General features: G+C 35.1%; 1 protein-coding gene and 2 pseudogenes across 2 annotated transcripts; all 3 read right to left on the reverse strand.

Annotated features, from left to right (window-relative positions):
• Positions 1–3338: 3338 nt before the first annotated feature.
• LOC150105984 (soma ferritin pseudogene) lies at positions 3339–30168 on the reverse strand (annotated as a pseudogene). Its single transcript, XR_016548415.1, has 2 exons — positions 30088–30168; positions 3339–4106 (listed from the first exon to the last, which is right to left on the reverse strand). The product of XR_016548415.1 is annotated as a soma ferritin pseudogene (transcript).
• LOC150105985 (soma ferritin pseudogene) lies at positions 19473–19998 on the reverse strand (annotated as a pseudogene).
• Positions 30169–66054: 35886 nt separating the features above from the next.
• On the reverse strand, positions 66055–180253 carry dbe (KRR1 small subunit processome component homolog dbe). The gene is made up of 11 exons (XM_090394606.1): positions 180229–180253; positions 177983–178152; positions 168284–168418; positions 160476–160601; positions 142283–142366; positions 131826–131882; positions 109270–109440; positions 96600–96677; positions 77808–77913; positions 71199–71248; positions 66055–66152 (listed from the first exon to the last, which is right to left on the reverse strand). The coding sequence occupies exons 1-11, from the start codon at positions 180251–180253 to the stop codon at positions 66075–66077; spliced, it is 1080 nt and encodes a 359-aa protein (XP_090250732.1). The 3' UTR covers positions 66055–66074.
• Between the last annotated feature and the right edge of the window lie 108105 nt (positions 180254–288358).

The following is a 288358-nucleotide window of genomic DNA, read 5'->3' on the forward strand; positions in this document are numbered from 1 at the left end:
GAAATCTTCCAGGAGTGTTGCTGTTCCTTTATTCTTTTGAAATCTATTGTGTTTTGGGTATGATTTGAAATTTTTCAATGTATGCTGAGAGTTTGCAATGCACGATGCGCTCCATGATTTGGTTAATTACAGACAACGTGGCGATGGGCCTGTAATTACCATATTTTTTGGACGATAAGACGCACCCCAAATTTATGAGAAGATTTTTAGAAAAAAATATTTTACTATATAAAGATATTTGCAAATTCTTGCTTAATTTTTATTTATTGTTACAATCATTTGTATTAGCAATATTCAGTTCATCTTCACTCTCGGTACTATCACTGGTCTCGTTAATGTCACCGTTCGTATTACTTTCGTCTGAACTGTTGTTGTCACTCCCTTCAAAAACTGCGTCATCTTCGGTACCATACATCGTATTACTTATCCCGCATTTCTTAAATGACTTTATAATCGTCTCTTCTTTCACAGTTTGCCATGAATTTTTCACCTAGGTACATACTTCTGAAATTGTTGGCCGTTTCATACGTCATGTTGCTGTAACATCATGATTTGGCTTTGCCATCCATTTGTTCCACTCTTCCTGCATAAAATGTTTGAATGGTTTATTAATAGGTCCAACCAACGGTTGTAATTGACTCGTAAGGCTTCCAGGAATGACAGCTAATTCTGTATTCATTTCTTTTAGAAGCTTCTTTGTTGATTCTGTTTTATGCGCTCTGAATTGATCCCACACTAACACCGAAGGCTTTTTAAACAACGCACCTGGTCGTTTTGCCCATATCTTTTCTATCCGTAATTTCATTCCTGTTTCGTCCATCCAACCTTTATCTTGAACGTGGATAATAATGCCACGAGGAATTTTATCTCTCGGTAACGTTTTTCTCTTGAAGATTAACATGGGGGATAGTTTTTTCCCGTCCGCGCAGCAAGCTAACACTACAGTGTAGTGAGTTTTTTTCGTGACCTGTTGTTTTGATCACTATTGATTCGTTGCCTTTTGAATCTACTGTCCGATTTGAAGGAACATCAAAAGTTAGAGGCACTTCATCCATGTTCGCAATTTGATTAAGCTCAAAGTTAAATTTCCTTCTCCCTGATATGACAAATCTATGGAATTCTATAATTTTAGCTTCAAGTCAGCCGGCATTTTTTGGGCTAGAGTGGTTTTTGTACGCATGCATAACTCGTGTCTTTCAAAAGCATCAAGACGGTGATCCGGTAAAATCTAAAATTCCATTAGCAGTTGCCCATCGTTTCGCTTCAAAAATTTCCATGTTTCGATGATTTGTTACCCAATTTTTCATTTGTACTTCTAATTCTCGCCATTTGTCTAGGTGCGAAGGAATGTTTTCTTGTGTTTACATAGCAGTTTTAACTGTTCCTCTTGTTTTCTCCACTCACGAACCATTTTTTCTGTTGGTGGTGGACCAAAATGTCATTCTGCTGCTCTGTTTCCATATTGTTTTGCATAATTTCTCACATTTAATTTATAACTCACGTTATATGAAAGTCTTTTTTGTTTTACACTCATTTTTTCTAATTTTAAGATAAAAATTTAAACGACATAAAAAATAATTCAAATGAACCGTACAAAAGCGCATATGTTTACTCACGAGTGACTATTGACGCTCTAAATCGGTGATTCACCCACATGCAGCGTACCTACCTTCAGTGGCGTACTTACTAATTTTATTAACATATTGCGCCAGTAATTGAATTCACTAACAGCTTCGGTACAGTGTAAAGATTCGTATTTTAATGTTACCTTCGGACCATAAGACACACCCCAATTTTCAGTCGATTTTTCTATGTAAAAAGGTGCGTTTTATGGCCCGACAAATACGGTACTTATAATGTTTCTTTTTCTATGTTTGTGTATGGGTGTGATTAATGCAGTCTTTAGTGTGTCAGGTATGTGTCCCGTTACGAAGATTTTATTTAACAGATTTTCTATAACTGGACGCAGGTTGGTTGAGTGTTTCTTGATGTCTTTTGGTCTGATTCCGTCTAACCTCGGTCCTTTTTTAGGATTAATTTGTTGAATTGCAAGTGATAGTTCTTCGTTTGTTACTGTGGGGAACCACATCGACTGGGTTGCTCGTTGACCTAGTGGAGAATGTTCGTTTGTGTGAGGAAAGGTTCTTTCTTGTGGTTTTGGATAGAGATCACGAAGTGCTGATTAAAGTTGTTTGCCAACTGTTTGAGGGATTTGGGGTCTCAAGCAAAGCAGTGTTTTATTGTTTCCGAGGAGGTGGTTCTGTGTATATTGTCCAGCATTTCATTAATCAGGTGCCAGGTTTCCTTTATGTCGTTCTGAGCTTTTGTTAATTTGTTGCTGTAATAGTTTCTTTTTGCCGTTCTAATCTGTGTTGTTAGGAGATTCCGTTTTCTTTTGTATTTAGCTTTTAAAGCGATATTGTTTGGCGACTTCTTAAGTTCTTTCCATAGGGCATCTTTTCTTTGTATGTCTGTTATCCATGGATTCTGTATCGTTTGGGAGCTTATTTTTATTTTTGTTAATGCTTTGTTATATATTTTATTAAACGCAAGTTTAAGGTTATTATATGCAGCTTCAGCAGAGTCTAAAGATGCTATCTGCATCCAGTCTGTTTTTATGATTTCATCGTTTACTATTGTTTCGTTTAGAATGCTATAATACTGTTTTGTAGTCTCAGTGAGTTTTATGGGTTCTGGTTCAGTACGTAACTAATGCTGTGAAATACTGGTCTGCCAGTTTGCATGTTATCAGGGCTGCTGTGTGGCTGTTTGGAGGGGCCCATATATTTATATATGGTCAATGTAGGATGAGGTTGTTGTATTTCCGACTATCTCTTCTCGTGTATACGACTGTATGGATGGGGTTATGTTATATGCTGATAAGGGGTCTAGGTGTTGTTCTGTGTTGTTATTTATGTTCCTAATGTTTATATTCATGTCTCCTATTATTATCAAGTATTCTGAGGAGCCTACTTCCGTAGCTGAAAGCCATCTGTTTATTTCATCTAGAAAATTTGTGGCGCTTAAGTTGGGTGGTCTGTAAATTGCGTTTATTATCAAGGAGTTTTCTTGTTTGATGTTTTTAATTTCGATGCGTATGTTTTCTGCGTATTCTAATTTATAATTTATCTCTGTTACTTCTAGTTTATGTTTGGTAAATATTATTATACCACCGCCTCGTTCTGTACGTCTGCAGTGTTTGTGTTGTTGGAAGTGTGGCATTTGGTATACGGTTGCCTCTTCGTTTGTCGTAGATACTTAGGTCAATATTAAAATGTCTATGTTGTCTATATCTTCCTTCTTAATAATAATAATAATAATATATTTTTAATTTGAGAAACATTTATTTCAAAACATCTCACAGCTGAAACTAAGTCGGCTTAATCATGGAAAATTAACAACAAAATAGTATTAAATTTGATAAAAGAAAAATTACTGCATTAGTAACGAAACATGGAGTTGTTGAAATATCTAGCTGAGGTCTCTGTCAAAAAGAAACTCGCCTAAGCCTTGTCCACAACGTTCGATGTTGGTTATGTAGTCGGCAATCTTCTTAATAGACTCAACCTGTTCTTTCAAGAACTGAGTTTCCAGGAAGTCGCACATCTGTGGGTCTTCATGTGTGGAAGCTAGTTTATGTAGCTGAAGTAGGGACGCATTTAGTTGTTTCTCCAGTTCTAATGTTGCAGTCATAGCATTTAAAGCAGTTCCCCAATCATCCACTTTAGTGTGCCTTATGTCTTGGAGAACTACTCGACCACCTCTCATGTTTTGGAATGCCATCAGTTTCTGGGCATGTTTATTTTCATCCTCGCTCATTTCCTTGAAGAACTTGTGAAATCCTTTTAGAGCGATATCATCACGCTCAAAATAGTAAGCCATTGAGAGGTAGAAGTAAGAAGCGTATAGCTCCATATTTATTTGTTTGTTGACTCCCTCCTCGCATTCTTCGTTATAATTATAACGGACCTGGGTTCCTTCTCCTTGAGACATCTCGGATTCGTACGTGCAGGCATGAAAACACCAAGGAAGCGAACAAGATAACCGCGTGTTCGATCAGACACTGTTGACGCGTACCAAGCCTTTAACAGTCAATATATAACAATCTATAATAAAAATAAAAATAATAATAATAATAACAATATATTTTATAAATAATTATATATTTAATATTTAAAGTTATATAATATTATTATTTAATGTTAATATTATTATCCGTTTTTATCTATTATTATCCATTATATAACATAAATAAAACTTTCAAAAGCAAAACGAAGTTACAAGGAAGAATGATCAAACAGACAATTCGTTTGATTTCTTTATCTATTATTTATTTATTACAATTCTTTATTTTTTTTAAAAAAATGGAGCTGCTCAAGCTACTTTTCAAAATCACTAACAATTAGCGTTCTGTAACGTTTTACAGTTCTGCCATCTAGCAACGAAAAAACGAAACATACTGAGTTCCTATAAAACAACTATTTTTCGAAAAGCCTTTGTAGTATCAGTATTATTATGTGAAATAAATCAAACCATTGATTTATTAAACAAAAAATGAATAAAATATGCGATCTATTAATATGCAAAAAAGAAATAAGAATCTTTCTATTAACTTTCATTAAAATAAATTATGTAAAATCTAATGTAAATATGTAAAACAAAATGATTTCAAAGTGCATACGTATGAAATTGTATGCCTTCCCTGTTAACGCTCACTTTCAGTAGCATTTCATATTAAACCAATGATATGATAATAATCCTGCAACATTAAATAAGAATTTATGGATCATCACAGAGACCACGCGTCTATGTGAAAGTCAGGGGTGCGAGTAGTGAGAGATGGGTCATTTATCAGTCTAATTGCTCTTTTCTGCATTGAGTCAAGCATTTTGAGGGAGCTTTTTGGAGCCCCACTCCACATGTGAGAGCAGTATTCGAGAGCTGGGCGGATTTGTGACTTGTATAGTGTTAACAGCTGTTTAGAGATGAAGTAGCGTCTTGAGCGAAAGAAAAAACCTAGTTTTTTAGAAGCTGAGGATGCAATGGTTGTGATGTGTTTATTCCAGGAGAGGCTTCATGTCAAGGTAATTCCGAGAAGAGAAATTTCGTCTTGTCTGTGAATTTGAATGTTATCGAAAACAATGCTGGGGGAAATGGTTCGTTTTTGTGAGAAATAAGACAGAACTGGATTTTATTAGCGTTGAAGTTGATAAGGTTGTCTGAGCCCCATCGGAGGATGGCTTGGAGGTCGGAAATAAGGGCAGTGGTGGTTGATGTTCTGTGGGTTGAAGTAAGTTGTGTAGGGTAGGGTTTGTCATATGAAAGTGGGGGAATGTAGTGTGCTGTCATCTGCAAAACTGTGTATTGGGTTAGAGGTTAACTGAAGTAGGTCATTGATATATAGAAGGAAGAGGGTCGGTGAGAGAACTGAGCTTTGAGGGACCCGGTATTAGTTGGATGGTGAGAGGATAGGGAGCCGTCTACCATCACACATAGTGTGCGTCCTGAGGCAGTCCAAATGGTGGGAGTTTGCTTAGTAAGCCTTTATGCCAGTCTCTGTCGAAAGCTTTGAAGATATCAAGTGCAACTACTTGTGATTCGCCAAATTTTTCCATAGCGCTTGTTCAGTGATGGGTGATGTATGAGAGTAGATCTCCTGTTGAATGGCTTTAGCGAAATCCGTAGGTGGTCGCTTAATAGCCGGATACCTTCAAGATAGATTAGGATTTGATATTTGGTGATTTTCTCCATTACTTTAGATAGGACTGAAGTAAGCGAGATAGAGAGTTAGTTAGAAGGCAGTGATTTTTCACCCTTTTTAGGAAAGGGTTGTTTCCAGGTTTTGGAATAGGCGAAAATAATAGGCCACTTTCCAGGTTTTGGGATATATACCAGTGGAGTAAGAGACTATGTACAGGTGATATAGGAGAGGAGTTAGTTCAGATGCACAGACCTTCAGAATAATTGGAGGAATTCCGTCTGGGCCAGGAGATTTTTTTGTGTCTAATTTAGACAGCAGGTTTGTGATGTCTTTTTGTCAAAAGGATATAGGGGGCATTGTATGTTGGGCAGTTGGAATGACTGGAGTGCATTTGCCATTGTCAGTTATGTGTGCATTGGGGGCAAAGTGTGATGCCAGGAGGTTAGCTTTTTCTATAATTGGCTTAAAGTCAATGGTCTTCAAGATGTCATTTTCCAAGAGATCAAAGAGATCTCTCATGAACAATATGACAGCATGTGGAGCCTGGGCAACTGCCCAGTGTGCTCATGTCTTAAGATGGCCCTTGTCTCACACTAGAAGAAGACGTTCAATGCCCAGATACAAACAATCAAAAACATGCATGTTCACAGAGGGATTCGAACCCGCGGATACGATAATTACTAGGCCAGTCAGACCGAACTTGTTTATTATTCCCTCCTACTTCCGCCATTATTATTATCTCAGCAGATAGAATATTCTGGTTTTAAAATCTAAGTTGACAAAGTTAAATCTCTAGGTAATCATCCTAAATGATAGTGCATGCAGTCATTTAAACTATTCTTTTCTCTTCACAACTCCAGGTTTACTGTAGCATTTAACATAATCCTTCACATGTGTTAGCTAATATTCTATCGCACAAAATTTCCTATTTCAAACAAGTTCGGTATCGTCAACAGAGACAGAGAAGAGCTTATGTAATATTAAATAACGTACCTGACAGATGAGGGTGAAACATTTTATAATGTTTCACCCTCATAATTATATAATAACTGTGAACACTTCCATTTCTTATGCCTTACTTCACAAGGTTTCAGTCGAAGTTCTGTAAATACTAGCAATGAAACAATGAAATATTGCGCTGTGATATTGTTCAACCATCAACAGTAATCCCAAAGGTGAAGTTCAATTCTGTCTGTTGATTGTTAAACTGTGTTTTTGAATCTCTTTTTGAATACTGTTGAAAAACAATGATGTTTAGGAGCAGATGCGATTGTTATTGTTATTCAACTGGCAGTTGATTTTGACAATAATATGAGGAATGTTAAAATGTTATTAGGTTTAAGAAAGTGCGTTTTTACGGTGTTCTATGATATGCGAAAAAAACATCTTCGCTGGAGTTTTGCTTCCGTTTGTCTCCCTTGTAAAAACAAGTGTAAAAATTTGTTTTTGAGTTCAATTTCCTATTCTGAAGGTGACTGTGTGTGTGTGAGATGACGCATAGTTTTTCGAAAGGAAAAAATCTCTTCCACCTCCTCTTGAGACCGAATAACTGACTTTTGGTCTTATTCTGGGTGAAATTCCATCCCGAGCGTCTCACTGATGGAACTAACCGATCTCATGTTGAGAAAAGTTTCCTCCCGCAAAAGAAGTCAACCTGCCAAGCGAACACACGGAGTTAACAGACATAATACAGTGTTATCGTAACCTTAGTTGCTCCTGATCTACTCCAAACTACCCAACCAAAATCTAAGCATTTGCAACGAAATGGCTTCGTCACTACACCAGCTTTTTGAAGGTCTTCCTTCTTATTGACAAACCTTTTGACTAATTTTCCATTTGAACTACAGCGGCCAAGTGTTGAGTTTCAAGATTGATGGGTTTTGCAACTATTTTCCACTATTTATATCAGAACGTTTTTTCAATTCAAACCTGACAGTTTTCTTTTCGTCATTCTTGTCTTCAGTTGCTGTTGCCATTCCGTTAAGATCAGAACAGACCCCCTTACTTGTGTGCATTATCCTCTAATAAATATAAGCACATAATTTAAACAATAAAAAAACAATAAAAATACTGAATTCTCTCACCATGCTAATGTGCAACAGGATTGCAACTTTTCACGAAAAGTCACGTGTAAATACTCCAAAAATTCAATGTACTTTGGCAAGAATAGAATTATATCTAGAAAGTGTATTCTAGTCATTTTACTCACATTTAACTCAAATTGTACGAAATCCGTACAAATGCTTGGACCTCATACCGATTTTTCTTCATTTGTAGTAAATCCCACTGACTAACGGAATTGTCGATGTGTCGTATGTTGTAGTGTTCCGTCTAAAATCATACTACTAGCCATTTCACAAAAGTGGGAAAAAAATTTGTCTCTCTTTATGTCTCTAAATGTGAATTAAATTACTCAAACACAGAAAACTTCATTCTGCGAATCGAACGCAGAAAGCAGAACGTTACTGGTTTGATGGGTGAAGCATATATGCTTTTCATATTCCCCTTTGTCTCAGAGGGAAGTTCTTTGTGTGGAGAGTTATTGAGCTTTAAGCTCGCCCTGGGAGGGCAGTGAGATTAGCTGTGTTCAGCTGAGCATAGAATTGACGTGGGCCTTTTGTATTTGCAGAATTCTGCTTCATTGTAATCTGAAGTTTGTCTGATCGGGGGGGGGGGGATGATTGCTTGTCTTGGCGAAGAACTTTTCTGCTAGGAAGGATGTGATGCAGGGAATGTTGACTTCTCTGTGAATCTGAGAGTTTCTCATATTCACAGAGAAGTGAATCTGAGAAGTGATCCTGAACGCCCCATGGCGTTCAGGATCATTCTAGGGCGCTGTGTATCCTCTAGAGTTTTTGAATATTTGTATGCGAGGTATTCAGTCATCACTTATGCCCAGTCATACGGTAATACGCCCAGTCATCACTTACGCATCTCCATGCAGGAGATGCGTAAGTGATGACTGGGCGTATTGCCATCTTGTATATGAGTAGTTTAGAGGATACACAGCGCCCATCATCAACATGCTGATGATGCTGCTTTATTAGCAAGATCACGCAGGCCGAAACTAGCTATCAGTAGACTTCAAAACAATATCCATATATTGGAGAAATGGCTGATGGACTGGGATCCAAGATCCAAGCTGAGATCCAAGCAAACCCACTGAAGAGTTCAGCCATACTGTTCTCTAGGAAGAATTTTCATACAAATGAAGACATACACCTGCTAGATTCCATGAGCAGATTCCATGGCAGAGCGAAGTAAAATATCTCGCTGTGATGCTTGCTTCTTCTGTTGATCATGGGGTAGAGTTGTGCGATTACTTTCGATGTCTTGGAACTCGTGTGTTTTATGTGATTGGTGAACTGAAGTTTTTTGTCAAGCATCACAGCGAGATATTTTACTTCGCTCTGCCATGGAATCTGCTCATGGAATCTAGCAGGTGTATGTCTTCATTTGTCTGAAAATTCTTCCTAGAGAACAGTATGGCTGAACTCTTCAGTGGGTTTGCTTGGATCTCAGCTTGGATCTTGGATCCCAGTCCATCAGCCATTTCTCCAATATATGGATATTGTTTTGAAGTCTACTGATAGCTAGTTTCAGCCTGCGAGATCTTGCTAATAAAGCAGCATCATCAGCATGTTGATGATGCATGCAGTGATTGTTGAATTAGGGTTTTTATGGATATCAAGCTATGTAGATAGAATATAGCAGGGGAGCCAGAAGTGGCTCCCCTGCTCCTCTTGCGTCTGTTTGAAAGAGCTTAATTTATTTAGACTTGTATGAATCTGTCTTTCAGATAAGAGTTAATTATTTTTACAAGGTTAATTGGCACATTGAATTTGATGAGTTTGTAGAGAAGACCCTAATGCCACACTTTGTCGAAAGCCTTTGCAGCATCTATAAAGACTGCAGCTGTATGGAGGTTCCAGCTGAAACCTTTTTAATGTGTTCCACCAGTCGGTGTATTTGTTGAGTAGTACTGTGATTTTTTCTGAAACCGAACTGCTCATCTGGAATAATTCTTAGCTTATCAGTTGCTGTCTGAAGTCTTGTAAGGATGAATTTTTCCGCCACCTTTCCAAGGCTGGGTAGAAGACTGATAGGTCTGTAGCTTTCGGGGAGTTGAGAGTTCTTTCCAATCTTTTTGATTTGCATGATGTCTGCCGTTTTCCAACTTATAGGAAAATGCTTGAGTCTGAGGGTGGCATTGATTATGTTGACTAGTCGGACAATGGCTCTTCTGGGGAGTAATTTGATTATTCTGTTCGAGATGCTATCTAGGTCTGGGTTCTTGTTGTTGTTCAGATGGGTTATGATGTTTATAACTTCTGCTGGAGAGGTGGGTCTGATGAGTTCTGAGTTATTCTTCTGTTGTTGTAATACCTCCTTGACTCGGCGGTGAATCTTGCAGATAAGTTGATATTCAGGTTTTTGTAAGAGGGATTACATTGAATTTCCAGGTTGTCAGCTAGAGCTTCTGCTTTTTCACTATCAGTGTGGACTACTCCCTTATTAGTCTGAATTGGAGGTATAATTTGCCTTTTGGTGCGGAGGGCTCTCAAGAATTTCCAGATGGATCTGTCCTCTCGGTTTAAGTTTGACAGCTTAGTTTCCCAATTATGGTTTCGATGTTTTGCAGAGCTTCACGAACTTGTTTGTTTAAATTATTCAGAGTTGTTTTGTCTTGAGAAGCTCTTGTATTATGGTACCTCTTTCTGGCTTTGTTTTGTAACCTGATTAAGTCCATGATTTCTTCAGGGATCTGACCGCTAGGGTGAAAGACTGGTTTTCATGACCGATGTTGTTTCTTTTTTGATTTGACTGGTTAGGTTGTTTACAGCAAGGTCTATCTCCTCTTTATTGGGAATAATAGGGATTGGGCCAATGTGCTCTGGGGGAATTCTGGAAAGCTTGTCCCAAGATATGAAAGAGTGCGGAGGAGAGAATTACTCTTGTGTACTGAGTTTAAGCAGAATTGGTTTGTGGTCGAAAGAGAGTTCGTTTAATGTTTCCAATTGATATTGGTATGGGGATGACAATGTCAAGTTCGTCTGAGCTTCCAGTCGGGCTGTGATGGGAGGGGTCTGTAGATCCTGCTATGACAATAGAATTTTGCGTTGAGTAATGGTTAAGGGTACGACCTTTGTCGTTGATTGTGGAGCTATACCAAGCTGTATGCTTGGCATTAAAGTCACCAGCCATGATGATGGAGTCTGTGGAGCCAAGAATGGGGTCCAAGTCAGCTACCAGTAATGGGATGCTGGGTGGATTGTATACAGCATAGATTTTGATACTGCCAGCATTTTTAGTATGAACTTCAACATCTGTTCTCTCTATATTCTTGGTTTGTGAATTGGTCAAGACGTTGTGGCTTAGGCAGTTTTTAATGTAAACGGCTGTCCCTCCTCGACTGCTGGTGAGTCTATCTGTCTTGTACAAAATGTAGTTCCATAATTTAGGGTTATTAGCTGGCGTGAAATGTGTTTCATTAACTAATACTATGTCAGGATTGTGTCTCTGAGTGAACTCTTGCAATTCCAGAAGTTTGTTGCTCAGTCCGTTTGCATTCCATACAGTAATCATGAGCGAGTTAGGCTGACGCTTTCTTTTATTCATTGTTGAGGGCTGTCAAAATTGAGTGGGTACCTTGTAGGAATCTTTTTGTGGAGGATGGTGAAGGATTTGTCATGCTGAATTCTTGTAGCATGGTAGCTAGTGAGGCAGTTAACACAAAAGTTAGATTAGAGCTTGTTTGTTCGTGGGACAGCCTTTGTTCGTGCTGCCCTGGCATAAGTTTTGGTCATTGCTACAGCTTGATTTCTTTCCTGAGTTATCGGACTGGAGAGTGTTTGGACCAGTGGATGACCTGCGTGGCTGCTTTGAGCATCTGGATAGGGTGTGGTAGGGACAGCTTTTGCTGACCCGCGGTTATTTGGGTGTGCAGTGCACCCCTTATGGTTGGCAGGGTGAGGTTCTCCATAGTTGGCGAATTTAGCTGGCGTGGATCTTGGCATGGTGCAAATGATAGTCTGGCTGCCCTCGCCGCCTTTAAAACACCTGAAATTGGCGTTGAAATGTTTTTGGGCATGGCCAAACCTTTGGCATGTATGGCACTGCCCAGTTGACAACTTTTTCCTTAGCGGTTCAGTGGAGATTCTGAGGCCACAGATGGTGGTCAGTTGTTATATGTTTTTCTGCATCTTGTCAATCTCTATCAGCACTAGTGGCATTTGACCGTTTATCTGACTTGAGCATCCTAGTAACGTTGACTGGGGTCAGGCCCCAACTCATAAGGTCAGCAGTGATTTCTTCAGAGGTGACACCTTCGGTTACCCTTCACAGGGTAACCGAAGGTGTCACCTCTGAAGAAAAGTGTGATAAGAAAGATTTTTGTTATCCATTAGTTTTGTCATTTGTCTGTAGTCAGTGACTGTGGCTGGTTGGATTTTTGACTCCTTCATCTTGATTTTTAGCCCAGGAATATGAGATTTGATGTTCCCTAAGGGCTAATGTAACAGTGGTCTATTTGTCCTTGTCCCTTAATATAACAGATGGAACCTTTTCGGTGTTCCTCGGGACATCTGGTGTATGTGAGTATTCATCCATTCGGTCCTTTGTAGTTCCTCGTCTTTTGTTAGAATGCTCCCCCTGTGAGTTGTTTTGGCAGGGGGATTTTGGTGACAGAGCAGTAGTGAGTTCTTCTTGTGATATCCGTCCTCCTCCTCCTCTCCATTCTGATCGTTAGTTTGAATGTACTGCTTTATAAAACCCGTCCAGTCAGATTCAACCTTGCCTATTATAAGTTTCAGTACCTCTAGAGACTTTTCCTTATTAAGTATCTCGATCTGCTCCTTGATATTTTCCATATCCGAGCAGCGATCTCCTGCGGGAGAAATTGTTTGACAGCAGTATATGTAATCCCGCAGGGCTATGGGCCTGCCAGCAAATAATCCTTTAGACCAAGGTGGTCTACTAGCAATATAAAATCCCGCAGGGCTAGGGGCCTGCCAGCAGAGAGTCATGTAGACTGAGTTGGACTACTAGCAATATTTATTCTTGCAGCGTTTACTAAATGGGGAAAGGAGTATCTCACTTGGCCACAGATTGGAAACCTACCTCCCTAAAAAACCTTAAATCCACCACTGGTCCTCATTACTGGCGGGGCCTGCCGGCAATTTGACCTCTTGCATGTTTCATGCAGAGGGGAAGACAGTAGGAATCAATCTGTGTCAGCGCAAGTGCAATGTGAGATTTCTGAGAAACCTTGTATGCAATCTAATCAGGCTCAGTCTAAAATAATGCGTCCGTTCACATCAAAAGCTACGGTCCGCCTGCGAATCGAACAACATTAACATTAACATTTCTGGCTAGATGGGTGAAGCAAATTTGCTTTTCATATTCCCCTTTGTCTTGTAATGAAAGAACTTTGAATGGAGTGTTTGTGAGCTATATGCTCACCCACTGAGAGCAGTGAAGTTAGCTGTGTTCAGCTGAACTTAAGATAGGCTTTGGTCTTTTATATTTGTAACTTTCTGCTTCATTATATTCCGAGGCTTCCTTGATTAACGGGTTAGGATGAATGCTTTTCTTGGTAAAGAACTTCTCAGCTAGATTTAGGAGAAGGGAAGAGATGTAAGGGACATTAACTTCTCTATGGATCTGGGTGTTTCTTATAAACCTAGGGGCATCCAGAATCATCCTCAGGCACTTATTCTGTAATCTGGGAAGTTTTAGAATGTTTTAATTCGCGGTGTGGTTTCACACTGGGGATGCGTAAGTAATGACGGGTCGAATTACCATCTTGTAAATTGTTCATTTTGTTTGCGTGTCCAGTTTACTTTGTCTGTTGATCATAGGGTAGAGCTGTGTTAAGACTTTGAATGTCTTTGAGGTAATGTAACTTATATGTTTGCTGAATAGGAGTTTACTATCAAGATTCACTCCAATTTAATTTCAGTCTGCTATGGAATCTTTACTCCCAATAAATAAATGTCCTCCATGGTATGGATTTTCTTTCTAGTAAACAAAATAGCAGAGCTTTTCTAAAATGTGTATGCTGGTTTGGAGTCTTTTAGTTGTACGTTTTGGGCTCAGTGATCTTTCCATCAGCGCAGTATCATCAGCATATAATGCAGTGAATGTTGTTCTTGGGTTCAGAGGGATGTCCGCTACATAGATTGAGAACAGGAGAGGTGCCAGAAGAGATCCTGGAGGTACGCCTGCCGAGATCCTGCTTCTGGTCGAAACCATTTCGCCAACCCTGACCTGCATATATCTGTCTTTGAGATAAGAATGTATTATTTTTATTAACTTGATTGGCAAGTTAAATTTTATCAGTTTGTAGAGAAGGCCTTGATGCCATACATTGTAAAATGCCTTCTCTGCATCAACGAAGATGGCAGCTGTATTGAGTTTCCAGTTATAACCTTTAGTAATGATTTATACCAGCCGTTGCAGTTGTTGAGCTGTACTATGGGCCTTACGGAAGCCGAACTCTTCATTAGGCAAAATTCTTAACTTATCTGTTTCTGCTCGGAATCTTCAGAGGATCACTTTCTCTGTCACCTTTCAGAGGCTGGACAATAGGCTTATGGGTCTGTAGCTTTCGGAAAGGTGAGGAGTTTTTCCTGGCTTCTTCAATGGCATGATGGTGGCTGTTTTCCATGTAGTAGGGAAATGCTGGAATCTAAAGATGGCATTTGTAATGTTGACGAGATGGAGGATGGCCTTTCTTGGAAGGGTTTTACTATTCTGTTAGTTATGCCATCCGATCCTGGAGCTTTTTTACTGTTTAGATGGGAGATGATATTTATCATTTCTGCTGGATTTATAGGAGTGATATATTCTGAGCTGACAATGTTCTGTCTTAAGGTTGACCTAACATGACGATGAATCTTGTCCATAAGGTTGATATTTAAATTAGTATACGATGGGTTGCACTGAGATTCTAGGTTATCTACTAGTGCTTCGGCTTTCTCTTCATCTTTGTGAACTGTCCCTTTCTTGGTTTGTGTAGAGAGGTATGAGTTGCTTTTTGGTGCGGACTGCTCTTAAGAATTTCCATACAGAATGATCTTCAGTATTGATGTTAGCCAATTTGGTTTCCCATTGATGGTTTCTGTGTTTTTGAAGAGCTTCTCGGACCTGCCTGTTTAGATTGTTCAATAATGTTTTGCCTTGTGGGGCTCTGGTATTGTGGTATCTCTTTCTGGCTCTATTTTTTTGGTCTGATTAGCTTCATGATTTCTTCAGGGATATGGTTGGTTGGGTGGAAGAGGAAGACAGTGGATTGTCTGACTGATTCTATTGCTTTCTGAATTTGTATGGTTAAGTTATTTACTGCTGTGTCATTCTCTTCCTTTTTACTGATATTGGGCACCGGACCAATAAGGTCGGGAAGAACCTTGGCTAACTTGTCCCATGGTATGAATGTGTGCAGAGGAGAAAATTGATCTGATGAACCTAGATTAAGCACTATGGGACTGTGGTCAGAAGATAATTCGTTACTGATTCCAATTTGAATTGTATCTTATCTTTTTAAAGATGACAATGTCTAGTACATCCGAGCTACCTGAAGGGCTGGGCTTGGAAGGGCCGGCCACAACAACAGAGTTGAGCATTGCACAGTTGAAACATGTGTGGCTTTTGATGTTAGTTGATGAGCTGTACCAAGATGTGTGTTTTGAGTTGAGACCTCCTGCTATTATTATGGAGTCATTTGGACCAAGTATGGAGTCCAGATCTGTTGTCAGCAAAGGAATCCTCGGAGGATTATAAGCAGCATAGATGAGATTGAGACTCCCAGCATTGCAGGTATGTACCTACACACCGATCACCTCCAAGTTTACTGTTTGGGGCTTGTCCATTGTATTATGATTCAAATAACTCTTAATATATATGGCTGTGCCTCCACCTTTTGTGCCAATTCTGTCATTTCTGTACAGAGTGTATCCACGAATTTTGGGGTTATTAGCTGGTCTTAGGTGTGTTTCACCAATCAATATGATATCAACACTAAGACGAGTTGCAAATTATTGAAGTTTCAAAACCTTGGTCATCAGTCCATTTGTATTCCATGCCATTATCTTAAGAGCTTTTGGTTTGAATTTATTACTCATGACAGGTAGCTGTTATAATGTTTTGAGTGCCTTGCAGGAATCTCTTTCTGGAAGATGGTGAGGGGCATGTCTTGCTGAAATCCTGCAGCATGGTGGCAAGTTAGGCTGTTTAAGCTGATATTATGTTGGAGCTTTCTAGCTCGAGAGATGTAGGAGACTTAGTTCTTGCAGCCTCAGCATATGCTTTGGTCAAGGTTGTTCCTTCCAGTGAGGTTGAAGACGAGGTGCTTCGGACTGGGGGACGATCTGTTTGGTTGCTTAAAACGTTGTTATGTGGAGGAGCAAGATTGACTTTTGTTGATCCTTGATTTTTTGGATTGGAAAGGCATCCCTTGTAGTTGGTGGGGTGAAGTCCTCTGCAGTTTGCACAGCAGGCTGGAGTTGTGCGTGGTTTGGTGCATGTGATGGTCTGGTGTCCCTCGCCGCAGTTCAAGCACCTGAAGGCTGCCTTACATACTTTTTGGGCATGTACAAACCGTTGGCATCTATGACACTGACCTGCAGATGCTCTTTTCCTAAGAGGCTCAGTTGAAATCTTGAGTCTGCATACTACTGTTGGTTCATAGATCTGCTTTTGTGTGTTGCTTATTTCAACCAGACCAATGGCATTGGTCTTTTATCAGATCTGAGCATCCTGCTCACTTTTACTGGGGACAGGCCCTGTCTGGAGAGATCAGTGCTCACATCTTCAGGAGTGATATCTTCGGCAATCCCACGTAGAACTACCTTCAGGTTCTTTTCGCTGGGTAAAGTGAAGGTGTGATATGGGACATTAACATTTTCCATAAATCTGGTCATCTGTCTGTAATCCATGAGAGTAGTGGGTTGTATTTTAACTCCCTCATCTGAGTTTTTGGCCCATGAGAATTAGACGTTTTGTTCTCTGAGGGCAGACGAGACAGGGATTCCATTTTTCCTTATCCCGTAATATGACTGGTGGTATCTTTTCTTTAGGACCATTGAGTATTTATATTCCTGTTGTTTTGGGTTCTTCCACATTGGTGTAGATTTTCTTCTTCTTTTTGACCATTTGGAATTCTGTATCTGTTTCCAAGGTCTGATAACTGCTGTCTTGGGATGTAGCATCTTCCATACTTGTGGAGTGTGCAAAATCTGATTGCGTCAGAGTTATGGGCTCTTCACTTATGTCATCCATAGTGTCCTCTGTGGGGGGGAATGTGTCAAAGAGTTTGACTTTTCCTGGCCAATTATCACTCAGCAGCTTTCCTAGTCTGTGGAATTCCTTGTATACTTCATCGAATTTGGCCTCATTCAAAAGTTTTGCCATGACAATAATTTAGAAATGTTAAGACACAGATGGAGAAAGGGTAGAGATTGCTCAGGAGTCCTGAGCAGGTTACAGATAATCCTGTGGACTTTTGAGGATCACTAACAAATCCCGTAGCCACTCTTAGGTGTCTACCAGCAATAAAATACAACTAGCTGTCCTATGATAGGGAAAAGGAGTGTCACGAAATCACTTGACCACAGATTGAAATCCTACCTCCCTAAAGAAAACCATAAATGCACCACTGGTCCTCATTGCGAGTGGGGCCTGCTGGCCATTAGACCACTTGCATGTTTCATGCTATAAACATTATAAACATACTATTTTATAAAGAATAACTAATTAGAAAATAATTAGGTGTTTAAAGAAATATTTCAATTATATCATGTTTGGATTTTATTTTCTTCTAATAGCAATGAAACAGTATTTCTATTAATATAAGCAGAAATTTTTAATAAGGATTTCAATTTATACTCTTGACTTAACCATGCTTTGTTTAAGTCAAGAATCAAGCAGTATAAGGACGGCGTACTTGTTTTTGTTGAGAGCTTTGTTTATTGTGTCGGCGATGTCTTCTAATAAAGTAATGGTGCTTTTTGTTTTCTGAAAGCCGTATTGGTTTTGTGAGATGATGTTGTACTTCTGTAAATAGTTCTGTAGTCTGGTGTCCGTTATTTTTTCTAGAATTTTTGAGATGACTGGTAGGATAGCTATTGGTCTGTAGTTCTGAATATCGTTTCTTTTGCCTTGTTTGTATATTGGCGTAATTACTGCAGTTTTTAGTTTTTGTGGAATAATGCCTGTGTCGAATATTATGTTCACGAGTTTCAAAAGTATTGGATTTATTTGTTCAAAGTGTGTTATAAGGTCTGTGAGTCTTATTTTGTCTATTCCTGAAGTGGTCTTTGGTTTTAGTTTTAGGAGTGCTTCTTTCAGTTCCTGTTTTGTTATGGGTGGAAAATACATCGTTTGTTGCTGACTTTGTGTTGGTAGTTTTTTGTTGATCGTTGGTAGGTTGTCTTTTTTGAGTTGTGTGATGTTGTTTGTGAAAGCATGGTTGAATGAGTCTGCTAGTTCCTCTTAGTTTGTGTCCTGATCGGAACTCTTTGCAATAAAATCTTGTGCTGATGTTTTCTTTTTTGAGTTACTAATTCGTTGAGTGTAGCCCATGTTTGCTTAATGTTGTCGTTATATTCCATGAATTTTTGGAAGTAGTAACGTCATTTTCCCTACGAATTTTTGTTGTTAGTTTATTTCTTGTGTTTTTGTATAAGGTTTGTAAATGTGTGCTACTGGGTGACTTTTTAAGTTTTTTCCATAGATTTTCTTTTACAGTAATAATATTTAGTATGTCGTCATTTATCCATGGATTGTTGTCTTTTTGTCGCCTCGTTTGTGTAGGTTTTGTTGCTTTTTTTTTATATTTCTGTGAAGTTTAGTTGAAAATTCTCGTATAATGTTATAGGATCGTTTATTTTAAGTAGGCAATTCCAGTCTGTATTTTTTACTTGGTTATCGACAATGCTCTTTAGTATGATCGAGTTTTGTCGACTTTTGTGGTGGTGGGAGGGGGGGGGGGATTGTTAACATAATAAAACGAAGTTGAGACAAAGTAGTGATCGGCAATTTTTACGTTAATTACTGATGATATGTATGCATGGATGGGTATGTATGTATGGATGGATGGGAGCCCGTATGTTGATATGATCAATGCATGATTGTGTTAGTGAGTTAATGAGTATTTCTTCTCTTGTTGGAGAGTTAATGGTAGGGTTTATGTTGTACTGACTTAGTATATCAAGATATGTGTTAGTGGTTGAAGAAGCGTGGTCAAGAGTATTTATGTTAATGTCTCCTATTAGGAGGAGCCTGTGTGTTGTGTGCGATTCGATGCCGCTTAGCCATGTTTCTAACTCGTGAAGAAAACTGAGTGGATTATTATCTGGGGGTCTGTATATCGTGTTTATTGTGTATCTGATACTATTGTGGCTATTTGTGAGTTCTAAAATTAGTGTTTCCGCATGTTCGAAGTGAGTTTGTTTTTCTGTCACATTGCATTTTTCTTTGATAGATGCCACAGTGCCACCTCCTCTTTTGTTTGGTCTACATAAGTTGTAGGTTTGATAATTATTTAAGTTATATGCATAAATTTGTGTGTCTTTTATTGCAACTTTTATTGCAATAATAATAATAATAATACTAATAGTAATAAATTTTTAATTTGGGAAACATTTATTTCAACATATATTACACAGCTGAAACTAAATAGGCTCAATCATGGAAAATTAACTATAAAATATTATTAAATTCGATAAAAGGAAAATTTCTGCATTAGTAACGAAACATGGAGTTGTTGAAATATCTAGCTGAGTTCTCTGTCAAAAAGAAACTCGCCTACCTATGCCTTGTCCACAACGTTTGATGTTGGTTATGTAGTCGGCAATATTCTTAATGGACTCAACCTGTTTTTTCAAGTAGTGAACTTCCAGGAAATCGCACATTTGTGCGTCTTCATGTTTGGAAGCTAGCTTATGTAGTTGACGCAGGGACTTATTTACTTGCGTCTCCATTTCTAATGTTGCACTCATAGCATCTAAAGCAGTATTCCAATCACTCACTTGAGGGCGCTTTATGTCTTGGAGAACTACTCGACCACCTCTCATGTTTTGGAATATCATCAGTTTCTGGGCATGTTTATTTTCAACCTCGCTCATTTCCTTGAAGAACTTGTGAAATCCTTTTAGAGCGATATCATCACGCTCAAAATGGTAAGCCATTGAGAGGTAGACGTAAGAAGCGTATAGCTCCATATTTATTTGTTTGTTGACTGCCGCCTGACATTGTTCGTTATAATTATAACGGAATAGGATTCTTATTACTTGACCCATCTCGGATTCGTAAGTGCTGATATAAAAATACTAAGAAAGCGAACAATTTGATGGATGCTCGATCAACTTGACTGTTCACGCGTAGCAATCCTTTAACAGTCTATATAATAATAATAATAATGATAATAATAAATAATAATAATAATATATTTTATATATAATTATTTAATTATTGTTTAATGTTGATATTATTACCATCCATTTTTTTATCTATTATTCATAAATTATTATTCATTTTATAACATAAATAAAATGTTCAAAATCAAAAGGAAGTTACAAGGAAGAATGGTCAAACAGACAAGGAGTTTGATTAATGATATTATAATAATATTGCATCTCTTATTTATTTAATACAATTTATAATTTTTAATTCTTTATTTTGTTTAAAAAAAGGGAGTCAAGTAACTTTTGAGAATCACTGAGAACTAACGTTCTGTAACGTTTTACAGTTTCTCCATCTACCGACGAGAAAACGAAATAAACCAAGTTCCTGTAAAACTACTATTTTTCGAAAATCTTTGTTGTATCAGTAGACCTGTATTATTATGTGAATTAATCAATCTACTGACTTATGAAATAAAAAATAAATAAAATATGGCGATCAATTAATATATAAAAAGAGATAAGAATCTTTATATTAACTTTCACTGAAGTATAATGTGTAAAATCTATTATTTTTATTATTTAAAAATAAAATAACATTCCTTTCTATGTGCGTTTTATAATTGTTCGTATGCAACTTCATTCATGTACACGCAAATAAAAGGGGGCTAATTTGGCGATATTTTTGGATTATCGATTAGTTTATAAGTCGTTAGACAAAATTGATTTCAAAGTGTATACGTATGAAAGTGTATGCCTTCCCTGTTAACGCTCATTTTCAGTAGCAATTCATATTAAGCCAACGTTATAATAATCCTGCAACATTAAATCAGAATTTATGAACCATTGAACGTGGTCTCACACAGTACCGTCTTAAGAGTATTGTAAGCTCCTGAGCAAAGCAATGCATTGGGGCCCCAACCCACCCACGTACGGGAATAAAAATGGGTCCATAAAATTAAGCCTATAGATTTATTGGTACTTTTAACAAAATTAATGTTTAAACATTAAAAAAAAAGATAAAAACAATCACAAATATGCATATCCATAGAGGGATTTGAACCCGCGCCATGATAATTACTAGGCCAGTCAGGTTGAACTTAGTTCTTTATTCCTTCTATTTCCATCATTATTATGTCTTAGCAGATAGAATATTCTGTTTGTAAAATCTAAATCAACAAATTTCTATCTGTAGGTAATCATCCTAAATGATACTGCATGCAATCATTTAAATTTTTCTTTTCTCTTCACAACTCCAGGTTTACTGTAACATTTAACATAATCCTTCACATGTGCTAGCTAATATTCTATCGCACAAAATTTCCTATTTCAAACAAGTTCGGCATCGTCAACAGAGACAAAGAAGAGCTTATGTAATATTAAATAACGTACCTGACAGATGAGGGTGAAACATTTTATACTGTGAACACTTCCATTTCTTATGCCTTACTTCACAAGGTTTCAGTCGAAGTTCTGTAAATACTAGCAATGAAACAATGAAATATCGAGCGGTGATATTGTTCAACCATCAACAATAATCCCAAAGGTGAAGTTCACTTCTGTCCGTTGATTGTTAAACTGTGTTTCTGAATCTGTTTGGAATACTGTTGAAAAACAATGATATTTAGGAGCAGATGCGATTGTTATTCAACTGTAGTTGATTTTAACAATAATTTGAAGAATGTTAAAATGTTATTAAAAAAAAAAAAAAAAATCTTCGCTGGAGTTTTGCTTCCGTTTGTCTTAATTGGAAAAATAAGTGTAAAAACTTGTGTTTTTGTGTTAAATTTCCTATTTCAAGGTATGTGTGGGGGGAGGGGGGTGCAGCGTAGTTTTTCTAAAGGAAAACAATCTCTTTCACCTCCTCTTGAGACCGAATAACTGACTTTTGGTCTTATTCTGGGTGAAATTCCATCCCGAGTGTCTCACTGATGGAATTAACCCATCTCATGTTGAAAAAAGTTTCCTCCCGTAAAAGAAGTAAACCGGCCAGCGAACACACGGAGTTAACAGACATAATACAGTGTTATTGTAACCTTAGTTGCTCCTGACCTACTCCAAACTACCCAACCAAAATCTAAACATTTTCAACGAAATGGCTTCGTCACTACACCAGCTTTTTGCAGGTCTTCCTTCTTACTAACAAACCTTTTGACTAATTTTCCACCTGAACTACAGCGGCCAAGTGCTGAGTTTCAAGATTGATGGGTTTTGCAACTATTTTCCACTATTTATAATTTATATCAGAACGTTTTTTCAATTCACACTGAACAGTTTTCTTTTCGTCATTCTTCAGTTGCTGTTGCCATTCCGTTAAGATCAGACCAGACCTCCTTACTTGTATGCATTATCCTCTAATAAATATAAACACATAATTTAAACAATAAAAAACAATAAAAATACTGAATTCACTCACCATGCTAATGTGCAACAGGATTGCAACTTTTCACGAGTGCAAGTCACGTGTAAATACTCCAAAAATTCAATGTACTTTGGCAAAAATGGAAGTATACCTCGAAAATGTATTCTAATAATTTTACTCACGTTTAACGTTTAAGAAATCCGTCCAAATGCTTGGAGCGCATGCTAATTTTTCTTCATTTGTAGCAAATCCCACTCAGTAACGGAAGTGTCGATGTGTCGTATGTTGTAGTGTTCCGTCAAAAATCATACTATTGGCCATTTCACAAAAGTGGAGAAACAATACGTCTCTCTTTATGACTCTAAATGTAAATGAAATTATTCAGACAAAGAAAACTTCATTCTGCGAGTCGAAGTCCTTATCTTTATAAGGACTGGCTTAAAAGGGCGAAGCCAGAATGCTTTTCATCTTCCCCGTTATCTGTAGAGGACTGTGTAAGGATAAGGTGTTATTCAGCTATGTAAATAATAAATAAAGCTCTGATCGTGGCAGGAGGGTAACACCAACAGCCGAGCCTCAGTTAGAACTTCATTGGCTACAGCACTGCTATCCATTACCCTCCCAGGATACCTTTTTTTAGTCGCCTCGTACGGCACGCATGAGCTACATTGGGGATATTCTTATCCAGGCTACCACACGGGAGTGCGAATCGAAGATAAACATAAAAAATAAAATAAATCAGCTAACGCCTTTTTGTTCGCGTATAGAGAGTAGGCGAGGCCTTTTTTTTTTTTTTAACCTTATCTAACTTTTGGAGACTGGGCAGTTCAATCTCCACTGGTAGCCAATTAGAGATAGATGGCCCAAAGCTATCACTAATTAATCGGCACACAGCGAAGAAGGCAGCTAGTAAGTGCCGCCATCTGGTGGTCCCTAACTCTAACACAATATTTTAATCTCTGAAAATGAAAATAGTGTGTGTTCGACGGCCAATTTCCTTTAGTTTACGGGACGAAAAACCCGAGTTTCCGGGAGGAATAACCCTCTAGCTCGTGCGAGAGATCGACTAACTCTGGAACGGGTCGAGAAAAGGCTTAGAAAAAGTTCCTCTAGTCGGCGACTAGATTCGAACTCCTTTCGTCGTGCGGTCAAGTGCTGTAGAGTGCAAACGTCACTTCTACTAAGCTACACAGGCTCTCGAAGATAAACATACTTCTTTATAAAAAATAGCTAATTAGAAAATAATTAGGTGTTTAAAGAAATATTTCAATTATGTCATGTTTGGATTTTATTTTCTCCTAATAGCAAGGAAAAGGTATGCTTATTAACATATGCAGAAATTTTTAATAAAGATTTCAATTTATAGAATTATAAAGATTAACCTTAATAATTAATATAAATATTTTATATGTGGGTGCAGAGAGCATTATTATTATTATTATTATTATTATTATTATTATTATTATTATTATTATTATTCGTGACACCTCCAAGGAGTTCGAAGACCCATCGCTGGAGGACATCTACTATACAACTGTCTCCATCACTACACCGAACCTCTACTACCAATTATCTCCATCAACGCCATCTACCCATCACCACCACCACCACCACAACTAGTATTTTTTGTCTGTATGCGTGATGAAACACCCTAGTTTCTGGAAGAAAAAACCCTGCTACCTCCGTATGAGATCGGCTAACTCACCATCGATTGAAAAAGTGCATATAAAATAAAGATTCCTCCCGTCACGATGAGAACCAAACTTAGGCCTATTTTCTTTAATCGCTGAGGACAAGAACAATATTCTACAGTTGGCAGGATTTATGATTTATGTAATGAGCAGGAGAGAAGCAGTGTTTTGAATGAAACCAAAAACATGCATAGTTCAGGAAGAAAAGCGGGGTTAAGAGATTAGAGCCCTACAATACCCCATCATTGATAAGCAACGAGTCAACCATGATACTAAATGAATAACCCAAAAGAAAACCAGCAATCCCGTTGTAGGATATTATTATTATTATTATTACTAATTATATGAAGAGCAAAAGGCTTCAATTCGGCGACATGAACTTATTTAAGTTAAGGGATATTACATCCCATATTGTTTCTTAGCCGAATAAGAAACTCAAAGAGTTTCATGCTGAATATAGAAACTATATAAAGTTCGGCGATTCCAACTACTCACGGCAATTCCAATTACCAACCTACTCACTGATGAGACCTCAGTAAAGGTTGAAACCGGTCTGGGTAGTGACCTTCTCTCATAATGTAGAACAGTATTACAGCTCCTAGGAGCTAAGTTCACATTATGGGTAAATACCAAGAATGGTGATCGGAGCTTGCTCCACCCTTACTATGAGTTGCCTCAGTTTGCACTACCAAATGGGTCAGGGGTTGCATTATCCAGGTATTTGCTTACGCTTGGAATCGCCGAACTTTATATAATTTCTATATTTGTCATGAAACTCTTAGTTTCTTATTTGGCTAAGAAACAATAGGAGATGTAATGTCCCTTAACCTAAATAAGTTCATGTCGCCGAATTGAAGCCTTTGGCTCTTCATATAATTCGTTATTTATTACTACACCTTCTTGGCAATTCTGATAGAAGGGGTGTAAGTTCTGTTCGCTACAAACTTAGTATTAACTAGGTCTACCTACTCACTGATGAGACCCCAATGAGGGTGGAAACTGGTGCGGGGTGGATCTGGCTTTGAGAGGCTCCGCTTAGAGGTAGGTTTTTGCCTGTCTCTGAGTGGGACCACCGCTGAGATTTGTGCTCTGCTTGGAGGGTGGGGTGAGCCTGCCACTGGGTAGAGCCAATGCTGAGAAGTTCTTCTCGGTGACGGGGTAAGCCTGTCATTGAGTGGAACAACGCTGAGTTGGGCGATCTTTCGGGATCGTCTTATTTTTAGAGCCCGCTTCACCTATACATAAGGTTGAAACCGGTCTGGGTAGCGACCTTCTCTCATAATGTAGAACAGTATTACATGTATTACATGTAATACTTACCTACATTATGAGAGAAGGTCGTATTACATGTGAACTTACCTAGGAGGTAAGTTCACATTATGGGTAAACACCAAGAATAGTGATCGGAGCTTGCTCCACCCTTACTATGAGTTGCCTCAGTTTGCACTACCAAATGGGTCAGGTGTTGGACTATGCAGGTATTTGCTTAAGCTTGGAATCGCCGAACTTTATATAGTTTCTATATTCGGCATGAAACTCTTTGAGTTTCTTATTCGGCAAAGAAACAATATGGGATGTAATATCCCTTAACTTAAATTATTATTATTATTATTATTATTATTATTATTATTATTATTATTATTATTATTATTATTATTATTATTACTGGGACATACAAGGAATCAAGGATTCGTCGAGAGTGGCTATGAATCATCTAAACCAGCTCTCATACCCCCCTTAAATTTACTGCTCTCTGGGAGAAAAACCTTTATCCCTTTCTTGACTGTGAACAAACTTGACTTCCATGGATGTCCCCGTGTTCTCTTCCCACCTTCCATATAACGAAAAATTTCATCAGACGATAACCTATAACACCCATTCAGAATTTTCTAGACCTCTATCATATCACCCCTCTTTCTTATGTTACTCAGAATCTGTATTACACCTGCTCGCAATCTCTTCTCATAATCTGAATTCTATAATCCCGATATAATATTTGTAACATGTTTTTGTATCTTATTTACAACTCCTTTATCTCATTGAAACAAAGAAGACAAAATCTGTGCGCATGTGCAGTCTATCAAGGCCACGCGAAGAGGCAAAATGACTCCCTTATCCTCAGATATCAAAGTTCCTTCAACATGGCTATTTATCCTCTGATCTGCATTTGCAACTTTTGCTATGTGACTTTTGAACTTCCAATTTCTATCCACCAGTACGCCAAGATCCCTTGCCTCTTCAGTTTCTTGTATCATAACCCCTCTGATATAATATGGAAATCTAATCACACCAAAGTGCGCAACTTTACACTTAATAATATTAAGCTGAAAGCCATTTTCATTCAATCAAATTTCCAGCCTATTAAAATCATTTTTTAAGTGCCGGATATCTGTAGCATCCCTGATTGCCCTGCCTATCTTCGCGTCATCGGAAAACAGTTGCACATCCGATGTTAGACCCTGCCTGATGTCATCAATGCATAGATTGATTAATAATGGCCCAAGAACTGATTCCTGCGGTACACCACTGATCATCTTAAATTCCGCAGATTCGCACCCACTGTAACCAGTTTTTGATATCTGCCTTCAACGATCCTCTGATCCAAGTCAAGAGATTATATTCCAATCCCATATTCTTCAGTTTATGCAACAGCTTTTCGTGTGGTATTTTATTAAATGACTGAGAAAAATCCAACATTATCATAGGGTATCCTTTCCTTTTATCCAACTCGACCGTAACATTGTTATAAAATATGAGCAAATTGCTAAAACATAACCTTCCTTTAGTAAACCCATGCTGTTCCTTGCAGAGTATAGAATGCTTGTCTACCTTCTGTATGCGAGCTCTTACCAATTTCTCTAAAATCTTCACTACCACAACAGAGTTACTGATAGGTCGGTAGTTAGAGGCATAACATTTTGCACCACTCTCGTACAAAGAAACTATATTACATTCCTTCCGTTCCTGTGGTATCCTTCCTGAGCTGATATATCGTAGCAGCTCGTTGACATATCTTAGCAAAGTGAGCACTCATTCATTGAACAATCTCATTAGCTAACGACACTCGAGTAACATCTGCATTCAATAAAGTTATTCTTTCGCATTAATGTTTTCTTTTGCTTGCGGCATAACGATAAAATTCTTTTAGATTGCCTCGCCATCCGATTTAGCTTTCCTCCCAATACTCGTTACTTTTCGGGCTTGAGCTTTATATATTCATAATTCCTCTCACTCTTATTCTCACGATATTCTTTCCACATCACCTTCTTCTCGTTGATCAACTGCTTAATATGACTGCACATCCATTTCACTCACAATCTATTTATTCTTCGAACACTACTGATACATTGAGATACCGCCTCATTTAAGCACTTTTTCAAAGATTATCCAATTACAAAGGGTAAAGGGAGAGCATAGGATATCGTGGTAGATTAGTAATAAGATCTCAATGCTCATATGATCGAATATTTTGGAAATAATAAACAGCAACTAGAGGACTTTCTCCAGATTCTTTGATGTCCTACGTGCAGATATATGTAAGCTTCTAAATGTGGTTAAGTACTAAAATACAACAATCCCTGAAATAATGCACCCCCGATTAGGGCGTCATTTGTTTTCTATACCCAAATTCGATTAGTGCGCCTATATACACTTAAAAATAAATGTTACAGGTTTAAAAAAATTTTCTCTCTGTACATTTTTATGCTAACTATTTTAAAAACCACTCACCTGGATGAAATAATTTAGTTACCAATTTAAAACATTTTACAAAGTTATTTTTAATGGCATACAATACTGCCTATTTCCATGTACACTGTGTTCCAAATTTACTGCCAAAATGTACTTCATCTAGTAATTACAGAGCCTTTTGATGATCATATCTCGTCCCTCCTTTGCAACTGTTTTTCTTACTTTTTTAATTTAAAGTATTTTCCCAGCCTTTCATCATCAATAAAAGAATTAGTGAGCAAAAAAGTGGAACTTGGAATAATAAAGAAAAATGAACAAGGTGAGTCCAGAGCAAAGATAGGAAAAGAACACAAAAATGGGTGAATCAACTATAAGAGCCATTTTATTCAAAGTTGCTGAATACAAAGAGAAAGGTAAGACTGCTTCAAGTTGCATGCAGACCACTCGAAATCAATGTATTATAATGATTGAATTAGAGAAACTTCTTTCTAGGAGGATCTAAGATTGTAACCAAAAACGGATCCCGCTAAACACTGACTTTACAAAATCAAAAGCATTAAGTCTTTTTGCAACCTTGAAAGAAAGAGCTATCAATAATGGAAAAGAAGTAGAAGAATTCCATACTACTGCTAGGTGGTTTGAGAGTTTCAAAAAGAGAAATAGCCTACATAATGTTTGAATTACAGGCAAAGCTTCAAGCGCAGATAAGGAGGTGGCCACAAATTATCCAGAGATTTGGAAGAAAATTGTGGCAGAAGGGGGGGGGGAACTATTGTGACTAACAAACATTTAATGTCAATGAAACCAGCCTTTTTTGGAAGCGAATGCCTTCCAAGATTTTTCTGGTCAAATCAGAGAAATCTCAGCCTGGTTATAAGGTCTCAAAGTCGAATGACATTTCTGCTGGCAATATACGAGCCGTTTGGAATCACATTCTTCCACATTTTTCAAAATGATTTTAGAGGCTTTTCAAATGAATGTAAGTTAATTAAATCTCATTCTGAGAAATTAGGTGATTCCGCTCTGTAAAATTTAGATGCACAGTGGGAAGATCCTGAAGAATGTGAAGAAAATTTAATCGCTGACAAGCTCAAAGAGATTTCAAGGAAACAATTTGAAAATGTTCGTACAATCGAAGTTTTTAAGCAACAATGCTTAGAAGCTGGCCCTGATGAAGAGAGAAGCAGTAAAATTTGCAGAAGAGTAGAAGACCCAATAGGGCCATATGGTCAGTTGTATGCAAAAAACAGAATGCCCGACAAACTACGTTAGTTCAATTCTTTGTTAAGAAGTAGAATAATAAATTGTTATTCTGAACATGTTTTATTGTCTATCAGCCTCATTCCTTTAATTTAGTCCTGATTTTGTTATTAAAAAAGTAAGGTTTAAAAAATAAATTTGAAGAACGAATTATACTTTTTCCCATAGGTTATTATATTAGATTAATGCGCCTGTTTAACAGAACGCATTAGCCACATTAATCGAGGGATTAATGTACTACTACTGAAGTTTGTGTAGAACAGTAATCAATAATGGTAAAATCCACTAGGATATTAGTAAATTATTTCTCAATCTGTACCTTCAGGCACCGATGGATCTGGTTATTGATAATGTCTCCATCACTTCTGAGAGGATTGAAATGAAGACAAAGGAATAATAGTTTCATTGATGTATTTTAGTATCCTTTTAGAGGTATGATGGAAATTAGCTTGCTTCCATGCTGACGGGAAGAAGAATTCGGAGAATAATACAAACTCAGGGGAAAAAAATAGCTAGGTGATATATACCAAAGTTAACAAATATTGGATTGGTTAAATGGAAAAACTATATTCAAAATCTATACACAGAAACAATAAAAAGTATATAATCAAATATGCTATGTTTATTGAAGTTACTGTTTGAAATAATACAAAAAATCATAAAAACAAAAACTCTTATAGAAATAATTAGAAAATTAACTGGAGTAGAAAGATACAGAATACATATCAAATAAGGGAGGGGGGGGTCATATCATATTCCTGCAGCATTCACACAAAAGAATTAAGCGATGCTCCAAATATAGTACCTATAAAAAGATAAATACTAAATGGCTAACGAATGAGCCATTTAAACGCTATACGATGGTTGGAAACGGCTATTACAAAAATAGCCGTTTCCAACCATCTAACTAGAGTTAATCTAACTAGAGTAATTATTTGGACAATAGATATCAAGTGTTAACTAAAAAATATTTATTAAACCTACTAGTTTCACCAAACTTTAGCTGTTAGCATTTTCAGGGTACAAGCACTTAAAAAACATTACACAAATATGAATAACTGTAAAATTCTAACGATTATAGTTACAAACTAAAATAGCATTGAACGTGAGTGATACACGTATCGCGTGTACATTCCTTAGCAACAACTAGTTAATCATGTTCACGCGATACGTGTATCACTCACATTCAATGCTATTTTAGTTTGTAACCATAATCGTTAGAATTTTATAGTTATTCATATTTGTGTAATGTTTTTTAACCTACGTGCTTGTACTCTGAAGATGCCAACAGCTAAAGTTTGGTGAAACTAGTAGGTTTAATAAATATTTATTAGTTAACACTTGATCTATTGTCCAAATAATTACTCTATAAAGTTATATTGTTCTATTTGACTATTCTTAATATAACTGGTAACATTACACATCGTACACTGCATATATCTTACCAGTTGGTATGAGCTCTTTGGTACTGTTTGTTTAAAATATATCAAATGGTTCAGTTTCATTAAAATTGGTCTCGAATATTTATGAATAAATAATCTTAAATTACAGATCATCTCATTCAATGATAGGTTATTATAGTAGATTGTGATCAAGTGCTGACAAGATTGGTGAAATTTCTCTACGTTCGCTTCTTTCTTTCTTTCTTTCTTTCAGTGGTCTCATAACAAAGCTTATGAGACCGCTGTGTGGTATCCCTGAACTAACTATTCTTGTGTTCTTTGGTGAGGTTTGCCGCTTTTGTGAGTTGTTATGAGAAGAAAATAACTGCCTAGTTTTCCGACGAAAAACATTTATCCATATATGAACTCGTTGACACCAATAATAAAGTGCGTGGGACTTTCAATTCAAATTAATCTCAACATATCGGCTGTATTATTATCATTATTATTATACTATCATAGAATCATAGAGCACAATAACTGAACATATTTAAGAGGCAATATGATAAACTGTGTGCGTAACAGGGGGACCTTCTGCGATGAATCTTTGACACCATGGAGGTTGTTAATAATAATAATAATAATAATAATAATAATAATAATAATAATAATAATAATAATAATAATAAAAGTTTTAATATAGGAAGTATTTATTTCAAAATATCTTACACAGCTGAAACTAAGTCGGCTCTACCTACGATTGGGAAATGTGACCATGCAGTCTTCTTCCGGGAGGTTGGACAACATGGGGAATTCTCAGTGAAGAAAGGGTTTATGTGAAACTACAAAATTGGAGATTATGGCAAACTTATGTGGCAGCTTGGAGACTTGCCATAGCATAAGAAACTATACGGAATGAATGTCATCAGCGCATGGGAGGTAGTCCTGGATTGTTTGAGAGAGGCAGCAGACTGCATACCCATAGCCAGGAAGATAAAGCAGGTGAAGATTAAGTGGATGAGTAGCAATATAAAGCATGAGCTGTAATAAAAGAAAACATTATGGAAGGAATATAGACAAAAAGGTGATCAACATACTCATGAGCGATATAAAGCACAAGCGAGAAGGGTAACAAATATGGTAAGGAAGGCTAAATCAGATTTTGAGAGAAAATTAGCTAAGCAGGAGAAAGTAAATCTAAAATAGTTTTTTAGCTTCATAACAAGTAAGAGAAAGAATGATTATGGAAATATAACTTTACTTAGTGCTGATGAAGTTACAAAAGCAAAAGAAATAGTAAGTTACTAAGTGATCACTTTCCAAGGGTGTATCGTCCAGATGGCGATTTTATAGTTGCTAATATCACAGCGTCTAATGTGAAAATGGACGTAGATGAAATGAACTGGATGAACTGGATTTTGGCTGCAAAGTCATCCCATACCATTATCGGGGCTTGATAAGTGCTGAGTACCACCCATCTTCTGGGATCGGCCGTCTGGCTTCTGCTAACTAATGGTACAGGCTATGTCCTCCTATAAAGGTATCCTAAATAGATTTTTCTTGCTCGCAACAACGGCCATGAGCATTATAAATAAACTTTCCTCGCTAAGGATAGTACTGTAAGAAGTACGTCGTTGCGACCAAGGTGCATTTCCGTGTTCCTACTGCCCTTGTTCTTTCTCCTGTGCTCAGTCTGGGTGTTCGTTGATCATCTAAACATCCTGCCGACGCTAATGCTCTTATCTCTGTAGGATGGGCCAAGGCCAGATAGACCCCAGAAAAAAAAGATGGAATTCTTACTTCACCGGAGGTCAACTTATTAACTGCTGGCTGGTGAGGGAACCATTGATATAACTCTGTCATCTGTTCTACCTTATATATCCCTTAATGCAATTAAATCACACAATGTTAGATAAGTTTATTTATCAGTTTAGTAATGATTAGGAACTCATGACCCCTATAAATAGATATTCTTTGAATGAAACTTCTTCAGAATCTTGTTTGTTTCAATCTGTACAAGAACATCCATTGAACTCCTATTATCATCGATAATTTAAGGATATTATTTCTAAAGCTTCATTTAATTGGGATTTCGTTATTTTCCTTGTACTTTTAACAAAGTCTTTTGTTACAACAGCGTTTTTTAGAAGGTACTAGACGGTTCAATCCTATGGATATCGTAGAGGTATCCTCTCCTAAAGGAAGAAAAAAGAACATGATCGTATACAGGATATGTATTGGCGAAATAGAGGTGGATATTAATCGTTGGTTAATGTGGACAGAGAAATTCATCAACCATCTTCCAATCAGTTACAGATTTTGAAGTCAAGTATGCTCGGTTTCAGCTCCCGTATTTCAGCCTAATAGCAATAATCTTTCTCTATTGTATTCAGATTATTATATGACTGAACAATCAGAAATTAAAGCTGCCTTTCCGGAAAATTTGTCTGCTCCTGATGGTTTTACTGCAATTATGCTTGAGTATTTCTCTCAAGATACTATAGAAGATGTTATATCTGCTACTGTTTATTAATCATATTTGTCCATAGATTAAAATGTCATGGACTATTTGATCCCTAATATTTAAATACTAATCATCTCAATACAGATCTACTCTCATCCAGATAACAAGAATATCACATGGATGGCAGTATTAACGATCTGGTAAGGAAATGCCCTTCCAACCAGTCTCGTATAGCCAGAAGTAGGCATAATATAAACGTTTCGTCTTGGGCTGGATGTGGGTTCAGAGAGATGATGACACATACATGTTGTTTTAGTATCCACAACATTAGAGTTAACAGATATAATGCGATATGTACCGTCATAACTACTAGAACAGAAACGATTGTTAGTGAGAGAGGAGCCAAATATCATGACTGAGGTAGTTATAAAAACACTGATCTTTTGGCATTAAGAGATAGTAGTGTTGTCGTCCTAGATATCAAAGTTTGTGCTGACATCCATTTTCACATGCCAACAATCACAAGCAAATAGGTGTATGTCGCTTGTCGAATTCTTCCCAATATCATTAATGTATAGAATTGAATAACAGTGGACCAAGCACTAATCATTGTGGTACACCATTGGTTACCTTAAATCTTGCAGACTCGCATTCCACACATACTACTTTTGAATATCTCTCAGTCAGCCATCCTCTTATCCACGCTAACATTTTATTAATCCAAACCCATATTCTCCAATTTATTCAATAGTTTTCCATGTTGTATTCTCTCAAAAGCCTTAGTAAAATCCAAAAGTATCATGGTGGATCCATTCCCCCTTGTCTAGTTCAATGATAACATTGTTCGATCGTAACGAATAGGTAGGGCCGCATTTTCCATTAGGGGCATGAGGCGCAAAATGGGGCCTTACTCTCTAAAGGGGAGCCTCATATTAAAATCTTACTCCTCACAAAGAACAATAAAAACCAGCATAGTTATAATTCCAAAATAAAATATTTATTTTTAAATATTAAATTCATAATATAAAAACTAGAGGCTGCTGAAAAATTTGTGAGGCTTCGCGCTTCCATTTGAAATAGATTGTTCTTTCCTTAAAATATAAAACTAACAGGAACTCTGTATTCCATAAAATTTATGTATGTAAGTGTACCATTTCTTTGCTGAGCACGTCCAGCAAACCTGGATAATATTCTGTCCACCTGCTGAAAGAACATGGATAAGAAGTGTAGTTTGACCGTCATGTCCATTAGAAGGTGCGATAATCCTTCATGCTGAAATGAACACTTAACTAGATTAGCTGGCATATGTAGTCAACATTCTGTGGCCTACAGCATGGAACAAGATGAAGGAAGGACCAAAGCTGCGTGGCTCTTTGAAGAGCAAAAAAAGCAGAAAGCTCAATTTAATAAAATAAAACACGAGGGGGTAGAAATCGAGGGAGATGCAAATCTCCTTCGATTCTTCCACTCACAATACACGAATACATTCTCTGAAGAAGAAAATGACGAAACAGAAACACAAAACTTCTTGACACAACTACCAAGACTCACAGACAAGGAAGCAGAACACATAGACTCACCAATCACGCCAACAGAATGCAAGAAAATCATAAAATCCCTATCATTACACAAATCCCCAGGACCCGACGGCCTCACTGCGGAGTTTTACAAAGCGTACTACCCCATGTTTGAGACACTATTTGTGAAAATGCTATCCGAAATACACAATTCGGAGAGCATCCCAGAACAGTTCAACCTCGGCTACATAGCATTAATTCCCAAAAAGAAAGACACAGCAAACAACGAAGAGACACAATGGAGAGGAATTACACTTCTCAATACAGATCAAAAAATTTTAACTAAAATTATTTCCGAAAGAGTGCAGAGACACATAAACCAGATCATATCCAAATCCCAAACCTGCGGAATAAAAGGCCGAAAAATAGAGGACAATATCCTTCAAATTCGATGTATATACGAGCACTACCAGGCAACACAACAACCATGTCTACTGGTAGGTCTCGACATTGAAAAGGCCTTTGACTCAGTGAGTCATCATTACCTACATGAAGTCATCAAAGCTGCAGGTTTTGGGAAAATATTTCAGAATCTGATTTCAAATATTTACACCACAGCAGAGTCTCGCCTAATCATAAACAAGAAACTGTCTGCACCGGTAAAAATTAAATGCTCGGTCAGACAAGGAGACAGTCTCTCTATGATCCTCTTTGGTCTCGCCTTAGAGCCGGTGATACGAGAAATATCTAAGCATCCCGGCATAGCGGGCACTCACATAGGAGGTGAAGGAAAAACAAAAGTGCTCGCCTATGCCGTTGATGTAATACTAACCGTAACTACAGCCGAGTCCTTCACACTCGCATACAACATACTCAAAAAATTTGAAAAAGCGTCAGCACTCAAAGTAAACCTTCACAAGTGCCAAGGGATGTTCGTCGGCAGGTGGGTAAAAAAGCCTACCATGCCGAACGACATAAAAATAGACAAACACCTACCACTACTGGGGATCGTCATAGGAGAACAAATCCAACACAACACACAATGGGAGCTTGCACATACAAAAATAACCAAGAAAATTACACAGATGAGACACAGACAACTATCACTAACAAGTAAAGCTAAAATATGCAATCAATACCTACTGTCTAAGATATGGTACCTCATGAACAATACCAACTACAACGGTCAAGCAGTAGACAGAATACACAGAGAATGCGCAAAGTTCATCTGGGGTTCCAAATACGAACCCATCAGAAGATCCACAATATTCCATGACATTGAGGCGGGAGGACTCGGCTTAATAAACGTACACCTAAAAACTCTAAGTGCGAGAGCAAAAATCATAGAGAGAGCTTACACAGAGGAAAAAGCATGGAGCGCATATATAATATATTATATGCAGAAGATAATGCCCGACAAAGTAATATGTTCCCTTCCGCGCTCGAGTGGCAAAACACCCAGAATGTTTCACGAGATTGCGGAAGGTTACAATTTCATTAACAAATACATAGGAATAAACGAATTCTTGAAGATGAGACCTAAAGCAGCACATATCAAACTCACGCGCACAGTTATACCACCACCACAACACCGGGAGATTGAAAGAGGGACATTAAGACTATCAAAGGCACTTAAAAAAGCTTTCAATCTGCCCATAAACCCCAAATTAAAAACCTTCTACTACAAAGTACACCACTCTTGTTTGCCCACCAAAATGTGGTGCACAGCGAAAGGGATCCCTCTTCAAGGCCCCGCCAGATGTCATTTTTGCCCCCAACCAGAAACACTTTACCACTTAATGATGTACTGCCCTCACACCTCCCGAATATGGAACACGGTTCAAACATTCATAAAACACAAACAACCCTTTACAGAACACACATTATACTGGTTACACGAAGGGAAAATTAGCACAACTAAAGCAATCATTATTATAACAACCATGTACTCGATTTGGACATACAGATGCGACAAAATTTACGGAAGGGAAACAGGACCAGACATACTCAGGAAAATAAACAACATACTAAAAGAAACAATCACAGATACCATAAACAGAAACAAAATAACAAAACACCAATGGCGACAAATAGGTCTCATCTCAGAATTCGAAGAACAACTGCAAATCATAGAAATAAAGGACCCACCATAAATTTAAAAAAAAAAAAAAAAAAAAAAAAAAAAACATATACACGATAAAATATACATAAGCGAAAGAAAAGCATATTGTAAACTTCTTCATTAAGCTGTATAACCACTTGTACATTAATTGCTTTATGCTATAATTAGTTGTAATTCTGTGCATAATATTTGTCAATTATAGAGGTAGTAGTTTAGTTTTATGTATCAAAAATGTCAATGACAGTTTATATAGTGGAAGAACCTGATGACATTTTGCTGATCCGGTGGGTAACTCAAATATCTGCCAAAATGTAACCCTCTCCTTCTATGTTAAAACAAATACTACACATGTATATAGACATTTGCAATCTGAAAATGATAATAATGAGGAAATAAATCATGTAATGATATGCAAAAACAAGTTTTAGTAATTATATGTTAAGAATATTTATGATATGTAAAGTAACTACATGTGTATGTATAAATATGGTATATGTAAATAGCGCTTAACACTTCATGATAAGTTAATAATGTATAATCCAAACTATATCTGTATAATCCAAACTATATCTGTATAATCCAAACTGTATATGTATAATGTACAATCCAAAATGTTCATAGCCAAATATAAAAGTGTCAAGTCAAACATAACAAAGGGCTATAAAGAAGTGTCTCCGAAAGAATAATTATATGTATTATAAGTAAAATAATCATTGCACAGAAGACGTATTGTAAAATATATTATATATTATATTATAAAATATTATATATATTATATTATGTAAAATAGTAATAGGCATAAATTGTACATAATATATATTATTAAGATCAAGAAATGTAAAATAAGCATTCTATGTACAAATGTATATATATTTATTTGGATTGTACGTAGATGCTTCATGGTTAATAAAATATTTCTGTGGCCTACAGCAAGAAATGCAGTTGCTTGCCGTTTGCTTGGTAACCGGAATCTAAGTTATATATATCACACTAAATACTTATGAGTTATATTCATTTTGATGCTTGTTTATATTGTATAATTATAGTTTTTAATGCCAGCATAAAATAAGAAATCCTTTCATACTTTCTTCACTTCATATTGTATCACTTTGGAAGATCAATGTCAGTATCAATTTTTTTTTACTAATTATTTTAATCGCCAATACATTTTAAAATTCTCCAAGAACTTGATTGAAGATAATTATTTTTGTCAAATAATTATTTTATAAATTCATGAAAATCCGAATCTAAAAATGAATGCAGCCTCCATTTGTTCCAAATTAAGTTTCCTATTTTATTCATAATCTTAGTTCGAAGGTTAGTTCAAAAAAAAAAAAAAAAAATCAGCTAACACCGTTTTATTCCCGAATAGGCGAGGTTAGTTATCATACGTAAATCTTGAATCATATCATGTAATGCATAATTTTTATAACGTAATCTGTAGGTTTTTACATTTCAACTTTCTTGATTTCTCCCCTAATCACTCACTACAAATCAAAATAAACGGCAGTTATGAAGTTAACTGTTATGTACATATTTTCGGCTAATTTCGATATTATATGGATGTTTTGAAGTAGCGATATTTTCCCTACACTTTATCTTTCGAAACATGCGTAGGTGCATGGTCAAAATGAAATTTTATTTCATTTTGACCATTCTGTTATGAAAAAATTTTCATAACAGAATGAATTCGCCTTTAATGGCTAACTCCCCCGTCCCAAAATTATCACACACACACACACACACACACACACACACACACACACACACAAATACTGCTAGATAACATGTGCGCACTTTCTTTTTGTTTGAATTTGTTATTTTTCCAAAGTAATTGTACTGTTGCAGTTTTAAGCAAAAGACAAAGGCATAGAATCGCTGATAAAATACCATTGGATATAAATTAAAAAGACTCACAATCGGAAACCCTGAGTAATGCAGTTTAACATCATTTGTTGTTCCTAAAAAAAATAAAAAAAATGATTCCTAAAATTGAAATGTGCGACCCATATAATCTTATTTTGCAAGGAAAGGAAGCAAAATGTCATATTCTTTTCAGTAAATGTTATTTAAAAATATAAATATTTGACATAATATTTACAATGCAAACAACGTTTGCGCCTGAAAGTATCTTCAGGACTTGGGTAAAGTGGTACAACACCGTGCAACTCCTTGCAAAGGTGGAGCAAGCTACCAACACTCCTATCTCAGTATCTCCCATAATGCAAAACACATCTCCTTGCAGATATGTCTACTGTTATGCATTAAGGGAAGGGCCTCAACCCAGACTAGTTTCGACCTTTATTGAGGTCTCTTCAGTGGGAGCCAGGCCCAAGTGGAGATACTAGGCGAAAATAAATAATTATTTATTTTCGCACATGTGAAATTCGTTTTTATTTGGAAAGAGACACAATAAGTAAATTGTGCAGCAAAAAAGGGTCAATCCAAGAAATACAGTGCACATAACTACAATAATCGTTAATGGCGGGGGGGGGGGGGGTAATTGCATTTTAACAGATAGAATGCTGATGAAGTTTCTCCAGCATTCTGCCTTTTTATTAGGTCAAAGGGGATTTTGAATATATTTGCAAACAGATATATTCATCATAACTTAGCCAGTTTTGTTGTAAAAAGTGCCGCATTTGAAGAAATATTAGCGGCATAATAATAATAAAATAGCAAAATTCATAATGCTTCAGAATAACTTGATAATTTTGATAATACCAAAACAAGATGAGACACATCTGTAGAAATATATTATTATTATTATTATTATTATTATTATTATTATTATTATTATTATTATTATTATTATTATTATTAGAATCCTTTTAATTATGAACTCTATAAAGCTATACTTAATAAATTTGTATTTTTGTGTTCTTAAATAATTAAACTAGTTTCATTTTTTCAGAGATGGTTTTTTCTGGACTTCCTGGACTTTTAGACTATTGTTCTTATTAATATTGTAAAAACTCGATTGTAGCTTAAATATTCCAAAGCACATTAAATCGAATTTTTACTTAAGTCCTATAAGAATGTTTAAAAATAACCTTGTTTGTTCACTGTATATTTTGTATTAGATATTTTTATAAATAACCCTTTGGAAATTAATTGTATATACTTCTTTAATAAGAATATATTAGAGTGTTAAAAACAAAGGCAATGTTTTTCGCCGGAGCTGTATGTAATAGATCTACATGGTGGCATTAGAAAGTTTTTTTATTAAATTTTGTGTATTACAAGCTCTGCACATAAACACCTCCTAAATCAGTCAGAAAGGTTCAAACCACTTTCCGATGGTCGACAACTTACAATCAAAAGAAGGCACAGAAGAGAATAAAGAGCGGGCCTAACTTGAAACTTAAGATGAAAGAATCATGCACATTCTTTGGGGGTTACACTCTTCGTGCGAGGTCTCAGAGAAGGCATAATAAAAGAGGACAGAGCCAAGCACATAGGGCTTCCCGGATCCAGAAGTCGCTAGAGAGAGAGAGAGAGAGCGTCCCGTTTCCAGACATTGCCAGACAGGAGCTTCCTGTCTTACGAGAAGGCTTCGATTTGCTGAAAGAAGATGTTACAATTGCCAGAGCAAAGCTTCCAGGCCAGAGAGGAATCCTGGTTGACAGTTGGCAACAATTCGGGTGGCAGAAAAAGGAGGCAGTCGTCCAGTCATTTTTGGCGAGCCCAAACAGAGGGGGAAAGGAAAGACAAATTTCCCGAAGCACCTTCTCTCAGAAGTTTTTCTTTTCGCCGTGGGAGTACCATAGGGTGCAGTTCTCAGTCCGCTATTTTCCCAATGAGATATTTCTGAAGCCAGATTTCCTGAAGGAAGCTCAAGATCTGAGATGAGAGAATTGCCTTAGAACTTTCTGTGCAAGACCTTTGACTAAATGTGCGATACAGAGCTTTTGTAAGTTATATATCTTTGTACAATTTCTCTTATAATGTGTTTTAGTTGGACAATTAAGATTTACATTAACAGTAACAAGAAGTGTCATTAAGAGAATCTATTGGCATATTTGAAGTTTGTATACAGTTTGTAAAAGTAACTTAATAGAGAGGTTAGCTAACTTTGCAAGTATACTAGAAGTTTAATAAGTGGAAATTGTAAACAGAGTAAATACGTTTTTGAGTTAAAGAAAGTTTTTGCGATCATTTTGAAACATGTTCCAGAGACAACAGAGGTTTTTTTGTGTGCTGCCGCAATTTGTATTAATTCGTTGGGAAAGAGCAGTTTCTATATTCACATGAATAGAGCATTTGAATTTCAACTTTATTATTTATAAATTAAATTGTTTTTCAGTTCATTTTTTGTGCATCAAGATTCTAGTCATTTTAGGGTAAAATATCGAGTAAAAAAGTGGATGTTAGCGAGCATAGCAAGTTATTGTTACTATTTATTGCCTCTATGCTTTAACTAAATTGGAATTATTATGCTTATGACTGCAACTTAAAAAAATCAAAGCTGGAGTTGAATAAATCTTGTAATAAATAAATGTTGTAAATCCATAAGTATGATGATTTTTGCTATAATTTTTATTATCGTAAATTCAAAATTTTTATTTTTAGCGAGAACATCTGGACTTGACATTTCATGAAGTTCCAATTTTTACCTTGATTAGCAAGCTTAATTTGATTGCATTTAAATTCTTTAAAAAAAACTTTTATCCTTATATTAAATTATTACCATTTTAATATTTTTTCGGTATTCAGAATTTTTGTAGCAACTATGATGCCTGTCAATGAAGCTTGACAAACAAAATCAACGTTCTCAAAATCAATAATCAACACTACAACTATTTAGAAACAACTATTTAGAAAATATAAAGTATCGTAGAAGTTGAATAATTATTTATCGAGATAAGTTAGTCATTTATGTATATAAAATGACTTACAAGGTTTCTAGTATAATATTACCAAGATTTTTTTAATATTAATATTTATTGTATACATGTGAAATTCGCTTATATTTTTTGGAAAGAGACACAATAAATAAATTGTACACCAAAAAGGGTCAAATATCGTAGAACAGTAAAGGAAATTCCAAAAACTGGTAATTAAACTGATAGTTTAGTTATCGTTATATTTGGCTAGTACTTGTAAAGCAGTATGCTGTATATATACAAGTGTATATACCTAATTATATGGTTAAAGTAGTTGTTGCAGTCGGTAAGAATATATTATTCAGTTAATTATTATTCTTATTTTACTGTTACTCGTTTACTTTAATAAAACCAAGAGACGGCTATTTCTATTTTTGTCTTTTTTAAGCTTTTAACGTTATTTTATTTATTTTGGATTTAATAAATATTTATTTCACATTTGATATATTAATACACATAATGATGCCAAGAAAATTTGAATCCAGAGCTAGTCAAATTAAACGACTCAGAGAAAACGAAAACCAGCTAAATAGTCAGAAGGAGGCAATTTTGTCTTTCTTGCGTTCTGAAAATGAAGAATTTCGTAGAACTGAAGTACTTCACAGTTCTCGGAATAAAAACGAAACATGGTATCACTATCAGGAGGAGATGAAAGTGAAAATGAAGAACATCAAAATGATGTGGAACACATAAAAGGAGAGAAAGAAGTAAATGAAACAAATCAAGAGGATTCTGAAGAAAATTTTCAATCTCAGTCTGTACTAACCAGCAAGCAAGCTATCTCTTATCCTACCGATACAGCAGTGTGGCCACTTACTATTAATGAACAGTTTATCGAGCCTATTTTAATACATATGCTACAGAATGTTAGTAAAATCGAAATTTTAAAAAAATAATACACAGAACGCAATAGAATATATGTCAGAAATGTAAATATATCACATTTTTACCGTAAAAAAGGCGAATGGAACAAAGGAGAAACGAGAGTGGCTAATTTTTTCAGAAACCACCAAAGCAATTTACTGCTTTGTGTGTATGGGGAAATATAACACGAACCTCATATGATCACGAGCATTGTACTGAACATATACGAGCAATGTGCACATATCGCAAAAGAAAATCAATTTCTGTAAACAGTCGAATTAATCAAACAAATACAATCTGAATAAAATTATTGGAGAGAGGTTTTAAAAAGAATAATAGCTACCATTAAGTTACTGAGTAAACAAATGATATTTTTTTCTGATTCTTGCGGAAATTATTTATCGTGTTTATATTATTTAAGTGAATTTGATGATTTTTTAAAACATCACATGAAAATGTACGCCAACTGTAGTTCTAGCAGATCAAATTATCTTTCTTACCACACTTGTGATGAATTCATAGCGTTAATAGCTAAAAAAACAAGAGAAATATTAATATCAGAAATTAAGGAAGCTGCTTATTTTGCAATAATACTCGATTCAACGCCGGACATTGCCCATAATGATCAACTAGCTATAGTATTTAGGTATGTTGCCGCAAATTCTGACATTAGAGAAACATTTATCGGGTTCATCAGAATTACACAACATAATTCGTTATATTTAGAGGATGTAGTATTAAAAAATTGGAAGAATTATCTTTCGATATAAAAATGTGCAGAGGGCAAAGCAATGATAATGCTGCCAATATGAAAGGTATCTATACAGGTTAACAAACTAGGCTGAAAAAACGTAGTCCCTCTGCACATTATATACCGTGCTCTAGTCATTCCTTAAATTTAATTGGCAACTATGCAGCGGAACTTGTCCGGAAGCAGTGCAATAGTTTTGTTTTTTTTTCAAAATGCATATAATTACTTTTCATCTTCAACAAGAAGATGGGGTATACTCTTTAAACATTTAGAAAAAAAATCTTTAACAGTTAAAACACTAAATGAAACGAGGTGATCCGCACACGAGCTGACACTATATTGGCTTTGAAACGTGGATATAAACAAATTAAAGACGCATTACTTGAACTATCCATTTCGCTTCACGAAAAACCTATTTCTAAATTAGTGAGCTCATCATTGGCTGAACATTTTGACAAACCAGAAACAGTAATTTTAACAACTATGTGGGACAAAATTTTACAACGAATAAATGCTACTAGTAAATCTCTACAAGATCCCGATATGGATTTGTTTTTAGCGAATAATTTGTTACGCTCTTTAGTTGGTTTTATTTTAGATATAAGAAATAGTTTTGCTGCTGTAAATGAAGAAGCTAATTTATTAAGAGATGAGACAAAATTTAAAGATGAAAAGGAAAGAGTTAAAAAACGAGAAAAAATGAGTGACGAAGTTTCACAATCTAACAATGAGATTATATTACATGGGAAAATGGGAAAGAAAATTTCGCTCTGAACACTTTTAATCAAGACAAGTACAAGACTAGTATTGATAAAATTTTACAAACTTATGGGACTGATATTGATCCATAAAAATTTACTGATGAAGTTAAGCAATTTTTAATAATGATAAAGGAAGAAAAATCCTTCCATTAAAAATATGTACAAATTTATAAACGATGGGTTAAGGTCTACTTTTCCGAACGTCGAAACAAGTTTAAAAATATTTTTGACGATGCCTATTTCAAATGCAAGTGCTGAGTTGAAAAGTGCTCATTTTCAGTGTTGAAACGAATAAAAAATTATTTAAGAAGCAACCTACAACAAAATAAAACAAGTGACCTGTCTTTATTATGCACTGAATCAGATGCAATGGACTCGATCAATTATGATGACATTATAGATATATTTGCTAAAACTAAAGCCAGAAAAAAAAATTTTTAGTTATTTTTTAATTTAAATTTGAACTGATTTATTTTTATACTTTTTTTAAAATGCAAATATATGTATACCAATGTTGTATTGTGTTACTAAAATGAGTTATTATGGAAATGTTGACTTTTATTTTCAATAAACTAAAAAAATGCTTATTTTTGAGGGCCTCATAATGATGTTGCGCCTCGGGCCTCCAAAAGTATAAATGCGGCCCTGTGAATAGGCTAACGTGACTCTTCTCCAATTAATTACGAATATCCCTTCCCTTGTGTTTTTCAATGTTAGAAAAGAGTAATAGGCCTTGGAAGCATTATCTGCTTCCAATGCCTAACCTTTAAGAGCAGATCATGTTTTTTTTTTTCCTTATAAGCGAAGAGAGCCTATAAGAGCTAAGAGAGCTTATAAGTCATAAAAAACATGAAGAGATCATGTTTTTTATGATAAAAAACATAAAACTTACCTTGAAAAATCGATTAAAATAGGAATCCATTAAAAAGGCGCTCTAATCCCACTTTGTGAACAAACAACTTTGTAAATAAACGTAATCCTATTAGATAGCGTATGCTTCAAAATCTAATAAGATTACGTTTCTTTAAAATTGCCTAACAGAATTATGTATAAGAACACGTTATTAAAATACATTTACTATACAGAAAGTAGTTTAATTTGGATTTCCAAGTCACTGATAACCTGCTGCACAAATAAATTAGGAATATTTATTATTTTCTTTAAAGTCATTTCTCCTACGAAAGGTTCTTTCTGTTCTAGAGATTAATCATGGAAATCACCATAATGGTTGTGGATCATGGAAAGGTAACACCTAAATTTAAACAGTCGATTGGTAGATGATTATATTGTCATCTTAGCCTAGGTTTCGAGATAGCCAGACCTGAGGAGAATGAATGGATGACTATGATAACTCAAAATATTGCCCTTCCCAACCCACCCATGACATCACAGCGATTTCTATCTCATTCCCTTAGACAACGTATTAATAAAGTAAGCATTGCTTGCTGTATGAAAAAGTGAACACTGGAACTAAAAATTAATCCCTGACACCCAGATTTGCAAACTGCATCCCAGAAGTACATTGCAAGATTTCAATTACTATATTCATCAGAGATAGATAGGTAGATCGAGAGACTTGGTCTCTCGATCTACCTACCTATCTCTGAGGAAAGTAGAGTTGAGAAAATGTTGAGTTCCTTCAACATAATATTCACCGTCCACGAGCCTATAATACCATCATCGACATATTCTAAAGGTCAACTTTACGTATTATATTAAATTCCGGAGGACAAACACTTCATCTCTGTAACGAAAATAGACAAATTGAATTCTAGAAGATCCAGTGAATGAATTCCCTGAGTGTTTACCATTACACAAACATCACCAAGTTGAAATTCATTTCTATGTTTAAAATCCTGATTAAGCATGTTAATTATGCTACTTAAACAAGTAGCATAGTTGACAAGAAGCACAGCCACACAGTGAAAGTCATATATGTAATCAGATCCACGAGACTTAAATCTTAATTCATTTTTTGAAATTAATTATTCCAAAAGACTTTCATACCAGGGATCTATAAGAGACCTCAATCTTGGTCAACTCCTATAACACCAACCAACGTCCATAACCACGCTATAAGAGCATAACCCATCAAAGTACCTCCATTACCTCCGAACTCTACTAATGTTGAGGACCAAGACTTTACACAGTGAGCTGGTTTTAGAACCTACATCACATGTGTTGCAGTGCTGGATTTTCAATAACTGTTTATCAGTCATTGAAACCAAGTCGAAACAAAGTCTCAATAATTGAATTCAGTATTGCATGAGGGAAACCAAATTGAATATAGTTCCTCTGATTGGAACCAAGTCCAATGTGCCTTCTATCATTCACCCTAGCTCATGAGTAATGAGCCACACTGTGAAATCATCTTATACCTAGATTCATGGTACAAATTACGGTTTCCATCTATCTCAACGCGTCTATTTAAATGGTTTTCTGATTATATTTTATGAAATTCCCAGGAAAACTCCTGGCGACAATCTGTATGGTACAATGCTGTGCAGGTTATAGTTTTATTAGCTTCTCGATGCATCTAAGCAAAGTATATTTTCAACAACGAAATTCGGGTCCACTAGGTGTGTTTATATATATAATGATAGATGATATCATAATCCAGTGCTGTTCCCAAGGATGTTCTCTTAATGACAATTCTTAATGACAACAATATTAGAATTGGGAACAGGAGACGCTGACTACAGTATCTGAATAGTCAGATGTCTTTATGAACACGTCGTATTACCAGAGATTGTAATGTTTTATACTCAAGCATTCAACGCTGGAGATAATATAGAAAGCTATAGAGAATACAAGGATATCTACAGCGAGAAGACAAAATCATTACATAACACAAAACATAAATATATATCTGTACAGAAAGAATTGTGGATAGAAACAATTAAAGCTGAATCCAAATGAAGCAGCATTTGAAACTGAACACAAGAGTAGACGGAAAAGGTTGGTCGATTGGTAGAGCCTCTGCTACTAATGGCTCAGTTTAGTAAGTTTGAGTGCGGTTAGTAGTTGGAAGGGGACCAATCGTTTGATGCTGTTGGCACACTCTCCCTCGATGAGTCTTTGGACTCCCTGGAGGTGTCAAATAATAATAATAATTATAATTATAATAATCATCTTAAAATTCAGATAAAATGAGAAAAAACCTATTATAGATAAACTCTGGCCTCTGAGTAAAGCACATTAACAGACTTCATCAGGGTTTCTCAACTTCATAAAATGATATAAAAACAAACACCTGAACGATTCCGAATCTTTCTAGCAGCTAATCAGTTTAACTACTTTGTAGTTGTTAAACTCATCAAAACCACGAGAATCAGATATTCAACTAGATCCACAAGACGTAAATTTTAATTCATGGGAATTTCTTTTTGCAATTAATTATTTCAAAACAATTTCATACCAGGGATCTATAACTGACCTCAACCTTGGTCAACTCCTATAACACCAACCAACGTCCATAACCACGCTATAAGAGCATAACCCATCAAAGTACCTCCATTACCTCCGATCACTACTAATGTTGAGGACCAAGACTTTACACAGTGACCTGGTTTTAAACCTAGATCACATGTGTTGCAGTGCTGGATTTTCAATAACTGTTTACCAATCATTGAAACCAAGTCGAAACAAAGTCTCAGTAACCGAATTCAGTATTGCATGATGGAAACCAAACTGAATATGGCTCCTATGTTTGGAACCAAGTCCAATGTGCCTTCTATCATTCATCCTAGCTCATACGCCATGAGCCACACTGTGAAATCAAGCTATACTTAGATTCATGGTACAAATTACATTCCATCTCAATGCGTCTATTTAAACGGCTTTCTATTTATATTTTATAAAATTCCCAGGAATATTCCTTGCCATAATCTGTATGGCACAATGCTCTACAAATTATGGTTTTTCAGTATTAGCGTCTCAATACATCCAGGTATCTTTTTTTCGGACATGGTCCACAGAATCCAACCACGAAATTCGGGTCCACAATATATAAATGAGAGATGACTTCACAATCCAGTGCTGTTCTGGAGAATAATGACACTGTTCCAGGAATGGCCAAGAGAGAGAGACTAAATGACGTAAGTGTGTTTTTTGTGGTTTCTCATTCAGTTTACTTTAATGTCATTTCAACTAATTTTTACTTTCAACTCATGCATGTCATTTCTCTTACGAAAGGTGGCAATGCGCTGCTACCCTTTTCTGTTCTAGAGATGAATCGTAGTAATATGATGATCTTAAGAGCACTGGAAATAAAATGGAAGTCTCAAACCAGACGAAGAAAGTCGTACGTTTCGTGAAATCCATCTCTGTTGCAAATGAATGGATAGCTATGATAACTGAAAGGCCTGCCCCTTCCCTACTGACCCGTGGCCCCCGAGCAATTTCCAACTTTGTCTCTTAGACAACCTATTAATAATGTCAGCATTGTTATTTTATGAAAAAGTGAATTAGTGGAACTAATTCACTTAATCCCTGTAATTCAGTTTTACAAACCGCATCCCAGAAATTCAGTGCAAGATTTCAATTTCTACTTTCCTTAGACACAGATAGACCGATAGATCAACTCTTAAGAATCGGTACTAGAATGAAATCTTTCCCAGCGCTGTGACGTCATAGATATAACCAGATCCATGAGACTTCACAATCTGGTTTCATTATACTCGCCCAACAGCCTCCATACATAGGATAAGTGAGTTACTTCAACATAACTTTCCTCCTCTACAAGCATCTTATGATACCACCATCTTCACATTCGAAAGGTCAACTTTGTGTATTATATTAAATTGTGGAGGACTAAAACTTCATCTTTCTAACGAAAATAGACAAATTGAATTCTAGAGGTTCCATCGCAGGACTTCAATGAGTAGTTACCTTTATACCCACAACACCAAGTTGATCCCCGTTCTATGACTAAAATCCTGATTAACCATGTTAATTATGCTACTTAAAAAGTAGCATAGTTAACAAGTAGAAAAGCCACACCGCAAAAGAAAATCAGATATGCAATTAGCTCAATGAAACTTAAATCTTAATTCATTTTTTGAAATTAATTATTCCAAAAGACTTTCATACCAGGGATCTATAAGAGACTTCAATCTTGGTCAACTCCTATAACACCAACCAACGTCCATAACCACGCTATAAGAGCATAACCCATCAAAGTACCTCCATTACCTCCGAACTCTACTAATGTTGAGGACCAAGACTTTACACAGTGAGCCGGTTTTAGAACCTACATCACATGTGTTGCAGTGCTGGATTTTCAATAACTGTTTATCAGTCATTGAAACCAAGTCGAAACAAAGTCTCAGTAATTGAATTCAGTATTGCATGAGGGAAACCAAATTGAATATAGTTCCTCTGATTGGAACCAAGTCCAATGTGCCTTCTATCATTCACCCTAGCTCATGAGTAATGAGCCACACTGTGAAATCAACTTATACCTAGATGCATGGTACAAATTACGGTTCTCTCGAAGTGTATTCAAACGGTTTTCTGATTATCATATTTTCTGAAATTCCCAAGAAAATTCCTTGCTATAATCTGTATGGCACAATGCTATACAGACTATTGTTTCATTGTTAGCTTCTCAATGAATCCAGGTATCTGATTTTCTGATATGGGCCACAGAATCCAACCATGAAATTCGGGTCCACTAGGTCGTGTATATATATAATGATAGATGATATCATCATCCAATACTGTTCTCAAGAATGTTCTATTAATGACAACAATATTAGTGACGACCATATTTGAATTGGGATCGGGAGGTGATGGCCACACTATCTGAGTAATCAGATATCGTTATAAACAGGTCGTATTACCAGATTTTGTAATACTTTATACAAAAGCATTCACACTGGAGTTAATATAGAAAGATATAGAGCATACCACAATACCTACAGCGACAAGCCAAACTCATACTAATGTTTCATATTAATAATATATAATCATAATAATAATATGATTATATATTACTAGTATGATTAATGTGTTTTTAATGATGTGTTTTCTGCACATAATGTGGACAGGAACAATTAAAGCCGAACCCAAATGAGGCATCACTTAAAATGGAATACAAGAAATCATCTTAAAATTGAGATAATATAGGGAAAAAGAAACTGTTATAGATTCAAATGTGGCTTCTGCATAAAGAATATTAAAAGAAATCATCATAGTTTCTCATCTGCATAAAATGATATAAAAGTAAAAACAAACCTGAACGATTCCAAATCTTTCTAGAAGTTAGTGATGAATTTAACAATTTTGTAGTACCTCCTAACAAAAATACTTCCAATCACAAAGCGTGATTTACCATACTGGAACGACAAGTAAAGCAGACGTTGTTTCCAACATAATAGAAGTAGAACTGTCCTCTGTACTCCATCAAACTAAATCAAACAAAATAATATACATAAATAGAAAAATGCATAAACGACATACTTATTTCCAATCTATGGAACTACTTATTCAGCCTATGTAATTAATCCAAACTCATAAATCAAGAACTCCTCCACTCCACTGTGAAATCAAGACACATGGTAGAAATTACGGTTTCCCTATCTGCATTTCAATGCATCTAATTAAACCTTTTTTCTGACATGGTGATAGATTCTTAAATTCCATGGAATAGGTTACGCCATACAGATTATTGTGTCATTATTAGCTTCTCAATGTATCCAAGTGCCTTTCTTTTCCTCACAGACCAGAGAATCCAACCACGAAAATTGGGTCTACTAGGTTGTGCTATTTATATATATTGATAGATGACATCATAATCCAATGCTGTTCTCATTAATTTTATCTTCATATAAAAATGGCATTGTTTGAGGTTTTACTGTCAAACATTTATAGTATTACGTCATTCAATTCTTTGTTTTCCAAGGCAAGGAAAAACAATTGAACAACGTAATACGTTCGCTTTTATATTTCATAGATGCCAATTTAAAATTTGTATCTGTTAATTGATTCTGAGTATTTGTTTGGTTTTGTTGATCATTTCAGTCCCTATGTCAGTGTTAATATATCTAATCTTAAATGTGTTTTTTTGTGGTTTCTCATTCGGTTCTGCATATGATGTATTCTGTTTATGCTAAAATGGCCACTTTCCACTGGCATTTGTTCTTTCTTCCAATGTTTGAAATAAATTCATATGCTTGGTCTTCTGTCGTACACACGGGAGATGTTGACAGCAGTGCCTGAGTAGTCGGTTACGGTTATAAGTACGTAGTATCACCAGATTTTGTAGATCTTTTATACTCAAGCATGAAATTCACACTGGAGATAATTTAAGAAAACTACAAAGATTACGAAACTATACAGCGACAAGCCAAAATCCTTACATAGCACGAAACATAAATATACATATGCATAGAAAGAATCCTAGGTAGAAACAATTAAAGGTGTGTTCACATGACACAGCTTTAAAAACTGAATACAAAAATGGAATTAAAGGGTGTAATATACAGAGGTAGTAGGGAATTTGATCCTTAAAGTTCGGATTTTTCATCCAACAGAACAATCTAGCTACGACATACACAATTTGACAACGTTGTTTGCAGAGTGGTCAGCGGATCCACTCTCCAACCAACAGGTAATAGGCATAGATGTTTGTGATCGTCTTTAGATCGTGATGAATTTCATCGCTATGTGTGAGACCACCGACCCGCTTACTTTAGGCCAACAATGGTTTTGAAAAATGTCACTATGTCGTCAGGAGTAGTAGCAAAAATGATGCACAACAAATGACTAGAAACAATTAATTAAACATATTATATGTTATCAGAACTTCACAATTGGTACATACAAATAAATAACCAGAATAGAAACGTTAAATTCATTACTGTATGCGTATAAATTTTCAAATGATTAAATAACATGGAACACTGCTTGTTGTTGCTGTCACATTCTGTGGCATCGTGTGAGTCGCTTCCTAGGTCCATTTAATGAAAGCAGAACAAACTTAGTGTAAGATTAAGCCTTAGTTTTTGTTACATTGCGTGAGGATCCTTAGAATTGCAAGGTGTCCTCGAACTTTCTTGTAAAACAATTATGATCAATATAAAGCTTTTTTTTTTTGTTTGCATCGACTACTCAGAATCATTTCCTTTCAGCATTCGTACAAGACTGTTACAATCAAACCTCACACAAATACATAAATATATGAAGAACAATCTGTCAGCCAGTATCTGCATTCAATGAAACAGTAAATTCTAGCTTATATATTACTTTTTTAATTAGTTTATTTTATGTTATAAAAAACTTTTTAGTGTAAGTCTCATTTGATTTTCCAGCGCTACACCACTCGAAGAAATTACTAGATTTAATTCTGGTCGCCAATTACGTTTTTTTTTTTTTAAATTCATGTCATATACCTATTGCACTAAACCATAGGTTCCCAAACTTTTTCGAGCCACCGCCCACTTTGCAAGACATAAATTTTGAAACGCCCCCCCCTATACATGCTCTATTTTCTCATTGACATCTATTTCTATCTGACATAGTAAATTTTCAAATGATTAAATAATTGAAATAGAAAATTGATCGTGTAAGACGGGCATAAGATGAATTAAAATGCAATATTTAAAATTTAAATGATTTATCTAATCGCAAAATCACGAAAATAATTAATTTTTAAATATATATTATTAATTTCTTCTATAAAGAGCCACCGACCCCTAGACCGCCTGAACGCCCCCAAATGCTTCTGATCCCACTATAGCCACCCCCCCCCCCAGAAGGCTTCAGCGCCCACTGGGGGTTGGCGGTATCTCGCCCACTTTGGGAACCTATGCACTAAACATTAATAAACATTACGATGATAGAAATAACAAAAACCAGTAAGCTCGGCAATTTATATTAATTATATTTAAATTATTAATTGGTGTATTAGCTGAATTCTATATGTTAAAGAATTTTTAAAATATATTTGTCATATAAATTCTTATAATATAATATGAACAAATAAAATCAATATTGTTTTTGAACATGGTGTAAAAATAAAATAAAAAATAACCACTATTTGTTTTTGCATCAATATATGGCAATAAAATTTAGAGACAAAGTTATATTAAGTACATATGTTATAACGCACTACTTAATGATAGTGGAACTTTGTGGAAAAATGCGAGTATAGTTCCACAAATATCGTAGTCTCCAATATTGACTAAACCTTCTTGAGTAGGAATCAGATAAAAGAAATATAATAAACAATCATGATACGCTGTGTGCCCCCACCCCTTCAAACATTAGTTTCTTTGTAACCGTATTATAATTTTTTTTTTTTTAAAGAATGTTCTGCTGGCCATTCAGAATTATCTCATATCAGCATTCGTACAGGACTGCTAGGATCCAAGCCCATACAAATACATAAACACATGAAGAACAAGCTGACAGCCAGTAGATAAACTAATATATAATCTTCTTCTTCTTCTACGCGTTATTCCCGCTTCCTATGCAGGGTCCGCGTGTTACTTTAGATGCGACTTCTTGTTAGTACTACTCCCAACCGACCCGTCGCCTGGTCTGCTGGGGGGGGGGATATATTTTTGACTGTAGAGGCGTATGTTCATGGGGCCGGTTTGTGGGATGAAAAACGCCATATAAACTGGCGGAAAAAACCCTACTGACCGCGCCCAAGACCGGCTAACTTGGCTATGCCTGAGGAAGATCCTCAAATTCTTCACATCTACAACGGGAATCGAACCTGGGACACTCCTTCCCCAGGCATATGGTTGCGAAGCGCAAAGCCACTAGGCTAACCGCGCGGTATAAACTAATATATAATATAATATTAAATGTATTACACGAGCTATGTTAGATACTGCATTTCATGATTCCTTTGATAATAAATGCAGTAGATTCTATTGTAAAAAACAATCAGCTAACTCCTTTTATTCTCGTATAGGGAGTAGGCGAGGCTCTGACTTTTGGAGACTGTGAGGACAGCTCAATCTCCACTAATAGCCAATCAGATAGCTAGCCCAAGGCTATCACTAATTTAAGCGACACGCAACTAACAAGTGCCACCCTTTCGTGGTCACTAACCCTAACACAATATTTTTAAAGTCTAAAATAGCGTGAGCTCTATGGTCCATTTTCTTGAGTTTACGGGGAAGAAAACCCGCTTGCCTGTGTGAGAGATATGTATAGGCTATCAATGCCTCTATCATAGAATGGCAGGATACTTAGAATCTTCACCTTCTTGTTCTTCCGTTTTGCCTCTTGTAACAACTCCTTCACATACTCCCTCATAGAATATTTCTCGCTTCTCAAATCATTTGTATCAACCAAGACAATCATTTCCTTCAACTTACCTTTTTTGCATCTGGATGATGTGACTAACATAAATTTTTGCACCTTTCGATCATCGAGTCTTCATACATAATTTGTTACTTGTTCGTTCAGTCGGTCTGAAAAAAGAAAGCAGGATTACCTGCTTTCTTTTTTTCTGCAATTTTCAATTTCGTGCTTTGTCCTCTGAAGGACAACATTTAATAGTGCTATTTCATTAAAAAAATTTTCATTGGAGGTACTGGGTTCAAAACGTGGGACCTTTCACATGCAAAGCAAACAGCAAACACTTTACCACTTACTACACCAAGTATAAAGAGACCATTTTTAATCATGTTCCTCATCATGCACGGGAATTGAACCCAGGTCTTTGCAACCAAATGGCTTCGTCTATATCGACTGAGCTATGGAGGCTCCGAATTTTTTTGTAGTCGACCAGATTATGCCTTAACACTTGAGCAACTTATTCCACTACAGTACAAAAGCATAAATCTGCACTGGTCAGATGAGTGTTTAGCATACCCACTCTCCAACCAAGCACTGGAGGTTTGAATCTCACAATGGTCATGGATGTTTGTGATTGTCTTTAGGGTGGAAATGACTTTCCTCACTCCGTGCAAAACCAGTTCCATCAGTCTGAAGTGGCTTGACAAAATTCCATGTTTGGTCTCCAGAGTAAAATCCCTAATTGTTTTAAAAAAATAATCCTGCAACCAATATGTGCTCTTTTAGCTAACATATATGTCCAGTCAGTTACCTATGAGTGATAATATTAATCATGTTCTTTTAAGTCCAGTAGACAAAATCGAGTAGTTGTCTCTATTAAGTTAGGATATGGCTGTCCATTTTAAATAATAATTAATATAATTATTATTTGCAACTCCAGGGAGTCCAAAGACTCATCGAGGGAAAGTGTGACAACAGCATCGAACGATTGGACCCCTTCCAACTACTAACCGTGCTCAAACTTAACTGAGCAATTAGTAGCAGAGGCTCTACCAATCTACCAACCTTTGTCATATAATAATATAATTAATAATAAAATAATAAGCTGCCATATGTTCCTTTATAGTTCAGGCCTTTAAACCCTATCTTGCTTTTGGAGACTTAGTGAGCGATTCAAGCTCCGCCAGTATCCAGAGATAGCTGGCCCAAGAACATCAGTAATTACAAGCTGCAACCGATGAAGACTGGCAAGTGCTGCCATCTCTTGGTATCTAACCCTAACAGGATCTGATACTGTTTGAAATAATATGGGTTCTGCAGTCGATTTTCTTGAATACAAAAAAATTATTTGAGGCATCAGATTCTACACGAAGTGATTTCATTGGTTTACCAATATATTGGCCTTGATGTATTTACATGTCAATAACTACACAGGCATGAAGTGTTCCTTGAAATTGAAGTAAAATTTTGGGATATTTGGAATATCAGGGATACAAAGCATAAATTATTTGATATATTTCATTAATATCGCCATTTAGGTGATTAATACACGTTTCATCTTGTTGGAAGTTTTTCCACTTGGTTATACTACGAGGGTGGTCTGAAAAGTTCTCGGCATAACAATGAAAAAACGAATTTATAATTTCAAAATTATTTTTCAATGTAATCTCCCTTAAGACTAATACATTTATTCCGATGGTCCAAGGCCATTATCCAGTCCCTGTAATCGTTCTCAGTAAGAACTGCAACACCTGAAAGATTTTTTTTTTTCTAAGTTGGTACATCTGTCATAAGCATCCATGTGAAATTGAAGTCATTCTATCAAGTAGTTTGTTTTATACAACTGTCTGAAGCAAAAGTGTTGTCTATATCCCTTGAAATGGATAAAATTGATTATCTTGCAGTTATAAAATTCTTTGTAAAAGATTTAATGCCAAAAGAAATCCATTCAAATTTCATGAAAGTTTATGGGCACTCTTCATTTTCAACAATTAAGAAATGGGCTACCGAGTTTATACGTGGCCGTATCAGCCTTAAAGATGATTCGTGTAAAGGACGTCTAAAAAAAAATGTAACACCACCACCAGAAATCACTGGTCGAGTGTACGATATGTTATTGGATGACTGACGAGTAAAAGTGCGTGAAATTGCTGAGACTATAGGCATTTCAAAAGAATGTGTAGGATATATTTTGCATGTAGAATTGCATATGAAAAAGCTTTGCACGAGATGGGTGCTGCAGTTGCTCACAGCAGATCAAAAATGCACATGCATGAAAATCTCTGAACAGTGCTGGGAGTGTTTTAACAAGAATAAAACTGATTTTGTGCACGATTTATTAGTATGGATCCAGAATCCAGTGGACAGAAGCTGGTTGTTCAGTGCCTAAGACAAAGTTAGTTCCATCAGCAGGAAAGGTCGTGGCATTGGTGTTTTGGGATGCTAAAGGCATTTTGTTTATTATTAATATCTTGAAAAGGGTAAAACAATAACCAGGGAATATTATTCCAATCTTTTAACCAGACTAGACGAAAAAATTTGTGAGAAAAGACCCAGTTTGCAGAAGAAAAAAAAATCATCTTTCATCAGGACAATTCACCTGCCAACAAAAGGGTTTTGGCAATGGGAAAATTAAGGGATCTGCACCATGAATTGTTGGAACATCCATCGTATTCCCTAGATTCGGCACCCTCTGACATATCTCTTCCCAAAACTAAAACTCTTCCTCACTGTCAGGGTTTTTCTTCAAATCAAGAAGTGATTGCAGCTGTAGATGGGTATTTTGCAGATCTTACTGAGAACCACTACAGGAACGGGATAATGGCGCTGGAATAAATGTATTAATCTTAAGGGAGATTATGTTGAAAAATAAAAATAATTTTGAAATTATAAATTCGTTTTTTCATTCTTAGGCTGAGATCTTTTCAGACCACCCTCATAAACCTATAATAAAATGCATATTATCACCTGATTTTATTTATATGCTTGAAAAACTTGGTCCATATTTCAAATGTGCATATAGTAAAACAACAAATAACATGTCTGAAGATAACTGCTGGGTTACAAACCCATGAGAAAAACATCCTAGTTTGCTACACACAGAATAATTTTGGAGCTGGATGAAAAAAGGCCCAGAAAAAGAAGCAACCAGAATCAAGCTTAATAGTCTTTTATCTGGCAGTCTAGTGCTATGGAAGCAAATGCTGTTTCCACAGTGCCACAGAGATAAAAGAAGAGTAAAAATTTCAACTAATTAAAGATGTATACTTAACAATGAATATCCTCCAGATTAAACTTTAAAAATTATTAGAAACTGTCAGATTAAAAACAGTTAAGATTACTTTTTGGATGGGGGTTTGATGCAGATAAAAATTACAATTTCCCACAGCTCGAGAATAGAAAGTCTCATTACAATTGCATCAATATAATAATACTTCAGAACTTTCTTTGAATAAATGCTAATATTTGAAGCGGTCCATTCAATCTCCACTCCTCTATTGGTTAGACTGGATTTGTGTGTGTGTTTTTAAATCAAATATAATTTTGATGTTCAGATATCTGCTTCTAAATAGTCAGTTTGACTAAAGCAATACAAAGTGCACAAACATATGGCATGATAAACATTGAGTAAAGACATGGAACAAGTTTATCGTTAAAAGGACAGTAAACCATAAATTTTAATGATAGGTTGAAAACTGACAACTAGAATTTCTTAAGAATTCCAGCATGTTCAGAGGCATCTTTTCCAATAATAGGAGAGGACTATATAGTTCTCCTAGATTTGGCATGTGAGAGAGAGAGAGAGATGGTTATTTTTAAGTCACTTAAGAACATTGTTTAATAAGAGATTTCTTGTTGAAGTGCATTAGAGGAACGTGAAATCCTGTAAGAGAACATTTGTTTCTGGAACAGATGATTGATGTACATAAGGATGTGGTCTTATGATAAACAATGACTGATAGATAGATCTATTCTATATTGAATATGACAAGAAGGACAGTATTCCTTGAAGGTAAACTTAAATCTCATGATGGAAGAGGCTGAATTTGTGAAGAAACATATGCAAATATTCATCAGTGCTTCCAAATGCATAAAAATGAGGTCAAGATTGGAGACAAAGATGATTTAGGATGAATGGAATAAAATTCTTCTTCTTCTAAATCCAAATAGAAGTCAGAAAGAATAAGAGATTAGTGAACTACACATAGAAGTTCCTTCAGTCTGATTTATTCTAGACTACCAGCCAAATAGATATTCATAAAGAAGGAGATGATGCAAAAATTCACTATACCAGAAGTTTCAAGCCCCCTAAGCCTTTAATTTTTTTGACAGAAAATTTATGCTAATTTTAATACCTGAATATAGGAAAATGATGGAGAATGATGTACAGAAATCCAAGTTGAAGAGCTGCCATTGATAGCCATGTGTGGCACTTAGCTTTTACAAACTTTCATGTGAGACATCAATGTTAAAAAATATATAAATAGAGAATTGCTTGAAATCTACCCTAATATCAGTCTTCTTATGTGGGTAATTAAGAAATTAACATAAGTATCCTTTTTCTGAAAGGGATGGTAGAAACATAATTCATATAGACAAATATTAAATGTATAAAGTTAAGCCAGATAACAATAGCCTGCTAATGCTTTCTATAATGTCAAAAAAAAAAAAAAAAAATGTTTTAAAGGAATCAGCAAGACAAAATTTTAATGCTATAAGATAAATGTGAAAAGAACTGAGGGACACAAAATGGCAATGTAGCAGTCTTCAGCTCATCTGAGAAATGTGTAAGGACTAAGATATAGCCATATCAACCTTTCCTGATTTTTTTTTTTTTTTGAAAAATCAAAAGCAAAAATGTAAGATGAATTGGTATATATAGCAGATGGTTCAGGTTAGTTCTCATCTACTGAGTGTTCTTTGGATTTTTTTTCAAAAGCATCTGATGACATTTTTTATTAACATATACTGTAGAGTTCAGGAAAATCAGTCTCATCAGTCAAGTATCAAAAGTCCTCCTATACATTATTCTTGAAAGAAATAAAAGAAAAATAAACATAGAAATAAATGATACACAAAGTGGCTTCAAGGAAAATGTAGGTACAAGAGAAGATATTTTCAACGTCAGAACCATCATAGAAAGATATCTAGAAAAACAAAAAGATGTATACCTCTGCTTCATAGATTACAAAAAGGCATTCGACAATGTCCAACATGAACAATTAATTGAAATCCTTTCAAAAATAGGCATGAATGGAAAAGACATTAGGCTATTAACTAATCTTTACTGGGAACAGACTGCATCTTTGAGAATAAATAGAGACCTCAGAAGAATTCCCAGTTTTCAGAAAGGTGTGAGACAAGGCTGTGTCTTTTCTCTGATTCCCTTTAACCTGTACACAGAAGAAATATTTAATAAAATTAGTAACCTCAAAGGAATTACTGTAGGGGCAGAAATATTAATAACCTAAGATATGCAGATGACACAGTTTTTCTAGCTGAAAAATATGACCTCAAAACTCTTATAGATGAAACCCTCAAGACAGCAAACAGTATGGTCTCAGTTTCAACTTTAAATAGACAAAAATTATGATAATTTCAAGAGAAAAGGAAATACCAAAAATATGCATCAATATAAAAGGAAATAAATTAGAACAGGTGCAAACATACATATACCTCAGACGATCACATAGAATGGCAGGACAGAAGATGAAATTAGAAAAAGGACTGAAATTGCAAGGTCAACTTTCAACAGTATGAAAAATCTACTAACATCTAGAGAATTAAATCTGAAAACAAGACTAAGAATCTCCAAATGCTACATATGGTCTACATTATTATATGGAGTAGAGACATGGACACTCTCCAATCTGAGTGTGAAAAAACTGGAGGCCTTTGAAATGTGGATGCTGGGAAGAATTATGAGGATATCATGGAAAGACAAATGAAGAGGTACTAGAGATGGTAGACAGGAGCCTGATGAAAGAAATTAAAAAGAGAAAAGTCAGCTATTTTGGACATATTCTGAGACATAACTGCCTACAAAGGACACTTCTCGAAGGAACTGTTGAGGGAAAAAGAAAGAGAGGAAGACAAAGACTGGACCTATCTCTCATATAAGGAATGCAGCAGAGGTGCAGAATTGGACATGGTGGAGACACATGGTAGTCAATCTCCTGGAGGGAGAAGACACCTGACAGGACAGGACTGTAAGTTAGTTTACCATAAATTGCTTGCTTTAAAATAGAATCTTTATAACATATTATTTATAAAATGTATGGACTTTGTGTCCTCTAGCTCTGTTCACCAACCTTAACCTCCAATAAGTTGGCTGGCTGGTCATTGCATATGGGGAGCCCTAAAGTAGTCCTTGGTTAATCCTCCTAATCAATACCTGGGTATGTTCCTATCTCAAGTTTTTATTTATGGTCCCTAATTCAAGTTCCTGATTTTGATAATCATCTTGATTTTCTGGTATATATACATCAAGAAGGTGCATCAACAATGACAGTCTAAGACATTTAAACTGTCATAATTTCACAACATTCTAAGTGTGCATTTATAACTAGGTCTCAAGACCTATTATATGACAGTGCCATGTATGGGTATACTACTTCTAAATTGCTGCATTGTTGTATCATCATTCACTCATTCTTGACATTTACTTTCAAGGGGTGCAGATGTAGAGGATCCGGATAGTATCACATCAGTTTATATTAATAAGCTGCCCATTTAATAATTTCTTCCAATCTAGTCTCCAAATCAGGTTCTAACTAGGCAGTTTTCTCCACCTTGCACAAAACTTCATCAATCATGCAAACTTATAATAGATCTATTACATATCCCTCATGTTTCTGTATGACTGCAATGCATGTTCTCAGGTCAGTATGTTTCCTAGCTATTTTATAAAACTGGCTAACTTACCTTTGGCTGAAAAGCCATTTTGTAAAGAAAGGTTCCATCTGTCAGGTGATTTGATCCATTCAAATGTACTGCAGAGAGAGAGAGAGACTCATAGTCTCAAATGCTTTGTACTCCTGCTGACTTCCACTTGTTTATTTTATTTTAAATTAGGAAGATAATTAAAAATTCCTAAATATTGTAAGCAAGAGATTTCTTGTTAATTTCTTTACTTTTAACAGAAAAAAAAATCAATCAATTAAAAATCTGAATGGAATTACAGACAAAAAATGTTTACAATTACAAAGATAATAAGCCGAAAGGCTATTTTACCGGTGAATTTGTTAATTAAGAGGGAGATATTAAATCCCGTTTTATTTTATAGCCGGGTACAAAACTCGGATCGAAATCCATCGACATCCATAGCGTTTCAATGTCGAAAAAACTATCAGCGGACCAAGTGAAAATGATCACTTGGATAGTACAACACCAGGGCAACTCCATGCAAAGGTGGAGCAAGCTCCCTCACTAACTTTAATATTCTTTCATAATGTAAAACCCGGCTCCTAAGAGATGTAAATATATTGTTTTACATTATGAGAAGAGGTCACTACCCAGACCGGTTTCAACCTTTTTTTGAGGTCTCATCAGTGAGTAGGTAGACCTGGAATATCAAGGTTTTAAGTGAACAGAAAACTTACATACCTCTACTATCAAATTGCCGAAGTGGTGTACTATATATTGTTAACTACAAAGATAATAAGCGCTGAAAGGCTATTTTACCGGCGAATTTGTTAATTAAGAGGGAGATGTTAAATCCCGTTTTTATTTTATAGCCGGGTACGAAACTCGGGTCGAAATCCATCGACATCCATAGCATTTCAATGCCGAAAAAACTATCGGCAGATAGTGTCGTACCCGGCTATAAAAATAAAAATGGGATTTAACATCTCCCTCTTAATTAATGTTTACAATTATTTTATGTGAGAGACTCAGTCTCAAATGCTTTGTATTCCTGCTGACTTCCACTTACGTACAAATATTGTATATTGGTGGATACGTGCATTGAACAAAGCTAGAGCAAATTTCCAGATTTTAGAACTAACATCATTTCCTAGTATGTACCCACACAGGCTAATGATAGCCCAAAACGATTCTGTTTTCATCATTATTATTTTTCTGTTAACAATTTCCTTCCAAACTATTTTGAAATTAAGGAAAGAAAAACAGATATTCAATAAAAGAGTGATTCAGTAATTTTTTTATTTATATCAACTCCACACACGAGGTCTCAAGACCTATTACATGACTGTGCCATGTGTGGGGGGGTATACTAATCTGAAGCTGCACATATTAAGGCAACCCATGAAAAAGGTAATCCGAGTCCTGTATAATTTTTGTAATATTGACTTATCGGAACCACTGATATATAAAAAATTCTATGTTAAATAGAAGTGTTTTAAAATTTTACGTGAGAACAAATTCATAAGGAGTCTCCATAGTTCAGTTGGTTTCAATGGAAACCTTTGGTTGGAAAAGTTTATTCGAATCCAAAGAACCTTTATCAGGGTTTTTTAATCAAAAGGTGAGTTAGCTGGCAACTATGTTGTCCCATTTTAATAGCAAACACTTTAACTGGTTCTTGGGGTCCAGTTACAATATCAGTCCCAATGTTTAATTATGGCAGGTCAGAGATATAGACAGCTTAGTGTACCATGATTCATAATTGACAAATTGGAGAAGCTACTTAAGAAAAACATTAATAAACTGCATGAGAGTTATCTAAGTTAAGATTAGGTAAATCTGAATCAGATACATATGATTTATGAAAATTAAGTCCCTGAAAATGATACAGTCAAATGGCCAGGAATGATGCTGTGGGTTTAAAATAACTCTTCTTTAGTTTACTATAGTAAGCAAGTTCACTATAACAGCATTTGCTACAGTGAGAATTGACTATATAGTATAATAACTTGTTTACATTTCTTATGAATTTTAATTCCACATATAAATCAAACACTATTTTATGCTCCCCCATTTTTCTGGAATAATTTCTTAACTAATACATGAGGATATATGAAACTATCATTTGCAGACAAAAGTACTGACTTTTTACAATTATAGAGATATGATAGAGTAAAATATGCGTATCTGTGAGATGTTATGGCAAAAAAAAACAACAAAAAGTTTGGTACTATTTAAACTTTTTATTTTTTCTTCTTTTTCTTTTCTTTTCCTTCTGTATTTTTTTCTACATCTGTAAGCTTCCTTACAAATCCAAATTTCTGGAAAACAAAAATAAACAAGTACATGCAAAATGAACTATGGTATATAAACTAATATTACAAAACTAATTAATGCAAACTATAAACAAACATGGGCTTGAATTCCTGTGAGATCATTATCCTGCTTATTAGGGACCTCTAGTTAATCTCTAGAGAAGCGTTAACTATTAGCACACCAACAGTATGCTGACATGAAACCTTGCATGGGTGGAATTCACACAAAAATACTATATTAATAACAAATAACTAATAAATAATCAACATTATTTATTTACTTATATAATGTTAGATCTTTAAGTGTGTATGTATACATACAGGGATCACCATTTGTTGATCCCTGTATGTATACATACATACATACATCCCTGTATGTATGTATGTATACATACAGGGATCAACAAATGGTGCAAAAACCCTATTCGACATGAAAAAAATTTACTGATTGAGAAATTTTTTTAAAATACTGGTGATCTTACCAGTATTTTAAAAAAATTTCTCAATTTATTTTTATTTATTAAATAAAAAACGTTTCATTCTGTTCATTCTGCAACTACTCACCAGATATTAAAATCTACTCGTTAAGGGTGAGTGGGCGAGCAATATTTGTTGAGTCCTGTATAGATGCTGTATTTTGGCCACACGGAAAAATCCACTGCACTAAATATAAGAGGAGCATGTCAGCGACCTCATATATGGCAGAACTAGGGCTAACACTTCATCTAATTTCTTTCTTAATTCTGTTAACCTTGATGATGAAGACTATCACTCACACAGTGATTTAGAATAAATCGAAAAACATTTTCAGATGCTATGATGAGCTTGAAAGAACTACTGAACTGACAAAAACTGTTCTTAATCGAGTCTACCTTAATACTAAACTAAGCTATAACCTGAAGGGCTATTTTACAGGCGAATTTGTTAATTAAGAGGGAGATGTTAAATTCCGTTTTATTTTATAGCCAGGTACAAAACTCGGGTCGAAATCCATCAACATCCATAGAGTTTCAATGCCGAAAAAACTATCAGTGGAACCAAGTGTAAATGATCACTTGGATAGTACAACACCAGGGCAACTCCATGTAAAGGTGGAGCAAGCTCCCTCACTAACTTTAATATTCTTTCATAATGTAGAACCCAGCTCCTAAGAGATGTATATATATTGTTTTTCATTATGAGAAGAGGTCACTACCCAGACCGGTTTCAACCTTTTTTTGAGGTCTCATCAGTGAGTAGGTAGACCTGGAATATCAAGGTTTTAAGTGAACAGAAAACTTACATACCTCTACTATCAAATTGCCGAAGTGGTGTACTATATATTGTTAACTACAAAGATAATAAGCGCTGAAAGGCTATTTTACCGGCGAATTTGTTAATTAAGAGGGAGATGTTAAATCCCGTTTTTATTTTATAGCCGGGTACGAAACTCGGGTCGAAATCCATCGACATCCATAGCATTTCAATGCCGAAAAAACTATCGGCAGATAGTGTCGTACCCGGCTATAAAAATAAAAATGGGATTTAACATCTCCCTCTTAATTAATGTTTACAATTATTTTATGTGAGAGACTCAGTCTCAAATGCTTTGTATTCCTGCTGACTTCCACTTACGTACAAATATTGTATATTGGTGGATACGTGCATTGAACAAAGCTAGAGCAAATTTCCAGATTTTAGAACTAACATCATTTCCTAGTATGTACCCACACAGGCTAATGATAGCCCAAAACGATTCTGTTTTCATCATTATTATTTTTCTGTTAACAATTTCCTTCCAAACTATTTTGAAATTAAGGAAAGAAAAACAGATATTCAATAAAAGAGTGATTCAGTAATTTTTTTATTTATATCAACTCCACACACGAGGTCTCAAGACCTATTACATGACTGTGCCATGTGTGGGGGGGTATACTAATCTGAAGCTGCACATATTAAGGCAACCCATGAAAAAGGTAATCCGAGTCCTGTATAATTTTTGTAATATTGACTTATCGGAACCACTGATATATAAAAAATTCTATGTTAAATAGAAGTGTTTTAAAATTTTACGTGAGAACAAATTCATAAGGAGTCTCCATAGTTCAGTTGGTTTCAATGGAAACCTTTGGTTGGAAAAGTTTATTCGAATCCAAAGAACCTTTATCAGGGTTTTTTAATCAAAAGGTGAGTTAGCTGGCAACTATGTTGTCCCATTTTAATAGCAAACACTTTAACTGGTTCTTGGGGTCCAGTTACAATATCAGTCCCAATGTTTAATTATGGCAGGTCAGAGATATAGACAGCTTAGTGTACCATGATTCATAATTGACAAATTGGAGAAGCTACTTAAGAAAAACATTAATAAACTGCATGAGAGTTATCTAAGTTAAGATTAGGTAAATCTGAATCAGATACATATGATTTATGAAAATTAAGTCCCTGAAAATGATACAGTCAAATGGCCAGGAATGATGCTGTGGGTTTAAAATAACTCTTCTTTAGTTTACTATAGTAAGCAAGTTCACTATAACAGCATTTGCTACAGTGAGAATTGACTATATAGTATAATAACTTGTTTACATTTCTTATGAATTTTAATTCCACATATAAATCAAACACTATTTTATGCTCCCCCATTTTTCTGGAATAATTTCTTAACTAATACATGAGGATATATGAAACTATCATTTGCAGACAAAAGTACTGACTTTTTACAATTATAGAGATATGATAGAGTAAAATATGCGTATCTGTGAGATGTTATGGCAAAAAAAAACAACAAAAAGTTTGGTACTATTTAAACTTTTTATTTTTTCTTCTTTTTCTTTTCTTTTCCTTCTGTATTTTTTTCTACATCTGTAAGCTTCCTTACAAATCCAAATTTCTGGAAAACAAAAATAAACAAGTACATGCAAAATGAACTATGGTATATAAACTAATATTACAAAACTAATTAATGCAAACTATAAACAAACATGGGCTTGAATTCCTGTGAGATCATTATCCTGCTTATTAGGGACCTCTAGTTAATCTCTAGAGAAGCGTTAACTATTAGCACACCAACAGTATGCTGACATGAAACCTTGCATGGGTGGAATTCACACAAAAATACTATATTAATAACAAATAACTAATAAATAATCAACATTATTTATTTACTTATATAATGTTAGATCTTTAAGTGTGTATGTATACATACAGGGATCACCATTTGTTGATCCCTGTATGTATACATACATACATACATCCCTGTATGTATGTATGTATACATACAGGGATCAACAAATGGTGCAAAAACCCTATTCGACATGAAAAAAATTTACTGATTGAGAAATTTTTTTAAAATACTGGTGATCTTACCAGTATTTTAAAAAAATTTCTCAATTTATTTTTATTTATTAAATAAAAAACGTTTCATTCTGTTCATTCTGCAACTACTCACCAGATATTAAAATCTACTCGTTAAGGGTGAGTGGGCGAGCAATATTTGTTGAGTCCTGTATAGATGCTGTATTTTGGCCACACGGAAAAATCCACTGCACTAAATATAAGAGGAGCATGTCAGCGACCTCATATATGGCAGAACTAGGGCTAACACTTCATCTAATTTCTTTCTTAATTCTGTTAACCTTGATGATGAAGACTATCACTCACACAGTGATTTAGAATAAATCGAAAAACATTTTCAGATGCTATGATGAGCTTGAAAGAACTACTGAACTGACAAAAACTGTTCTTAATCGAGTCTACCTTAATACTAAACTAAGCTATAACCTGAAGGGCTATTTTACAGGCGAATTTGTTAATTAAGAGGGAGATGTTAAATTCCGTTTTATTTTATAGCCAGGTACAAAACTCGGGTCGAAATCCATCAACATCCATAGAGTTTCAATGCCGAAAAAACTATCAGTGGAACCAAGTGTAAATGATCACTTGGATAGTACAACACCAGGGCAACTCCATGTAAAGGTGGAGCAAGCTCCCTCACTAACTTTAATATTCTTTCATAATGTAGAACCCAGCTCCTAAGAGATGTATATATATTGTTTTTCATTATGAGAAGAGGTCACTACCCAGACCGGTTTCAACCTTTTTTGAGGTCTCATCAGTGAGTAGGTAGACCTGGAATATCAAAGTTTTAAGTGAACAGAAACTTTCACACCTCTACTATCGAATTGCCGAAGTGGTGTACTATATATATATAGTACTATATATAGTTATTGTTATTGCCGAAGTGGTGTACTATATATATATAGTACTATATATAGTTATAGTACTATATATATATATATATATATATATATATACACTACTATATATAGTAACACCACTTCGGCAATTCGATAGTAGAGGTACGTAAGTTTCTGTTCACTTAAAACTTTGATATCCAGGTCTACCTATTCACTGATGAGACCTCAAAAAAGGTTGAAACCGGTCTGGGTAGTGACCTCTTCTCATAATGAAAAACAATATATATACATCTCTTAGGAGCTGGGTTTTACATTATGAAAGAATAATAAAGTTAGTGAGGGAGCTTGCTCCACCTTTGCATGGAGTTGCCCTGGTGTTGTACTATCCAAGTGATCATTTACACTTGGTTCCGCTGATAGTTTTTTCAGCACTGAAACTCTATTAAGCTAAAACGGGATATCTCCCTCTTAATTAAGCTATAACCTCTTTGATTGTTACTCCTCAGCAATCAAACTTTTATCTGCACGAGACCATGCCATTTTGAACATGCTCAATGATGCTGTGGAATTCAGAACTTCTTCAAATGTCAGCAATCCATATAGCTGTTATTCGCTTTTAATGTATATTTTGTATTTTTCTCTTTTCATGTTATGCACCCAATGAATAAATCTTCTATACAAATAATAAAGTTTTTATATTATGCTCAGCTTTTAGTCATTACGCACATACACACACACTCTACCAATAATTTGAAGTTATGGATCATTTCAGGTTTGTTAATAACATAAAAAAAGTGTACAGATAGTAGGAAGCTGTATTTCATTATAGCAGTTGAATATAGATAGTATGGTAACATGACGTGAACTCAGCGACTTCGAAAGAGTTGTCATCGTGGGCTGTCATATTGGTGGAATGTCCACAACGTGCCATTGCCACTCAACTGGAGAATCCAAAATCAACGGTCGGCAATGTGATCAACAAGTAGAGACAATCTGGCATCACTAGTGCAGGAAAACACCTAAGACAGCCACTAAAAATGACTGACAGGGACAGGAAGGTGTTAAAATTGGTGGCAGGCAAAAACTGGCTACAAGCGGCACAGACCATCTGTGATGAGAACCAGAGTGCCAGTAACACCATGATGAGCACTGATACTGTATGTAAAGAACTCCATTTACTGGGTTTCCATGGAAGAGCAGCAGCATACAAGCTGAACATCACAACAACGCACAAGGCAGTTCTCCTGGCGGGGTGCAAAGAGCGTGTGAACCAGACAACTGACCAGTGGAAAACGGTATTCTGGTGCAATGAATCTAGGTTCACCTGTTTCCAGTCTGATGGCAGAGTGTGGGTGTGGAAGCAGCCTGGTGAATGCTTATCACCATAGTATGTTGTACGTAAAGTAAAGTTTGGTGGTGGAGGAGTTGGACCACTGGTCGTTGTACATGGTTCCATGAAGGTAGCTGAGTACCTTGATATTCTGGATAATCAGGTGCTGCCTACACTGTGGAGTTTTATATAACAAACCCATGTTACTATCAAGATGACAATGGCCCATGCCACAAAGTGGCAGCTGTTATGGAATGGTATGAAGAGGGTTAAAGGATTGCCTGGCCTGTGCAGAGTTATCATATAGTGATCTTTAAGGAATGTAAGGGTACTTGTTGAAATTCATGGGAATCTCTGTAGCCCAGATGCAGCAATTTTGAGTGTTTACTGTTCCACAAACATGAAAATGCACTTCATTACTTCATTCCTAGGACAATCCTTGTTCACCTCCACGTGTGAATGTAGAAATGTTTCTCAGACACTGGTATCTCCTGTTTTCAACTCTTCGCTGTGGCTGAGTTTATACAGGTAGCATTGCAATGCTTTATGCAAAGTCTCTATACCATTATGTATGGCAAATCTAATTGTCTTACAACAGCATGTGCACTGCAGCCTACAGCATTCTGACTGACTACTCAACAACATTTGCAGAATTTCAGATGTATGGTCCTGCCAGTCTCTTCTAATTTATGAACCATGCATTGCACTGCATTTGATGTCACTGGGACTTTTCAAGGTCTGTACTTACAAAATGCTGCTGCAGCATTTTTCCATTCCAAAGAAACACTTCACAAGCAAGACATGTTCAGGTAAAGTGAGACCCAATGCACAATTTGAATGACTGTAGTCATGCTACTTCATTTATACAGCATTATGGCTTATGGCATGCAAAAGTCACTATCTTTTCTCGCTCACAGAGCCATATTTTTGCAGTCATTCTTTGAACTTTTTTTTTTTATTGTCAATCTCTTCTCTCATGATTTGGTTAGTGTACCCACCAAGTTTGAAGGTATTTTGTCTACTGCTTCTCTCTCTCTACAGATTGCTCTGAATAGGAGTACGGATACTTTAATTTGAAACACCATATCTATTACACAAAAGCTCAAATCTATAACAAAACAATACTGTGGCAGGCAGTAGATTGTGTTTTTACATGATTAGAGGAAAGTGGAGGGAAGCTAGCAGCCAGTTTGGTGGTAAAACACCCATAAAATTACCAATAAAAATGCCATAATGCAGAAACAAAGTGCCTATGAGAAAATAAATGGAATGAGTTTGTGAAAGAGGGTATCACAGGTATTACCCTCTAGAACCAAAATCCTTAGAGAGGTTTCATATGCATAACGAAATGTGAGAATAATATTCTAAGGTCAGCTGCTTTGGGATTTTGAATACTGTTATCATATTTTAGGTGGCTTATCTGAAAAGAAAAGGAAAGGAAAAAAGGAACTGTAACATTTGTACAAACAGAACATGAACAGACACATAATTTCTGGGTAACTTTCTAGTTTCAAATAATGTTTGCCGAGGCATACAGTGAACTCTATAACGAACTACTGAAACCGTTGTCTTAATGAAATACATACTGTGCAAAAGGAAATTACTAAAACTATATACCATAACAAAATAATCTTCTGGTCTCTATTTTAGTTTGCTACAGTAAGCATGAACTGCATTATAAAAAACTTCAAACTTCACTGAAAATTTTAATTGTCCATATCAAGTATCATCAAATAGTATCTAAAAACAAAACTCAAACTGGAACAGGCAGAAGAATCACAGAAGTACATCAACATAATTGGTGTTACTAACATGAAGAAGACTAATATAGGTGAGATTCTGCTGAATAATAAGATGTCATATTCAGGCACTAGTGATCAGGGAAAGGAAGGAGGAGTTAATACAAACACGAAAATATCTTTTCAATGATTGTTATGGAATTCAGTCAGAGAATATGCATGCGCACACACACACACACACACACTAGATTTGTTTAGGAGTATAACATCATCTGCATAAAGCAAAGAGCTTTGATATCTACAATTTTAACATTAGGTTTAATGTTACTTTTTTTTTTTCATAATGCAATCCATACAGATGATGAATAAGAGGAGAGATAGTGTGCACCCTTATGTTACACCTGATTTTACATCAAACCATCTTCCTATATTTCCTTCAACTCTAACTGCTGACTGACAACTTAAATATAGACTATGTATTGCTCAGATTAATGTTATGTTTATCCATATAAGAATAGCATTTTTGATTTGATTTTTATTCTATTTCTTTCTTTATTCTATCAAAAGATAATCCGTTTTATCATTTCATATTGTTTTCCCCAGTATCACTATACATTTACAAGGATAGTCTTAAAATAACAAGAAGCTTATGTTGTATATGCTAAATTTACCTGAACATTCTTTACTTTCTGCTTCAGTTGTTTAATATTGACATCTGTCCCTACAGTAATAATAAATATATTAATATTGAAATATTAATAACATTAAAGTATGGTATTTTTAAAAAAATGAGAGAAAACAAATATTCCAATCATTTACTGGATTTTTTCAATACTGCAAAGGTTTCAAATATGGTAAAGTTTAAACTTACACACACATGTAAGAATTGTGTTATATGCAATGTGTTATATTATTTTTAACAAATATGCAATTTGGACTGATACAATTCACATACTCAAAATGATAAAAAGTTTTTTTCTAAAATAAAGAGCGAAAAAGCTTCAGTCCGGCGATGCAAAATTTATAAGAATCAAGTGCACATTAAATCTAGCATTACTTCAAAGCAGAATACAGAAACTATAAAAGTTTTGTATATTCTCTGGTCAAATTTCATATGAAACTTTTATAGTTTCTGTATTGAGCTTTAAAATAATGCAGGATTTAATATCCACTTGATTTTTATAATGATAAAAAGTTTTTTTTTTTTTTTTTTTTTTCACTGTTCTATTAAATCAAAAACCTCTACAGCTCAGTTGGTTTTGACAATGCCCTTTGGTTGGAAAGACCTAGGATGTGAAGAAACTTTATCACGGCTTGTCAAGTGAAGGTGAGGCAGTCGATCTCATATAAAGGTAACAGAGTTTTTACTCATAACTCTGATTTTTTGTCTTTCAACTAGGCAAACCAGCCAAGAGAATACATGCAACAGTTATACAAAATATATTTATCGGCATAGGGCAAAACACCTTATCCTGGAATCATGGTTACAAAAATCCAAGGTTTCCTTAAAGAGTTATGGGCATTTACAGGCCTATTAAGAACTGTATAAGAAGATCTTTTAAATGAACTTCTTATAAGAAGTTCTTTTAAATGAACTTCTTATAAGAAGTTCTTTTAAATAAATAATACAAAAAAACTGGCTTATTTATCTGGAACCTCTTAGATAGAAAGGAAGAAGTCTTCCTTTCTATCTAATGGATATAAGAATTCCTTCATCAAAAGAGTTTTGAGTAGATTTAATATATCTTCCTCTTCAAACACAGAAGAAATAACGTGCATTCCTATCCCTTATGTACAAGGCATTAGTGAACGTATAGCAAAAGTTTTAAAACCACAGAATATTTTTGCTGCCTTTCGACCATTCAGAAAAATCTCCACCTTTCTCACCTCTCCTAAGGACAAGCTTCCACATCTTAATTATCCAGGCGTTTACCAGATTCCTTGCTCTTGTGGATTTTCTTATTTTGGAGAAACAGGAAGATCTGCCTCTATTCGCTAGAAGAACACCAGTCATATATTCAATACTTTGAACCTGAACATTCTGGACTTGCAGAACATGTCATCATCACTAGATATAGAGTTCGTTGGGAAAAGACAATAGTCCTACAAAAAAGTCAGTTCCTCATGGAACGGCTTTATAAAGAAACATGTGAAACTTTACTTCACTCTCCTAACTTAAACAGATCTGATGGTTTACATCTATCCCCTTTATGGGAGATAGTACTTTATAAGTCAGCTAATCTTTCCTAACTTTTTATTGTATATATATATTTATTTTCATGCCGGCTGGGGCGTCGCCCGTTAAACAAGACCCCCGTTGTTTTTGCCACAGAACCAGAGCAAACAGCGAAAAGTCAGCTACTGGAACAATTCTGAAAACACCCCCAACTCGATATCACTAGAGTTAAAGATCGGTACTATCAACATAAGAAGCCTGAATGCAAAGAAATGGAGCTAGCTGAGGAATTACATAAGTACCAGATTCACATAATAGGGGTAACTGAAACAAAAAAGACAAAAACTGGTGAGATCTTTCTGAGCAATAAATACAAAATGCTATATTCAAGAAATGACAGTCGAGGAAAAGAAGGAGTAACCATAGTATTCAACACAAAATACGAGGCTAATCTTCTTGAATGGCAGTCGGTCTCAAGTAGAGTAATGTGGGCAAATATGAGAATGGGGAACTGGACAATGAGACTTATTTGTACCTATGGTCATACAGAAGGTTCTACTAAGGTAGAAGTGGAGGAATTTTTTGATGCTTTAGAGAAAGCAACTGACACAATAAAAACGGAAAAGTTAGTCCTTGTTGGAGATCTAAATAGAAGAGTAGGAAATGATTGTCAGACATACAAAAATATTTTGGGAAAATTTGGAGAAATGAGCAAAGCTAATAATAATGGCAAATACCTGTTGGTTTCCTGCTCAGGACATGGACTGATTATTACTAACACCATGTTCCAACATAAAAATGTGCACAAATTCACATGGAGATAAGAGGCAAGGAAAAAGAAAAGCCTCATTGACTATGTTATTGTTGATAGTGATGTTTTCTCCCTGGTGCAGGACACCAGAGTGTACAGAGGATTTGAAATTGAAAGTGATCACTATTTAGTCTTGAGTAGGATAAAACTGAATTTCTTGAAATGAATAACATGTCAACTTTTATTCGCTTTAAAACTTTCTGACAGCTCTCTCAGATGTGAACTGTAGACTAAAATACATAAAGATTATTAACGAAAAAATGAAAGAGTTTGAGAACAGGAATCAAACCTTGAAGAAAACCTTGATTGATTCAGCTAGAGAGGCATGTGGTGAAGTTCTCTGCAAGGATAGAAAAATCAGAACTCCATGGTGGACACGGGAAGTTAAAGAGGAAGTGAAGGAAAAGAAGAAAGCATATCAAAAGTTCCTGGCAAATAAGTCAGCTTGTGCTCTTAGAGAATACAGAGACAAATGTAAGAAAGCAAAACATTGCGTAAAACTAGCTAAACAAAAATCATGGGAGGACTTTGGGAAGAACATAGAAAATAAATATCAAGAAGGTGGCAAAATATTCTGGAGGTTGTTGAAGAAGCTCAGGAATGGAGGAAAGAGTGCTGTAAAAGGAGTAAGAGATGATAAAGGTGACAAAAATGGGAGAAAGAGATATCCTTGAAGTATGGAGTAATTACTTTGAAAAACTACTAAATGAAACAAGCAGTCATGACAGCACAGTGGTAAAAAACACTGACCAGGCATGCAGTCAGGAATACATATCCATACTTGAAGTAGAAAAAGCCATCAAAGGCTTGAAATGTGGAAAGGCAGCAGGAGTAGATGATATTCGACCAGAAATGCTGAAGTATGGTGGTATAAAAGTCTTACAGTGGCTGCACTGCATAGTTCAGAATGCCTGGACAGAGGGACGAATTGCCAATGATTGGAGTAGAGCTCTCATAGTACCCATATATAAAAAGGGAAATAAAACTGAATGTAAGAATTACAGAGGTATTTCCCTACTGAGTGTTCCTGGCAAGATCTATGCAAGTATACTTGAGAAATGGTTGAGAAGAATTGTGGAAGAAAAGCTTGGTGAAGAACAAGCTGGATTCAGGTCAAATAGACGCTGTCAGGATCAGATCTTCACTTTACGACAAATAGTGGAGAAATCATGGGAATATAACAAAGATCTGTATTTAAGTTTTGTCGATTTGGAAAAGGCATATGACAAGGTGCCAAGAGAGAAGCTATTCAATACGCTACACTTATATGGTGTCAATGGGGCATTATATCAAGCAATACTTAGTCTTTATTTGAGTTGTAAGTCAGCAGTTAGAATAGAAGGAAGTACAGAAAGATGGTTTAATGTTAAATCTGGTGTGAGACAAGGATGTACATTATCTATATGGAGCACATTATGAAAAAAAGTGGTATTAAACAAGATATCAAAATTGGAGATGTTAATGTCTGCTCGTTGCTTTATGCAGACGATGTTATACTTCTAAATAAATCCATTACAAGTCTGCAAGATTCACTGACTAAATTGAATAACTCTTGTAATAGATATCGTATGAAGGTCAGCAATAAAAAGACAAAGACAATGAAAATAAGCAGAATCATTGAAAATGTCAACTGTGTTGTGAATGGAGAACCTGTGGAACAAATAAAACATTTCAGCTACTTAGGCACGATTTTTAGTGAAGATGGTAAATTAAATATGGAAATAGACAAAAGAATCAACAAAGCTGATATTGTAGGAAGTCAACTGAATAAATTTATACGGAAAGAGAGAGAAATTAGTCAAAACACTAAATTAGCTGTATATATCCAGACAGTGTTCAAACTAATTTTAACTCAGGGATCTGAGAGCTGTGTTAGAAATAAAACACTTGACCAATTACTAGACACTGCAAATACAAGAGTCCTGAGAATGATTAGAGGCATGAACAGATGGTCAATGCCAATATCATATTAAAAATAATGATATTAGGAAATAGCTTCACATTGTTAGTATCCAAGAATGTGTTAGCAGAGCTGATCTCAGGTGTTATGGTCACTTAAACAGAATGGGCGAGGAAAGATTAACAAAACAAGCGTTCTCTGCCAGGTTGGCAGGAAAACGACCCAAAGGAAGACCAAGTTATAGGTGGATTGATATGGTAGAAAGTTCCTTAGACGATAGAAATATAAGATCTGATAACGTTGGAGTCTTGACAAGTAACAGACTGATTTGGAGGAAATTGTAGATAGGAAGTTAGTAATGATGTAAATTTTTCATGTAGTACTATCCATATCCTGTACACTCCTTGAGGGTACACAGCAGGAATTTGATGATGATGATTTTTTTATTATTTTATTTTTTTTTTAAACGAAATGTATTGACCTTTTTAGTTATCTTACACTAGCTAACTTAGGTGGTGCTTTTTGGAATTGTCAGTTATTGTTTAATTTGAGCTTAAAATGTACTGAAGATGCCTGTGATGCACATGCAAAAATTATACTATTAAATAATCTTCTTACATAAGTTTTTCCATTATTAATTTTGTATTTATACCATCCTTTAGTGAGGTAAAGATAACCTAAGTTTTAAAAGAGGTATACAGTGAGTAGACATATCGATACAAAATTAATAACGGAAAGCTCACGTACAAACATTATTTAATAGTATAATTTTCACCTGTGTGTCACGGGCATCTTCAGTACATATTAAGCTCAAATTAAACAATAACTGACAATTCCAAAAAGCGCCCCCTTAGTAGCTGGTGTAAGATAAATAAAAAGGTCAATAAATTTCCTAACAAAAAAATAAAAAATAAAAATAAATAAAAAATGATGGCATGTTCTAAAAGTCTGGACTTTCAGAACATGCCATCTTCACTAGACAGAGTTCATTGGAGAAAGACAAGAGTCCTTAACAAAAGTCGGTTCCTCGTGGAACGCCTTTATAAAGAAACGTAAAACTTTATTTCATTCTCCTAACTTAAACAGATCCGAAGGCTTACGCCTATCCCCTTTATGGGAGATAGTACTTTACAAATCAGCTAATCTTTCCTAATTTTTTATTGTACAGATTTATTTATTTATTTTTTGTTTTGTTTTGTTTAGGAAATTTATTAACCTTTTTAGTTATCTTACACCAGCTACTTAGGTGGCGCTTTTTGGAATTGTCAGTTATTGTTTAATTTGAGCTTAATATGTACTGAAGATGCCTGTGACACACAGGCAAAAATTGCACTATTAAATAATCTTTGTACGTGAGTTTTCCGTTATTAATTTTGTAAGGATAACCTAGTTCACCTTCAATGCTGCCAAAATGCAATCCTACCTTTCCTCTTGCAAAAGGGATCTATACTCACCTTCCCTCAATCCTCAGTAATACATACATCACCAAACAGGATGAACTATCTCTCTTTGGACTGATGTTTATCTCCAACCTCTCTTGGCACAAATACATCACATCAATAGCTTTGTTTATGTTTGTAAAATAAAATCAAGGGGGTTTATTCTCCTTTGATTTTATTTTATTGTTTATGAACAGTATACAATAGCTAAGCTTGCAATGTGTGAATACTTAATAGAAAAGGCTATCCAAAAAAAGGTTGGTAAAGTTCCAGGGAACTAAGCTTAGTCAGTATTTATTGGAAAGAATATTAATTATCTATAAAAGGCATTAGCAGATACTGTTCATTTATTCTTAGTTTTAGCAGTTTCCAACTGGATGTGTATACTGCTTTGGGAGTTTACACCTAAGTGTATTGGGCAGTGTAAACAATGCAATAGAAATACCACAGAAATTTCTGAATGGAAAAAATCATTTGATACAAACTATAATTAAATAACAGAGATTTGCTTAATCTTACTTAAAAAAAGTGAATCACTGAGGATTATTTAAAGCTGATTATATCCATTATAAATAAAGGATCTAATAATTATTTTTTTGTGAAAAGAGCTGCTTTGGCCGAGATACCTTTGCCACCTACTAATGCATCACTATGACACATTCTTAACTATGCACTTAACCCTCTCTCTCTCTCTCTCTCTCTCTCTACTTGCAGTGTGTCAAATTGCAAGTAGAGTGAGAGAGAGAGAGAGAGAGAGAGTTAACAACACAATTTGCAAAGCAGGTTCAAGAATTTCAGTATAATGAATGAAAAGGTATATCACAAAGAAATGGTTTAGAATACTGTACATGAAATGTCTGGAAAAAGTGACATGTCTGGAGAAAGTTATCATTAAGTATAAATAGCTACTCAGCTAATCACTTTATATCTGCTAAAACAGAAAACATATAATACCTTTGGTTTGTACTGGGCTTTTCTTTGTATAAGCAGGTTCTTCTGGTGGAATAAAAGCTTTATTTCTGGTCTCTTGTCGCTTGAGCTCTGCTTCCATCTTGCGTTCCTGTTACATATACAAAGACTTATATTGATAATTAAGTATCTATCCATATACTGAACAAATAATAATGATGATATGGCAATTTAGGATTTAATCAATGAAACCATATATTGGCTGGGAGGATGTTCAATTAATCATTCCTCAACAGACACACACACACATGTATACACTGTTTTTTTTAGGAGAAAATCTCAACCAAATCTAAGACTGGAACCATCAAAGACAAGCATGAATGATAAAGACTCACAACTAACAGAGGAATTAAAAAAATACTGCCATAAGTTATCATAAAAAGAGAAAAAATCACTAAAATAGGTGAGATTCTTTCAAATACTTGCTATAACATTATCTGCTTAGACCAGTGGTCGCCAAAGTGGTCGATATCGACACCCCAGGGGTCAATATAACATTGTTAGGGGTCGATAGAAAAATATAAGACATCATTGTATGGGTCATATTTAATTCATTTAACTTGGATTACCTCCATCCTAAATGACAACGCAATTAAGAGTGAATCGTGGGAATAATGACATGAATAGGACATGTAAGATGGAGCAAGGCCATGAAAATAGTTACGGAAGCCAATCAAGTAGGCCAAAATGATGTATTTACCAATAAAGGGATGTCAGTGGTTTTATATAAATATATTTTATATATTATTTATCCCTCCTATCAAATATGTAATGTTAAGAAGAATGTCAAAAACAAAAACGTATCCCTTTGACTTTAAGCCAATATAATAATATATACTATATTATGCATACAATAAACGCTAACTATGAAATAAACAATCTAAAAACTCACATAAGCGTCTTTTTTGCTTGTCCTATTATAATTACGTAATAGTAAAATAGAGGGGGGGTCGATAAAAAGTCAAGAAACTCTTGAAGGGGTCGACGGTCAAAGAAGTTTGGCGACCCCTGACTTAGACAAATAAGGAACAAGGAAAGGAGGTAAATAATAGGTATTTAATTTAGTACCAAATGCAATAAATTGTTTAGAAAGAATAAAGTTTTGGGTAAAATGATGTGGAAATCATATAATGCAACTTATTTGTAGCTATGCTCTGATGAAAGTTGCGAACACTAAAACATAAGATTCTTTAATGGTACCTGATATAAACAATAAAAAAAAACAATTCTTGTTAGAGACCTAGACAGAGTAAAAAATGAAATCCAGAATTCTAGCAATGTTTTGGAAAAATATGAACAGCAACAATAATTTAGAAATGAGACAGTCATTATCAATATAAAGTAATTTTACAGCTTACACAAGTAACAAAAATTATATAGAATTTTATATAAAAACACCAATATATTTCATCCAATGTTACAGGGACTTTGTCAGAGAGACAGACCGTCAAAAGATGAACTGCAATAACAAGTCATAATTCATGTGCATATTAGCTCATGTCTTGGTCACAGCTGAATTATTGTAATTCATCTTTTGAATGTAGTTAATATTCCATCTTCCAGACCAAGTCCACATAACATTAGATGAAATATATTGGAGTTTTTAAATAAAATTTTATATAATTTTTGCTGCATGTGTAAGCATAAAGTTACTTTATAATGTCGACTGTACATGTCCCATGTACATGTCAAATTGGTAATGACTAATTAATCATCTATTAATTAGTCATTACCAATGTAAGTCCAAAAATGTGCATAAATTTTTGTGTATTCTCTCCACATGAATTTATGCACATTTTTGGATTGAGGAAAATGAAATAGCAAGTGTTCAATATTTACTTTCTGAATGGTATAAAATAAGTATCATAAAGAAACACACTACAGCTTGCATATGTGAACTGTAAACTCAAATATTCAAATAAAATTGGCAAAAAAGCAAGTGTCTAAAAACAGCAACGACATCTTGATGAATGAACATTACATTTTTTAAAGAAAACACTGACTGACTTGGTCATAGAAGCAAGTTGTGAGAATGTCTATGAGAACAGGAAAATCAGAAAAATAAGAAATTCAAGTTGGACATAAGAAGTTAGAGAAGCAATTTACAATAATGAGAAATCATGTAAAGCTCCTGGTAAACCAGCATGCACCTTTAGAAAATATCGAGGGGGGGGGGGGGGTAGGGAAGTGCAGGAGAGCTAAGTTATGCATAATAGCAGCCAAGAAAAAAACATATAATAAATATTATAAAAAAAAAGAAAAATGTTCTGGAGGTCACTGAAAAAAAAACACATTAAAAATGAATTAAAGAAAAGCACAGAATTAAACAATTAAAGCAATCTGAAAAATTTTTCAAAGTAAATACCTATGAAAAATGATTAAATAAACAACCAGCAATAAAACAGTCATGGAAATATCCAAGAAATGTGCATTTGAGTGTATTTCAGTAGTGAAAGCAGAAAAAAAAAAGCCATTGGAAATGTGAAAAGGGAGTTGGAGTGCATGATACAAATAATGAGATTTATTGTTGTAGCACAGAAGAGAAATTAACTAAAAAAATAACCAACAGATTTCACAACATTAATATCTAGAAGCTTCTTTCAGTTACTGGCATTAACAATATAAAATGCAAAGACAGCCAGCCATATGATATGGTAAAAAACCAGTAACAATATACACTACAAAACATTCCCATATCATTTTCAAAATGTTTGATTTGCTATTGGCTGACTTGTACTACCCTAAACATGCAGGTTTGAATCTGCTAAAACATCAGCAGACACCCAATAAATTCAACTAATTCTTGTCAAAATATGACGATGTGAGTTAACACAATTAATTCACTATAGCAAACACCACTATAAGAAACTCACTCACTAAAACCACTAAAAAATCCTGATCAAAGCCCTGTAAGCACAATGCTATATTATTTATGCTAAAAGAAATTCATTATATCAACTATCCACTATAACAAACTATTTTTTTTTTAAAGCAAGTTTTTAATGGCACTTGTAACATAATAAAGTTCAAGACACATGTATTCACAAGAACAAATAATTTTTATTATTGCAAATATTTCAACCTGAAACTAACCAGTCATCATCAGAATCACAAAGTGAAGCTACAACAAAGAATGTGAATCCTATTTACAGAGCTGAGCCAAGTGCAGAATTTATTTTGTAACCACCTTGTAGGTGGTTACAAAATAACACAAAATTACAATTCAAGCTAAAATTAAAATTATTGATTGAAATAAAAATTTAATTTAGATAATGGATTAAATAACACAACATATCAGCATTAAAAAATAATAAATAAATAAAATAAATATATAAAGGGGGATGATGCACTATTGTGCAACACTGCAGGATATTGTGGTCAGTGTCTATTCCATGCTGAGTAAGGCCAGATTTTTTAGATTTATTGTTGCTGATATAAGACTGGTGTTCTTGTAGTCATTTTTTAACAGGACATCCTGTTTGTCAAGTACAAGTGGAGACGCTCATACTGGACCTAGTAAAAAAAAAAAAAAAAAAGAGGGAGGGATGGAGTGAACTGCTTATCTTTCATGGATGGTAACCAAGAGATTTTCTTCATAAGGAAAAATTTAGGATTTAAATAGTATCTTTTCAGAATCTTAGCAATTGTCTCAGAGATGTCTGTGATGTAGGCAATTTGCCATCTAGGTGCAGGGTTCCTGGGGATCGACTTGTAAGTGTCCAGGATTTATTTAAACTTCCTTGAACTGAAGCCATTTTGTAATATGATGCACTGGATGATGCTCAATTCTTGTTGGAGAGCTTGAGAATTGGAACAGATAACATGTGCTCTGTTGAGCAAAGGTTTGAAGATGCCTACTTTTTGAGATCGATGATGTGCTGAATCTTATTGTATGAAGTGGACTGCAAAGGTATCTTTACAATGAACAGATGTAAGAAGTATTCCAGAAGGGGTACAGGAAATGAGAACACCAGGAAAGCAAATTTCCTCATTTTCTTTCTCCATAGTGAAGTTGATGTGTGGGTGAAAACTGTTGATTCTGGTTAAAAAGGTAAACAATGATACTTCTGAGTCTAGTCAAATGACAAACACATCATCCACATGTCATACCCAAAAAGAAAGCTGGAGTTATAATGAAGAGAATAGGGATTCCTCAAGAATCTCTACATAGAAATTAGCCAGTACAGGTGACAAGGGTCTTCCTATAACAGTTCCTTCAATCTATCTGTTTGTAGAATTGGTTTCTGCTGATGAGATAGCCTGACCAGGTCAAAGAGTTCAACTATGTCTGGAGGAATTCCTCTGATAACAGTTGGAGATTGTCAGCCAGAGGTACACTGGTAAAAGAGGTAAAAATGTGCTGACATTCTACATCTTCTTTAAATCAGGATATACAATGAGTAGTAGATATCATTATTTCATCATCATCTTCAAATTCCTGATTTGTAACCTCAAGGGACATACTGAATACAATGATAATAGTACAGTTGACCCTTGAACAATGCAGAGGTTAGGGGTGCTGAACCCCCCCCCCCCCCAACACACACACAAAGCTTGAAAATCCACATATAACTTTTTGACTCTCCAAAAACTTAATTGCTAGGAGCCTATTATTGACTGGAAGTCTTACTGATAATATAAACAGTCAATTAACACATGTTATATGTTATATGTAATATATAGTGTATGCTTATAATAAAGTAAGCTAGAGAAAAGAAAATGTTATTAAGAAAATCATAAGGAAGCAAAAATGAATTTACAGAAATATACTGTATTTATCAATACCATAAGTTTATGTTGTCTGTTTACAAGATGAATCGCCTGTCAGTACCTATATCAATACTGTTTTTATATGATACAAAACACTGTATATGTTATACATATTACTAACACTAGACATCGAAAATGAAAAGAAAATGTGAAAAAGAAATTCCTATTCATTTACAGGTATAACGATTCATGCACCAATAACGAAGTAGCAGCAACAACATGATTGCTTTATGGTAGCCTAGTGGAATTGATACAATTGCTTCGCGGTAGTCAAGTGTATACACTAATTAATGAATCTTTATAAATTTTTTATTTTATTCTACTTAATTAATAACAGCTAATTTTATGTAGTTATAATTTAATGCCACATCTTTACATTTGTTTACATTTCTCTTGACTGCAAACGGTCTGTAAGCATTTGTGTGCGCAAGTTTTGATAATTTTTAACTTTTTATAATAGATTTGTGTATATTTTATGGTAGTAAATGATAAAATAGACTAATATCCACATATATTTTATGCACTCATAACATACCTAACTCTTACTTAAATTTTTTTCAATATTTCTAGGCTAAACAGTTCATCTGCGAGGTTTTTCAAATTGTCACAAATCTCCCAAAAAAATTTTCCATACATTTATTGAAAAAAATCTGCACAGTTTGAACCCACATTCTTTGAGAGTCAACTGTATATGAAAATTTTACCTTACAAACTTCCTACCAACAGTTTTCCTTCAAATTAGTCTATTTTCTGTCAGAACTCAAATACTTTCATATCTAATAATTTTAGCCTTTTGAGGGAATTTTTACTGCATCACCCATTCTTTGTCAGTGATACCATCTGTTCATGCTCCTAATTTCTCTCAGAACTCTCAGATTCATACAAAACACAATGTTTTGTATATAACTGCTTTAGTATTTCGACTATTTTCTCTAAAACTCTAAATTTAATTTTTATTCAGTTGATCCCCATTATACGAGGTTTGTTAACACTGTTGTCTATTTCCATTTTCAATTTGTTATTTTCACTAAAAGCCTAAACAGCTGAAATGTTTTACTTGTTCTATATAGATTTCCCATTTAGGAATCAGGTTGTTTTTGATGCTCCTGGCCATTGTCATCTTTTTCCATTTGATTGATGATTTCCATATCAAATTTGTTATGGCAGTCACTTTTAAGGAATCCTGAAGAATTGTAAAATCATCTGCACAAGGAAAAGAGCTGAGATTAAAATCTCCAAGATTTAATATTAGGTTTAATGCCACTTTCCTTCCTAATATGATAAGATATTAGGAAGGAAAACTCAAATACACACTATGTATTGTGTGATGCACTGCTTACGCTATAGCATTTTTATCAGCATTTCTTTCACCTTGTCATATGCCTTCTCTAGATCAAGAAAACTTAAATATAGATTCTTACTATATTTCCATGATTTCTCAACTATTTGTTTTAAAGTGAAAATCTAATCCTGATAGCCACTGTTTGGCCTTAACCTAGCCTATTTTTGTCCAAGTTTCCCTTCCATCAGTTTTTTTAAGCCTCTTCTCAATGTGTTGAATCAATCGTACCTAAAACACTCAGCAGGGAAATTTTTCAGTAATTCTCACATTCAGTGTTATTTCCCTTTTTATGGACTATCAAAACTGCTTATTGGAGAACAGAAATGGATTAAAAAAAAAAAAGCACCATGGAACAAACATACCATAAAATTACAACGTTTCACAAATGGAACTATGATAACAAAAATAGGTTGCACATTTCTGAATACCATTATGACACTGATATTTGTAAAACTCTTCAGATGTTAGATAATACACAATGCCCAGTTTAAAACCATCATTGTGTTTACCCAAAGCATTGAAGTAACTTGAGAAAATATCTGATTATCCAACCCACTTTTGACCATGGCACTAAATATTGTGCTATCAGTTTCATACCTTCTATGTTCAGGACTTACATTAAAAATTATGAGCAATTATATATTTTAGGTGGCATATGATTTTCATCATCTGACATTACACCACTGCCCTGCTTACTGGACTTGAAGTGGTTTGAAAAAAAGTTCCATGTTTTGTGTCTTGAGATTATCTGATCTTTTAACTACTCATGATACTGATGTGCTGTAAGCTTACAAACCATTTGTGAACAGGATTGAAAAGCAAGTGCACACATGTATAGGTTTGAGATATGTAGTTATATTGTGAAAGGGGAGGTTTGTTTAGCACTGTAAAACAGATGATTTTTTCATGTTTCATTACACTTTGTGTGTTTGAACAATTAATGCTTTATAGTATATTAAAGATTTGTAAAACAAGTGTTCTCTTAAGGGTCAAAGCTGTATAACTGAGAGGAGACCTCCACATAGCCTTTAAAGGAATGCAGAGAACCGACCAGGGCTTCTGACTTAATGTCCAATCCTCACCTTCTCGTGGTGCACCCTGTTGGGTATCTACTTTGATACTGAACGAACAAAAAATGGGCTGGCAATTTGGGATTTAGCCAACCAAATTGTATTCCTATTGGCTTAAACCAAAATAAAAAATGATGGTACAACATGACAGAATTTCATGCAGGCTGGTGCATCGCCCGGTTAAACAACGCCCCCGTTGTTTTTGCCAGGGAACCAGGGCGAACAGCGAAAAGTCAGCTACTGGAACAAATCTGAAAACAAACCCCAACTCAACATCACCAGAGTTAAAGATCGGTTATATCAATGTAAGAAGCCTGAATGGCAAAGAAATGGAGCTAGGTGAGGAATTAGATAAGTACCAGATCGACATAATAGGGGTGACTGAAACAAAAAAGACCAAAACTGGTGAGATCTTTCTGACCAATAAATACAAAATGTTATATTCAGGCAATGACAATCAAGGAAAAGAAGGAGTAGCCATAGTATTCAACACAAAATACGAGGCTAATCTTCTTGAATGACAGTCAGTCTCAAGTAGAGTAATGTGGGCAAATATGAGAATGGGGAACTGGACAATGAGACTTATTTGTGCCTATGGTCCCACAGAAGGTTCTACTAAGGTAGAAGTGGAGGAATTTTTTGAGGCTTTAGAAAAAGCAACTGACACAATGTAAAAAGGAAAAGTTGGTCCTTGTTGGGGATCTAAATAGCAGAGTAGGAAATGATTGTGAGACATACAAAAATATTTTGGGAAAATTTGGAGAAAAGAGCAAAGCTAATAATAATGGCAAATATCTGTTGGATTTCTGCTCAGGACATGGACTTGTCATTACTAACACCATGTTCCAACATAAAAATGTGCACAAATTCACATGGAGAGAAGAGGCTAGGAATAAGAAAAGTCTCATTGACTATGTTATTGTTGATAGTAATGTTTTCTCCCTGGTGCAGGACACCAGAGTGTACAGAAGATTTGAAATTGGAAGTGATCACTATTTAGTCTTGAGCAGGATAAAATTGAATTTCATATTGAAAAGAATAACATGTAAGAAAGTTTTAAAGCGAATAAAAGTTGAGCAGCTCTCAGATGTGAACTGTAGACTAAAATACACAAAGTATTATTGAAGAAAAAATGAAAGAGTTTGAGAACAGGAATCAAACCTTGGAGATTCAGTGGCAAACTCTGAAGAAAACATTGATTGATTCTGCCAGAGAGGCATGTGGTGAGGTTGTGTGCAAGGATAAAAAAATCAGAACTCCCTGGTGGACACAGGAAGTTAAAGAGGCAGTGAAGGAAAAGAAGAAAGCTTATCAAAAGTTCCTGGCAAATAAGTCAGCTATTACTCTTACAGAATACAGAGACAAATGTAAGAAAGCTAAACAGTGTGTAAAACTAGCTAAACAAAAGTCATGGGAGGACTTTGGCAAGAATATAGAAAATAAATATCAAGAAGGTGGCAAAATATTCTGGAGGTTGTTGAAGAAGCTTAGGAATGGAGGAAAGAGTGCTGTAAAAGGAATTAGAGATGATAAAGGTGACATGAAAACAGGAGAAAAAGATATCCTTGAAGTATGGAGTAATTACTTTGAAAAACTGCTAAATGAAACAAGCAGTGATGACAGCACAGTGATAAAAAACACTGACCAGGCATGCAGTCAGGAATACATATCCATACTTGAAGTAGAAAAAGCCATCAAAGGCTTGAAATGTGGAAAGGCAGCAGGAGTAGATGATATTCGACCAGAAATGCTGAAGCATGGTGGTATAAGAGTCTTACAGTGGCTGCACTGCATAGTTCAGAAAGCCTGGACAGAGTGACGAATTCCTGATGATTGGAGTAGAGCTCTCATAGTACCCATATATAAAAAGGGAAATAAAACTGAATGTGAGAATTACAGAGGTATTTCCCTACTGAGTGTTCCTGCCAAGATCTATGCAAGTATACTTGAGAAACGGTTGAGAAGAATTGTGGAAGAAAAGCTTGGTGAAGAACAAGCTGGATTCAGGCCAAATAGATGCTGTCAGGATCAGATCTTCACTTTACGACAAATAGTCGAGAAAGCATGGGAATATAACAAAGATCTGTATTTAAGTTTTGTCGATTTGGAAAAGGCATATGACAAGGTGCCAAGAGAGAAGCTATTCAATACGCTGCAGTTATATGGTGTCAATGGGGCATTATATCAAGCAATACTTAGTCTTTATTTGAGTTGTAAGTCAGCAGTTAGAATTGAAGGAAGTACAGGAAGATGGTTTAATGTTAAATGTGGTGTGAGACAAGGATGTACATTATCCCCTCTGTTATTCATTATCTATATGGATCACATTATGAAGGAATGTGGTATTAAACCTGATATCAAAATTGGAGATGTTAATGTCAGCTCTTTGCTTTATGTGGATGATGTTATACTTCTAAATAAATCCGCTACAAGTCTGCAAGATTCTCTGACTAAATTGAATAGCTGTTGTAATAGATATGGTATGAAGGTCAGCAATAAAAAGACAAAAACAATGAAAATAGGCAGAATCATTGAAAATGTCAACTGTGTTGTGAATGGAGAACCTGTGGAACAAGTAAAACATTTCAGCTACTTAGGCACGATTTTTACTGAAGATGGTAAATTAAATATAGAAATAGACAACAGAATCAGCAAAGCTGGTATGGCGGGAAGTCAATTGAATAAATTCATACGGAATAAAAAAGAAATTAGTCGGAAAACTAAATTAGCTGTATACAAGACAGTGTTCAAACCAGTTTTAACTTATGGATCTGAGAGCTGGGTCAGAAGTAAAACACTTGACCAAAGACTAGAGACCGCAGATATGAGAGTCCTGAGAAAGATTAGAGGCGTGAACAGATGGCATCAATGGCAATATCATATTAAAAATGAGGATATTAGGAAAGAACTTCACATTGTCAGCATCCAGGAATGTGTTAGCAGAGCTAATCTCAGGTGGTATGGTCACTTAAATAGAATGGGAGAGGAAAGATTAGCAAAACAAGTGTTCTCTGCCAGGTTGGCAGGAAAACGACCCAGAGGAAAACCAATATATAGGTGGATTGATACGGTACAAAGTGCCTTAGACGATAGAAATATAAGATCTGATAATGTTGGAGTCTTGACAAGTAACAGACTAATTTGGAGGAAAATTGTAGATAGGAAGTTAGTAATGATGTAATTTTTTCATGTAGTACTGTCATATCCTGTACACCCCTTGAGAGTACATGGCAGGAATTTGATGATGATGATGATGTGTTCTCTGTCAGGTTGGCAGGAAAACGACCCAGAGGAAGACCAAGATATAGGTGGATTGATACGGTAGAAAGTGCCCCTTAGACGATAGAAATATAAGATCTGATAATGTTGGAGTCTTGACAAGTAACAGACTGATTTGGAGGAAAATTGTAGATAGGAAGTTAGTAATGATGTAAATTTTTCCTGTAGTACTATCATATCCTGTACACCCCTTGATGGTACATGTCAGGAATTTGATGATGATGATGATGATAGCATATTATTGCTGATTTTCATGTTTTATTCTGTTTGGTATATTTCATAATATATTTGCTAAGATTATCTGATCATGAAATACAGAAAAGTAAAAGATATGGGAATTCTAGTAAGTACAAATGATTTAATTAGCAATAAATCAGAAAGAGAGGTTATGCAAGCATTGCTAGATGAAGTGTGAGAATATGATGAAGAGTGAGAATAAAAACTGTTAGTCTGTTACCAAGATATAACAGTACTGAATTAAGAAGGCCAATAAATTTGATGTGAAGATTATGTAAAAGGAACGGTGCTGTGAGATTTTGGATCAGTGGAGTGTGATTGAGGAAGAATGTATTTACATAAGAAGGAAGACCTGCATTTGATTATGTTTGGCATCAAGAATCTGGAGAAATTATTTATTAGTGTGAGACCTAATACAGAGAATCAGGAAAACTAGATCATGATGGAAGGAATGATGAGAATGTGTGTGTAAGAATGATTAAGATATGCAGCAGGGTTGATGATGAAAAGAAGATTGTGTGCATGTTATGCTTCAAGCTTATTTAGTTCATACAAGGATGTCTGTGATGCTAGTATAGATCTATATATATTAGCATCACAGATAATATATATAGATCTTCAAGTTGCCCAACTGGGTCATACAGACTACAGAAGGAGTATTCAAAAATGTCTGGAGGTTATTTGTTATTGCTGTACACAAATACCAGAAGTATCGGTAACAAAGTCTATCCATTTGTTACTGAAACTTCTTGCACTAAATGGTATTAAGTGTAGGAAAGAAGACAGAAAAGATAACAGAGAAATTAGTGATTTCTGATATCAGATGATTTGAATCCAGTTATAGTAGGAAACTATGACTGCAATCTTTGTAACAATTTTCTATGTAGCAGTAAATCTGACACTATCTGGTGTAAGGTAGTCTAACAAGATCAATAGTGGATCAGTTGCTGGTAATAACAAAATGCATTGCCATATAAGCCTGAAGAGTGCTAAATAAGTAAAAACTTTAAGAGCCATATATTTCAACCTGAAAATTACAAGTGATCATCAGTGGCATAAGGCTAATTGAATACAAAGTAGAACATGAACAGTGCAAGTGATTAACAGAAAAATCAGTGAGATAAAACAAAAAAATGTGCACAAATTCACATGGAGAGAAGAGGCAAGGAATAAGAAAAGTCTCATTGACTATGTTACTGTTGATAATGATGTTTTCTCTCTGGTGCAGGACACCAGAGTATACAGAGGATTTGAAATTGGAAGTGATCACTATTTAGTCTTGAGCAGGATAAAATTGAATTTCATATTGAAAAGAATAACATGTAAGAAAGTTTTAAAGCGAATAAAAGTTGAGCAGCTCTCAGATGTGAACTATAGACTATAATACACAAAGATTATTGATGAAAAAATGAAAGCGTTTGAGAACAAGAACCAAACCTTGGAGAATCAGTGCCTTGAAGTGATTCAGCCAAAGAAGAGGTTGTATGCAAGGATAGAAAAATCAGAACTCCATGGTGGACACAGGAAGTTAAAGAGGCAGTGAAGAAAAGAAGGAAGCATATCAAAAAGTTCCTGGCAAATAAGTCGGATTGTGCTCTTAAAAATACAGAGATAAATGTAAGAAAGAAAGCAAAACACTGTGTAAAACTAGGTAAACAAAAGTCATGGGAGGAGTTTGGCAGAAACATTGAAAATAAATATCAAGAAGGTGGCAAAATATTCTGGAGGTTGCTGAAGAAGCTTAGGAATGCAGGAAAGAGTGCTGTAAAAGGAGTTAGAGATGATGAAGGTGAAATGAAAACGGAGAAAAAGATATCCTTGAAGTATGGAGTAATTACTTCAAAAAATTGCTAAATGAAATAAGCAGTGATAGCACAGTGGTAAAAAAAAAACACTCAACAGGCATACAGTCAGGAGTACATATCCACACTTGAAGTAGAAAAAGCCATCAAAGGCTTGAAATGTGGAAAGGCAGCAGGAGTAGATGATATCGGACCAGAAACGCTGAAGTATGGTGGTATAAAAGTCTTACAGTGGCTGCACTGCATAATTCAGAATGCCTGGACAGAGGGACGAATTCCTAATGATTGGAGTAGAGCTCTAATAGTACCTATATATAAAAAGGGAAATAAAACTGAATGTGAGAATTACAGAGGTATTTCCCTACTGAGTGTTCCTGGCAAGATCTATGCAAGTATACTGGAGAAACGGTTGAGAAGAATTGTGGAAGAAAAGCTTGGTGAAGAACAAGCTGGATTCAGGCCAAATAGAGGCTGTCAGGATCAGATCTTCACTTTATGACAAATAGTTGAGGCATGGGAATATAACAAAGATCTGTATTTAAGTGTTGTTGATCTGGAAAAGGCATATGACAAGGGGCCAAGAGAGAAGCTATTCAATACGCTACACTTATATGGTGTCAATGGGGCATTATATCAAGCAATACTTAGTCTTTATTTGAGTTGTAAGTCAGCAGTTAGAATTGAAGGAAGTACAGGAAGATGGTTTAATGTTAAATCTGGTGTCAGACACCAGATTTAACATTAAGACGGGATAATGTAATTCATAATCTATATGGATCACATTATGAAGGAAAGTGGTATTAAACATGATATCAGAATTGGAGATGTTAATGTCAGCTCTTTGCTTTATGCAGATGATGTTATACTTCTAAATAAATCCACTACAAGTTTGCAAGATTCCCTGACTAAATTGAATAACTGTTGTAATAGATATGGTATGAAGGTCAGCATTAAAAAAGATAAAGACAATGAAAATAGGTAGAATCCTTGAAAATGTCAACTGTGTTGTGAACAGGGAACTTATGGAAGAAGTAAAACATTTCAGCTATTTAGGCACGATTTTTATTGAAGATGGTAAATTAAATATGGAAATAAACAAGAGAATCAACAAAGATGGTATGGTAGGAAGTCAGCTGAATAAATTCATATGGAATAAGAGAGAAATTAGTCGGAATACTAAATTAGCTGTATACAAGACAGTGTTCAAACCAGTTTTAACTTATAGATCTGAGAGCTGGGTCAGAAGTAAAACACTTGACCAAAGACTAGAAAGTGCAGATATGAGAGTCCTGAGAAAGATTAGAGGCATGAACAGATGGCATCAATGGCAATATCATATTAAAAACAAGGATATTAGGAAAAAATTTGACATTGTCAGCATCCAGGAGTGCGTTAACAGAGCTAATCTCAGGTCACTTAAACAGAATGGGCGAGGAAAGATTAGCAAAATAAGTGTTCATTGGCAGGAAAACAACCCAGAAGAAGACCAAGATATAGGTGGATTGATACAGTACAAAGTGCCTTAGGCAATAGAAATATGAGATCTGATAATGTTAGTCTTGACAAGTAACAGACTGATTTGGAGGAAAACTGTAGATAGGAAGTTAGTAATGATGTAAATTTTTCACGTAGTACTATCACATTCTGTACACCCCTTGAGGGTACATGTCAGGAATTTGATTATGATGATGATGAGATTCTTAATTACGTGTTCTACCTCCTTTCATGTGGGTAGAGTGGTATCTGTTGTTACATTTAACTTAAGGTGTTGTGAATCATCTAACGTGTTACCATTATCATCATCATAGAGATCCCATAAGTACTCCACCCATCTTCCATTTATCTTTTCCTTATCAATGAGTATGTTTCCATCTTTGTCCTTGATGTTATTAGACTGTGTACGTTTTGCTTTTCCATTAAGTTCTTTCAGTTTCAGGAATGCTTCTCTTGTTCTGTTCCTATTTTGTAATTCTTTTATCTCAGTGCACTGCCTATTTATGCAGTTTTCTTTCTATCTCCTACATAACTGTTTGATTATTTTATCTAATGTTTTAGATCTTAATCTTTCTTCTTCATTTGCTCCTCTTTTCCATGTTCTTCTTTCATCGATAAGGTTGATTACTCTTTGTGTTATCCATGGATTTTACATTCTTTCTTCTTGTTTATTGGTGTGGTTTTTAGCAGATGTTAGATAGCTGCTTGTAGTCCATCCCATTGGGGGTTCATTTTCATTTTGCAACTGTGCAAACAGCAGTTCTGAAACAGTTTCATTAAATTTCATCATCATCATCATCATCATCAAATTCCTGCCATATACCCTCAAGGGGTGTACAGGGGTGTACTTCATTAAATTTTGATTTTACTATTGGATTTTGTACCATTTGCAGATTCCCAGTTTAGGAATCGTCTTCTTTCAATTTTTATTGTTTTTAGGCAAATATTCATTTTCATGAAGACCAGTCTATGATCAGATCCACAGTCAGCACTTGGCATTTGAGTTCCATATTCCATTGAAGTAATGTTTACTGACCACAATAGTCTAATTGATTTTTGTATCTTCCATCCAGACTTTCCCATGTGTATCTTGCTGTTGATTTTTGCTCAAATAAGAAATCAATCAGCTTTTGTCCTCTCTCATACAGAATTCCAAATCCAAATGGACCCACATGTGTAGATGTTCTCTCTGATCCAACTTTTGCATTCCAGTCACCCATAACACAAATAACTCGATCTTTCTTGTCTCCAACTTCCTTTATACACCATTCTATTTCATCACATGATATCTATTTCTGCTTCCTCATTCTGTTCTGTAGGAGCATATATTTGAATGATCAGCATATCTCTAGGTTTAGACTTCACTAGAATTGCCATTACTATATATTAATGATGTCTGATTTGAATGAGAGACTTTCCCATATCTTTGATAAGGAAAGGCAGTCATTCTGATTCAGGTGTGGACAATGGAGCCAGGTCTCTGCACTCTTTAAACAGACATTCAAACTTCTGGTGGTACTGATGGGTAAGCATGTTTCAGATCAGAGGACACTGCAGTCAGTATCAATTCTGTGTTATGGTAGACCTGATTTCTCAGTTTCTTATTAATGATGTAAGACTGAAGCTCTTGTAACCTTTTTTTCACTGAAGATGCTTGTCAGTCATATGAAACTTTGAAGACACCAGAAAGAGAAAGAAGAGCCTGTTTATCTTTAGAAGATAAACCAAGAGAGGGGAATTTGTTGAAATTAATTAGCCACTAGACTATATTTAAGATTCTTGAGATTGGTGAAGAGATGCCAAAATGTATGGGATCAGAAGCCTCCATATTGTTTCATAGTTGTTTGAAAGCCTTGTAGGAATCAAAAACACATTGTATAGTCCACATTGAAAAGCTATTCAGTTGCATAAAAAGCTTGGAAGCTTGGCTTCCAAAAGTTCTTGCCTTAGCTGTTGTGGTTTGGAGCACACAATATGAGCATGATGTAACAGAGTTTTTATGATTCATGTGTTTTTTGTTTTTCTTTTGAGAAGGATAGTGAGCTCATTGTTGTTGTATGTAGAATCCAGTGAAGGTAGGTTTGCAATAAACAGAGGTAGTTAGTTCACCTGAAGAAGATCAGCAGAGCAAGATGTCTAGGAAAGCTAGTCTGTTTTCCTATTCTATTTCCATAGTAAAGTTTATCTGAGGACAGGTAAGGTATCTCCCCTCTTATAATCTAATGGTTCTTCTGTTAACTGCTTTCAGTGTTCAATGTATACAATCATGCAGCTCTTACTACTTTAAATAATCCATCTTTTACCTGGTATTCAACTAGTCTTATACCATTGATAATAACAAGTGGAATTTTCAGGTTGAAATATTTGGCTATTAAAGTTTAATACTGCATTCATCCCTCTTATGCTGTCATATTTTGTCCTGAGCAATGGATGATTCCATTATTAAAATTGATTGGATAGTGGTGAAATCTCATAAGAATAGGCTGAATTTATTGGGCTGTTGTGAAACATTTTACTCAAGCAGCATATGATAGAAGGAACTTGAAATCAAAGAGTGTTAGGCCTGATTATAGTGACAGAAAGGGGTTTCAGTTAAAGAAGTGACTATTCTGCTTCCAATTACAGTTATCATGCTGTACTAATCTGGGAAGTGTATGGATTTTCCATTCAGAAAAGGTTACATGTTGAACCACAAAGCAGTAAATAATTATGACTCATCTGAAGATAATATTATGTTCAGTGGTATCAGCTGGCAGATGGGTAGGAGCATGTCCCTAGAGTTCAAAGAGTAAATATGGTAGAAGTGAAATGGATGTGCATTCTCATTAAGAAACACATTCTTAATGAGTTAAGAATCTCTTGCTTAGTTATGAATGAATGAATGAATGTGAAATGATAACTCAACTGTCTGTGGATGGTATACTGAAAGCAGATGAGACCATTCCTAATGATGTCCATTTTGCTAAGAGCTAGCAACCTGATATATGCAACATGGAGCCCAATATTACCTCTATACTGGATGAAGAAACACAGATGCATGAGACAGATTGTAGAGATTTTGCATAAACTGAATAAGAATTTGGCAATAAGGACTGATGAGATATCAGCACAGATACTAAAAGATTCTTTGACTAAACTGGCTGTGCCTTCTGATACTCAAAGTATACAAGTAAGTCACTTGCATGATTTGAGTCTTAGCACAGAGAAGATTCCAGAGGACTAGAAATAATGTATCATAATTCCATTGCACAAAGGAGGTGCAGAGATCAATGTATCTATCTTACTTCTAGTATTTAGTAAAAGTTAGTGCAAGCTTTCATATGGAAATAGGATGATGGGGGGGGGGGGGGAGGTCTGCAAGATTTAAGGTAACCAGTGGTACGTCCTAGGGATAATTCCTTGTTACTCAATTTTTACATTAATAACCACGGGAAGGAGTTGGCAGGAAACAGAGCTCTTTGCTGATGATTAAAAGATGGGCAGGGTAATCAGGAACATGCCTGACATGAAGCACTTGCAGAATGATTTGAATAGGTTGGAACTGTAAGCATGTGAAAACAGCCATCCGTTCAATGTTAGTAAATGTACAGTTATGCACTTTGGTGTGATAAAATATCCAATATCATATTACATGATGGGATTATGCTAGAAGAAACTGATCAGGCTGGGGATCTTGAAATTTCACTAGACAGAAAATTGAAGTTTATGGACCATATAGGAAAGATTGTAACTGCAACTCACAGGATAACTGCAATGCTGAAATGAATAATGACATAACAATGAATCTCACTATGGACATGGATATTTATGACTGTCTTTATGTGGACCATGAACTTCATTGTCTGGTGTGAAACTACTTCCCTGCTTACTGGAGGCCTGAAGTGGCTTGAAAAAGTTCCATGTTTGGTCTCTAGACTTTGTAAAAGAATGAATAAAATATATGAAATTAAATAAAAAATATATAAACAAAAAAAGAAAAAAAATAAACACTCAGCCCACCCATGACATGAATGTAATATAGGTTTACAATAGCCTTTTGTGGGTAGGAGCCACATAAAGAAAAAATAAAAATAAAATTATAAAATAAGGAAGTTATTTTCTCTTTATGAGGCTGTGATACCTCAACCAGGGATACTGTGCCCAAATCCAGTCTCCTGATTTCTGAGGTGGAGTGTTAAAGATGATATTGTGAAAGTGAAATGTAGATTATGAAAAACTGAGGCTGTATGGACTGCAGACACTAGCAAACAGGAGAAAGAGGGATATATGATAGAGACCTACAAAGTTCTGAAAGAGTAATATAGGATATCGATAAATGAACTTTATCACATTCATTATTGACGAGTGGAAAGATGACAAGAGGACATTATTGGAAACAATGGCCTGCCTGAATGATAGCTGGTGTGGGAGATATGTGGCCTCCCTTGATGAGGTCCCGACTCCATGGTGGTCTCTGGTGATAATAATATAAAGATATTAGGAGGGAACGTGATGTGTTTACAGACCTAATCTTAGATGGCAAGATCCACCTTAGATTAAAAACAGTAAAAGACTAGCACAGTGACAACAAATGAATACAGATGAATAATTCAGCATGATTCTAATAATTCAAATAAGTGTGAGAATGTGCAGGTTAATACGAGTTCCATGATACGCAGAATTTATTTACAAAGGGTTGAAATATAATACAATACTAAAATGAAATTAAGTGTAAATTGATTGATTAATTTTTGCCATAATGTAAAAACAAAAATCTAGTTTTAAAGGTATTTATAAAACATACCTTCTTTTTCTCCAACTTCATTGCTGATTTTTCATTTTCCTTTAGGAAATATTCTCCAGTTTCTAGTTCCTTGTCTACCTAAATAATATGAGATACCTCAATTAAAAGTCTATGAATATAAGAAAGAGACTTAAATCTGTTTCAAAGACAATATTTAATCAATTTATGCAAATTTCTGTTCACATTTTTATTTTATTAGCAACTTGTGAATGTGAAATGGGTAGAGAGGATCCAGAGAAAATGGTGTGTAGAAATATTCATATGAAAATAGACTGAGGATTTGTAGGTTGTTAGAGTTGACTAATATGCAGAAAAAAGTCAGAAGTATATGAGATAAATGTTTAAGTTACTAAAATGATTTTAGAGAATTGATGTAGAGGAAATTTTTCAGCACTTGGCTAAGGGTGGAAGAACAAAGGCTCATCACTGGAAATTTAAGTGGAGCAATAAGAGTGCAAAAATGAGATTTTTTTGCATGGGTGATAGAGAGTGGTGAATGAGTGAAATAGGTTATCAATCTGCTGTGAGTGCTTTACCAGTGAATGCATTCAAGGAGAAAGAATACAATAGATATTCTAAGCCTTTCGTGATGAGTCTCGAGACTCTATGGAGGTTACCAATATTATTTATTACTACTACTTCCATTCTATATAAGATGTCAAACAATTTCAAAAATATCAAAAGAAATTAATCTAGCTATATTTAATAATAGATTAATTTCTGTATTACTTATGATTATTATTTATTGCAAATTTTGCAGTGCAATAGATATAAATTTGCATGATTTGTCTTTGAAAGTGCAATGCAAGTTCAGTGATGAATTGGGGCCCATTGATACAAGCAGAATTTTAAAACTGGTCAAAGTTCATTGTGCAATTTTGGGCAAGCTACAGTAGATGCACTCTTTGTGCCAACTGTTGCTAAAATATAGCAAAGTGCTAGTAGACATAAACATATTTAACGATTCTATCTATGAAACTTGGCTGACTAGTAGCTTGTAACCATTATTTTTCAGGCTATAATAATGTATAGTAAAATATTAGTTATAAAAGCTTTAATTAAAGTTTTCCTATATTTCAACAACATTATATTACTATCATTAGGGATCACAAAAAATAATGTCATGTGCACACAGGCACTAACACTGACAAAAGATATGCCGAAGAAAGGCAACCAAAGTCGGGCCTAGAGTCCTTAATGGTTCTCTCTAGTGGGCTAAATAGGATAGTCTTGGAAGCTAGGCTGAAGATCTTAGTGTTCAAAGAATGGTCAGCAAGTCCTGAGTGGCTGTTCTGTATTTAATTTCTCACTTTACTAAAAAATGTGCCTAAATAACTGAAATGTTTTACTTGTTCTATACGTGCTCTATCCAGAATGCAGTTGAAATTTTCAAATTTATCACAGCAGTTATTCAATTTACTCAGTGAATTCTGCAGACTTGTATTGGATCTATTTAGAAGTATATCATCTGCATAAGGTAAAGAGCTGACATTAATATCTCCAATTTTGATATCAGGTTTAATACCACTTTCCTTTATAATATCATCCATATAAATGATGAATAACAGTGAATATAATATACACCCTTTATTTCACACCTGATTTAACATCAAATCATCTTTCTGTACCTTCTTCAATTCTAACTGCTGACTTACAACTTAAATACAGACTAAGTAATGCTTGATATAATGTCCCATTTACAAATACAGTTCCTTATTATATTCCCATGACTTCTTCACTATTCATTATAAAGTGAAAACTTTAGCCAGACAATCTCTACTCAGCCTGAAACCAGCTTGTTCTTCTTCAAGATTCCTTTCTACAATTTTTCTTAGCCATTTTGCAAGTATACTTGCATTAAATCTTACTGGGAACGTTCAATAGAAAAATTCCTCTGTAATTCTCAGATTCAATTTTAATTCCCTTTTTATGAATGGGTACTATGATGGGTCTACTCCAATCATCTAGAATTCAGCCCTCTGACCTTCTGAATTATGCGGTATAGCCACTGTAAAACATTTATACCTCCTTATTTGATCCTCAACTTGAGTTGTGTTTCCACTTTCAGGTTTTCGATGGCTTTTTCTACTTTAAGTACTGAAATGTATTACTGATTGCATTCTTGTTGACTGTTTTCTACCACCATGCTGTAGCTGCTTGTTTCATTCAGCAACTTTCAAAGTAATTACTCCAGACATCTAGAATATTTTTATCTTCAGTTTTCATGTCACCTTTATCATCTCTGATTCTTCTCATAATATTCTTTCCTACATTTCTAAGTTTTTTCAATAGCCTCCAGGATATTTTACCACCTTCCTGATATTTATTTTTTATATAACACCATATAACTGTAGTGTTTTGTAAAGGTTTTTCTCTTGGCACCTTGTCATATGCTTTTTCAGATCCACAAACCTAAAATACAGATCCTTGTTATTCCCGAAGACTTTTGTTCAGCTAGTTTTACAACTGCTTCACTTTTTTAGATTTTTCTCTGCATTCTATAACATCACATGATAACGTACTTGCCAGGAGCTGTCAATACACATTCTTCTTTCCTTGACTAGCTCTTTAACTTCCTGAGTCCACCATGGAGTTTGTCTGGTCAAATACAGATTTCCATACAGGAAACATGAAGTACGGTAAACTCCACTAATAACAAAAAATGGAAAAGATTCAGCTTAAGTCCCAACAAAACTACTTTAAGCTTGTAATTAACAAACAAACAAAAAAAACAACATTTTTGCAATCAACAGAATTTGTTCACAAATGGCAACACAAAATATACGGCCATTTGAAGTAATCCTGTGAGGAGTACTTCATAAAATTTATTTACATTTTGTATTAAAACTATAAAATAAAAGAAAGATGAAACTGTAACTGAGTAAAGAAAAGTAAGGAAATAAAATTGCAGGAAATTGCACTGTGATGAAAGAAGATACACAACTGATTAACAGATAGCCTGCATTAGTCAGCCTAAGGGTAAGGGAAAAGTGATTGGCACAGCTGTGTGTGTGTGTGTGAGGAAGTCAGTTTCCTAACTAGACAGAGACAATATGAGAGTGTGCTGAAATGATGTGATAATCACTATGAAAGAATTGAGGTAAAAACCATGTAACTTACACATTATTCTACATATTCCCCACAAAGTGTTATACACTTATTACAATGCTGCTGCATCATTTGCAATCCTCTGATTAAAGTCTTTCCCTTGTTGCACAAACCAAACCTTAGCTGCAGATCTTCAACATCTGTGGTAAATTTTGTTCCTATCAAGTGTTTCTTTAAATTTGGAAATTGGAAATGGTCAGATGGGGCCAGGTCTGGTGAATATGGTGGGTGAGACAGACATTGAAAGCCAAAGTTGCATATTGTCTGTTGGGTTGGTTTCATGAGCAGTGTGAGCAGGTGTGTCATCCTGCAAAAGCAACAAGGCTCTGCTCAGTTTCCTGTGGCATTTTTCCTTTAGTACCTCCTTCAATTCCTTCAGAGCTGTTAAATAAACTGCTGCTGTAAGTTTCACCTTTTTTTGAGGTACTTGTTAAGGATTAAACCATCCATATTCCAAAATACAATGGCAAGAACCTTACCTGTTGACTTTTTGGGTTTGGAACTTCTTTGGCCATGGAAAACCTTTGTGCCATCACTCCGTCAAATGTTGTTTGGTTCTCTGGGTCATAGTGATGAAGTCAAGTTTCATCAACAGTCACAATACCAGCCAAAAAATTTGCAGCTGATTTCTCAAAATAACCCAAAATCTCTTGAGATGACACAGGTTCTCTCTTTTGGTCAGAATTCAACCATCTGGGGACCCACTTAGCTGACAGCTTCTGCATGTTCAGATGTTGGTGAATAATGACCCCAACTTGTTCCCTGGATCCACAGTCTTTGCAATGTTTATAGCTGGTATTTGTCTATCATCAAGGATCATGGCATGCACTGCATCAATATTTTCAGGTGTGATAGCTGTGGTAGGCCTTCCTGATCTGGGAGCACCTGTTGTCTCAGGATGCCCAGTTTTAAACTTGGCCACCCATCTGGCAACTGTTCGATATGCTTAGGCAGCCCCCCCCCCCCAAAGTCTCAAACAAAGTTTGGTGAATCTCAGCTACAGACTTTTCTTGCAGCATGAAAAACTTGATGATGGCCTGCACCTTTGTGCCTTCGAATTTCTTCAAAACCTCTGATATACCTTCTTCTATCGAAGGTCAGCAAACCATCTTGGAGAACAAAGTATGTTCTTGTGTTGATCTGAGCAATTGTACACTGCTCTTTTCCTGTCCACTCTTGATGTTGTCAAACGAAGATATTCTTTTTCTTCCTCTTGTTCCTTTGCCATCAATTCTTCCTACCAAAATGGTTTGTAGAAGCTAATATTTGCCATTTCTTGATTGTTTGTGTGAGATCTTTGGTTCTGCCAATGGATTTTAAGACATCTTCATTGGTTAATTTTTCTGTCCATGATATCTTTAAGACAAAAAAAGATGTCTTCTTAAATTCCTAAAAGAAAAAGCTCAATTTACTATGATTTATTACAATTTGATGAAACATGGAGGTTAAAGGATTTAAGATATGTTCTTTCTTGTGGTTATATCAGTTGCTTTAAAGCTGCTGATACATAAATATATATAATATAAAATATATATAAATAAATTAATTAATTAAATTAGAAATTAGTAAAATAAAATAAATATAAATATTTATATTAATAAAATAAAATAAATATAAATATTTATATTAATAAAATAAAATAAAACAAAAATATATATAATATATAACCACAAGAAAGAACATATCTTAAAACCTTTTAACCCCCATGTTTCATCAAATTGTAATAATCAATTGTAATGTTTATCAGAACTTTTCAGTTCCCCTCTCCACACTCATATTTGTAGGACATCTGCTGGCTAGTGATATTAGATTACCTTGCATTATTTTTTTTAGCAGTGGCCAATTTTGATTAAATAAATAAATTAATTAAAAGGAAAGGATAACTTTTGTTTTTATTATTTATCATGTATGTACATCTTTATTTCTTTCATATCTTCTGCACAATATCAGTTCCTATTTCCTTGAAATATAACTTCTTCCTTATCCTTAAACACAAAAAGAATTCATCTCTTTCAGGTTTACAGTGCTTAACTAGAATATGTTCTGCATAATACATCGAAAGGAACTGTCCATTGCTTTCAAAGAAACCATACATTCAATGGACAAAACATTAGGGATACCTACCTAATAGTGTCAGTCCTCAAGTGAAAATAACAGCCTGTTCTCTCCGAGGCATTGACTGCACCAGATGCCAGAGGTAATTCCAGCCACATCTGTTGCAGCATTGTCCACAGCTGCATGCTAGATGTTGGTCCTAGATACATGGATCTGATGCCTCTCTATGGCATCTCAGAGTGATTCGATTGGATTAAAATCTGAGGACCTTGGAGTCACTGGATGGTCCCAAACTCAAATGAGTGTTACTCGAACCGTGCCTGGGTGGAGCTGTGCATTATCCTGCTGAAACAGACAATTGGCTGCAGGATGCACGAAAGTTGTAGGTGATCAGCCAGCCCATTCTGGTAGCTTACAGCATTTAAGAACTTCTCCAGACACATTAAGGGACCTAAATGTGTCACATGAGAAGGCTCTCCAAACCATCACCACCTCCTTGAACAGAGCCAACCTGACATGATGGATCCATGGCCTCATGCTGTTAACACCACATCCTCCCATCAGCTTGGTACAACTGAGAATGGAATTCATCAGACCACACAACTCTGGTCCACTCTGCAGAGGTGAGGTGCAATGCCCAATGATGGGCTGTCAACAATGATACAGGATTAGGATGTTGGCTTCCATAGCCTATGGTATGCAGGGTACACTGTACCATTCACTCTCTGACGATGCCTGGACCCCCAACATTGAAAGTGGATGTGATTTGTGCCACTGTTGTCATGTTGGTCTGTATGAGCCTGGACAATCTATATCGACCATGGTCATCAATGGCATGTAATGGGCCACAACTTGCTTGCTGAACACTTGTATGTCTATTGATAGTATACTTGTAAACCCTTGATTTGGTTGCCCTTGAGAATCCTGGGTTCTTAGATTATCTTAGAAACTAAGATTACTTAGTTCTTAGTAAGAATAAAGATCCTAGGTTCTTAGTTCTTACTACCTGGGTCAGTGTTTTGTGCTTATCAGCACAAGACAGATTGGTCACTGTCTTGTGCTGATAAGACGTTCATGCTCAAAGTCACTAAGATCACCACATTTACCCATGTTCATCGATTGCGATACACTGTTTGGAAGCCCTGAATGTCTGCCTATTTAGTGTCTGTGTTCAGTTTGGGTATGTTTCACTCTGCACAGGGGGTGTCTGTGTCAACTTCCCATCACTCCTATCTTTAATGTTCTGTCCATTGAGTGTATATCACTTTTATTTATGTCACAACTTAGTTTCATATAAAAGAAATTTATCCATTAATTTTGAGAATTGTTTCCCTCATAACATTCTTTTCCATCTTTTTAGCTTAATTCCTTTAAACTTATTTTGCTCTAAACTTTCAAATTTTTAGAACATCGTCTCTGTTATAATCAATGCCACAGCTGTTCTATTATTATTATCTCTCTCATTCACTAATTCAACTTCCTCTTCCGAAGTACAATCTTTGTGCAAGCACAGTACTGCCTGATATGGTAAGCAACATGGCAGTGGGATAAAAGTTGCTTGTTGTAAACAAGACTGTAGTTCTTCAATGGCATGAAAATGTTGGAAAGTTCAATATTTTCTTCTCTCAAGGTTATGTTGCAGAAATAAGAAACTAAATCAGAGGTGAGTCTTTTATACAAATAAATATTGCAATCACACACAGTTTGCAACAGTCCATAAGTATACAAAGATTTCCAATATAAACAATTCTAATTCAAGAAGTGATGCATTTTTTTGCTATACATTTAGAAAATGTTTACATACATGATAAACAATAAAACCAAAAGTTATCTGTTCATTATTTATTTATTTAATCAAAATGAGCTGCTGTTAAAAAAATAATGTAAGATAATCTCATCATCATCATCATCATCAAATTCCTGCCTTGTACCCTCAAGGGGTGTACAGGATATGACAGTACTACATGAAAAAATTACATCATCACTAACTTCCTATCTACAATTTTCCTCCAAATCAGTCTGTTACTTGTCAAGACTCCAACATTATCAGATCTTATATTTCTATCGTCTAAGGCACTTTGTACCGTATCAATCCACCTATATCTTGGTCTTCCTCTGGGTCGTTTTCCTGCCAACCTGGCAGAGAACACTTGTTTTGCTAATCTTTCCTCTCCCATTCTATTTAAGTGACCATACCATCTGAGATTAGCTCTGCTAACGCATTCCTGGATGCTCACAATGTGAAGTTCTTTCCTAATATCCTCATTTTTAATATGATATTGCCATTGATGCCATCTGTTCACGCCTCTAATCTTTCTCAGGACTCTCATATCTGCAGTCTCTAGTCTTTGGTCAAGTGTTTTACTTCTGACCCAGCTCTCAGATCCATAGGTTAAAATTGGTTTGAACACAGTCTTGTATACAGCTAATTTAGTGTTCCGACTAATTTCTTTCTTATTCCATATGAATTTATTCAATTGACTTCCCACGATACCAGCTTTGCTGATTCTGTTGTCTATTTCTATATTTTGTTTACCATCTTCAGTAAAAATTGTGCCTAAGTAGCTGAAATGTTTTACTTGTTCCACCGGTTCTCCATTCACAACACAGTTGACATTTTCAATGATTCTGCCTATTTTCATTGTCTTTGTCTTTTTATTGCTGACCTTCATACCATATCTATTACAACAGCTATTCAATTTAGTCAGAGAATCTTGCAGACTTGTAGCGGATTTATTTAGAAGTATAACATCATCCGCATAAAGCAAAGAGCTGACATTAACATCTCCAATTTTGATATCAGGTTTAATACCACATTCCTTCATAATGTGATCCATATAGATAATGAATAACAGAGGGGATAATGTACATCCTTGTCTCACACCAGATTTAACATTAAACCATCTTCCTGAACTTCCTTCAATTCTAACTGCTGACTCACAACTCAAATAAAGACTAAGTATTGCTTGATATAATGCCCCATTGACACCATATAACTGCAGCGTATTGAATAGCTTCTCTCTTGGCACCTTGTCATATGCCTTTTCCAAATCGACAAAACTTAAATACAGATCTTTGTTATATTCCCATGCTTTCTCGACTATTTGTCGTAAAGTGAAGATCTGATCCTGACAGCCTCTATTTGGCCTGAATCCAGCTTGTTCTTCACCAAGCTTCACCAGTAAGATAATCTGATATTACTAAATAGCCGATATCCTACATATACATTATTAGGTATATCAAATTAGGAAGCTGACATGTTCACACTAGCTGTATTAATCGCTGATCTTGGGATGATTGACGCAATATAAACTGTTCGCTACTTGTATTGTCCCTTCCTTGTTTCTAATTGAAGTAGCATATATATTGAATATCATCATAAACTAAATGTGCATTCTATACCATTAAAATCAAAAATAACTTGAAAAGTTGCATTCAATCAGTTTACAATTACCATTTAGTTTATAATGATATTCAATATATATGTTACGGTTAAAGTGAAAAATCCAGTTATTATTAATAATTACCGGTTAAAGTGAATAATTAGAATTAATAACTTTAACCAGATAAAGTGAATAATTCCTAGAGGAGTCTGGTAAATGTAATAAAAACATGTTTATAGGTTTTGTATATAGGATTTAATTCTCAATAGAAATTATAACAGCTTAGGTTAGGTTAGTTTATAATGAAAAAAGTAACGGAATTACTTCTTTTGCATTCAATGAAATCAGAAATCATTATAACGAAACCTAATCTTTATTGGTTAGGTTAGTTTATAATGAAAAAAGTAAGGAAAGTACTTCTTTTGCACTCAATGAAATCAGAAATCATTATAAACTAACCTAACCTAAACTGACCTAACCTGGATGTCGCATGTTGAGTGTAGTCATAGTTTGTCATGGGCATGAAAGATAAATGTTGTTGTGGGCCGAGCTTAATGATTGCATGCAGATAAATGGGGATAACAAATAAAAGTAGTTGTGGGAAGATGAATGGGGATTATAGATAAATCAGAGAGGAACTGATCAGTGTTTTTCTCCATTGATGAGGAAAGAGCTACAGCAACGACATTTATCTATTATCCCCATTCATCTGCCCACGACAAACTACAACTATGGTTCAACGTACAACATCCAGGTTAGTTTATGATTTCTGATTTCATTGAGTACTTCTTTTGCACTCAATGAAATCAGAAATCATTATAACCAAACCTAACCTTTATTGGTTAGGTTAGTTTATAATGAAAAAAAGTAAGGAACATAGAATTTCCTAGCATTTTCTTTCTTCTGTTTCCTATAATTTTCTCTTGGTAGTGGAGTGGGATCAGTTTTTTTTTTTTTTTTTTTTCGCTAAATTCCCTATAATGAACGTTGCAATATAATCAACTAACCTAATTCCAACCAATAAAGGTTAGGGTAGGTTAATTTATAATGATTTCTGATTTCATTGAGTGCAAAAGAAGTACTTTCCTTACTTTTTTCATTATGGACTAACCTAACCAATAAAGGTTAGGTTAGGTTAGGTTATAATGATTTCCAACCGATAAAGGTTAGGTTAGGTTATAATGATTTCTGATTTTATTGAGTGCAAAAGAAGTACTTTCCTTACTTTTTTTCATTATAAACTAACCTAACCTAAGCTGTTATAATTTCTACTGAGAATGAAAACCTATATATAAAAATTATAAACATGTTTTTATTACATTTATCAGACTCCTCTAAGAATTATTTAGAATTATCTAGGAATTTAACCGGTTAAAGTGATTAATTCTCGTAAATTATTCACTTTAACCGGCAGTTATTAATAATAACTGGATTTATCGCTTTAACCGTAACATATACATATATTAAGTAGCATTAATTTAGGTAAGCTGATATTACTTACTAATTAAAAATTTAAACATTAATTCTAGATTTATTGTTATAATCTCATAATCTTCTAGTTCTCTTCTTTCTTACATGTTTCCCATTACTGTTTGCAAATGCTTTTCATTCTTGTATAATGAGACCTGTGAAGTATCCATAACTCTAAAATCACACATGTATCGTAAGATATCGTCAGTACAAAGACAAAATATCTTCATAAAAAATTTAATTTTTGCTGTGGTACATGTGTGATTCTATAGTTTCGGTACTTTTCATGTTGTCATTTTTGTGCACTTTATGTCTAGTTTCTCAAAATCCTTTATGTTCTGTTCAGTCATCAACATAGAATTTCCTAGCATTTTCTTTCTTCTGTTTCCTATAATTTTCTCTTGGTAGTGGAGTGGGATCAGTTTTTTTTTTTTTTTTTTTCGCTAAATTCCCTATAATGAACGTTGCAATATAATCAACTATTTTTTTGCTTGCTAGAGTGACCATAGACTTTATCAAGAGCAAACAGCAGCTAGTATAATCTTTCACAATTACAAAATGCTGTGATACTCTTTATAACCAATTCTGATGTGACCATATTAAACATCACTCTAGTAATTAATGCTTGTCCAAGTATATACTTTCCATGATGCAAAAGAATCTGTGGGTTTTTCATAACTAAACAAAGGAATGTGGGATCACCGTAAAAAAATATTTAATTAGCTATTTACCCTACCAACTATGTGTTAAGCCAGTAATCAAAACATGGATGCAAAGTGCACTGCTGAAATTGAAGAACATTTAGATCCTACCGAAATAACATGGATACAAAGCATAAGATGGTCAATGTATTGCATAACCAGTTGGTTGGTTAATGAATATTTCATTTTAAGCATCACAAAGCATCATTATAAAATGAAGATGTCAAATAGAAATTCAAATGCAACTGATCACAACTGTATGTGCTAGGTTCAAACTATAACATTATCAGTAGTTAGAGGGGGAAAATTATTTTATGCAATTGGACGTTACATGTCCCAAACTTTGGAAATAGAAATTTCATCCTTGTGATTCAGATTCAGTATAATGAGGTTTCAGAATATTCTTAACAAATTTTCATCTTTAAAGATACTTCATCTCAAAGGATCCTATGGCTAGCATCAACTCCATGCTGAATCAGACCAGACTTATAAGGTTTAATCAGCCAAACATAGCAGTAATGTTCAGAGATGCACCTCTCAGCTAAAAAGAGCCTATGTGACCAAAGTAGGACAGGTTATAGTATGGACCTGATAAATACTTGGTAGCAATGAAGGAAGAGCTGGTCTTAAGTACACCAGGTTGAAAGAGAAATGTCAACTTTTCCAAATGTAGAAATTTTTAAGGGTCCTGTAAAATTTACTGCCAGGGGCCCCCAATCAGCTTAATCTACCCCTGGCAATAGCTAGCAAAATTTGGTGAGTGGTTTGAAGGTGGCAACGAGCTGAGAGCTTTCTGATATTCTGAAGGCACCTCTCACATATGGAATAGGAATTCTGTGGATTTCATCTTGATTTGGTGGATGTGGAGAGGAATGATCAATAATTTTCTAGAGTCATTTTTGGAATGTAGCCATTTAAACATTCCTGTTTCTGAAGTAAAGGGTGTTTAAAAAAAAAAAAAAAAGAATTTTGTGATTACCAGAGCAGTGACACTGGAAGTGGGGCTACGCAAAGAATTCTGTTTTGCTTCAGTATTCAGGCTGCCAAAGAAGAAAAGTGGTGTTACATGTGTTAACAAATGCAATGAATCGGGAATCCTCTCATTATCTTACATAACTTTATACAAAGGCTTGTTGTGCTTGCTATAGGTACTTTCTTTGGTGTTTTTATTTTAGTTTATATTATGATTCAGTTCTCTAAGGAAAAGAACTGTTTGAACAATTACACCACTGAGAGAAAAAATCAACTTAATACCAACATTGTCTGAAATCAACAAGCAGATAATCTAGAGTAGTTGTTAAAGTTGAGGAGGCTTCAGAAACACTATAAAACTTTGAGATATCTTAAAAACTGAATGCAAAAGTGGCAGCAAAGAGAAGAACAATTTTATATATGACATAAGTGAGCAAATGATGTAATTCATAAAAACAACAATAAGAAAGAAGCATTAGCTATTATCAATATGCAGGAAAGTTTTGAAAAGTACATTAATTATAAACTCCAATAATTATCAATTTTACATGAGTAAAATTGCTATTAAAATTGCAATATACAGCAGCTACTGATGCAAGTCAAAATATATCCAGTATCTATAAAGGCATCACTAATTGCACTATTAAGTAGCATGCACATATCATGAAATAATACAACAAAAATTATCCTTAAAAGTCTTGATGGCCATTTCATAAGGCTTATTAATAGTCATCATTGTGAAGATGATTCTGCAATAAGTATTGAAACAACAAGTATAAACATCTTCACAGTTATTTTTACTCAACCAATGGTATCATAAACCTGAGATTTTTTGAAGATCAGCTGTTTAGTGAATTGTGTTTTAATGAACTGTTTTCAAAGAACATTTCTGCTCTAATTATCATTCTCTTTTTCATCTGTTTTTTTTTTTTTTTCAAATATTATCAGGCCATCAACATATTAAATTTTTTAATAACTTACCTTCCTTTCTAACTGTGGTGGAGGGAAAGGAGTATATTCTTTCTTTATGTTTTTCTTCTGTGGCTTCTTTCTCTTGCTAATATTTTTAGAATGAAATTTCGGAAGATAAGGTGCCCAATTCTGATTTTTTAATTCAGGATTTTTTGATAGTTCCCTTTTAATCATGAGGGCCTATAAGTAAGTTATATTATAAATAAATAAATAAATAAATAAATAAATATATATATATATATATATATATACAGACACACACGTAAGGCAGTTATGAAGGATAATGAAACTATGTGGCCATTATTTTTAATTACTTTGTATTTAAGATTCACATTTAAGACTTTAAATAGCTAATGAGATTATATTGATAAAATTTCAAGTAGAAACCAACCTTTTCTTTATAAATTCCATTTTTTATTAATAAAAATCTGAAACAAAAATATTAAATGCAGAAAATTCAATGTTGATACCAAACAGCTATCATGAATAAAATAAAAATACAATGGCTTGCAAAAGATTAATCAATATCAGTAATCTGGCTTTTTCTAGGTTTGAAAAGAGAACTATTAGCTCATTCCATAAGCAGATGATATTACTGTCTTAGCCCACACTTCTCTTAAATCAGGGAGCAGGTAGGGGTAAAACTACCTCAATAAATGCTAGAATATAATTTCAGTTGATTTATAACCTTTAACATCTGCGATAACAATCTCTCTCTTCATGTAGCTTCCTCAGTGAGAGGGTGAGGCACCATGTCCTTCCAGTTCTCTCTGTTGGTGGCTTTCCTTTTTGTTTCTGCATAGCCATATGAACCTGTCCATGAACTTATATCTTCTAGCCATGTCCTCATTTTTTACCTCTTGATCCTTTTCCCATAATTTTTCCTTCTAAAACTGTTAGTATATCCTCTGTCCTGCCAATCTCATCTTTCTCTGAATCATTTCCTGTAATAAAGATCTATGTGTTCTCATTCTTTGTAGGATATCTGTATTTGTCACATGTTCTGTCCATGAGATTTTCAGAGCTCTCCTATAGCACCACATTTCAAAGGCCATTATCTGTTGTCTTACTCTCTTCTTGAATACCCAGGTCTTACTTCCATATGTGAAAACTGGTCACACTAATGCTCTTATCATTCTTTTCTCTGTATCGATACCCACAGAACTTCTGAGTACATCTTTATTTTTTTATCTTTAGCTATGACTGCTCTTATTTTTATTTCTTTATCTTGCTTTCCATTTGCAGTAAAATAGGTGCCTAAATATTTGTATTCTCTTGTATGTTCAATTTTCATATTGTTTATGAATATTTCTGGCTCGGATCTCTTTTCTTTTGAGATTTTCATAAATTTGATCTTTTTTTTGCATTTATATCTAATCCAAATTCTTTACCCTCTTCAATTAGTAGCTGCAGTAATTTGATTAATTTGTTTCTGTTTTCTGCTATTAGAATGGTGTCATCAGCATATCAAAGATTGGTGTATTTTATACCATTGATACTGATTCCTATATTTTGCTTTTCAATCTTTTTCTTCACTGTAAATATTAAATAGATTTGGTGAAAGGATGCAGCCCTGTCTAACTCCTCTTTTTATTTTCACTACAGATGTCTCAGAGTTAAACAGCTGCATTTTTTGTTTGGTGTAATTCATTTTTATAATCTTAAGTACATGATCTTCTATATCTAATTTATCTAATATATTAAACATTTTATTATGTTTTACTTGGTCAAAGGCCTTCTGAAAGTCTATGTGAAGCATATGTAAATATTCCTATTTCTCTCAAGTGATCTTTTTATTAGTATTTTTTAGTTCCAGGATAGCATTAATGGTTCCCCATTCATCTTCTGAAGCCTTTCTGCTGTTCGCTCAATTCACTGATTAAGGCTCTTTCAATTTCTTTGTTAACAATGGTTAAAATAATTTTAGATGTATGGGATATTAGACTCACAGTTCTGTAATCTTTGCAATTTTGTGCATTTTTTTTCTTTGGAATTGGTATGCAGGTAGATGTTGTAAAAGCTTCAAGTAATTCTATTGTTTTATAGATGTCCTGAATGGATTTCGCTAAATAGTTGTTATTATAGCCGGTCAAAGCTTTCAGCAGCTCAGCCAGGATATTATTGCACCCAGGGAATTTATTATTAGGAAGATTCCTAATTAAGTGTTCTATCTCCTTTCCTGTTGGTAGAGTGGTATCTGTTGTTACGTTTAACTTAAGGTGTTGTGAATCATCTATCATGTTACCATTATCATTATCATAGAGATCTGATAAGTACTCCACCCATCTTCCATTTATCTTTTCCTTATCAATGATTATGTTTCCATCTTTGTCCTTGATGTTATGAGACTGTATACATTTGCTTTTCCATTAAGTTCTTTCACTTTCAGGAATGCTTCTCTGGTTTTGTTCGTATTTTATAATTCTTCCATCTCGGTGCACTGCCTATTTATGCAGTTTTCTTTCAATTTCTTACATAACTGTTTGATTATTTTATCTAATGTTTTAGATCTTAATCTTTCTTCTTCATTTGCTCCTCTTTTCCATGTTCTTCTTTCATCGATAAGATTGATTACTTCTTGTGTTATCCATGGATTTTTCCTTCTTTCTTCTTGTTTATTGGTGTGGTTTTGAGCAGATGTTATGATAGATGCTTGTAGTCTATTCCACTGTGGGTTAATTTTCATTTTGCAGCTATACAAACAGCAGTTCTGAAACAGTTTCATTAAATTTTGATTTTACTATTGAATTTTGTACCATTTGCAGATCCCATTTTAGGAATTGTCTTCTTTTAATTTTTATTGTTTTTAGGCAAATATTCATCTTCATTAAGACCAGTCTACAGATCCACAGTCAGCACTTGGCATATCAGTTCCATATTCCATTGAAGTAATGTTTACTGACCACAATAGTCTAATTGATTTTTGTATCTTCCATCCAGACTTTCCCATGTGTATTTTGCTGTTAATTTTTGTTCAAAATAAGTGTTAGTTATGATGAGACTGTGCTTGTTACAGAAATCAATCAGCTTTGGTCCTCTCTCATTCCGAATTCCAAATCCAAATGGACCCAAGTGTGTAGATGTTCTCTCTGATCCAACTTTTGCATTCCAGTCACCCATAGCACAGATAACTCGATCTTTCTTGCCTCCAACTTCCTTTATACACCATTCTATTTCATCATACATGATATCTATTTCTGAATATATGTTCTGTAGGAGCATATATTTGAATGATCAGCATATCTCTAGGTTTAGACTTCACTAGAATTGCCATTACTCTATCTGATTTTTTGATGACATGAATAATGTTTTCATTAGTTTTCTTCTCTACAAAGAACACTACACCTCTGCTTGATATTTCACCACCTGATGTATATACTTTACATATCTTGCCATTTGGAAGTTTCACTCAAAATCTGATGATCCTTTCCAAAAGGTTTCACTTATTCCTAGTATACTAATATTCAATCTCTCCATCTCTCTCATCACATCAGCCAATTTCCCAAGAGATAACAATCAATTTATGGCTTTTAAAAGACTCACATTGTATTGCACTGGTGCAATTTTTAAGAGCATTGTGAGTATGTGTGTTTTAAAAAAAAAAAAACTTGCTTTTTTTCCCTTTTTCTTTTTTTTTTTGAAAAAAAAAAAAAAAAAAACTCTAAAGAAAAGAGAAATAAGCAAAGGTGAGTCACATTATCAAACAGCCAATCACCTTACATTTCAAAAGAGAAATCACTACTAACATGCATCCTCAAGAAAAATAAATCACTCAAATAAAGTCAACTCTCATAACACCACCATAAGTAGCCCTGAGAAATGGTTTGTGAATTTGCCTACTACTATTGAGCTTCAATAGTTTGTTAGTAAACTATGGTATCATATAGCATCAATGCTATACCAAAGAAAATACACTATAGCAAACCATTCCTTTGAACCCTACATGTCTACAGTAGCGAGAACAGTGCTTGCTAGTAGGTAGCCAACCTCAGTTGATTAGAATTGTTTGTATTCATTTCTTGAAATCTAACAGACAAGAGGAGAAGTCAGAGAGCAGTAGTAACCTAGCAAAGCTTATTTTAGATTTTGAAAAAGAATGGCTACTGGCTGCATCTCCATTTCCTTTGGGCAAGGAGACAGAAGTATGTCTTTCAGAATAACTGATATGCATATTTTGATTCAAAGTATGCATATATCTTGTATGATCATGTTTTCTTATTTTCAGATATTTTTGCTGATGAAGTTAGCATTTTCTAGCAGTATGGAAATTATTGTAGATAATTATTTAAAATGATGAATTTTATAATTATGTTCTTGTATAGTGAGATATCATTGACTCTCATAACAGCCAGTTGTTGGCTAAGTGGTTAATGTATTGTACCTTGGCTCTTCAACCAAAAGGTTGATTGGTTGGTTGGTTTTTATTTACAACTGAATTAACTGAATTATTCTTGTCAGTTTGCCTGTTTTGCACCACTACTATACTTGCTGGAAGCCTGCTATGGTTTGAAAAGTTCCGTGCTTGTTTCCTGACTGTGTAAAAATTAAGTTAAAAAATAATATAAATAAATAAATAAATAATAAAAATATTATACATCTCACAGTACCGATGTACTATAGGTTTAAAGCCTTTTGTGGGTGGCAGACATAAAAAGTTGAACCTAGAGCTGGTTGTGGCAGATACTGTAGAAAATTTTGTGTGGTCTAATTTTAGCATTAAAATAGTCCAACAAATTTTCATAGTAATCTTAAATAAGAAATTATTAAATTTCATTAAGTGAGAGCGGTATCACTATTATCAATTTAAATTATTTTGCAAAAAAAAAAAAAAAAAAAAAGAAGCTCAATTAGAGCAAAAACAGAATAAAATATATATTATCATTTCAAATTGTTTTGATTATAAAAATTAGGTCAAAGCTAGAGAACTGGGAGCAGACCTCTACACAGATCTTTTAAGGAATGTGTGGAAACTGACTAAGGCTACTGATCTAGTGTCCAATTCTCATAATGTATCTATTAGCAGGTATCTCTGGATGCTGAACAAACAAAGATGGTCTGATAATTTGAGATGTAGCTAACCAAACTATATTCTTACTGGTTTTAAACTAAACTAAATAATGGTACAACATGAGGGAATTTCATGCTGGCTGGAGTGTCATTTGGTTAAAGAAGGCCCCATTGTTTTTGCCAGGAAACCAGGGTGAATGGTGAAGAATCAGCTGCTGTAACAAATTCCACAAATGCCACATCATAATCAGCAGAATTCAAGATTGGTACCATCAATGGGACCAGCAGAAGAATCGATAAAGTGCTGGGTCAACATGATTGATGTTACTGACACAAGAAGACAAAAGAAGGTGAGATTTTAAATAACAAATATAAGATATTATATTCAGACAACAATGATAAGGAAAACGAACAAGTAGCTATAGTATTCAACATTAAACACAAGGACAATCTTAAATGGCAGGCAGTATCAAGTACATCAAAACTGGGCATTGGACTACACGACTTATTTGTGCCTATGGTCTGACAGAAGATTCTATTAAAGAGTGGGGGGATTTTTTTAGCCATCAGAGAAGGCAGTTTTTGTTTTTTTTTAAATACTGATCCCATACACAAGAGGCATATATACTGATCTGATCCATACAAACATATAAAGGCACATCACTGCCATATATGTGTATGGTAGCTGATACAAAGAAAAAGTTCCTCATTGAAGATTCTAACAGCAGAGTAGAAAATGAATACCAGACATAATAGAAATGTTCAGGGAAAATTTGGAGAAAAGAATAAATTTAATAGTAATGATAAGTATCTGCTGAATTTTGCTCATGACATGGACTAGTTAAATGGATAGAAGACACATGAAATAAGAAAAGTCTTATTGGTTATCTGGTTCAGGACACAGTATGCAGGGGATTTAAAATGGGAGGTGATCATTATTTAGTTTTTTAGCAGGTGTTAGCATTAGTGGGACCTGATTCAAAGAGAATGATGCAGTTACAGAGATAGAATATAAGGGTATTTTCAAAGAAGATAAGAGGGAATAGGGAGGAGGAGGGTATTACTAATGATAATAAGAACTTCCAACAATAAAAATAGAAGTTAAGGAGAATTTTAGATCACAGGGAGATGGTTCGTTTGAGGCTATCTGGTAAGATAGAGGCCAATAAGATAAAAAGGTATTGTTGGTTACTGCTACAGATATAGGGTTCCAGAGAAAGATGTAGATGCCATTCATTGGCAGATTAGCATAATAAATGCAAGCTGAGCAGTTATCAGTGAACTTCAACTATGGGGATATAGATTGGAAGGAAGAAAGGGCACATGGCAAGATGAATATAGAATTTATACATTTGCTAAGGGATAATTATCTGAAACAGCATGTGATGGAGGGGATCAGAGATTTGAGTGTGTCAGATCTGGTAACAGCATCAGAAGATCTATCCATAATTACAGTAGCAACTCTACTTCTATTCAGGGAAAGTGACATGCAGTCTAATTCCAACATGTAGAACTCTAAACAACAGTCAAGAAAGGGTTTATGTAGAACTACAAAACTGGTGATTATGACAGACTTAGGTGGCAGCTTGGAGCAGTGCCATGGTAAAAGAAGTTACAGGGAATGAATGTCGGTGGTGCATGAGAAGTGGTCAGGGAGTGTTTGAGAGAGGCAGTATTGGACTGCATATCTAGGGTCAGTAGGGATTAAACAGATGAATAGCAAAAAAAGAACGCACTGTGGAGCATAAACAGAAAGATGATCAGCATGCTCATGAGCAATACAAAGTGCAGACATGAAGGACGACTAGAATGGTAATGAAGGCTAAATCATATTAAGATGAAAATTAGCTAAGAAAGCCAAAGCAAATCCAAGAAAGAATGACTATGGGAGGATAACTATACTCTGTGCTGATGGCAAGGAAGTGACAGAAGTAGAAGAAAGAAAGAGTTGAGCTACTAAGAGATTACTTTGCAAGAGCATATTCATCCAGGTGGAGACTTAGCAGTTACTGTGAGAACTGAGGCAGACCAACTGCAGGTGCTCAGCAGATAGAAAAATATCAATGTGAATACAGCAGTGGGACTGGATGGTATGTCAGCCCATTTGCTATGAGAATGTGCATGAGAACTGAGAGTACCTCTGTTGAAGTTGTTTAATCCCAGTCTAAGCTCTGAGAGGGTTCCAAATTACAGACCAATTAATATCTCAGGAGTGGTGGTTAAAGATAAAATTCAGGGATGAGTGGATAAGAATATGATACTCCCTGGTGCATAGTATGGCTTTGTAAAAGTTAAGTCCTACCGTAGTAATTTACTCACATTTTATAATAAATGTGACAGTGAAATTGGATAAAGGAAATGGTTACACCATGATATTGCTGGGTTTTTGCAAAGGCATCTGATGGGATCAGCAAGGTAAACTATTACATAAGTTAGAGCAATAGAAATGGATATGAAGCTGGTGGCATGTATTGGGGGGGGGGGGGAATCAACAGACATCAGAGTTATTGTCTGGTGAAGTGGAATCAAGAATAAGGACCAAGGGCAAATAGTGGAATTACCCAGTTCTGTACTAGGGCCACTACTCTTCAATTTGTATATTAATGATATAGAGAATGATTTAAGGAGAAGGGGATATTCAGTTGTATGCTATGGTTGTGGAGTAGAAGAACTTTTCTAGACCTTTTTTCTACTGCTCCCAAGTCAGGCAATCTGTACAGGTAAGTTGAATTTCTTTTCCTTCCATCATCCTTTACATCTGATGATGAGGTGATAGATGTCTATAATACTTTCCTCTCAAGTTGCCTATGAAATCACAGAGAGCATTTTGGATCAGCTTTCAGCAATTCCCAAGAGTAAAGTTTGCCCACCACTGTTCAGAAACTTAGGGCTCAAAGGCTCTCACTTACTCCATTTTGGAGATCAAGTCATGAGAAAAGTTTCTAATTAATTGAATTTGCCTCTTCAACAATGACTTCTACTGAAATTGCTGATAATGTTACTGAAATGACTGAAATTAAAGCACAAACATTAGAAAAAATTCACTGTTCATACAATCAAATGCAAATAATACTGAGATATAAAAATAATTCATTCAGTTGCATACCCAACTAGCATTGATGTTGAAAAAACTAAATCAACTCCATTCATGAGGTGATAGCTGATAGTATGAGATCATAAAATGAAAGACAGAGCATTTCTAAATGTCGAATAAAATTAACAAAATCTACGACACTGTGCCAGTGGCATGGATAGTCCGCAGCTGAAAGACAGACAGACATCAGATCCATTAAGAAGAATCAGGGTGACTAGTGGAGTATCCCAAGGCTCCATACCTGGGGAACTACTCTTCAATTTGTATATAAATGATACAGGGAATGTTTTTTTTTTTTTTTTTTTTGGAAGGGGGATATTCAGTTCTTTGCTGATGATGCAAAACTGAAGGGCAATAGATGATAAAGATTATATATATATATCCTTTATCATCATCATCAAATTCCGGCCATGTACCCTCAACGAGGTGTACAGGATATGATATTACTACATGAAAAATTGACCTCATTACTAACTTCCTATCTACAATTTTCCTCCAAATCAGTCTGTTACTTGTCAAGACTCCAACATTATCAGATCTCATATTTCTATCGCCTAAGGCACTTTGTACTGTATCAATCCACCTATATCTTGGTCTTCCTCTCAGTCGTTTTGCTGCAAACCTGGCAGAGAACACTTGTTTTGCTAATCTTTCCTAGCTCATTCTGTTTAAGTGACCATACCACCTGAGATTAGCTCTGTTAATGCATTCCTGGATGCTGACGATGTCAAATTTTTTCCTAATAACCTTGTTTTTAATGATATTGCCATTGATGCCATCTGTTTATGCCTCTAATCTTTCTCAGGACTCTCATATCTGCGCTCTCTAGTCTTTGGTCAAGTGTTTTACTTCTGACCCAGCTCTCAGATCCATAAGTTAAAACTGGTTTGAACACTGTCTTGTATACAACTAATTTAGTGTTCCGACTAATTTCTCTCTTATTCCATATGAATTTATTCAATTGACATCCTACCATACCAGCTTTGTTGATTCTGTTGTCTATTTTCTATATTTAATTTACCATCTTCACTAAAAATCATGCCTAAGTAGCTGAAATGTTTTACTTGTTCCACCAGTTCTCCATTCACAACACAGTTGACATTTTCAATGATTCTGCCTATTTTCATTGTCTTTGCCTTTTTATTGCTGATCTTTATACCATATCTATTACAACAGTTATTCAATTTAGTCAGTGAATCTTGCAGACTTGTAGAGGATTGATTTAGTAGCATAACATCGTCCGCATAAAGCAAAGGGGTAACATTAACATATCCAATTTTGATATCATGTTTAATACCACTTTCCTTCATAATGTGATTCATATAGATAATGAATAACAGAGGGGATAATGTACATCCTTATCTCACACCAGATTTAACATTAAACCATCTTCCTGTACTTCCTTCAATTCTAACTGCTGAATTACAACTCAAATAAAGACTAAGTATTGCTTGATATAATGTCCCATTGACACCATATACCTGTAGCGTATTGAATAGCTTCTCTCTGGGCACCTTGTCGTATGCCTTTTCCAGATCTACAAAACTTAAATACAGATCTTTATTATATTCCCATGCTCTCTCAACTATTTGTCGTAAAGTGAAGATCTGATCCTGACAGCCTCTATTTGGCCTGAATCCAGCTTGTTCTTCACCAAGCTTTTCTTCCACAATTCTTCTCAACTGTTTCTCAAGTATACTGGGATAAATCTTGCCCGGAACACTCAGTAGGGAAATACCTCTGTAATTCTCACATTCAGTTTCATTTCCCTTTTTTTTTTTTTTTTATATATGGGTACTATTAGAGCTCTACTCCAATCATCAGGAATTCGTCCCTCTGTCCAGGCATTCTGAACTATGTAGTGTAGCCACTGTAAGACTTTTATACCACCTTACTTCAGCATTTCTGGTAGAATATCATCTACTCCTGATGCATTTCCACATTTCAAGCCTTTGATGGCTTTTTCTACTTCAAGTATGGATATGTATTCCTGACTGCATGCCTGGTCGGTGTTTTTTACCACTGTGCTATTATCACTGCTTGTTTCATTTAGCAGTTTTTCAAAGTAATTACTCCATACTTCAAGGATATCTTTTTCTGCCGTTTTCATATCACCTTTATCATCTCTAATTCCTTTTACAGCACTCTTTCCTCTATTCCTAAGCTTCTTCAACAACCTCCAGAATATTTTGGCACCTTCTTGATATTTATTTTCTATGTTCCTGCCAAAGTCCTCCCATGAAGCTTGTTTAGCTAGTTTTACGCAATGTTTTGCTTTCTTACATTTATCTCTGTATTCTCTAAGAGCACAAGCTGACTTCTTTGCCAGGAACTTTTGATATGCTTTCTTCTTTTCCTTCACTGCCTCTTTTTAACTTCCTGTGTCCACCATGGAGTTCTAATTTTTCTATCCTTGCAGACAACTTCACCACATGCCTCTCTAGCTGAATCAATCAAGGTTTTCTTCAAGGCTTGCCACTGAATCTCCAAGGTTTAGTTCCTGTTCTCAAATTCTTTCATTTTTTCTTCAATGATCTTTGTGTATTTTAGTCTACATTTAAATCTGAGAGCTGCTCAACTTTTATTTGCTTTAAAACTTTCTTACATGTTATTCTTTTCAATATGAAATTCAATTTTATCCTGCTCAAGACTAAATAGTGAACACTTCCAATTTCAAATCCCCTGTACACTCTGGTGTCCTGCACCAGGGAGAAAACATCACTATCAACAATAACATAGTCAATGAGACTTTTCTTATTCCTTGCCTCTTCTCCCCATGTCAATTTATGCACATTTTTATGTTGGAACATGGTGTTAGTAATAACCAGTCCATGTCCTGAGCAGAAATCCAACAGATATTTGCCATTATTATTAGCTTTGCTCTTTTCTCCCAATTTTCCCAAAATATTTTTGTACGTCTGACAATCACTTCCTACTCTGCTATTTAGATCCCAAACAAGGAAGGACCAACTTTTCCTTTTTCAATGTGTCAGCTGTTTTTTCTAAAGCCTGAAAAAATTCTTCCACTTCTACCTTAGTAGAACCTTCTGTGGGACCACAGGCACAAATAAGTCTCATTGTCAGTTCCCTATTCTCATATTTGTCCACATTACTCTACTTGAGATTGCCTGCCATCCAAGAAGATTAGCCTCGTATTTTGTGTCGAATACTATGACTACTCCTTCTTTTCCTTGATTGTCATTGGCTGAATATAACATTTTGTATTTATTGCTCAGAAATATCTCATCAGTTTTTGTCTTTTTTGTTTCAGTCACCCCTATTATATCGATCTGGTACTTATCTAATTCCCCAGCTAGCTCCATTTCTTTGCCATTCAGGCTTCTTATATCGATAGTACTGATCTTTAACTCTGGTGATGTTGAGTTGGGGTGTGTTTTCAGATTTCTTCCAGTAGCTGACTTTTCGCTGTTCACCCTGGTTCCCTGGCGAAAACAACGGGGGCCCTTGTTTAACCAGGCGACGCCCCAGCTGGTATGAAATTTTGTCATGCTGTACCATCATTTTTATTTTGGTTTAACCAATAAGAATACAATTTGGTCTTTAAAGTTAATTAAATAAATTAACAGACCAAGGAAAACGACAGTAGTTGTCAATTTGGTGTCTGTAAAATTTAAGGTAATGAACTTTGGAATGAAAAGAGTGCATACTTCATATCATATTGATGGTATTAGATTACATGAAACTGACAAGGCTAGGGATCCTGGGATGATGGTGGACAAAGATTTGAAGTTCAGAGGATATACTACAAAAGTTGGAAAAATAGCTCAAATGATTACTTGGATGTTGAAGAACACACTGACATGTAAAGATAGGTATGTTATTATCACTCTTTATAAGGCTATATTTCAACTGCACCTTGACTACTGTGCACAGATTTGGTCACCTGGGTTTCTTAAGGATCACAAGGTGGTAGAGAGAATTCAGAGATGAGCAACCAAGCCTGGTGACAGGTCTGTGGAATGCTCCCTGTGAGGATAGACTGAAGGAAGGTAGGTGTGTGTGTGTTTGTGTAAAGTTTGGTTGACAGGCAAAGGAGAGGAGGCACAATAGAAACTTATAAGTTACTAAATGGGTTCTATAAAATTGACACAATAATTTTTTTCAAATATAATGAGTTAGGAGAGAACAAGGGATCACTCCTGGAAATTGTGTAAGAGTGTAGTTAATAAGGGTGTGAAGACTAGGTTCTTTACTTGAAGTGTGGTGGATGAGTGATCCATTCATTTAAAAAAACCATAAAAAAGTAACTTGAAAACAAAATACTAAGATCCTCCAATAAGCAGGATCATGGTCTCACATTGAATAACATCATCATCATCATCTGCCACCTCAAGACTTTCAGAAATATCCATGATACAGTAGGAACTCACTGTCTGTTGGTTAGTTTCATTCATATTGCTAACCAAACTAGCAATACGAATGAAAGATGACAATTAAATGAAAAACTTTACATCTGATGCTTTGTTAACTTATAATTATAATTTCCCCGATTCTCTGTGTTAGGTCTCATACTAGTTATTAGTTTCTCAAGACTTCTGATACTGCATTCAAGTACATTCTGTCTCTCTTATGCAAATCCAATCTTCCCTGAAACTCACTCTACACTGCCAAAAACTTGCATTAATTCCTTCTACACAGTCTACATATTGAATCATTTACTATCATAGCCCTTCTTCTTAATTAATTTTTATCATATCAAAGTAATATACCTAAGGTTTTCACTCTTTACTCTCATCTTCCAACAACCCTTTCATATCCTCTCGCTGATATTGTAGCAATAAGTTCAGTATAAGAGAGGATATGAAAGGGTTGTTGGAAGATGTGAGAGTGAAGAGTGAGAAAGTGAAAATTGTAGGTATATTACCTCTATTACTCTATTAGGGGTAGAGCTTGTTCCCTTGGTCAATATGTTGGGACCTCAGATTGTAGGCATTAGTAAAGAAATACTAACTGGTATCGAGTGTGAAGGGTAATTTTAGGAAGGAGAGACAGGATAGGAGAGGAGGAGGAGGAGGTAGGCTGCTAATGATATCAGATAACTTGAATCCAGTTAGTTGAGACCTATGATTGTAATACTAATAACAGCTTTTCATGTAGCAGTGCGTTTGAAGTCATCTGGTGTAAGGTGGAATCTATAAAATACACAATGGGGTGTTGTTACAGACCTGGTGGATTGGTTGCCAGTGATGAAGAAATGCATCACCAAATAAAGACATTCGGTGCAAAAAAGAGTAATCATAATGGAGGACTTTAATTATCCAAACATTGACTGGGCAGCAGTAAAACTCATGAGAAGAATGAAACTAAAACTATTGAGGCTGTTGTGAAACAAATTTCTCAAGCAGCATGTCGCAGAAGACACTCGAGGTCAAAGAGTGTCAGAGAGTGTTTTAGTCACTATTCTGCCACCAGTTGGTGACAGTCATCATGCGGTACTCATTTCGAAAGTGGCCAAGTTTATGAATCTTCCATTCAGGAAAGGTTACACTCTGAAATGCAAAATAGGAAATTATGACCAACTGAGCAGTATACTGAGTTCAGCACAATGGTATTGGTTGCTGGATGGGAAACATTTAAAAAATACTTAAATAAAGCAATATCAGAACATGTAATGAGAGTTCAAAGAATAAATAGGGTAGGTGTCAAATGGATGTGTAATCATATCAAGCAAGAGATTGGTAAGAAAAGGTTGATGTGGAAGGAGTACTGTATGCATAAGGATGATGTACATTATGAAAATTATAAGCAGCAAGGCAGAAGAATCACAACTGTTGTATGGAAAGCTAAATCTGAGTATGAAAAGAAACTGGCTCTGCAAGCTAAAGATAACCCCAAAGAATTATATCAATATGCTGCTAATCAAAGAAAGAATGAATATAAAAGAATAACTTTACTGAATGCAGATGGTGTTGAGGGTGATAGATGCATAAGAGATTGTTCAACTAATGAGTGCCCATTTTTCTTAAAGCTATCAACCTGGTGTATGCAACATTGAGTTCGCTGCTACTTCTTCCCTAGATGAAAAAACTGAGTTGTATGAGGAGGAGGTATTAGAACTGCTGCAAAAAAATTGAATAAGAATTCAGCAATAGGGACTGATGGGATATCAGCATCTGTGCTAAATGAGTGTTCAGCTGAGCTGGCAATTCTTTTAACCAGGCTATATAATTTGAGTCTCAGAACAGGGAATGTTCTGCAGGAGTGGAAAGAATGTATGGTAATTTCATTGCACAAGGGTGGTGCAAAGAGCGATTTATCCAACTATCACCTAATCATCATCTCAAGAGTGGTGAAGATTCTGGAAAAGTTAGTTAGGGCTTGCATTGAGATATGGGTTGACAGAGAATTTATACTTTGCAATGAACAGCATGGGTTTACCATGGGAAGATTATGTTTTAGAAACTTGCTCACATTCTATAATAATGTTACCAATCAGCTAGACAAGAGAAATGGATACATCGTGATAATTTTAGATTTTGCTAAGGCTTTTGACAGAATAGAGCATGGAAGACTGTTGCTTAAATTAGAGAATGTGGGTTTGGATTATAAAATATTAACGTGAATAAGATTATGTCTGACTGACAGATAAAAGTGGTATATAGGGGATGTGAGTCTGCAAAATTTAAGGTAACGAGCAGTCCTTGATCTCTGTTATTCAATCTGTACCTTAATGACATTGTGAAGGATTTGACAGGCAACATACAGGTATTTGCTGATGATGCAAAGATGGGTAGGGTAATCAAGAATGGGGCTGATATGTAGTACTTGCAGAATGATTTGAATAAGCTGGAATTGTGGACATGGTAAAATAGATGTCAGTAAATATAAAGTCATGCACTTTGGCATGATTAGATACCTAATGTTGTATTATATTGGTGGGATTATGCAAAAGACTGATCAGGCTAGGGATATTGCAGTGTTAGTAGATAGGAAGTTGAAGTTCACGATCATGTAGCAAAGACTGCAAATACAACTCAAAAGATAATTACAATGCTGAAACGAACTTTGATATGTAAAGATAAGGATGTCGTTTTGCCTCTTTACAAAGACTTGATAAGACCTCTCTTGAACTGTATACAGGTCTGGTCTCCTGGTTCCCATTGTAATTCTGGGAACCAGAAGACCAGACCTGTTCAGGATTGTGGAAGAGTGATAATGAAGGCAGATTAAGAATTTATAGACTGCAGACACTAGCAAACAGGAGAAAGAGGATTGATATGATTGAGACCTACAAATTTCTGAAAGGGTCATACAGGATTTCAGCTGATGGAATTTTTCAATTTATGAAGGATGGGGAAAGGACAAGAGGGCATCCTTGGAAGATGAGAATGAATGCTGCTAAGAAAGGGAGTGGATGAGATCTAGATTTTTCTCTCATACAGTGGTGCTTGATTGGAATGGAATCCACTGAATGTTGTGTGTGCAAGCAGTGTGAATTAATTCAAGAACAAGTATGATAGTTGGTGCATGTGGTCTCCCTCGATGACTCCCTAGAGGTCTCTCATAATAATAATTAGCATTTTAGGGATATTTATGGGGTGCTTAAGGGTCAAAGCTATATAACTGAGAGGAGACCTCCACATAGCCTTTAAAGAAATGTGGAGAACCGACCAGAGCTTCTGACCTAATGTCCAATCCTCATCTTCTCATGGTGCACCGTTTTAGGTATCTACCAGGACACTGAACGGACAAGGATGGGGTGGCAATTTGGGATTTAGCCAACCAAATTGTATTCCTATTGGCTTAAACCAAAATAAAAAATGATGGTACAACATGACAGAATTTCATGCCAGCTGGGGCTTCGCTGGGTTAAACAATGACCCACTGTTTTCACCAGGGAACTAGGATAAACAGCAAAAAGTCAGCTACTGGAACAATCCTAAAACCCACCCCAACTCAACATCACCAGAGTTCAAGATTGGTACTATCAACATAAGAAGCCTGAATGGCAAAGAAATGGAGCTAGCTGAGGAATTGGATAAGTATCAGATCGACATAATAGGGGTGACTGAAACAAAAAAAAGGCAAAAACTGGTGAGATCTATCTGAGCAATAAATACAAAATGTTATATTCAGGCAATGACAATCAAGGAAAAGAAGGGGTAGCCATAGTATTCAACACTAAATACAAAGCTAATCTTCTTGAATGGCAGGCAGTCTCAAGTAGAGTGATGTGGGCATATATCAGAATGGGGAACTGGACAATGAGACTTATTTGTGCCTATGGTCCAACAGAAGGTTCTACTAAGGAAGAAGTGGAGGAATATTTTGAGGCTTTAGAGAAAGCAACTGACACAATGAAAAAGGAAAAGTTGGTCCTTATTGGGGATCTAAATGGCAGGGTAGGAAATGATTGTCAGACATACAAAAATATTTTGGGAAAATAGCAAAGTTAATAATAATGGCAAATACCTGTTGGTTTCCTGCTCAGAACATGGACTGGTTATTACTAACACGATGTTCCAACATAAAAATGTGCACAAATTCACATGGAGAGAAGAGGCAAGGAAAAAGAAAAGTCTCATTGACTATGTTATTGTTGATAGTGATGTTTTCTCCCTGGTGCAGGACACCAGAGTGTACAGAGGATTTGAAATTGAAAGTGATCACTATTTAGTCTTGAGTAGGATAAAACTTAATTTCATATTGAAAAGAATAGCATGTCAGAAAGTTTTAAAGCGAATAAAAGTTGAACAGCTCTCCGATGTGAACTGTAGACTAAAATATACAAATATTATTGAAGAAAAAATGAAAGGGTTTGAGAAAGGAATCAAACCTTGGAGATTCAGTGGCAAGCATTGAAGAAAATCCTGATTGATTTAGCCAGAGAGACATGTTGTGAGGTTGTCTGTGAGAATAGAAAAATCAGAACTCCATGGTAGACAAAGGAAGTTAAAGAGGCAGTGAAGGAAAAGCAGAAAGCATATCAAAGTACCTGGCAAATAAGACTTTCTTACAGAGACAAATGTAAGGAAGCTAAACAATGTGTAAAACTAGCTAAACAAAAGCCATGGGAGGACTTTGGCAGGAACATAGAAAATAAATATCAAGAGGGTGGCAAGATATTCTGGAGGTTGTTCAAGAAGCTCAGAAAGGAGGAAAGAGTGCTAGAAAAGGAATGAGAGATGATAGAAAAACAACAGAAAAAGATATCCTTGAAGTATGGAGTAATTACTTCGAAAAATTGCTAAATGATGACAGCACAGTGGTCAAAAAACACTGACTAGACATGCAGTCAGGAATGCATATCCATATTGAAGAAAGCCTGAAATGCGGACAGGCAGCAGGAGTAGATGATATTAGACCAGAAATTCTCAAGTATGGAGGTATAAAAGTCTTACAGTGGCTGCACTCCATAGTTCAGAAAACCTGGACAGAAGGACGAATTCCAGATGATTGGAGTAGAGCTCTCATAGTATTTATATATAAAAAGGGAAATAAAACTGAATGTGAGAATTACAGAGATATATCCTACTGAGTGTTTCTGGTAAGATATATGCAAGTATACTTGAGAAATGGTTGAGAAGGATTGTGGAAGAGAAGTTTGGTGAAGAACAAGCTGAATTCAGGCCAAATAGAGGCTTTCTGGATCACATTTTCACTTTATGACAGTTAGTTGAGAAATCATGGGAATATAACAAAGATCTTCAAAACTTAAATACAAAACAGTATTTAAGTTTTGTAGATCTGGAAAAGGCATATGACATGGTACTAAGAGAGAAGCTATTCAAAATGCTACAGTTATATTGGTGTTAATGGGGCATTATATCAAGCAATACTTAGCCTTTATTTGAGTTGTAAGTCAGCAGTTAGAATTGAAGGTAGGTGGTTTAATGTCAAATCTGTTGTCAGACAAGGATACATTTCCCCCTCTGCTATTCATTATCTATATGGATCACATTATGAAGGAAAGTGGTATTAAACCTGATATCAAAATTGGAGATGTTAATGTCAGCTCTTTGCTTTATGTGGATGATGTTATACTTCTAAATAAATCATCTACAAGATTCCCTGACTAAATTGAATAACGGTTGTAATAGATATGGATCAAGGTCAGCATTAAAAAGACAAAGACAATGAAAATAGGCAGAAGCATTGTAAATATCAACTGCATTGTGAATGGAGAACCTATAGAACAAGTAAAACATTTCAGCTACTTAGGCACAATTTTTAGTGAAGATGGTAAATTAAATATGGAAATATACAAGAGAATCAACAAAGCTGGTATGGTAGGGAAGTCAACTGAATAAATTTATATGGAATAAGAGAGAAATTAGCCAAAACACTAAATTAGCTGTATGGAAGACAGCATCCAAACCAACTTGAACTTATGGATCACAGAGCTGGGTCAGAAGTAAAACACTTGACCAAAGACTAGAGATCATAGATATGAGAGTCCTGAGAAAGATTAGGGGCATGAGCAGATGGCATCAATGGCAATGAAAGAACTTGACATTGTCAACATCCAGGAATGCGTTAGCAGAGCTAATCTCAGGTGGTATGGTCAGTTAAACAGAATGGGAAAGGAAAGATTAGCAAAACAAGTGTTCTCTGCCAGGTTGGCAGGAAAAAGGCCCAGAGGAAGACAAAGATACAGGTGGATTGATACAGTAAAAAGTGCCTTAGAAGACAGAAATATAAGATCTGATAATAATACTGGAGTCTTGACAGGTGACAGACTGATTTGGAGGAAAATTGTAGATAGGAAGTTAGTAATGATGTAAATTTCTCATGTAATACTATCATATCCTGTACACCCCTTGAGGGTAGATATATCAGGAATATGATGATGATGATGATGAGGGGAATTTATACAAGTTGTGGAGAATATGTGGCCTTTTTTGATCCTTCTGTGTAGACTATCATTTAAATAAGTACAAAACGGGTTGCAATTTTGGTGAGTTGAACAAAACTGCTGAATAAAAATAAAAATGGAATAATATAAAGAGCAATACATAGTCTATATTAAAGCCATAAGTCAGCAGCTATGTATAGTAGCCTATACATCCATTTAAGGTACATAAATGGATTAAAAATTATAATAAAAATAGTTGCCATTTCTCTGTACTTTTATGTACATGCAACACTTTTCTACCCTCTACCAAAGAAATGGTTATAATGCATTTACACAAAACTGCTCTAATCTTGGGCAATGTAATAACATGACTTTAATAAATTTTATACATATACAGTCTGTTTTTGATTTACGACCACTTGTACTTACAACAGGTATACCATTAAACATGTTCATGGAATACCACCTAACTCCTGAAAAACATGGATCAGAGTGTTACTGATGACTTCAAGGCAAATCATTTAATAAGCAGCAAATGCTGTTTTGCTGAGGCTATTGCTGCTACTGAGTGTGAGAAAGCCTCAGAAAATTTTGGCAGGAATATAATAATCATGCAAATGCAGCATGGAGCGAGGCGACGGCAGAGCGTATAAGTGGTGTTTTCAAAGAAACAGATGAAAATATCAGTTCATATTTATTCATAGAATTTAACAATGGCAATACCTTAAAAGAGATTGATGACAAGATAATGACCAATCATCTCTAGTTAAAGAGATGGAGTTTGACAATGAAGATATAGAACATTTACTGGCAGGTGCCAAACATGCACTTTCAAATAAAGACCTTATAAAGCTTGAAACACAGATAACTGCAGAAGGGACAAAAAATCAGAATAAAAAAAAAAGAAGTTGAAACCCCCCCCCCAAAAAAAAGAAAAGTTTATGATGAGAAACTGACAGAGGCATTTGCCAATATAACAAGGCAGTTGCTGAAGGAAATTGATACCAGGAATATTTGGCAAAATAGATGAAATAATATAAGCTGCAACTGCTTGCTACAGAGAAATGAATGCAGAAAAGAAAATGAAGCCAGTGCACACAAAGAAGTAATGTATTAATTTTAAAGACGGCAATTCCTGATGATGATGAGCCCAGACCTTCCGAAAGTTATGCATCCAGTGAAACATTCTCAGAATGCTTTGTTGAAATTCCCTAATTTGAAGAATTTATTAATGAGCAAGTGAGAACAATAAAAAAGGAAAAGTTGGTCCTTGTCGGGGATTTAAATAGTAGAGTAGGAAATGATTGTCAGACATACAGAAATATTTTGGGAAAATTTGGAGAAAAGAGCAAAGCTAATAATAATGGCATATATCTGTTGGATTTCTGCTCAGGACATGGACTGGTGATTACTAACACCATGTTCCAACATAAAAATGTGCATAAATTGACATGGGGAGAAGAGGCAAGGAATAAGAAAAGTCTCATTGACTATATTATTGTTGATAGTGATGTTTTCTCCCTGGTGCAGAACACTAGAGCATACAGAGGATTTGAAATTGGAAATGATCACTATTTAGTCTTGAGCGGGATTTAATTGAATTTCATATTGAAAAGAATAACAAGTAAGAAAGTTTTAAAGCGAATAAAAGTTGAGCAGCTCTCAGAGGTGAACTGTAGACTAAAATACATAAAGATTATTGAAGAGTTTGAATGAAAAAAAAATGAAAGAGTTTGAGAACAGGAATCAAACCTTGGAGATTCAATGGCAAGCCTTGAAGAAAGCCCTGATTGATTCAGCCAGAGAGGCATGTGGTGAAGTTGTCTGCAAGGATAGAAAAATTAGAACTCCATGGTGGACACAGGAAGTTAAAGAGGCAGTGAAGGAAAAGAAGAAAGCATATCAAAAGTTCCTGACAAATAAGTCAGCTTGTGCTCTTAGAGAATACAGAGACAAATGTAAGAAAGCTAAACACTGTGTAAAACTAGCTAAACAAAAGTCATGGGAGGACTTTGGCAGGAACATAGAAAATAAATATCAAGAAGGTGGCAAAATATTGTTGTAAGTCGGGGCAGTTAGAACTGAAGAAAGTACAGGAAAATGGTTTAATCTTAAATCTGGTGTGAGACAAGGATGTACATTATCCCCTCTGTTATTCATTATCTATATGAATCACATTATGAAGGAAAGTGGTATTAAACATGATATCAAAATTGGAGATGTTAATGTCAGCTCTTTGCTTTATGCAGATGATGTTATACTTCTAAATAAATCCGCTACAAGTCTGCAAGATGCTCTGACTAAATTGAATAGCTGTTGTAATAGATATAGTATGAAGGTCAACATTAAAAAGACAAAGACAATGAAAATAGGCAGAATCATTGAAAATGTGAACTGTGTTGTGAATGGAGAACCTGTGGAACAAGTAAAACATTTCAGCTACTTAGGCACAATTTTTAGTGAAGATGGTAAATTAAATATAGAAATAGACAACTGAATCAGCAAAGCTGGTATGGTGGGAAGTCAATTGAATAAATTCAAATGGAATAAGTGAGAAATTAGTCAGAACACTAAATTAGCTGTATATAGAAGACAGTGTTGAAACCAGTTTTAACTTATGGATCTGAGAGCTGGGTCAGAAGTAAAACACTTGACCAAAGACTAGAGACCGCAGATATGAGTCTTGAGAAAGATTATAGGCATCAACAGATGGCATCAATGGCAATATCATATTAAAAACGAGCATATTAGGAAAGAACTTGACATTGTCAGCATCCAGGAATGCGTTAGCAGAGCTAATCTCAGGTGGTATGGTCACTTAAACAGAATGGGCGAAGAAAGATTAGCAAAACAAGTGTTCTCTGCCAGGTTTGCAGCAAAACGACCCAGAGGAAGACCAAGATATAGGTGGATTGATATGGTACAAAGTGCCTTAGACGATAGAAATATAAGATCTGATAATGTTGGAGTCTTGACAAGTAACATACTGATTTGGAGGAAAATTGTAGATAGGAAGTTAGTAATGATATAATTTTTTTATGTAGTACTATCATATCCTGTACACCTCTTGAAGGTACATGGCAGGAATTTGATGATGATGATGATATTAATGAGCACTTTGTCTCTCCAATGAATTGTCTAATTAACAGAGCAGAAACTTCAAAGAATTACTCTTGATCCACTTGTTTCTGATTATTTTATTGGTAGATGTACAGAACAACAAAATTTTATGTTGTAATTTGTGCATTATATTATTTCACTATAAAGGAGTAAAATTAGTTAAAGAGTATAACAAAAGAGGCCTAAACATTTTAGAACTGTTAACATATCTTTATTGTTCATATAGTGATTGACAACTTATGACAGGATTGTCAGAACAAAACCCCATCGTAAGTTGAGGACTAAATGTTTTTATACACACACACACACACACACATTAAAATAAATGGGAAGAAATGCAACATTTTTGTTTGCTTTATACAAATGTATTATGAAGAAAATGCAATCACTTGTTAACAATTTCTCTGTCCATGATGATCTACAAGGTAATGATGAATCATAACTTTTTCCTTTCTAATAAAAATTAAATCTCTGCCTCTGATTTATAAAATTACTAATTGTAATTTGAAATTGAAACTGATCATTTACCTTTATGTTATATATAGGATGTATATTCTTCATAGTATCTTCCACTATTCTTCTCACCTATTTTCAAATACAAATAAGATATTTTAATTATATATATATATATATCTGTCTAATAACAGATACATGATTATTATTCTTACAAATATCTTCCTATGAAATGCATCATCATTTTCCAGAAATGTACTTCTCTAGCCAAGGGAAAATCACATTCAAAAAAAAAATTTTTTTTTCATATTCTTAGGGTAGCAATTTTTTTTCTTCTTTAATATTTAACAAACAATTTGTTTTTCTTATTATATAGGGTTTTGTGTAATACTGTGAAGGTTCGAAAATTGATTTCAAACCTTCATCTAGTTTATTCTGAATTTCTTTTTAAATATCCTTTTTATTCCAAAGTTAACTTTCCAATTACCATTTTCTTAGAATTCCAAACAAAAACACCTATCCATAAAAAATGATATAACTAACACCAAAATAAAAAGAGGAAAAAATACATTTATTAAACTCACTAATATTTCACTGGTTTTCTACCGCATCATCAGAGCACAATGAAACTGACGGGCACACAGCACTAAACCGAGTAATTGGAGAAACAATTTAAATAGTTTTTGCAGTATATTGTTTCGTGTTTTTAGCTTGGATGCTGTGTTAATGAGATGTCATTTAAAAAATAGAGTTCTATCCAATATTTCGGGAATCTGTTGTAGCATAGTAGCAGTTTGTGGTTGAAGTAAACCATCAGTTCTTTGTTAGCGTGATTATCTAATCTAGCGACATCGCCAGATTAGATTGCGCCCTGAGGCAAACAATTAAATATCACCCTTGATGGATTATAAGTCAAAAATATAAGAAAATATCCAATTGCTATTTTGTTTTTATTACAAGAGAAACATTAATGCAAAATTATTGAATAATATTAATTAAATGTTTGCTCTATGGGGATATCACACAATAAAAGTGTTTATAAGCTCTTTTAAATGTAAATTATTATTATTCATCATTATTATAGACAGCTCACCAGCCACGCAAGAAACCGAGACACCTGGAGGTTGTTATGGAAACATGGAAGCCTCAATCCATCCCTGACAGAAGAGGACAGTAAGTAAGTAAGTGAATTTAAATTATAAGCTATGTCCACCTCTATCGATATAGTTGCTAGACCAACTAATCTTTCTTAGATCATTACTGTTCACAAATAATTTTTAATCAGTTTAAGCTTGAAAAAACTTCTTTCCACACTTGCTATGCTAACAGGAATTGTTAGCATAGCACCTACTGCAATATGGCTGAATGAGCGCCCTTATTAAGCCGTGCAGTGAGGCAGGCTGCCTCACAGCACGGCTGTTGTATCTCTATGCTACACCCTGTTGATGGTACTGGTTATTATTTAGGTGGAAGCATGAAACTTCTGTTTTGCTAGGATTTGGGAGTACTCTCCATTTGCAGAAGTATTCATCTAGGACTGTAAGGTCACTTGTTAGTATATCTTCCATTGTAGTAAAGTTGGTGTGTCTGGTGGCTAGAGCAATGTCATCAGCATAACAAAACTTCTTGGAGGCTGTATTAGGCAAATCTGTGATGTATAAGTTAAAAACGAGGAGAGCCAGAACTGACCCTTGTGGTAATCCATTATCCAGTGTTCTTTGTTTACTTTTTGTTCTCATCCATACACACTTGGAACAGGTAGTTGCTTAGCATGTTATCAATTAGTTTTGCTATTGTTCTGCATGGGACTGCATGGAGTAACTTGCAGATTGCACCCTGACTCTAGACTCTATTATAAGCTGCTGTAAAATCTACAAAAGCTACAGTTCTTTTCAGGCATTGTTGGTAGCCTGCCTCTATATGTGTGTGGTGAATGACATAACTTGATCACAGCAGCTTTGTTTATGTCTGAATATGGCTTGTTCCACTGGGACTGTTAGGATGACTAGTAAAAAGATATTAGTGTAAGTAAAAGAAATTTAAATTATAGGAGGAAGGAAGTTATATGAGTCTCTGTCAGACCAATATTAGATTGCAGCTCAGTTTTGATCATACAGATTTTTAATGGAAGCTAAGAGAGCGTAGGACAATCACAAGACAATGTAATACAAAGAATTGTATTACAAGAATAACTAGAGTAAGAAACTATAATTTGATTAGAATGGCTAAATGATTGATTAGAATTTACTCTTTAATCTTCACAATGCAATCAGCAGTGTTGAGTATGATGTACATCGATACAACAAAACAAAAACACTTGCCTTCTCAATTAATGCTTGGGAACTGATGCTTTGTTTGAAGTATGAGCATTTATAATGACTTGCCTGAGTTTGTGGGATCAGCCAATGAGACTGGCCAGTTATACTTGAGAGAATATTTGCAATGTCTAGTTCGAGTTTATGGAAACACAGAATTGGGATGAGTTTGTATGTTGCCATAAACCCTTTGCTCATAGAGAAAAGAAGTTGAGTAGTCATGGATCAACTACACTAATGATTCCAGTATTGTCAATAAGAATTTTATTAGAGTATTTAGGGTGACAATGGTGTTATTGCTGGGAAAAAAAGAAAAGAAAAATAAATAAATAGAATAAAAATATAACTGCTCTAAAATCTTTTCATTTTCTAAGGTAAGTAAGCAACACTTTTTTCAGCCCTATCCTTTTGGAAATTGGTAGCAAGTTTTCACCTTTTACCATTACAAGCTAAAGTGCATTCCATGGCATGCTAGCAAGAATCAATCTTCTAAATCTAAAGCAGTTACTCCAGACATTTAAAATTTCAGTTTTGTCACTTTATCATCTCTGATTCTGTTCTACTCTTTCTTCTTTTCTAATCATTTTCAATAGCCTCTGAAACATTTTGCCACTTTCCTGATATTTATTATTATTATTAAGAGAGAGACAGGGAGTCAATAACTCATCAAGGGAGGTCATACTATTTACAGTAGCTGTCATACCTGTTCTTGAATTCATTTGTGCTACCTGCACACACACAACATTCAACAGCAATCCATTCCAATCATACACCAGACTATGAGCCAAAAATCTAGCTCTCACTCCTTTCTTGACAGCATTCATTCTTAACTTACAAGGATACCGTTGCATCCCTTCCCCATGATTCATAAAATGAAAAATTCCATTTACTGAAATTCTGTATAATACTTTCAGAAGTTTGTAACTATCAATCACATTACTCTTTTTTTCTCATGTTTGCTAGTGTATGCAGCCTACAAATTCTCAATCTGTCTTCATAATCAGTATTCCACAATCCTGATGTCATTTTCTGACTCGCCTTTGCAGTCTCTCTCTCTCTCTCTCCCTCCACTATCAGAATCACCACGAAACAAGGAGACTAGATCTGCGTGCACTAGTCCAAGTGACGTCTTATCAAGACCTTGTAAAGAAGCAAAATGACTTCCATATCTTTACATGTCAAGGTTTGTTTCAGCAAAGCAATTATTCTCTGAGTTGTATGACAATTTTTGCTATATGACTTTTGAACTTCAACTTCTTGTCTACTAAAACTCCAAGATCCCTAGCCTGGTTAGTTTCTTTTAGTTTCTTCTAACGCAATCCCAAAAATATAATACAACATTGGATATCTAATCACATCAAAGTGCATGACCTTATATATTAACGTTGAATTGACAGCCATTTCACATGCCCACAATTCCAGCCTATTCAAATCATTCTGCAATTACTGCATATCAGCAGCACTCCTGATTACCCTATCTATCTTTGCATCATCAATAAATAGCTATATGTTGTATATCAAATCCTTCCCCATGTCATTAATGTATAGATTGAATAACAATGGACTGATCTTTGAGGCACATCACTGATTACCTTGAGTTTTGCAGATTCACACCCTCCGCTTTTTGATATCTGTCAGTTAGCCATCCTCTTATCCTCCTATTGGTTAGATTATAAACCAATAGTTTATAATCCAATCCTATACAACATGGAAGACTGTTTCCATGTTGTATTCTGTCAAAAGTCTTCAAATTCCAAAAGTATCACTGTGTATCCATTCCTCTTATCTAACTCAGTGGTAACATTATTATAGAATGTGAGCAAGTTCCTAAAACATGATTTCACTAAGGGAAAATCTGTTTGTTGAAAGTAGAGATTCTCTGTCACCCATTTCCTAATGCAAGCTCTAACCAACTTTTCCAAAATATTCACCACCACTCCTGAGATACTGATTGGTCAATAATTGAATACATCCGTCTTTGCACCTCCCTTGTGCAATGGGATAACCATACATTCTTTCCACTTCTGTGGAATTCTCCCTGTTCTGAGACTCAAATTACATAGCCTTCTCAAAGAAATAGCCACTCCAGCTGGACACTCTTTTGGCATCCAAGCTGATATCCCATCAGTTCCTATTGCAGAATTCTTATTCAGTTTTTGCAACAGCTCTAGAGTTTCCTCATAAAGTGTAGAGGTGGTAGTGAGTTCAATGTTGCATATACCAAGTTGATAGCTTTCAGCAAAATGGCTACTCATTAGCTGAACAATCAGTCACCCTGCATATCATCTGCATTCAGTAGCTATTCTTTCAAATTCATTCTTTCTTTTACTTGAGGTATAACAACAGAATTCTTTTGGGTTGTCTTTAACTTGCCAGTTTCTTTTCATAATCAGACTTAGCTTCCTATGCAACAGTTGCGACTTTTCTGGCCTGCTGCTTATAATTATTATAACTGACACCATCCTTATGCACATGGCATTCCTTCTATATCATCCTTTTCTTATAAACCTCCTTTTTAATTAGATTATACATCCATTTCACTCCTACTCTGTTTATTCTTTAAACCAGCGGTTCACAGCGCCCTTAGTGTATCAGGATATTTCCACGGTGCCCAAAGTCAGAACATAGGCCAATGTAACAGCTGCAGTGCACAGTTTTTGCAGTTAGGTTGATTAAGTTAAAAAAATAAATGAAACGCATATTTCAAATCCAATGAGTCTACAAGGTTTGGTTCTTGTTTTCACTCTTTCATTTTTTCTAGAATAATAAATAATATCTATAGTATTGAATCTGCATGTTGTTGCCTTTTTTTCCTTTGCAATATGAAATCAAATTTGTACAGTGTTCGTTAGATGTCCTTCCTATCATCGCATCAACACATTGATGGTCCAATTCTAAAACCACATGGGCTAAGTGTCATTTCAGTGAAAATATTGAAATATTTCAAATTCACAAACAATTTATGTAGAAAATATTAAATAAGTACATATTTTGAACAATAAAATCATTGAATAAATAAATCACAATTAGTGGGACGGGTGAGCCTGTTGTTCACTACACATCTTCTCAAATCTTGGAATCAAATTTGTACAGTGTTCGTTAGATGTCCTTCCTATCATCGCATCAACACATTGATGGTCCGATTATTCTAAAACCACATGGGCTAAGTGTCATTTCAGTGAAAATATTGAAATATTTTGCAGTATCCTAGGATGCCATGGTGCACAGTTTGGGAACCACTGCTTTACATTCTGATATTGCGTCATTTAAGTATTTTTTAAACACTTCCCATGCACTGTCGATATCTTTCCCATCCAACAACTGATACCATGATGCAGAACCCAGCATACTAATCAGTTGGTCATAATTTCCTGCTTTGTAGTTCAACATCCAACCTTTTTTGAATGGAACACTGCTTTGCTTTACATTTTTCTCTGTATTCTCTCACATGATATGCTTACTTACTTGCTATGTACCTTCAAAACACTTTCTTCTTTTCCAGGAGTGCCTCTTTAACTTCCTAAATCCTTCATATAGTTGATGTGTCTATCCTTGTGGACTTCACTGCTTGTCTCTCTGGGTGAATCAATCAATATTTTCTTAAGTTTGCCAATGAGTCTACAAGGTTTGGTTCTTGTTTTCACTCTTTCATTTTTTCTAGAATAATAAATAATATCTATAGTATTGAATCTGCATGTTGTTGCCTTTTTTTCCTTTGCAATATGAAATCAATTTTTATTCTGCTCAAAATATCACAGTCAATGAGACCTTATTTCTTGTGTCTAATCTCGATGTGAATTTGTGGACATCTTTCTGCCAGTAAGTTTTTAGCACCATCATTAGCATTTCTCTTTTCTCCAAATTTTCCCAAATTTCTATATGTCAGATATACAAACTCCCTCTATTTCTTTCTCAGCAGGAGACCGTCTGTGAGACCAGAGACACAAATTAAGCTCATTGTCCAATTCCCTATTTTGAAGTTTGCCTGCATTACTCTACTTGAAACTGCCTGTCATTCAAGATTATATTCATGTTTAGTGATGAAAACATAACTATAGTTGCTCTTTCCTTTCCCTGATCATTATTGCCTAAATATAACATTATGTATTTATTAGAAGAAATCAATTATGTCAACATGGTACTTCTTTAATTTGTCTGACAGTTCCACTTCTTTTCCATTGATGATGCCTGTCTTGAATTCTACTAATGATAATGAGTTGGTGTTTGTTTCAGTAGCTGATGTTTCACTGTTCACTATAGTTTCTCCCTGATGAAAACAGCAAGGGTCTCGTTTCACTGGAAAATGTCCCAGCCAGCATGAAATTTTATCACATTCTATATACACCATTTTGTTTTGATTTAACCAATGCACAATACAATTTGGTTGGCTAAATGATATTCTTTACAGTTATAGCCATTATTCACTTGGCATATTCAATTAATGACCTGTTTTCCATTACGGAAACAATCTATAATGTTGTATATAACATGGACAATGGTTTATGCTGTGGTCATAACTTGCTTATAGTTCTCAAGGCAAACAAAGAAATTTTCATAAATCCTTTGAATACCTAGCAACAAGTAGACACAATAAACTGCCAAATGAAATAAAGTCAGCAACCTAAACATAATGTTTTCAGAAAAAGATTGAGAAACTTTAAGTTATAGGTCTAATTATGACTAAGCATATACCATGTCACGTGAGCCTTCATAGATACAGTCATCTGATTTTGTAGTGACTGTATGACCTAAACTTAATTTTTCTAGTCACCAGTATGGCTACAGCCCTTGATTACACAAGCTGTACAATTCCTTATATTCCCTATATATATTATAAACATATTATATTTATAATATATATAGTACTTTTTCTATATTCCATTATTACTGAAAATAAGCATCAATATTGTAATATGCTATCATTTAAACCACTTCTTCAGTCTTAATAAATTTCAATTTCAAATAAATCCTAAATTATCAGCCTGTTATTATAGTTTACCCCTGATGTTCAATATCCAGGCAGATTTTGTAGTGAATTATGGGGTGCACCATGAGACGATGAGATTGCAGATTAGGTCAGAAGCTCCAGTTGGTGCTTTCCATTCATTAAAAGGCTATGTGGAGGTTGCATCCCCAGTTATTTAGCTTTCACCCTTATGTGATCCTTTATGCTAAAAGTTGACATTCAGTATTAAGGAATTCAATTCAGCAAAACCTGTTTAACAAAGAGTTAGTTTCTAACTCTTTGTTAAACAAAGAGTTAGTTTCTGTAGACCAATGTCTTTATGAAATCAGAACATTTTTCTTTTAGCAATCAGCTGCTGGGCATACAATAATTTTTTAAGACAACTCTTTCCTGACAACAAAATTATGTTAATTTTAGTGATAATATACAACTTAATTAAGAGGCCTTGTAAGTATATCTAAATGCATCAGACAATCTTATACTCCCTTATGTATTTGCTAAAGGGTAGGTATTGCATACAACTATAAGTTGAACAACTTAATGTGTTTAAGATATGAAAAGTGCTCCATTTAGGCAGCTTATCCTTTGACTAAGTCATTTGAATTATCTCATATAATCACTGTAAAACGTAACCACTCAATATTTCAGATTTTCAAGTAAAATCATTTGCTTCAGTTACCTTTCCACATTTCAAGTTTCTAATGGCTTTCACTATCTGCTACACTGAAAGATATTCACATCTGCAATCCATCTGAAGAGCTTCTTCCTCTGCCTTATTAACGAGTGGAGACTCAATCTGTTAAAATAATCACTCATGATATCCAAAATACACTTATCTTCAATTTCAATATCACCTCTTCTGATTTTGATTTCTGTGAGAACACTCTCATTTCCATTTGTTTAGTAATCTCTGGAACAGTACATCACCTTTATGATATTCATTTATATTCTTGTAATTTTTTTAGCTACTTTTAAACAAAATATTCACTTTTTTTCACACTACATTTTAAAGTACAAGAGCTGATCTGTTTGTCCAGTATCTTGTGTATGATGCCTTTTTTCTTGAACCACTTCTTTAACTTGATTTGACTAGAGATTCTTCTTCTTATTATTATTATTAGTACTGCTGATAACAATTAATATTTTCTTTAAACAATGCCATCCAGTTATTAAGGATCAGTCCTTGTCTTCAAACTTGGTTTATTTTTTTCTCAATAGCACTGGTCAACAAGGATTTTGTAACTAGTACCAAAATAGGTGCATACTATGTATTTTCAGGCAAAGAACTTTTTTTTTTTTTGCTTTGGTAGGTCACAGTTCATTGTTACAAGTATACAAAACATAATCTTGGTTAAGTGATAAAAATATGAAAGAAAACAAAGTTTTTTCCTATTTCTATATGTATAGTACAAAATATCATAACCACTCCTTATTATTCCATAATCAGCTCTTTCACCTGCCAGATGACACTCATATCATGGTGAAAGTCAGTACACACAATACTAGAGGTGTGCGTAACATACTGATCAACACGTGCAAAAGATGTGATCTGATGGACTCGAAAAAGGAATGACTGTAAGATACCAGTTGAAATGTAGTAGTATCTATGAAAATGTCAATGATGTAGGTTGTCTGTGGAGCGCTGTAGTTAAGGTGTTCCAAATGGAGAAGGATAGGGAGCAAAGAGCAAGCTGATGGACCGATGGTAGGTGCCCATGTCTCTTCAATGTAAGTTGCCCTGCTTTGTGTAAGACTATAAATGAAAAACTCTGGAATAGCTGAAAAATGCATTTAACCATGGAATGAATGGCAGTGTTTCCCAGACCACAAACCAACATATTCTCCTTCATGTGAGCCTCCGAAGTAGGCATCTAGAAAGTATCCAAGCCTATACCTAATCAACTATGATTACAAAGATGATTATACAGTCTGCATCTGAGAATGTCAGTGGACCACCAAAGATAGGAAAAGAAGTTACCTTTTAAGGTTAATCTCATTTTCAGCTATGGTGTGTGGATGGTAGGTAGAGAGTTGGGCAGAAACATAAAGAATCATCCAAACATCATGCTCCAGCAGAAATAGGCAAAAAGTGGTGGTGTATGGAGATATTTTCATGGGTATGAAAGATATAAGAATTTCTTAGCATTGATACCCATAGACCATACCACAAAGGCTACAAAGTACCCACTCACTGTAGCAGATCAGATAAATCCCTTCCTGGTCTTCCCAAGATAGCACAGGTGTGTTCCAAAAAGATAATGCACCATGCTATATTGTTTTTGGCATAGTGCATTATCACTTTTGCAGCCATAGTAATATAACACCTGGAGGTCACTGTTATGTTTGGCAAGCCACTTTCTTGCACATGACTATCAAATTTGAAATTTGAATTTCATAGAACACCTATGGGCTGGGAGATTATGTGGATTGAGAAAATCAGAATTAGAACTTGCCTGCAGAACCTACAAAAACAAGAGCTGACAATGTAGTAAAGCATACCTTCTACAATGTTCAAAGGTGTTAGTAAGTCCATGCCATACTGCACTGTAACAGTTCTGCAGGGAGGGAGAAACAAACTATTAGGATGGTGATTGCACTATTTCGGCTGGACTGAATGTATATTCACTTGCATTCATTGTTTTGCAAAATGAATATAAAGAATAAAATTTCAAGTGGCAGTTGCATTTTACTATATTCACAATATATAAATAAGGAAAACCCCTGCATGTCTCTGAAGAAGCCAATAATTAGTCTCTCATCTTACTAGCATTCCATTTTTCATAATTGGAGATCCATTACTATGTCCTGGCAGAATGGAACTGTCCATTCTGCTTGCCATGCACTATGTTTCAGGAAAGAAATTCAAATGAGAATGATAAAAGTGAATCATCAGTGCCAATCTGTTATAAGCTGATCAACTAGTTCTTTATAATTGTTTGTTTATTGTTGTCTAAAAACTCTTCGTCAATATCTATGAATAACTTTCAGACTTGTGGTTCTATTTTAGTGAGACTATTTTTTGAATTCTTCATCTTTTCATGCATGCTTGGGAAAATATTAAGAGCTATTCTAGTTACTGGTTCAACTAATAAATCAAGTTGTTTCTAAAGATCTCTTCAACAGAATGTCTATAATGGCAGTGGTAGTATCAGTTAAAATGATATTTGTTATGTATTATAAGGTTTACAAACTTGAAGACTTAAAATCTTAGCTTAAAACAATAACTGAAGAATTATTTGGTAATAGCTTACATGAAGGAGTCCTTTATATGGTCCTAATGCAGCCACTGTATATCCTTGGACCATAATATAACAGTTAGTGAGTAACTCAATAGCCTAAACAAAGTAATAATAATCAGAAGTGAACTTTTTAAAATTTATCTTGTGTTTAAAACAATATAAAAACTATTAAATTTATTAACATCTGTTCAATAAAATATGACCATATCATATTTTTTGAAAAATAAGTGAAAAACATCAAAACATATCATTCATTTATGAGTTAAACTACATAAGAAACTGAGTTGAAAATTGCAGTTTTTGAAATGATTTAAAACTGGATTTGATGATTCAAGTTCATTGTCCAAAGTCATGAAATAATTTCCCATGCATTAAAATGATACACTCAGTGAAGATTGAATTACCACACATCTTATGCTGAACAATTATATGATAACAGAACAGAATGTCTTCTGATAACCCAAATGATCAAATAAAATATTAGTCTATATAAGTAGGATACAATTATATTAAATTTATAAAATTGGATTTTATAAATACTTCACCCTTATTTTCAAGCGAATGGATAACTGAATAATATAATATATAATATAGCAATATAAAATGATGGTACACCATGGCAGGATTTCATGCCGCTGGGATGTCGCCTGGTTAAACAAGGCCCCCTATTATAGGTGTAGGTTTCTGTGGTTTAGCAGTTCAAAAAAAAAACATTTGGGTATTGCAACCACATGTTTATTAAGATAAATAAAGATAAACAAACCCAACAAGTTTCTTATGTCGTTTGTCTTACATCTTCAGGGGTTAAAGGTAACTAAAAGTTTAAACACAAGAAATGAGAAATTACTCAAAATAGTCCATTAGATGTTGTTATAGCAGTCTGACTCTTCATCAAATTAAAAACAGTAGTCTGCATTCGATTTTTTAATTTGATGAACAGTTACACTTCCATAACAACATCTAATGGACTATTTTGAATAATTTTTCATTTATGGTGTTTAAACTTTTAGTTAACTTTAACCCCTGAAGATGTAAGTCAAATGACATCCGAAACTTGTCGAGTTTGCTTATCTTTATTTATCTTAATAAACATGTGGTTGCAATACCGAAATCTTTCTTTTGAAAAGCCCCTATTATTTCTTCTGAAACAAATCCAAAAAGGGGTGCTTAAGGGTCAAAGCTGTATAACTGAGAGGAGACCTCCACATAGCCTTCAAAGGAATGCGGAGAACAAACCAGGGCTTCTGACCTAATGTCCAATCCTTCTCGTGGTGCACCCTGTTGGGTATCTACTTTGATACTGAACAAACGAGGATGGGCTGGCAATATGGGATTCAGCCGACCAAATTGTATTCTTATTGGTTAAACCAAAATAAAAAATGATGGTACAACATGACAAAATGCCGGCTGGGGCGTTGCCCGGTTAAACAAGGCCCCCGTTGTTTTCACCAGGGAACCAGGGCAAACAGCGAAAAGTCAGCTACTGGAACAAATCTGAAAACAAACCCCAACTCAACATCACCAGAGTTAAAGATTGGTACTATCAACATAAAAAGCCTGAATGGCAAAGAAATGGAGCTAGCTGAAGAATTAGATAAGAACCAGATCGACATAACAGGGGGTGACTGAAAAAAAAAGACAAAAACTGGTGAGATCTTTCTGAGCAATAAATACAAAATGTTATATTCAGGCAATGACAATCAACGAAAAGAAGGAGTAGCCATAGTATTCAACACAAAATATGAGGCTAATCTTCGTGAATGGCGAGAAGTCTCAAGTAGAGTGATGTAGGAAAATATGAGAATGGGGAACTGGACAATGAGACTTATTTGTGCCTATGATCCCACAGAAGGTTCTACTAAGGTAGAAATGGAGGAATTTTTTGACGCTTTAGAAAAAGCAACTGACACAATGAAAAAGGAAAAGTTAATCCTTGTTGGGAATCTAAACAGCAGAGTAGTAAATGATTGTGAGACATACAAAAATATTTTGGGAAAATTTGGAGAATAGAGCAAAGCTAAGAATAATGACAAATATCTGCTGGATTTCTGCTCAGGACATGGACTGGTTATTACTAACACCATGTTCCAACATAAAAATGCACACAAATTCACATGGAGAGAAGAGGCTAGGAATAAGATAAGTCTCATTGACTATGTTATTGTTGATAGTGATATTTTCTCCCTGTTGCAGGACACCAGAGTATACAGAGAATTTGAAATTGGAAGTGATCACTATTTAGTATTGAGCACGATAAAATTGAATTTCATATTGAAAAGAATGACATGTAAGAAAGTTTTAAAGCGAATAAAAGTTGTGCAACTCTCAGATGTGAACTGTAGATTAAACAGAAAGATTATTGAAAAGAAAATGAAAGAGTTTGAGAACAGGAATCAAACCTTGGAGATTCAGTGGAAGACTCTGAAGAAAACATTGATTGATTCTGCCAGAGATGCATGTGGTGAGGTTGTGTGCAAGGATAAAAAAATCAGAACTCCCTGGAGGATACAGGAAGTTAAAGAGGCAGTGAAGGAAAAGAAGAAAGCATATCAAAAGTTCCTGGCAAATAAGTCAGCTTTTACTCTTACAGAATACAGAGACAAATGTAAGAAAGTAAAAACAGTGTGTAAAACTAGCTAAACAAAAGTCATGGGAGGACTTTGGCAAGAATATAGAAAATAAATATTAAGGTGGCAAAATATTCTGCAGGTTGTTGAAGAAGCTTAGGAATGGAGGAAAGAGTGCTATAAAAGGAGTTAGAGATGATAAAGGTGACATGAAAACAGGAGAAAAAGATATCCTTGAAGTATGAAGTAATTACTTTGAAAAACTGCTAAACGAAACAAGCAGTGATGACAGCACAGTGATAAAAAACACTGACCAGCCATGCAGTCAGGAATACATATCCATACTTGAAGTAGAAAAAGCCATCAAAGGCTTGAAATGTGGAAAGGCAGCAGGAGTAGATGATATTCGACCAGAAATGCTGAAGTATGGTGGTATAAGAGTCTTACAGTGGCTGCACTGCATAGTTCAGAAAGCCTAGAGAGAGGGACGAATTCCCGATGATTGGAGTAGAGCTCTCATAGTACCCATATATAAAAAGGGAAATAAAACTGAATGTGAGAATTACAGAGGTATTTCCCTACTGAGTGTTCCTGGCAAGATCTATGCAAGTATACTTGAGAAAAGGTTGAGAAGAATTGTGGAAGAAAAGCTTGGTGAAGAACAAGCTAAATTCAGGCCAAATAGAGGCTGTCAGGATCAGATCTTCACTTTACGACAAATAGTCGAGAAAGAATGGGAATATAACAAAGATCTGTATTTAAGTTTTGTCTATTTGTAAAAGGCATATGACAAGGTGCCAAGAGAGAAGCTATTCAATACGCTGCAGTTATATGGTGTCAATGGGGCATTATATCAAGCAATACTTAGTCTTTATTTGAGTTGTAAGTCAGCAGTTAGAATAAAAGGAAGTACGGAAAGATGGTTTAATGCTAAATCTGGTGTGAGACAAGGATGTACATTATCCCCTCTGTTATTCATTATCTATATGGATCACATTATGATGGAAAGTGGTATTAAACATGATATGAGAATTGGAGATGTTAATTTCGGCTCTTTGCTTTATGCGGATGATGTTATATTTCTAAATAAATCCGCTACAAGTCTGCAAGATTCTCTGACTAAATTGAATAGCTGTTGTAATAGATATGGTATGAAGGTCAGCAATAAAAAGACAAAGACAACTGTGTTGTGAATGGAGAACCTGTGGAACAAGTAAAACATTTCAGCTACTTAGGCACGATTTTTACTGAAGATGGTAAATTAAATATAGAAATAGACAACAGAATCAGCAAAGCTGGTATGGTGGGAAGTCAATTGAATAAATTCATATGGAATAAGAGTGAAATTAGTCGGAACACTAAATTAGCTGTATACAAGACAGTGTTCAAACCAGTTTTAACTTATGGATCTGAGAGCTGGGTCAGAAGTAAAACACTTGACCAAAGACTAGAGACCGCAAATATGAGAGTCCTGAGAAAGATTAGAAGCGTGAACAGATGGCATCAATGGCAATATCATATTAAAAATGAGGATATTAGGAAAGAATTTGACATTGTCAGCATCCAGGAATGTGTTAGCAGAGCTAATCTCAGGTGGTATGGTCACTTAAATAGAATGGGAGAGGAAAGATTAGCAAAAAGAAGTGTTCTCTGCCAGGTTGGCAGGAAAACGACCCAGAGGAAGACCAAGATATAGGTGGATTGATACGGTACAAAGTGCCTTAGACGATAGAAATATAAGATCTGATAATGTTGGAGTCTTGACAAGTAACAGACTGATTTGGAGGAAAATTGTAGATAAGAAGCTAGTAATGATATAATTTTTTCATGTAGTACTCTCATATCCTGTACACCCCTTGAGGGTATATGGCAGGATTTTGATGATGACGATGATGACAAATCCTAAAACAAGCCCCAACTCATCATCACCAGAGTTCAAGATCAGTACTATTAAAATAAGACGCTTGAATGGCAAAGAAATGCAGCTAGCTGAAAAATTGGATAAGTACCAGATCGACATAATAGGGGTGACTGAAACAAAAAAGAAAAACTGGCGAGATCTTTCTGAACAACAAATACAAAATGTTATATTTAGGTAATGACAATCAAGGAAAAAAAGGAGTAGCCATAGTATTCAATACTAAATATGAGGCTATAAATGGCAGGCCATATCAAGTATCGTGATGTGGACAAATATCAAAATGGGAAACTGGATAATGAGACTTATTTGTGCCTACGGTCCCACAGAAGGTTCTACTAAGAAGTGGAGGAATTTTTTGAGGCTTTAGAGAAAGCAACTGACACAATGAAAAATTGGTCTTTGTTAGGGATCTAAATAGCAGAGAAGGAAACGACTGTCGACATACAAAAATATTTTGGAAAAATTTGGAGAAAAGAGCAAAGCTAATAATAATGGCAAATACCTGTTGGATTTCTGCTCAGAACATGGACTGGTTATTACTAACACAATGTTCAAAAATAAAAATGTGCACAAATTCACATGGAGAGAAGAGGAAAGGAATAAGAAAAGTCTCATTGACTATGTTATTGTTGATAGCGATGTTTTTTTAATGGTGCAGGACACTAGAGTGTACAGAGGATTTGAAATTGGAAGTGATCACCATTTTGTTATGAGCAGAATAAAACTGAATTTCATATTGAAAAGAATAACATGTAAGAAAGTTTTAAAGCGAATAAAAGTTGAGCAGCTCTGAGATGTGAACTGTAGACTAAAATACAGAAAGATTATTGAAAAGAAAATGAAAGAGTTTGAGAACAGGAATCAAACCTTGGAGATTCAGTGGCAAACTCTGAAGAAAACATTGATTGATTCTACCAGAGAGGCATGTGGTGAGGTTATGTGCAAGGATAAAAAAATCAGAACTCCCTGGTGGACACAGGAAGTTAAAGAGGCAGTGAAGGAAAAGAAGAAAACATATGAAAAGTTCCTGGCAAATAAGTCAGCATTTACTCTTACAGAATACAGAGACAAATGTAAGAAAGCTAAACAGTGTGTAAAACTAGCTAAACAAAAGTCATGGGAGGACTTTGGCAAGAATATAGAAAATAAATATCAAGAAGGTGGCAAAATATTCTGGAGGTTGTTGAAGAAGCTTAGGAATGGAGGAAAGAGTGCCGTAAAAGGAGTTAGAGATGATAAAGGTGACATGAAAACAGGAGAAAAAGATATCCTTGAAGTGTGGAGTAATTACTTTAAAAAACTGCTAAATGAAACAAGCAGTGATGACAGCACAGTGATAAAAAACACTGACCAGGCATGCAGTCAGGAATACATATCCATACTTGAAGTAGAAAAAGCCATCAAAGGCTTGAAATGTGGAAAGGCAGCAGGAGTAGATGATATTCGACCAGAAATGCTGAAGTATGGTGGTATAAAAGTCTTACAGTGGCTGCACTGCATAGTTCAGAAAGCCTGGACAGAGGGACGAATTCCCGATGATTGGAGTAGAGCTCTCATAGTACCCATATATAAATAAAACTGAATGTGAGAATTACAGAGATATTTCCCTACTGAGTGTTCCTGGCAAGATCTATGCAAGTATACTTGAGAAACGGTTGAGAAGAATTGTGGAAGAAAAGCTTGGTGAAGAACAAGCTGGATTCAGGCCAAACAGAGGCTGTTAGGATCAGATCTTCACTTTACGACAAATAGTCTAGAAAGCATGGGAATATAATAAAGATCTGTATTTAAGTTTTGTCGATTTGGAAAAGGCGTATGACAAGGTGCTAAGAGAGAAGCTATTCAATATGCTGCAGTTATATGGTGTCAATGGGGCATTATATCAAGCAATGCTTAGTCTTTATTTGAGTTGTAAGTCAGCAGTTAGAATTGAAGGAAGTACAGGAAGATGGTTTAATGTTAAATCTGGTGTGAGACAAGGAGTACATTTTCCCCTCTGTTATTCATTATCTATATGGATCACATTATGAAGGAAAATGGTATTAAACCTGATATCAAAATTGGAGATGTTAATGTCAGCTCTTTGCTTTATGCAGATGATGTTATACTTCTAAATAAATCCGATACAAGTCTGCAAGATTCTCTGACTAAATTGAATAGCTGTTGTAATAGATATGGTATGAAGGTCAGCAATAAAAAGACAAAGACAATGAAAATAGGCAGAATCATTGAAAATGTCAACTGTGTTGTGAATGGAGAACCTGTGGAACAAGTAAAACATTTCAGTTACTTAGGTATGATTTTTAGTGAAGATGGTAAATTAAATATAGAAATAGACAACAGAATCAGCAAAGCTGGTATGGTGGGAAGTCAATTGAATAAATTCATATGGAATAAGAGAGAAATTAGTCGGAACACTAAATTAGTTGTATACAAGACAGTGTTCAAACCAGTTTTAACTTATGGATCCGAGAGCTGGGTCAGAAGTAAAACACTTGACCAAAGACTAGAGACCACAGATATGAGAGTCCTGAGAAAGATTAGAGGCATGAACAGATGACATCAATGGCAATATCATATTAAAAATGAGGATATTAGGAAAGAACTTTTGTTTACCCTTCCTAGACACCTTAGTTACAAGCCTTCCCAATGGTACACTTTCCTTCACTGTATATAGAAAACCCACGCACACAGGCAGATACATTCACAAACTCTCCCACCACCACCCCACTCAACAATATGGCATTATTAAAACTCTTACCAAGAGAGCCCACAATCTTTGTTCCAGTGGAACCACCTTTACAACTGAGCTTGACCACATACATAACACTTTCCTCTCCAATGGCTACAGCGATCACAGTATTAAAAAAATAATCAGGTCCTCCCCCTTTCCTCGGTCTTCTCTTCAGAAAGAGTTTAGAAATGCCATCACCATACCCTGCATCCGTGGCACATCCGAAAAAATAGCCTAGATTTTAAAAAAGTACAACCTACACACAACATTTAAGCCCCACCGCAAACTTGCTACCCTTTTCCGCTCTACAAAAGATCAGCTCCCTCCTCTCTCAGTGCCTGGAGTCTATAAAGTACCCTGTTCCTGTAAACTGGAGTACTTTGGACAGACAGGCAGATCAGCCACTATCCGTCTAGAGGAACATAAGTCATACATCTGCAAACATGACTATGGTCAGTCAGGCCTGGATGACCATGTCTTGGATACAACCCACAGGATCTCATGGAAAAAAAACCACCATGCTCCACCACAGCAAATTCAAAAAAAGAGAGACTATTCTTAGAATCAGCAGCAGCTCTCAGAAATCAACCGAATCTCAACAAATATGGTTGCATTAAGCTTCCTAAGATTTGGGAAATGCTTATCACCAAAGGTCCCACTTTACATTCCAGGCCACCTACAACCGCCCTTAGAGGGCCCTCCACCTAGATAAAACTTTAGTGTCACCAACGTGGTTGGGCTTAGTATTGTGTGTTATTTGTTTTTATGTTACATTAGTTTTTTTGTAATCCCTGAAGATGTCTCATTTACTGAGATGAAATATATAGGAAGTCTTAATTTCTGTTTTAATCCTTTCTGAGTGCTGTATACAATACATTAAGACTCCAATATGAGGAATATAGCAGAACAATTAAAAGATTTGGCTTCGTATAAGTTCTTTTCTATTTGTGTTGATGAGAGCACAGACATTACATCATCAGCTAGGCTAGCAATCTTTGCTCGATTTTGTAGGATTGATGAAGTATGCAAAGAGATTAACCTTGTATCACTACCTGAGCATACCACTGGGGTTGAAATATGTAAAGCAGTTATGAACGAATTATCTATTTGGCAAATTGATATTTCAAAAGTGGTATCTGTCACAACAGATGGTACACCCAGCATGACTGGTATGGAAGCAGGATTTGTAAATCTGTTTGCAAAACATGTTGGTCATCCACTGATAGGTTTTCACTGCTTCATACACGAGGAGACTTTATATGCAAAAGCTGGTCTAAAGGAACTTCAACAAGTGATGCAAACAGTAACCAAGGGTGTTAATTACATTTCTGAATGTGTTTTGAATAAAAGTCAATTTCAGAATCTATTAAATGAGGTGGATTCAGTGTACAAAGGACTAATAATGTACATCAATGTTTGTTGGTTTAGCCTTGTTCTGAAACGATTTGTTGAATGCCTGGAAGAGATAAATCTCTTTTTGACTAATCAACAAATGTCTTATAAAGAAATGTGTTATATCGTGTGAATTTGTAAACTGATGTTTTTTTTGCAGATTTTTGTGAACATTTAAATAACTTGAACTTTAAACTACATGGCTCGGGTAAGACTCTTGATGTTATGGTTGATGACATAAAGGCATTTGAACTGAAACGAGGAGTTTTTAAGAGGGATGTAGACAGTGAGAGATTTAGATATTTTCCAAACCTAAAGAAATACAACAATGATTTCCAAAAGGATGACAAAACAGACTGCCAATGTCTTCAAAATCTAATTTTAAATGTCATTATGTGAACTGTTGATTTTTTAAGTTCAGAGAATTAGAAGAAACTGCAAAATTCATTAAGTTTCCAGATAGGATAAAACTGATTGAATTAAACTTGCAGATGTTTTCGTGAATAAATATGGATGATTTTGAAATGCAGTTGATTGATTTTCAAAGTAGCTCAATTTAGAGGCAGAAATTTGTTGAATTCAGAGTTAACTTGGAAAATATTGAAAAGGAGCAATTAGAGATGGGAGTAACAGAGAGAAGTTCAGAAAACGAGGTACTAAGGACTTGGAATACTATTCCAGAAACTTTTGTATGTTTAAAAACCCTTGCAACAGCATTATTACTATCCATTTTTGCATCTACATATTCTTGTAAATCATTGTTCTCAGTGATGAACTTTGTTAAGTCAAATAATACGATTAGCCTTACAGATGAAATTAGTAGCACATGCATATCTCTGAAGGTTACAAAATATAAACCTGATACAAATTATCTGTCATTAGTGCTGCAGCAGCAGAAGTCATGATGCTAAATAAATAAAACATCACTATTTGTCTTTCTCTAGTTTTGATTCGATGTTGTATGCTAAAAAATGGTAAAGATTAACTACTGCTTAATATGTTATGTAGGTAAATAATATTTTATCTGTAATTTTTATGTATTACTCGCAAGGGATTAATAATTAATAAAAGAATATCTTTAATTTTATTTTCTTTTACTGTGCTTTAGTCAATTAAAACGATTATGAGATTGTGCACTGTAATATATTGGAAAAACTTATGTCTGAGTGATCTTTATAAAACAAAAAATTCAGAATTATTGTTTACTCTTTTAATGTTAAAATTATGTGTGGCTGTATATGGCAGCTAGAATTACACTTAAAGGCAAATAAAAAATATCCATGCTATCAATATGGTAGAAGGACTCTTAAGTAAAAATTCTGTCACTAATTTTTACAATCATTCAATCTTGCATGACTTACAATAATCACTCTTAGAATATTCTTTAATTTTACCACACCTAGTGTGATTTCTGATTAGTTGATAAAGTTCTTCCAATACCTAAAAAGACAGCAGATAATAATATGTTCCCCAAAATTTGGTTGGCACATGAGAAAATTTTGCATCAAAGATTTGGTAATTTTGGAATGCACACTTAAAAAAGTTACATACCAATGGAGTACAGCTTTTATAGTACACATATATAAAAAGGGAAATAAAACTGAATGTGAGAATTACAGAGGTATTTCTCCACTGAGTGTTCCGGGTAAGATTAATGCAAGTATACTTGAGAAACTGCTGGGAAGGATTGTGGAAGGGAAGCTTGGTGAAGAGCAAGCTGGATTCCGAACAAATAGAGGCTGTCAGGATCAGATTTTCACTTTATGACAAATAGTTGAGAAATCATGGGAATATAACAAAGATCTGAACTGTTAAGTTTGTAGACCTGGAAAAAGCATATGACAAGGTGCCAAGAGAGAAGCTATTCAATACGCTACAGGTATATGGTGTCAATGGGACATTATATCAAGCAATACTTAGTCTTTATTTGAGTTGTAAGTCAGCAGTTAGAATTAAAGTATTAAAGGAAGTACAGGAAGATGGTTTGATGTTAAATCTGGTGTGAGACAGGGATGTACATTATCCCCTCTGCTATTAATTATCTATATGGATCACATTATGAAGGAAAATGGTATTAAACCTGATATCAAAATTGGAGATGTTAATCTCAATTCTTTGCTTTATGCAAAGAATTGAGATTAAATCCCTGACTAAATTGAGTAACTGTTGTAATATATATGGTATGAAGGTCAGCAACAAGACAAAGGCAAAGAAAATGGCCAGAAGCATTGGAAATATCAACTGCAATGTGAATGGAGAATTTATAGAACAAGAAAAACATTTCAGCTACTTAGGCACGATTTCTAATGAAGATCATAAATTAAATATGGAAACAGACACCAGAATCAACAAAGCTGGTATTGTAGGAAGTCAACTGAATAAATTTATATGGAAAGAGAGAGAAATTAGTCAAAACACTAAATTAGCTGTATATATACAAGACAGTGTTCAAACCAATTTTAACTTAAGGATCTGAGAGCTGGGTTAGAAATAAAACACTTGACCAATTACTAGACACTGCAAATATAAGAGTCCTGAGAAAGATTAGGGGCATGAACAGATGGTCAATGCCAATATCATATTAAAAATAAGGATATTAGGAAATAACTTCACATTGTTAGTATCCAGGAATGTTTATCTAGCACCAATTATGTTGACATGTTACTTCACTTAATTCTACAAGTTGAGTTAGTAACAAATGGTATGCATCACCATATTATTGCAGTATTCTGAAAATAGAGAGAGCTGTATAATTTTTTTTTTGGGGGGGGGGGGGAATAAATTATATTTGACATGAAATTCTATTATTGTTTTTATTCTTTATCTTATTCATACATATAAGAAAACAAAAAATGTGCATATCATTATGCTTGTATATAAAGAGCTATTGAACCTGACATCAAATGTGTGTGTGCAGCTCTCACTGATAAGACTCCAGTAGAGGTTGAATAGGTTCTGATAAGTCTCATGGTTACTCTTAAGTTAAAATTCCATTATAGAAAATGGTGGGATTATGATACTGCAACACTGTGCAATTTTTTTTTTTTTTTTTTTTTTTTTTTACTAGATCCCAAAATGCTTTTGGGGTGTATAGCAAAAAAGAAGTGTTTATTGGCCTGATGAAAGTGCTCTGATGAACACCTACCACACAAGTGCTCTGTGTGTGTGGTATGTGTTAATTCTGTAGTGATCTCAATATATTATTACTACAAAGATTTCTACAATGAATGCATTATAAACTTCATTCATCTTGAAGGTCCACCTTTCCTAACTGGGTTGTGGGGGCAGCAGCAAGAGGAACGTCTCCACCCAAGGTTTTGGATATAATCTATCCAGCGAGTCCTCAGCCTTCCACGTGGCCTCCCACCTTCTGGCTTGGCAAAGAGGGCCTGCTGGGGAAGCCTCTCTTGTGGCATTCTGACCAGGTGCCCGTACCAATGTAACTATGATCTCTCAACACAGAGAAGCAACGGTTGAGTATTGAGGGTTTCCCGAATTGCAGCACTTCTGACTCTGTCAAGTCTTGTCAGCCCTGCAACCCCTCGAAGGAACCTCATTTCAGCCGCTTGGATTCATGTCCGCATTCTTTCGGTCATTACCCAACTCTCATGACCATAGGTGAGGATGGGGACATAGACTGTATTGAAGACAGCCATCTTTGCCTTCTGGCTTAACTCCCACTTCAATACCACCGAATGGCTATGCTCCTGCAATATTGCACTTTCAGAGCCAATCCAAGTATCTAGCTCTTCATCTCACTTTCCATCACTCATGAATATGGACCCAAGATATTTAAACTTCCTCACCTGCCTCAGTGGGACTCCACTTACATGTAGAGTGTAGAGTGCACTGGGATGGTTGTCTTGAGACCACAAATGTTTCAGTTTTGGCCACACTGATCATCATTCCGGCTTCTGCACAAACAGCTACAAACCTTTCCAGGGTCTGCTGGAGGTCATCTGTGGAAGAGCTAAGCAGAACTTGGTCATCTGCAAAAAGCAGACGTCCAATGCTACATCTTCCAATTCTGACACACTCACTACCTTGGCTGTGTCTATCAATCCAGTCCATAAATATTATGAAAAGCACAGAATTTATAATTTCTTTTTTTTGAAATTTATCATCATGGTTTAATACCAGGATATTTGATGGCCAATTCAAAAACATTACTTGAGGAATGAAATTTTTATGTCAATAATTAAACTACTTCAGTTATATATCATCATCATCAAATACTTGACATGTACAAATTCCTGATATCATATTTGTACACCCCTTTAGGGGTGTACTGGATATGTTAGTACTACATGAAACTTACATCATTACTAACTTCCTATCTACAATTTTCCTCCAAATCAATCTGTTACCTGTCAAGACTCCAACATTATCAGATCTTATATTTCTATCTTCTAAAGCACTTTTTACTGTATCAATCCAGCTATATCTTGGTCTTCCTCTGGGTCTTTTTCCTGCCAACCTGGCAGGAAAAGCTCTGTTTGATGATACCAGGATTGTGAAATGCAGTGTGAACTGCTGATGCTGGCCTCTCTTTTCTTGTTACCCAGCATCAGCAGTTCACACATGGTAAATTTTTCCTCATATTCTGCATTTCACGATCCTGGTATCATCTTTAACACCCCCCCCCTTTGCACCCTCTACACCATGTTTACATCATCTAAGAAACTAGGATAACCTAGCTACACATGTTTAGACAGTCGTATCAGTACCTTGCAAAGAGACAAAATGACTTCCTTATCTTTATGCTTCAGCATTGCAGTTATCCCGAGTTGTATTTCAAGTCATTACTACATGGCCCCTGAACTTCAACTTCCTTTCTTCTAGCATAATGCTACCAGTATAATATGCCATTGAAGGCATATTGTTGATCAGTGTAATAAAAAGTTTACATTTACTAACATTGAACTGACAACCGCATTTTCATGTGCCCACAATTCTGGCACTCTTACCCACACATGGTGTGATGTGCTAGTCTATAAAAAATATAGAAATTTTCTGATATAGAAAATATCTATGTAATATAAAGTTTTCTGTGTAATACTTAAGAGTTCATATTAGGAATTTGATGATGGTAAAAGCCCTACAGACTTCTTATATAGGATACCAGTATATGGAATTTTTCATTTTATAGAAACAAAAAAGACCAAAACTGGTGAGATCTTTCTGAGCAATAAATACAAAATGTTATATTCAGGCAATAACAATCAAGGAAAAGAAGGAGTAGCCATAGTATTCAACACAAAATACGAGGCTAATCTTCTTGAATGGCAGTCAGTCTCAAGTAGAGTAATGTGGGCAAATATGAGAATGGGGAACTGGACAATGAGACTTATTTGTGCCTATGGTCCCACAGAAGGCTCTACTAAGGTAGAAGTGGAGGAATTTTTTGAGGCTTTAGAAAAAGCAACTGACACAATGAAAAAGGAAAAGTTGGTCCTTGTTGGGGATCTAAATAGTAGAGTAGGAAATGATTGTGAGACATACAAAAATATTTTGGGAAAAATTTGGAGAAAAGAGCAAAGCTAATAATAATGGCAAATATCTGTTGGATTTCTGCTCAGGACATGGACTGGTTATTACTAACACCATGTTCCAACATAAAAATGTGCACAAATTCACATGGAGAGAAGAGGCTAGGAATAAGAAAAGTCTCATTGACTATGTTATTGTTGATAGTGATGTTTTCTCCCTGGTGCAGGACACCAGAGTGTACAGAGGATTTGAAATTGGAAGTGATCACTATTTAGTCTTGAGCAGGATAAAATTGAATTTCATATTGAAAAGAATAACATGTAAGAAAGTTTTAAAGCGAATAAAAGTTGAGCAGCTCTCAGATGTAAACTGTAGACTAAAATACAGAAATATTATTGAAAAGAAAATGAAAGAGTTTGAGAACAGGAATCAAACCTTGGAGATTCAGTGGCAAACTCTGAAGGAAACATTGATTGAGTCTGCCAGAGAGGCATGTGGTGAGGTTGTGTGCAAAGATAAAAAAATCAGAACTCCCTGGTGGACACAGGAAGTTAAAGAGGCAGTGAAGGAAAAGAAGAAAGCATATCAAAAGTTCCTGGCAAATAAGTCAGCTTTTACTCTTACAGAATACAGAGACAAATGTAAGAAAGCTAAACAGTGTGTAAAACTAGCTAAACAAAAGTCATGGGAGGACTTTGGCAAGAATATAGAAAATAAATATCAAGAAGGTGGCAAAATATTCTGGAGGTTGTTGAAGAAGCTTAGGAATGGAGGAAAGAGTGCTGTAAAAGGAATTAGAGATGATAAAGGTGAAATGAAAACAGGAGAAAAAGATATCCTTGAAGTATGGAGTAATTACTTTGAAAAACTGCTAAATGAAACAAGCAGTGATGACAGCACAGTGATAAAAAACACTGACCAGGCATGCAGTCAGGAATGCATATCCATACTTGAAGTAGAAAAAGCCATCAAAGGCTTGAAATGTGGAAAGGCAGCAGGAGTAGATGATATTCGACCAGAAATGCTGAAGTATGGTGGTATAAGAGTCTTACAGTGGCTGCACTGCATAGTTCAGAAAGCCTGGACAGAGGGACGAATTCCTGATGATTGGAGTAGAGCTCTCATAGTACCCATATATAAAAAGGGAAATAAAACTGAATGTGAGAATTACAGAGGTATTTCCCTACTGAGTGTTCCTGGCAAGATCTATGCAAGTATACTTGAGAAACGGTTGAGAAGAATTGTGGAAGAAAAGCTTGGTGAAGAACAAGCTGGATTCAGGCCAAATAGAGGCTGTCAGGATCAGATCTTCACTTTACGACAAATAGTCGAGAAAGCATGGGAATATAACAAAGATCTGTATTTAAGTTTTGTAGATCTGGAAAAAGCATATGACAAGGTGCCAAGAGAGAAGCTATTCAATACGCTGCAGTTATATGGTGTCAATGGGGCATTATATCAAGCAATACTTAGTCTGTATTTGAGTTGTGAGTCAGCAGTTAGAATTGAAGGAAGTACAGGAAGATGGTTTAATGTTAAATCTGGTGTGAGACAAGGATGTACATTATCCCCTCTGTTATTCATTATCTATATGGATCACATTATGAAGGAATGTGGTATTAAACCTGATATCAAAATTGGAGATGTTAATGTCAACTCTTTGCTTTATGCGGATGATGTTATACTTCTAAATAAATCCGCTACAAGTCTGCAAGATTCTCTGACTAAATTGAATAGCTGTTGTAATAGATATGGTATGAAGGTCAGCAATAAAAAGACAAAGACAATGAAAATAGGCAGAATCATTGAAAATGTCAACTGTGTTGTGAATGGAGAACCTGTGGAACAAGTAAAACATTTTAGCTACTTAGGCACAATTTTTACTGAAGATGGTAAACTAAATATAGAAATAGACAACAGAATCAGCAAAGCTGGTATCGTGGGAAGTCAATTGAATAAATTCATATGGAATAAGAAAGAAATTAGTCGGAACACTAAATTAGCTGTATACAAAACTGTGTTCAAACCAATTTTAACTTATGGATCTGAGAGCTGGGTCAGAAGTAAAACACTTGACCAAAGACTAGAGACCGCAGATATGAGAGTCCTGAGAAAGATTAGAGGCGTGAACAGATGGCATCAATGGCAATATCATATTAAAAATGAGGATATTAGGAAAGAACTTCACATTGTCAGCATCCAGGAATGCGTTAGCAGAGCTAATCTCAGATGGTATGGTCACTTAAATAGAATGGGAGAGGAAAGATTAGCAAAACAAGTGTTCTCTGCCAGGTTGGCAGGAAAACGACCCAGAGGAAGACCAAGATATAGGTGGATTGATACGGTACAAAGTGCCTTAGATGATAGAAATATAAGATCTGATAATGTTGGAGTCTTGACAAGTAACAGACTGATTTGGAGGAAAATTGTAGATAGGAAGTTAGTAATGATGTAATTTTTTCATGTAGTACTGTCATATCCTGTACACCCCTTGAGGGTACATGGCAGGAATTTGATGATGATGATGATGATGATAGAAACTGTTGAGAGGATGAGCAGGAACAAATGAGAGTTGAGAATGAATGCAGTCAAGAAAGGTGTAACAGCTAAAGTTTTCTCTCATAGAGCAGTGTGTGATCTGAAAGGCTTGACTTTGGAAATGGTGAGTACAAGTTGTGTAAATGAATTCAAAAAAAGATATGACAGCTTCCCTCAATGAATTCATTCCTAATTACCTGGAGGTCTCTGATAATAACAACAACGCATAACAGGAAGATTCTTTAAAAACTCCTTCACATGAACAATCTATACCAAATCATGATCCATGATATACTGCAGAGTTACAAAATAACGCTAAACCTTCTTAGAAATATATATGAATTAGTAGCTTGCCAGCCTCTCATACCTTTATGGGACCCCAAAATTCATAAAGGCACGACTCTGCATTCAATTGTTCAAAGCATAGACTCAGTAATGTATAATCTTTCCAGACATTTAATTAACTATTAAAAATTCTGATCAAATATGGGCTTTCACAAAAGAATGCTGAATACTAAGATGAAAAGCCAAACGGCTATTTTTTTCTGGTGAAGTTAATTAAATTAAGGGGATAAAAATCCCTTATTATTTTATAGCCAGTATGCGAAACTCTAAGATCGAAAACTATGATCTAAGAGTTTCATGCCGAAGAACTATCGGTAAATCCAAGCATAAGTGACCACCTGGTAGTACAACACCAAGGCAACTCAAAGCAAAGGTGGAGCAGGCTCCCTCACCATCCTTGATATTTTCTCATAATGTAAAGAGTTTCACATACTGGCTGTAAAATAATAAGGGATTTTTATCCCCTTAATTTAATGCTGAATACTGTTTCTGTTATTAACATCCTTCTTGATGAACAAGACATCTTCACTAACACTGAGACAGTCTATTTATTTACTAATGTTCCAAATGAAGAACTCTTCATGTTACTACAGGATAAATTTTATAATAATAAAAAACAATGACTTGAAAAAGTCCTCTACTTCTTCCCTACCAGAACTTTAACTTTATGGTTATCCGACACATAAAGCACACCATATAAGGACATGGGTTCTGTTGTCAGTAACAATTTAATTGATATCCTCAATTACATAGTGTAGTGCTGTATGTCTATCACAGTTATATTTATGCTTTGATGATGCTGGCTAGAAAACCAGTGAAATATTAGTGAGTTTAATAAATGTATTTTTTTCCTCTTTTGGTGTTGTCTACATCTACACTGTAAAGCATTATTATGAATCTTCAACAATACCAAAGCCTTTATACATATCCTTGTTTGTTTATTGCTTTATATTATAACAGAAAAACTGTTATGCAATAAATAGCTTTCCTGACAAAAATAAAAAATGTCTTGCATTTAAAACAGTTTTCCTCTCATTTCTTAATTATAATGTTTTGTTTTTCTACTTTGAAATCTTATAATCTATGTCTGGCCTATGGCAATTAGAATGAAAAACAAGAGGCATACATAAACTGACTAGCATGGCTATACAAAATTAACAAAATATTCATAATTTTTTGTTAAAGCTGATACATTATTTCCTAAACAGTAATACATACTTTTAGAGTAGCTCCATTAGGTCCAACAAGTCGCTGACGTCGCTTAACAAAACGTTCTTTCTTTCTAACTAATGTACCAATTTTAATAATATCACAACCAACACTGTCATCCAAGATTTTAATGGCCTACAGACAAAAAATATACTAACATATTTAACCTGAATGTTATGATTAAAAAATTTATATTTACAGTTTCAATAGGAAATACTAATTTCTAAATGAATCTTACAAGTTCAAGCAAAAATAACTGTCCCTATTCTAAAGGATACTTAATGGTTAAAACACTAAGTTAATAAACAGTTATATGCTTATCAATCTGTGTTTGCATCTATACCGATAAAATCCAATCAACATGTGTGACAAACACATAAGCCTAACCACATGGTTAAAACACTGTAATCTTTTTTTCCCTGTTTATTAGTAAAAATATCTTAAAAGCAGATAAGACTCACTAAGTAACTGATATTATCCAAATGTAAAAATTCTGAGAGCATTTATGCTTGAAAAATCAATAAATGAATTCTGCCATTTTTGTAAAACTAACAACAGGATATTCTTTTTATTTTCAATGTTGTTCATAATGTCATTAAATTACTTATGTGTGTAATGATTTTTATAACATTATGCATTTTTCCACTGAATGCATTATTTCCTGTTGTTTGTCACTAATGTTCAGGCTTTTCAGCTGACGTTGGATTGCATGAACTAAGATTTTCAAAATGATTTTGTTCCTATTTTGAAAACATAAAAATAAGCAATTTTTTATTTTTATATTCCCCAAAACAGCAGACTATAACCTGTTCCCCTCAAGATCCTAGCAGAACGTTAATGCAATAACACTGTGACACAAGCTTAAGAATTAATCCACCAGACATGAGGTGCATAGACATTGACAACAGAGTGGAAATAAAACTGATGCAAAGTTCAAACTAATTATTACTTCTGTCATTATGAGGTGTAGCAATCATTCATCCTCAGAAAAAAACACTTAACTGGATTAACCTGCATTTACAGGTGCATTTCAAGCCAGTGTTACAAAAATCAAGGAACACTTTCCTTGTACATTACACACACACACACACACACACACACACACACACACACACACACACACACACACACACACACATGTAGAAAGTTTTTTCACCTTGGGTTTATTATATGTTAAAGATATTAAGAAATTTTATCTATCTATCTTCAAGGCCCACCTTTCCTAATTGGGTTGTGGGGGCAGCAGCTGCAAGAGGGACTTCCAATGGTCACGATCCACTGCCACCAAGCTCAGGTGTTCTGGTGGGACTCCCAGACGTGTCCACCCAAGGTTTTGGATATAATCTATTTACACATGCATTTCGTGTGCACCTGTAAATTTTATACTTGGTTTTAATCCTTATCTGAAGGAAGCAAAACAAAGTTTTGCACGTAAAAGCTTTGTTTTGCTTCCTTGAGATAAGGATTAAAAATATAAAATTTCTTGATATCTTTAACATATATAATATATATTATATATAACATATATATGTAATATATTATATATATGCAGGGTTCAACAAATCATGCAAAAGCCTACTTAATATGAAAAAAATTAAAATAATATAGAAAATAAATATCAGGACCGTGGCAAAATGTTCTGGAGGCTATCGAAGAAACTTAGAAATGGAGGAAAGGGTACTGTAAAAGGGTATAGTACTGAATTTGTGAATGCACTATCCTGAAAATTTTGAACCTGAATAAGATAGAGGAGTTTAAGTGATCAATAATTAAGCCATGACTAATTTAAGGTAAGGATTAATATAAACAGAAAATACAAACAATATCTGCTTTGTCTTTAGTTTAAAATCTTATAATCTTGCACTCAATACTTAGTCTAACTGGCATAGTTGTAAAACAAATAAATTTGTTAGACTATAGAGCATGAGAACATAAGATCTAGTATTTTTCCATCTTGTTATTCTTTCCCTTCTCTTTTACCTTGTGTTGTCGAGGATTTTTCTACATTTAACTGCTACCATATCTGGAGGATAAGGTGGTTAGACCTATGCCTCCCAGTGTGTCGCATGTCTGCAGATGCATATGTTCACGGGCTGGTTTGCCTGTTCTGAGGAATGAAAAATCCCAAGTTTCTGGCTGAAAAAAAACCCGTATCTTTGTATAAGACCGGCTAAACTCACCTTTAGTTGAAAGAGATCAGATAAAGGTTCCTCACGTCACTGATGGGAATCGAACCCAGGTCTTTCCATCCAAAGAGCTTCGTCTATACTGACTGAGCTATGGAGGCTCTAAGATCTAGTAGAAATATATAAATGGTGGCAGTCAACCATTTACTCAAAGTTAAAAGTAAAAAAAAAACAAAGGCAAAGCAGGGTAAAAGAAATAACAGAACAAAGTATAACAGTATGAAGCTGAAGTTCTCAATGCAAACCACCCGTAGTAAGATGAATGTTTTTCTTCAACAGCTCTGATACACTTTCTATCAAACTAGAGTTTGAAAAGCGAATAAGGATTCTGGGTAGAATGGGGAATGAAAGCCTTCATACCAGTAAGGATATCAGTGACTCATTTGGAGCAGATGTTATGGCCAAATGAGCTGAAGCAACAGTAAAGGAAGGAGGACTAGAAATTCTCAGATCTCATCCCATTCGGCACCTTTGAAGTGCCAGATGGTGCAACATTGGAAGTGGCTTGAGGAAAAGGTGTTCTGTGAGAGAGGAGACTTGTACAAGAATTTGGTCTGGGCTGCTGAGAGGGAAGGTGATCTCTATGGTGCATTTGGAGGGAGAACTGATTAAAAAGAGATCCAGAGTATTAGGCGAGTGACGTGGTTATCAAAAATTCGTGTACGTAGATAAACAATTTGCATTAGGTCATTGCTCATGACAAAGATTTCTGCCTCTCATCCAGCTTGATTGACAGTGCTGGAAATGGAGAGCCAGATGGAATTATGGAAGTTGAGGTCGCCTAGGAAGATGACCTCACTACTTGAATGGCTGAATTGCAAGTGATCATGTTTCATGGAGAGGAATGTAAAGAGATCTACTTCAGATTCCTATTTCATCCTTTTAATCTCTAGTCAGATGGCTCTGCTATTGCTTTTACATCACAATTAATGTTAATATTGGTAATGTAGAACCCTAGTTGAGCTTACATAGCTCAGTCAGTATAAACTGGGTCTAGAAGAAGTCCTTTGGTCGGAAAGACCTGGGTTCGATTCCCGTCAGTGACGTGAGGAACCTTTATCTAGTCTCTTTCGATGAAAGGTAAGTCAGCCAGTCTCATATGGAGGTAGGGTTTTTTCTCACCCAAAAACATCCCCCAGAACACATGGATTACAGTCACGAATACACCCCAGCCATATGCTGCCTACAAAGTCAAGTGCGGTTGGAAATGATAGAAAGGGGAAAACCACTGCCACAACCACAGTTGTAGATAATAGAGCTTTATGGCTGGGTTCTAACAACCATATTTATTTCAATAAATGCTATTTGATAATATAATTTTTCATTATAAAAAACAATAACTTGAATGCTGAATTTTTTTCGAAGCATGCATTTGAAAGTAGCATAAAAGCAATTTCTTCATTCTTTCCAGACTTAAATTGGATATCCCAGGATATGTCTCCATCCCCCCTCCACCATCACCAAACCATCACTGATGTGAGGTGATGATTTGAAAACCTCTCTGAATCTTGGGTGGTACGGCACATGTGCAACCATGAAATGATATAGTCGATCATTTTGACAGTTAAATAACTCTTCAATTTTATTACCTGGGGTGCTTAAGGGTCAAAGCTGTATAACTGAGAGGAGACCTCCACAGAGCCTTTAAAGGAATGCGGAGAACCGACCAGGGCTTCTGACCTAATGTCCAATCCTCATCTTCTCGTGGTGCACCTGTTGGGTATCCACCTGGATACTGAACGAACGAAGATGAGCTGACAATTTGGGATTTAGATGACCAAACTGTATTCTATTCTTATTGGTTAAACCAAAATAAAAAAATGATGGTAGAGCATGACAAATTTTCATGCCGGCTGGGGCATCGCCCGGTTAAACAAAGCACCCGTTATTTTCGCCAGCGAAGCAGGGTGAACAGTGAAAAGACAGCTACTGGAACAATTCTGAAAACACACCCCAACTCAACATCACCAGAGTTAAAGATCGGTACTATCGATATAAGAAGCCTGAATGGCAAAGAAATGGAGCCAGCTGAGGAATTGGATAAGTACCAGATCGACATAATAGGGATGACTGAAACAAAAACAACAAAAACTGATGAGATCTTTCCGAGCAATAAATACAAAATGTTATATTCAGGCAATGACAATCAAGAAAAAGAAGGAGTAGCCATAGTATTCAACACTAAATACGAGGCTAATCTTCTTGAATCGAAGGCAGTCTCAAATAGAGCAATTTGGGCAAATATGAGAATGGGGAACTGGACAATGAGACTTATTTGTGTCTATGGTCCCACAGAAGGTTCTACTAAGGTCGAAATTTTTGAGGCTTCAGAAAAAGCAACTCACACAATGAAAATGGAAAAGTTCGTCCTTCTTGGGGATCTAAATAGCAGAGTAGGAAATGATTGTGAGACATACAAAAATATTTTGGGAAAATTTGGAGAAAGGAGCAAAGCTAATAAGAATGGCAAATATCTGTTGGATTTCTGCTCAGGACATGGATTGGTTATTACTAACACCATGTTCCAACATAAAAATGCACACAAATTCACATGGAGAGAAGAGGCAAAGGAATAAGAAAAGTCTCATTGACTATGTTATTATTGATAGTGATGTTTTCTCCCTGGTGCAGGACACCAGAATGTACAGAGGATTTGAAATTGGAAGTGATCACTATTTAGTCTTGAGCAGGATAAAATTGAATTTCATATTGAAAACAATAAAAGCAAGAAAGTTTTAAAACAAATAAAAGTTGAGCAGCTCTGAGATGTGAACTGTAGACTAAAATACACAAAGATTATTGAAGAAAAAATTAAAGAGTTTGAGAACAGAAACCAAACCTTGGAGATTCAATGGCAAGCCTTGAAGAAAACCTTCATTGATTCAGCCAGAGAGGCATGTGGTGAAGTTGTCTGCAAGGATAGGAAAATCAGAACTCCATGGTAGACACTGGAAGTTAAAGAGACAGTGAAGGAAAAGAAGAAAGCATATCAAATGTTCCTGGCAAATAAGTCAGCTTTTACTCTTACAGAATACAGAGACAAATGTAAGAAAGTAAAAACAGTGTGTAAAACTAGCTAAACAAAAGTCATGGGAGGACTTTGGCAAGAATATAGAAAATAAATATTAAGAAGGTGGCAAAATATTCTGGAGGTTGTTGAAGATGCTTAGGAATGGAGGAAAGAGTGCTGTAAAAGGAGTTAGAGATGATAAAGGTGACATGAAAACAGGAGAAAAAGATATCCTTGAAGTATAGAGTAATTACTTTGAAAAATTGCTAAATTAAACAAACAGTGATGACTGCACAGCGGTAAAAAACACTAACCACGCATGCAGTCAGGAATACATATCCATACTTAAGGTAGAAAAAGCCATCAAAGGCTTGAAATGTGGAAAGGCAGCAGGAATAGATGATATTCGACCAGAAATACTAAAGTATGGTGGTATAAAAGTCTTACAGTGGCTGCACTGCATAGTTCAGAATGCCTGGACAGAGGGACGAATTCCCAATGATTGGAGTAGAGCTCTCATAGTACCTATATATAAAAAAGGAAATAAAACTGAATGTGAGAATTAGAGATATATCCTATTGAGTGTTCCTGGTAAGATATATGCAAGTATACTTGAGAAACGGTTGAGAAGATTGTGGAAGAAAAGCTTGGTGAAGAACAAGCTGGATTCAGGTCAAATAGAGGCTGTCAGGATCAGATCTTCACTTTACAATACATAGTTGAGAAAAATCTTGGGAATATAACAAAGATCTGTATTTAAGTTTTTTCGATTTGGAAAAGGCATATGACAAGGTGCTAAGAGAGAAGCAATTCAATACGCTACAGTTATATGGTGTCAATGGGGCATTGTATCAAGCGATACTTAGTCTTTATTTGAGTTGTAAGTCAGCAGTTAGAATAAAAGGAAGTACAGAAAAATGGTTTAATGCTAAATCTGGTGTGAGACAAGGATGTACATTATCCCCTCTGTTATTCATTATCTATATGGATCACATTATGATGGAAAGTGGTATTAAACATGATATCAAAATTGGAGATGTTAATGTCAGCTGCTTGCTTTATGCAGCGATGTTGTACTTCTAAATAAATCCGCTACAAGTCTGCAAGATTCTCTGACTAAATTGAATAACTGTTGCAATAGATATGGTATGAAGGTCAGCAATAAAAAGACAAAGACAATGAAAATAGGCAGAATCATTGAAAATGTCAACTGTGTTGTGAATGGAGAACCTGTGGAACAAGTAAAAATTTCAGCTACTTAGGCATGATTTTTAGTGAAGATGGTAAATTAAATATGGAAATATACAAGAGAATCAACAAAGCTGGTATGGTAGGGAAGTCAACTGAATAAATTCATATGGAATAAGAGAGAAATTAGTCGGAACACTAAATTAGCTGTATACAAGACAGTGTTCAAACCAGTTTTAACTTATGGATCTGAGAGCTGGGTCAGAAATAAAACACCTGACCAACCGCAGATATAAGAGTCCTGAGAAAGATTAGAGGCGTGAACAGATGGCATCAATGGCAATATCATATTAAGAATGAGGATATTAGGAAAGAACTTGACATTGTCAGCATCCAGGAATGCATTAGCAGAGCTAATCTCAGATGGTATGGTCACTTTAACAGAATGGATGAGGAAAGATTAGGTGGATTGATATGTTTCAAACTGCCTTAGATGATAGAAATATAAGATCTGATAATGTTGGAGTCTTGACCAGTAACAGACTGATTTGGAGGAAAATTGTAGATAGGAAGTTAGTAACGATGTAAATTTTTTCATGTAGTACTATCATATCCTGTACACCCCTTGAGGGTACAAGGCAGGAATTTGGTGATGATTTTATCATATTCTGCCTCATAAGTTATGGTGTTAGGAAGGGTCCGGTAGAACGACGATAGGCTCTCAGCCTTAGATCATAAGTTAGTAAATGTGACATCATGCTCTGAGAAACGGCCATCTCTTGCAATATCACTTTCTGCGTTCTCATAGGATTATGGGGTGGTGTACCTTCACGGTCCTCACAAGCTGTTGCATCCTAATGCAGCATGGTTGACCTGTTCTTTGGTGGTCAGATATATCTTCTGTATCATTATAATGGTTAATAGTCATCCTATTGATCTCAAGTGTTTTTAGCATTTTGAAAATAACAGGTGGCTGCATTCCAACCTTGCGAAGTACTATTACAGATTCACAGTTCTAATTATCTCCCGACTACATGTTAACCAGCTAGACAACACTCTCTATTGATAAACACGTGAATATTGGCTGCACACAGCCCCACTAACAGAACTGGGCTCAGACAATTCTGTGGGCAGCATGGGTGTGTGGAAGATCTAACAGTATTTATGGCAAAAATGTGTATATATCTGATCTATTTTGGAAAGTGGGTAGAGGTTAAGAGCAGTACAAAACAGAATGGTTACTAGATATAGTAATACAGTAACAAATGAAGTACTGTTATTAAGTAAACTAGTCAGAAGACATAAATGAGTACAAAAAAAAAAAAACATTTTACAAACAAGAAATCATAGTTCTGATCAGTATTTACTAAGATAAATTCAAGTTAATTTTAAATGATAAAAATAATTACTGTTTTCAAGTTAAGTTGTCTCACCTGTTCATAAGGTACACTTCGAGATAAAAGCTTTATCATGTCTCTTGCTTTGATTATAATGTAAGGATCCCATGTTTTTCTAGTTGTAGCTACAATCATGGTACCCTCAATAACATCAAGTTCAGCCTTAATATACTAAAATAAAAGGAACTTTATAATACACTGAATATTTTACACTTTATAATCTTAAAATATCAACAATTTTTGAAGTGGTTTTCAATTTCAAAATTTTCTTGATAATAAAAGAATTACAATAATTACACAAAAAGGCTTGGTTTAATGGTTTAGATTACACCATGGAAACTAACTAAAGCAATGCGGTTGGCTTATTATGTCTGTGTTCTCTGGCTAATTCTCAGGTATAAATGAAATTCTAGGATGAAAACCTCAGCCACTCCATTACTACCAACCAAGTAACACAAATTTCAGTGAAATTTGTGAAGTTGAACAAGTAACACACTTTGGCTATTTAATCCTTAAAGGTGGCAAATTAAATAGGGAACAGATAAGAGAATAAGTAAAACTGTTATGGTGTGGAATTATATGGAATAAGAGAGAAATGTTGTAAATGATGCATTACATATTGTGCATTAATTATTCTCAGATAGCTGAAGAAAATTAATTATAATGTACTACTTTTAATTACTGTTACTTCGGTGTGTAAAGCATATAACTGGAGAACTGTATATGTGTAGGTTGTAGATAATGCAATTTTAAACATGTGAATTGGTAATGGTGCTGGTTTAAAATACCAATATACGAGTCTGTAAAACCAAACACATAAGCATCATTCACAGTGAAGCAATCATTGCTCTTACTATCAGTCACAAATATCTACAGTGGAATTCTTGAGCATCAATATTTTAAGAAAGATAGTCTTTAATTTATAGCATTAAATAACATAAATGCTTTCAGATTCTTGGTTTTGATTCAGATGGCAAGTGAAATTGTGATATGCAATGATTAATGTTGAAGTAGTCAGCAGATATGTTTTATACTGATTTTTTTGGTATTCTTTATACCATATATCAATTTGAATATTAATGACTGGGCAAGTTTAACTATTTAACTGTTATTTCTATTCCTGCAGCATAGTAATGTGACTGCACACTACTACTAATTTTTTTTTTTTAACAATTACAAAAGTATATTCATATTTTTGAATAAATATAAAAAATTTTGCATTAAATTGATATAAATACAAGTTACTAAAGAGTATGTATGACCAAATTAAGTTTATATTATTACTGACCACCTGTCAACAGTTTTTCCTACATATTAATCTATTATTTGTCAGATTTGCATCAATCCACCTGGATTGATGCAAATCTGACAAATAATAGATTAATATGTAGGAAATATAATTAGGAATAAGTTTTCAAAAAAAATAAAAAATAAATCCTACTAACACCTTTGATTCCCTAGGTGAGGCCGTTTAGCCCTATCTAACTTTTGGACAACACTGAAGGAGCAGTTCAATCTCCACAATTAGAGATAGCTGGCCACTAAGATTATCAATAACAGTATCCGGCATCCAGTGAAGAGAAGCGTCTGGCAAGTGCCGCCATCTTGTAGCCTAATCCTAATGCTATGTATCATTGTCTGAGATAGTGTGGGTTCTACAGTCAATTTTCTTGAGTTTAGGCGATGAAAAATCAAAGTTTTTTTTTTGGAAAAAATCCACTTGTCCATGACAGAGATCGACTAAATCGGTAACTGGTCAAAGAAAGGATTAGAAAATGTTCCTCTAGTCGGCAACTAGATTTGAACCCAGGCCTTCCTTTCGGGTGAACAAGTACAGCAGTATGCAAATGACACTTCCACTCTAAGTTTTTACTTAAAAAAAAAATTCTGGTATAAAGAAATAAATACAGATGTTAGTCTTGTAAAGAAATGGGTTCAGCACTGCCATGATTTAACTGCAGGCCTGATAATTAATATAATATATCACCATTTTACTGAATGACAAGTTTTGTTAGTAAAACTTGAAATGTCTCATGGCCATTTACAATGCCCAAAGAGACAAGAAAGAAATGAGTTAATTGATACTACCCAAAAATAATTTTAAAAGATAAGCAACAGATAATAAAATTTAAGCCTAAATAATGTAGGGAGAAGTGATGTACGCTGCTACTGAAAATTTATAATATAGTAAGGAAATAACTAAGATGAGATATGCTGTTTTATGTTGTTCAATCCTGCAAGTGCAGAAGAAAGTAGGAAGGGGAAAACAATTAGTAATATACAAGAAGCTGTTAAAATTCTATTTTTTTTCCTTAATTCAAATTGTAAAAAAATAAATAAAATGGAAAGTTGTTAATTATTTCAATTAAAATTTACTATCAAGAGACTAATATGACCAGATGTCACTGTAATAACAGCCCATCTAATCATGTGCAGCATGTGTGTGTGTGACAGAGAGAGAGAGAGAGATGCAAATATTACCTGCCATTCTAAATCTTCTACACTAGAATGCTGATCTCACCATATGATACAAAACTGCCAAAACAGGCAGCAAAATGCCATGTGCAATTTCCTATTGCATGCTTGAAGAATTGCTAACCAAAATTCTGAGTATGTAACATCAAATGATGTATGACAAATACGTGCTACTATAGGTCTGATGAAAAATGAAGCAACTTCCTAAATATGAAAGATAGAGATCCAAATAAGAATTTTCTGAGATCCAACAACCTCGAGATGTGTTCTCTATCTAGTCCTGTTTAAAATGTATACAGTCCTCCTTAACTACCAGATCACAAAATATTATTTATAAAGATCTCCTATCATCATCATCAAATTCCTGACATGTACCCGCAAAGGTGTGCACAGGATATTAAGATAGTAATGATGTACATTTTTCATATAGTTCTTCCTATCTATTGACAATTTTTTTCCAAATTAATTGGTTACCTACAAAGACACCAATATTATCTGATGTTATATTTCTCTCTTCTAGTGCATTTTTGACAGTATCAATCCACCTACATTTTGGTCTTCCTCTGGATCTTTTTCCAACAATCCTGACAAAGAACACTTGGATTACTAACCTTTATTCTCCCATTCTTTTAATTGAACCATACTACCTGAGATTAGTTCTGCTAACACATTCTAACAAAAATAAAGTAAAAAGCTAACAGAGCAAAGTTCTTTCCTAATATCTTCATTTTTAATATGTTACTGCCGTTGATGCTATCTGTTCATTACCCTAATCTTTCTTAGAACTCTGAAATCTGTAGTCACCAGTCTTTGATCAAGTGTTTTATTTCTAATCCAGCTCTCAGATCCCTAAGTTAAAATTGGTTTGAACACCGTCCTGTATACAGCTAGTTTAAAGTTTTGACTAATTTCTTTCTTATTCTATATAAATTTAGTTAGCTGACTTCCCACTATACCAGCTTTGCTAATTCTGCTGTCTACTTCCATATTTAATTTGCCATATTCACAAAAAATTGTGCTCAAATAACTGAAACGTTTTGCTTGTTCAACAGGGTTTTCCATTCAGGATACACCTGATGTTTTCAATGTTTCTGCCCATTTTCATTGTTTTGGTATTGCTGATTTTCATACCAAATTTATCATTATTATCATCAGATTCCAGATTTGATGATGATGATGACAATAATTCCATCAATCCTGTACCCTCAAGAAGTGTACAGGATATTATAATAGTACTACATGAAGAACCTATATCATTGCTAACTTCCCATCAACAATTTTCCTCCAAATCAATTTGATATCTGTCAAGACTCCAATGTTATCAGATCTTATATTTTTATCTTCTAAGGCACTTTTTAATGAATCAATACACCTATATCTTGGTCTTTTTCCTGCCAACACTTGTTTTGTTAATCTTTCCTTTCCCATTCTGTTTAAGTTTTCCCATGCTAACAATGTCAAGTGCTTTCCTAATATCCTCATTTTTAATATGATACTGGCATTGATGCCATCTGTTCACATCCCTAATCGTTTTCAGAACTCTCATGTGTGGTCTCTAGTCTTTGGTCAAGTGTTTTATTTCTAACCCAGCTCTCAGATCCATAAGTTAAAACTGGTTTGAACACTGTCTTGTATATAGTTATTTTAGTGTTTTGACTTAATTTCTCTCTTATTCCATATAAATTTATTCAGTTAACTTCCTACCATACAAAATGGCCTGTTAACACACACACACACACACACACACACACACACACACACACACACACACACAGAGATCTACAGTCATAAAATACTCAACAAGTACTAAGAGATGGTGGAGAATGGGTGGAACCCCACACCAATTAAAAAAAAAAAAAAAAAAACTGACTTATTTGCCAGAAACTTTCAATATGATTTCTTCTTTTCCCTCACTTTTCAAATGGAGTTCTGAATTTTCTATGCTTAGAGATAACCTCACCATATGCTGCTCTGGCTGAATCAATCAATGTTTTCTTCAGGTTTTGCCACTGAATCTCCAAGATTTAGTTCTTGTTTTCAAATTTTTCATTCTTTCTTTCTTCAATGATGTATGTGCATTTCAGTCAACAGTTCACCTCTGAAGGCTGCTCAACTTTGCTTCATTTTAAAAAACTTTTTTACACACTCTTCTTTTCATGAAATCAATTATATCCTGCTCAAAACTAAATAATAATCACTTCCTCTTTCAAATCCTCTGTATACTCATGCTCTGAACCAGTGGGAAAACACTGCTATCAACTATAACATAGTCAATAGACTTTTCTTATTTCTTGCATATGAATTTGTGCACATTTTTATGCTGGAGCATGGTGTCAGTAATAACTAATCCATGTTCTCAACAGAAATCCAGCAGGCATTTACCATTACTATTAGCTTTGCTTTTCTCCAAATTTTTCCAACACATTTCTATATATTTGGTTATCATTTCCTACTCTACTGTTCAGATCTCTAATAAGGAACAACTTTTCCTTTTTCATTGAGCCAGTTGCCTTCTCTAATCCTCACACACTCTTCAATATATAATTGATTTTACACTGCTCAACACTTAGATCTCCCGTGCTCAACAAAAATTTTGTGCCTGATATTGCTGGCTCTTCTACACTGCAATGATGTCATATTACTGGCATTCACCAATGAATTACAATTATGCAATAATCTAAAGACAGGTCTTATCTGTACTAGCAACATAATGCTATCAAATTGTACATAGTAATAATATATACACCCTATTCTTCCACCTTTTAACAATGACCTTGGTAATCAGTTATATCAAATACCTGATTTTGTTCTTATTAATATTAATATACAGTACCATCTACAGTTATTGTTATTATTATTATCATTATTATAGGCAACTCCAAGGAGTCGATAGACTCATCAAGGGAGGCCCTAACATCATGTCAAGAACAACGATTCGACATTCACACAGTATCTATCATACCTCGTCTTGAACTCATTCACAGTGATGGCACCCACAACAGACTCTGGTAGCTTATTCCACTCATTCACCACTCTTCAAGTAAAAAACTAGCTCTAACACCCTTGCCCAGCTTCCATGTATGGCCCCTAGTCCTCCCACCACCAGTCCTATTTTCAAAAATATCTTCTGAATTAATCTTATAGAAACCCTTCAGTAATTTGAATGTCTCAATCATATCACCCCTTTTCCACCTATCAATCAATTTCTGCAACCCACAAATCTTCAACCTGTTCTCATAAGGTTCATTCCATAGACCTGCTATCATTTTGGTCACTTGTCTCTGGATCCTCTCCACCACCTCCCCATAAAGAAAAAACCCTGGTGCCCATAACTGGGAACAGTAGTCCAGATGGGGTCTTATCAATGCTTGATACAGAGGAACAATAACTTGTTTGTCTCTGCATATTAAAGTATTTTTCAGAAGACAAGTGATTTGATGAGCTGATTTAGCCACTTTTGCAATGTGCCCCCCCAAACTTCAACTCCCGATCCACCAACACTCCCAAATCCCTGGCCTCGTGAATCTCCTGGAGTACGGTTCCACCAATGTGATATACTGCTGCTAATCTTTTCACCCCAAAATGCATAACCTTACACTTTGCACATTAAATTGACATCCATTCTCCTTAGCCCAGTCACCCAAACTATCCAAATCATCCTGCAAAATTTTGACATCCTGGGCACTCACTATTGCTCTACCCAACTTTGCATCATCAGCAAACAAATGAACACTTCCTCTCAGATCCTTTCCTATATCGTCAATGAACAAATTGAAGAGTAGTGGTCCAAGAACAGAACCCTGCAGCACACCACTAGTCACAGGCCATCTTTCGGACTCCACTCCTGAATAAACCACTCTCTGATATCTCTCCATCAACCACCCTCCTATCCATCTCACCAACCCTATATATCCATCCCCCATATGCTGCAGTTTACTAATTAGAATTCCATGTGGTATCCTGTCAAAGGCCTTAGCAAGGTCCAGCAGAATCACTGTAAACCCATTACCCTTATCCAGTTCAGCCGTCACTGTGTTATAAAATGTGAGCAAGTTACTGAGGCATGATCTACCCTTCACAAAACCATGCTGTCCCCAATACAGTATCACATTTTCATCTATCCAAACCCGTATTTTCCTCTTGACTATTTTCTCCAAGACATTGACAACGATTCCTGATACGCTGATCGGTCGGTAATTTACAACAGCAGTCTTGGAACCTCCTTTATGCAGTGGAACTATTTCCCCCTCTTTCCACCCCCTCGAGATTAACCCAGACCCTAGACTCAAATTAAACAAAATGGTCAAGGGCACTGACAATTTTCTAGCCGCTTCACATACGACACGAGCTGGTATAACATCCAATCCCACAGATGTATTGACATTGAGGTTTTGTAATAGACTATTCACCTCCACTTCATTCACCACAATTCCAGTATAAGCTATTGGTTCATTCATTCCTGCAATGTCGTCACCTGGATGATATACTCTTGCAAAGTGCTCGCTCAGTAATTCCACTATATCAACTGATTCAGTTACCTCCCTACCACCAGCATTCTTTAAAATCATTCTGCCATATACATTTTTTCTTTTACTTGCAACATATCAAAAAAACTGTTTGGGATTCTCTTTAGCGTGCATGGCTAATGTTCTTTCATAATCCGCTTTTGCTTTTCTTACCACACTTGTTACCCTTCTGGCCTGCGCTTTATACCGTTCATGTGGCTGCCGGTCACCTTTCTCCTTAAATTCCCTCCACAGCTGTTTCTTATTTTGCAGCTCAAGCTTAATGATGTTATTCATCCATTTAACCCCTACTTGATTTATTATTCGGACTCTAGGTATACAGTCAGCCATTGCTTCATGCAAACACTTCTTAACTGCCTCCCATGCACTATCAACATCCAGCCCTTGCAGTTTTACATGCCATGGCACTGAACCAATGAAACTCCTAAGCTTATCATACTTACCAGCCCGATAATTCCTCATGTACCCTGTCTTAATTGTAAATTCCACACCTTTAGCCACCTCCCAAGTCAAGACCCTATGATCACTCTCACCAATTGGTGGCAACGTGGTCATATTCTTACAACCAAATTCTCTGATGCAATTACTAGGCCAAGCACTCTCTGACACCTAGTATTTTCCATTACATGCTGTCTGAGATAGTTATCCCTTAATAACTGCATAAAATCCAATTCCTTCCCCCCATGTGTCCTCTCCTCCTTATAATCAATGTTACCATAGTTGAAATCTCCCATAATAATTACCCTCCCTCCACTCATTTCTTCTATTGAGAGAGTATCACACAGATGCTCTCCACCATCTATTCCATCACCTGGTCTATAGCAGCACCCAACTGTATATTTTGTTCTGCTAGTCTGAATCTCACACCAAATAGCCTCAAATGTGCTCTTTTCTCTATCTTGCAGTTCCACTTCTATACTCCATGGCTGCAGCTCATCAGCAATCATCAATAACACTCCTCCCCACATTTTATTCTCCCTGTCACTTCTGACCACACCATACCCCTCACATTCAATCCCACTAGCTATATCATCTTCTGTCAGCCATGTTTCACTAATACCAATAACCTGTGGTCTGGAAGTGCCAACCAACACCAAAAATTCTTCCTTCTTGTTCCTAATACTTCTGGCATTAGTATACAGGGTGTTCGGGATAAATTTGACAGTTTCGTAAGGAAAAAGAAAATCTTCTTTGTATCTATTAAATTTAATGAATTGACAAAAAAACATTACAGGCAGAGTTAATTACAATACTATCAACAAGATTTACTCAAAATAACCACCATTAGCATCGATCACAGCTTCAATTCTGCTTCGGAACCTCGAACAAGCTGATGCTACAGTCTCCCTGGGAAGGGCCGCAAAAACTGTTTTAATTTTATCCATTAACTGGGCTTTTGTATTACTGGAAGTGCGATTGGTGTCTTTTTCAACTGCGCCCCATACAAAATAATCCATGGGGTTAAGGTCTGGGGAGTTTGGAGGCCAAACATTTGGACTGGTGAAGTCGTAGAAATTTTCAGACAACCATTTTTGACTTTTCCCAGAGGTGTGGCAAGGGGCCGAATCCTGCTGCCATACATACGGCCTACCATTGGCTACCCTTGTTATCCAGGGCTTGACTACAGTTAGCAACTCCACGAACAAAGCCCGAATTCCAATGCCAGGGTTCTTCAACACCTGTTCCTGCAGATTTGCGAGGAATTCTGCTGTACGAACGCAATCAGATCGTCTGCTAGGGATCTTTCTTCTTGCTACATCCTCGTAGTCACCATTGCAAGTCTCTAGTTCATGCCTGATTGTTTTTACTGTATTCAGGGAGCATTGGGCAGCAGTCGTAATATCCTTATTTTGATGGCGGGCACGAATCATCATGATACAAGTTATTCTCTTCCATGATTCAGGTGGGTTCCAGCTATCCATCCTTTCTGACATCTTGTATATGAATGAAGAAGGGTCCAAACTTTTAAATGAAGAGAAGTGTGTGTTAATACATGTAACTTACGGAAAAATATAATTAATTATAAATATGTCAAATTTATCCCGAACACCCTGTACATGAATTGCAGAAGCCCATTTGTCCCATCCCTATTTTGCTGCCTTATACTAACTATCCCATTCTGATTTGTAGTCCTTCGTACTCGCTCGGGCATATTACACACATTCATACATTCTACTTTCTCCCTAAAGTCTGTATATCTACCCCCCCCCCTTAGTAACTCTAGTTTCCTGATTCTGCACATCCACTTCCACTTCATTCAACAACACCTTTTCAAGTCTCCATACACCAAATCCATTCAAATGTAAACCATCCATCTTATATAAATCCTTTCACCCATCGAACTCACTCCACACATCCACAAATTCCACACCACTCCTCCTGCATAATCCACGCATAAAGTCATTAGCAATTTTGGCCCTCCTTCTATACTCTTCACTGTCATACTGCGGAAACAGACTCATCATCCTAACTCTCTCACTCTTCTCTTTTGCTACCTCAAGTAATTATTGTACTGATCAGTAACAGTTGAACTGATTTAATTCTTTGCTAGTCATTCCCCCTCCCCTCCCTTGTTCCTGAATAATAAATGCTTTAACATTAAGGATAAAGATGTGCTCTATGTTTTATTCACCTGAAAAAATAAAGGATGCTTCTTCATTTATCAAGGCAAAGTTAACAAGTCTGTAAATGATAATACAAATGTATTTAAAAAATTCAATATTTCAATACTCACATGTTCTGAAAGAGCATTTTTAACTAATGGCCAGCACTCTCTTAAATACTTTTCTCTGTATTTTGGAAACTTTGTTGAATATGCACTTTCAGCAAGTAATCCATGGGGATTATCTTCCTTTGTAAAAGGCTGTATTTCCATTGTCCAGGCATCTTCATTAGGTTTCAGGTCTATATTTTCAAAAATAAGTAAATAAAAATAAATAAGAAAAAAAAAATCTTTCTTCCACAATATAAATATACATATATATATGTATGTTATGGTAAAAAAAATCTATAGTTTGATTTCTGTTTGTATGAGCATGCTAAAGCAACCAAAAGACTGATTTGTTTTGAGAAAATTGAAGTTTTAGGAAGGAATGAGTGACCAAGCCCATAATCAGCACAAGGAGCCTTTAATATAATACAAAAATCAAAAAATACAAACTGTGAGAGAGAGAGACTTCTACATATAAAGTATTACCTTCTCAGTATACTACAAAACTTCACTAGAGCAGCAAAAATTTTAGAAGTTAACTATATTCAAGATATGTTGAAGTATATACGCTGGATTATGCCATCCAAGGCTCTTACTGAGCAAAAAAGAGAGTCCAAACAGATCTGTCAACAGCCATCTAATTAGTGAAGAACTAAAATATACAATAATGAAAAGCAATATGCAAACTACTCTTAGGGGATGGCATCTTTTAACAATAATAATAATATATACCAAAGGTACCTTATGAAAAAGATATTATTATTATTATACAGGTATCTCCATGACATCAGATGGCTTATTGAGGGAGATCCATTATTCACATTAGCCATCAATCATATCATACCTCTCCTTTCCAATTGTAGGGCCATTAGTGGATTAATGTAGCTCAGTAACTGTCATAGAGACCTGTCAAAGCGCATCAAAAAAATAACTGTGAAGGTTCCTGTCAAAACTTATTCTCAAACTATCTATACAGTGATTGAATGGCTGGGTAGCAAAGGAAGCCGTTCAGAAATAAACAAATAACAAATGAAGTTAACGAAAAAACAGACAGGAGACAGGGAAAAAAAAAAAAAATGGAAGAGTAATTTTCACTGAATGAGAGGAAGTTAATGCATTTCACTATGAAGAAACCACAAACATATAACATAAACAAATGGTGAGTTCAAACCACTTAATTTGAGAAGGCACTGTAAGAGTGTAAGAAAATGTTTTAGCAGAAAGAATCAGTACTCATCAAAAAAAGTGTGGACAACAGATTGTAGCACTTAAACATCCAGAAAGCTAATTTTTTGAAAAAGTGCTGATAAATTTGGGATCTTACACACATATTAAATTATCAAGATAATGATCTGAAACACTAAATTCAGGTTGTTCCTGACCCCAAAGTGACAAACTCTTGGTGAGATTAGGTGACCTACTAGATACATATAATACAAATTATCTCCAAGTAACAAATAAAAATGAAATTCAGGATTTACTGCATTATGTATAAGGTAAAAATTAAATAATAATAATAAAGCTTCATCAAAGAAATACTACATTTATCTTATTTATTTGTATAATTCTTCTTGTACAGAACTATAGTATCATCTAATCATCATTTCATATTTGTACACTATTATTTTGCAATGCATTACTACTGAACATTGTTATTCTTTATGCAAATTCATAAGAAACTTCTCATATTTCGTGCAAAAACTGAAAACTTACTCAAGCATACAAGTAAATTCTCAACGCTATTTCATTTCTAGAAGAGTAGGTTGCTATTTTATCCTAAATCTTTTTTGTTTGTTTGTTTTAATGAAAATCGGAAGGCAGTCTGAATGATTCATCACCGAATAGTTCCTCTAATCAGTAACATGAATCCAGCATATATATTTCATGAAACGATTCTATAATACTGATTAACTATACGTTAAGACATCTCACCAAGTAACCAAGGGCGTTACAAAATTTTAAACGATTTTTCTTATCGATAATCAATTACAATAAATGATAATGTTGATGGGTCTTGACTCCACTAGGTGTTTGTATAATAATAAACTATAATGTAATCCTCAGAAACACACATGCTTTTCATATTAACACGATTCAGATGCCAAACGTGCTTATGTGCTTGTAAACAAATATTGGTTTAATCCCATTATACTATATTGATATACATGAAACGCGCATTGCAAGATTTAAGAGCTACATTAAAAGTACAAGCCTCATATAAACACAACAGAAACATAAGGACATTTGGAAGAATTAAATTACTACATCACCTGATGCCGAATCCCCAGACGCCATCATTTCTAATGACGCGCGATTGTCCTGTCCTCTAGCAGTACGCGATATTTGGTAATTAAAATAGTTATTCACATACACTCGACCAATATCTAAATAATTGTTTATTCTCATTAATCCTTGTGGTCAAGAATCAACAATTTTGAATTTCTTCAATGTCTCTGAGCATTACCATGCTTGACGAATAGGCTTCACTATTCAGGGAATAATTATACCATAATGCTACAATGATTTTCGCTCGTTAAATCTGCTTAGGCATCGTCTTCTCAGGATTATTGAAGCATTTTCGTTCTAAGGTGCACATGTTTCTAAAAAGGTCACAAACACTATGTAGTATGGTTAATTTATTCTTTCTGCTTTTTATAACAATTTTTTTTGCTTCACTCTTCACTGGCAATTCTATTTCAATAACCTTATTGAAATAGAATTGCCAGTTAACATTTAGCTTGTAATTTTCGTTTTCTTTGCTTTCCTGATTGTACCCTGATGAAGCCGATAACATAAGCCGGCGAAACTAGTTGATAATTAAAATAGTTATTCACATACACTTGACCAATATCTAAATAATAGTTTATTGTCATATTGAAGAAATGTTCAATGATCTTAAGGTGATGGTGGATAGAAATGTAAAATTCAAGTAAAATGTTCTAAATGTGGTACAAACAACTAAGAGGGTTGCTGAAATGCAGAAAGTCGTTGCTTGCTCAATAGAGATCAAATGGAAGTTATGAGGAATTGCAAATGCAATTGTATAAGATTTCATGTGGACTATAGAATTCGTGTCTGGTCTAGAGGATTTGGACATTATTATTATTATTATTATTATTATTATTATTATTATTATTATTATTATTATTATTATTATTATTATTATTATTATTATTATTATTCACATAATTGATACACAGTCAAAGCAACAAGATATCATTTAAACAGCAATTTGACTGGTGATACAGAACAATTCAGATTCAACCCAAGAATTTTAGAATAGTCTGTAAGGTAGCAACATAAAATATGGACTCTTATAAATAATGCTGTTTTTTGTAGGTCATATGGAGTCACTTTGTTGATGTTTAATTGCTGTAAATAGTTGGATAGCTTCCTTGAAGTTGTGCACTGATAACTATTGGGAGGACTTTGGTGTGTTTAAGCTACAGCCGGCCAACTTCGATTGCCAGATCTCGATATTTAGTAATTTTTTTTCCAGTTCTTTCTTGTTAATGTTGTTATCACTAGGTACTGAGATATCGATAATCTAAACCTGTCAATGTTCGACAATTGTGATGATAGGTCTATTGTGTTCCAAATGCCGATCAGTTTTTATTCGAAAGTCCCAGAGAATTTTTGCTGTTTCGTTTTCCAGTACTGTCTTCATTTTACGAAGCCACCAGTTATCAGAAGCAGGAAAGCCATATTTTTTTGCATACATGGCAATGCATTATTTTGATCATGGCGGGTATTTACAGTCAGTTTGAGCGCTCTTGCTGGCACTGATTAGATGTTCTACAATCTCATATTTCTGATCGCATAATCTGCTTTTGAAGTTATTATTGATTTTCAAAATATTTTGCTTTCATTACATTAGTTTGTAATGCCTATTCTTGAGCTGCTAGAATAAATCCTTCTGTTTCTTTTTTGATATATCCAAAATTTACCACTGTTATTACCATTGCCACAGTCTGGATATATTGAAAGATGTAGCCATTCCTACTTCTTGTTCACGTCAATTTTGTCCTCACTATCTCGTAGAAATTGGCCATGCAAGGGTTTATTTTTCCAGTGCACATATCGGTTATTTTGTTGTTCCTTTTTGTAATCGGATTTGTTTCCTGTTGCTTTTAGAAGGCCCTCTTGTGTAATTACTTGAAGCATTGGCTCAGAGCTATTGTCGATGTAATTTCTTAAACCAATCTCTTCTTCTTCCACAGCCTGTCTCACTTGCAGCAGACCACGTCCACTTATTCTCCTCGATAGGTGCAACCGGTCAACATGACTTCGTGGATGTAATGCATGATGCATAGTCATTTGGTTTATAGTTTTGCGGTCTAGTTTGTCTAGGACTTCTTTTTTCCAATTCATTATGCCAGCTGTGTATCGGATCACTGGTATAGCCCAAGAATTCATTGCTATAATTGTGTTTAATCCATTTAGTTTTGTTTTCAGATTATTTCTAACTCTTTTAATGTATTCTGATGTTGCCTGTTGTTTAACTTTCGAGTGGAGAATATCATTAGCTTCTAATATTCCTAGGTATTTATGGTGTTCGTTAGCTGAAATTGCTTTTATATATTTCTCTTCATCAAAATTAAAATTGCTAGTGTCATTCATTTTTCCTCATTTAATAGATAAAATTGCGCATTTATCTAAACCAAATTCCAATTTGATGTCCTGACTGAAAATACGAACTGTGTTCAATAAAGAATCCATTTGCTGGACCGATTTTCCATATAGCTTCAAGTCATCTATATACAATAGATGGGAAATTTTAATATTATATTTGGGAATTTCATATCCAAGTTTTGTTTTCTTCAGAATCATAGACAAAGGTATCAAAGAAATGTTGAACAGCAATGGTTACAATGAATCACCTTGGAAAATTCCACGTTTAATGCTGATATCTCCAAATCGGTTCATTATTCATCATTAATGTTGTTTTCCATGATTTCATAGCAGTAGCCAGAAACGAACATATGTTTTTGCTAATTCCAAATATTTTTAGTGATTTTAGGATCCAGGAGGAGTGGGAGGGAATCGAATGCTTTCTTGTAGTCTATCCATGCCATGTTTAAATTAGGTTTTCGTCTTTTTGAGTTTCTGAGAATCATTTTATTAATAAGGAACTGGTCTTTTGTTCCTCTAGATTTTTGAAAATTGCCTTTTTGTTCAATCAGATAAATTTAATTATCTCATAAATAGTGGTATATGGAATTTGCTATGATTGCAGTGAACAGTTTAAGCATAGTTGGTAGGCATGTTATTGCACGATAGTTACTTGGATCTGCACCCTTATCCTTATCTTTCATGAAGAGAAAAGTGCGCCCAGATATCATCAGTCTTCGACTGAGCCTGACTGCAACAAATAATTAAATTGTTCTGCCATTCGATCATGTAGACTGGTTAGATGTTTTAACCAAAATACATGTAGTTCGTCTTTGCCAGGTGCACTCCAGTTTTTTGATTTTCTAGCTTGAGAACTGACCATTTCTTTAGTGATAATAACATTTTGCATTTTTTTTTCATTTCTGATTCTATTTCCTTAATCCATGAAGCATCTTTATTTTGTTCAATAGGGTAATACCAGATTGACTTCCAAAATTTGAGTGTTTCTTCTTTTCTGGGTGAATGATGGTTTGCCATTTGTGTGTCTCTGGAGAGACTGGAAGAACTGATGTTGGTTCTGTCGAAATTTCATATTTTGTACATATTGATTTATTCTTGCTTCATATCTTTGAATTTTCTGTGCCGTCGGTGTAATTCTTTGTTTTAGCTCTTCGGAAACTTCAGCAATTGCTTTGTTGGCCAAATTATATGTGTAATCAGTTTGTTTTTGATGTTATTATTTTTCAACCGTCCTTCTTTAAAACTCCTTAAGTTGCTTAGATCAACTCGAAACCTCTTGACCTTTCGTTCTAACCGGATTTTCCATGGTGCAGATTGTTTCTTCCTCTGCTTTTGCTCTTTTGGTTTGCAACCAAGCTTCACTGAAATGATATAGGCTGTGCTGTATAGGAGCTGATTTGTTTCCTTTATACTGCTGGTTGTGATGGTTTCAATTACAGCATTTGCTTTTAAGAGGAGCTGTTTTAGTTTAAATTGTTGTAAAGCTTTTAATGGTGGTAGTCTTATACGGTCATTTATGGAGTTCATAATATCGTATATCTCTGACTTCATTTTACACTGCCCTTCTGTCGAAACATTCTGGGGTATGTCGTCAGCTTGATGTTTACTGAGTTGAATTCCAAAGTTTGATATAGCTACCTCCTGATGATTTTCTGTTATTGGAGTTGTTGGTTTATTATGTAACTCTTGCAGCTGAAGTTCAGTAAATATTTTTTTACATAAAATGAAATTCATTTGGTCTATAAGACTTTGTTCTGTTATTGCAGATTCCGGGAATTTTTGTTTCCAAATTAAATGCACACGCTTTCTGAAACCTCGTTTTTCTGGTGTTGATCTGTATAAACATTTCATAATTTCTCTGTTTTCTTCTACAGTCCATTTTTTACACATGGTTCCTTCCAGTCGCTTTTCAGCTTCCTGACCTGATTGCCCAGCAAGGAGTGCTGGGTCCTGTAGTCCACCTGTTGCCTGATGCCCAGGATCCCCAACATCTGAGGCAGTCCTTGATAACCTGGGTGTTGACTGATCCGGTATGGATCTCTTCTTTCTTCCTTTTAACCATTAAAATGGGGGATGGAACACTGTTAGTCTGGCTCCTCAGTTGAGACCTGTCTGACAAGAGTGGCCCTGCTGGCAGCTATGCAACCGCAAGAATAGCTCTCAACATCACTGAAGCACGCAAGCCCCACTGCCACGACATGGCCGTGTTCCATCGGTGGGGATTATTATTATTATTAATTATACGAGCTCGAAGTCCTCCATGGAGTCTGAAGACTCATCGCGGGAAATCCAGTTATCCACACAATCTATCATTCCTCCCCTTGAACTCATTAACAGACTAAGCACTTACAACTGACTCCAGCAACCCACTCCACTCATTCACAACTCCCCTGGACTGAAATGTTTCTATCATATCTCGTCTTTTTCTCCTGTCAACCAACTTCTGCAATCCACACATATTCAATCTATCCTCATAGGGAACATTCCAAAGGCCACTCTCCATCTTGGTCACTGGCCTCTGAGTCCACTTCACACCTTCTTCATCCTCAAGAAACCTAGGTGGTGTCAGACGTGAGCACAATAATCCAGATATGGGCGTATCCAGGCCTTATAAAGAAGAATAACAACTTCCTTCTCTCTAGTTGTTAATGTGTTCTTCGATAGTTAAGTAATTGTATGGGCTACTTAAGCAAATTTAGCAATATATCCTCAAAACTTTAACATTCTTTTTACCACCATCCCTAAATCTCTAACTTCATCTATTTCCTGGAGTGCAGTGCCATCAATGTGATACATGGCTTGTAATCTATTTATTCCAAAATGCATAACTTTACATTTGACGACATTAAACTGATATCCATTAACGTTTGCCCATACCGACAGCCTATTTAAATCGTCCTGCAAGCTGTCCGTATCGCCTTGATTAGCTATTTCTGTACCTAATTTCTCATCACCAGCAAATATTTTCTCGATTCTGCCCCTCCATATACCACTTTTTGATATCTGTCCAGAGGCCACCCTTTTATTGGCTTAACTAGTGTCATATGCATTCCCATCTGTTCTCATTTGCGTAACCGAGTTGCATCTGGCATTCTGTCAAATTCCTTTGCAAAATCCACCAAAATCATCATTTAGCCATTTTTTTATCCAACTGAGCTATTACAAAAAAAAAAAAAAAAAAAAAAAAAAATCAGCTAACGCCTTTTTATTCCCGTATACGGGAGTAGGCGAGGCCATTTAGCCCTATCTAACTTTTGGAGACTGAGTGGGCAGTTGAATCTCCACTGGTACCAATCAGAGATAGATGGCCCAAGGCTATCACTAATTAAGCAGTACACAGTGAAGAGAGACGGCTCAAATGTGCCGCCATCTAGTGGTCCCTAACCCTAACACAATATATTTAATGTCTGAAATAATGTGGGCACTACGGTCGATTTTCTTGAGTTTACGGGACGAAATACCCGAGTTTCCAGGAGGAAAAACCCGCTTGTCCGTGCCAGAGATCGACTAACTCGGGAACCGGTCGAAAAAAGGCTTAGAAAAATTTCCTCTAGTCGCCGACTAGACTCGAAACTAAGTCTTCCTTCGTGCGGCCAAGCGCCGTGGTGTGCAAACGCCACATCCACTGAGCTACACAGGCTCTTACTCTATTATAAAATGTTAGTAAATTACTAAGGAATGACCGACCGCGCACAAAGCTATGTTAACCCTCATACAGTATCATTAATCATCATACAGTATCACCATGGCTGAGTTACTGATTGGCCAATAATTTCTTACCTACACTCTTAGAACCTCCCTTTCGCAAAAGGAATAATTTTTCCCTCTTTCCACTCACTTGGAACTTTATCAGAGCTGAGACTTAAATTAAAGAGCCTCGTCAAAGGCATTGCTACTTTTCTTGCACATTCTTGCAGAACCCTAGTTGTTAGTCTTTCTAATCCCACAGCTGTATTTGCATTGTGATTCCGCAATATCCTAAGAACTTTCAATCATCCACCTCTGTTCACACATTAGTGTCTGTCACATAGGTTAAATTAATAACCTCAGTAGGATGATATACCCTTGCAAAGTGGTCACTCAGTATCTCAACTATTTTATCCGCTTCTGTCTCCTTGTGATCATCATTACTCGTTAAGGTTAATCTTCCATAGTTATCTTCCTCTTACTTGTCACATCACGAGAGAACTCATTAGGATTTCCTTTTGCTTGGTAGGTTAGATTCTGTTCATAATGATTTTGCATCCCGTTGCCATGCTGGCCCTCTATCTTGCCTTAGCCTTGCACTGTTCATGAATTTGCTGGTCACCTTTTTTTTTATATGCCCTTCACAGCATTTTCTTCTTCTGCAGCTCGTGCTTAATGATATTATTCATCCATCTAACTCATACCTGATTAGCCCTGCTTACCCTAGGTAAGCAATTTAATACTACCTTACTAGATGACCCTAAACTATACCCCATGCACTACTAACATCCTTACCCTGCAGTGTTTTATGCCATGGTACAAATTTAGCCATGGTAGGTTAGATTCTGTTCATAATGATTTTGCATCCCGTTGCCATGCTGGCCCTCTATCTTGCCTTAGCCTTGCACTGTTCATGAATTTGCTGGTCACCTTTTTTTTTATATGCCCTTCACAGCATTTTCTTCTTCTGCAGCTCGTGCTTAATGATATTATTCATCCATCTAACTCATACCTGATTAGCCCTGCTTACCCTAGGTAAGCAATTTAATACTACCTTACTAGATGACCCTAAACTATACCCCATGCACTACTAACATCCTTACCCTGCAGTGTTTTATGCCATGGTACAAATTTAAACTTCTTTCTAAACATGTCATAATCACCTGCCTTATGGTTCCATAAATATATCTTCTTGATGGAATATCTCTCATGCTTTACAATCTCCCGTGTCATGACTACACGGTCACTTTCACCAACTGGGAGCAATATTGTTATCTTGGTTTCAATAGCTCATCTGATCCTGTGATCAGGTCCAATACTCTCCTACTCCTCTTTCGCTCTATCACATGCTGCCTTAAGTAATTATATCTTAGCAGGTGTATAAATTCTGTTTCCTTCTTACCATGTGATCTTTCTTTCAACCAGCCTACATCTCCATAGTTGAAGTCACCCATAATAATCACTCGATCTGTATCATTGTACTAATTTGAGAATGCATGTCTTCCAGATCATTCGTGGAACTCCCTGGCAACAACGAACTGTATATTTTGTCGTACTGTCCTTAATTGCAGACTAGATTGCTTCAAATGAACAACTGTCCTCCTGCCTGTCCCCTATTTTTTTTCTGGCTGCAATTCATTTGCTATCATCAGCAGTACTCCTTCCTTTCTATATTTTCTATCTTCACTGGAATACTAAACCTTTAAAATTCAATCCCTATTACTACGTCATCTGCTGTTAGTCAAGTCTCACTAATGCCTCTAACTGTTGGCAAGGTTGCACTAACCAGTACAAAAAAACTCTTCCCTTGTCTTCTTCCTGATGCTTCCCGCATTGGTATATAGAAACTACAGCATTCCTTTAGTCCTTCATCCACCTTTACTTTCTGAACTGACCGCCCTGTTCAATACATTTGCTCGAGAGACTAGACTCCTTACTTGGTCATTCTCACACTCACTCACTCACTTCATAGGTGTCTTCACACTTCACACTATGTTTGCTTAAGTTTTCCTGAATTTGAGCTTCATCATGCTCAGTAAACAAAGCTCTCTCCAGACCCCTAACACCAAAACCATTTAGATGCAGTCCATTACCATTGTACAAATCCTTCTTTCTGTCAAACCGAGATCACAGATCAGCAAAAAATTCATCATTCCTTTTGCACAACGAACGTATATACTCATTGGCTATCAATTCTCTCTTTCTCAGTTCACCTATCATAATGTTTCATGAGACTTACAATCTTTGCCTTCTCGTTCTTCAGTTTTGCCTCTTCTAACAACTCCTTTACATCCGCCCTCATTGAATACTTCTTGCGTCTCAAATCATTTGTATCAACCAAGACAATCATTTCCTCGACTTACCTTTTTGCATCCGAATCGCGTGGCTAATACGTGAATTTTTCCTCCAAGGAAACATGATTTTGTCACACTTTCGTTAACTTGTTCTTCTTGTTTGTTCGATTGTCTTTATTATTTCTTCGGATCACCTGCTTCTTTCTATTCTTAGTCCTTCTTAACTCTTGCTGCTTCTGTTTCAAAACTTTCTCTTCTCTTTCAAAATTTTTCAATTTTGCACTTTGTCCTATGAAGGGTAACATTTAAGCCCTTAACTATATTCCATGCACTGCTAACATCCTTACCCTGCAGTGTTTTATACAGTGGTACAGATTTATGTAATGAAATGAAATGAAAAGTAATGAAATATCTTTAGAGAGGATTCAAAACGGTTAATAAAAATGATTTCAGAACAGGAATAAGTTAAATATAAGATATTGAAAGCATACAGTCTGTAGTTTGACAGTGGGAAGACGAAGGGTAGATATGATTGAGAGGCTAATTGTCATTTACTGGATACCAATAGGAGAAATGTTTCAAATGGCAGAAAACAAGGGAGCGAGACAAGGACTAAGATCATTCTACAATTTGTGCAACGATGCTAATAACAGAATGGGATTTTTTTAAATTTGTAGACTGGAGAAGAAGTGGAATTCATTATTGTCTCTGTTATCTATCAGAAAATAAAAATCCAATTTTTATTTTGGGAAAGTTAATCTCGTGTCTGTCATCCTCTCTTCCCAAGAGACTGCTAAAATCATTGAGTGCTTTGAGCGGGACACCTATGATGGCTAATGGTGGAGATTAACTGCAAAACTTAAAAACCGAGTTATCACTAAACAGTGATAACTCAGTTTGATTTTTTTTTATCACAGATATATTGCATGCAGGTTGACCTTCCAAGATGAGACTCTGTTATTTGATATGAAAATTTCTCAGACAATAATTATTCAATTTCATGGAAATATTACAGCGCCATTAATGATAATAATACAGTAAATATCCTTGAGTATTAAGAAAATCGAATAGAGAACTCACTCATACTATTACAGACAATACCCTATAGTTAATGTTAGAAACCATGAGATGGTCGCTGTTGTCTGCCATACTCTCCTCCTCATACGCTGTCAATACAATCCTCTTTCTCTATATACAGGAACATTTAATTGTCGAACACTTAAAGAAGAGGAAGATCTTACAGCAAGAACTAAAACATATTAAATAGGACATCATAGGTTTAAGTGACATCATAGGTTTAGGTTTGCAGGCAGGATAAACATTTAATAAAACTAAAAAAATGTGGTCGGAGTTGGATTTCTAATTATGAAAACAATTACACACCTCATAGAAGAATTTAATTATGCATATGAAAGAATAATAGAAATCACACTTAAAATAAACTTCAAACTTAAAATCAGGATCATCCAAATATATGCTCCCACCTCATCCCACACTAATGAAGAGATAGAAGCATTTTATGACTCACTGCAACACACTCTAGAGAAAAAAAGAAATAGAAATCAAAACTTTATTATAGTAATAGGCGATTTTAACGCCAAAGTAGGTCATCCCATTCACCAAATAGACATAATAGGACCATACGTATATGGTACAAGCAGCAACTCAGGAATGGCTCTTACAGAATTCTCTACCAGTAGCAAGCTTTACATTATGAATACATTTTTTAAGAAAGCCCTCAAAAGAAAATAGATATGGAGAAGTCGAAATGGAGAAATAAAAAATGAAATATATTATATACTGTGTAATAATAAAGAAATAGTTCAAGATACCTCAGTACTAAATCAAGTAAAAATAGGAAGTGATCACCGACTGGTGAGAGCCAAAATTAAAATAAACCCCAAATTGAAAAGAATAAAATGGCTAAATAACAAAAAATCAAGACGTTTGACTTAAAACCTATTGAAAACAAACAGAAGGATTAAGAAGAAAAACTCAATCAAAAATTAGACATAATTCAAAAGCAACAAACAACAAAAAGACCATAAACATTCAGAGGAAACGCTACAACTACTAAAAAAGAGACGAAATATAGACAAGACAAAAAATTAACTTCTAAAATAGAATATGCAAAACTATGCAAAACAATAAGGGAAAAGATAAAAAATGAAATAAGATCTTATAATACTAAAAAAAAATAAAAGAAACAATGAAAACAATAAAAATATATTAAGAATACATTTATCAGTTGGCAAAAGTCAAATAACTGCAATAAAATATAAGAATGGAACTACAACAAGGAACCAAAAACAAATCTTAAGCAGGCGAGAAGAATTTTATAAAGAACTCTTCAGTGATTCTTTAATAGGTAAATCAAATATAAATAACCCTTCTCTATCCCATATAGAATTCATCTCCTCATTCACTTCAGATTCAAATAAAACAAGCATTAAAACAAATGAAAAATAGAAAATGTCCTGGGAAGATCTAATTCACACAGAATTAATTAAATGGGGAGGAAACAACATAATTCGCCATGTCACAAACTTACTAAATCTATTCCTAGAAGAGGGGAAGATTCCAGATTAACTGGAAAAATGCTACTCTGATATCGTTATTTAAAAAAGGGGACAAAGAAGAAGTAAATAACTATAGACCAATTAGTGTTCTCTCTAATTGTACAAAATTATCACGAATGTAATAACAAACAGGTTAACCCCTCTTCTAGACTCAAATCAACCTGCAGAAAAAGCAGGAGTCCGTAAAGGCTTTAAAACAATTTATCATATTCATGCAGTAAAACAAACGATAGAAAACGCAGAAGAAACTAATTGCCTCCCTGCTTAGCCTTTATTGATTATTAAAAAGCATTTGATTCCATCAAACCTAATGCAATAATCAAAGCACTCCACCTCCAGGAAATATACCTCACTGCAACAGTAATGACCCCAACTTCACACGAGTAGCAATAAATTATCAATTGAAAACGTTATACGACAAGGAGACCCTCTATCACCCAAAATATTTAGAGCAGTCCTTAATAATATAAACTGGACAAACCTTGGTATAAAAATTAATAACAGAAACTTAACACACCTAAGATATGCAGATGATATCACAATTTTGCAAACACTCCAGAAGACATTAACATAATGACAGAAGACCTATAACATGAAAGCAGAAAAGTCGGTCTAAATATAAACAGAGGAAAAACTAAAATCATGTTTAATTATTTTGTAACACCAAAAACAACAATAGAAAACAATTTTTTGGAAAGAGTCTCTTCATATACGTACTTAGGTCATCTCATCGATCTAAACTGTGGACTCCTAAAGGAAATAAATAGGAGAGTTTAACTTGCCTTCAGTTGAACTCTCCTATACATTCAGAAAATTGAAAAGCATTTTTCAAAACAATGATATCCCACTTTGTTTAAAAAGGAAGACATTTAACCAGGGTATACTTCCAGTCATCACATATGGTTGTGAAACTTGGTCTCTAACAAAAGCACTGGCAAATAAACTAGCAACAACTCAAAGAAAAATGGAGAGGCTGATGCTAGACACCATATTAAAATATAAGAAGCGAAACACCTGTATAAGAACCCAGACTCACATGACTGACATTATTCTTCACCATAAACGACTAAAATGGAAATGGGTCGGATAACTGTCCAAAAGAGAAGATGAGCGATGACCTTACCGACGAACTGAATTTCCAAAAGAAGGGAAATGAGGCCGAGGACGTCCGAAAAGAATGTGGAGTGGTGAACTGTCAAATTTGTTGGTGCAAATTGGTCAATCATTGCCAAGAACAGAGAAGGGTGGAAAAAACTGGAGGAGGCCTTCGTCTGGTAATGGACAGAAAATGGCTGAAAAGAAGAAGATGAAGAGGAATTAAAGCTTGTTTGCTTTTTTTTTTGCTTTAGTTCAAATTATTATAACAGCGTTTAGTTCATAATGAATATGTTTCTGAATGGACTCACCGAAATGCGCAGGAGCCCAATATTCACTGAGCACAAAAGAGACAAAAAAGTCCTCGTGGGGCTTTCGAAAATTGCAAAGGATCCCATATATGATTTTTAAGGATTTCATCGAAAGGCTTTTGTTAGAACAGTCTAAACTTTGTAATTAAGCTATTATATTACCTTGCAATTATAGCCACTTTAATGATTTAGTGTTTTACCGTGATTTATTTGTGTCGGCATTGCTTATCACACGATCAACATAACATGGTAGTAAAAAGAATGGGGAAGACTATCACAGATTACGAAAACAAGGAAATATGCTACAAGGTAGTTGATATTCCTTTCACCTTGAATTTCACGGAAGATTTTTAGCCAGTAGATGGCGTTAATAATGTTTGCTTTGAATATATTTTTATGTACACTGTTATACATTGAGATAACTATCACGCTGTAAACTGATTGACTGATTATGAGAGTTTTTCGCTTGGACAGTTGACGAGAACGAACGTGTTCACCTCTCTCCGCCAGATAACTGCATTCTATTAGGTTTTACTATTTCACTATCGGAGATGTTTCGTGATTATTGCATTGCACTGGCTCCAACCCAGCTCGAATAAACTTCAAATACAATACACTTCAGCAAAGAATGTGAAAGATGGCATTAAGATCCAGCCCGCCACCGTTATGGATTACAGAAAATTGACAAAAGCATTAGACTCTAGTGGTACGCAATACCACACATTCTCCCTCGGCTCGTAGAAGAATCTGAAAGTAGTCCTCCAAGTTTTATCAGAGGACATAACTACTGATGAGATAACTACTGATCTCTGCTACCAAGGTCTGTCACCTATTAAGGTCAGCAGAATGATTAAAGCTGACAAGAGCCCAATGCCACTAGTCCTAGTGGAGATCGATAATGATTATAAAAGCTTTATAAGTTAAAATCAATCTGTGGGCTCCGGATTACCCCAGAACAACTGAGAAAAAGGGCCTCGACTGGGCAATGACACAGGTGCCAGAGGTTTGCTCACATTCAGAAGTTGTGTAGAGCGAAGTAAATGCGGTGAGAGCCATCCCACTAACACCTGCACCAAACCAAAATCCATCCCGGCTAGGTGCAGTGCGCTAACTGCTGTGGCGATCACCCTGTCAACTATAGAGGATGCACTCATCACCCAAAGAATAGAGGGGTTGAGCCAAACAAACAATCTACCCCTTTATCTTCCGGAGATCTCATTATGCGATCTCGTATAATGAGATCTCCGGAAGTTCCGACATCACGGCCCTCCATTAGACAGTGCAGAGCTACAGATGCTCATCTACAACACTCTGAGACTTCCGAGAAATTAAATTCTCATCAACAGACAAGGGCATATGCTGACGTGGTCCCCTCAAAGAAGACATCACAGGAGCAGAATCAGCCAGCAGCACATTCAAATCTTACATCTATCCCAACAGCCTCTCTGATCTAACCCTTCTTTGTCCTCAAGAAAAAGATTCCTACAAGAAACTCAATCCATCCTCACAGCATTCATCGATGAACAGAATTAAATTCACTGCAGATCATCGCATGAAACGCAAATGGGTTCAAAAACCAAATATTAGAACTTCAAGAATTCACTCAGAGACACAATTTAGATATCGTATTGATAAATGAATCCCACTTGAGACCGGCGGACAGTCCCGGACCCAAAGGATACCAACTACATAGAAACGATAGGCTCAATTACAAAGGTGGTGGCACCGCCATCTTCATTAAAAATTACATGAACCACCATACATTAACCAATTCTTTAACGACCAATCTGAGATTACAGGATTAGAAGTTCTCACGAACTCTGCCCATAAACTAAAAATCTATGCAGCCTGCAACCGACCAGTAAACACCTTGCTACACTCAGATCTGAATGCCTTCCTGGGCACTCGTGAACCAATCAATGTTGCTGGGGACTTAAACTCAAAACATACTGCATGGAATAGTAGAACTACCAACAAGAACTGACGCATCCTTTTTGACTACTCAAGATCTAACTACGCCATTGTGTCAGGCCCTACTGAAGCAACTCATCACAGTCCCATTGGCACTGCTGATGTCTTGGACATAGTAATCATAAAAAAATTAAAATTCAGTATAGCCTAAAATCATTAAATAAATTATCATCCGATAATAACCCAATTCTGCTCCAGCTGGGAAAACAAGAACAACTCCCAGAATACTGGAAGTACTTGATAATGTTTGATAAATTGACCCTGTTCCTCATATAAGATCAAAAGATGATAAGACCAGGCTTGTGGACACAACTGTCTACAAGCCTGGTCGTTTGCCAGAAGACATGAACTTGATTAGAGAAAAAAACAAAACAAGAAAAAGATACCACAACACTCGCACACCATACGACAAAAGAATTATTAACAGATTAAATAGTGCAGTGAGAGACGTCCTCAAAGCTCACTGGGATCAACTGTGGGAGAAAAATTAACCTCTATCTCACCTGCTGACCGCTCTATCTAGAAACGATTGAGGAATATCAGAAACAAAAGCAAAACTCTTCCCCTCCCTACAATCAGACCTGGGCCTTGTACATAGAGATGCAGAAAAGGCAGAAGCCATAGCTAAATGCCGAGAAAGGCAATGTAAGCCTGCATACAAAAACTTAGACTTCAACCACTTGGTCAAAATTCTTCGACATGTCAGATACTCATTAAAACTCCCTGATACCTGTACTAATCAAATCACATCTACTTCACCAGAGGAAATATATAATATCATAAAGAACTTAAAGAACAAAAAAGCTCCTGGTCCTGATGGCATCACAAACAGAGTCATCAAGCTGCTACCCAGCAAAGCTGTTGTGCACCTTACCAACATAATAAATGCAATCTTCAGGTTCCGATATTTTCCTTCCTCGTGGAAATTCGCAGATATAATCCCAATACATAAATTAGGAAAAGACCCACATCTAAATCAAAATTATCGTCCCATCAGCCTGATCTCTAACCTGGGTAAAATTGCGAAGAAAGTCATCCTCTCCAGACTTCAATCCTCACTAAATAAGCTAAACATTCGTCCTAAGGAACAATTTGGTTTTCGGCAATCCCATAGCGCTGCCCAACAAATTCATAGATTAGTCTATACATCACCGGCCATAATTGGCATCGATACACCGGAACTGTTTTCCTCGACATAGCAAAAGCATTTGACAAGATATGGCTTGGATTGCTGCATAAACTTATTTCAGCTGGCATATCATTGGAAATGGTACACCTAATTAAATCATATCTTCATGATAGACGCATGCAAGTCAGGATAAATGGGACGACTTCAACCCAGCTCCGTATCTTGATTAGAGTTCTACAAGGAACCTTACTGGCTGCGTTCCTGATAATATGGATCCTGAGTAGTCGAAAAGGATGCGTCCGTTCTTGTTTATAGTTCTACTATTCTATGCAGTATGCTTTGAATTTAAGTTTCCAGCAACATTGATTGGATTTAACCATCATTTGCAAAGGTATCTAAAGCAATCGCCCAGCTTTACTCCCTCCCTCTAATTAACAAGAACGGCAAGTTAAGCATCAGAATTAAACTATTTCTATAGCAGCTGAAGATTCATCCTATAATCATAATCACTTACGCTTCTCTAGCCTGGAGCTATATTTCCAATACTAATATTCTCAAATTGCAACATGCAAACCAAATGTTTATGCATGATTCTAAATGCTCTAGGTTTGTCAGAGACGTTCAACTTCATCGAGACACAAATATCCCTTATATACTACTCTTTCCTACAATCTCTAGCAACAAAGTTCTTCCTAAAAATGTCTATTCCCTCCGATGAACTGGTTCAGCAAGCTGTGAACTACGGCGAAACAGATCTATTCAAACACAAAAGACCAAAAGCACATTAATTTCTTGTAATGATGCATAATCTCCATGCCCCTTCAGAGCGAGCAAACAGTTCATAAATTTTTTCACTCACTGTATCCTTATCAAATAGTGGGGAACATAAAAGCATTAGCTACACCCTTGGAATCAGGACTGAAATGCATTAGTCGCTGTAAACTCAGTTCAACATGGAATTCAGTTTTGAATATATATTTCAACATGAATTAGAATATATCTCAACATGATGTAAACTGTGTAATCAAAGTATCTTAATTGTTATTAATTTACCGAGTGTTTCTAAATATGTACATGAATCATTATTTGGTAATAAGAAAATATACTTTGATTAATACGATCGATCCAATAGATACTGTCCGTCTGCGTAGCGGAGTTGGAAGAAAAACGGAACATTGCTCCTTTCCGTTCTCATCGTGAAGAGAAAACTTTATGTGTTTTTTTATTTCTTTTAATTGAAGCTGAGTTAGCTGATCACATACCGAGGTAGTAGAGTTTTTCTCTAACAGACTCGAGTTTCTCATCCCGCGTACAGACAAATCGGCTCGGAGAACACACGCAATTTACAGAGAAAAAGTAGCTGGAGGATACTGTATTCTACTCCACTACAATATCTCACCGAATTCTCTACTACTTAATTTTCCAACTAGAGACAACGACATTGCTGTTGATGGTAGGAGTGTCGTTGTGTCTAGTTGTAAAATGAAGTAGTAGGGAAGACGGTGAGATGTATGTAGTGGAGTAGAGTAGAGTAGTGTCCTCGCGCGATGAGTCCTTTGACTCCTTAGGGGTATCAAGTAATAATAAATTATTATTATTACTTGAAAAGCTATATATTTAAGTCGAAATGTTTGATCAAATCTTCTTTATAATTGACCTTCAAAGTTTGTACCGCTTCTCGAAGATTCTTGCTGATAATTTTTTTTTTACCCGTTCAAAAATCTTTCAGTTGGAGGAAAGCCAAAAGTTTGTGGCCGAGAAAGAAGAATAAGGTAAGGAAACAATCGGTGATCAAATATTTGAACAAAGTGTGCGTAGTTCTTTTTTTATAAAACGAACTGCATTTACTATTAAGCATAAGTTTCATTTAGCATTTACATTAGTTCGTTAAGTTGTTGGATGGTAGCTGTCTCCTCCAATGTTCGTTTATTCATTGTTGCAAAAAAGAAGATGCGGTAACACCTTGATTCTACACATCCTTTCAATAAGTGCAATGTGTTATCATGTCCATGGATTATTACCGAGAAATACATAATCAATAACTTTGTGAAGTGTCCACTTTCCTCTCTGATAAATAAGTAAAAAGTTACTTTAGAACCTGAATACTTTCTTTTATGACAATGTCTTGTTTGTATGTTTGATAATACTCATCCTGGATGTACATTTTAAACTCAAAATACGTTTCTGACAACTCATAGTGAGAAATTGCCATTCTGTTAGTTTGGTGAGTAGTTTAGAGGATTAGGAATTAACGCCGTTAAGAGCTGTGAATAAATTTGTGAACGAATTTCAAAGTATTATAAACATATTACAATTATTTGTGCTATTTTATTTTATTTTATTTTTGTAATTATGAAATATTTCTAATTGAGTAATTCCAAATGCTTGTTTTTCATAAAACATCGAAATAAACTGATCATGAAGCGACCATTTTAGATGAAAATAACGTTTTTGTTTCTCATTGAATAAGCGGAATAAAAGATTCTTCAATGTAAACGTGGCTATTCCACTTTTTCATATCTTCTTGATATACATAAGTACAGCTACACTATTTGCGATACAGAATTAGATACATGTTTGTCTGATAATATTATATCGCAATGAAATACGAAATAGTTTTAATACATTACAAGGATGGTGTCTGAGAATAACAATCGTTTCCCAAGAGAAAAAGAAAGTGAAATAATGAGATTTTCTGAGGAAAATTTTAATTTTAATGATTCTTATGTATTGGTTTTCCTTTATTCTGTTCCTCAGGGAAAAAAAAAATAAAAGTTTCCCAGATAGCTGGACGAGCCTCAGTAGCTTAGTAGGTCAGAAAGACCTGGGTTCGATTCTCGTTCGTGATGTGAGGAACTTTTATCTGGTCTCTTTTGACGAATGGTTAGTTAGCGTGTCATATGGAGGTAGAAGGTTTTTTCGCCTGGAAATGACTCCTCCTGTCCAACTGAAGAACACCATAAGATATAAGACGCTTCCGGTTGTTGCCACAAGAGTGATCCAGCATGCAGGTGATTGCTCGTGTCAAGGTACCTGGTCAAACACTGTTGCAATTTTGTAATACTATGCATATTCACCAACCTTTGCAACGTGCGAATTTTACTTATTTCCCCAAGCGATGTCTCACCTCAAGCAACGTCAGCTCTCCTGAATGGGAAAAAAGGTCAAGGTCAAGTATATCGTTTTCTAATAATTTTTAAGGTTTGGTATATACAACTGGAAGGTTCAGTGCCGCTCTTCACTTCGCTCCACTCGATTGTATTAAAGCAAATTAAAGCTATGAGGCCAGTCTAATATATCTGTGTTAATTGCATGTATGCCCCTGCCGGTTTGTCTGATTTCTCCAGCCTGGTCTTCTGTTATCTAATTTCATACTAAAGTGGAGGGAAATTCCTTTGACCTTGGAGAAATAAATATTTTTCCTTAAGCGAATCCCACATTTATATGAGCTTTCATTTTTATTTGTCTGCTAGAAGAAAGAACCTTCTAATCCAGTAACTAAGCAAAATCGATCGTGGGAAATGAGTACATAGAAATAAATACTGTGTTAGGATTGGACAATGGAGACCAGATGTCTACCGATTACCAAAAAAAAAAAAAAAAAGTGATTGAAATTGTTTTTGACTTAATTTAGTTGAGATTAAAGTACAGAGCATAAGGTTACGAAACTGTATATTATACTGTACCTGCTAACAGCATCTCGTGTCTAGTTGTCATGTCTGTTTAGAGGGATTAATAACTTACGTTTGCAGGAGGTAAAAATCTTGTTAATTTAATGTGAGGCCGAATAACTCACCATCAATTGAAAAACCTTTGTAATGGATCTATAATATCATCTGAAATTATAAAACACTTGAAAAAAAAAATAAATTTTTCTTTTGTCCTGAAATGTAAAGAATCACCACACTTCAACACTAGGAGATAAAATTATCCTAATGCTCTATTTGATGAGTGTCAAGGTTGAAGAAATGAGTATAGTCCTCGATTGATACGTTCAAATATATGGTATATACACTGGATTAATTTGAAATTCAAACAAAACCCTAAAAATTTGTTTTTGAGACCATTTTAATACCATGTTTGACAGGATGGATATAACAACACATATGGAAAGAAGAAAATATCTGCAACCATTGATATATATATATATATATATATATATATATATATATATATATATATATATATATATATATATATATATATATATATATATATATATATATATATATATATATAGAGAGAGAGAGAGAGAGAGAGAGAGAGAGAGAGATTTTCTCCTGTAGAGAAAAATTGGATCGCCAACGACTTATATCCCATACTAAAAGAACAGGCGCTGCAATTTTCAGTAATGAATTACGTAGTTGACCTTAACCTAGAGACCCCCCCCCACACACACTCGATGACCTACTGCATTCGTGCAATAAGTTATATTATTGATAACCAAGTATTATGTTTCATTATCATCGCCATATCGCTTCTTTGTTTTATTTTGTTTTGTGTAAAGTCGGTGTCTACCACATTTTGGGTAAAAACAGTTTATTGAATATCCACTATGAAAGCTTCATAGGACACTAGGAAGGAGACAACAATGAAAATTATCATAATCATTTATATTTAAGACAGAAATATTTCACACAGAATTATCCTGATCATAGAATGCAATGATCAGGGAAATTTTGTCTAAAATATTTCATCTCTGAGAATGTGGTCAAAAATAATGGATGAAAAGAAATCCATCATAATTAATTATATTTTTAATTACTGTGGCTAATCTTGAAGGGTAGAATGTTCAAGTTGACACTGTCGCTAATCGCGAAGCGTATGGCATCAGTTGTGAATATAAATTTCGTGAGCTCTGTTTTCCTTTATTATATACAGGCCGAAATGTCACAGAAATTATTGTTGTCAGAAGTTAAGTAATTAAGAAGATAACCTCGCGTTTGTACTGGTTTTTTCGAAAACTATTGTGCAGAAATATAAAATTTCACACTTCCTTGAGGATTTTTCCCACCATAACTTTATGCGCAAAACATTTCAACATTGAATATTAAAAATACACAACACATATATTACAAGAAATATGTCTTTACTTTGTGAAAAAAATTCTCTCCAAGAAGGCAAATACGTAGGCGCAGGTACATACATTCACATACACACACTCACACGCACACACATACAAATAAGCCAGAATAATTTAAACAGCAGACAAAAAAAGAGATACATCACTTTTCATGTTCAGTCACAGGCGGGCCATCCGAATAAAAATTATCTACAAACAGTCATCAGATCAATAAAAGGAATTTTTACACCATTCTAGTCGTGTCTAACAAAATTCGAACAAGGCTCTCGGGCCTTGTTCATTTGATCTCAGAAGCAAGTTACATGATGGAAGCTCATTTCGCTGTCATTGGGGTACAGTTCTTAACCTTTTTAGAGGTGTCAGCACGAACTTTCCTACTTTTTTCACGTTGGCGATGGGGAGAGAAAATCACTGCAAGCACACTAACAAATGCAAGCAAAGAAACGGCAACAACGCCCCCAGTGATAAACGCAGTGGTCGAGAGAAAGGCATCGTTACCCCTCGTCAGCTGTCGTTGATATAACTCCTTTGGCAGATTTGCTTCTTGTGAGTCATCTTCCAGCGACACAACACGAATACTTTTTACTCTCAAAGATACAGACTTGCTTGAATCAGATGAGTTCAAAGATCGACCTATCCTTTTTAGTTTGATAGGCTGATAGTGGAAGCTATGGAAAGGATGATCAGGAGGAGCATTGCCTTCCCATGATGTCTTCCCAGGTGGTTTAGGGGTTGCAGGTGGTCTCGGACCTGGTGGTCTAGGACCCGGTGGAATAACAGGTGGTGGAGTGCCATATGGTGGTCTAGGGCCTGGGGGTCTTGGCCCTGGAGGAACAACAGGAGGTGGAGTTCCATATGGTGGAGGAGTATATGGTGGTCTTGGTCCTGGTGGCCTAGGACCTGGTGGAACAACAGGTGGTGGTGTTCCATATGGTGGAGGAGTGTATGGTGGTCTAGGGCCTGGTGGTCTTGGGCCTGGTGGAATAACAGGTGGTGGTGTTCCATATGGTGGAGGAGTGTATGGTGGTCTAGGGCCTGGTGGTCTTGGGCCTGGTGGAATAACAGGTGGTGGTGTTCCATATGGTGGAGGAGTGTATGGTGGTCTAGGGCCTGGTGGTCTTGGACCTGGTGGAATAACAGGTGGTGGTGTTCCATATGGTGGAGGGGTGTATGGTGGTCTAGGGCCTGGTGGTCTTGGGCCTGGTGGAATAACAGGTGGTGGTGTTCCGAATGGAGGAGGAGTGTATGGAGGCCTGGGTCCTGGTGGCCTAGGGCCTGGAGGAATAACAGGTGGTGGTGTTCCATATGGTGGAGGAGTGTATGGTGGTCTAGGTCCGGGTGGTCTTGGACCTGGTGGAATAACAGGTGGTGGTGTACCAAACGGAGGTGGTGTATAAGGTGGTCTTGGGCCTGGTGGCCTAGGACCTGGAGGTATAACAGGGGGTGGTGTTCCAAATGGAGGAGGTGTATATGGTGGTCTTGGACCTGGTGGCCTAGGACCAGGTGGTCTTGGTCCTGGTGGCCTAGGACCTGGAGGTATAATAGGTGGTGGTGTTCCAAATGGAGGTGGTGTATAAGGTGGTCTTGGTCCTGGTGGCCTTGGACCTGGTGGAATAATAGGTGGTGGTGTTCCATATGGTGGAGGGGTGTATGGTGGTCTAGGGCCTGGTGGTCTTGGACCTGGTGGAATTACAGGTGGTGGTGTTCCAAAAGGAGGTGGTGTATAAGGTGGTCTTGGGCCTGGTGGCCTTGGACCTGGTGGAATTACAGGTGGTGGTGTTCCATATGGTGGAGGGGTGTGTGGTGGTCTAGGTCCAGGTGGTCTAGGACCTGGTGGAATAACAGGTGGTGGTGTTCCAAAAGGAGGTGGTGTATAAGGTGGTCTTGGGCCTGGTGGCCTAGGACCTGGTGGGATAACAGGAGGTGGAGTTCCATATGGTGGAGGAGTGTAAGGTGGTGGTGTGATTTGTGGTCGAGGACCTGGTATTGGACCAGGAGGAATGACAACAGGAGGTGGTGTTCCATATGGTGGAGGTGTATATGGTGGTCTTGGTCCAGGTGGTCTTGGACCTGGTGGAATAACAGGAGGTGGAGTTCCATATGGTGGAGGAGTGTATGGTGGTCTTGGTCCTGGTGGCCTAGGACCTGGTGGAATAATTGGTGGTGGTGTTCCATATGGTGGAGGAGTGTATGGTGGTCTAGGTCCAGGTGGTCTTGGACCTGGTGGAATAACAGGTGGTGGTGTTCCAAACGGAGGTGGTGTGTAAGGTGGTCTAGGTCCTGGCGGTCTTGGACCTGGTGGAATAACAGGAGGTGGAGTTCCATATGGTGGAGGAGTGTATGGTGGTCTCGGTCCTGGTGGCCTAGGACCAGGTGGTCTAGGTCCTGGTGGCCTAGGACCTGGAGGTATAACAGGTGGTGGTGTTCCAAATGGAGGAGGTGTATATGGTGGTCTTGGTCCTGGTGGCCTAGGACCTGGTGGAATAATTGGTGGTGGTGTTCCATATGGTGGAGGAGTGTATGGTGGTCTAGGTCCAGGTGGTCTTGGACCTGGTGGAATAACAGGTGGTGGTGTTCCAAACGGAGGTGGTGTGTAAGGTGGTCTAGGTCCTGGCGGTCTTGGACCTGGTGGAATAACAGGAGGTGGAGTTCCATATGGTGGAGGAGTGTATGGTGGTCTCGGTCCTGGTGGCCTAGGACCTGGAGGTATAACAGGTGGTGGTGTTCCAAATGGAGGAGGTGTATATGGTGGTCTTGGACCTGGTGGCCTAGGACCAGGTGGTCTTGGTCCTGGTGGCCTAGGACCTGGGGGTATAACAGGTGGTGGTGTTCCAAATGGAGGAGGTGTATATGGTGGTCTTGGACCTGGTGGCCTAGGACCTGGTGGCCTAGGACCAGGTGGTCTTGGTCCTGGTGGCCTAGGACCTGGTGGTCTCGGTCCTGGTCCTGGTGTAGGAGGTGGTAATGTAAAACCAGGTGGGAGTGTTGGAGGAACTCTTACTGTCACAGGTTCTGTAGGTTCTCCAGGACATCGGTATTCACAACGCTGTCTACATACCTCGATATTACAAGTGATGTATATGTCATTTTTGTCTGGGAATTTGAATGCATAAAGCGTTGTGTATGCTATAATGCTTGCTCCTGTATTGCCTGTTTGGAGTGTCCTTTTCCAGTAGTCTATTATTTTTGTTTTGATAGGGCATCCGTCATCATCGGTAATCTGAAGGCGTGTTGTTAATGCGTTGTCAAAATCTGGGTTGTCATATGCATAACAGTCCTTCACACGAATGTCAAAGTTCCTATCACCATCTCTAATGTAGATAACAACAGTTAATTCTTCACCAATTTTGACTACTCCTTCAAGAGGTGTGTTATCTGGAAATATTCCTCGTTGAATATCCATCCAGCAGTCCACAATATTTCCAGTAAAAGGTACCTGCAACAAAATAGGAAGGAAGAATTAGGAATATAAGGAAACAATAATAATGTCAGTTAGAACTATCACTACATATTTATAACTGGCTGCCTCTCCCTGTTAGTATCTATTTAGTTAATATTACACTAACTTGAAATAATATATGCTTTAGTTTACATAATTTTAATTTAATAATAACGAATTTTAATCATTCGTTCAAAATGCAAGTCCATATAATTCTTTACTAACAAATGACAAAACTGTGACCCGAAAAAAAATCTTATCATAGTTTATATGTTAGAAATCCTACATCCCAAGAAAGCTTCTTGGAGTAGAGTGCCAAAGTGGCGTTTACACATAACTGATGTGTATGCTTCATATTTAAGTTATAAGAAATTAAATTTTAATTACACACGCACACACACACACACACACACACACACACACACACACACACACACACACACACACACACACACACACACACACACACACACACACACACACACACACACACACACGCACGCACGCACGCACGCACGCACGCGCACGCGCGCGCGCGCACACCTTCATTTGATAGTAATCTAGTTTGTTACATTTGTAAGTATTCTAGTAATCCAAACAATTGATACTTACACTGATCACATCCAACATATCCACTACTAGAGGCCTGAATACCACTAGCTTTTCTAAAGTAGTGGTCCATACACATGTAATCTTTCTGGCCGCATCCCATAATTCTTGAAAGGATTCATGATTTTGGAAAATAACAATATTTTCAAAATTTATTTTTTTCGAGTCATTTGGATCGTTATAACTTTCTGTGCCGCATTCTCCCAGAGGAATAAAGAACGTATATGTCTGCCTTCTGGAATCTGGCTCGACATATCTGTTGTAAAATAAATAAAAATAAATAAATAAATAAATAGATAAATAAATAAATAAATAAAATAAACCAGTTCATTGAGTTGTTCTGTTTTATGCGTTGTGGAGTCTTGCGTAGCATACTTTTTTTGTTCTTTCTATAACTTCATATTCAGGAAGATAGTAGAAATGAGGCAGAAATATGGTATGTTGTAATAAACACTTGCAGTCTGAAGCCAGCTTCAATTTAATCGATTTCATTTATTACAGTAAAATATAACAGATAAAATTGTTTCACCAGAAACTTAATCTGACATTATCAAGGTGCCTAACTGCAATTTCTACCCTAATATTTTGTATTTGTTGAAGCAAACTTATGAATGTTCAACATTTACATTGTCTTAATCAACAAAACTCAATTTCAGAAACGCATTAAAGTCAATGTTGTCTATCTTTTCTACATTTTATAAGGCTTATATTCTGTCGTTTCTTGTCGGTTTATAATATCCTTTATTATTATGAGTCAAAAACGTTGGACGTTCAGGCAGAAGCTCTAGGTCCACCAAGTTAGTCAAGTAGTTAAACAAACAGGCTGTGTATTCGAATCCAACTTTGGGCATGACTGTTTGTGAATGTCCTTATTGGAAATGGATTTTCTCCCCCTGTTTGAGAACATCATGCTGTTTATTGGAGTTTAAAAAAACAACATGTTGGCTCTCCAGAGCAGGTTTCCGTAGTATCTGATATTTAACCAAATGACTATATCAACGTAGTAAAGGAGATACGAAAGTCCTGCCTCTTCTATAGATTCATGTTCGGAGCAGAGGATGGTGATCATATTCCTTACTGAGGAAGATGTGATTTCGATGGAAATCCCTGCGCATCTGAAATGTGTATGGAGATGATGCTGTTCACTTAATGTTTCTGACCCACTATGTTTAACTGTGTTCATTTCACTTCACGTAACTGTCTTCACAACAATGAATTCCAGAGAAAGAGAGGACGCAATAGTACAGCTTTCGATAATTTATGCAAAAGCCTACTCGCCATGAAAAGAATTTGATATCTTAGATTGATTGGCTGTGTATTGATATCTTTCTCATCCCATATCATGAATATGGCACGCGCCCTGACTAATACTACTACCTGATTTGGCACTCTCCACCCTCGTTCAATTTTTGAACGACGCTAAGCTGAAACAAGCTTAGCGTCGTGAAGGTGAAGGTGAAGAATTCCACACGTCGGAGTAAAGACTTTTACAATATAGACACACTGCATCTCATTCAAAGTGTATAGAGAATGATAGAAAATTTGTTGCAAAAATGACATTTGTTGAATAAACTCTGTAACTTCAGTATGGTGGTTTTTCTCAATTTGATTCTGTAGGCAGTGTTCACAGCCTGCCAGACCCAACTGTTTCTCTTGGTTATCGCAACTGATATATCTTTTTTAAATTTCTTCTAGGCAGATTTTGTTTGTTCTTACAATCTTCTGGAATAGGCCAACTTGCAGGTAGAAGTAGCTTTGTAGATATTTGGAATGGAGAACAAAAGAGATTGACTTCGAGGATGAAAAGACATGGGTAGCTAGCTCAAACTCTTGTTTGTTTTTAGATATTTTTTTATGTATATCACTTCCGTTAAATCTACATTACGAGTGGTAACCAGCATTTAAGCCTACATATACGTCTGAGTTCATGATGGACTTCATTTCTCTCAATTCATTTAATCATTTCAAATTTTAATTCGAGCCTCAGTCAGTTTCGACGAGGTCGTTGGTTGGAAAGACCTGGTTCGAATCCCATTTGGACGCGAACAATCTTTGTTAAGGCTTTTAAGCTGAAGGTTGAGTTAGACGGCCTCATAAGAAAGTGACAGGGTTTTTTCTCCTGGAAACTAATGAAGGATACTCTTCATTAACATTTTTTAGGAACAGTGTTACTATAAACATGTACGTTTTTCATCCGACGAAAACATACAAACTAGTTCAGAAGAATATATGTAAAATACAGATATAGAAAACTATAGGTATAAGTTACTAATTATAATGAAGAGCCAAAGGCTTCAATTCGGCGACATGAGCATATTTAAGTTAAGGGATATTATCCCATATTGTTTCTTAGCCGAATAAAAAACTCAAAGAGTTTCATGCCGAATATAGAAACTATATAAAGTTCGGCGATTCCAAGCGTAAGCAAATACCTGGATAGTGCAGCAACTGACCCTTGAAGTTAGTGCAAGCTGAGGCAACCCATACAAAGGGTGGAGCAACCTCCGATCACTATTCTTGATATTTACCCATAATGTGAACTTAACTCCTAGGAGCTGTATTATTGTTCAACATTATGAGAGAAGGTCACTACCCAAACCGGTTTCGACCTTATGGGTAAATATCAAGAATAGTGATCGGAGCTTGCTCCACCCTTTGTATGAGTTGCCTCAACTTGCACTACCTTCAAGTGTCAGTTGCTGCACTATCCAGGTATTTGCTTACGCTTGGTATCGCCGAACTTTATATAGTTTCTATATTCGACATGAAACTCTTTGAGTTTCTTATTCGGCTAAGAAACAATATGGGATAATATCCCTTAACTTAAATATGGGTATAAGGATTAACCATCCTATTTCGTCGGATTTAGTCGCGAACGCTTGCATGGTACTCTGCCGGTGTACACGTAAGCTTAAAATAAAGTGGAATTTCAATTCATAACTAAGATTTTATGGCATCTTTCTGTACAACTGTTTTCACTCTCATTATTTTTCTGATTTTGTAGTCAAAGAGATCTGAAAAATCATATGAAATCTCAGAAATGAGCAAGCATACCCTGGACATTGACCCAAAATGGCTATATATTGTTGGGTTGTTGGGAATTTGCGTTTTGATTGCTAAAGGTTGTTTTAGCGAGGATTCATCAGCACAATAGACTCCATTAAACAGTGCTTCCTCGAATTAATTTATTTTCCTTGAATTTATTGATTTATCTTGAGAAAAACCCAAGATAAAGTAATATTAAAAACCATTACTTTTTATTTAGAAATTAATAAATCTAGTAGTGACATTATCTTTCAAGAATTTTGATGTCGAATATCGCGCATTCAAAATCATTTTATTCTAAATTTCTTATTAGAGAATTCGAAAAAGAATCTTATCCTCGTTCAAAAAAAAAAAAAAAAAAAACGGTGCTTGTGAAGTTATATAGTCGGATATATCATCATCATTATCTACAAATGTGTACAGTGTAGAAGGCATATAACATACGAAATTAGTTTTAGAACCAAATAAACATACAGCAGCTGTAGAACACTATATATGTATTACATGTATGAAGACGAGAGATAGGATTATTATAGTATTGATATCTTAACTAATCAGCTAATTTATTGCAAGCATTCTAAAAAAATCAGATTCGTTTCTGTAGAAAAGATAAAATTTTTGATTAAATTCTTATATTTATTTTTGATGAATTCTACGTCTGGTATCTCTAACAAAATGGCTGTTCAATGTATACGATTAGCTTACTCTTCATTGGTCCTGCGGTTAGCCAAGTGACTTTGCGCCTCTCAACTATATGCCTAGGGAAGATGTGTCCTAAGTTCGATTCCTGTCGACGATGTGAGGAGCTCAAGGATCTTCTTCAGCCATAGCCAAGTTAGCCGGGCGTAGAGAGCAGGGTTTTTCCTTCCAGTATATCTGGGGTTTTTCATCTCGCAAGCAGGTAAACTGGCCCCGTGAGCATACACGGATACAGTCAGGAAAATCGCCCTCAGGGAATGCAGCAGAGGAGTGGCGAACCGGCTGCATTAATATGCTAGTAACCCCTCATTAGGAGGGGACTCAACCCGTCCTAGACGGATAAGAAAGATAGGATAGGATACTCTTCATTAATATTTTTTAGGAACAGTCTACTATAAACATCTACATTCAGCAGTGGTTCTACGCGCAATTATCTGAAAAGTTTTAATTGCTAGACTTTATGTTTTTATGTGACCTCTCACCCAAGAATGGTTGTAAGCCTATAGGACATGAGCACCGTGGGTGGAATAAGGATATTATTAGTAGTATTTTCTATTTTCTATTTTTTCTTTTTTCATATTTTTAATTAATGTTTTTTATAATTTGGAAAACCGCGTTAGAAGACGAAACATGGAATGTTTCAATCCACTTTAAGCCTTTAATAAACCTGGTGGTGGCAGTCTTATACCCCGAGTTGAAATTCGCCTCCCACCAGTTATGATCATGTTAATCTTTCGTTCGCTTGCCTCTCGCACCAATCCCCTGTTTTTGAATATAAGTTTATTTTAATTTTTAAAATTTTATTTAGTATTTTAATCGCATCATTTTCGATATAACCGAGACACTGATGAACATGTGTTCATTCTAGTAGAGGGTTTCCTAGATGCTCTTGAGATAGGCCTGGATGCCATTATCATCCTCTTTCGAAATTACCCACCCACTCACCTTTCCCTTTATCATGTACACTTGAATGAAGAATTTGTCTTCCGAACAATCAGCGTGTGGCTATCAAGTGTAGTTAGTCACGTGTTGCTGCTGAGTTACATGCAGTATGGGTATCTCTAATGTTCCGACAACCTGTGAAGTGTGTTCAAATAGGATATTGCCATATATATATGACATAGTATATTGTCATATAATATATATATATTTTTATTTAATTTTTTTTTTTTTGCAAAAGTGATATATTTTTTGCAAAAAATAATATATATTTTTTGCCAAAGTGAGCAGGTGCATTGTGATGGTAGAGGAACTCAGTCGGTAGTGCTTCATGTGTTTCATGATTAAGCTTCAGATCTTTACTGGAGACTCCACAGAATATGAATGAAATGTTGATTATCCGTCTCTTGGAAACAAATTCATAATACATAATTCATTGGATTTAAATAAAACGTTAGCAGATATGGCGCTACTTTTGAACTTAGACTAATCAATTTGGAAGTATTTTTAAAGACTTCTTTAAAAATACTTCCAAATACTCCCTAAATATATTTGACTCAATATAGGAAAAACAGTTATGTTAATTAATGATTAATCTCTTACCAATTCACTTTGCCCCTTCACATTTCAATTCCAAACTCACAGAGTAAGTGAGTTTACAGTTTACAGTAAACTCACTTGCTCTGTGAACTGTTAACTGTAGTTTGCATGTGTTTACAAGCCTTCAAATCAAATAAAGAAGTTTCTCCTTTCCCAAGTACCCATAAGTGGTACTAACGTATACTATTTTGGACTCAACATTTAAAAAAAGAAATATGTGCCTTATGATATTAGAAGAAATTTCGTGCATATGCTCTTCTCCGTAACGTGTGATTTTTTTAAGGGGAAACAGAAATCGCAAGGGATCGACACACAATCACACTTCGCAGGATATTGCTTCTCAATAACTCAAACTGCAACTTTGAAATTAAAAGCGAGTAATCCGATGAATGGCAATCGACTTTACTCTAACGAAGGAGATCTGTACTCATAGTAGCAGAGCAGTCTAAGGCGTGTTCAAAAGTTTCTGAACACGCCTTAGACGTGTTCAAAAATCGTTAGAATCGTTAGAATGCTTTTTGATTGGTATTGTGTATAGCTTTTCAGGTACGTATTTCTATTCGCAGTTGTTAATGGAGTTTTACGATTTTATAATAAAGCGTGATTTAGATTTATTATGCATTATGTTATTAGAATGTGCAATATACTAGTGTGTGTGTGTGTGTGTGTGTGTGTGTGTGTGTGTGTGTGTGTGTGTGTGTGTGTGTGTGTGTGTGTGTGTGTGTGTGTGTGTGTGTGTGTGTGCGCGTGCGTGTTGTTCTGATTGGTCTGGCTATATTGCCGAATGAAAAAACCTCAGTTTCTGTAAAGAAAATCTACTAATTGTATAAGAGCCCGTATGAGATGAAGGGGGAAAGTACTTCTGTTAAATGTGTGTGTTCTTTAACTGTTTTATCTGTTTCGCAGAACATAAAAACTCGAATTTCTGAAGAAAAAGAGAAAAAAAAAAGGAAAAAAACTGCTTCCTCTTTATGAGACCGGTTACGCCACCTTCAGCTGAAAAGTCTCTATAAGGATTATTCAGATCAAACGGGATTTGAACCACCCAAGTCTTTTAAACCAAAGGAACGTCGATACTGACTGAGGTCTTATAAAGGTTCCTGAGGATATACACAGAATTTCAACTGAGAAAAAATGTCGTGATATCCTCGAGACTGATGTATACGCTCACATTTCGAAAAGTTCAAAATGAATGATAATGATGTGGATTGAAGAAAAAACTTGTTAAAGAATACAGACGCTTCTCAATAAACATGACGAAGTTGCACTCGCTGGACTCTTCTGTTGAATTGGTACAATGACTGTATCGCCCTTCCATATTTCTCAATAGCGGAGTGTCCTGCGACCTTCTGTTTTTACTCCTATTTTAAAGGGAAGAAGGTGACCATGATTGAGTTTTTAATTGCCGGCGAAAACATGTCGAATCTAACCAGAAGAATTCCAACGATGTTGCAAATGCTAAACTCTGTATCCAACCGTGTGCAAACTAACTTGATAGTAATGACTGGCATGCAAATGCATAATTTTTTTTTTTTTTTGGGGGGGGGGGTAGTAAAATCAGGAAAAAGTTTCGATCAAATCTCTATTCTGTTCACTTTCATCTGTTACCGATTGTTATTCGTGTAATTAGCTTGATAGTGGAATCAACTGCATTAATTTCTCGATAATGATCTGAAACGTAAGAATTTTTTTTTAACTATTGCATCGTGAAATCTGTTTTCAAATGACCCATATGAGCAAAACTTCGATAATGTTGGCAGTCCCCCCCCCCCCAAAAAAAAAAAATTCTGAAGATTCTTGACCACTTATCATATTCCTATTGTCTTTTCAAATCCTTGGCACTTTCATGCTACCGTAAGATATTTTTCCCATCAGTTGTATCGTTATTAAAAATAAGAGATAAAAAAAAAATAGTTGTTTACCAATAACCTGCTTGTCTTGGGAACTGGTCGATGTTCATCCATGTCAGGTTTGATATATATAAGCAGAAGTGAAAGTTCACTGACCTTCGACCTACTAAACAATCCAAAACCATGCAAGATTAGTTCATTTAGTTATTTAGGTATTTTATTGTTGACGTAAATGGATATCGCTTGAAATGATCATCTAAAACTTGCTTGGAACAATGGAAATTGATTTTCTTTAACAAATATTTCGAAACTGTGTCACTTCTAAGTAAGAGATCGAAAAAAAAAAAAAAAGAACCTGTTTGAATATATAGTGCATATCGTATGTAATTATTTAAGCTTGTATTAGGTCAAAGAGCTGTATAGTTATTCAATGAGCAGACTGTGAGGTCACTGCAGACAGCCATCTCTTTAAATTATTACTGTCAGAATATTTAAAAAAATAATTTTTCCCATTGTTCGAAGTCGATCTGACAATCTACATTGGTTTTCCTTTGGTTTTTAATTTATACCGCGAGTTCTCTGCAGTTGTATTCAAGACATCAGTTGGAGTATCGACTAATATTGCCTTCCTGTATGCTTCTTGCTCATTCGTACTGGAATTTGACAGGAAATTCAAGCGAGATGCTGTCGCTTCCTTAATCGCTATGTTCATGTATACAAACATGCATTTTAGCAAAAGTATCTTGCAGAGGCGTTCTAATGGCTAACGCCGAACTGAGAATCTAGAAATGTTTTGTATTATTTTGAAATCAACGTTATTGCTATGAAATTCTAAAGAAATTATATTCAGATGTTGTTCTTCATAATTTTAAGAGCAACGGAGAAACAGTGATGGCTCTTCCAAGAAGCGATGCAATTCTTGCAAATTATTATTATTATTATTATTATTATTATTATTATTATTATTATTATTATTATTATTATTATTACGTGACACCTCCAGGGAGTCCAAAAACTCACTGCTCTAGAAATCGGTCTCCACCACTCAATCCAACTACGAACCACAACTATACCAACGCCATCTACCGCCTTGAACCAGCCTTTCGAAACAGCAGTCTTTTGGCTGCAGAGCGGATATGTTAATCACTCGGCCAGCCTGGCCAACTGATATAATATCCATGATTTATTGATACCATTGGCTTTTTCTCATAAAAAAAAAAAAAAAAAAATCAGTCAACAAACATTTTGAGTCTTCATCGGAATTGACATGGGTTATTATTGCAGTTCGTGAAAATGAAAATAAAATAGGTTCGTTTCCTGCTTTCAATTGCATAAACTCTTACACTTTATGAAACTGAACATCTTACTTGGGATCAGTTTCGTATTTTTTTTTCTGTTAGGATCGCCTTATTTTCTTAATTCTAATTCGAGATAGAAATAAAAAAAAAATCAGCTAACGCCTTTTATTCCCGTATACGAAGCGGGCCAAGCCGTTTTAGCTCTATCTAGATTTTTGAGACTCAGTGGGCAATTCAATCTCCACTGGCAGCCAATCAGAGATAGTTGGCCCAAGGCTATCACTAAGTTAATCGCCACGCAGTGAAGAGACGACTAACAAGTGCCGACATCACGTGGTCCCTAACCTTAACACAATATTTTTAATGTCTGAAAATAAAGTGAGTTTGACAGTCAATTTTCTTGAGTTAACCGGACGAAAAACCCGAGTTTCCGAAACAACCCGCTTGCCCGTGCCAGAGATCGACTAACTCGAGAACCGGTCGAAAAAATGCTTAGAATATGTTCCTATAGTCGGCGACTAGATTTGAACACAAGTCTTCATTCGTGCGGTCAAGCGCCGTGGAGTGCAAACGCCACTTCCAGTGACTGCACAGGCTCCATGATAGAAATATAATTTAGTATTTTTCCTTGCTTACGTTTTAGTTATAGTTCTACTTACTCTTAATTTTTTTTAGTTTCAAATAATCAGTCACGAGGATATGGGAAAATATTCATTTTTAAAGCAATGCTGATGTTATACTGATGGTAGACTAATTGCAACAATTGTAGGTTGGTGACATGATGCATAGAGCTTCCATAGCTCGGTCTGCATACACAAAGCCATTGGGTTGGAAAGACCTGGGTTCGTATTCCGTCTGGGACACAAAGAACCTTTATCAGGACTTTTCAAATTCAAGTGAATTAGTCGGTATCGTACGGTTTTTCTTTACGGAAACTCGAGTTTTTCGTCCCGCAACCAGAGAAATCGGCTAGTAGAACACACGTAATTTAAAGACTGAAAAGAATAGTTATAGGCATAGAGCTAACCAATTACGGTAACAAAATCCTGCGATAATTGGACGATTTGTGGACGCTTATGTGCCTATTAGAACCACTGATGATGATGATACCTGTTTAACTCTGTGGAAATGACGTTTGCATCCGTAGAGTTAGACTTCTAGAAGAAAGACTGTTCTAAACGAGATTCTAGTTGCCGACTAGAGGAACTTACTCTAAGGCTTTCGTTTTTTCGATCTGTTTCCTAGTCACTCAAACTCTGGAACGAGCAATCAGATTGTTTTCATCTCGTAAAATCAATAAAATTGACTATAGAACTCACACTTTTTCAGGCAATAAAATAGTATTAGGATTAGGGGACACGAGATGGCGGTTGTGTTCTGTATTCTTCTCCAGGGGTATCAGTTAAAATCGCTGAGCGTATTCTGTGATTGGCTAAGGGTGGAGGCTAGATGCCTGCTAGTCTTCAAAAGTTAGTTAGAGCTGAATGACCTACCTTTGTTGAATAAATAAAAAATAAATCCATTCTCCGGGTTTTTTATTTAGAGCTTTATAACAAATCATCGATATGAAAATTTTCGTTAAAACTGAAACAAGAAAACTGATAACAACTTTTTGTAGATGCCATAATAAGCAAAGCAGAAAGAAAAAAAAATACACCTCCCTATGAACTTATAGAGAGGAGTTGATTTAGAGAACAATATACATAGGCTAAGTGTTCTCTATCCCACTCTAAAACTGACTGAATTGAAAAGTTTAAATCATATCGTTTCGAATAATAGCAGAGCTACTTTTTGGCAGAAACATTTTTTTGAAAACAAAATAAACTACAGTCCATTCGGAATTTTATGTTACACTGAAGATCGACAACTCTTTTCATAAATAAGATTTCATAATATCTACAAGGAAACTGTACACTTTGCAGACACTGTATAATATTCTAAGGCACAGAAGCAAGCCTATACTCTGGCTATTAAAAAATAAGAAATAAAAAAAAAATAACAGAATGATCAGCCGTCAAACTATCGTCCCATATTTCTCTTTTTACTTCTCTCAAAAATCATGAAGATCATTAACACTCTTAACACTTCACTACTTTATGACCACAAGATAATTAGTGACTAGAAATATGGATTAAGCTACTTTCCAGCCATGGTTGATCTTTTAGGCAATGCTACCTTCGGACATAAACCATTGACAGGTTTGGAGAAAGCTATGTAATTGCCTTTTGAAATTTCCAGGGCATTTGATCATATCTGGTAGAGAGGGTTGAAGTTGTTCACCCTACTACTACCTTAATTTTTTTCCCTATCTTTTGCAATTGGATCGCCAGCTTCTTCCTCTCTGCTCCTTATCTATATGTTATGGTAGATGGTTCCTCAGATTTTTCTCCATAATTCTTCTGATGACAGTTCCTTTAATATTTCTTTTTAATTTGACAAACCTTTTAACCCACAATTATTCCGAAATTTCAAGATCTGCTTTAAATTCCATTCTCCTTGTGAATTTTCCATTACGAACTTCAATGCTATGCTACCATAATGCAACGATAACTTTTTTTCTTTGCAAGAAATATCTCACTACACTTACCCTTACATTGAATAATGCTCAGATCTTTAAATAAGTCAGATTTCTTTTTTGGGGCTAACTTCTGCAAGTAGCGTTTCTTTGCTTGAAAACCTCGCATATTCGGCACCTTCACCTTATTTTCTAGGCGTAGTTTATCCAGTTTCAAATGTACAACTCCTAACATTATATAAATCCAAAATTCGCCTATCTCGAAATGCTGTTCACACATTCAGGATGGACACTGTTTTTTGATGATGCTGTCCACATTAATTCTAAGAATGTAACATTCTTAGAATTTAGAATCTCATAATTCAGATTCTGATGCCTGAAATAATATGATCTGGGAAAACTCTGAACTCTATAGATCTAGAAACAATATAATATGTATTAGTATTGATAACCTCACATTAACATTTAACTTCATAAGTTAAATGTTAATGTGAGGTTATCAATACTAATACATATTATACTAGTTAACACATTATGGTGTTAACTAGTCATCAATACTGATGACTAGTTAACACCATAATGCGTGAACATGATACACGTTTTGTTGCAAAGTATTAAAACACCCTCTCAAAATATAAGGATCAAAATATTAAAGTTTTATACAGTGCAAACTCGCCTTCGATCTGTCATACCGCAATTAGTGTACATGTTAAATTTCCATCATACTTCTGACAAGTTTCAATTTCATGAAAATTAACCTTTATCCTTCAATCAGGAGTGTTTTTAATTCTGACCTTGTTTATGGCATTCAGAGGCGATTCCTCTCATCTCATTCCACTTCTTCAACCACTTTTCCATCGGCTTCAGGCAAGAGCTCTGAGCGAACACCTGGTATTTACGAGAATTCGTAGAAGTATGTTGATATTCACAACCAAAGCTAGAGTAAACGTTCCTGTATGATTACAGAGACATTGGTTTGATAGAACAGATGTATCACCTTCACATTTGAATTCCATAAGTTCAGGAAGTACAGCATTATCCAGTAGGTATGCTACTGCGTTTTTGGTAATATCGATAAAAACCGATAACAGAATCGATTGCATCTTATGTGCTTTTGACAGCCAATCCGATATTTGACTACCTCAAGTTGAGGAAATCATTAATTAAATCTGCAACCTTAGCTAATCCATCAGCAGAATTGGATGCTCAACAGATAGATGAAAGGCATGTAGAATCATCCTACGTAACTAACAAATGCCGTATTACGAGCATCGAATGAAAAGGTTTAGAATATCCCATGATTAATGGAATCACGCATGACAAGAATATAGCTTCGGGACCAGTAGATGCTGATAACAAATATTGAACTCTTTTGTTGAATGACTGGGCTCAGTTGTGGATCCCAGGTCGGCTGATAAAGATATGAACTGGCAGATGAGGCAGCTTATTAGCCATGATGACACTCCCTAAACTTATGATCTATATTAGCCAGTCTTACTCTACATATAAATATATTCATTTTTATTAATTTTAATGATTCCCTGCTCTCAACCATAAGTTTAAATAAAGGGATTATATCATATTGCACTATAGGAAGCTCATTCTTGTTAATTTCTTAAGAACCTCAGCCAATTAGAGTTTATACATTTCTTGTATATGATGTCCATGATGCATAATAATTTTAAATATTTTCAATTATTTACATATCAAGGCCTTTGTATACTATGGTAACTTATAAGATGCATGAATAGTAAAATGGTAAAAGAGAGCCTGTTTTAGGTTCGATTCTAGCTAGATTAGCGGATCTTTCTTCTAGTAGTGTTCTTCTTTTCACACAAGTCTCGAGTTAGCGATCAATGTCTCCACCAAAAAGGATTTTATTCCTCCGCATAAGTCCAGTTTTTTAATTTCGCAGATCAAAATTTAAACTGGCTTAACAAATAAAGATCTATAGGGTTTCGGGATAGGTGACCGAGGAGATCTAACTGGTCAATACCACCAAACTAATCGAATTCATTTCTCGGAAAACTTTGATCAAGATATCCTCCGACCTAACAATCCAATGGTAGAACTCATTTGTGCATGAACCAGGTTTTTTTTTTTTTTTTTTCTCACGCCAAATGAATGTCCGCGAGCACATTATGGAAGTTATTGTCAATCACAGCTAGAAGTCAAGGTATAAAGGTCCTATGAGCTTCTTTGACAAAACGTACCGCATTATTAATCTGTTTTCAAAGACACCTGAATACACACTTATAGAGAATAGCTGCTGATATCTTCATTGAATAACTGCATGTGGAATTTAATTGGCTTACAACGAAATATGATAAATTAAAATGCCATCCCGAGTGAAGATCGCCTCGTCTATGGAAACCGAACAAAAGAGAAATCTTTGGTCTTTGTACATTGTTATCACTAATAAACTCTAGAAATCACTAACAAACTCTCCATACAACTTCTTGGTAGATTACCAATTCTGTGTCTAGTAATATGGAATCCATGCACTTGTATACATATAGGCGATGAAGAAACTGAGCAAACCTTCGAGAGCATGGAATTTGGCGACCAAACTAATCGAATCCATTTTTCGGAAAACTTTAATCAAGATTATCCTCGGACCTAACAATCCAATGGTAGAAATATATATATATATATATATATATATATATATATATATATATATATATATATATATATAAATCTGGTTTTACTCCATTTCCCAAATAAGCAAACAGACAAATAAGTCAAGTTTGCGCCTGCATGTATTGCAAGTCTAGCTGACCCTCAAAGTAGTGCAAGTCAAGGCTCATGGTAAAGGTAGAATAAGCTCTGATCACTATTCTTAATATTTACCCTTAATGCACAGCCCATCTCCTTCAGGAGATGTATGATGCTATGTATTAAAGGCAAGGGGCCACTACCCAGACCGGTTTCGACCTTTATTGAGGTCTCATCAGTGGGAGCCAGGCTAAAAATATCAAGATTTTAGTAATACAGAGCTTATAAGTATTTTACCAGAACAAGTTACCATAAGGTGTTTTAACCTTATGAAATCTAAGATAATAATACAATCCAAACAGAGAAAGTTGCGGATCAGAAAGAAAATAAACACTTAATAATGCGCCATCTGTCGGCGAGCCTACAATTACATTTATTATATTTTTAACTATTATTATTTTTATTTGATATTTAATACTATTGTAATTTTTTATAACTATTAATCGAATATTTTAATAAGAAATTATGCAGACGCGTGATGCTTTTAAATTAATTATATATATATATACAGGGTGTTCGGGATAAATTTGACATATTTATAATTAATTATATTTTTCTGTAAGTTACATGTATTAACACACACTTCTCTTCATTTAAAAGTTTGGACCCTTCTTCATTCATATACAAGATGTCAGAAAGGATGGATAGCTGGAACCCACCTGAATCATGGAAGAGAATAACTTGTATCATGATGATTCGTGCCCGCCATCAAAATAAGGATATTACGACTGCTGCCCAATGCTCCCTGAATACAGTAAAAACAATCAGGCATGAACTGGAGACTTGCAATGGTGACTACGAGGATGTAGCAAGAAGAAAGATCCCTAGCAGACGATCTGATTGCGTTCGTACAGCAGAATTCCTGGCAAATCAGCAGGAACAGGTGTTGAAGAACCCTGGCATTGGAATTCGGGCTTTGTTCGTGGAGTTGCTAACTGTAGTCAAGCCCTGGATAACAAGGGTAGCCAATGGTAGGCCGTATGTATGGCAGCAGGATTCGGCCCCTTGCCACACCTCTGGAAAAAGTCAAAAATGGTTGTCTGAAAATTTCTACGACTTCACCAGTCCAAATGTTTGGCCTCCAAACTCCCCAGACCTTAACCCCATGGATTATTTTGTATGGGGCGCAGTTGAAAAAGACACCAATCGCACTTCCAGTAATACAAAAGCCCAGTTAATGGATAAAATTAAAACAGTTTTTGCGGCATTTCCCAGGGAGACTGTAGCATCAGCTTGTTCGAGGTTCCGAAGCAGAATTGAAGCTGTGATCGATGCTAATGGTGGTTATTTTGAGTAAATCTTGTTGATAGTATTGTAATTAACTCTGCCTGTAATGTTTTTATATATATATATATATATATATATATATATATATATATATATATATATATATATATATGTATATATATATATATATATATATATATACAGAGAGAGAGAGAGAGAGAAAGTTTTTTACCTTAGGTAAAAAAACTTTCTACATCTATCTCTCATTCTGAGATTTTTATTTATTAAGGTCAAAGCACCTTATGGTAACTTGTGTTGGTAAAATATTTATAAGCTCTGTATTACTTAAAAATTAGCATTTCTTAGCCTGGCTCCCACTGACAAGACCTCGATAAGGACAAGATGACTAGAAATATGACAAGAAATGGCGAGGTTGTACTAGAGAACTGTGAGGGCGTGAATGTAGAAAGTGTAAATGATGGTATTAATTCAGAGCAAATTAATGGTTTTACAGAGAATAAAAAAGATGAGATAGATGCAATGAGTGAGATCGCGTTGTTGAGCGGAGCGATACAAAGGGCAGAACGGCAGCTAGAGCATATAAACAAAAGTCGACTGAGTGTACCGGCCAATAATAAAAAGTATGATAGGAAAAATAAGCGTATGAGTGTGAACGTAAACAAAATGAAGGAGAGAGTGCTGTATGGAGACCCTTTAGTACGAGGTGTGTTAGTAGAGGATTTGACAAAATCGTACCAACCTGGTGCGATCATAAAGGATGTAACTGAGTCTATTAGAGAGCAAAAGGAAAGAGTGAAAGAATTGATTGTTGTGGGAGGTACGAATGATTTGAAAGGAGATAAAATGGAAATGATAGAGGACCTGAATGGATTGTTTGAGGTAGCAAAAGAAAAGCGTGAGAGAGTTAGGATGATTAGTCTTTTGCTGCGGTATGACAGTGAAGTGTTTAAGAGGAGGGCCATAATTGCAATTAACTTTATGCGTGGGTTATGTGTGACGAGTGGTGTGGAATTTGTGGACGTGTGGAGTGAGTTCGATGGGTGAAAGGATCTATATAAGATGGATGGCTTGAATTTGAATGGATACGGTGTAAGGAGACTTGAAAAAGTGTTGCTGAATGCAGTGGATTTGCAAAATCAGGGAAACTAGATTTATTAATGGGGGCGGGGAGTAGATATGCAGACTTTAGGGAGGCAGTTGAGTGTATGAATGAGTATAATATACCCGAGCGAGTACGAAGGACAACAGATCAGAATTGGATAGTTAGTAAAAGGCATCAAGGTAGGGATGGGGATAATTGGGGTTTTAAATTCATGTACACTAATGCTAGGAGTATTAGGAACAAGAAGGAAGAGTTTTTGGCCATGGTTGCACTTCCAGACCACAGGTTATTGGTATTAGTGAATCATGGCTGACTGTAGATGATATAGCTAGTGGGATTCAATGTGATGAGTATAGTGTGTTCAGCAATGACAGGGAGAATAAAATGGGGGAGGAGTATTGTTGATGATAGCTGATGAGCTGCAACCAAGGAGAATAGAAGTTGAATTGCAGGACAGAGAAAAGAGCACATTTGAGGCCATTTGGTGTGAGATTGTGGCTAGCAGAACAAAATATACAATTGGGTGCTGCTATAGACCAAATGATGGAAAAGATGGTGGAGATAGTATGCACAAGCAAATAGAAGAAATGAGTGGAAGGAGGGTAATTATTATTGGAGATTTCAACTATGGTCGCATTGATTGGAGTGAGGAGAGGACACACGGGAGGAAGGAATTGGATTTTATGCGGTTATTAAGGGATAACTATCTGTGACAGCATGTAATGGAAAATACTAGGGGTCAGAGAGTGCTTGACCTAGTAATTACATCTGAGGATTTGGCTGTAACAAATATGACCACATTGCCACCAATTGGTGAGAGTGATCATAGGGTCTTGACTTGGGAGGTGGCTAAAGGTGTGGAATTTACAATGAAGACAGGGTACATGTGGAATTATCGGGATGGAAAGTATGACAAGGTTAGGAGTTTGATTGGTTCAGTGCCATGCCACGTACAACTGCAAGGACTAGAAGTTGATAGTGCATAGTGCATGGGAGGCAGTTAAGAAGTTTTTGCATGAAGCAATGGCTGACTGTTTACCTAGAGTCCGAATAATAAATCAAGTAGGGGTTAAATGGATGAATAACACCATTAAGCTTGAGCTGCAAAAAAAAGAAACAACTATGGATGGAATTTAAGGAGAAAAGTGACCGGCAGGCACATGAACTGTATAAAGCGCAGGCCAGAGGGGTAACGAGTGTGGTAAGAAAAGCAAAAAAGGATTACGAAATAACATTGGCCATGCAGGCTAATGAGAATCCTAAACAGTTTTTTCGATATGTTGCAAGTACATGACAGAATGATTTTAGAGAATGCCGATGGTAGGGAGGTAACTGAATCAGTTGATATATTTGAGTTACTGAGTGAATACTTTGAAAGAATATATCATCTAGGTGGTGACATTGCAGAAATGAATGAACCAGTAGATTATACGGGAATTGGGGTGAATGAAGTGGAGGGGTGAGTAGTCTATTGCATAACCTCAATGTCAATACATCTGTGCGATTGGATGGTATACCAGCTCATGTCGAGAAGCGGCTAAAGAATTGTCAGTACCCTTGACCATTTTGTTTAATTTGAGTCTGGGTATGGGTTAGTCCCGAGGGGTGGAAAGAGGGGAAAATAGTTCCACTGCATAAAGGTGGTTCCAAGACTGCTGTTGTAAATTACCGACCGATTAGCATACCAGGAATCGTTGTCAAGGTCTTTGAGAAATTAGTCATAGAAAAGAATACAGATTGGATAGATGAAAATGGGATATTGTATGGGGGACAACATGGTTTCGCGAAGGGTAGGTCATGCCTCAGTAACTTGCTCACGTATTATAACACAGGGACGGCTGAACTAGATAAGGGTAATAGATTTAAAGTGATTCTACTGGACCTTGCCAAGGCCTTTGACAGGATACCACATGGAACCCTAATTAGTAAACTGGAGCAGATGGGGATGGATATAGGGTTGGTGAGATGGATAGGAGGGTGGTTGATGGAGATACCTCAGAGTGGTTTATTCAGGAGTTGAGTCTAAAAGACGGCTTGTGACTAGTGGTGTGCCGCAGGGCTCTGTTCTTGGACCACTACTATTCAATTTGTTCATCAATGATATAGGAAAGGATCTGATAGGAAGTGTTCACTTGTTTGATGGTGATGCAAAGTTGGGTAGAGCAATTGTGAGTGCACAGGATGTCATAATATTAAAGGATGATTTGGATAGTTTGGAGGACTGGGCTAGGAAAAATGGATGTCAATTTAATGTGGCAAAGTGTAAGGTTATGCACTTTGGGGTGAAAAGAATAGCAGCAGTATATTGCATTGGTGGAACTGTACTCTAGGAGATTAATGAGGCCAGGGATTTGGGAGTGTTGGTGGATAGGGAATTGAAGTTTAGGGGGCACATTGCAAAAGTGGCTAAATCAGCTCATCAAATCACTTGGCTTCTGAAAACTACTTTAACATGCAGAGACAAAAAAGTTATTGTTCCTCTGTATCAAGCATTGATAAGACCCCATCTGGACTACTGTGCCCAGTTATGGGCGCCAGGGTTTCTTCGTGATGGGGAGGAAGTGGAGAGGATCCAGAGACGAGTGACCAAGATGATAGCAGGTCTGTGGAATGAACCTTATGAGAATAGGTTGAAGATTTGTGGGTTGCAAAAATTGGTCGATAGCGGAAAAGGGGTGATATGATTGAGACATTCAAATTACTGAATGGTTTCTATAAGATTAATCCAGAAGATATTTTTGTAAATAGGACTGGTGGTGGGAGGACTAGGGGCCATGCATGGAAGCTGGGTAAGAATGTGGTTAACAAGGGTGTTAGAGCTAGGTTTTTTACTTGGAGAGTGGTGAATGAGTGGAATCAGCTGCCAGAGTCTGTTGTGAATGCTACCACCGTGAATGAGTTCAAGGCAAGGTATGATAGATACTGTGTGAATGTCGAATAGTTGCTCTTGACATGATGTTAGGGCCTCCCTCGATGAGTCTGTCGAATTCTTGGAGTTGCCCGGGATATAATAATAATAATAATAATAATAATAATAATAATAATAATAATAATAATAATAATAATAATAATAATAATAATAAAGGTCGAAACCGGTCTGGGTAGTGGTCTCCCTTGCCTTTAATACATAGCATCATACATCTCCTCAAGGAGATGGGCTTTACATTAAGGGTAAATATTAAGAATAGTGATCTGAGCTTATTCTACCTTTACCACGAGTTGCCTTGGTCTTGCACTACATGCAGGGTCAGTTAGACTTGCAACACTTGCAGGCACAAACTTGACTGACTTGCCTGTTTCCTTACTTGGGAAATGTAGTAAAAAACCAGGTTTATATTTAAAATAACTTGGTATCTTTGAACAACTAACGGTCGTACTTTTTCCTATCACAATATGTGGTGCCACCTGTCGAGCAATTTGAAAACTATTTCAATAGTTGAAAATATAAATGTCGTATACTGTAATATGTGCGTGTGCATGAGTAAAATAATAACAATAATATGCATCTTTCTCCGTGAGTTCCTGTAGTTTTAATGGACTTTGTATCATTTACTGTTATAGCTGTTAGAAATTCATGAAGAATAGGTAGGGAACAATCCAATGTTAAGCTGATTTATCCGTGGATTGGACTGTTAGCACACTGAATGTAAGATTCAAGTAAAACTTCATTATTCATATCGCACGCAAGTTGATCTACTCATTCATCATTGTCAGATGTAATTTACGTGAGTTGACCTGCTTATGTGACGAGATAAGCAACAATGCGAATTTCCATAACGCCTTGGGAGGAGAGGGTGGTGAATTTTTTTTTTTTTAATACACTTAACCAACTATTCTCGCATTCACGCTTGGAATTTATTTAATTTCAAATTATGAGCGGAAAAACTTGAAACTTCGAGGCTTCGAAAGTGCTTTTTTTAGTCTTTAACTTTGTGCTGCACGTAGAAGTAACGAAACCAGTTAATCTGCTGTTAGAATAACAAGTGGATTTTTTTTTCTTCTCATCTTTCAATTACTAGGTGTACCAACTATACAGATGTATTTAGTGATAATTCTTGTTTGAAAGATCTATCAAATAGGCTTGGTTTAATTTCTCATTCTGCAATTTTGTACAACCTTTGTTTACGTACATATTTTTCCTTGTCATAATTCTTTTTTTGTTCTTTTCCTCCTGAATGTCTTTGTGTTCATTGTTTTATGTTCGTAATCATTAATCTTTCAGACGATGAACTACTTTCATAGATACAATTTCATGGCTTAACCTTTTCAACAATAAGTCATGATCTTTTCCTATATTTCTCTTTAAGAATAACAAAAGCCTTATAATAAAGAATGGAGAAAAGGAGATAGAACAACTTTTAGTAATGATGGATAAAACATCTGCATCAGTAGTTGTTCTACTTTATTCATATGAACAATATACAGTTCATTTTTCATTTCATATTACCCACCATACTACGTTATACGATTTTTTCTCTTTACCCTCCCAGTTTTCTCTTATTGAAAAGATTACTAGATTCTATAAGGAAATATATTCGAATTATGAAAAACAGTTTTAGTTTTACATGCTAGAGATAACACTAAACGAGTTAAATAAACTCTTTAACGTCAACATATATTATTTTACATCTCCATACCATAGGAATTCCTATCAAATAAATTCTCTAAGGCATTTTCATATCCCCAAGGGAGTAAACAGAACACATTGAGCCCTAATTTTTGAAAATGGTCAGGCAACGGGCCTCCCTCCGTTCGCATCATCGGTAACTGAATTAATTTCCACCGATAATTTTTAAATTTACGAAAGACGGTGATACAGAAGGAAACTTCAGTTAGCTAGTTTTTATAACTAATATTATATGAAATAGTGCGATTCTACTGTCGCTATTTTCTGAGTTATATTAAAAACAAGGAGAGAGAAAAAAAATCTGCTTTCCTCTCGTGGAAAGTATTTAAAGTGAAAATGATGACTTCTATAAGAAGTGATCGTGTAAGTACGCCAATTTTTTAGATCCTTTCGAGAATCTGAAAAATAATGTGTATACAGGAAAGAAAGGCTTTGGTTAAACCAGAGAAGAACTACGGGAAACTGTCCGGATTTTTTTAAAATAAAAAATAATAAAATAAATAAATCTACTAACGCCGTTTGTTCTTCAAAGCGAAGCTCTTTTAGCTTTCACTTTTGGAAATCTGGGGAGGGGGGGGGGGAAGCCAAACTCTATCCTTAGCCATCAACGAAAGCTAAAGCCACCACGGCTGTTATGATTTGAAAGCCGTTGGGGAGAGCATACAGCAGGCAATGGTGCGTCTCGTTGTTCTAAACCCTAAGTATTGTACTGATATCTTCTGTAATGTGAGTTCTGTGATTGGTTTTATTGAGAAGTGAGGTCATTAACAACCAAATTCTTCACTACCTAGAAACCCATAATTTAATTAGCGATCACCAATATGGATTCCTCCATTCTCGTCCTACAGCAGATGTCCTCCTCGCTAACCTTACCCACCTTTGAACAAAGGCCATGGAAAGATTAGGAAAACCTGTGGGCGCTCTTAATATTTCAAAGACATTTGATTGTGTATGACATCTAGGTCTTCCGAACAAACCACCATCTTATGGTCTCCCTCCTTCCTTTTGTGATTTATCCAACTTCCTCTCTAGTCGTTTGTTTAGTATCATGGTGGATGGCTTCATCACATCAGATTTCTTTATCAATGATGGGATGCACGAGGGTTCTGCATCCTCACCATGCCCTTCCTCTTTACAGTAGTGATCTTCTAATCCTATTGATGATTGCAGTAGTCTTCACTACTCTCCTTCATTTGAGAAATCCTGTAGCACATAAATTATTGAAACCTCAATATAATCCACAACCAATGGTTTAAATACTGATCTCTTCGCCATTCCCAAGTGAGATGAAGACAATTTAATGAATTTCAATGCTATTAGACTCATATTTCAATGCTATTAAAACTCAGTCCTGTTTTAATATTTGCATAAAAGGCCGTACTACACTCCTCCCACTTACTTTTGATAATATCCCAAAATCCTTTCAACATTAACTTTCTTAAGCTGTTCTGACTTATTATATCCAACTTATATTGCCGCAAATACATTACATCAATAGCTTCCTCATCCTCTAAAATGTGTCCTTTTCCCTTCAAAACATTACTTCTCTCTTGATCAACCCCTGCCACGTTAAAAGTCCCAGATCAGATCGACCTCGGAATATTCGTTTCCTATTTGGAGTGGTGCATTTAAAATCTCCCTAAGTATTCTTGATAATATGTAGAAGAGGGCGATTCACTTAACAGGTGACCTCTATCTAGGACAAGAATCATATTTGCATGCGTTAAACGTCGACTATCTCATAAATCGACGATGAAAGGCCTAAAAAAATTCTCGCGTCAGCGACCAGATTTGAACCTAGAACCGACTTTCGTTTTTGACGATCTAGAATTATCAACCTTGTGTAATGCTTCCAAAAGGTTCACGGGTACTCTGGTTACAATAAAAATCATCATTAAACTATACTTGAATTTCTAACTGGAATGGAACTTATTGAACTCCAAGAGAATTATTCGACTTAATATTGACTTAAGAATCGTTTAGATTGATTTTGCCACTAAAACGAACATTTAAATCAAATTAAACTAAATTTAAGTTTAACGCCAAAGGGTTTTAGATGTTCTAAATTTCATTAAAATGCGTCAGTATCCATGGAGTTTTATATACATGCCAACAGCTGTAGTAACAAAAGGCATCTTGTTACATAACATAAAGTATTTTAATTATATGTAAAAGTATAATGAGATTTAGATGAAAAACAAACAAAGAATAGAAAGAATAGAAAAACATAGTTTTCTGTTCATTCAAAATTACTAACCTTTTCATCATGACAATTACTAAGTAATAGTGAATAATATTGCTATCAATTACTCTGAGTAATATTTTGGATAAAACATCATTCCGGTGTAAATTGACAAAAACTGTCAGTTTACACAAAATATAACAAAAATAGTAAATTTCTGTAGTTTGTTTCTTCTCACCTACCTTTCCTATATTAATTCTTTCTTTCTTTTTTGCCGATAGATGGCGATAATTTATTCAGCAAGTATTATGAGCAAAATTGATAATAACACGATTTTGAACTGCGGCAAGAAGTTCTAAGTCGTGTTATTTTTAATAACACGAAAAAAAAAAAACTTACAAATAAGGAAGTTCTATGTCCTGGATTTTGCAAACGTTATTTATTCTTTTTTTTTTTTTTTTGCTTTGATAGTTCCTGCAGATTGTGTTTTGAAACAGGCCACTCTTTTATGAAAAGATACAGCACAGAAAAATGTAGCAAAACATGAAATACTTTTATTTTAAGAAAATATATATACATTTTGGGATATTTTATTTATTTATTCAAATCTTTATAAGCGTGTATACTATACTTAGCCATAGAATTAGTTGAAGAAATATAAAGAACAGTTGACGGGTTTGTTGCTGATCACCACATCATTACTAAATTAGAACTTTATTTATTTATTTATACTAATATGACATTTGTTTATTACAATTGTTTAATAATATATGCTAATTCCTGCTAGCGCCGATTTTATTTAATTCAATCTTTGATCATCGACAACTCCAGTGTTTAAAAAAAAAAAAAAAAAAAAAAAAAAAAAAAAAAAAAAAAAACGTGAATTTTTATTATTACCGCTAGATGGAGTACCGAAATTAATCTTGGGATCTATCACGTCAATTTCGTTGCCGTCTGTTTCCTGTATTCATTTCTCTTTCACGTGATCAGCAAACCTGGATTTATTTCCCCATAATTAGTTGTTTTTATTGATTTGATACGTTTAAAATTATTATATTGTATTTCCTTCTTATACTTCGTAGGAGGCAGTCCATTCATTGTCTTGATCAAATACGAGATGCATTTTCAGATGAATAAAGGAATCTTACATCTAGAACGCTCTATTTAACGAAATTATTTGCAACTTTTCTATAATCTCTGCAATTCTTTCTGTTAATTACGTTTTAATTATTCGTTATTCTTTTTGGAAGATCAGAAATGGTTGTTCTTTACTCTCAGACTTGTGTTTATATGCTTTTTTCCACCTCATGAATTCAGACCATTTTTTCTATAATTTAGAAGTCTATTTCAACACCTTATCGTCGCTCGCTAGTGTCTTTATTCGTTTTTGTCTTAGAAAGACAACCGTAGATGCTATGCATGTCAGCACAAGAAATATCAACGGAAGAATCAGACCCACCGTAAAAGTCACAGTGGACAGACATATCTGCATATACTCGTTATAATAAATGTAATTAGCAGCGGATTCAGAATCTAAGTCATTCCGAGACAAAACAGCAACAGAATGTTGCACAGAGACAGTGACGTTCCCGATTTTATTAGTAAGAAATCTTTCTTCCACGTCCCGTCGTTTTCGCCCACCAATGTAAGTGCGATACCGTCCGTATTCGTGCAGAAATGCGTGGAAGGCGTTTGCCTTATGGGGACCCTTTGTGGAATCGACGTGCTCTCCATGGGGAGAGGTGGTTACCTCGGGTCTGGTACGTATCGATGTCTCTGGTCGAATTCCGGTGGAACGCGTTGTGGGCGGTCTTGTTACTGTAGGGCGAGTAGTAAGGGGTCGTCTAGTCGTCGTTATGGCGGAAGTTAATTTCGTTGTGATGGTAGATGGTGGAATACGAGGTCTTGTTAACGGCGGAGGAGATGTGGTCCTTCTTCCTGTGGTAATAATCGTGACAGGAGTTCTTCTGGAGGTCATCAATGACGATGTAGTGATTGCTGAGGGAACCGTAGTCTGCGTCAATCGAGACGGGGATGGTCGAAGAGTAACTGTCGTAATCGTGGAGGAAGTAGTCGATGAATATGTGATGCCGTTTGTTCCCTCCGGTGTCCTGTCTGGCTGACAAGAACTATCGCATCCTGCCTTGCAGATCTCCACATTGCATGCCAGGTAGATGTCCATACTCTCTGGGAATTTAAAGGCATTGACGAATCCGTATGCTATGATAGTGGCCCCGCTGTCCCGAGTTTCTCGAGTGCGATAAAAACTTTCCAAAATCTTCTTCTTGCGTGGACATCCATCTTCATCGGTCAGTTGAATCCTCCTGGTAGACGGATGATTGAAATCTTGACGGTCGTAAGCATAGCAGTCCTTTACGTGAACATCCGAATGACCCTGATCGTCTTTGACGTAGATAACAATGGTGAGAGTCTCTCCAATCTTCACAATGCCAGTAATGGGTGGAGCAAAGGGACCTTTCCCTATCTGAAGATCCATCCAACATTGAACGGTATCTCCTGTGAAGGAGAAGTCTTCAACGTCCAACATATCGACACTAAATGGTTGAAAAGACACAGTTTTGCTTTTTTTGGTGATCCACGTGCATTGGATCTTCCTGGCCATGTCCCAAACTTCTTGGAATTGTTCGTCATTCTGGAATACAACTGTATTTTCATAAGTTACTTTTCCCACTTCAGTGGGATCCTCTTTTACCACCGTTCCGCAATTGGACACAGGAATGGAGAATGAGTAACTGGTTTGTCCTTTGTTGGCAGCCAAGTAGCTAGCAGAATAGTAAGTGATAAAAAGAAACGAAAGAAAATATTTAGTTATTAATTTAATGAAAATTTTAATATTTCTTCTCATTTTTATTTAGTAAACTGAATATTTATTCATAAATATTATTTATTTAGTTAGATATTAATGATGTTATCATAACTTTCATTAGTTTGTAATTTTTGTAGTAAATCAAATTTTTATTCATTTAATAAAATATTTATTTATGTTTTTAAAATCATCTGATTGTGTTTAGTTATTTAAATTATTTGTTTCATTTAATTTTAATGAACTTTTTTTCTATTTAGTAAGTTATTTATTCATTGAATTCTTAATTTAGTTTGTTATTTTAGCATTTAATATTAATATATAACTTTTTAAATAAGTATTCTATTTAGGAATGTTGCATTATTTATTTATTTTATTATTAGTTCTTTGTATTTTAGCCGCAAAATTACTACTCTTTAATAATTCCTTTTGCAATAGCTCTGAATTATTTTGTTTGTGTTCGTTGAAAATCTATTCTTCTTGTTTGCGTATGCTTTTAATGTCTCAGGATCATTACAAGACCATGAAATGTCAGTGGATGAATGGTAAGAAGAACAAACATTATCGCGTAATGATAGCTATTAAAATTCTCACCGTGTACCTTACATACATCAGGAAAGCCAAATACATAACAGGACTTGCATTGAACGTAATGGCAAAGAATCAACAATGAAGGCAATCCCAAATGTATATGTTAGATTTAATGTTCTCTTTAATCCACAAAGTCATAAATGTCTACAAGCTTCTTAGGTAACAGAAAATCAAGAAATTGTGAGTTCTTGATGGTAACTATGGGAAATGTAAATATTTACCTAATGGAAACACACTTTTCTTTCAGAAGCATCAAGTTCTGACCAAATTATAAGAGTAAGGGATCATCCTTATTGAGATAAATTTTTTCTTTAACACTTATATTGTATTATAATTTACAATAGATTTAGCAAAGATAAATATACGCATTTCAGACAGTGCATTTACCTTTCAGCATATATTAGGACATTTCATTCCAGGCAGACAAATATTCAGACCCATTTGTCAATGAATGTAAATGGTAATACAAGAGTAGAACGTTATCACGGATCAGAAATGTTGAAACAAAGTGTCACCAAAAAGATGTATACAAATTTGCGAGCGGTTTTACAGTATGCTGCCGAACTGTGTCGATGTTTATCTAAACTATTGTAAGACTAGATTAAATATAATATAAAATATAAATTAAATATTAAATAAAATATAGTAAGACTAGATTAAACTAATTACATTGCAATAAAAGAGACCAAAGTAAGTTATCGTTAGTTAGACATAAAATGGCACAAAATAGCATGTTAATTCTTGCAATGTATGTGAGTGGACAGTGCCGGATTACCAAATAGGCAGAGTAGGCACTAGCCTATGTGTTCCACGCCGTTTAGGGACTCCGCGACAACGGATCAAAATAATATTGATTTGATCTTGAAAGAAAATTACAATCACGCTTTCTTAAATTTGTGTAATAAAATTGTGTAATACTGTTTAATGATATTTAATAATTACTTTTAATAGCACAATAAGTTTATTTGTTTAATAACATTTGGTTTATTAAAACTGTTGGTTGGTAAAATTAAAAACGTATTAAGAGATAATTTGCGAGGGTCCTCCTAGATTTCGACTGCATAGGGCCTCCACAGGGTTTAATCCGGCACTGTGAGCGGAATCGCTTTTAATTTTACATTTACGTGAATCCAACTCACAAAAGGTTGTGAATATACATCCTGAGGATTTGAAAATATGAAAACTCTGCTCTAGAAACATCAAAGATGGAACTTTATCAAGCTATTTAAAGTTCCTGGTAAGAAGGCGGTAGGGATCGCATCGGACAGTGACATTCATTTGCTACGTAAAGTGGCATTTACACACATCATTGTTCATTGGGGAATCAGAATCTAGACCCTGTTCTTCAAAGAAGGATATGCTATCAGTTGTTTCATCCGATTCCGAATCAGTGAACTTGAAAAAGATATTTCATAATTCGACTATCAAGCCGATAAAGTCATCAGCATATCCAGGAATATTATACCATTACTATCCCCCAAAAAAGCAGTTATTGCTTCTACAAACTCCTTTTTTTTAGGCACGTATATCCTGCTAGAGACTAAATCATTATATTCGTAATGACTACATCCGCGACTATTGAAATCTCCATATTCATCAACTTTAATTACCATTTTACATTGTTTATCGGATGGTAAACATTTAATCATTTTAAATTATCCATTGTATTTAAATGAAAACAAAATATTTGATGCTGTTAGTGGTCATTCATCAGCATATTTCAATATGCTTTAGAATGAGAAGTAAAGATAATTATTATTTGTAGGAATTTATGGGTGGGCGAGTGAAAATCCAACTACACATCCACATCAGGCTCTTAAAACTCCAAACTTGTTTTAATGAGAGTGGACTGACTTCCCACCCCAAAAATATTAGTGATGATACATTGTTACTTTTAGTTGCATTTATAATTACGGATCAACGGAAACTAACTATTAAATTCAACCCGAGTTTAGTAGAATAAATTGCTTTATAGTTAATGCATTTTTAAGAATAATTTAAGTAATTTGTTTAGTGATTAAATATTAGTGTCATTTATTTTCATCATCATCATCAAATTCCTGCCATGTACCCTCAAGGGGTGTACAGGATATGACAGTACTACATGAAAAAATTACATCATTACTAACTTCCTATCTACAATTTTCCTCCAAATCAGTCTGTTGTCGTTTATTTTTACATTTATTATTTATTTTCCTTAATACGGCTTTTAGAAACAAAGAATTATTTTGTTTCCAAATACCTTTTGGACACACCACGAATAAGGAGTATTTATATTCATTGAAGTATATTTTGTAAATTTCAAGAGGCAGAAGTTTAGTAAATAAATGTAGAGGGCGCTTTGTGGAACAAATGACCAGTCATTTGTTCAGATGTAAACTAATTCATGTGTATAACTGGTTTTACTTACCGACAGGTGGGATTAGTGAAATGCCCTTTGGAAAACACAATTCCATTGTAGGGAATATCAAACTCCACTTTGACAGTTATGCCGGTCTTCTCACACTGCACGTCCAGCGCTGTGAGTTTGGGAACTACAGCAGCGACATCTAGTACGAGAATCACCTGCCGAGAAAAAAATCCAAATATATTAATAAAAACTGAAAAATATTATCTGTATTATACAGATTTGTAATGCATAAACTTTTATACAGAATTACGATTTATTAAATATATGATCGTTAAATTTACAAATGTTAATGAACTTGATAGATTTTTAGCGGGGATCTTAATGGATTAAAACTCCTGCTTTTGTAAATGAAAAAAAAAAAAAAAAATTATAAAAGACATAAGTAAATAATCGTATGTATACTTAATCAGAAAATAACCATAAAGGCTGTTTTATGGTTAACCTTTAAAACAACCTTAGTTTCACGTTTCCCGTGGAAATTCCTGCTTTGAGAGCAAGGCAAGCTATCTCCTTGACAGTAGGAAGTCTTTTATGTCACTTCGTGATATTTCATCGAAAGGAGAATGTTGACGTCCTCGCTTCAAGGGATAGATATTTATTCCAATTCTTGTTAAATGCTTAAAACAAAACGAAGAAGTGACCACGAAGGCTGGTAGCCAAAAGATTGATTGGATTTTAAGGTTTTCATGTCAATAAAGTTGAACGTTAAAAATAACGATTTCGTATCTTGCAAATGAGCATTAATTTTGCTGGTATAAATGACTTATTCAGGGTAAAGATCAGACCAGCCATGGACAGACTGATGTCATTTGATACTGGTTTATGAATAAACATGAACCTAACCACGTGTTGCGCATATTTGATGTGTTCGTGCCCGTAGAACAATAATTGCTAAAATGGATGATTCCGATTATCTTTCCATAATTGAAATTATAAACATAAGATATAATGAAGAGAATATAGCGACGAACAGTTACCTATTCCACATTAGCACTAAAAATTGAGATGCATAAATTCAAAAAGGGATGCATGGTTGAGTTCATGCATTTTAAATTATCGTTGATTTGCAAATATAAATGCAGATGAATGAAGTACAGTTAACGATGAATCTCATTGTACTATTGTGCATTGTGTGTAGACTAACTAAAGATATATAAAATATTATTATTACATGACAACTACAAGGAGTCTTAGGACTCATGTGGGACGGCATCCGCCAACTACAGGACACTTTTACCATCAATACACACACACAAGCGCCATCTACCACCGACCACCACCACTACTCTATATTGTCTGTAAGTTGTGTATGTATTCTCATGGGCGATTTGCCTCGGTGCGGGATGAAAAACACGTTTCCAGGAAGAAAAACTCCGTATGAGATCGACTAAACTCACCTTCAATTGAAAATATAGTGCATTATAAATGGATTTTCTCGCTCTTTCTTGAGACATTTACAGATGTCTGAAGAAAGATGGAAATAAATATAGTAGGTAATATGGAAATAAATGCTATATAACCATTTAATGTTTTGATATGATGTTGTAAGTATTAATTCCACGCTCCGGTGTCATCATCTGAAAAAAACTGATATTAAGAACAGTGCATAAGCTTAGCCATAGTCCATAGAACTAAAACCAATGACACAGTTGTAAAATTTGTTGTTCATCATTTATATTTGTGTACATCATTTACATACAGTTGCTTTGAGTCCAAATAAGATAGAAATAAAGTGAGAGGGAAACTCCATGCACTGATGAATTCTATTGTACTCGGCATTTCATATTTAATGATATAGGACAATTAAAGAGTTTTGAACTTTCGGCCAATGTTTATAAAATTTTCCAATTTTCTTTAGATGACACCACGTAGAGGACTTACTTTTCAGTTTAAGAGTCTGTAGTATTTTATCTATTAATTGTGTATGCTCTTCATTTGAGGCTGGCTAACCCAGGCTGAAAGGCCCTTATTAAAAGTTCCTCGCATCCTTGAAGAGATTTGAACTAAAATCCTTAGCTCGTTAGTGACATTGAAAATGTCACTAATGAGCCGTGGAACTGTCGACTAAAACTCGTGCACCTTAATTTGATATTGTTTCAAAAGGCCACTGAAAGAGTGGGAAGAACTCTCGTCTGAAATCAATTATCTTTTATAACTAAGATGAAAAGCCAAACGGCTATTTTTTTCTGGCGAGGTTGATAAGTTAAGGGGATAAAAATAAGGGATTTTTATCCCCTTAACTTATCAACCTCGCCAGAAAAAAATAGCTGATATTCTAGGTCTAGCTACTCACTGATGAGACCTCAAAAAAGGTTGAAACCGGTCTGGGTAGTGACCTCTCCTCATAATGTAAAGCAGTACTACATCTCCTAAGAGCTGTGTGTTTTCACATTATGAGAAAATATCAAGAATAGTGAGGGATCTTGCTCCACCTTTGCAACGAGTTGCCTTGGTGTGGCACTACCAAGTGGTCACTTACGCTTGGATTCGCCGACAGTTCGTCGGCATGAAACGTTCAGATCGTAGTTTTCGATCTTAGTTTCGCTTACTGGCTGAAAAACAATAAGGGATTTTTATCCCCTTAACTCAATTATCTTTTGTTGGAATCAATCATTGCTTTCTATGGTTCAGCATACCTTACTTAGTGTTATTTATAAGATGAGCTCTTTGAACAAAATTTTTAAAATACAATTTCATCGGAGCTTTTGCTATTCAAAAGACAGAATGCGCCTAGAATAGTTAACGAAGAAAATTAATATCTTCATCCCATTAACGAAAATCGCTTCGATGACCTATATACTTTTAGCGTCACTAGTGACCCTTGACCTGAGCAATAAACAATGACAGCTGTATTTGTTAAGTTATGGTAATTTGTGGTGCGAATGCAAAGAATTGATTATCTTGTTCGTATTACATTACAGCCAGTAACTGATAAACGTTGCTTTTGAATGACACATTGGAAACAAAAGAAATACAGTTCAGGATAGATGAGACCGGTTTAGTGGAGATCAGCAGACATAAAGCTCTCTGAAAGTATTTCCTCTGAAAAAGTTGAACACAAAGAAGCGTATCGTTAGGAAAATCCAAATTATGTAGGCAAATAGGTCATAAAGAGATGGTGACCCGGATTAACTTGTATAGAGAAATCTCCGAGTTTCTTGCACGAGAGACATTTTTAAAATAACGGGTCACAGGTCAAGGTTTAATTCCCATATCGAACTGGATATTCTTTGGCGATGAATAGGAGAGTCTAAGTTGATCGAATAAAGTATGATAATTGGGGTTTATTAAAATGCGGTCCAATGGTATTGTTACAAGGAATGAATCCATATCCAGATGGTAACATCGCATTTATTCAGGTAAATTATCATGCCTCAAAGCAAAACAATAAAACAATATCCACTGATTTTGTACTTATGGACATTGTACAGGGACATTGTACAGGTTAATGGGTGTTACGTGTTATTAACAGATTGTATTATTAACAAATTTCGGAGTAGGGTTTTTATTATTTTTTTAATTTAATCAAGCCAAAAGTTGATTTTATTTTTTATTTCATTATTGTTTAATTAATAAAATAAAAAATTTTATTAATAATTTTTTTATTAATAAATAATTTTTTTTATTTTATTAATTTGTTAATAAAATAAAATTTTATTTTATTAATATTAATGCTCACATATAAAAAACACTTCAATGAGCATAACGTGATCAACTTTAGTTTTCTCTGTTTCGGTGTTTTTTAAATTCTATTATGAGAAGCAGAAACGAAGGAAATCTTGTGTTCTTAATGCAACGATACTTAAGACTTTTTAGAGTAATAATTTTACGCTGACCACTGCAGTTAATACAAGTCTTTTCCATTGGATATGAAATAAATAAACGATTCGTAACCTGCTTATTTTTAAACTGTTTTGATGTTTGGACTGTATTATTGAGAGGTGATATTTTGACTCCTTTTTTTTTTACCTTCCTTTGTTTTTGCTATTATTAAAACGTCTGATTATGTAATATATGTAATTTAATATATTTAATATATGTAATTTCTGTTCTGTAAAAAATAGGCTTAAGAACTCATCATTAATAGCTACATATATTTTTTGGGAGCAATCCTTTGGAAAAGGTATTTTGCATCCAGAGGATCTAGGCTGGCTCAGGAAAGACCATTATACGTTTCATTTTATTATAATCATCGACTAGAGAAACGAGAAACGTTTTCTAATCCTTTCTTTGACAGGCACTCACACTATTTCAGACATATGGTGTTCGAGTTAGGCATAACAAGATGGCTGCAGTTAACTACCATACTCTCCTCCCTGTATGCCTATTAAATATCATTGTCTTGGGACAGATACCTGTGATTGGCTAAGGGTTTAGACTGGTTGACTACCAATCTTTAAAAGTAAATTAGTTTTAAAAGGGCTTCCTACTGCCTTTTGAGAAGAAAAGCGAAATTTTTATTTATTTTATTCATATTTCTGGAGAAGTTTTACGAAGTTCAAAAACTGCTGTATCCGTTCATTTTTTTTTTTTTTTGACATTTATGAAATTGCATATTATGACTTTCCAAAGATCAGCATTCGACAAATATGTGAGAAAACATTTCTATTTAATTGTTTTACTATGTCTAAGGGAAGTATAACATGGAAACGACCCCAGAAGTGACACAATAGAGATTGCCTCTCCACCATTGCAATGCTCCTGCTCACTATGTTTTTCTATGCGTAAATTTCTATCTAAAACATCAATTATTGTTTCGCATCATTTAAGTCATTACTTTTCAGAGATCTTTCTTCGTTGCTGCTATTATTATTATTATTTTTTTTTTCATTCTTCAAAACTCAAATTAGTCTCAGTTCAAAACCCTTTCCGACACGTTGAACTTTTAGAAATCACAACATTACTTCTGCAATTTTTTAAAAAAAATTAATACTGCACAAAAAGTTTCATGGGAACACTTTCATGTGAGGTAACAATTACCTTCTGTCGTTCTATATGTTTGTAATCAAGTATCAATTAATAGAAATAAAATCGGTAGCCCACTTACGGTACTAATGTAGTACATGTTCACAATCTTTCATGGTTGGGGATAGCATAAAAAACATTATTACTTTAAAAGCAACTAAAAATACTAAAAATTAACGTTGTTTGATTGGTCAGCACGAGATAACAGAAACGTGCCTACTTAGAGCTACGAGCACAACTGTAGCACAGTGGCAAGAACATCATAATATTCACCTTAAGTTAAGGTGGAAGGACTTAGGTTCAAATCCTGTGTACGAAGCGAAGAATTTCGATGAAGATAAGTCAACCATCTCACAGGGATGGGCTCACTTTCCCTCTTCTAGAAACATCAGGTTTTTCCTGCAAACCGAGCACAGGATGAATGCAATTAATGGATATAATACACTAGTTTCCTAGCTTTAATTGGCTGGGCAGAAATTCCAACCAACCGAACGCAGCTATTTCAACTTAATGCTATCAGGAATCTACTCAAATGAAACTAGTACCGTTCGAAAATATTTGATTTAGTCTCTCTCCCACCCCCGAAGTTATTCTTCCGGTTCTTTTGTTGGTGAATCATTGTACGCCGTCCTACATCAAATGTTACAACATACAATGGAAGAAGCTTTCTTCGTATCACGAATTCCCTGCTGGTCATAAATCTTTGTAATATTTGCTTATTACACGTTCCAGTCACGCATTTCTCTCTCTCTCTCTCTCTCTCTCTCTCTCTCTCTGTGAATGTCCGGATTAAAATTCCTTCAATGTCTTCCTGCTTACTGAAAATAACTACGGAAGCGTGTACGACAGTCATTCTCACTTGGGAAAACTCGATGTTATTTGCGCACACTCGTTTGATTCGTGTTGGCTTTCTCACCACTGTAGGAGGTTATCAGAGATAAACCATTTTTGCAATTTGTTGTGGAGAAAGGAACAGTAATATAAGAAAAACGAAACAGTAAGAAACTGCGGTCATTTTTCATTGTTGAAATCGTGAGGCAATTCGCATTGCAAACAAAGATGTAATTCCGCGGTATCTCTTTTCCCTGTTGTACCGCTTTATCTTATCATTTAAGTTGAATGTTAGTTAAGTAAGCTCAACGTTAGCTTTCTTTCGCTTGTGTTGCTAATGGCAACAGAGAATAGTGTACGTTCCCGTTCATATGATGAATGAATGGATGAGATTTGCCTGTTTCCTTATCTGCGTATACACAGCAAGATGATAAGCCCGCGGCTGGGTTTCGGTCACGTTTCGCTGATGCACGAGACATTACGGTTGACCTCGACCCCCGTGCGACCTGACTAACGGTAGAAAGGTGAAAAAGGCACTCATGATAGCGCGTTTCTATCACCGCAAAAGTATTAGCATTAGTCTGGGAAACAACTTATGCAGATGTTTCACACACACACACACACACACACACACACACACACACACACACACACACACACACACACACACACACACACACACACACACACACACACACACACACACACACACACACACACACAGCAGTCGGTTTTTAAGTCGTGCTTGGATTAAAAATGGTATGGACATGATCCTACTTCACTTTCTTACGGTTACGGTGAGTTTGAGCTATGAAAGAGATAAAATATCATATTTCAACACGACTGACCTTATTTTCTCTTTCTTTAAAGATAAACAGGTGAAGTCTCAATGGAATATTTCCCTTTTTTGGTTAACATTGTAATAAAGAAACTCAGATGAAATAAGGAAGACAACAAAAATGGTCGAAAGATAACCTAAACTCCGCTGCATGTAGTTGTATATGTAAATCATAGCTTTCGCTACTTAGTAATGTTGTTTTTCTTTTTTCCTTTTTTTTCTTTTTGTAAATCCCTTCTTTCAACTTTAAAGTTTTTAATATAAATGACAAAAGCAAACTATATCCGTAACTCACTTGTGTTTGGATTTAAAAATTGTGTGTATGTGCTAAAGATTGGTTTGTCTGCTTTGCAGAATATTAAAAAAAAAAAAAAAGAATTCCTAATGGAAAAATTTATATGCAAATGAAATATTTACAGGTATTCTTCGTAGAACAACGATATTTTATAAGGCCAACTACATGCAGTAGTATTTCTGTTAGTCAACCATTTTATTGTCTCCCATGTTTCATCTCAGTTTCTTTATTAAAATGCTTTGCCCAAACACAACTAATACGAGTTTTTTTTTTTTTTTTTTTTAATTTCATAAGGCATAAGTGGAGCGATGCTAATTGTTCGGTGGCATTAGCCTCAGATCGTTTTGTGAGATGTGTAAGGAGAGGATAATAGACCTTTATCATGCGTAAAGTGTATTTGAAAAGTATCAGGTTGTCACTTACAAAAGAAAAAAATGGGGTGAGCATATAAGAGTTGCTTTTATCCAATATCGTTTTCCAAATTATCCATTTTTAACTGCATAATTTGAATGTATTGAGTTCTCCTCCTTAACATTCAATTATTATTTATTTATTTTTGTATTTCAACTTTTAATTCATTTGTTTGAATTTTCGCGAAACCTTTCCACAAACTGAAGTAATTTAGAATCAATAATATAACTTCGAATTCAGTTTATTATTATTATTATTATTATTATTATTATTATTATATCGGGAAAGCTATTCAACTCTCCCAACTTTAGCACAAATCTTAACTGCTTTAAAATAAGTGTAGAACTGCCGTCAAAGTTCAGCAATGCAATCAAAAAGATAGGATAAAAAGGTGGGGTGTTTGATTAGTTCTGTTTTTAATGTTTTCCTAAACTTCATGCTGCAAGATGACTTTTTTTTTCTTTTTTAATCGATTCCCTAAAAAAATGCTTAACTGACCTTTTGACACGTGTTGGTTCTCTGGAAAACAACAGGATACAGGATATTATTTAGAAGAACCTACTTGACGGCTCTAAAGACAGGTCTGGTCTGTTGCTTGGAAATAGGTCATCCTATGTTCCTCCAAAAGTTTCTCTTTCTTTGCAAGTCCAAACTTTCTCAAATAGTACTTCGATGAAGTCATGCGCTAATTAACGTGTCTGACCGGAATACGTTTACGGAACTAGTCAGGTTTTTATGCTAATTATTATTATTATTTTTTTTTTTAACAATTGAACTGTGAAGGCCATTAACGGAACTTTATAAGTTCGGGGGGAAGGAAAGAAGAGGCGAAAGGGCTAACAGTTAAGCCTAGTAAGCAAGACTGGGTTAATCATATGACATCCCTGAATGGAAACGATGAACAACAGTTACAGATGAAATAAATAACTAAATATAGGGAAATATATTAAAGACTTAATTCGGTATGTTAGTCAAGTAAATAATTGTTTAATATCCGACATGTTTCACTGACTAATATCTGTCAGCATTTTCAAGGATACACTGGTAAGCAATGGAAAGTAACAAAAACTAGGAAACTAACCGACAATTCTAAAAATTATATAAAGTTATCACTATGCGTGATACAATACGCGTGTCGCAAATACAATGTTTTATTTGTTGAGATATTTGTTGTAATTTTCATGAAAGTTCATTTCTTTTTGGTTAAATGATCTAATAAGAGTTTTCCATATATCTGGCAGGATTAGGCCTTGATTCTTATTTAAGTTACCTGTTGAACGAGCGACTGTAGCAGCTTCTTTGAATGTTCTGGAATGGTAGTTCTCTTCTATGTAGGGCGTATGACTCGTATCCCATTCAATATTATGATTGGTAAAGGCGAAGTGGGAAGAAAGTCCTGATGTATCTTGTCTGTTATTCCTTACATAGCTTATGTGTTCTTTCTTTCTTGTTTCAAAACTTCTAGATGTCTCCGATGTAATTGATGCCGCATAAACAGGGTATGCTGTAAACCTGAGTATTTGTAGAAAGGATGGCTATCTTTCGGGGATCTTAAAAACTTTTGAATGGTCTCCATAGGTTTGAAGGTTACTCTGATATTATAAGATTTAGAAGAAGAGCTAATGTTTTGGATATGATATTAACAAATGGAATTGTTATAGAGCTGATGTATTAGGTTTCATCTCGTTGTCTTTGTGGTATGTCATTGAAGAGAATCTTGTTGATGAGTCTTGTAGGGTAGCCATTTCGGGATAGATCTCTGGATATTTTCATTAATTCTTCTTGTAAGTCGCCAGGGTCTGTGGTACACTGTATAGCTCTTTTTTTTATATAATCAGCATTATCCATATTTTTTCCAGTTTGGATAAAAGAGTGGATAACATCTCTCTCTCTAATCAACCTTGCTTTGTGATATTGTTGAGCACTCAAAGCTACTTGTCACCATCTTTTCTTTTGTGGGAAAATATTTTCACTAATTTAAAAACACCATGCAAACGATGAATATCCAAAAACATGGTTTTACATCTGTGTGTTTTCAAAATCTTTTTTTTTACGAATTTTATCAAAATATCAAAAATATCAAGCTTTTATTGCCACTGGCTTCTACGATGAATGCATTAAACATTAGCTGAATAAAATAAAAATTAATATAATTTGGTCATTAGACCCTATCGATGTTATTCGGTACATCCATATCTCAGGGCAGCGAGGTGGTTGTTTTTTTTATAGTGTCTATATATATATATATATATGGATAGACTTTAAATTGCCTAATTTTGACAAAATCGAACTGTGTCAAAAATTTTAGCCTCGTTACTAAATTACAACTAAATTCGTTCAATTAGACTCATCATAGTATCCTATTGGGAGAGACACCAGCCTTTATAAGGTTTATGCATTATTTGAAATATTTAACAAGTCAATATCTTCTGAACTAACAATTACTGTCACATGACTTGCTTTTTAGGTACTTTAATAAGAATCTTGGCCACTCTTTAAATGATCTCTAACAGTTTTCACTTTCCACAAGAAGGCAACCCACTTTTCATGATATCTACTGTAATACCAATGGTTAAAAGCTTTCTTCACTACTGTTTCAGCACTCTGGCCATACTATCATTTTGGAGAGTGTGAAGCATGTGAGCAGGCCAGGGCTATACAGATCTCGAAAAGACGGGTTTGTTTAAGAAGCTACTGCGTTGAATTCCTCTATGATTGAACATACCATTACTTTCTGGTTAGTTATAGTAATGCTGAATATGCTTTATGTTTTGCTTTCGTTATGACTGTTTATTCTTTGCATTTTAAACAAGGTGTGTCATTGTTAGTGTCGGCAAATTTTAAACATATTTTGCACGATACACTCTGAAATACGATCATTTTCCACAAGAATGCATCGCAAATAAGGAAGTTCTTTGAAAACTAACATCAGTAGTTTTTAAGGTGTCCTTGGGCTGCAGTCATAGGTGATCTAAGGAGTGTACATTTAAGTATGAGTAAACTAGTCCAGATGACCCAAAGCAAAAAGTGAAATCACGACTTTTCTTCGTTTGAGCTGCAGAACTGACTTGCTCGGTAAATTGTAAATTTAAACAAGATATTGCAATCTAAAATGGCTACTTTTAGTACAAATTTACCAATTCTTATTAGAATGAAACTAATACTTAAAATTCGTTTTATGGATTTGCAAAGCGTAATCTCAGCTTCTTTGAAAAAGTGACAATGAGATTTATTTTGTGTGATGCCCACTCAAGACTGGTTTTGTAAAATGGTTGCACAATACCGTTGGTTGGTTGGTTACAAGTTACATAACGAGAAATCCCGCTGTAGTAACCAAATATGGATCCTTCTCAAGCCACTTCATGTTTGGTCACTAGAGCAGTTCGCACTGAACATGCATCACACACTATTACATTTCATTTGTTCTGCTAATAAGATTATCCCTAGTAGAAACTTCCATCGGATGTCTTCAGATATTTGTGATTTAATGTCTGTTTATTAAGAATTACAGAATAGCTCAACTCTGGGATTATTTTTTTTTATCAATGATATATTACGTTGCAAAAATTCTATGGACACTTGAGACCTCATCCATCGTTGATCTTCGACCAATATAAATACCACTATATTTTGCAAGTTTCTAGTCATTATCCCATTTCCATATGTTAGTGAGGTGAAGTTGATTTCAAATGTTCAGTTTGAACCATCATGGCACAAACTGCTTAATGACTGTTATAGAACTTCACTGGAATCCAGTTACGTAACTCTAAACCATTTCCACTACACATTATAAGTAATTTCACATACATCCCTTGCCTCTAAATATTCAATGTGATTTTTTTCTTAGCGCACAGTATTCGAGAGAAAAAAAAAGTTTGCTGTATACTTTTCTATAACCTTGCATATACTAGTACTTACATACATTTTATTACGATTTCTTTTCTTTAGTTTTAACTTTCCTTAGCTCTAGGTATTCATTGTAAACGACCATCTGCGTAAGACATGTCTGTGAAAATGAAACGTCATATTACAAAATAGTTTAATCGTCAAAACGAAAGCTGACTTCAACACAATGATTTGAATTTCCAGTCTGTAAGCTTAAGAATATGGTTCCCCTAAAAAACTTAAGTGATCTTTTTTTTAAAACGAAAAGAATTAAATTCAGAAATTTAATTTAAACATTGACTTTTTGAACATTTACTCTACTTTGCTTTCTGTCCCACTTTATTCGAATGGTTTTGTTAATATTTTACTTATTTATTTCTGTTCTTTTCTCTCTCCTATTTCACCATCTATCATTTCCTTATTCCTTCCTGTCTTTCACACTTTCACTTCCTCTGGATAGCCCTCCTTTAAGCCGCTCATCATTTCTTTGTCTTTACTAATTTAAATTTCTTTTAACTTAATGCCAGTATCCCATTCCTCTTTTATCTGCCCATTTCTTCGCAGTATTTCCTGCTGTCCTTTGACCTATAACTCATCTTGACATCGTAATAGCGCCATTAAGTAAACAGTACCTCTTGACAATGTTTGGCATTATCGAACTAAATGGGTTCTAGGGAAATGCATTCTTCCTGTAAACCGACCTACTTGTGGGTTCCCCAGCGTAGCTAATACGCGTCAGAATTTTTATGTCTACTGCTGGACAGTTAGAGATCTCTCAGTGATTGAGCACACTGGCCCATTGAATGTCTCTGTCGAAAATTTGCTTTCCCTTATTCTCTATTCAACTCACCATCATTGTGTTTTTCATTTCCTCTTCCTCATTCTTTCACTCGTCTGATATAAAATGCGTCTCATTAGAAAACCAAGTTCCTGTCAAAGTCTGGACTGGTTTTCCTCTTCCGTTGGACGCCTATAGCAACTTTGACCTGATGGAAAAGATAATCTTCTTTGTTCGTTTGTGCTACTCATTCCCATGAAGTAATAACGATAATATTAGACGTAGCTGATGAAGTATCTTTGATGTCAGTTTTCAATTCAATCACAAGCAAGAATGTTTGCTGATTAAAATCACAAATAAAATAAATTTTTCAGTTCATGATATCATAAATTTTTTGATGCATTTTATATAATCAAATGCCAAATTTTCCATATTTTTTAATGACAAACTATCGATAAAGAAAGTGAAACTAAAGTCCCTTGGGAATCGTCAATTCTTCCTTTTCGCCTCCTACAGACGATTGAAGGTATTAATACCCTAGTTGGTATACATCTGGCAATTGTTTAAAGCAGTTATTCTGTTGACAACCTTAGTCAATTGTAATGAATCTATTTATTCTCGTTTCATCATCACTAAGATTACCCTCTACAACTCAATGTAAAGAAAACTGCAACTTACTTTCAAAACATATAAAATATCAAAATATAAATGACCTTGGATTTGGGAATCAACTGTTCTGCAATAATATAAAAAGTCTTCGAGCTTACTGAACAATATACCACTAATCGACCGTCGGATTTCCGAGCTTGGTCTTGCAAATTAATTTTTATTCCATATACAAAAACAAAGATGTTTAAAAGCTTTCATGATCATTAGCTTTTCAACAACACTAGCTATAGTTGATAGAATAGCTGTCCTCCTAGAGAAGGTCTTTAGGGAATATTAAGTGAATTTGAAATATCTCATAAGATAATACATTTAATCAAAATTTGAACCATTGACAGTCAAAGCATAATAATAACTAATGGATAGATATGAACCTTTCAGTGTTAAGACAAAAAAAATTTTAAAGCTTTTTTTAAAATGTATTATAGAAACTGTAAGACATCACACAAGTAAAACTGCAATATTAAATTATGCAGATGATATCTGCCTAGTTGGAGAAAACATGATTAGAAGTCATTAGAATAACATTTAGAAAATTCAAAAAGTCTGCAGAAAAACTAGGATTATAAATTAACCAAGATAAAAATAATTATTTAAAAGTATGTAAAAACAACAAACAAGGGGCGAAATGAGTTTATGTCGATATCCTGGAATTTAAAAATGCCACTTCCTTCAAACATCTTGAAATATTGATTACTAGAGATAATATAATTAACACAGAAATTCATGCGTTTAATATATCTTATCATTCACTTCATCATTTATTATCTTCAAAAATTCTCTCAGGTAGAGTTCAAAGAGAAATATATAAGACGCTCATGAGAACTATTGTTTTATATGGAGCGGAAACCTGGAACTGAATCAAGAGGCAAAAGCTTTGCAGATCTTTGGAAATCAAATTCTTAGAAAAGTCCTGTAATGGACCTGTAAGAAATAACACAACACGTGAATGGAGAAGGCATATAAATTAAGATGAGTGAGATGACCTGGATACGTGGAAAGAATGAGTTAGGAGAGAATGGCCAAAAACAATCAGAATGAGGCTTGATGGACAGCTACCCAGAGGAAGACTACAGCAAAGTTGGGAGGATAATATCCAAAAAGATTTAGCTGAGATAGGAATCTGAGACTGGCTGGAATAACTCGAGACACAAAAGAGTGGAAAAAGATGATACTTCCAGCAAAGAATCTCAGAGATTAAGCTAGAGATCTTTGTGATAGTTCTCATAACGGCATGACAAAATACTTGAACAGATTTCAACCTGCCTTGTGATGGTCTCCATGAAAAATTTAAATATAGTTTATTACAGAAAAGAGCTTGTACTTCGACTTGGCAATATATTGTATTCGAATAAGGTGCAATAAATATCATCTATTATTTTTATACAAATAAGCAACTTTTAGTCCTTATAAGGCTTAAAGCGGCGAAGCAAGAATGCTTTTTATTTTCCCCGTTATTTGTAGAGGACAGTGTAAGGATAAGGTGTCGAGCTATATAAAGCTGCTCTGATCATGGCAGGAAGGTAACAGCAATAGCCAAGCCTCAGTTAGAACTTCATTGGCTACAGCATTGCCATCCATTACCCTCCCAGGGTACCCATTTGAGTCGCCTCGTACGACATGCAATACATCTAACTCTTGCAATTGACAATTAGTCTTTCGGGGTGAAGCAAGATGCTTTCTATATTCCCCGCTATCTGTTGTGGTTACAGTGAGGGTAAAATTTATGAGTAGTTTGCTCGCCCTGAATGGGCATGGAGATTATGCATTGCTATAGGAGGCTAATATAGCTTTTGGTCTTCTATATTTGAATATGTCCGTTGCCCCGTGTGCTGCAACTTGCTGAACCAAATCGTTGGGGTGTGTGGACGTCTTTAGGAAAAACTTGGATGCTAAGGATTGTAGAAAAGAAAAAATGTAGGGAATATCTGTATCTCTATGAAGTTGATTGTTTCTAACATACCACGGGACGTTCAGAATCATTCTCAAGCACTTGTTCTGCACTCGCTGTATTTTGATAATGTTAGTATTAGAGGTGTGGCTCCAGGCCGGAGAGGCATAGGTGATTATAGGACGAATCGTCATCTGGTATAGCTGCAATTTGTTTCTGTTGCTGAGCTTGCTATTTCTGTTAATTAGCGGATAGATCTGAGCTATATCTTTAGATGCCTTTGCGCACGTAGACTTGATGTGTTGGTTGAAAGATAGCTTTTTGTAGAGAATTACACCCAGGTATTTTGTTTCTGTCTGCCAGTGAATTTTAGTATTGAATAGTAACAAATAATAGTTTCCCATTGGAACTAAATGATTGTTCTTATAAGAACAATCTTTTATTTATCCTTATAAAGACTGGCTTAAAGGGACGAAGCAAGAATGCTTTTCATTTTCCCCGTTATCTGTAGAGGACAGTGTAGGGATAAGGTGTTATTGAGCTATTATTAAAGCTCTGATCATGGCAAGAGGGTAACAGCCATAGCCAAGCATCAGTTTAGAATTTCATTGGCTACAGCATAGAGCATTGCCATCCATTAACTCCAAGGGTATTAATCACCGCATCTCACGGTCGATTAACTTCCCCCACCTTTTAGTTCCAATGAGAAACTATTATTTGACTATTATATGAAACAAAGAAGAGTGTTTATTATTCTTCTCTTTAGTAATCAAATTTTAATATTATTTAATATTATTATTTAATAATTTAAATAGTAATATTAAATAATAATTTAATTATTATTTAATAATAAATTATTCTTTACGTATTTTAATTTAAATAATTTAGCTAAAATAATAGACCAAAAACTTACTCCTTAACCAATAACTGTCAAATCTGCCGGTTGGGTGTAGTGAATTACAGATAGGTGGCAATAAATGTTTCAGTGTGTTGTACGGTAAACCACGAAACCATTTTTCAGAATTTATGCTTACATTATTTTTGAACTAATGGCTATTCTCAGTGAACGTAGCAGGCTTAACATTTTCAATCACTGTTGTGTAAATATTTAAGTAAAATTTTCTGTGACACGTGGTATTTAAATCGTCTGTTGTTCTGTGCAGGATAAATTAATAGCAATGCATTTTGATTATATATGTCTGAATCACAGAGAGCGTTCTAAATATGATTACAAATCGACCAGGATATGGCCAAATATGACATTTATGTTCAGCAAGCAAATATTTATATAGGACACTGGAGACTGGAATTTTAAAATTCTTTTATTTATTTATTATTTTTTTTTTTTTATATATATCACTGCGTATAAATCAAAATGATAGTTTTTAGTTCAGACAAAATGTTATTAATTTCAAAGTAAACAACAGTATTGTTTATCATATACCAACGTGCCCTCGAGGGTACAGAGGTCCGACATACTTCAGTTTACAGGCCGAAGTTAACCGTGTGAGAATGGCCACTCCTGAGCAGAGTGCCAGCAGCATTGACCGATTTTTCCTTCCAACTACTAACCGCGCTGCAGACTTGCTTAACTTGCGTGAGCTATTAGTAACGGAGTTCTACCAACCCACCAACCTTCGCTGGCAAAATAACAGCCGTGGTTTCATTTATTTTAGAGTATCTTCAAAAGAATTCTTCTTAAACATTAATAACTTGTTATATACGATTAGTTGTTTGTTTTCATAGGAGGGGGGGTAAAGGAAATCCAAAATACTGAAAGAAAAAAAAAAACTTTTCTGTGGTGATAAGTACATTCCGAATTACACCAAAAATTTGAATATTAACCCACTCAATCCTGCTGATAGTAGCCATATTCAAAATGACTGCATACTCCAGGGGTGGCCAACCTTTAACGTTTCATGAGCCAATTTTTTCACGTACGAGTTCAGATGCGTCATACAACTCTTGTACCCTTAAAAACTCCCAATAAAATTATGTTAATATAGACATATTTAATATAGACATGATATATTGATTTAATATAAAAGCAAGATTATCTCTCCGTAACTCAGACCCAAGCACTAGCTTCAGTTTTCTTTCTATTTCAGTCTGATGTTGTGTTTTACATTGTCTATTAAGATCATGTCTTTTATTATGCGAGAAAGTGTTTTCACAAACAATGCTTCCCTAGGGATTCATTATAAAGGAGAACTCATTTTTCCACTGTTCATTGAATTCACGCTTACTGCCACCTTCTGTTTTACTTTTGCACTGTAATGGGCAACTGAATGTAAAAACAAGGCTTAATTTTCGAAAAAGTACAAAACTACAAATGTTCATAGAGCACTTCTCCGTAGCGCACGAGTATCAATGGTAAACTAACTGACAAAAACCTGCGACGCACTGCTGTTGCTAACGCTTGGCGCCTCAAGATTAAACCAATGTACGAAACAATAAAATCGCTAAAAATAATTGCTAAGTTTTTTTTTTTTTTTTTTTTAACAAATCGGTTTTGGTTAACACGTTTTGTATAAATAAGCTTACTTTATTATTATTATTATTATTATTATTATTGGGATTAAATGCGCCAGTTCTCATCATCCAGTGAGCCACTTGAGGCTCATGCGTCATAGGTTGGCCATCCCTGGCATATTCTACAGTGCTTTAAAGAGAAGTCATCGTTATTATAATTAAAAAAATATTTTTTTCCCTACGAAAGAATGAGGGGAAAATGTCTGATTTAGTGTCAGTGACTACAGAAGTATTAATCTTTTAAGAACCCACAAGACCGAAAAAATTGTAATGCTGAATGAAAAGAAAATATTTCACCAAAATATATTTTATATAAGGCGTTTATTCGATCGAGTTTCTGTTATTATTTTATATTATTACGAAGAGAGTAATATAAGATTCATATATATAAAAATATGAGTTTTATAAATGCTTTTTAATTTTCAGCTATGCAAAGAGTCAAAAAGGGATGCCTTTTGATATAAAATAAATCCTCTAATGACTTTTATTCCCTAAAGGAAATAGGCTACGTTATTTAGCTCGAAATTTAGTTGAATTGAAGGCAGTCAATTCCGCCCTTAGTCATCACTGACGGCTAGTCCAAGCTATCAATGATTTTTAATAGGTATCCGGGAGGGGAAGTACTGGACACAACTGCTACCGTATGGTGGTCCCTAACACTATACATAACTGACTGTAAAAATGTGAGTTCTATGGTCTATTTTCTTGAGTTGTGGGATTAAAAAAAAAACCTAAGTTTCCGAAAGAAAACCCTAATTACCCATAACAGAGATCGACTAACTTGGAAATAGGTTTTTCGAAGAAAGGCTTAATATCAGCGACTAGACTCGAAAGCATAATGATCTTTCTTCAGGTGGTCTAGCGCTATGAGTTCAACCGATTTCCTTAGGGATAGATAGGCCTATAGGGAATGTTAATATTTAGTTTTATTAGTTGTAAACTGTATTTATTCACGTTTTCCCAAAATTAAAATTATAAATGTCTTTATAATAAAATGTAGAACTCGAAATGTAATATTTCGAAGGGTTTTAATTAATAATATGTTTTGCATTCTCTTCTGAATCAGAAAAGTACTATTTAAGTATAAAAGTTTCTTTGGAAATATATTTTATTATTAAAACGCGACACCTACAAGTAATCAAAGAACTCGTCGAGGGAGGGCGCTCCTTTCCACACAACCCACATATTCAATTCCATCTGAATTAAACGCCATCTACCGCTCATCAACAGTATATTTTGTCTGTAAATTCCATGTATTCTCTGGCTAAGTTTCTTGTATGCATGACAAAAAAAAAAAAAAACTGAGTTTTCGGGAAACAACAAGAATAAAAAATAATCTACTCTTTTATGAGATTGGCTAAATTCAACATAAAGATTCCTCTCGTAACGATTAGAATTGAAATCAAGTCTTTTTATTATTTTACTGCTTCCCCAAGGGAAAATATTTTATATCTGTAGATATATGTGTTTACCGGACCCGTCTGCCTGTTTTGAGGGATGAAAAACCCGAGTTAGTTACCGGGAGAAAAACTCTCCACCTCCGTATGAGACCGGTTAACTCACCTTTAGTCGAAAGAGATCAGATAAAGGTTCCTCACATCATTGACGGAAATCGAACCCAGGTCTTTTCGATTAAAGGACTCCGTCTAAACCAACTGAGCTACGGAGGCTGCTGTTGACAACAACAACAACAACAAGTACTCTGAGAACAATATCTAAATAATTTCTGGAGAATTATGTATTTGACACCATTAATCTTTTTTTTTTTTTTATCGAACTCAGAGTTAATCTAATTCTTTTAAGATGCCTGTTTTGTTAAAATAATGCAAAATTAGTTCAGTTTCAAAGCAATCTCGTCATTAGCACTTTTCAGCTCATGAACAACAACATAACCTGCCTAAAGAAATGTACTATTTAAAAAAATACATTAAAATGTCGCACTTACAGCTGTGAATAGGAAGAGCAGCAGTGATGGAGGAAGTGGTGACAGCCTCATGGCGTCGTCCTTTTCCTATGGAGAAAGCAAACATCCAAAAATAAGCAATTACATCAATCAAAACGAAATTTTAGTATAATCCAAAGACAGGATTGGTACATATTATTGTAATTAATCGATATACATAAAAATTAAAACACACATATTCTACGTATCATTCATTCCAAACAAACAGAAGTTTTCAAAAAAGCCAATAGTTTGAACACTGAAGAAGGCATCTCTTCTCGGATTTCAAATCAGATGATGAAATGCATTTATTATTGTGAGACCACCATCTATTTCCCAAAAACTTCTACCTGGTACTCCAAAGAAACCGATATTTTCTGGTCTGCTGTGATTTAGCATGACTCTGCCTGGAAAACGTGAATGTGGCCAAGTTTGAATTAGACTGAATACGATCGATTCCATTATAAGAAAGTGCCCCTGTACTTCTATTAGGGCCAAGGTTCTCCTCCTATCTTATCCCAGACCGGATCGGCTATCACGACCAAATAACTTCATACAAACCGAATGAATGCTCTGATACGGTGGTTAATCAACCTTGATTCTTCAGGGTCTGTTTTTTTTTTTAATCGAAACATTTCTATGTTGTGCGTTTCGATGTGTTTTCTGTTTAAGAAATAAACATTTTAAAACGAAAACAGATATTATTAATAGTGTGATGCCATTATAGTTTTAATCCGTTGCAAAAATTCTAAATTTTTAGAATTTTTGCAACGGATATTCCTATATATTTTAAATATATTTAAAATATTTTAAAATATATTTAAAATATTTTTAAATATATGAAATTACTATATTAAATTTATAGCAACTTCCATGAAACTAGATTACCATAAGAAAAACCTATCAATTCAATCTTAGTTGCCGAAACTCTTCCGAGTCTTATTTCAGCCGTTTTTAGAGTTAGTCTATTTCAGTGGGAAGTCCAAGGGCGAACCAACGCGTTAGGCAAACAGATACTTGTATATCTAATTAGTATCTGTTTATATATTAGTATATACTACAATATATACTAATATATTGTAGTATCTAATTACACTATGCTATACTAATATACTATTCAGAAATAGGAATGCAAGTGTTCTTTACGGTATTCTCGTCGTATTTATCTAACGTCAAAGCAAAAGTGCACTCAATTCTGTTATTCTGTTAAAGCTGTGAAGATGATGACTAATTCTGGCAGTAGTAGCTCCTTCAAAAGGCTCTTTTCATCACTTAATATGATAAACCATCTTCTTCTCCTCAAAAATTTATAAAGACGGTATCCTATTTACGTGCTATCAACCAAATAAATCTATCAAAGATATCTGTAATAAAGAAAGTAGAGATAAGTTTAGCTATTTATGTTTATCACCAGTTAAGTATGGAAATATGGTATGGGTGGTAGATGATTTTCATCTTTCGGTTCGACACTACTTTGTTTATTGGAGTATTCGCTTTTATTTACATTTATATTACAAGTTACGATCTACAAGTCATATTTAACTTGTAGATTGTATACTACAGGTTTTCTCATTTCATGAATCATTATAAAGAAATGGTAATTTTCTGAAGAACCTTTAAAGATAGAAACTCCGAACAAGTAGTGTTACTCTTCTCACTGTATGATAACCGTCATCAATTGTTCGTTAAAACTGTTTTAACACTGACAGAAGAAAGAACTAAGTGGACATCCCTTCCGCACTTTTTTGTTTACGGGAATGCGACCTGAAAAGAAGAATCCATTTATCGAAATTCATGTTGTGGCATTCGTTTGATTACAACCTGCATGCTAAGAACCACATCGACTTTCTCAGTGATATACTGTAGTAATTAGTACTTTACATATCAATGGCCTTTTAGATTTCCATTGACACAAGAGCGAGTAGGAGTTCCTAGTTCATTACGATATGGACAAGATTCGTCTTATAATGAATAAGGAAGAGCTTTAGTTCCATTGATGTGCCAAAATATCAGACAGCTAAGTACCGAAATAATATTTTGAGGATTTTCAGAAAAAAAAAAAATCAGCTAACGCCTTTTTATTCGCGTATACGGGAGTAGGCGAGGCCATTTTAGCCCTATCTAACTTTGGAGACTGAGTGGGCAGTTCAATCTCCACTGGTACCCAATCAGAGACAGATGGCCCAAAGCTATCACTAATTAAGCGGTACGCAGTGAAGAGAGACGGCTCAAATGTGCCGCCATCTCGTGGTCCCTAACCCTAACACAATATATTTAATGTCTGAAATAATGTGGGTTCTATGGTCGATTTTCTTGAGTTTACAGGACGAAAAACCCGAGTTTCCGGGAGGGAAAAACCTGCTTGCCCGTGCCAGAGATCGACTAACTCGGGAACCGGTCGAAAAAAGGCTTAGAAAAATTTCCTCTAGTCGCCGACTAGACTCGAAATGAAGTCTTCCTTCGTGCGGCCAAGCGCGGTGGTGTGCAAACGCCACATCCACTGAGCTACACAGGCTTTTTTTTTTTTTTTTGAGGATTTTTAATATCAATATTCATTTGGTAACAAATGGCTTTGGTGAATATCTTATAGTCTATATTTGATTATAACCTATAATTGATGACAGTTGCAACACGAAGTTCCAAATGGATCAATAGGCTCATCCAGGCTAGTGTGAGTTCTTTCTTAACCAATGTGACCTAATTCGAATTTAGGTCACATTCGAATCTTCCAAGTATTAAAGTCTTCTGATAAGAAAAAGCGCTTGAACAATGATTAAAAGCTTCAAGATGTCTTAAGAGATCTCTAAGATTTGACCGTCAACTTAGATTTATCAGTGATTCCGTCATCATATGCTGCTATGTGTTTCTGATTGTAAAAGGTAGCAGAAGATGTCTACGCTTAGTGGAGGAATAACCTAGAAATCGAGTTCTTAGACTTTTTATCGTTCCAGTTCCATCTCCATTTACATTTCTTTGATTAGAACATCACTGGGAATACCGTTTCGAGGGTGTACATTATACCACATCCACACTAATTCTCTCTGCGGATATCTCATTTTGTTTTATTGTTTGTATGACCATTCTCTTAGATCTTTTGCAACAGCTGCTTAGTATATTTCTTGAAGGTGCTCTTTACATTCCAGTCCCAGTGGGTTTCCTCCATTTCTCCCATATCAGCTGCAAATCTTCGTTAAACATGTTAGGTAAGTGGAGAAAGCTTCCAAGGTCTTTTAGATGTTTTCATGGCTTCGAGTAACTGAATGTTGAAATCCAGGAACACAGCATAATCCTGGAAGTGGCTCATACTGTACAAACCAGCGAACTGTAATTGTAACGATAGCTTAACTCTACATGAAGTTTGGCACACCTCTTTATCCGTCTATCAGCAATAATCACAGCACACCACTGCAAAGAGTGCCACTGTCTCCCTTCGTACAAGTGAATGTCCTTGTTCTGGAGATTATTTGCATTTTAGTCTTGGATAAGTGTGTGTTCTTCAAAGTTAATTTTAATAATGCTAATTTGTGTAAACTAAGTTGTAAATATTTAGCTTATCTGCTAAATTATATATTTCATTCCTATTTCTAAATAGCTTTAATTCCAGAAATTTCAAGAACCATTTTGTAGTCTATTATTGTATTACGTATGCTTGCAGGTCTTACGGTAACTCTGGTACACTCCTCTCTAGTATCATATGGTACATACTCTTCGAGATTCGAATTCCATCTACATCTTCGGTATATTGCATTAGTTCGACATGGTTAGTGGTCTTGTGAATTCAGAAAAACATAAAATTAAAATCTTCGAAAAATTCATTACACCATATCTTTTTTATGATTTACTTCCACTGAGAGGTCTACTAACAATACTGTTTGGTTCTATCCATCAGAAAACTAGACGAAGAATGTCTAGAAAAACGGACACTTTCAAAACCAGTTACTTGTCTTCATATGATTGATTTTGATTGCTGGAATAAAACCGATAATGGCGCCAATGGAACTAATTTCAAAACTATTATACCAACAATTTTTCAATTTTTTTAAATTTTAAATTAAAAAAAAAATATATATATATTTATATATATATATATTATTAAAATAAGTGTATTAAAAATGTATTATTATTAAAGAATTTTTAAAGATAATAAAAAAAATAAATATAAATAAATTTAAAAGATGATACATTAAACTTATATTAATTAAAATTTTTTTAAATAAACATAATATAGTAATATAAAAATTGTGTACGTGGAATGAAACCGGTATGTTTAAAGGTAGCGCTTAACCTCACTATCTATTATTTATGCAATAGCCTTTGCTAAATAATATATTCGAACATTCACTTATCTAATCACCCACACAAATTCCATGCATTTATTAAGAACCTTGGGAGGCTAATGAATAGAAAACTGTTCTCAAAAATGGTCGTTTATTATAATAGTTCTTAATCTTGAAATTTCTGTGAAGAGTGAATAGATGACATTTCCAGGAAGACAGATATGGAGGGAAAAACTGGAATAATTAAGTATAATTCACCTTCGCTAATTATCATACTTTCTTGATAATGTTCAAATCCCACTTTAATATGAGCCTAGCTTCCTGTACACTCAGGATTCATTATTGAGAATAGGAAAGAAAATATATGCAGGAATGGTGTATTTTCTCTCTTTTAATGATGCTATTAAAATGATTAAAATCAACTGAGGAAAGAAATAAACTCACAGATATTCCCCGGTTCCATTTGCCTTCTGTACCTTTCTTCCATTCAGTGTCAAAATAAAAGGAAAGAACAGTACGTAAATAAAATTACTACACCAAAGCATCCAGGAACACCAGAAACATTATTGTAAATGAAGTAAACTAAAAAAAAAAAATAAAAAAAAAACCTACTTTATAAATTTTCTCTTCTCTCTGTGAAACAAACAAACAAAAATAATAATCATACATCTCATTGGATTAAAAAAATGCTCTTTATGGGCTGAATTATCACAGATTTTCCCAAAATAAATCCTATTATATCCAATGACTAGATATATCGTTTGGTGATTTGCATCCAGTGGCGCCCTCTAGTTATACTGTATTTACGTCTTTGCTGTTACCAAACCAAAAATCGATTACTGGTCACTGTAAACAGAAAAATGCAAAGGTTTTCATCCTTTGAGATTACACATTTTTATTCCTGGTTATTCAGTTCACCATTCACGTAAAATTATGGATATTTTAGGACACTTTTTTTTTTTTTTAAATAATGATAATAGGTTAGGAGTATTCATCTTATTATTTGCCTGACAAGGACATTGATGAAAACATCAAATTCTCTCAGCTCTTCCATTAATACTGCAAGTAAATGTTTCTTGACTATTATTTGCTCTTTATGTTTAGAATACGCCGTTCACAAATATGGCGTTCTTATGCAAACTACGTTAAGCGTGTTTCATTCAATATGAATGCCACACCCACCTTAGTAACTCAACAATACCTACCCTCTTTATAGAATGAGGCTATATTTGCACTTAATAACATAGTACAGCATACGCAAATATTATATCCTCTATTTACTTTTATGCTGTTATATTTGAAGCGTGGCCAAAGTTTGAATTATCCAATCGCCCCTGAGAAAACAGGTATGTGAATGGGCAATGTCCAGCTCACGTTCTCAATCCTCCCATAAAGTTGGTGATTTAATTTATAATAATAACCGAGACTAGAAATAATTTGAGGTCAGAGAAGCATGTGCTTTTTTGACCTGAAAGCATTTCTATTGCAAGTTTGAGTGGACTCTGATCTGCTCTTTCGTTCTTATTTTATTACTTCATAGAGCAGATGGATGAACATTGAATCTTTTTGTTTATGTGCCTGTAATTCACATTGTTTTCCTTATCCGATAAAGTAGTTTTCCGAATCTCTCGTTTAGATTTCACTCTAACATTCTTTTTTCAATAAAATTGCAAAATTTTCACTTACAGTTCAAGATCCGCTTTAGATGGGTAATAAAATTCAGGCATAAATTTGCTTTTCGTTTTTGTTGTTGTTGTTGTTGTTGTAGAGCAAGCATGTTTGTTTCGGGACCAATATATCCAAAAATGCCATATTGAAGACAAGACAAAAAGAGTCGAAGTGCATATTGTTCATCACTCAGGTTGATCGAGGCTATAGTGCCTCACGTACCAATCGGCTGTACGTTCGAATGCCACGGAATTTCGTCACTGGAATTAGAGTTTCAATTCACCCTAAGATGAATATTTGTGAATGTCACTATGTGGTCAATGAATTTCATCGGCTGGTTGAGACAATGAATGGCGTTTTGAATTGGCTTGAAAAGTTCCATGTTTTGTCTCTGGATCATGATTCCAGATGTTGTTGTTGCTTGGAATTTCGTCAGAAGGAACATGCCATTTATGAGGCCTGTTTATTAGGTATATTAATTGCATGTATTCTTCAATCTAGTTTGCATGTTTTAAGGGAATGAAAATCTGCAGTTTCGGTTGGGGGGGGGGGAATCTGTGATTTTTTTAAAATTTATATTGCTTCACAAACCAAGACGCTGGTATGCTATAAGAAAGAACATTGGTGGACGAGATTCACATTACCAATATTGAGAAAAATAAGACGAGTAGTGAAGAAGCCGATAGTTAATTTCTTTCGAAGGTGTGATTTTTGCTGAATGTTGGAAAGGGCAACAGAGAGTGTATGTAATTATATAATAATGAATTCTTTGATTGCAATACGCATGAAATCTTATCTTACACAGCTCTTTGTAGAAGAGCTATGTAGTACGTGACATATCATACATTTTAGGTTTATATATCTTTAAGCTCATTTCCATTCTATTCTTTGGTGAAATTTACTTCCTGCAGGTATCTTAAAGAATGTGTGAATTGCTGTGTCTCTTCTATACAACGCGGTATTCAGTCCATGCCACCACAACCCGTAATACCTTTGTGCCCAACCACTTGAGATTTGCCAAGCGTTTCCATAGTATTTATCCAAAGCGGAGTGACATGAGAGAGCAGATTCCTTGTTGATCGACAGTGACGGAATCCATACTGTCGATTATTTATTAGCTGATGCTTTCAAGGTAGCGTAAGAGTTGACCGAAGATGGTGCATTCATTACTTTAGTGAGAATTGAGGTGAAAGAAATTTGCGGATATTTGATTATTATTATTATTTTCTGAAAATGTAGTTCTCTATTACGAAAGTTTGATTTTATGTTTAACAGTGTATGGTTAAGTATTTGGTAAACATTTATGACATAAAATTATATATGCTGAACTCTTTCAGAAATCTATTATTTACTAATGTATTTTCAAGACAGACTTCGAGTACAGTATGGATGTAGTCGACATTTTCAACATAAATCTGTAGAATAATAAATGTCAAGCATATTGCTAATACATCAGATATTTCACATATTCAGAAACATTTACACTCTTCAAGAGAATGGAAGTGACTTTAAAACTTCGAACAAGACCGTGTGATTTCATCTTAACCTCCTTCTCTTCTATGTTTCACAATGTAAATATATAACACCATAGAAAATCTATTTATGCGCTCAAGGATCTTCAGAGAAAATAATTAGTTGGAAGCGTAGCAAAGATTTATATTAAAAATTAAAAATTAAATTTTAATTTTAAATTATTTATTAAATTTATTAATAAATTTTATAAATAATAAATTAATTAAAATTTATTCATAAATTTTATAAATAATAGATTAATTAAAATTTATTAATAAATTTTAATTAAAAATTAAAAGATGAAACAAATTTAAAAATTTTGTTTAATCTTTAGACTAAACGATAAAAACAGAATTATGAACTTGCCAATATAGTTTCTTTATATGCTTACCATACCTTAGAAATATATAAAATGAAAAACAAAAGAAAAAAAAAAATAGCCGACCGCGATGTAGGTTTGTGACTGTTGCTTGGATAAAGACAAAGCTTCAAGCAGGTCAAACGTAAAATTTTATGATTTATCTGTCCATAAACACATAATGTATGAATAGTAAAGGATTGTTTGGCTTTTCCTTTTTATTTTATTTCGTTGCAAGAATTGTTAGAGGCGAGCATCAGAATTATGGATAAATTAGGGCTCCGAAATATACTAAATCAACCATTCAGAATCTCTAATATTATAAATATTTATAATCCCGTATACGATCTTCCACTTTTTTCTAAATACTCTGATTGATACAGATTTGTGTAAAGAAACTAAAATAATCATTAAAAACATGTAGCAGAGTGCCATGCAAGAATATTTGGAATATATACATCAGAAATTATGATTATTTTGAAATATTAAACACAAAAACGTCTCCAGAAATAGGAAATACTTTTCATATGTTTTTGACATTTTTTTAAAATTAAGCCTACATTCATTTGCTTTCTGCAAAAAGATTAGAATTCATCATTGTTAAGAATTCAAAATCCTATGGATGGTTTCGTAAGTTGATATTTCATAATATTTACGAGTAATTTAATTAAGACATGTCAGTCAGTCACATTAAAAAATCTTTTCATTATAATAACAACACATATTTACTTTGAATAAACCGTTTGCGTTTTGTAATAATTGAAATCGGTCTGATGAACGGCAAGCACGCCCTCTCTCAGGTTGGCTTGCTTTTTTTTTCAACAATCATCAGCGCCACTCCCGTGCATTTTTTTAAAAAATGAATAATAATAACTTTATAAGTAGTGGGTGGAGTAGTTAGCAAATTAAATCACCCACAGAAACACGTTTCCTTTTTAACAAAAGCAACTACAACTTTCGTTACATAACTGTTACAAAATACTATCGCTATTGTCACCTTCTCAGCAAGGAAGTTGAATGCCAAGCGACAGTTTTTTTAGCAGTCAGCGAAGCGACCATTAGGCGTTTTGGCTATTGTACTTGTCACAAATGAAATTACTGCCAGAGTTGCTTTCTTGATGTGCTTGCACTAAGATAATAGGATACTGCGATAATGGAATATTGAAATATCATCAAACTGAGCATGCTCAGAATAACTGCAGGTATTCATTCGTTGTAAAAAATGACAGTTACATAACCCTACGTTTTAAACTTACATAAATTTCAAAAGGAAATGCGTAATAGTATTCAGTTTCTGTCAGTTTACGACTTGAAAGGCTTTAATGCGTGTCAAGTCAAGTAATATTGTTTAGTTTTCCTTTCTTTCTTTCTTTTTAAGCTAAAATTGACTGATAATACCAGTTTTTTTTTTGTAGCTTTTTGTATAAGAGGGTCACCGCCCCGCTGGTCGAAAGTCGTTGCCTTTTCGTTAGAGGGTACATAAATCTTGTTACGAAAAAAAAAAAAAAAAAAAAAAAAAAAAAAAGAAAATAGAAAGAAAACAACTAATACTCATAGTAGTAGTAGTATCGAAATAACTTATTTTAATTCAAAGTTGTAACAATTTTTTTTATTAAGAGAAAAGCAATTTTATGACTCGGTTTACACTAATAATAATCGAATATTCTGTCGTTGTCTATTATTATTATTATTATTATTATTATTATTATTATTATTATTATTAATTCTTTTAGTGAGATTTGGTTAAAAATGTACGCTCGGATTATCAAAGAACTGGAGATCTAAAGTTTATTAATAATAATAATAATAATAATAATAATAATTCAATGATCACCAAGTGGCCCTTCTCTAAAAGTCAAGAACGTGATGTTTTACACTGAAGTCTTTGAAGGTGGAAATGAAAACAGTATAACAATCATCCATAACAATCACATTATGTATAATGATAGGCAACACATTTAGCATTTTGACTGCTTCCCGTCTTTATCTCAATTGTTCCTGTTCAGTACCACACTAAGAGATAAAATTTTGATGAAATCCGAGAATTTTTGGAACTAACTAGATAGCGATATTAGCTGCATGACTGACTGATTTTCCCTTTCAATCGTTCCCGACCCTATTGTAGGCATTGCCCACAAAGTATTCCTGGTGAGATTTTTACAAGGTAGTTCAACATTTCTTTCCCCAATTTATCCGTGCTCAGGACCAGCATATGGCTGGTTCGTATTCATGACTGTATTCCAGTGAACACATGTGTGTGTTCACGGGGTCGGTTTGCCTGTTTGGGGGTAAGAAAAACCCGAGTTTCCTGTTGAAAAAAAATCCTACCTCTCTATGAGACCGGCTAACTCACCTTTCGTCGAAAGAGACCAGATAAAGGTTCCTCACGTCGCTGACAAGAATCGAACCCAGGTCTTTCCGACCAAAGGGCTTCGTCTATTCCAGGCATGGGCACCTTTCCTAGTTCCAGGGCCAAATTATCATTCTGTCTCCGAGTCAAGGGCCGGACCAAATTATTAAATAAAATAAATTAATATTAAATGAATTAAAACAAGTTGCTACTTCATATTTCATTTATTTATAATATAATGCTTTGATATAAAGCTCTACATAAATTTTATAATATAATGAACGACATAAAATTTAATGTGAAGATTGGCCTTGAACTGCGAGACTATCAATATTGACGTTAATATTACTTGAGGATAATCACATAGAATTTTCGAGGTTTTCGTCCGTTATTCTTGTCCGAATTTTTGATTTATTGTATTTCATCCTCGAAAAAAACTGTTCACACATATATGTGCTGCCGAAAAGATAAATGATTTTTCATGAAAAGGCGCGTAAATTTGTATATTTTTCTTCCACCAAATAAAATTTATAAAAATCCGTCAAAGCAATGTTGTTAAATTGTGATTTTAGCGCTAAATCCGCCCGAAGCTTAATAAGTTCCATCTCTAAGTTTTCTGGCACATTATTTACATCATCATCCATCGGACGAGCAAATATAGCGAATACGGAGTCTTTGTTTTTGAAGTCGCCAAACCTTGTATCAAATTGCTCTATTAGTGCCTTCAGTTCATCTCCATAACATTATAAGGGATATTTTTATTATGAGTTGCTAGAGTAGGAAAATGATAATAATTTTTAGCTCTTATCTGACTTTCCAACAATCTTAGTTTATTACAAAAAAGCTTTGACATCTCCATGCAGTTCATGAACCAATTGTCCTTATTTTTGCAATTTAAGATTCAGTTCGTTTAGGTATCCGGTGACATTTACAAGGAATGCTAAATCACACACCCACTCATCATCTTTTATTTGGTTAATTGTTTCCTTTTATGTCCATAAAATCTGCAATGTCTTGTCTCGGATCATAAAATCGTTTTAACATTTTACCTTCACCTCACTTCACAATAATAAGACACATCTTCATAATCCGAAAATAGGTCTGCCAAATACTCCTTAAATTGGCGGTGATTAAGTGCACGTGACTTAATAAAGTTAATACTGGCTACTAAAACTTCCATAACATTTGTGAATTTAATCGATTTTGCACACAGATTTTGTTGGTGGATGATGCAGTGAAAATTTGTTAAATTTTCTGGATGGATCTGTAGTTCTATTGCCCTCTCATGAACTATTCCAATAAATCCCTTCTGTGCACCAACCATTGCAGGGGCTTCATCAATGCATTTGCCAGATAGTGAACTTCATTTAAGCCCAAATCTCTCGAAGACTGTGTTGACTGTTTCAAATATATCTTCACCGGTAGTTGTTCCTTTTAACGGCCGAAGCGCCAATAATTCTTCTGTGCTGAAATCCGCATCAACTCCTCGAATAAATATTACTAGTTGTGCTGTATCGGAGGCATTGGTGCTGTCATCCAAAGCAATTAAAAATGCTTCCAATCTAGTAATCTTCTCTTTTAAACTTTTTTTGATATCATCAGCCATAATTTCTATCCGTCGGACAACAATACGTCTCGACAAATGAATATTCTCGAAGTCTTTTTTTCTTTTCAGGACATATTATACTTGCAACATCCAGCAGACATTCTTTGATAAATTCTCCTTCACCAAATAACTTAGAATGCTTAGCGATTTTTTTCGCTTAGCACAAAGCTGGCTTTGACAGTACTATGGTGCTGCGTTCTTTGCTTGTTGAACTTTTGCTGCTGGGTATCCAAGTTCTTCTTCAACTTCTGTATTTCATCTTTTCGTAGTTGTCCATCAATTTTTGGGTGATTGATCCGCATGTCTCGAAGTAAAGTGTCTCTTCAAGTTGTATTCTTTGTTGACGGATATGGATTCGTCACAGCAAACATACAGGCAAACCTTTATTCAGAATAAAATAATAATCCTCCGTCCAGTTGTCTTGAAATTGACGATTCTCTGCATCTACTTTTCTTTTTTTTGTTTTTTTTTTTGCAATAACCCCTGACATTGTCCCAAATTTATAAGCGATATTCAGAACTGTCAAACAAAACTGTCTTCTACACCGCAGGCCCTGAACAGAATACAAAATCAACGCAGGCACCGAACAGAACATAACATCAATGCAGGCACTGAACAAAGCACAACACCAACGCAAGTACCGAACTGACACGTTGTAACACGTTCACACACGCCGCTAGTCAAAGTGAGAAAGAGACCTTGGTTGGAGAAAACATAGTGTGTTTTGCGCAAGTCATATGACGTCTGCTTAATGTGAGTTAGTAGAACACACCATGTTTTCTCTCATCATGAATCAGACAAACTTCGCTGAAATAGATTAGGACCGGATCAAAAGAAGTAGAGGGCCGAATCCGGGCCGGGGGTTGCCCATATGTGGTCTATACCGACTGAGCTACGGAGGCTCATTAGTTGCATTCTGTAGCTAATATCGCTATCTAGATTTTGGATTCTTCATCACGAATTATACCAGTACGCGTTGTTTGATTGGATCAGGAATCTTAATGAAAATCAATGTCTATGTAGAGTCATAAGACATCTCCCTCTTGTCAAAAAGGATTACATTTTTTAAATACTTTTTATTTTATTTATTTTTAGCCTTTTCACAGAGAATTATTTCAAAAATAAGCATTCGGAGTGAAAATAAAATAAGAAAGAAATACCGCACGAATGTTCTTACTACCAGTCTAACCAACCGTAACTACTCCTTTAATTCAACGTGACAGCTAACCCTTTTGTATAACTTTTCAAGGGCTATTCGACTATGCAACGATCTGTCATTCTTCTCCAAGGACAGATCTCTTTCATTCATAATGACAATGACATTTTCGGTTACCTCCTCTAGCGTGAAGTGAACTACTACTTGCCTTTTTGCTTCAGTTCGTTATCTAACGTTTTTTTTTTTCTTTTCTACATTCAGAAGGTTTAATTATTAATGATATTAATTTGTATACAAGGTCGTTAAAATGTAGAACAATGTTTTCATTCACAGTGGAAAAATTTCAAAGATACCATCAAAACAATCGTCACCATCTGGAAATTTAAAACAATAGCCTCATCATTAGGGTCAAGAAAGGCTGCAGAAAATAGCCGCAATGAGAATAGAAAAATACTAAGTTGGAATTATTTTAATCTATAGATAAAATCTACAGTATTTTTTGAAGGTCTCAGAATAAGAAATGTTTTCTACTTTGATATTTCACTTGCTCTATTCAAGATTTCAGAATGGCACACGTTCAGAACTGAATGTACTAGAATTGTTCAAGTACATATTTGCGATTATTTGGAAAATTTATAGGAAACATTTAGTTTCACGATTTGATAGTACCAGAAGGAAATAAGCAACTGCATTGTCAAGTTGTTCTTTTATTTAGGCTTTACTCTTCATTTGTTTACACTACCACAGTGCATACAGAAGCAAAAACATATGTGTTCAACTTTTTTGAGCTAGTTTAACATATTAGTTGAAGCATATAATATGTTGAAAGCGACTTAAGAAGACACCAAAGACGTCCAGGAGTCTTTTTGAAAAAAGTTGATGAAGAATCATTACATACTGTGGTGATATTTTGCAAATAATCTGCTCGTAATGTTCAAAATATCCTGAAAGTCATCATCTCGAAGTAAATTTAGAAGAATGACAGCAGCAAAGGAATTATTTAAGTAGGTTAAGTTTTTAACATTTCATCTAAAACTTAGCCTACCCAGATAAAATAATGAATTTCGTTACCCAGTGTGGGATTATCGCCCTGGTTATGGATGCCTGGAGTGGGGCTATAAAAAAAGTTCCATGTTTGGCCTCTAGAGAAGGCTTTCCGATTATGCAAAAATCAATAAAAATAGAAGAAATTATAAAATTAATAAAAAAAATATAGAAAATCCTTAGCTCATAGAGAATCATTAGCACTTAAGTATCTTAAAGAAGTCTATTATAGGTTAACAACTTTTGTTAGCCTAGTCACATAAATAAAAGTAGACAATTTGAACTAAGAAGAAGCTCTTTAGTAGGCCATTGTTTTAAAATTATAGGCGTAGCAGCGAAAGATATGAGGGAAGTTTATTGTGCCTGTTCATTGCATGGATTCTTCTGGTGTTAGTTTGCCTGCTTGACGAGATGAAAAACTTAGTTTCTGAGAGAGGAAATAAACAAGAAAAATCCACTCCACTTTTTAAGAGATCAACTAACCCATCTTCAGATGAAACGCCATTATAAAAGTTCTTCGCGTCATAGATGGGATGTGGACTCAGATCATTCCATCCAAAAGTGATCATTGATAGCTACTAATCTGCTCCTGCAGATTAGTAGCTATCTACATTATTATCGATGATTTAATATTACTCGAGTAATATCTAATTTAATTAATTGTCATTAATAGGTGTTAAATATATACCAGCTATATATATTTAACAATGCCAAGCTTATGCTTTTGACGACAATGCTTTCCTATTTCTTAAATTATTTTATGCGCATTATAAATGCTCGGTCCGTTAGGATTACATATACTGGTTGGGAAAATAATTAAAAACTCTATTAACTATGCAGAATGATATATCGAAAAACTCGAGCGCGTTCTCTCAATTAATATATCGCGATCCGCTTCAGATTTATGCATATCGTCGCTCGACTTTCGGGCTTTTGCGTTGCAGGCCCTTCCTATACGCCACTGCCTGAGCATCCAAGTATCTTAAAGAAGTAGAGAAGAACATTTATGGGCTCACTCGAGTCTGATTTGGAATTAACGTACTGTGGTCAGATGAATTTACATTGAGAAAATATCAGGTAAATTGAGATACGATTATGGGCTAATTTTCGTATATATGTGTATACAGGTTATGTATATATTAACCATTTAGGATGGCTTTAGATGGAGATATTGTCTTTTCACATCATTATTATCGTTGACAAGTGGAAACAGTTTTAAATGTTGCTAAATAAAAAAGAAATTATATTGTCACTCTGGTAACTAGGATAATCAATGCAAAACTCGAAGGTACTATTTGCACGAGCGAGACAGACATCTCGTTTGTGCAAATGCATCTTTACTGGAAGTAAATTCATCGATACGAACTCCAAGAAGTTGTATTTATCTCGCATTGTATACATGATGCTAACACAATCCTTAGAGACGTCCTCGTGACAGACGCCTTCGGAAATGATGTTATCAACTACATCATTCCTGGTGTTAGGATTTTACTAATCAGGTCTGTTTGGAAGGCATTATAACGAACTCGCTAAACACTCATATTATCTAATTTCAATTGGCTCTGAAATCAGTTTATGTTGGGTATACTAGAAACAATAGAATATCTTAAAATTCTGTAGTTTTAATGAAGAATTTATAAACCTTAAGGGATCATTTTAAAATGATACCAATTTTAAAGGAGTATGAACTGAAAAATGACAATTTGGATTGGCCAAAATCTCAGTATTATCTAGGTCTACATACTCACTGATGAGACCTCAATAAAGGTCGAAATCGGTCTGGGTAGCGACCTTCCACCATAATGTATAACATCATACATCTCCTAGGAGATGTGTTTTACATTACGGGAAATACTAAGAATAGTGATCAGAACTTTACCCATCTTTGCTACGAATTCCTAGTATTGAACGATGTGTTTTAGCTTACGCTACAATCCGCCGAAACTTTTATGGTTTGCTATATTCGGCATATAATTCTTTGATTTCTATCTTTGAGTTTCTTATTCGGCTTTGAAATAATGTGGGATTTAATATCCCCTTAATTTAAATAACCTATAAAGAATATCACATCACCGAGACGTCAATACATAGCACCGTATCATGTTTTTAAAATACTACAATTATTTAAAAAATTCGAAAGCAGAGCCTTTTGATTTAAAATCTGTAATTAATGATTATAAACACTTAAAACGAACTGATCTCAAAGATTTTAAGGTAAAATACTATATATTTTTAATAAAAAAAGAGTGTTCGAGAGATGTGAGCAAAGAAAAAAACAAGCGCCATCAATTAAGCGAAAAAAGACATATTTTTCTCTTTTTTTCTATAGCTCAGATATTTTTATAATAAATTTTGTATAGATCAGGCAAACAACAACAAAAAATCTAATGGTTTTCACAAGAAATACTTGAATCAAGACTGTCCATCGATTTACTACAAATGCAACAAAACTAGCTACGAAACTAGCTGTCCTTCTAAGTACGGAAAACCGGTTAAATGGACAAATATAGCCTACTGACGCATAGGTTTCCGAGGTTGCAGGCACAATACCACATTTGTAGGGGAAAAAGAACTACGAATGCATTCTAAAGAGGGGTTACGACCCCATAAAGAAACACAGGAATTTAGTTACTGAAAATGTGCGCGCGAACACACACGCGCACGCACACACACACACACACACACAGAGAGAGAGAGAGAGAGAGAGGGAGAGAGATCCACTGTGTAGTTATGAATAAGAAAGTATCCAGTTTTAAAAACCATTCTGGTTCACATCTACTCTTAAATGGCTTTCCATATCACATGGAAATCCGCTAACACTTCTGCTACAGATATCGTTCAAGGAGTACTAACCCCCACATTTTCTGAAAAAAACAGTTTCTTAAAGACATGTGAATAGTACAAATAGAGACGATGTCATCTTAGAAAAAGTCTTCCCAGTTTCTTAGAGTTGTGCGCTAAACCTGACGGCAGCATTACATACACCATCGTGATTTTTCCTTAGTTTTACGCTTAATTTTAAATCATTTCGGAAGAAAAAAATGGTGAATGAAGCGAATAAATACACCACACGAATATTCTATTAGTGGCATCAGACAATGAAATACATCTGTCACCTAGAAACCGTGGGAAATGAAAAAGTTCTATTAGACTATTGTTCGCAAAGATATCATGACAACAGGAAGTTGTTTACGATCATGTGGAAGCAATTATATCCTGCCTGATAATTGTAAGTGTTCTGATGGTTAGTGTGGTCAGGAAAATCTAAGTTTCTGTACGAAAAACTCTGTATCTTCGAAGATGATCCGCTGTAACTCATCCTACGATTCAAATCCAACCGATGATGAAAAAAACTTTTATACAAGGGTTTTTCAATCAAGAGTAATGTAGCTGGAAAAAAGGATTTTTTTCTGGGAGGAGGGTAAAGGTTTATTCCTCCTGCAAGCCAACAAAATCAACCAAGATGAACACGTCTGTTGACACAACCATTTGATTCTAGAATTTACCAGATAAAGAAGAAAAGAGGCAGACTGTTTAAATATCTGTGCAGTGTTGAAAGAAGTTTTTAAAATTTCCGAATGTTAATACTATGCAATAATCCTGAATTTATAATCTAAAACAGCGGTGAATAAACATAGTCACGAAATACTTATTTGTTTATACTGGTATATTTTAGTTAGGAAGAGAGAGAGAGAGAGAGATTACGTGTTATTGACTTCATCTTAGAATCTTAGAACTACATTAAGAAAAGATACGAACTTTATTATGTTAGATATAATTCAAGTTCTTTTACTATTTGATGGTGTATTAAACCTATAGCAGAGCATTCAAACTAACTAATACATAATGAAAGCAAACTTACAGAGAACTTATTTTCACTGTAGATATACTTTCCTATTAGACTGTTTAGAAATTGAAATTTCATTTATGTTCACTCTTCCAAAATTGTCCCCAAAAAATTACTCTTTTACCCATAATACGACATATTTTCTCTTAACACGGCTACCCCACGTTTTGTAACTCAACTTGTAAATACACATGTCAAACATTACCTTCATTTTTGCCGATTTGAAATATTCCAGATAAATTTATTTCTATGAAGACAACCTCTGTATTATTCTATAAATATCAAATCTTTTGTGTGTCCTCTTTTTATAGAATTAGATAATCAAGTGTTTATGGTTTTCTCTACTAAAATGTATGTAGCCATGTAAATATATAACTGCGATAGGAAATAAGTAAAATTATTATTATTATTATTGTTGCAAACGGACAACTCCATGGAGTCTGTAGACTCATCGAGGGAGGTCCTAAACATTATACCAAGCGCTATCCGATATTCTCACAATATTCATCATATTTTGCTCGGAACTCATTCAACAGTGATGGCACTCACAAACGATTCTAGAAACCTATTCCACTCATTCACCACTCTCCATAAAACAGATAAATAAATAAAGTTTTTCGCATAGTATAATTTTAAAATACGATGAAGTTTTTATTTAAGTATTAAAAGACATAGTATTATAATTTTAAAATAGGTTGAAGTTTTTATTTAAGTATTAAAAGATATTTACTTTTTTTATTATTTCAGATTTTAAGGAATGAGTAAGAGGCAATATTTTAGCATCACTTAATTATTTCTTCTTGAGTTAATCTTGAAATTAACTCCGTTCTCGTTCTCTCTTCAGCCACTAATTATAATAAGGCGAAAGCAATTATATAGATTCGATAATATAATAAGGCGAAAGCAATTATATAGATTCGATAATAATGCACGCACGCAACGGCTTGCATAATTACAATTACTACTTACCTACATAATTAAATAAATATACTTATGATTAATAAAATATAAAGGTGTACTAATTATTTTATAAAAAAAGAATTACTCCTCATAAAGTAATTTATAAAATAATTATTATAAATATAAAATATTTATAATAATAATATTATTATAAACTAAGTATATAAGTGCTTTAATTTAATTCTAGAATCCATCAGTTATGCTTCTTGAAGCAAATTTTGAAGAATTTCAATTCAAGACGTTGTTGAGTTGCAATTAGCAAGAATTTTGGTATTTTTCATAATAAATATTAATACAAACTCACTTTATAAAAAATGGAGAAAGAACTTTCATTTTTTCTTCTGTAGTAGCACCTTAAAAATTTTATATATATATATATATATATAAAATACTATTTCTACACAGGAGAAGATTTAGAATCTGCCATACAATAATATATCATGCTGAGATCATATCCTTCATAAAATATTATACCTTATTTAATTGAAAAAATCAAAAGAATAATCATTATCTATGACAGCAAGTATAAAATTTTTACATTTTTAGTAACATACCTTTAAATAATCAAGAAAGCGTGGTATTATACAGTAGTATGATCGCCAATGAATTAATTGCAGTGCTATTCTAAACAAATGCTAGAATACTGATTCTCTTTTCAGACATTCTAGCATAATAATGAACTGAATTAGGCTTATTTAATAAAGCAGACAACAGCTTGAAAAAAGCAGTTGTCTGCTTTTTTCAAGCTGTTGAAATGACTTTTTTCAAGTCATTTTTCAAGTACGAAGCTAAAATACTCCATAACTGCACATTTTTGGAATTAACTTACAGTACAGTAATATTGTAAGTTAATGTATAATTATATTAGAAGAAAAAGAATTATAAAAAGTTCATTTATGTATTCACTTTTTTATAACTTTTTTGTAACCTCATTATTTCAATAGCCATGTATCTGAAAATATGTACTTATAAATAAATATAAATATTTAATATTAAAATGTCAAATATCCCAATTTTTAGATTTTTTTTTTTACTAGATTTACTCAACATTTCACACAAAATGGAATTGTTAGCATGGAAAATAAACCATCTGTTGATTGTAGTCGACAGAAACACGGATGATCTACCATTCTATCGTGCATCAGGTCACTGTAATTAGATGTACACTTGAAATTCATTTCGTGTTTTGGCAAAAATTCCTTATGGGAATCCAACTTGCATTTTATTCATGAAGAATTGATTTTCAAGTTGCGCAATCAAATCTAGGAAATGATTCTCTCCAGTTATGTTAAACATTTATCAGGTAGACAGGTCTTCTTTTTTTTAAAGATTCAAACAGTTGATCGACCTCCATTCCTGATCTCACTATAGTTTTCTTCCGGTTTCTGTCGAGCCACAAGATTTTAATCCATATGTTGACTTAACTATCCCACACCTGAAGACGAAGAATTTCTTACCTCCTCCTTCTTCTTCTTACATCCAGTTGAACTGTATACACTGGCGTCTGGTGCTTCTTCTTTCGTGATTGGTGTCATCCCTCCTTTTATACCAATGACACACTTTTGGTTAATGTACAGGGGGGGGATAGAGAGGGGGTTTAAGAGTTGTAGGAGAAAAGAGAAAGTTGCCATAGAGCACCTGCTGACGTCACGTTTCCTCACTTCCGGTACACTTTCATTCGGCATAGCACGTGCTGCCTTCTTCCTGGGAAATCAGGTAAGTGTTTCCAGCGTGGAAACTGTTACGGTGTCTTTCGCTTGGCTACTGGACACGTGCTAATTCATCATCTTCTCAAAGGAAAGGCGGTATTATTGGGACTTGACATTACTTTGCTAGGGTTAAGGAGGAGTCCGTTTACCCTTTGATCGCTTCGTGTCCGAGATGACGGAAAATCCTTGACCAAGTGAGAAAGTGGCAAATGAAGAGCGTGATCAGTGTTCCATGTTTAGCAGGAGTATAGTAGTGGGGGCGGATTGAAATACACGATTGCTTTCTTTCTGTATTCAGTATTTAACATTTTCATGACATTCTGTTTGTCGTTTTATTGCGTATCTATATTTTCACTATAATTTAGAATCTAATGCACTCATCTAATATCATGCACTCTTTATTCGATATCATTTTCATTTTTTTTTTTCATTTTTTAATAGCATATTTTTTTTTTTATCAAGGAATGAGTGCACTTTTAGTAGAAAAAATGAAAGATGATCCTATTCAGTTTGTTATGAACGAAACTTCTAAAGTAAGTAGAATTGCTGTTTGAAATAACCCCAGAAAACGAATGTAAGAATCTAAATATTAATCAAATTCCATAGTTCATCAAACCTAGTAAATCCATTTAATAATTTCATTGACTGACTAAAGCAACAGAAGAGAATAAATACAGATATTAAGGCCCTTAAAATATGCATAATAAACATTATGCCTGGAACGATTTTAATAATGGTTTAAGGCTTACTACGCTTTGCAAATATTTCTGTGAATTTGCTTGGGAACAATAAACGCAATGCTGCCAATATACCGCATTCAGTTTTTTTTTTTTTTCCCTCTCTTTAAAAGCTAATGCGTGCATTATTAGATGAATATGATTTTATTATTCATTGATTATAGATCAGTTTGAACTCAAAGACAACTAGTATTTCACTTGTGAAAATCTTTTAAGATCGACATTCTTTTATGGCACGTGCATTTTCCTGAGATCAAGCCTCAAACTCACGCATGAGATCAAGCCTCAAATTCATTCTCTTGATTACATTTGAAATACTATGAACTGTTTTGATGTGGCAGCGAAACGGTTGAGAAATTTTCGGAAAGGACTCACCTATCTCAGGTTATTCAAAGGGAGTGCGAGAGGAACGTCAGATCCACGTTAAAAAATAAATAAATAACATGTGCTGAAGATCAAGCCCCGTCATCTCAGTGAATATTTTATCGTCATTAATATACTTACGTAAGAAATTTAAAATATGTAATTTTTAATTAGTTTGGTTTCAAGTATAATTATTTGCTATCGAACAACTGTAAGAAAATCTTACAGTTGTTTGATAGCAAAGATAGCTAAAGTTCGATAGCTAAGAGAACTACAGGTTAATATCGTTTTATAAAAAAGGTGTGAAAGGAACGTAAGATTTTTTTTTTTTTTTACAAATGGGGACGTCTCTTTAAAAATTTTGAAAACCAGTGTTCTAAATTAAACCCTTTTAAGTATGTTTAAGACATTTTTTCTTTTTTATGACGCCCACTCACGTAGGTTGTAAACTTATAGCACAATAGTATCATGGGCGGGCTATGTGTCTTTTCCTATTTTTTTTTTTTTTTTATATTCGGTATTTAATGGATACTATGGTACTACAGGAAAACCTCGCTTAACGCGATTAATTAATCCATCAATTAATGCGCGCTAAGCGAAATTGCGTTAAGCGAATACAATAAACAATAGGAATAATTACAATTCAACCATCAGTTAGCGTAAATTAAAAAAAAAAATACAGTATAAGCTAATTAGAGGATAAAATCATTAAAATTAATAAAAAAAAAAACAATTGCGTAAATTTTAAATTAATATCTAAACATTTGACGGAGCTACTTTTTTACGAAAAAAAAAATTAAGTAGAGATGTTTGAATTGTGCACGACTTTTTCATCTTGTCATGCAATTTGCGATTAGCAGGCGATCGCTTTATCAAGAATTCGGCGGACTTCGAAGCTTCGTTCCATATCAGGATCAGCATCAAACAAAAGTTCCTTAGCATGCTCACTGTGATCGAAAACTAGCTTAGCTCAAGTAAGTTAGTAGTTTGCAGTTAGCTTTTAAGTCGTAACATTCTCTTTTTGTTCGCACTCCTTCATACGCAGGTTATTCTTCTAGTTGAAGGAGATCATTCTCGCTTAACTATTCTGAATGGGAATCGAACAAGTTTCTCACATCTTCATTATCCAGTTCATTCATTAAATCTAAAGTTTTTTCCCAGTTGTGCTGATTTCTTCAATAATGTTAGATCTTGGATTTTGCGCACGATAAACTAACAGAGACTTGAGTTTAAAGTCGCTTTCTAACAAAAGAGTAAGACGATCTTTAGATACTTTGTATCCTGGTTGAGATGCTTCAGTTTTAGCAAGGAAAGTTTTTGTTGGCATATGCTACCAAAAGAGACCAATTTCGTCGATGTTGAATATTCGCCGATCGTCATAATCACTCTCGTGGATTATCCTTCAGGAAACTTGGCCGCAGAAATATTTATTAGGATCAGTTAGATTCCCCAGTTATTCCTGCGTTATGCAGTCCAGTTCGATTTCTAAAACGGTCAAACCATCCTAAACTCGCAGTAAAGCTTTCACATTCCTCTTGAAATTTGGTCTCTTTCAATGAAGTAAAAATATTGAGCTTCTTTTGCCTGAATATTCCGTGTTCTAATAGGTATTATTTTTTGGTTATAATCCTCAATCCAGAGTGATAGAAGACGCTCCATCTCGATCATTAAATGGCTTCTCTTTCAGGTGATCTGCATGCCTAAAGAAGAAGTAGCAACTTTTCTTGGTTCTTCGTATTCTTTGTTCTTATTTAATATAGTCCAAACAGTAAACTCGCTGTATCCCAGGTCTCACACAATCATTGTATTATTAACGCCACTTTAATGTCTCTTAATGACTTCCAGCTTTTCCACTCGCTGCAGATTGGTGACAAAAAATTTCGCGTAACGTAAAATTTCGCATAACGTAAAAAAATCACGTTATCTGATTAATCACTCGGTTAAATCGGGAAATAGTATCATTTCATCAATCACGATAACTGATTATTGCACATATCGAATTCGCGTTAAGCGAGGTTTCCCACTACACGACAAGTTTACATTACCACTAACTACCTATCGATAGTCAGCTTACAAGTATGGTTATGTTCTCCATGTCAGGGGACTAGCCTGACGATGGAATAGTTCAGTGGTAGGGCTGCTACCTTAAGGCTTCTGAACTCGCCTTCTTCCGAATTTAAACCTTATTCAGTTTTTTTATTATTCCGAATTTAAACCTTAAACCACCCCACCACATATATATATATATACACACGCACGCACGCGCATGTACACATACACACATGGTGGGCTCCCCTATCCGCCACCAAGGGGATGCGCTCTCTAGGGGTTACAGGGTACCCTGAGAGTCCCCTAAAAAAAAATATAAACATAGATGGATGGAACACGTTCAAAGAATGAAAACAGAAAGATTACCAAAACAAGCCTTAAAGTACAAGCTATTAGGAAAAATAAAACTAGGACGTCCTCTTAAACGATTCAACGATGACTTCTAAGGCCGGAACAGGCCATACTAGGCCTAAATCCTTGATACATATGATGATGATGATGACCTATCGACAGTTTTCTCCCAACTTAGTCTCATCATTTACGACCCCAATATTCTTAGATCTTATATTCCGGTCTTCCAAGGCACTCTGAACCTCATTGATCTGCTATGATCTTAATACCTCTGGGTCTATTTATTACCATTCTTCTTCTTCTTCTTCGATGGTTCTTAACGGGACCTTACGCGCTCATAACCGTCCAAAGTATACTTGGATTTCGAAATCATGATTCTACGATAAAGTGGTTAGCTCTGTGCCTATAACTATGCTTGGTAGATAAATTATGCGTGTTTTCCTGACCGATATGCCTGTTTTGTGGCTGAGTTTCTAAGGGGAGGGACTTCTACCTCCGTTTGAGACTGGATAACTCACCTTCGCTTGAACACCCTGATAAGGGTTCTTCGCGTACTAGATGTAATTTAAACCCAAGTCTTTCCAGCCGTCATAATCAAAACCGATTGAGCTACATCTTGGCATCAAATACCTAATTTGATGATCTTTCCTCTTCTATTCTGTGTAAATGACTATACCAATGAGATTAACTCTGCTCCCGCATCCCTGACTGCTAAAAATATCAAATTCTTCATAATATCTTCATTTACAATATGATTCTGTTATATGCCATCTATTCGCTTTCCTAATTTTAAAACACCTGTATCTGGATGTGTCTGGTCTTTGATCAAGTGCTTTATTTTTAAATCAGCTCTTAGATTCATAATGATGAATAACAACGAGGACAGCATACATCTTTGCCTAATACCTGATTTAACATCAAATCACCTTATATCTCCTTAAATTCTAACTGCTGGATTTAAAATTAAATACAGACTATGTATTGCTCGATGTAAAGTCCCATTTACACAATATAATTGTGGTAGTATAAACAACGTTTTTCTTGGAACCTTTTCTAGATTTAGAAAAATCAACCACTTCAACAGTGATCATTTTCATATTACTATGATTTCTCAACCGTCTGCCGTAAAGTGAAAATGGCAACCCTTATTTGGACTGAACTCAGTCTGTTCTCCGAGTTTTCTTTTACAATTTTTATTAGCCTCATATCGTATATTTCAGTGTAATATCAAAGATATCGCAATTTTAATATGCAGTTTTCATCCATGGCAACTTTGATGGATAGGTAAACTTCCACTTTTGAGTATTTCTGGTCGAAATGGCCTAGTCTAGCTATCTTTACACATTTCAGGTCTTCGATCGCGTTTTCTACCTCAAGTGTCGTTATATATACTTTGACTATATTCCTCTTGAATATTTTCTATCTGCGTTCTACCATTTATGATTTTATTTAACATTCTTTCAAATAAATTACTTCATATATCCGGAATATCTTTATGTACCGTTTCATGCCGCTGTCATCATTTCTGATTTCTCACAGTACTTCTACCACTTTTCCAATGTTTTTCATTATCCTCCCGAATATTTTCCCACGATCCTGGGTATTTATCTTTAGTATTCTTACCGATATATCTTTCCATGTCTTTTGTTCAACTATTTTTATTCATAATTTCATTTTCTTTATTTTTCCCATTTTCTTAGGCAATAGCGGCTAACTTACTATTAACTTTGAACCTATTTTTTTTCAGGACTGTCTTTTTAGCTTCTTCTGTCAACCCTAGGGGGGGGGAAGGTCCGATTTTTCTATTCTTGCTTTACTACATGCATCTCTGGCTCAATCAGTCAGTCGATGTTTTCTTCAGATTCTGCCACTGAGTCTACAAGGTCAGTTTAGTTCTTGTTTTCATTCTTTCATTTTTTTTTTTTTCATTGAATAATATTTATATATTCGAGCTGCAGTTCACCTCTGGAACCTGATTGCTTTTGATTAAATTTGTTTTGTACGTATTTTTCTTTTCAGTATGAAAAGCAAATATCTCCTTGATATTTACTTTTCATACTGAACTTGCTCAACACTAAAGGTGATAACTTCCTATTTCACATCTGTTGGTGCCATGCATTGCTGTGAATTTATCGTTATTAACAATAACATAGTCAGTGAGACTTTTCGTATTTATTTGTCTTCTCTCAATGTGAATTTATGCACATCTTTATTGGAACATGGTATTAGAAATTACTAACCTAAAGCAGATATGAAAAAAATTCAGCAGATATTTACTGTCATTATTAGCGTTGCTCTCTTCTCCAAAATTTCCCAAAATATTTTTGTATATGTGGTATTAATTTTCCCAACACCGACCAACATTTTCTCTTTCTTTATGTCAGCTGTCTTCTCTAGTGATTCAAAAAATTCTTCGCTTTCATCCTCAGTAGACACTTTACGTACCATAGTACAAATAAGTCTCACTGTCTAGTTCCCCATTTCGATCTTTGGGCCATATCACTTTACTTGAAATTGCCTGCTATTTAAGAACAATATATTCGTGTTTAGTGTTTGAGTGTACCTACTCCTTTTTTCCGGATTACCATTGCCTAAGTGTAAAATGTTGTGGATGTTATTTCTAGGAGAGTCTTGAAGCTCCCCCGAACAAAACAGAATTCATCATGACGTCTGAATTGATTTCAGACAACTAACTGTTACATACAGACTTTAATGTTGAAACATATTCCAATAAAATACCAAATAGGAACTGTGCCACACAAAGAATGTCCAAAAGTAATTAATTTTTTCTATAAGAGAAGAAAATAATTCCTGTAATTAATAAATGTCCTGATTATTTTCCCTGATGCTCGTTAATTTCTTTGACATTTTCGTTTTTTCTATTGCACTCTTTCCCCATAGCAAATGACAGACTCATTTTATATCTAAACAAATAAATCTTAATTGTTTATTATTATTATTATTATTATTATTATTATTATTATTATTATTATTATTATTATTATTATTGTTGTTATTATTCCTGATACCTCCAAGGAGTCCGAAGACTCATCGCGGGAGGACACCTACAACTGTCTCAACCACTACACTGAACCTCTACTACGAATCATCTCCATCAACACCATCTACCCACCTCCACCACCACCACAACTAGTATTTTTTGTCTGTAAATTGCGTGTGTTCTGAATTAATATTTTGTAAATTAATTTTAATGATAAAAGCATATGAAATATTATCTATAGTAGTTGATGGTTTGTACTTTAGTTCTACTCGTAAATTTAAATCAACCATCTGGTTTCTCTTACATCATCATTTCCATTGCTTAGATTTCGTGTGTTTTAAGGGACTCATGGTATTTTTATCTCAAATTTCACAAGGCTAAGATGCTACGTGACAGCGTCTATCATTATCGCATCTGAAATTCATTCACGGTTTTTGCATTCATCACATCGGGAAATGTGTTCCAGTTGTTATTTCCCACCACTCAATATATCTAATCGCTACTTCATGAGTTAAAAAAAAAAAAAGAATCTTTGCACGTTGTTTAATATTAATGATCGAATTTGAAATTTTCTATTTGTTTCATCTAAACTACATATTTCTATAACCTTTAAAGCGTCAGTGGCGGCGCGTAGTGTCAAAAAAGTTTGACGTACGTCTGCTTCCAGTAATGCGATTTAACATACGAAACTAATTTCATAGCCGCTTTCAATTTTCTTTCACTTCTGCATATATCATTATGATCCTGGGTAAGAAACCATTTTCTTGCTGACTTTGTACGTCATCGTACACGTTCAGATTGTCTCCTACTAATGTACGGAGCAATGCTGAATAATATCAACACTTGTTTTGGAGAGTGTTAATACATGTTCGCATCCCAAGGATATCCCGGTTACGAGTCTCAAAAGTAATTTATTTAAGTTGCAGTGACGTATAACTTTAACTGATGTTATTAAAAAAATTAATGGATAGCAAAAATATGAACAATTTTTAAGTTCCATTCTTATTAAAAAAAAAAAAAACGATCTTTATACATTCACAGTTTATTATGTAAATAGTAGTTTATTTATTATGGATAAATTCTATGAAATATTTCTTATTACTAAATATTCCTTGAAAATATTAATAAAACTTTTAATTATTTTTAGTATTTTTCTTTTAAAAGTGCAGTTCATTAAGAAACCTTTTTATTTTTTTAAATTTATTTTAAAATAAATACGATAATTAAAATAAGAAGTAATCTAAGCACAAAAGACCTAAAGCCATCCTCAACCACCTCACTGAGGATTAATCTCCTTGCCCACTCACGGCGAGCAATATAGCTCATAGACTCTTTCTACTCACAGTCTCTATTAAGATAGCCGGGAATACGAAAAGCTTTTGCTTCACCCGTTAAGCCAGTAATGTTACTAGTTGTTACTATAAGAAGTAAGGTATTTTGATAATGTTTAAACTGTAGTTTATTCCTATTATAAATGATTTTAATTAAATCATTTCTTTCATACTTAAATCCGTTGGAGGACAAGAAGTTATGAATACCTTTCTATATTATATTATTATATAAATACCTTTCTATATTAAAATGATTTTTATATTTCAATATGAAATTAATTGATGCTGAACTACACGTTACTTAAAATTCTCAGTGTGTTAGAATAATTTGTTTATATTTTCAAATAGTCTAGATATTTTGAAGGATTTCCAATCAATCCATGATATTAGGTACGTTGTACGTTGTACTGTAAGTAATACAAAAAGTAGGCTTAATGAATATCATCATCATCAAATTCCTGATATGTACTCAAAAGAGGTGCACAGGATACGACATTAAAAGTTTTCATTATTAACTTCCTATTGACAGTTTTCCAGTGTTGCCAAATCTTACATTTCGGTGTTCGAAGGCATTTCTACCTACATTATGGTCTTCCTCTTGGTCGCTTTCCTGTCAGTCTGGTATTTTATGCATCTGTTTAACTAACCTTTCCTCTCACTTTCTGTTTGAGCAACCATACCACTTCAGATTAGCTTTGCTTACACCTTTCAGAATGCTAATAATCAAGGTCTTTCCTATATCTTTATTTTTAATATAATTCTTTTACTGACGCCGTCTATTCACTCCCTAATGCTCATAACTAACGTTATTTGCCACAAGTCAATTATAGCCTATGTATTGCTCAATATAATGTCCTAATGTGCCAGTTAAAATATACCTACGATATTAGGACATTAACTGTAGCGTTTTCTGAACAGCTTTTCTCTTAGGTCCTTTTCATACGTCTTTTCTAAATCTAAAAAATTTAAATTCAGAACCTTTTTATATTTCCATGATTTAACAACTATCTGTCTTAAATTGAATATCTGATCCTGACAACCTCTATTTGGCCTGAACCACGCATGTTCTTCTCAGGTTCCCTTCCACAATTTTTCGTAGCCACTTCACAAGACTGATATGTGTTCCTGATTTAAAAAAAAATCATATGCATTAAGCGGAGTAACTTTAAGGTCTAAGCTAGATAACTGGGTCGATACCTCCATATAATCTTTTAAGGAATACATAGAAATGATAAGTTCTGATGTCATATACCAGGGTGTGTGTGTGTGATCAAATCATGTTCTAGGTGTTTATCATCTTCGTTCGCTCAGTATCAAAGCAAATACCTACTAACTGAGCGAATGAAGATGGGCTAGTAATTTGAGATTTAGCCAACCAGATTGTATTCTGAATTGGTTAACACCAAACAAGCAATGGCACAATAGGATGATATTTCATGCGCTTGGGTGCTGCCAGGTTAGACAAAACTTCTAATGTGTTCGTCACAGAATCAGGACGAATACTGAAAAGTCAGCTACCGATGCGCTAATCACAGGTGGTCTTCAACTGGATAAATATTTCATTATCAAGTAAACGGAAAAAAATAATAATAATAATATAATAATAATAATCAGTTGCACTTCAAAAAACATGTATTTCAAATTTCATGCATGATTAGGAAAGTTCCTACTGTATTAAGGTTATGTAGTGATTTTAATCATTAAAGACACATAAGGAAAGTCTCAAAAATAAACTTCAGCAGATGCCTTTGGATATGACTCTAGGTTTTCTTAATAACTCCAAGAATTGACCGAATCTGAATGTTATTAATAAGGTTTAGCGAAGTGAGTAAGGCATCGCGCTGTTATAAAAGTATAAAACTGGCGTCACAGTATTGTAAAAGACTGTACTGGCTATCTAGAAGATTTCCATTCGAGTAACACTCGAATTCCGCGAATTTGATCTCGAATATGCAAGGGGAGGAGGAATAGCGGGAGCTCAAAGAAGAGATGGAGGGAGCTGGTTGAGGAGGAGCTGAGGATGAACTTGGATTTGCTTACAGCCAGAGAAAAGAAAGTGGAGGAGACTCGTTAAAAACAGCGTCCCTACTTAAGTGGGATAAGCTGAAGAAGAAGATCAGAAATGTCTGATTTCACATACAACATTGCAAGTTGAATTGTTGTTTTATAACAATTCCATTCTACGTGATAATCTCTAGCTTCCAAAAGAAGCCAAATCTTCTTTTATAAGTAGGGCTAATCATCTGCGATATTGAATATGAATCAGATTCTCGAAGATTAGACCATAACAATACTGCAATTCTTTGAAGTACATGTTCGGAAATATTAAATGTAAACACCCTGAAAAATGGATGAATACAAAGAGATATTGTCGAAATTAATATTTAACCGTTTAAGCCATTTTTTTTTTAAATTGGACCATTTACAAACAACCTACTCATTATTATTATTATTATTACAGACCTCCCGGGAATTCAAGGGCTCATCAAGGAGGTCGCAGATCACCCATAGCAGCTGTCATACCATCTTAAACTCATTCACACTAAACACTCGCCAATTCATGAAGCAAACTGTTCCACTCGCTCACTGCTCTTTGAGAGAAAAATTTAACTTTCACCACTTTCTTAACTTCACACAACTTCAACTTCCAGCCATGTCCCTATGTCATCTACCCACTTTCCATATAACAAAAAATAACTTCAAGTGATATCCTATAACATCCTTCCAGAAGTTTATAGACTTCTATCATATCACTTCTCTTTCTCCTGTGTGCCCGGGTCTGCACCACATGTTTTCAATGTGTTCTCATAATCTACGGTCCATAATCTCGCTATTATGTTTGTAACACTATTTTGCAGTTCTGCAGCTCCTTTATCCCCTTAGAATCCAGGATAACAAAATCTACACATTTTAGTCTTATCAAGGTCTTGTAAACAAACAAAACGACTTCCTTATCCTCATATGTCAATGTTCAAGTATTTTTGTAAATCGAATTGCCATTTAAAAACAAGAAACATCATTCATTCTCTAACATATTTAAAATAGTAACCGAAAAACATAAAACATATTGCAAATTACCTTGCCTATAACTGAAAACTTTTGAATGGTTAAAAAGGGTTGAAAATACGAGTTTGTCTCTGATGGTCTGCTACTCCTTCTATCAATACATTGAAAAATGTTAATCTTATTTCTTCTTGCATGATTTATGGAGAACGTTTGCATCTCTTTCGCTCTATCCATCCGTGTTGACGTATACCATAAACACCATCTCGTTACGGAGTTCTACAATAATCCCATTCATCTGCTAACACGCCAATATTTTATGGGAACCATAATTTAGTAAACTAAGAACTTCCAAGCTGAATAGACATCTCGGATGACCCAGCAGCGCATATGTTTCGCTTAATAACCTACTTCTTAGAAAATTTAATATCTTTCGGCGATATGCGTGTAATTACATGCCCGTTTATAAAACTCTTGGGATAACTGCGTCCTTCAGATGAGAACACATTCAGATAAGTTAAACTTTAACCTGATCGATTTGCATAGATGAGAGGGAGGAGGGGATAGTTCTATCTATGGCTTCCGTATTTTGCATAACCTCATTATACTTATATGAAGAAAACAAATAAAAACGATAACTGTCCTTCTTCTTTGCACATATTTCTTGAGTAATTTGAGGAAAAAATCTTGATACTTTTAAGAATACGGTATACACTTTATTGAGGACAGTTTTTACTATGAAGATGTTGCACAACATATATGTGACCTCTGACATCCGTAACGTTTAATCTAAATGTCCTCTAAAATTTATATGATTGGTTCAGCCAAGTCTGTCGTGTTTTGGGGGGAAGAGGTATTGTCTTTTAAATGTTGACCTTTGATTTTTGCGAATATTATTCCCGTTGTAAATAGTTAGGTATTTATAGTGCTATTTCAAAACATCGTACGAAACTAAGAAAATGTGAAAAAATCGGTATCTATTTAAATACAATTGCGTGTATTCTAGGTTGAATACGTAACTATATTTAGGAACTTAAAGAGGGAACTGTGTGTGTGTTCAAAGAAAGCCTCGATGCCTTATTCAGACATGAATTTAAATCGCAATGACGGAGTTTCTAGTTTTGAAATTTGTAATTTATAATTGCATAAATTATTAAATATTATTATTTCCTCTTAAATTTCTAATAGTATTATAGTGTAAACTAGTACATGTGCAATTGCATTTGCAATGATAACCCTTGATCGCAGTTATAATCAATTTCATACTACGACGGCCTTCTGAAATACTTAAAACGAAATATTAATTAGCTAAATTAAATAATTCTAGTCTCAGATTCTTTCATCACTTAGTGAAAACTCACAATTTATAAAACCTCACTGAAATGCAAATTCTTAAATGAGGAACGATCACCTCGCCATTAGCCAAGGTTAAAAATTGAAAATCATTGGCGTTGTTAATCCTTATCCTTATAAGGACTGGCTTAAAGGGGCGAAGCAAGAATGCTTTTCATCTTCCCCGTTGTCTGTCGAGGACAGTATAAGAATAAGGTGTTATTGAGCTATAAAGCTCTGATGATGGCAGGAGGAGGATAACAGCAATAGCCGAGCCTCAGTTAGAATTTCATTGGCTACAGCATTGCCATCCATTGCCCTCCAAAGTATTAATCACCGCATCTCACGGTCGATCAACTTCTCTTCTGCCCAAGTGGAAAATTGAAAATCTTATATCCTTATAAGGACTGGCTTAAAGGGGCGAAGCAAGACTGCTTTTCATCTTCCCCGTTATCTGTAGAGGACAGTGTAGGGATAAGTTGTTATTGAGCTATTAAAGCTCTGATCATGGCAGGAGGGTAACAGCAATAACCGAGCCTCAGTTAGAACTTCATTGGCTAAGGCATTGCCATCCATTACCCTCCAAGGGTATTAATCACCGCATCCCCCCCTCACTTCGAAAATTGAAAATATTCTTCTTGTAACTTAATTGTAATATTATGATATTATAAACTTAAAGGTGTGTATACTACACACAAACGATATTAAATTATTATAAAAGACCTTATTTTTAATGAAAGAAAATAATTAAACTTATCATTTAGTTTAAAATACTTATTAAGAATACAATGAGTAGGCAATGAATAGGTTGTTAAAAGCTGTTTTTGAACAAAATTATAGAAATTCATTCTCGCATATTATGAACGTGAGAAACTGAAATAGAGTACTCAAGGTGGAAGACAGAATTATCAAAAGATACCCAGATATCCCGAAACCCGTCCGTATGCGAAAACAATGGTACTTCTATTCACTGAAGGTGCAAAAGTTGGCTTATGGGAGAATTTTCAGGAGCTCAAGTAACGCACGAGGAAGATTAAGGAGTTTGAGATTGTGTCAATGGAAGGGTGAATTACCAAGGCTCTCGGGGATTCAAAGTTACCAGATAGTTACTTTATGGAGGACCAAGATGTGTTTTAATTGAATATTTGGAAATGCAAGTATTAGTTTGGAAAAGTGTAAATTGTTGCTGTGCAATGTTTATAAGACTACAAACATGCTTTTCATCTTCATCTAGAAACATGTTCTTTTTAATTTCTTTCTGTACGAAGACGACTCTACTAAGGTTTTTATTTCATGTCTGGAATGAAGGAATGGCTCTTTGATAATACTTCTCTTTGGGGAAATGTTTGGTAACCGATAATATATTAATATTATCATCGCGGATGTATTAAGGGTTAGTTGAGATAGAATCAATGCTCTATAGACCAAACACGGAATCTATTCCATCCATTTCAGGCCTGACTAATTATCAGTCCTTAGCCCACTCATGATAATAATACACTGGTGTTCCAAAAGCTAAGGAGTAACTGCATTTTTACCTGTATATGAAAAAAAATTCAGGACTATTGGCAAATATGGACAAATTTATTTCCAGCATACTAATAAATTATATTACACAAAACATGTGTTATAAATTTCGTACAAATTAAATTGTAATACGTTTTTGGCAAAAGTTACAAATTTCCTAAGGATGTAGTTAAGGAGATAATGTACAGTGCTTATAGGAAACTATGCGGACAGGCATTTCATATGCAGGTAAATATAATTAAGATTCTGAAATATAACTACTGAAATATAATTAAGATTAAGTCTCTTGTTTCACTATTTCACTATAATGTTCATCTTTCATATGAGAATTCATTTTAGTTCTTTACTTTTTTTACCTTTTATATTTAACATTCCTAATATTTTAGATGAGTGGTATCACTACCGACATCTAGCGTAACCAGGAATAAGTACAAGTGCTATGGAGTTCAGAAGGTAGTCTTCATAGACTATTTATATAATAAACTATTTATCTTCATATATTTATTTATCTTCATAGACATTTATACAAGTACACATTAATGCTGCTAGTTTTAAATAGATTAAATGATTACATCTTTATTTTACTATTTTCCCTTATAAATGTTTTTCAAGGTTAGTATCTGAAATGCGCATAAAAATTAAAAAAAAAATTGGCTCTAACACTGTATGTTCTGTATATATTTGGATTTCTTTTTTTTTTTTTTTTTAATTTTGGGTTGCATTAGTATCGGTGTACTTGGAAAATATATGCATTCTCGTAGATGATCTTCATCTTTCGGTGCAACACCAACGATTTTTTAATGAAGACTCGATTGCATAAAACTCTATCTGGTCCCGAAGTTCGGACGGATTTAACCGAAAATTGAAAAAAGTAATTCTAGTACATTTTAAAACAATGCAACTGTGCGGCCACAGTCAATCAACAATGTTTCAAAACGAAACAAGACAACACCTAGGGGTGATCACTTGTACTGCTGATGCAGCTAATTTTGAACTTTTAGATGGTATGTCGCATGACTTCTTTGAGTGAAATGGGTCATAAACTATGAAAAGATTTTTGCGAGGTAATTAATTGCTTCTTCCAATAAATTAATTTTTCATTTATTTGAACAACTTAACAGAATAATTTTGGAAGAGGAATAATTGGTATTATTCTGCCAATAGGAAGGCACAATAATATGACAATTCATGATCTTTATAATTCCAGCGATATGTTGACTTAACCTTTTTTTTGTTGTTAACTGACCCTGCTGAAGACATTGTGAAAACAAAAAGTCGCCTTCAGAATGCTTTGTTTGCAAGCTAGCAACCACTGAATATTGATGTTGTGTAAATTACCATTTCGAAAATTTTTGCGATGACTGTCGCTGTCAGACTTCACTTCGTCAAAAAAGAAAAATTTACATACGGAACAAAGGTTTAATGATATATAAATATGCAGTGGAATAGCAAGGAAGATGAGTGCTCTGGTTCAAGGTTTTTCATTATCTTTCTTTCTTTTTGTTTCCAGTTAAGGTACTCAGAGTTTGATGAGGCATAAATAAGTTCAAAGGTGTAGGCTGAAAATATGCATTTTAAACTAAGCTTATGTCATCTGAAGTGTAAGAAAAAAAATTTTCCCCCAATCTTTTATGGAAATTTAACTGTA

The sequence above is a fragment of the Typopeltis vanoorti genome, chromosome 6 (genome assembly GCF_054136105.1).
Source record: "Typopeltis vanoorti isolate ZY-2024b chromosome 6, IOZ_Tvanoo_1.0, whole genome shotgun sequence".
In the NCBI taxonomy this organism is placed as follows: Eukaryota; Metazoa; Arthropoda; class Arachnida; order Uropygi; family Thelyphonidae; genus Typopeltis; species Typopeltis vanoorti.

Bases quoted from the DNA above. Each gene is read 5' to 3' on its own strand.
- dbe (XM_090394606.1), bottom strand. From the start codon at position 180,253: ATGGCGTCTGGGGATTCGGCATCAG. The intron at 131,883-142,282 runs GTAAGCTATTAC...ATTTGAAAATAG, and splicing joins CATATAAAGGACTCCTTCAT to GTGAGAAGAATAGTGGAAGA. The intron at 77,914-96,599 runs GTATGTTTTATA...TATATGTAACAG, and splicing joins TGAAGTTGGAGAAAAAGAAG to GAACGCAAGATGGAAGCAGA.